Source organism: Rhinatrema bivittatum, chromosome 9 (assembly GCF_901001135.1).
Source record: "Rhinatrema bivittatum chromosome 9, aRhiBiv1.1, whole genome shotgun sequence".
NCBI classification, from domain to species: domain Eukaryota; kingdom Metazoa; phylum Chordata; class Amphibia; order Gymnophiona; family Rhinatrematidae; genus Rhinatrema; species Rhinatrema bivittatum.
Genome location: NC_042623.1, coordinates 25473048 through 25696022, shown reverse-complemented (window position 1 = coordinate 25696022; position 222975 = coordinate 25473048). Strand labels below are relative to the sequence as shown.

The window sequence follows — 222975 nt, the reverse complement described above, 5'->3', positions numbered from 1 at the left end:
AAATGGAATTTAATCCATCACCTCTCGCCACGCAATGGGCCCCAGGCAAATTCAGCATTTATTCAAGCACTTGGTATATAATCATTTGGTATTGTTCCTTTATTTATTCCAAAACAATTTCTTGATTCTTATCCACTAAAATTTTTTTTATATTTTATTTTCAAAAATCATTTTATCCCAAAAACCCAAAAACTCATTTATTTATATGTTTCTAAAATCTTATATACTATCCTTGCTATGAGGGAATACTATCCTTGTTATGAGGGAATTTGCAAAAAATCTCTTTGGGAAGGTTGAATAAACATGCATCTGTGATGAGATTTATTTTAAAATATTTTTTTAACAATATGTTTTTGTATGTCCTAGGTCAAATTAACTGACTAGCGCTGGAAAGGCAGAAAAACAAAAATTGTTTTGAAACCGTGATTAAAACATACTAAGTATCCCCTGAGGAAGACTGGAAACAGTCGAAACATGGCCCATGTCGGGACAATTTGAGAAACAATACTTAGCCCCACTGTAGATGTATTGTTTCTCAAATTGTCCCGACATGGGCCATGTTTCGACTGTTTCCAGTCTTCCTCAGGGGATACTTAGTATGTTTTAATCACGGTTTCAAAACAATTTTTGTTTTTCTGCCTTTCCAGCGCTAGTCAGTTAATTTGACCTAGGACATACAAAAACATATTGTTAAAAAAATATTTTAAAATAAATCTCATCACAGATGCATGTTTATTCAACCTTCCCAAAGAGATTTTTTGCAAATTCCCTCATAACAATTTTTTGTAACACTTTCCTTCCAACTCAACAAAGTTCTTTACTCACAGTGTTATTAATGCCCATTCCTTTTCATGCATTAATGGCGCCTCGGCGTTTCTTGTCGCCTCCACTTCCTGTCCACTTCTTTATACCTATCATACCCGGAACTTGATGCTGTCAATCATTTTCAAAACAGCTTTATTCAATGCAATGTTCCTTCTTAGTGTTTGTCTCCTCCACTTCCTGCCCACTTGTTTTTACCATTCCTCCCCGGAACTTGATGTTGTCAATCATTTTCAACAGTCACTTTGATCAATCATTTTTTGGGATAAATCATTTTTGGGATAAAATGATTTTTGAAAATAAAATATAAAACATTTTTTAGTGGATAAGAATCAAGAAATTGTTTTGGAATAAATAAAGGAACAATACCAAATGATTATATACCAAGTGCTTGAATAAATGCTGAATTTGCCTGGGGCCCATTGCGTGGCGAGAGGCGATGGATTAAATTCCATTTGCACTAATACTGATGGTATTTGTTCCTATGTGAAGAGTTGATAAGGTTAATTTATTTAACACTTTAAAATTCATAAAAGAGAACATTCATTAGGAGTTGTCCATTATTAGAATCTTGAGCTCCACTACTGTGTGTGGCTAAATAGCCTGTGCAGTTTACCCCATCTAGTAAATTCCCCAACCCCCTTCCCCCAAACCCCTCCCCTGATCTGCCGTAACCTCCGTGCAGATCCATATCTCCCCTTCTCATGGAAGAAGTAAACATCATGGGCTAAACGGCTCCAGCTATTACTCAAACATTTTAACTGAACAGGAGATTATAATATAAAACTTGCTGCCGAAAACACCTCTTATATGTTGCAGCATACTAAAAGCATTAACTGATCAATGTTACACAAACCATACCCAGTCCTTAGGTCTCGTCGGCATCAAACTAGGTTCTTGCTCTGAAGGTATTTCCCAACTGGAGTGTATACATAACCTAGGTCAAGTCTCATGTCTTGTCCACCTGGTGCTTGTTTGGGATGGAACTTCTCTTAAGCCGGCTGTTCCTAGTGCCTGCCCGTTGCCATCGTGGATGCTGATCCTTGGTCGTAAATTTCTTTGTCCCCACATCTGGTGCTGAGGTCGTTATGAAACCTCGATCCTTCAAAACTCTTATAACATCAGTTATGTTGAAAATATGAGCTGTCTCGCCATCCCATGTATAAATAAGGCCAATAGGATGCAGCCACCTATACTTTGTTTTCTTTTCTCAAAAAAGCTGTTACCTCCTTCAAATCTTACCTGTTTTGAAGAGTGACTTCGGATAGGTCTGCATAGATTGATATCTCCTGGTTTTCCCATGACCATCTCATTTGTTTTCTTGTGGCTTTCACTACTTGCTCTTTTGTGTTATATTCATGGAAGCAGACTAATGTCCCTTGGTTGCCATTACCTGGCATTTGCATGGCCCTTAGGGCTCTATCCAATTTTATCGCTATCTGTGGGGCTGCTCCATGTTCTGTGACTGAATCAAGCAGGAAAGCACAGAATCTACAGATTGTGTCCATGTAGTCAGTATTTTCTTTGGATTCAAGAAATCCTCTAAAGCACAGGTTTCCTCTCCTGGCCCTATTTTTCAAATCCACCAGTTTGGCATGTATGGTCATATTTTCTTCTTGCAAATCTGAACATAACTCAGACAGTTGCTTGCTGGCCTCTGCTTGTGTATCCACACGGGTGTCAATTTTGTCCACCCTGTGTTCTAGTGTGACTAATTCTTCATGGAATTCACCCATCATTTCCTGCAGTTCCATTTTGTAGTTTTTTAAATCCTGTTGCAGGCTGCAGAACCAGGACCAAAATTCCGAGCATGTGGGAGCATCCTCAGAGTTGACATTAAAGATGTCCGTCATTTCGGCACCATCCTCTGGGGGATCTCCACTTGCGGCCTGGACGTCAGCGTCTGCCCCATGCTCTCCCGTCTTCCGATACGAAAAACAGTTAAAGTCCACTGTTTTTCGCTTGACCGCCATTTGCTCGATCAGCCTGGGTACGTTCCTACACTTGTTTATGTGTTTTCGGCGAAGTTTTGGCTTCATTCTGGCTCCTGTTTCTGCTTTCTGAAAAAATTAGCGACTGAGCTCGCGGCTCAGGCAGCCATCAAGCCCAATGACGTCACTTCCTCCTCCTTAGTAGATTTAAGGTGGACCAGGCATCTAGCCTGGTCCTGCACAAGTAAACAGGGGAACACTAGGGGGCACTGCCTTACATACTCTTCCCCTCAGCTTGGGCAGTCGTGCCAAGCGTCCCTACTCCCTCCTGGATCCCATCCAGGAGAGTCCAAGACCTTCTAGTACCCTTCTCTTAGGGTTATCCTTGATCACATCACGACCACCACCAGTGTGCTGTTCATGCAGTGCACATCCCCAGTCCCTTAATTAAGTCCTTTGCTGGCTCTGGGTTTGAATTCCACTCAGATGGAGCATCATGGACTGACCGGGGAACTACCAGTGCTGAATCCTCTGTATTCTCAGTTGCTGGAGTTTCCACAGTGCCTCCCTCTGGACTCTTCATGGTTTCCTCCTCTGTATACTCTGGCCAGCCACCCATGCTGGTCACTGACTCCTCCACAGCTTCACTCACTGGGGTCTCCATGGCATCACCCTCTGAGCTCTCCTTGGCATCTCTTGCTTGCCTTTCCATGCTTTCTCTCTCTGGGTTTCTCATGGGAGGTGTTTTGGGGCTTCTGGTAATCTTTGGACACTCTACAGGGTTTTCATCCGGACTGCCTGTAGCACCAACTTCCAACTTCTCGCTACTGCTTCCTCCTGAGCAGTCTGTATTGCTCTCCTTGGGGCTCCTGTGACCCCTCTCTCAGGGTTCTTCATAGCCTCCTCCTTTGGGCTTCTCACATGAGCTGTTTATGGACTCATGGTAGTGTTTGGGAACCCTTAGGGGCTTCATCCTGCCCCCCCTGTATTGCCACTCAGCTGCTGGTTCTCCACTGAGTTCTCTGTGGTAGCTCCCCGGCCACATAAGCTCTTCTCTAAAGAGGAATCAACAAGAGACTGGTTTGCTTCCAGGTTCTTTTTCCCTTGAACTAAGGCAAGCTGGTGTGTCTCCTGTAGCGTCCTCTGCTGTTCCAGGACTCTCTGCAACAATGCTTGCCAACATTTTTCAGTCATGCTCTCAGAATGCTGCATTCTGGTGTTGCAGTAGCTTGGCTGCTCCACTCCAGGTTTTCTCATGGCTGCACACCTCTCTTGCAGAGTGACTTGCTTGCTGGAAGAGGACCGTAAACTTACTGGTCCTGAGTCCATTTGTCTACACACTAGGAAATTATGCATTTAGCATTTGTTTTTTTTCATCATCTTCCACACATTTCTTCTTTTCTTCCTCCTGTCATGGACATATCTGAAAAACCTTTTGTTTTTGTCACCTCACTTACCATGTTAGTTATCTTTAGCTTGTACTTTTGGAATCCTAATTCCTTTCCTAACTTTTTGTGACATATTTATAGTCACTGTATATTTATTTAAAAGTTCTTATATTTTGCATACATCCTTCGTCTGCAGATTACAATAAAATACACATTTAAAAAAATAGAAAATGAACAAACCTAATAGAATTAAACTTTTTTTTTTTAAGAATTCTTAAAGGTTTTGCCACATGTGATCATACAAAATTGTTCAGGCAAAGAATTCCATGGAACTGGGGCAGCCATCGCAAAGGCTCTTTCTCGGATTATTCCCAACCTTGCCACCTTAATCGCTGGTAGCTCAAGGAGGTTCTTGTTCTCTGATTTAGGGAATGAGTAGGGTGGCTGGTGCCTACAAATCTAATTCATGCATATTTGTTATGGATATCCTGAAAACGCGATTGTTTAGGTGTGCGTCCAGGAGAGGGTTAGGAAACAGTGCTACAACATGATGCTGTTTTATGTGAAATTTCATTATGATCAGATCATTCACGATGATCCTTTGCGCCAGATTTATTAAGCTTTTTACACTCTAGTTTAGAGCGCTACAAAATTCCATTGCTTCATTATGTCTAAAATCTCATTGTCTGGTATGTGTTAAAAAGTGGGCGACTTTTATAACTTCTGCATCGCTCACGTGAAACTGATGGCTTAACGTTGCACCCTATATAGATCATTTCCACAGCCTCAGCATTTAGGCAGGTTGGCTTCGTAAATCCATCCCCCACAACACTCTGCGTAAGAAATCACGGTTAACAAACCCGGCAGCTAAATGCACAGAAACGTTTTTCCCATTTCATCTCAGAGGGAAAATATTTTAGTCCATAAAGATGCCGTATTAGTGTCACTTTTCAAACCAGAGAGTAAGGGGGGGGGGGGGTGGAGAATGGAACCTGTTCAGTATGAGCAGCAAACGTAAATTAATGTTCTTTTAGCGTTATTTCCTTTCTAACTTTTCGCTTCTTAATAAAACAAACAAACGTTTTCCTCACACCCCACGGTCTCTTCCGCCTCTGCTACTAACAGTCGCGGCTGCTGGAACCTCTCTCTACCTCCCGCCTTTTTCCTCGCAGCTCCAACAGCCAATCCGCAGCCGGCAGCAGCCGTCTCGCGGCTGAGTGACAGGCGCCCCGACCAGTAGCAGTGCTGGGGTAGGGTGGGGGGGATGGCGGTGTTTTTGGGCGTACAGTCTGCGCGGTGATGGGAGCCAGGTGACCGGGACTGAAGTACTCGACAGATCGGCGACGAGTGGAAGGGACATTTTCTCAGGGTCCGAGAGCCAGGGAAGGTAATCCCAGGTGAGCTTTATTTTTGGAACTTTATTCTCAATGAACTTTAAATTCTTTCCCCTGCCCTGTATGACCGTTACACACTCCTCAAACGGCCGCAACCATCTGTCCCACTCATCTCTGTCACCTTATTTCTGTTATTCCCGCTCAGGGTCAGATAATCCCATAATATATTTTGTATTTACTATTTATATTTATTATTTAGCCATTAACATTGTTCTGTTACCACTTGGTACTATTTCTCTCCTTTACCTCAAACTCTAAGATCCTACTAAGTTAGCCATGTTATTTATACCCAATTGTTGGATGTAATTGTATATTTGTTTAATTGTTCAATCTGTTTGATGTAATTTTCTGTTCCTTGTTCCGTGTAAACCGAAGTGGTATGCACAAGTGCATGAACTCCGGTATATAAAAGCCTTTAAATAAATAAATAAATAAATATCAATCAATTATGGTGATACGTGTACGCTATTTACTGTGTCAAACTGGTGCCGATACTGTCATTTCCCCCCCGCTAATCAGTGTCAGAAACGTGAGAAAACCATTCCAGGAGCCCCGGATGTGTCATTTGTACCTTTGTCATGGTGTAAGTGTGAATCCTTTTGTAATGTATATAAGACTGTGAAACAGAGGGAACAACTTAGACAAAGCGATGGGTTTATATTATAATAACGCTTGCCGTTGCAAAAGCACCGACAGGGGCCGTCTCTTATGTTTATCTGTACAGTGCTGCGTATGTTACGCTTTAGTTTCATTCACTTTATAAAGGGCCAGGTGACGTTCAGCCAATCAGATTCCTTGATTGGCCATCGTGATCTCCCGTCCACTGCAGGCTCTGGGGAACATCCCCATGAACCCCCTTTTAAAGTAGAATTTACTAGTATATGTACCTTTTACGTTCATTTTATTTATTTAGGACCAGGCTTCCTGTTATGGTTGAGATGGGAAACTTTTTATATTTGATATTTTTTAGTTAGTTTATTTAGAGATATTTATAGGCCATCTTCTGCAAGCAATTAAGGCAGTTTACGACATTACATAATAATGAGAAGACCGATCAGCACAATCAACATAGATCTCCATCCACCTGTCCCTGGATAGTTTGTTTTGGATTTGTTATATATTATGTCTTGCCTTTTTGTAAATTATGAATGCATTAGTAAGAGAAAAGTGGGTTTTATGTGTTTATTATCTCTTTAAAATTCTGAATGTTTCTTATGTTTTATTTGACATAGGTTTTAATATGGAATTTTTATATATTTTAATTGTAGTTTGTGTATTTTAAAATTTGAGTGCCTAGAGTAGTAAAGCATGAAATAAAATATATTTTTTATAAAACTCCTCCTCATATTAAATATGTAGCTGCTTTATGGTAAGGTCATATAGTTACAGCCCTATTGCTAGTGTTCCTTATTATATGTGTCCCCTTTCCCACATTTGGTTTTCTAGAAGTGCTCACATAATGTCCTTATGCCGTACATCTGGACAGTGATATTCTTACATTGTACCAGAACTTGCCAAAAACATGGATGAATTTTTATGTAGCAGGAGTTTTGGTCCACTAAAACACGTTAGATGGAAACACTTACTTAGTTTTCTCTGCCTTGAAATTTACTGGGACAAGTTCCACTGCATACCAAGCAAATCTTGTAAATTATAGATATATATTGCACTTCCTCAGCTATATTACAACAGCAAGCATTGCATTAAGAGGGGGGCATCAAGAAGTGCCTTAAATGTTGCCTTATATTAGAAAAAAAGTCTTTGCTGTGGTCCTGCAATTCTTGGCAGTCAGATTGATTACTACCTGTTGCTAAGAGTGTGCTGCACAGAGTAGGAGTGATTTTCTAACAAAAAAATAGGCATTTTAAGCACTGCTTGGGATTCTTTTACCCTTCTATTCCACGGGAATGTTAACCCCAGTGCAAGTGGTTCATCACCTGCACATAGCTTTGCAGAAAACTGTCAGTAAGCAGACAAGAGAACATAGAATAAGTTCTAGGAAGAAAAGGCAGAAGAACTACAGCTTGAGATAAAACATCAGAGCTAAAGTGAAGGGAGAAGGATGGACTGACTCTCTGAGATGTGTGCATCTCCATCAGCTCTCGCTTTCACTGTCAACAACAGGTTTTTCATTTCTGTATGAGCATAGCTTCAGTGTGAAGTAGCAATGGCTTTCCTGCTTGAGCTTTGGGGCTCAGTTCATCTGCCAAAAATAACTTCTTGCAGTAGGGTGGGGGGGAGAGCTGCTTCTTGTGCAGGCAGCAGGCACCACTCTGGACTTCCCTTCCCCCACCGGTCATATTTATTTTTAGTCTCTGCACTCTTCTGTGTGTCAGAAGCCATCAGCTCAGTGACTCTGGAAATTGACTTCCAGAGGGCTGCAGATAACATTAGCAATGTATTAGTTCCAAACTAAGAAGGAGAGGGAGTACAAAAAACAGCACACTGAAATAGTATTTGCTGTATACTAGAGAATTTCGCTAATTATAGTTAATAGTTTTGGGTTCTCTTTGAAAATGCAAAGGCAAAATGTTACACTTTTGATTAAAGTGACTGTGGCCCTTTAAAAGTGCTACATATTTTGCCCAAAAAACCTCAAAGGAGCAAGCAGACAGCCCATGTACTCTCTTCATTTTGGTCATGTCTGAGTGTGACACAGTGATCTTGTGTGTCTCTGATAAGTAATGTCAGTCTTTTTTTCACTCCCAACATTTCTCAAAGTTAATAGAAAAAATGAGGATCTGTGAAAAAATGGTAGCCAGTAGAGGCTACTATTGTAGCCAGTACAGTTTGTAACCATACCTTTCCTCCTGCATTGTGGAATGTGAATTCATATTTGCTGAATAGGATGATGAGAGAAATACAAGGATAGTGCAGATAAGTGGTAACTTAGAAAGAAGAATGACAGTCCTTAATGGGACTGTCCAGCAAAAGAAAATATCTAAATGAAAATATTTACGTCTCAACATTCCATGATGCCTAGTTTCCTTGTTTGTTCACATAGCTATCCTGCCATTGGTTAGTATATCAAAATGGTTGATATCATGTGCTTTGACCTCCCTGAAATTGCAATTAAACTGAAGTGGCCAGTTTCCCTATAGGAAACAAAAAGAAACAGGAATTCTAACAGGCTGATGCAATATCAGTGCATAAAAAATGTGCACACATCCACCTGTTCTGGGTGCTTGATGGAATAAGCAAATGAGCTGACGTGCAATGGGTAATTTGTGCGTCCCTGGTGCGCTGCATCAAGCGCCCAGGAGAAGTGGCTATGCATCTAGAACAGCCTGGCCAGAGCTCCCTCCCCACCACTGGCAGGTCTATTCCTGATTGGACCTTTTCACTGACACTTGTCAGTGAAAGGACCAATCCCCTTTCAGGACAGTCTTCTGAAAGGGGATTGGCCCTTTCACTGATGTGACAGTGAATGGACCAGTCGACAAGGAGTGAATAAATTAATATCAAGTGCCCGACACTCTCACTCACTGCTGGCAGGGGTTCCAATTGGGCCAGACCTTGGTGATGCTGCTTTATGTGATTTTCCCCCCATGAGGAACCTCAGAAAGCAGGATTTTTTTTTTAAGTCCTTGAGAGGGCATAATTCTGCTTTCTGTGATTCCTCCTATTTAATATCATTAGGATACTAATTGGAGGAATCACAGAAAGCAGGAGTTTTTTTGTCTTTTTCATCAGCCCTTGAGCGCCATATGCTTTAGCGCCTGCTCCCGGGCAGGTGTTAAATTTGCAGCGTTAAAATGGGTGCCATGACTGTGCAACAGTTTTTTGCATTGGGGGGTAATAGCTAATAGCCTCATCAACATGAATTTACATGTGATGCTATGCACTGGTTTGGACACGCTAATCCCCTTAATTACATGAGGGGTTTTGGACACACATCTTTGGACACACATCACACGAGTTCACTTATCTTTCTAGACGCTCCCTCTCTACTTCTCCACTCGTCTCTGCTCCTCTCTACTCCTCCACCCCTTTCCCCACCCCTAGCACACTCCAACCTCTCTATAATTGTCCAACCACCCCCTCACACTCAACACACCACCTGCCATGCACACCCACCCCATTACATCCATCAAACACTACCCCCCCCACCCCCACCGAGACCCCCTCACACCAAAACACAAGAAATACACCATAGAAACCTCATCCCTATCATGGCCACACCACTCACCCAAATACTAGGCCTCACCACATTCACCATACTCCTAATCAATGCGCAATCTATCATCAAAAAAACCCCCCTCATCAATGACATTCTCCTGGACGACAACCCCGACATCCTAGCCATCACAGAAACATGGCTAAAGGATACAGACACAACACTACTTAACCAACTCCCTCTCAAAAAATATGACATTTTCTCCATACCACGACTTAAGAAACGAGAAGGCGGCCTCCTCCTAGCAGCCAAAAAGAGTTTCAAACTAACCAGAAAACCTATATCCGCACCCCCTAGACTAGAAATCAGCTTTTTTCACTCTCACAACCTCCAAATCTGCCTAGTGTATGCCCCACCAGGTCTCCTCGAGACTAACCCCTCCCCCCTGATCGAATACATCTCCAAAAACATTAACATACAAGTTCCTGCTATCATCCTTGGAGACTTCAATCTCCACGTCGATAACATCCCCACATCACCCGCCTGTGACTCCCTACTAACTGCATTAGATGCACTTGGTTTCACACAAACCATCACCCATTCCACTCACAAAGCAGGCCACACCCTCGATCTCTTCTTCACCAACTCACAAATCCATACCAACACACCCTCATGCACACCCATCCCCTGGTCCGACCACTATCGCATCGACGTAACATGCTCTGTAATTAAAACACATCATCCCTCCCAAGGTAAAAAAGTCATACACTTTAGACGTAACTGCAAACAAGAAGAATTAATAGCAGCCATGTCTAACGATATCAATTCGCTTGACTTAACAGATGTTGACTCGGCACTCACTTCATGGAACCACATCACCAACACGATAGCCAACAAGATCTGCCCCATACAGGAACGCACAATTGACATGTCCCAAAGACACAAACAACCCTGGTATACGCCAGAACTAAAAAACATGAAATCAAATCTAAAAAAGCTCGAAAGAGCATGGCTCAAAGACCCCTCTACCACCCAACTAAATAAATTCAAATCCTACATGCACTCCTACCGAGTAGCTATTGATAAAACCAAAAGAGACTTCCACTCACAACGCATACACCACCTACAATTCAACCCTAGAGCCCTATTCCAACTAGTAAACAACTTAACTAAACCTTGCACACCATCCATACCAGACATAAACAACCAGACAAAATGTGAAGAACTTGCCTTATTCTTCCATAATAAAATCAGCAACATCATGTCACGTTTCCCCCTCAAGCAAACATACAACGATACAACACAACCCCAATCTACTTCTAATCTCTCATCATTTGACACCACCTCATCCCTAGAAATCGAATCCATCCTTAAAAAAATCAGACCCTCTACACACCCTACAGACACCATTCCTACAAAACATCTCCTCTCCATCCCCGGGATCATCGCCAAACCCATATCAAACATCATAAACAAGTCCATTGAACTTGGCAGTATCCCAAAAAACCTTAAGCATGCCATTGTTAAACCCATACTGAAAAAGCCCTCCCTCGACCCCTCTGATCTCACCAATTTCCGACCTATCTCCAACCTGCCTCTAATCACAAAAGTCCTTGAGAAAGCCATAAATAAACAGCTATCAGACTACTTAGATGAAAACAACATCCTTTCCCCCTCACAGTTTGGCTTTCGCAAACACCATAGCACAGAGACCTTACTCATTTCACTCTCTGACCAAATCTTGAAAGGGCTTGACAAAGGTCTCTCACACATCCTCATTCTCCTAGACATCTCCGCTGCATTCGACACCATTAAACATCAAATCCTTTTAAAACGTCTTAGCAGCATTGGCATCTCAGACCTGGCCCTACAATGGTTCCACTCATACCTAGCTGATAGGCAATTTAGCGTACAAATGGGAAACTCCACCTCCAAGCCACACAACCTCGCTCAAGGAGTACCGCAAGGCTCATCTCTATCCTCTACGCTTTTCAATATATATCTCCTCCCCCTCTGCTATCTCCTTGCTAAACTTGACCTTCCGCACTTCATATATGCCGATGATGTGCAGATACTTATTCCTATTAAAGACTCAATACACAAAGCTATGGAAATTTGGAAATCCGCCCTCTCTGAAATTAGCAGCCCCTTATCCAACAACTTTCTCGCCCTCAACGCTACTAAAACGGAACTTATCCACATATCACCCCCCAATATCACCCCCACCCTCTTTATGACCCCCACTGTCACACACAACAATGTTCCTACCACTAACCTCACCTTTCCCACCCATGTTCGGAGCCTCGGCGTATCCATTGACTGTCACCTCAACTGCAAGAAATTCATCAATAATACCCTCAAAGACTGCTTCTACAAACTGCACACCCTAAAAAGACTCAAACCTCTCCTACATCTCAATGACTTCCGTACCATATTACAAGCCCTCATATTAACGAAAATAGATTACTGCAACTCCTTGTTATTAGGCCTGCCTAAAAACACCATACAGCCTTTACAACTCCTCCAGAATGCAGCCGCCCGGATACTCACCAACACCCACAAAAATGATCACATAACTCCGGTTCTCAAACATCTACATTGGTTACCCGTAGCATCTAGAATTGCCTTCAAAGCCCTCACCCTAATACACAAATCTCTTCACAACCAGAACATGCACTGGTACAAAGAACACTTCTCATTTCACAACAGCAATAGACCTACTAGAAAACAATATCTAGCTACATTACACACCCCCTCACCTAAACTTACTAAACTCCGCACCACAAACGAAAGGGCCCTATCCCTAGCAGGCCCGCTTCTTTGGAATAAGCTACCCACCTCCCTCCGCCAAGAAACTTGCCCAAAAATATTCAGGCAAAACCTGAAGACCTGGTTCTTCAAACACTCCTACACATAATATTCACACATTTACTCTCACCCCCCCCCCGCAGACCTGGGTCACCTAACCTGGCTCTTCAATTACTCCTACCCCTAATACTCACACAACCACTCTCACCCCACCCCCACCCCCTCCAACTCCTAACCTCTCCCCCCTCCTATTTTCCTCTTCCTTCTTATCACCTCCCTCTACTTTAAACTTCCTCTTCCCCCATACCTCCCATAAAGTGAATTTTATCAGGACTACATATTGTATATAAAAAATTTGTATATAAATTTTTGTTCCCAATCACGTGTATATATACCTCCTTAAATGTGGATACCCTCCCATATATCAGAATCTCCCCACCCCCCCCCGTTTAGATAACCTCTTTCACGTATCCCACTTTGATAATTTTACTTATTTAATCTAATCTGTTGTTTGTATGTTCTGAATGTTCCTTATTTAATTATGCAATAATTGTAAAGCCTGTTGCTAAGTTCTGTTTTATGTAAACCGACGAGATGTTCCCAACGTTCGTCGGTATATAAAAGTTATTAAATAAAAATAAATAAATAAATAAATAAACATCTAAAACGTGAGTCCAAGCGCGTGTAAAGCCGTGCACTCGACTGAGCGCACTATATTGCATCTGTCTATAAGTGTCAGGGGCATGAAAGGCAAATGAAAAGTGTGAACTGGGGAGTCAGTGGGTACTCTGCTGTCAGACAGAAATTTGAATAAAATTGGATGAATGATTTAAAAGTTACTGGTGCGGGCAGACAGACAAACATACAGACATGATTTTATAAGGCCAACTTCTCTGTAGGAAAGCTAGGTTAAATATTCAGAGAAAAGAAATACAGACAGTCTTTAAGGGGCTGGGAAAGCAAGTTTAGCAAATTATGTGGCTGTATCACCAGAACATACTGCTGCTTGGAAGGTGAACATGAAAATAGGAAATATCTCAGATACCAAATTAAATATATTCTTTCATTTTTATTCTATTTTCATTTAAGTTTTATAGGCTATATTGTCATTACATTCATGCATTTAAGCCAGATGTGCTAACATGTTTCCCACATTTGTGTCTATGGGAACAATACTTTGTGTGGGTGGTGTCCCCTTAATAACTTTTATGTTTGGTGGCCTATTTGCTCTAAAATTTCATGTGTACCAGTGGACACACACATATATCCCAGAAAGTAGGCTTCATTAATTCTGCATGGAATTTCTTGTTTTATAGACATTGGGGAATTCTAAACTGACCTATCACAGGCTGATCATAGACTTTCATAGTAATTTCTGTTTAGGTTGTGGTGAGGTCAGCAGTCCCAAAGTGCAGTCTAGCATCATTATCTATAAATAGAACAAAAAACTGAAACTTAATAAACTAATATTTTCCACAGATAAGCAGGCTGAATTAGCCATGCTTTCTGGGAGATCCCCCCTGGTGGATCTTGGCAGGAACTTCTAGCAGCAAAGGCTGGAGAGCCCCCTTCCAAATGGCCTCATCAAGAGCCAACTTTGGGCTCAGCCTGGACCCCGGATGCCTTGTTGGCATTGAAGCGTCCACCATTGGTGCATGGAGACGTGCTGCATTGGGACAGAGACCCAATGCATTGGACATCGGCCGACGCAAGATCCCATCTGACACATTCGGCACAGGACTCCAATGTCCCGCCGATGCCATGTGCTGCATCAGGTAACCCACCGACACACATGATGCACCCCATTGAGAAGCATGGCAAAGCAAAATGGAAAACCCGCCATGTTAACACCGGTCCTCAGAGTCTAAACGATACCTGGCCCTACGGAGTCCTGAGCAAATGGACTTCCCGCCGCTACCAATCTTATCATCAGACCTGGAATATTCTGGCGAGTGAGAAAGGGACATCCATCATCTTTCACACCACTCCACTTCCAGAGATGGTGACTGGACACGACAATCAGAAAAAAGGACCTCTACCTCCAGGCAGTCATCTCACGGTCACCTCACAGGAGCCTCCCCACCTTCAAAAAAGAGAAGGACGACTAAGCCTTCTAACGAGCTCCAAGGAGTGACTTCACAAATGTTGACTCAGATCACTAGGCTTCTTCAAACCTTTTTCGACTTGGTCATCCTTGCACAACAACCAGGCTCACCTTCAAGCCTTTCTGCTGTTGGCTCGGATCATTCAACACCTCCCTTTCCTCCGCACTCGGATCTTGAACCCATATTTAGAGAACTGAATCCGCATGGAAGCCCGTGCACTAGGGAACCGCATGGCACCTCTCCACCATCACCCAGCTCATCCACGGGAATTCCTTCAGACCCTCAGGGTGACTCACTGGAGCCAACATCTCCACCTGAGGACCTATCTTACTCCAGATTTATAGAGAAGGTAGGCTCCATACTAAATCTGGAAACCAATAAAGTACCTGACCCACGAACCAAAGTGCATGACCTCCTTAAGATTTTTGACATCCTGGCAGAGCCTATGACTCTTCCATCTCATTTGGTATTGGACGCTGCCATGGACAAAGCCTGGGAGACTCCTTTCTCCACACCCACCATATCCAGGAAAACGGAACTAAAATTTCATATGCACAAGTCTCCCCACTTCGCCGCCGTGCAACTTCCGCATGTCTTGATTGTTGTGGAATCTGCTATGAAGAAGGCCAGGAAAACACGACTGTATTCCAATATCCATCAGGCAAGGACAATCAATACCTGTACGATTTTGGCAGGAAAGTATTCCAGGGTTCCATGTTGTGAACGCTAAGGTGTAACAGCACCTATTCTATATTACCCAGTATTTGTATGAGTGACTCCAATATCTGAAGTCTGAAGAAGATCAACCATGAGGGTCGGACCAGCACAAGCAGATGGTGGCCGATTATAGAAGAGGGCCTGCATCACCTCTTGCGCACCGTCTATGAAGGCTTCAATCTATCGGTCCGGACCTTAGCAGTCGCTATAGCAGCATGTCGCATTGCGTGGCTGAGGGCAAGTGTGATCCGCGAGGATGTTCATGACAAGTTTGCCAATATCCCCTGCAAAGGGGATAACTTGTTTGACAAACTTTGCGAGACGGTATTGCAACTTAAGTAACAGAGTGTGGCAGTATCCTCCCTTACCTCATTCCCAAGGTCAGCCTACCTCGAAGCGCTATTACTCCTCCTACAAGAGACCCTTCTATCACCAGTGCTCTTACAAACCATACCCACCATACCATCCTCCATCTTATGCCAACCAGAGGTCTCAACCACCCCAAACACAACCACAACGGGGTAGACTCTGGACACAGTGCACTCCCAAACCAGCCCCAAATGCTGTTCCTAAAAACCAACCATTGTTTTAATCCATCCGCAGCCACAGCTACCACAAGCAGTAGGCGGGTACCTTACTTCATTCGCATCAGTATGGGATCAGATCACGTCTGACCGTTGGGTCCTCAGCATCATCCAGAATGGCTATCATCTCAATTTCAGAACTCTTCCCATGTTACCACATTTGAATTCTCCTTTTCGGGAGACCGATACTCTCCTCCTTTTTTGGGAAGCCGAATTCCTCCTGAGCCAAAAAGCGATACGAGAAGTTGCCTGATCCCAGCGGTCCCTGAGATTTTAATACTTCCTCATACCCAAGAAGAGTGGGAGTGGGGGGCCGCACCCCATTCTGGATCTCAGAGCGCTGAATAGGTTCATCATCTGGGAAAAAGTCAAGGTGACTTCTCTCAAGAACATCTTGCCCTACCTGAAGCTCTTGGACTGGATGTGCTCACTGGATCTCAAAGATGCTTATGCTCACATTCCTATGCACCCCTCTTCCTAGCACCACCTGTGCTTCCAAGTTCAAAAGAAACACTATCAATATCAAGTGCTACATTTCAGCCTCTCATCAGCGCCCAGGGTTTTCACCAAATGTCTCGCAGTAGCTGTAGCCCACCTTCGAAAAGAGAAGATATTTATGCTCTCCTATCTCGACGATTGGCTCCTAGTAGCCCCGAGCCAGGATTTGATTCGCACCCATCAAATCTGGGTTCTATCTTGTTTGGAAGACCTAGGCTTCCTGATCAACTACGCACAATCTCACCTTGACCCTTCTCAAACACTAAGTTTATAGGGATGCTCATCAACATACCACTTTGCAAAGTCTTCCTCCTGGAAGACAGAATCAGCACATTTCAAACCCTGGCCAGATCATTCAGTGTTTTAAAGCAACCCACTGTGCACCATGTCCTAACACTCCTGGATCACATGGCGGCAGCCACATATGTGATACCTCATACCCGCCTCCACATGCGTCGTCTCCAATGGGGCTTGAAGTCCCAGTGGTCCCAACATTCTCAACTGATGTCACAAAGAAGAATGGTAATCCGCTCCATGACTAGAGATTTTGACTGGTGGTTAAGTCCGGAAATTCTACACTCAGGTGCCCCCTTTCGACTTCCGCCTCACTAGATCAAGCTGACTACAGATGCCTCCATGACAGGGTAGGGGGCCCATGTTCTGCATCTAAAGACTCAAGAGCTGTGGTCGCTGGCAGAGCAGAACTACCAAATCAATCTACTGGAACTCCGAGCCAGTCACTATGCCGTTTGCACCTTCTCACGGCTATAATATGTACTATATATGTAAACCGTTGTGATCTACCTCTGGAACAACGGTATATAAAAAGCATAAATAAATAAAAATAAAATGTCTGTCCATAAATCTGTCCTCATAGGAGCTGTCCAGAGCATGGTGCTGAACAGCAGTGAAATGCCCCTTTTGAGGTGTAGATAACATATACACCAGAAGATATATAACTAGTCATCATAAAGAAAATGTCAAAATCTTTTTCACGTTCCACTACATAAGCATGCTTTAATAAAATTCTTTGGTTTTGTTGGCCATTATTGTTCTAGTAGTAGCTAGGAAACTGTTATGGTAAATGAGGCTAAAAATACAAAAATGTTAACTTTTCCTAATCTTACTATATAGATATCTAATTAAATTTAAACTTTTGGACTGTTCAATTTTAAGTAAAAGTTCTTATGAGTATTTTACTATTGTTTTGGAGAGTTTTATTAACATCTCACTTCCACATTTTAAGGGTCAATGGACTGCTCCAGTCTGGAGTTTGAATATGGAGATATTGACAGCCTCCCTGCAGAGTTATCAGGTAACTAAAATCTTGCACTTTAGTGGAATTATACCTGATCCAAACTGACAACTATTTAAAGGGCCAGATGTACCAAAGGGTTTTTCCCATATTGTATCTGTGGGAAAACTGCTTAATATATATGGACCATTGGTAACAATTCTAGTGCCCCCAACAATTAAACTTCAGGGAGCGGGCGGAAAGCTGGGTGACAGCTGGTAGTGGTGGGGAGCTGGAAGAGAGGTCCAGAGTTTCAAGGGGCATGAAAGAGATAGTGGACTTAGCTTGGAGGGGGTGGAGGTCCAGATCCTCAAAAGAAATGGGGGAGGAAGGCTGGTCACGGGTACTGTGGCCGGCCGACGTAACGATTCTGAATTTTAGAAAAGCTGACCATAGCGCACATTAGTGTATTAATCACGTAACGTTACTGCTAGTCCTGATGGGGAGCATGTCTGGAGATCTCATGTTTTAGGGATTTTCAAGACTGCTGAACTAACACATATTCTCGGGGGGGGGGGGGGAGAGAGCACATTGTAGGAGAGACAATATGACACTATATATATCTACCACTATAAGAGGGGCACTTTCAGCTCAGAGAGGGTTTGAATCATAAGAACCTTATACAAACCTTTTTAAACCCAGTTATACTAACGGTCATAACTACATCCCCTGGCAATGAATTTCAGAGCTTAATTATGTGTTGAATGTGCAAGACTTTTCTCTGATTTGTTTTAAATGAGCCACTTACTAATTTCATGACATGCCCCCTAGTCCTTCTATTGTTTGAGAGAGTAAATAACCGATTTACATTTACCTGTTCAAGTCCTTCATTCCCTCCTCCATGGCTCCAGGGTTCAAGGGTCTGTAGTGCACCAATGTAACATCTCACCCCCCCCTCCCCAAACCCACCCTGAGTTGAAAGTGCTCCTCTTACAGTGGCAGATATATATAGTGTCGTATTGTCTCTCCTACAGTGCGCTCTCTCTCGGATGGACATTAAAAAACTGGTTTTCTCTTAAGATTACGCGTGGTGAGGTATTTTAAATGATATGTGTGCGCATGATTATAAAATTGCAGTGTACCTCTGCTCACGTGCCGATATATGTGTTTATGGGTACACACGTGTTCTTTTTAAAATTAGCCAGTTAGATTATAAGCCCTCTGGGGTTAGGGAAATAGCTACAGAACCTGAATGTAATCCACTTTTGAAGTGCTGCAAAGCGGAATATAAATATAAAATAAATTACAATCTGAAATAAGAAAATAAGTTCAGATGATGTGGGTAATACATTTTTTTTCTTTAAATAAATAATATTAGTATAGCACCATTAGTGAACACCATATTGTATCCAGAACAATGAATCTACCTTAGAACTTGCAATCTGATCTGAACAGGAAGATTAGGGGATTTGCTCCAGGTCACACAGTGGTGATTACTGAAAACTGAGTCAGGGTCCTCAGGTTCACAGCTTTGTGCTTCAAGTGACCTGCCAGGAGTAAATAAACTGAAAGCAGTGAGTGGGGTTGGTAAAATGACAAATTCTCTCACAAGTTGGATCTTCATGTCTAGTCAGAATGCAGGAATGTGTAGCTTTCCTGTTGTGAGGGTTACCATTGTATTCCATGTGTTAATCCTTGACTTCAGATTGGCTGCAGCTCCTAACCTCAGACTCTTCCGCCCAGGTCATAACTTGTTTCTGACTGGATTCTCTTCAGTTTCAATTGCTCTCTATTTAAATTCAAACTTGTTTTCCCTTTCTTACTTTGGTTTTAATAGTACTAGCCGCCTCCTGCTATGGAATAAAACCTCTCTGGCACAGCTTATTTATTCTGAAGACTTTTACTCTCTTATATGCCAGTGCTAGCTGGGGATATTCAGTTAACTAATTCTACACTATCAAGTAATTTGTGATAAGTTAACAGGACACTATTCATTTAAATTGCTTTTTGTTAATGATGGAGAATCCCTGTCTGGCACTCTAAGTGCTACGTTTCTACTCCCTCTGGTACCCTTGCCCACCTCAGGCAGAGAGCTCTGCCCTGAAAGTTGCACATTTCAGTGCAATACTGACTTCCTATCTGACAGGACACTGGCATGAAGAAAAAGGTTGCTTTGACAAGGAGGAAAGTCTTCCCTCATGGGTCCAGTGACTCCTGGAGCTAGAGAGGCTGCCCAGCACTTTAAAGAAGCTGCCACGTTTGGGAATCTTCTGCTTCAGTTCCCTGGAGAATGGACACCCGATCCTCAATCATGATAAATCTTTTTTTGCCCACAGAGGATCCCAGCACACTTTTAAAATTCTTCAGAGACATGCACGCAGCTGTCTGTTCTCTCTTATCTAGTATAGCCTATGATCTCGTTCTCTCTGGGGATCTGCAGGCTCTGGGCTCTGCAGACTTGCTAGAGAGAGGTGTGGGCAATACCGAGGAATGACTCATCTTGCAGCCTGAGTTCCCCTTCCCTTGTGTAACTTTGAGTAATGATATCTGACGTGGCTGGAGGATGGTGATGTGTCATTGTGACTACATGCAGGCTGAAATGAATTTGGTGTCTAGATGATTCCCATATCATCGGGGACAGGCTTAGCCAAGCCGAATGTTCCCTTTAGTATCAAAGGACTTGTAATCCTACTTTCATTATAAAAAAAAAAGAGAGAGAGATACTAGAACTACAAAACCATGGATGCACTGGGACAAAGTCAGGACTGGCTCAACCCATTCCTGCTGACTTCAAGCCACCTGGTAATCCTGAAGAGAGTGCAGTATACAAGGAGAGCCATGTGGAGACAGGGCCGATGGAAGCACTAGGTGGTGGCCTAGGGTGCCAGGGTCCCAGGGACAGCAGCCATGGCACACAGCAAGAGCCAGAACAGAAATACCCTTGCATTTCACAGAAAAACAGAGGTAAAGAGCACAAAATGAAACTCTGCCTGGGGAGGCATTCAACAAAGTCCTGCATGAGAAGCTTCTAAGAAAACTAAAAAGTCATGGGATAGGAGGTGATGTCCTTTTGTGGATTGCAAGCTGATTAAAAGACAGGAAACAGAGAGTAGGATTAAATGGTCAGTTATCACTGTGGAAAAAAGTAAAAAGTGGAGTGCCTCGGGGACCTGTACTTGGACTGGTGCTTTTCAATATATTTATAAATGATCTGAAAAGGGGTACGACTAGTGAGGTGATCAGATTTGTGGATGACACAAAATTATGTAGTGTACTAGAGTAGTTAAATCTCAAGCGGATTGAGATAAATTGCAGGAGGATTTTGCGAGACTGGAAGATTGGGCTTCCAAATTGCAGATGAAATTTAATGTGGACAAGTGCAAAGTGATTCATATAGGGAAAAGTAACCCTTGCTGTAGTTACACGATGTTAGGTTGCATATTAGGAGCTACCACCCAGGAAAGAGATCTAGTCGTCATAGTGGATAATACATTGAAATTGTCAGCTCAGTGTATTGTGGTGATCAAAAAAGCAAACAGAATGTTAGGAATTATTAGGAAGGGAATGGCAAATAAAACGGAGGATGTCATAATGCCTCTGAATCACTCCATGGTGAGACCGCATCTTGAATACTGTGTGCAATTCTGGTCACCGCATCTTAAAAAGGATATAGCTGCACTGGTGAATGTGCAGAGAAGGGCGACCAAAATATGAGGCATGGAATGGCTGCCCTATGAGGAAAGGCTAAAGAGATTGGAGCTGTTCAGTTTGGATAAGAGACGACTGAAGGGGCAATATGATAGAAGTCTATAAAATAATGAAAGGATATGAACAGGTTAATGTAAATCTGTTATTTACTCTCTCAGATAATAGAAGGACCAGGAGGCACTCAATGAAGTTAGCAAGTAGCTGATTTAAAACAAATCTAAGAAAATTCTTTATCACTCAGCACATAGTTAAGCTCTGGAATTCATTGCCAGAGGATGTGGTTACAGTAGTTAGTGTAACTGGGCTTAAAAAAGGTTTGGATAAGTTCCTAGAGGAAAAATCCATAAACTGCTATTACGGTAATTAATAAGCAATAGTAGCTTGAGATCTATCTGATGTTTGGATACTTGTAACTTGGGATTGGCCACTTTTGAAAAAAGGATACTGGGCTTGATGGCCTCTTGATCTGACCCAGTATGGCTTATCTTAGGCTCTTAAGGTAGAAACACAAGCCCACACTGAGGTGAGCCGGGGCAAGCGGTGTCTCAGCTGAGTGCATTAGCACGAAACGATGTGGGCCACGTATCTGGAAATCAGAGTAAGAGATCCGACCCAAGGGAAGAATAGGGCAGGGCTGGCAGAGACACTGCTTGAGCTGCACCACTCCTTCGAAGTGACCGGGACAAACAGTGAAGTCGCTCGGCATTATCTGCGTTTTATAATAGAATGCCTCTGGACAAACGCTTTCTGCGTTCTCTCCCCCCCCCCCCCAACCAAGTGCTGACACGCTGCATAGTGTCAAAGGTTAGAATGTTTGAATCTCCACGCCAGTGCAATGCTTCCCCTCCCCACACCCCCTTCTGACAGCAGCACCAGGAGCCAGAGGGAGCCCAGAATCTGTCCCTGGCTGCAGCCACAAGCTGCCCAAGAAGCTGGGCGTGGGATGCCACAGAAATGCCTCTGAAAGTGGTGGTGGATGTCACCATCCACACATTAAGAACATTTCTCCCTCCACTCTCTCCTTCAAATTGAGATACCCGGGATGGACTGCCTGCGTGACGGGAGTGGCACAAGGCAGAAGGTTTACCTAGGATGCCTAATCCCCCTTGCACCAGCCCTGTGTGGAGAAATGTTTGTAACAAAAAGTGAAGGAAACTTCAGCTGCCTCACTCAAATTCTGAAGGGAGATTTTTGGCTATTCCTGATTTTTGAACTTACATTCCAGTGCATTGTGATATTCAAAAAAGCCAGAAATGTAAAGTTTCCATATGAAAACAGGATGACATGGCAGCTGTGTTGAGGCAGTACTCCAATTAGAAATGACACTGGGAAGCAGTCTCACAAGGAGATCACCACAGCTTGAGTTAGCCTAGTTGGTCTGCAATTCTATATATTCCGATAAAATCCAGGATCACCTTCAAGACACTAATGATGATCCACAAGGACATCATGGGCATCGCCCACCTTCATCTAAACACGCAACTCCGCCCCCACACATCACAAAGACCCATCAGATACAATTACAAAGGATCTCTATATGCCCCCCCAATCAAATCCCTATTAAGAAAACGAGCACTCTCCTCAGCAGGGCCCACCCTCTGGAACTCACTACCTCCAGAACTCCGACTAGAAACATGCCATCAAACCTTTAAGAAAAACTTAAAAACATGGCTCTTCCGGCAAGCCTTCCCGGAACTGAAGCAACACTCAGACACTGGTCAACAGTCAATTTAGAACATCACATACCTTGTGAACTAATCACTCCTCATACGGACTGTCACCAAAGGCACCACTGTTGATGCTCTAGTACGTCAACTAGTGTCATGCTCTGATCATTTCACCCAACTTTGTACTATTAACTGATACACTCAATTAGTGCATTATCTTGTAGACAATTATTTTTGCGACATTTATAATCTGTTTCGTCATATTATTAATATCTACCTAATAGTCACGTTCTTATGTTCTTATGTTCAGAAACTTTGTTTGACATGCTCAGAAACTTGTTTGAGTTGCTTTAACTTGTTATTTATTTTATTTATTTATAATTTTTCTATACTGACATTCTTACATTAAAATGCAAATCATACCGGTTTACATAAAACAGAAAAAGCAGGAAAAAATATTTCCATAGTCAAATACAGAGAACATTTATAATAAAATTGTTAACAAAGGCATAAGGTAGGAACTTGAAAAAAAAGTTACTTAACAGAAAACGTAAAAGAAAAAATATTAAATGAAGCACAAAGAGTTGCACGAAGGGGTGCACAAAGGGGAGAGCCCCTTTGTCGTGCCCCTTTGGCGCGTGACGCACGTCGCGTGGCGCCTGATGGTGAGGCGCTTTTCAACCGCTGCTGGAGCTCACAGTGATGTCGGGGGAGGGGCGTGGTCACACATCGCAGTCACCGATTTCCCCTCACCTCCTGATGATAGTTCCGTTTCTTTTTTATTATTTAAGATGGTGTTCACTTTTTGCGGGGGCCCAGGATGGAGGGTGGCCTCCCCGCTCGCTGGCGACTGATGGTGAGGATATTGATATCTATCTAATAGCCACGTTCTTATGTTCAGAAACTGTATTTTTATATTTACATTCTCATGTTCTATGTAACGCCTTATCAGCGACTGTTTTGTTTTATGGAAACCGACCTGATTCGATATGTCTATCGAGAATGTCGGTATATAAAAATTCTAAATAAATAAATAAATAAATTCTAACATGAGGCTTTTAATTCTTTCTTGAAATTCTAGATTGTCTGCTTCATTGCCTCATTAAAGAATAGCAGTTCAGACACAGCTCTCCTGATCAGATGGGCTTCTCACAATTCTTGCATCATTCAATCATGTACTTTGATTTACTGTTTCTTATAATAATTCCCAAGCCTGATCCTCCTGTGCATAGCCTACCCTTTTGATTTCTGTGCCCAGTGACATTAATACAGAAGGGAAACGGCCGTCTCCTTTTTCTAAAGTGGCAGGTGGCCTGAGCACCTACATGTGCTGCTGATGGTGAGATTTATGCTGCCTCAATAAATCAGAATTTAGATTCTGTGCCCAAGTTTGGGAGGTGTTGAAATGCCTATCTGAGCTCTGTGTGCAAATGATCAGTTTATACTATTGGTTTAAAGTGGTCCTCTGGTTTCAAAAATTGTGTATAATTGAGTTTGCATGGCAACTTTCAGTTCAGCCTTGTTTAGATTTCTTTTTGTACAGTATTTATTACTTGGAGAATTTGGAATGTGAAACACTGGATATATGTTTGTGTGTGTTTTTTTTAAATGAAGTTGCTATTTGATAAGGTAGGTGAAAATATTAGACAATGGCTAATTGTCCAGTGTCTTCAGCTACAGAGAGAACACCTTCTGAGCTTTGTATTCTCTTTTCACTGTACAGTAACTGAGTGTGTGAAAAAGGAACATGAAGTGAGCAGATTTGATTAGTAGTCACACAGGTAACCCAAAGTGACTATTATCACCAGAGAGCAAGTTCATCTGACTATGAAATCCTCAGTAATGGGATGTACCAAAGGCGACGTAATTGAGAAGCCAATGTAATAGAAACATAGAAATGACGGCAGAAGAAGACCAAACGGCCCATCCAGTCTGCCCAGCAAGCTTTGCACTTTTTTGTTTTTCTCATACTTCTGTTAGTCTTGGCTCTTAGTAACCTTTTGGTTCTATTTCCCTTCCACCCCCACCATTAACGCAGAGAGCAGTGTTGGAACTGCATCTAAGTGAATATCTACCGTATTTTCCGGCGTATAAGACGAATGGGCGTATAAGACGACCCCCCCCCTTTTTATACACATTTTTAAGAAAAAAAATAATTTTACACTCAAACAGGAGCAACCCTATCTATGAAAGGGCAACACTACAAATACCGTATATCAGGCCCTAAAAACCAATACACCTCTTATTAGGAAAACAGAACTAGCAAGCAGCTAGATATCCCCACACAGAAATAATTGTAAAACTATACTAATAAGCAGAATAAATGTTTCAAAACAGCTATGAACAGAATAACATCCAACAATTAAAAACTCATAAAAACTATTAAACATTCTCCAAACACCAATAAAATATTTCAAAAAAGCAGACACATCACATAATATTAAATAATTAAAAAGGCAGTCAATCAAGAAAAATAAACTTAAAAAGCCACCTTTACTTACCCCCTCCAGCAGCTCTCCTATTCCTCTTCCTCTTCCTTAGGGCCCATGTCTCTCACACACACACCATACCAGTCATGTCCCCATGACCAGTTTCTGTCTCTCACACACCAATCATTTCTCAGTCTTTGACGCACACACACCAGACACCTTCCTGAACAGTTTCTCTCATGCCATACACACACACAGACTTCCCACTCCCGTGTTCTGCTTACCGTACATATACGGGCTTCTCACTCTCATAATCACTTTCTCTGCCACACACACACACACACACACACACACACACACACACACCAGTCTCTCTCTCATTTCCATGCTCGCTCTCCACGTGCACAGGCTTCTCATTCCCTGAATCACATTCACACACACCAGTCTCTTTCTCTCATACACACAGTCACCTTATCAACCAGTCTCTCTCTCTCATGCATGCACACACACACAGGCTTCCCACTCCCATACTCTCTCTCACATAATCAGGCTTCTTACTCCCATGCTTTTTCTCTCTCTCTCTCTCTCACACTCACATACACATCAGTCATCTCTCTGAACAGTCACTTTCATTGTCTCTCACATATACACACACATGAGCTCTCTGACCAGTTTCTCTCAATCACACACATGCTCTCAATCAAATGCATTCTCTCACTTACACACAGGCTGGCTGGTTGCTTCTCTCTCTCTCTCTTCCTCTCCCCTCCTCCGCCCCCGAGCACAAATGGTAGCTGCTGCAGCCTACTCCTCCAGCCCCCGCAGGCCAAGAAAGAAGAATCCCATTGGCCGCGGGAGGCTCACGCTGCTGTCTCCTTTCCCTATTATCAGCTGCTTCGATTGCTCGGGGGCCGATGCTGCTGTCGCTGCTGCTATTTTTTCATGCGGCACGGCTCTTTCTCCTTCCCGCGCACCGCGTATCACTTCCTGTTCCGGGTCAGAGGGAAGGGGGGGGGGGGGGCGGGAAGAAGAAAAAGCTAGCCGCGGATGCCACAGCTTTTTTTTTGCACCGCTGCTGTTCCCGCTGGGCTTCAACGTGCTGATAGCCCAGCGGCAACGGCAGCAGGGAAGGAAGAGCAGCGGGAGAGACCGAGAGCACGCGACACACCTGCCGGTGCTTGGCGACACACCGGTGAGAAGCGCTGCCCTAAAAGACGATACCCGGCGTATAAGACGACCCCCTGACTTCTGAGAAGATTTTCAGGGGTTAAAAAGTCGTCTTATGCGCCGGAAAATTCGGTAGCTTAGTCAGGGGTAGTAACCGCTGCAATAAGCAAGCTACACCCATGCCTATCCGCCTACCCAGACTATGTAATTCAGTCCTTGTTGGTTGTTGTCTGTATATAAATCCACTTTTCTTCATTTCCCCTGCCGTTGAAGCAGAGAGTTATGCTGGATATGCATTGAAAGTGAAGAATCAGGCTTATTTGGTTTGGCATAGTAACCGCCGTAACAAGCAAGCTACTCCCTGCTTTTTTGTGAATGCAAATTCTTTATTCCACATTTCCTCTTGCCGTTGAAGCTTAGAGCAATGTTGGAGTCGCATTAACCGTGTGTATGTTTATTGAATAAGGGTATTATCTCCAGGCAGTAGCCGTCATTCCCGCGAGCCACCCACTCTTCATTCACGTCCTCTAGACTTTATGGATCCACAGTGTTTATTCCACGCCCCTTTGAAGTCCTTCACAGTCCCACCTGGGACATCAAGAGCTCGTTTTTTTTCACAGAATTTGTCCTCCTCCTGCATAAATCCTATTAGCTAGCCTGCAGGAGGAGGAAAAATGTTCCCCCCTTGACCCCCCCCCCCCGGCGAAAATTCCCCGCTCTGCGCCGTTGACGGTTGGAGCGGCTGCGAAGCCTCCAGGGTCCCTTCGGGCACGGGTGGTCCCGGGGGTGTCCCCCCACCCCCCCGGTGGATCCGGTATCCCCGGATCCTGCCGCCAATCTGGTTGCGGAAGATTCCTTTCCACTCCTGGAGGGGAACGATCCCAGGGTCTTACGGACACCCTTACGGCCTCTTTGCCTAAAGATATGGACCCGTTCCTGGTGGGAATCAGGGATCTGGCAAGCGCCTTCCCCTTTCATCCCAAGTACAAGTTGTTACGCCTGCGGGAATGGGAGGCTCCCAAGGCGGGACTCCGGGCGGGCTGTGCCATGGACAAGCTTACCCCCTCCTGGAGGTATGCTTAGATTTAAAAAAAAAAAACCCCCAAAACCAATGTTTCCTCCGTGGACTACTTCTGTGGTGTTTTTTTTTTTTTTTTTTAATTATATGTTTATTCAACTTTTCATTTTTCATAAAGGATATTACACAGTTTGTAAACATAATATATCTTCTCTAGAATAGTCCTAACAAGATTAGCATTAATACATTCTGTGAAAAACCTAAAAAACACACATCATTATTAGTAATTACAAAACCTGAATTAATAATATAGAGCAGTTATTTTCAAGAAATATTAACCTTATAGTAATATGAGCCAAAATTATCCTTAATTCCCCTATTATACAATAGTGGTCTACATGGTCTACGGGGTCAAGTATCAAGGAACGCACGCAATTGTTCAGGTTGATTAAAAACATATCGCGTGTCTTGATGTGTTATAATACATTGGCAAGGAAAACGTAAAATGAATTTGTCACCACGCACTACGACTTTCTCCCTTAAAGTTAGAAATTCTTTTCTCCTTAACTGTGTATTATAAGCTACGTCAGGGAACACTCTAATTGGTTGACCATGAAAATTGGAGTTTTGATGCCTAAAATACAATCTAAGAATAGAGTCCCTCTGAGAAATGTCTGCAAAAGAGACAATTAAAGTAGCTCGAGTATTTATCTGCATATCAGAAGATTTTTCCAACAATTCTGATAAATTTATATCTTCACTCTGTTCTGGCAGATCTTTCATTTGTTTTTCTTTTTGAGTTATATAATATATCCTAGATATTATTGGGATTGTTAAATCTGTAAATTTTAGGATATTTTTTAAATAACTTTTAAACAATTCTTTAGGTGATAGTAAGTGAGTTTTTGGAAAATTCAAGATTCTCAAATTTACTCTCCGAATCTGATTTTCAAGTTGTTCTAATTTGTCAGAATGGATTTTCTCAGATTTGATTAAATTCAATTGTACTTTTCCTAATTCAGTAGTTTTAGTTCCCAAATTTTCTACTGCTCCATCCAATTTTTCAATTTTTGTTTGTAGCACTTTATTATTACTCAAAGTTTCTTGTACTAGGGAGGTCAGATCATTAATAGATTTTTGCATGGTGAATATCATATTACCTATACCCTCCAATGTAAATTTAGTAGATGCAATTACAGGTTCATTAAACATCATTACTTCCTTATTCCCTCCTACCCCCTTCTCCTTAGCAAACATTTCCGTATTAAGTTCCCTCTCTTGGTTTTTTACGACCAAAAAATCAGATTTCAACTGGGGGGAGTATGTATTTCCTTCCCCCTTCTGAGTGGCCAGGGAAGAGACCAAGTTCAAATTTGATTCTTCAAAAACAAATTCTCCACCAACCTTTCTGGTTGGTGGTTCTGGTGTTGTTGGGGCACCAGGGCTCAAGGATGTCTCATATGCCAGGGAATTCAGTCCCTGCTCCTGGGCTAATATTCCAGCGGCATCATCACCTGGTGTTAATTCAAGGGCTCGCACAAAAAGATCTGAGATACGTGGCTGATTTTCATTAATAACTGGAGTAGAAGTCACTATTTTCCCCTTCCTCTTGGTGTGTGGCATTACCAAGATAGGTTAGGGCCAATATTTAAAACATAAACCAGGTACCTTTAGTTGTTATGATCTTTTTGAAACATCATCACTTTAATCCAGGTTCCGTTGATTGCTGAACTAAATAAAGTCCTCATCGAACCCTGGTCGAATCCCGGCGAAGCCCGGCAAAGCCGCGCGCCTCTTAGGCACGCGTCTTGGCAGCACGCCAACGGCAAGTGCGCCGTAAAGACGCTGTTGTTGTAGGCGTCTGGCAGGCTCCGCCCTCCGACGTCAGAGCCCGGAAGGAGAGCAGGAATTAGGCTGGGCAGCTGGGCAGCGTCCCCTCCGCTCAGGAAATAATGACAAGAGATAATTTCAGCAGATAAAGTACCTCCAAGCAGGGGGCTGCTGCTACCCACAACAAAGCAAGTTCAGCAATAGATTTCTCCCCTTAGGACGCCGCTGTTGTAGGCGTCTGGCAGGCTCCGCCCTCCAAAGTCAGAGCCCGGAAGGAGAGCAGGAATTAGGCTGGGCAGCTGGGCAGCGTCCCCTCCGCTCAGGAAATAATGACAAGAGATAATTTCAGCAGATAAAGTACCTCCAAGCAGGGGGCTGCTGCTACCCACAACAAAGCAAGTTCAGCAATCTACTTCTGTGGTTTTTAAAGATGCCCAAGACCGCATGCTCGAGGCTCATGTGAAGCGCATTTTGATGTCCTGGCGCTGGGGGTGCATGCAACTATTTGCAGCAGTCTTATGCTGCAGGCAGGTCTCAGGTGGGTTTAACAGTTGGTCTGCACCTGGGTCCTCCCTTAGGCAGAGGCTGAGCATATGACCTTTTCCTCGTCCAGGCAAAGGCGATGGCCTCGACGGTGTCCGCCAGACGGCTCCTCTGGCTGCGCCATTGGTTGGCCGATCCGTCCTCCAAAGCCCAGCTGGGCACGTTGCCGTTCAAGGTAAGTTGCTCTTTGGAGAGGACCTTGAGAAACTTATGGATTCCTTAGGGGGTAAGTAAGGTCCATAAGCTTCCGGAGGACCGTCCGAAACCATCCCGTTCCTTTATTACCCTCTCGTCCATGTTTCGGGGCCAGAGACTGCATACCCCACGCGGGCTGGGTGGCTCCTCAGGGGGGTTTTTCTTCTCGATCGCAGTCTTGGTCGCAGCCTTCTCGTGGGCGCCGTCCCTTTCACGAGGGCCAGCCCACGTGCTCCACCCTTAAGCCTGCCATACCATGAAGTTCACTTGACTCCTTCCTCTGTTCCCTTCCTAGGTGGTCGCCTCTCCCTGTTTTTCGTGGAATGGGTTAAAATCATGTCAGACCAGTGGGTCCTCGACATTCTCAGAGACTGGTATGCCTTCGACTTTGTTCGAGATCTTCCGGATCTTTTTCTATTTTCCCTGTGTGGGCGGTCCAAGCGGGAAGCGGTGGAGCAAAATCTCGCCAGGCTCCTGTGTCTGGGCACGGTGGTTCCGGTTCCAGAGAGCGATCTTGCCGCAGGCCAGTATTCTATTTACTTCGTCGTTCCCAAGAAAGACGGGTCTTTCGTCCAATCTTAGACCTCAAGGGAATCAACCGAGCTCTCAAGATCCCGCATTCCGAATGGAAACCCTGCGAGCGGTCCTCATGGCGGTTCTCCCCAGAGAGTTCCTCACCTCGCTCGTTCTGTCAGAGGCGTATTTCCATATTCCGATTCATCGCGACTACCGAAGTTTCTTCGCTTTCACATCCTCAACCGGGACTTCCAATTCCGGGCGCTTCCCTCCGTCTCATGACGGCATCTCGCACCTTCACCAAGGTCATGGTGGTGGTAGCAGCAGCTCTCCGCCAGGAAGGAATCCTTGTTTACCCCTACCTGGACGTCTGGCTCGTCAGGGCTAAGGCGGAGGCTCTTTGCCGGCAGGTGGTGGATCGCGTGTTCGCTCTCCTCGCATCTCTCGGGTGCATAGTGAATTTCTCCAAGAGCAACCTTCAGCCCTCCCGGGAGTTAGATTTCCTGGCAGCCCACTTTGACACCCGGGTGGGCAAGGTCTTCTTGCTTCGCACGGGCTCTCAAGTTGATCGACCAGATTCAGAATCTCATCTCGCTGCCTTCTCCGACGGCTTGGGGCTACCTGCACGTCTGGGCTCCATGGCATCCACCATTGATCTAGTCCCATGGGCTTTTACTCATATGCGACCGTTACAGAAAGCTTTGCTGTCCCGTTGGCAGCCAGTGGCGGAACAGTTTCACATAGTTCTCCCGTTTTTGGGCTATACCGTTGCCGACTTGCAGTAGTGGCTTTCCTTTCCTCAACTGCTTCAGGGAATGCCTCTCCAAGTCCCACAGTGGACGATAGTAACCACGGAAGCCAGTCTCTCGGGCTGGGGTGCGGTCTGCCTCTCCCAGTCCACCCAGGGGATCAGGCCAGCTGCTCAGTCTCACTGGCACATCATTCAGTTGGAGACTCGGGCGGTGTTCCTAGCTCTTCTGGAGTTTCTCCCCCTCATCCGTGGCAAGGCGGTGCGGGTCTTGTCCGACATCTCCACCACCATGGCTTACATCAATCGCCAAGGAGGCGCCCACAGTCCGCTGGTGGCGTCACGTCTTGAGTGGCCCAATTGCACGCACAGGGGCCGCTTTCACCCGTGCAGGAATCCATCTTCACCGGCAGCTGCCTCCGTGAGGCAGGGGAGCCGCGGTCCGTGTCTGCCGATGTCCGTCTCCAGAGGGGGGCTGCAAGAAGAGTAAGTCGCTTCGTTGCTTTACACTGCCAGTCCTCTCTCCCCTCCTCCCGAAGCAAGGCTGCTTTGCTTCGGGAGGAGGGGAGAGAGGACTGGCAATCCCGAGCGTAGGAGAACCGTCCACTTCGTTCCTACTTTTTTTTTTTTGCTTTTTCGCTTTTTTCCGCTTTCGTTGCTTCGGGAGGAGGGGAAAGGACTGGGGCTGCCCCGGAGACCAGCACCCATGGACGCGGCCCAGGCAGGTGAGCGGGGGCTGGGGGAAAGTTTGCTGTCTACCCTTACCCCTGCCTCTAACGCAGGGGTAAGGGTAGGCGGTAAGTTAGCAGGTTAAACGCGCGGCAAAACGGCAGGTTAAAAAAGCGATAGTCGGGGCATGCGTTACTGTATGGGAAGGAATAGCTAATTCGATCGTTTACATCTAATATACATGCCGTGGGCGGAAGGGGTTACCCGATGATTTAAAGAGGCGGTAAGAATGGATTAAAGGGGATAGTGTATCGCGGGTTGGACTAACGAGGCCGAAAAGTGAGTAGAAAGCGGGTTAGAAGCAGGGTAACCGCGGCCGCACTTTACTGTATTAACCTGTTATTTAAGGTTAGGATGAGAGAGAGCTTTTTTAACAAGTTTCTGGGGTTAAAGTTAACAGGGACAAATCGGAGGTTTTGCACATTTGTTTAATAGTTTTGCAGGCTCAAGTGAGGAAAGGGAAGTTCCTCTTTAAGTGGACAAGAAGATATGTGAGATATTTGTGAGTGAGTGTGTGGTCCGCATATGGAGAACTATATAAGTTGAATTTATACTCTGTTGATCAAATCTTTAATGTAGGGTTTGGAAAAATGGAAAAGATTTATATTATCTTGGTTGGGAAGAGTAGTGGCAGTAAAGATGACTTTACTACCAAGAATAAACTATTTTTTTTCAGACTTTACCATGTATTATTCCTGATGGAATTTTGAGGAGGTTACAGAAACTGATCTTTGTTTTCATTTGGAAGAGGAGACCCTCGGGGGCAGTAGAAAGTATTTTATATTTATCTAAGATGGACAGGGGCTTGGGAGAGCAGAACATCATTAAATATTACATTGCCTCACAAATAAAGGCAGTGGTGGATTGCACTATAGGGTTCATATAGGGTCATTCTTTATTGTGCGGTATGCCGGTATTGTGGCAGTATTATTAAAATTAGGGGAAGGGGAGGAGTATGGGCGGGGTTTGGGTGGAGTTATCTCCTGGCAGTGCTATGGGCGATAATATTTTTCACATTATCGCTGGCAGTACCGCGGGAAATAACTATACCTTTTTTCCCTTGGCGCTATGGGGGCGATAGTGTGCGATGTGCATTGCTGCCCACTATCGTCCCCTGCCCCCTTTTTATTCATGACACATTATTCTGCTAAAAAATGATGACTCTAGGGATAGTAAGCAATGGGTGGGAATCGAACAGAATATGGTGGGGATAAAGTTACAAGTGCAAGGATGAAGTAAGGTCCTGGGAAGGTTTTCAAATTAATTATTTATTTAATGTTTCATTGCGGCGACTCCTTGTTTAAGATACAATCCTTAGATAGAATCCCCCAACACGGTCCTGTGTTTCGCCACCCGGCTGCCTTGGGGGGGGGGGGGGAATACATTCAACAATTATCTGAAAGCGCAAACATATAAAAAGTCCAGGAACTAAAATTAGTACCTTGCAGACTATTGACGTCAAAGTGCATAATTATACAGACTCTCAAAACACTTCAAGAAACATACCTGTATCAGACTGTCATGGTTTCTAATGGGAGTGCACCTACAGCTCCTTACCACTAAGTTTAAAAGCGCTTCGTTTGAGCACGAAAATCACCTCGATTGTTTGCCGGCTTTGTTATCCAATGAACGTCGGCCTGGCTTGCCGACGTCATTATCCTTATATGGTGACTGCAACTAGGTATACCCCGCTAACGTAATGATGCATAAACGAGAACGTGATGACATAAGCTAATGGGAATAAACTATACTGTGCAGGACAATCCGTTCAGCAAAGAACTAAAGAAAATGATTCCACTCGATCTCGCTATTGAGACCGTGTGGTGTGATTGTGTTGAGTCGAAATATCCATCTTTGTTCTTGCCGTAGAAGAATGAGGGGAAAATCCCCTCCTCTAACTGGGGGTAAAACGACCTTGAGTACAAAAAATTGTAAATGCTCTATTGTGTGCGATTTCTCTATCCAATGAGAAACTAATGGAGCATTCTCCTTGCTGATGTTAATACTTGATCTGAGTTCGATTATGCGGGTTTTTATGCTGCGTTGTGTCTTACCTACATACATTAGTTGACAAGGGCAAGTGATGACGTATACCACCCCCTTCGTGTCACAGTCCGAGGTGCCACTTAACTTATATGGACGACCAGTGTGTGGGTGTATAAATTGTGTGAGTGTGTATGTGTGTTGGCAAACTGTTTCTCCCACAAACACACTCACAAGATTCTACAGTAAACTGTATATTACCCTTTTCCACATCTAGTAAAACCATCTCTGCACTCATACGTAAACATTGGACAGCGCTCGCTTTAGATAAATTTTTCAACTCCGCATTAAGATTCACGTACCGCAGAGGTAGAAATTTGAAAGATATACTAGTACACATAGCAGGACATCCAGTCAACCCAATATATGAGGGAGGGCATAGACCGTGTGGCCATTGGAAACGTCCTGAAATTCCTTCCCTGCATGCAGTACTACAAAGGTTATGGTTCAATAATTGCATGGCCTACATCACTGCTTCCCGTCATGATCAAAAACCATCATTTAAGAAGATCTGGAAGCCATTTGTGAAATGGGGGGAATCCAATTCTTCTGTGACTTAGGATTTTTAAAGTCACTATCCTTAAACATTTTTGGTATGCTCCTTTGACAGCGGAAGATTTCTGCTTTGGTATTTCAATTTTTTTCCTTCATGTGGACTTTACAGAGGACAGAAGGTGATTCGCCACTTGTTTGTGTCCTTACTTTTGGTTCCACGTGAGGCTCTATTTAATCCTAGTGCTGTCAGAGTATCCCATAATCATGAAGTGTACCATATGTATATATGATTGTTGGTTATTATTATTATTCTTTGATGTCTATTGTGGGAGGGGGGTTAGGAAGGGATTATACTGGGAAGAGAAAACCGAATGTCAGTTGATGTGATCTATATTTAGAATTCCTACCTGTGTTATGTATTTTCTGAACTTCAATAAAAAAAACTAGTAATTGAAAAAAATAAAAAGGAACATAGCTGGATAAGTACTGCTACTTATCTGTCTAAGTTCAAATTTGTCTGTCTAAATAGCGGTAAAGGCACTACTTAGCCAGATAAGTCAAAATTTAGCTGGATAAGTGTGTGCAAATAATAATATACCCACGTATTTGTATTTCAAATTTTAAAGGGATATGCGAGGAGATTTTACTTGCATTATTTAGATGTGTTTAGTTCCCATAAGTCGGCTTTTACACGCCTAAGTCAGGGGATTTTCTAACATGCACGTAGCAATGAAATAACCAGTTTTACCAATAAGTCTACCAGTTCGCCCAGTCCATCTGCAGCTCATGAAGATCCACTTGGCTTTTCAGCTTGAAGTCCTCCCATTTCATCCAGACCCCTATCTAATCATTTTTTCATTTTTAAGATGTTTATAATCACTTGCGCCTAATATTGAGCAAGAATAAACATAGAAACATAGAAACATAGAAATGACGGCAGAAGAAGACCAACCGGTCCATCCAGTCTGCCCAGCAAGCTTCACACATTTGTTCTCATACTTAACTGTTTCTCTTGGCTCTTAGTAACCTTATGTTCTAATTCCCTTTTCACCCCCACCATTAATGTAGAGAGCAGTGCTGGAGCTGCTTCCAAGTGAAATATTAAGTTTGATTAGTTGGGTAAGCGGCAGCATAGCTCTCTGCCATGAAGCAGAGGGCAATGCTGGAAATGTGTGAAGTATCAGTTTTTCTTTTCCCCTGTCATTGAAGCAAGGAGTCATGCCGGACATGCACCGAAAGTGAAGAATGCCTTGAAAGTCACATTAACTATCATCAAATATTGAAAAGCCTAATAATTGGTAATACCTATAAGCCCATGAACCCATCCCTGTTTTTTTTTCTTTTTTTCTTTTCTTTTTTTAATTGGGAGATGGATGCCCTTCATCCTTCTACTCTGTGAAGGTGGACACCTACCACCGGCCACTGGCATCCCGCTCCGTTAATGCCTCTGTGGCTACTGCCGCTCCATGCAGTGTTTTACTACCTGCTCTTTATATGCGTCCTCTAGAACTGATGGATCCCATCCCTGGGTTTTTTTATTATTTATTTAATTGGGAGATGACAGCCCTCCATCCTTCCGCTCCGTGAAGGTGGACACCTACCACTGGCCACTGGCATCCCGCTCCGTGAATGCCTCTGTGGCTACTGCCGCTCTGTGCAGTATTTTACTACCTGCTCTTTATATGGACACCTACCACTGGCCACTGGCATCCCGCTCCGTGAATGCCTCTGTGGCTACTGCCGCTCCGTGCAGTATTTTACTACCTGCTCTTTATATGTGTCCTCTAGACCTGATGGATCCCATCCCTGTTTTGTTTTTTGTTTTTGTTTTTTATTTAATTGGGAGATGACAGCCCTACATCCTTCCGCTCCATGAAGGTGGACACCTACCCACTGGCCACTGGCATCCCGCTCCGTGAATGCCTCTGTGGCTACTGCCGCTCCGTGCAGTATTTTACTACCTGCTCTTTATATGCGTCCTCTGGACCTGATGGATCCACAATATTTATCCCATGCCCCTTTGAAGTGCTTCACAGTTTTGGACTTCACCACTTCCTCCGGAAGGGCATTCCAGGCATCCACCACTCTCTCCGTGAAGAAATTCTTCCTGACATTGGTTCTTAGTCTTCCTCCTTGGAGCCTCAGCTCATGACCTCTGGTTCTGCTGATTTTTTTCTGTTGGAAAAGGTTTGTCATTGTCTTTGGATCGTTAAAGTTTTTCAAGTATCTGAAAGTTTGAATCATATCACCCCTGCTCCTCCTTTCCTCCAGGGTGTACATATTTAGATTCTTCAATCTCTCCTCGTATGTCAACCGATGAAGACCCTCCACCTTCCTGGTCGCCCTTCTCTGTACCGCCTCCAACTTGTCCTTGTCTCTTTGTAGATACGGTCTCCAGAACTGAACACAGTACTCCAGGTGAGGCCTCACCAAGGACCTGTACAAGGGGATTATCACTTCCCTTTTCTTACTCGATATTCCTCTCTCTATGCATCCCAGCATTCTTCTGGCTTTTGCAATCGCCTTGTCGCATTGTTTCGCCGACTTCATATCATTAGACACTATCACCCCAAGGTCTCTCTCCTGCTCCGTGCACATCAGCCTTTCCCCCCCCATCGAATACAGTTCATTCGGATTTCCACTCCCCAAATGCATGACTTTGCACTTCTTGGCATTGAATTTCAGCTGCCATATCTTCGACCACTCTTCCAGCTTCCTTAAATCCCGTCTCATTCTCTCCACTCCTTCCGGCGTGTCCACTCTGTTGCAGATCTTAGTGTCGTCCGCAAAAAGACAAACCTTACCTTCTATCCCGTCCGCAATGTCGCTCACAAAGATATTGAACAGGACCGGTCCCAACACCGATCCTTGCGGTACACCACTTAAAACCGCTCTCTCTTCAGAGAAAGTTCCATTTACCATCACGCATTGTCTTCTGTCCGTCAACCAGTTTGCAATCCAGGTCACCACTTCGGCACTCACTCCCAAGCTTTTTGTTTTATTCACCAGTCTCCTGTGCGGAACCGTATCAAAAGCTTTGCTGAAATCCAAGTAGATGACATCTAGCGCTCTTCCTTGATCCAATTCCTTGGTTACCCAGTCGAAAAAGTCAATCAGATTTGTCTGACAGGATCTTCCCCTGGTGAATCCATGCTGCCTCTGGTCCATCAATTCTCCGGACTGTAGATATTTCACTATTCTCTCTTTCAACAGTGACTCCATTACTTTTCCCACCACCGAAGTGAGGCTAACCGGTCTGTAGTTACCAGCCTCTTCTCTGTTCCCACTCTTGTGAAGCGGGACCACCACCGCTCTTCTCCAATCACTCGGCACCACTCCCGTTTCTAGGGATCTATTGAACAGGTCACACAGCGGACCCGCCAGCACATCTCTGAGCTCCCTCAGAATCCTTGGATGAATCCCATCAGGCCCCATGGCTTTGTCCACTTTCAGATTCTTTAGCTCTTCCCATACATTTTCTACTGTAAAATGATTTTCATCTATTCCACTACCCTCCAGCTTCTTGTGTAATTTGCATATTGCGTATGTTTACGCAAGCACCCTGCTTGCGTAAACATACGCAAGCAGGGTGCCACATTTACATGTGTAAATTGATTATAAAATAGCAACTTATTCTCGTAAATGCTGCCCCTTCTTGGAATGTCCCTGGCCTTTTTTTTTTTTTTTTTTTTTTTTACATGTGTAAATTTATTCGCAGACCTTCATTTACATGTGTATGTTAAGGTTTGTAAGATAGCATGTAAAATAGCATATATACAAGTATATGCTAAGTACTCTTTTTTTTTTTATGTGTGAAACTTTTGAAAATTCACTTTTAAGTGTTTGTTGCTGTTACTAAGCTGACATGAGAATTTTAATTTTGGTTGATATGGTGAGTTGTATTAGGAAACGTTCTAGGTCTTTGTTGGGGAAATTACTGGGGATGTGAAGGAGCAGGATCTTTATTAAGATTCTGCTCTTTCCTATATAGACTACAGGCTTTATTCTCATATCCATATACAAAATTGGTTGAATGATGCTATCAAATAATTTAAATGGTAGTTTTGACTGTGTGGTTGATAACTGGTTAGAGTCTGTTTTTTTTTTTTAATTGCACTAATGCTTCTTGGGGCTGTCTTTTTATAGCCAGTTTAAAAGCAGGAACCATGTTGTGGGGTGGGCATGATGTAAAGAAATGTCATTTTGGTTTGCCCCCACCCCCCAATATTTCTATCTAGAGATGCCACTGGTGCACTGGCTGGAATTTATTTGCAGTCTTTGTATTAGTGGAGCTGAGCAGGCTCAGTCAATCCCATTGCTTCAATTTGCGTATTTTTGCTGCTATACCATGGGGTAAGTTGGAAATGAGAACTTGCTAAAGTGATTTAATTGTTTATACAAATTTGGAACTGTAAATGAAATTTAAAATTCAACAAACCAGTTCTAGGGGCCCTTCCTTAGGCAAAGTAAGCCAAATAGTTATGTATCAGTATAAATTAGATAATTTTTGTGCATATTGTGCTTCTTCTTAAACGACCTGTTTTTCTTTCATTTTCCTCTGCAGTACAGCAATAAATATATGCAAATTGAAGCAATGGACTCGGCCTGTGCAATGTCCTTGTGTTCCAAAAAATATCAGGCCATTCGTTTCAGACACTGCCTACATGTGTGTTTCTAAAATAATATGTAAAGCATATAGAGTTGCTGTTTGGGCAAGAGGAATTATAGAAATCTAGACATTTTATTATCAATTTTATCCTTCTACCAGTGCTGCAGGAGGAGACTCATAGCTAAAGCGAATATATTTTCTCTTTTTCTATGCTTTCATGACTCTTGTTCTTTTTGTCTCATGTCAGAACTCTTCAGTTACACCGAAGAGCCAGAATTCAACCTCAATAGAACATGTTTTGAAGAGGATTTCAGAATTCAAGGTATGTTGACTTTGACCATCCATGCCTTTTGCTTCAGTGGGACTCAGATTTAGATAAAAGAAATTTAGAAGCAAGATCTTGTTACTAAACTATAATTGCCTTGGCATATTTCTACTTCATGGAAGTCTCATTCATGGGGCTTTCAAGCCTGAGTCAGGAGAACTCCAGAAACAAAAGTCCTCATTTTCTTTACCACTGACTCTTTGTGATTGACCTTGAGCAAGTCCCTTCATCTCCTTATTTTGACTCAGGTGAAAGTTTTCCAGGCAGCTGCCATTCACTAGGAATTACAAACAAATAAGCCCAATATGTGTAGCAAAATGAAAATATCTGTGCATAGGCAAACACATATTGCAAAAACTGATTTATCAAATAATAAATCAACAATTGTCTTATCACTGGGACCATCATATCGCCCTTTAGGTTTAGAACATAGTGATGTTCAAAAGAGACCAGTAGTTGGTTTTTTTTTTTTTGCAGTGTCTTTTATAGCCAGTTTAAAGGTGGGGACCATGCTATGGTGGGAGGCACAATGTGTGGAAATATCACATTGGCGTGCTTCCCTCCACAATTAAATTAGTTTGATCCTCAAAATATATCTAATGTATTTTTCATATTAATTGTTTACGTGTATCCAGTAGCCTCTGGTACCCATCCCTTTCACTCCGGTCTCTTCTTCCAAGTTCAACCTTTATGTGCAACTATCTTACCTGGAAGTTGCACATAAAGGTTGAACTTGGAAGAAGAAACCGGAGTGAAACTTGGAAGAAGAGACACTATTAAAAAAAAAACAAACTACTGGTCTCTTTTGAATATCACTATGTTCTAAACCTAAAGCGTGGTATGATGGTCCCAGTGATAAGTCAATTGTTGTTGATTTATTATTTGATAAATCAGTTTTTGCATTCACTAGGAATTGGCATAATTGCAGATAGAGGCAAAGGTGCTTCAGCACCTGGTGGGATCTGGTACCATGACTGACAGTTTCAGAAGTGCCCAGGGGCTGGTAAGAAGTGACACCATGACCGGCAGAATGACAGAGGATCAAGTTCCAGTGAATCGCTGACTCCATGGCTAGTCCAATTGGCCCATTATAAACTAAGTAGATATGAGTTGAAAGTGAGCTACAGCCAGTGACCTGCAGGTCTCAGTTTTGCACAGTGGCAGAGACACACTTTGAAGTAGGATTTCAGTTGCTACAAATTAAAAAAACAGAAGTAACCCAAAATCTGTAGGTTAAGCAAGAATCATGAACTAACTTTCCTTGTTTTATTCTCTCCATTCTAGTGAGGGATGCAAAATGGGTGGAACTAGACATGACTCAGCAGAAGGCCTATATTATGCGACTATTGGATGGCCTGGAGATGGTCAACAGGGACAAAAGACTGAATGTGGCCCGAGCTATTCTCTATTTGGCACAAGGTAACTGCAGAAAGACGAAGAGCACACCATAATGCCATCTAGGGTTTTCAGATTGCAGCTGTTAGTGAGCACTGGCAGTTGATCTCTTCAAGATGCACTAATAGTGTTCCCTTCTGTAAAGGACTTTGACTAGCCTTACTAGAAAACTCATCCATTCTACAAAGGATATGTTTCTTGTGACATGGCAATTATTTTTCAAACAATTCAGATCCAAAAAAAGAAAGCTGTCAAATCCATTAAACAACATATAACATAAAGGGTGACAAAATGTTTCACACACAACCCAAAAACCACTTCAAGATGAAAACATACTTTCTTTTTTTGGGTATCTGAGTGCTCAAATGTTAATGAACAAACACTGAAACTAAAGCTTGATGCCAGTAGCTAACAACATATGTGCTATTATAGTCCTTTACTTTATTAGTGTTTCTTTTACAAAAAAAACCCATTCAAAACCAAATTGTAATTGCATTAAAATCATTCTACATCTAAAAAACTGTTGAAAAAGTCACACATTATCCAAATCACCGATAACTAGTTATCTGTAAAGAAAAAACATTATATGCTATGTTAAGAATGCTAACACCACTGGTGTTTCTGCATATCATGTGCCTACTTTGTGGGTCAAATGCAGCTTATCCACATGGCTTATCTATTCCTTGCAGTATGAAACATATAACAAATTAGTGTCCTTATAATAATAATGTTGCAAACAGTGGGATGCAGAACACACTTTTGTTATCTTCAGTCTGATTTCTGACTCGCATAAACTCCATTCAAAAGGTAACAATGACACACCATCAGCCCAATGCAAACATGCATTAGTAAGCCAATAAGTTGACTCCTTATGCTAGTCAATAAGAAGAAAAAAAACATGGGCATAGACATCAGGTTCCGCATTTTAAAACTAAGTTAAAACATGGTTATGTTATAATAAAAACTCAGACCTATCAACTTCCTTGTTCATGCCTACCAGCACTACCTTAAAGGTGAATTTTAAAAGCTACCCAGATGTACCTATATCTCCCACAGCATGCACATTTATTTTATTTATTTATTTTATTTATTTATTTTTAATTTTTATATACCAAGGTTCTTATAGAGACTACAAATCACTCCGGTTTACATATAACGATAAACTGCCCAACAGAGATAAGGGGCTTTACATAGAACAGTGGCACATATGGAACAATATAACTGGATGACATCTCACTCAGTTTCAAAAAGAGACATGGTCTGGGTGAGACATGAGCCTTTCGTGCATGCAAGTTATAAAATGGGGCATATCTGGGCACATGCCGATGCATACACATCAGTATCCACCCATGTGCTGCTTTGAAAGTTACCGTCCCTTTGAGTGTAAAAGACACTAATCATAATCACTGCCGAATGCACTGAATCAAGGAATTTCAAGTACTGAAAACATTAAATCCTCAAAAGCATGTTGAAATTATATACAATGTTTGACCAGCAGTGCTTACAATTTGTTGCTCCAAATACAGCTTCTGTGTTCAATATGTTTGAGCAACACACATTTAGTCTTAACATGTACAACTTTAAACATAGAAGCTATATTACATACACTGCTTTCACAGTTTCACATAAGAACATAAGAAATTGCCATGCTGGGTCAGACCAAGGGTCCATCAAGCCCAGCATCCTGTTTCCAACAGAGGCCAAAAGCAGGCTGCAAGAACCTGGCAATTACCCAAAAACTAAGAAGATCCCATGCTACTGATGCAATTAATAGCAGTGGCTATTCCCTAAGTAAAATTGATTAATAGCCATTAATGGACTTCTCCTCCAAGAACTTATCCAAACCTTTTTTGAACCCAGCTACACTAACTGCACTAACCACATCCTCTGGCAACAAATTCCAGAGCTTTATTGTGCGTTGAGTGAAAAAGAATTTTCTCCGATTAGTCTTAAATGTGCTACTTGCTAACCTCATGGAATGCCCCCTAGTCCTTCTATTATTCGAAAGTGAAAATAACCGAGTCACATCTACTCGTTCAAGACCTCTCATGATCTTAAACACCTCTATCATATCCCCCCTCAGCCGTCTCTTCTCCAAGCTGAACAGCCCTAACCTCTTCAGCCTTTCCTCATAGGGGAGCTGTTCATCCCCTTTATCATTTTGGTTGCCCTTCTCTGTACCTTCCCCATCGCAACTATATCTTTTTTGAGATGCGGCGACCAGAATTGTACACAGTATTCAAGGTGTGGTCTCACCATGGAGCGATATAGAGGTATTATGACATTTTCCGTTCTATTAACCATTCCCTTCCTAATAATTCCTAACATTCTATTAGCTTTTTTGACTGCTGCAGCACACTGAGCCGACGATTTCAATGTGTTATCCACTATGACGCCTAGATCAGCAGCAAGTAGTTGGGGGTTGATCATGGTGGTGTGCTTGCCGAGAGGAGGAGAAGAACATGGAGCAGATTCTATAAGATGCTCTAGCAGGGGGGAAGGAGGTGTCATAAGGGTAGCCGGTTTATCCTGTACCCACAGGTGTACTTGCTGCCACAACAGGAATGGCAGTCATTTTAGCAGTGTGGCCAGTAGAGTGCGATTGGGTTTGCCTTGCTTACTTCCTGTGACAGAGGACCAGTTATTAAACTGGTGTAAATGTTTCCCTGTTCCTCTTGTACTTCACTCTCAGCAGAATGTTTAAAATGCCGCCTTCGGATCCAAGATGGCCGCTGACGAATGAACAGCTGACGCCAAGCTCCGGAGCTATTTCTATTTTTTGCTTATATTTCCTGAATATACATATTTACCTGAAAGCTTCGTCGGCAATATGCCTCACACGAAGCAGAAAGCAAAAATAAGAGAGATAACTTCGACTCTGATTCCAACTACGAGGCAGCCCCGGATTGAGGAAGTCTTTGCCGGGCTGGTGCAAACGCTGCCTGAGGGAGGGGCCACTGGCGATTTCAGTGGTGAGCAGATGCTGAGCCCCTTGGCCGTTGAGACATCTCTGAGCCCAGGCGTGCCTTCCACACCGGATCCCCCGCTTGGGAAATTGGGTCCTGAGCAGATTTCAGCTGCTCTGCTAGAGGAAAGAACAGCTACGGAGGAAGACACCCAGAGAAGGAGTGACGGAGGTACATACCTTCGGAGAGTCCGAAGTCAACGGGCTCCAGGGGTCGACCAGACGAAGCACAGCATCGAGCCGAGGAAAAAGGTAAGCAGAAAATAACAAAACCAGAATAGGATCAAACAAGTAACCATAAAGCTCAAGGGAGCAACTGTAGAAAATGGAAGAAATATGGTATGACTAATCGCTCTTGCATATACTTGGTGCTTGAGCAACCAAGGCTTCCAGTGTATTTGCTCAATATTCTTGCACAAAAATGATGTATGGAAATCTATGAATCTGCAAGAGAAACAAGCTTCGAGAGGACAGAAGAAAGACAAACAGGGAAGGGCATCTGGACTGATCCGTGGTACTACAGGAATGAAAATTAACAGATAAGAACTAATTTTCCTTTCCCTGTACGTTCCCGGATCAGTCCAGACTGTGGGATGTACCAAAGCTTCCCTAAACCGGGTGGGACCGAGACAGTCCCACTCGAAGCACTTGTAGCCCAAAAGCATCAAGAACCAGAGCTTGTACATCCAGGCGGTAGTGTCGAGCAAAAGTATGCAAGGACATCCAAGTGGCGGCCCTGCAAATCTCCTGCGGAGAGACCAATTAACTCTCTGCCCAGGAAGTAGCTTGAGAACACAGTGAATGAGCCTTTAGGCTCTCGGGAACCATCCGACCTTGACAAAGATAGGCTGAGGGGATTGCTTCCTTCAACCACTGTGCAATAGTGGTCATAGAAGCCGGCTTACCCCGATTGGGCCCACTCCAGAGGACAAAAGATGGTCTGAGGTGTTTGGTGGAATCTTTAGGGGCAACAGTGATAGTGACTCCCATGGGGAGGAGCCCCATAGGGAACTGAAGCACCAGGCTAGACTCAGATGCACAAACACAGAGAATATATCTTTATTATGTAGCTTGTATGGTTCATCAGAGATGGCAGTAGAGAGTGGATTAGATAGCAACAGTCTGTGATCCTTGGCGGAGGAGACCCATCCCACAATGGTGGTATAAGGCCCCGATGCAGATATCCAGAGAGGCACTGTAGGACAAACAGACTGGCAGATGCTATTACACACGCCCGTGTAGCTGAGTAGATAGAGTTCCCAATAAGCAGTAGAGAGAGGATAGGTAGCAACAGTCTGTGATTCTTGGCAGAGGAGTCCCATTCCACAATGGTGGTGTAGGGCCCGATGCAGATAGACAACGAGGAGCTGTAGATGAACAGACTGGGAGAAGTAGTACTCACTATCTGTAGCTGATAGGTAGTGTACCAGCAGGTAGAAGAATTGGTAGCAGGCACCAGGATAGACACACAGGCCCTCGAGGAGCGAGTACCTGGATTCAGGATAGGCACCTAGAAATAAGCAAAGGGCCCCCAAGGAGCGGGTACCCAAGTTAGTAGAATCCCGGAGGGGAGCAGCTTCAGATCGGAACGAATCCAATCCGTGCTAACTCGGCGAGAGTCAGCAAACGGGCAACCTTTTGTAGTTGGAAGCAGTGACGTCACTCGAGGGGAAAGCCCCCGAGGTTTGCGTTAACACTGCTATAAGATGTGAGGTGTGCGCGCGCGCCCTTGGAGGCCTCAGGTCAACATGGCGGGACGCCGTGCCAAAGCCACTCCGGGGATGCCGGAGGGTGCGGCAAGGAGATGCTATGGATACCATTCTCCCGAGGCTGGTGGAGAAGGCTGAAATAGAGGTGGGGCATGTCGGGTGAAGTCATCTGAGACCGACAGACGCAACAGTGCTAGAGAGGTAACGTTCCTAGATGGAATAAGTGACTGCTTCATGAAGAAATTGGTTCAGGAACAGATGAGAGAAGGGGAGCCATTTTGGATTTAATTCTTAGTGGAATGCAGGATTTGATGAGAGAGGTAATGGTGGTGGGGACACTTTGCAATACTGATCATAACATCAAATTTGACTTAATAAATGAAAGAGGGACAATAAGTAAATCTTCAGCTGTAGCACTAAACTTTCAAAACGGAGAGTTTGATAAAATGAGGAAAATAGAAAAAAACTGAAAGGTGCAGCTACAAAGATAGAGAATACAAAAGGCTTGGACATTGTTTAAAAATACCATCTTAGAAGTGTAGTCCACATATATTCCATGTATTAAGAAAGGTGGAAGGAAGGCCTAACGACCGCCAGTATGGTTAAAAGGCGAGGTGAGAGGGCTATTTTAGCCAAAAGAACTTCCTTCAAAAATTGGAAAAAAGATGCATCTGAAGAAAATAGGGAAAAGCATAAGAATTGTCAAGTTAAATGTAAAACATTGATAAGACAGGCTAAGGGAGAATTTGAAAAGAAGCTGGCTGTAGAGGGAAAAATTCTTAATAAAAACCTTTCTAAAATATATCCAAAGCAGGAAGTCTGTGAGGGAGTCTGTGGAACTGTTAGATGATCAAGGGGTTAAAGGGGCACCTAGGGGAAGGTAAGGCCATCATGGAAAGACTAAATTAATTCTTTGCTTTGGTGTTTACTAATGAGGATGTTGAAGATACCTATTCTGGTAATGTTTTTCAAGGGTGATTCAGATGAAATGAACCAAATCACAGTGAACCTGGGAGATGTATTAGGTCATATTAACAAACTGAAGTGAAGCAAGTCATCTGGACCAGATGATATACACCCCAGGATTCTGAAAGAACTAAAAAATTAAACTTCAGATTGATTACTAGTAATTTGTTTCCTATCATTAAAATTATCGTTTGTTTCTGAAAATTGGAGGGTGGCGAACGTAACCCCAATATTTAAGAAAGGTTCCAGGGGTGGTCCAGGAAACTATAGACTGGTGAGCTTGCCTTCAGTGCTGGGAAAATTCATGGAAATTATTCTAAAGAACATTGTTTAATGGGACACAACCAGGATGGATTTACCCAAGGGAAGTCTTGCCTCTCAAATAGACTGCATTTTTTTGAAGGGGTTAATAAACATGGGGATAAAGGTGAGCTGGTAAATGGATTTGGATTTTCAGAAGGTGTTTGACAAAGTCCTCCATGAGAGACTCCTAAGAAAAGTAAAAAGTCATGGGTTAGGAGATGATGTCCTTTTGTGGATTGCAAATTGATTAAAAGATAGGAAACAGAATAGGATTAAATGGTCAGTTTGTGGAGAAAGTTAAATAGTGGAGTGCCTCAGGAATCTGTACTTGGACCAGTGCTTTTTAATATTGTAACAAGCTACTATAAACTAGGTTCCTTCTCCCGTGAGCTTGTGTTGAAGCCTTACAGTGTGGACCGAGCTGCATCTGGATCTGAGTGATATGTGTTGGACCTATCAAAAGGTGTTTTCAACTCTATAGAGACTACAAGCCGCCGCAGCCAAGGTGAAGGAATATAAAAATATGTCAAAAACTTCTGTGTGCTCTTTTGTGAATGCCAAATGTTCTTCAAGAAGCATCCAGTATTCAGTGTTAACAAGTTGGGAAAAGGGCTGTACTGTTTAGCTTGCCCAGAGAACAGCACTACATAGCCAGTAGAGGAGGAAGCCAAAGGAATGTTGGGAGACCATTTAAAGAAGAAAAGGCACAAATTGGCTGGCTCTGTCTGTGTTTGAGGGGTGGGGATGGCGAGGAGTTGGAGCCAGTAGCCAGGAAGAGAGGGGTGCATCCGGCAACCCTGCCATCAGTTCTTCTCCTGAAGATCTAATCATCGAGAAGGAGAGACACAAGTCTGTGCTCTGAGTCTAGCCTCACAAATCTGCTACATTTTTTTTGAAGGCATAAATAAGCATGTGGATAAAGGTGAGCCAGTTGATATAGTGTATCTGGATTTCCAGAAAGCTTTTGACAAAGTCCCTCATGAGAGACTTCTTAGGAAATTAGAAAGTCATGGGATAGGTGGCAGTGTCCTATTGTGGGTTGCCAAGTGGTTAAAAGATAGAAAACAGATAGTAGGGCTCAATGGTAAACTTTCCCAATGGAAAAAGGTGAATAGTGGAGTGCCCCGGGGATCTGTTCTGGGGCCAATGCTTTTTAATATATTTATAAATGACCTGGAAATGGGAACAACAAGTAAAGGTAATCAAATTTGCCAATGACACAAAATTATTCAAATTTGTCAAATCAGAAAAGGATTGTGAGAAATTGCAAAACTGGGAGGCTGCACATGAAAATGGAAAATGAACTTTAATGTAGACAAGTGCAAAGTGTTGTACTTAGGGAAGAGTAACCCAAATTATAGCTACAAAATGCAAGGTTCCACATTAGGAGTCATCACTTAGGAAAAGGATCTAGGTGTCATCGTTGAAAATACATTGAAATCTTCTGCTCAGTGTGCAGCAGCAGCCAAGAAAGTAAATAGAATGCCAGGGATTATTAGTAAGGGAATGGAGAATAAAACAGGTGCGACTTAATCTTGAGTATTATGTTCAGTTCTGGTAACCACATCTCAAGAAAGATATAGCAGAATTAAAATAGGTACAGAGAAGGGCAATCAAGATGATAAAGAGGATGGAACAATTCTCCTATGAAGAAAGGCTAAAGAGGTTAGGACTTTTCAGCTTGGAAAAGAGACGGCTGAGGGGAGATATGATACAGGTCTATAAAATAATGAGTGGAATGGAATGAGTAAACGTTAAATCAGTTGTTTACTCTTTCAAAAAGTAATTAAGCTGGAATTTGTTGCAGAGGATGTGGTGAAAACTATTAGTTTAGCTGCATTTAAAAAAGGTTTGGACAAGTTTCTGGAGGAAAAGTCCATCAACAATTATAAGGGAGAGTTGCAGAAATCCATAGCTTATTCTTGGGATAAGCAGCTTGGAATGTATCTATCCCTTGGGATCCTGCCAGGTCCTTGGAAGCAGGATACTGGGCTTGATGGACCCTTGGTCTGATCCAGTATGGCATGTTCTTATGTTCTTATGTAGAAACATACAGCTGTTCTTGCTTCATAGCCGAGCTAAATGTAAAATCCCAACAAGGGACAGAGGAGCCAGGAGCTGATAGACTGAGAGACTTCCTTTCCAGAGATATCCGGCCCAGGAGCATATGGCTGGATCACCCTCCTAAGAGACTGAGTTAAGTAATTTAAACTTTGCACAGAGAGTATCTTAGCCATGCAAGGAGAAGGTTTATTTCTTTGCCTTTTGTCACAAATTCAGTATCTCTTCTTAACTGCTTCAGCCTTTCAGCCGAAGTTCAGCATAAACCCTTGCTGGCAGGAACAGACACACAAGATAGGAAAGAGATGGACTACGGTCTTTCTGTAAGAGATTGAAACTAGGCCAGCTTTATGTTTAATACCAAGTAAACCATTTGGGGAATCTCATCTATTTGTTTTGTCATCTAACCATATAACTAGGAACTTTTAGGGCTATGCCTAAAAGTTCCTAGTTATATGTAAACCGATACGATGTGCAAACGGCTATCGGTATAGAAGAAATTCTAAATAAATAAATAACCAACTCCACCATCAAGAGGGACAACTTCATTTTCTTGCTTGTTTTTTTTCCCACACAATTTTGTGTTTGTGACAGGGTGCACCCTTTACCACATTGGGACCACCTCTCCTTTATGAATAGAGTAACATGGGGAAACCATGAAAGCATCTGCTAAGGGGAGGGGATAATTCCAAGTAAAGCCATCCTGAATGATTTCTATGGCCCATTAATCTGTTATCTTGACCTATCTCTGGAAGAAGCCCAATAAATGTCTGCCTATTCTCACCTCTGGAGGCTGGGCCCCACAACTTTCATTGGGAGCCCCAAGCAGGCATCAGCTACTCCCAAACCTTCCTCTTTTCCTCCTCTCTTGGAGAATTAAAAGGAGTGGAACCTGCTATAAGGCCTGGCTCTTTGGCTCCCAGTATAGCGACTCTGCTTGTTCCTTCTCAAATCACAAAATTGATTTCTGGTCTGAGACTGCTGCAAGGGCTCCCTTGGCTTACCCTCTGAGAGCCTGGGCACTTTAGAATTGCCCAAAGCCTTAGCCAGCTTCTCAAGATCTTTACCAAATAATAGTTTTCCCATAAAGGTAGCTTAATCAGATTAGGCTTAGAGATCAAGTCCACAGACCAATTTCGAAGCCACAACAGATGTCTTGCTGCAAGAATAGAAGCCACACTCCTAGCCATCGTACTCACTAATAAAAGGAGGCATCCGTCAAAAAGGCCACCTCCAGCTCCAGCCGAGTTATTTCCTTAAGGACCGATCCAATGGCCTCCATTGAACTTTCCTGAATACTCTGTGACAAATGCAAACCAGCCCTTGCTAAAATACAACATTGAAGTGATATGCTGGAAGCCTCAAAAGGTTTGCTTAAGCATTGATTCTATCTTCCTGCCTGGGCAACCTCCCTTCCACTAAGATAGTAGTCCTTTTAGTAACTACACATATCAGTGCATCCACTTTGGGAAGCAGTCTCTCTTTTTCTTGGACAGTCAGAGGATATAACTTTGCTAATGCCCATCAGCCTTTAAAATTAGCTTTAGGTGACTCCTACTGCCATTTAATCAGATCCTTTACTAATTTGTTCAAAGGAAAAAGCTTTTAGGGCTCTCTCAAGCTAGTCATAATAGGTTCTCTGAAGCCTCCGGTACTTCCTGCCCCTTATAAGAACTTAAGAAGTTGCCATACTGATTCAGACTGAGGGTCCATCAAGCCCAGCATCCTGGTTCCAACAATGGCCAATCCTGGATAAAAGTACCTGGCAAGTACCCAAATATTAAATAAATCCCATGCAACTAATGCTGGTAATAAGCAGTAGCTATTCCTTAAGTCAACTTGATTAATAGCGTTTATGGACATCTCCTCCAGGAAGGGCAACAAAAATGATAAAGGGGATGGGACGGCTCCTCGATAAGGAATGGCTAAAGAGGTTAGGGCTGTTCAGCTTGGAGAAGAGATAGCTAAGAGGTGATATGATGGAGGTTTATAAAATCATGAGGACTAGAACAGGTTAATGTAAATCAGTTGTTTACTCTTTCAGATAATACAAGGTTTAGGCTTCAAGCCATGAAGTTAGCAAGCAGCACATTTAAAACAAATCAAAGAACATTCTTTTTCATTCAACGCATAATTAAGAACTGGAATTCATTGCCAGAGGATGTGGTTAAAGAGGTTAGCTTATTGTGGTTTAAAAAACGTTTAGGGGGGAAGTGACGTCAGCCCTGCAGCATGGTCGCTTGAAGCGATAGCTCCTCTCCTACCCCGTTGTTTTTTAGCTTTTTCGAGCACTACAGGCTAATTTTTTTACTTCTGGGATATGCCAGAGGATTACAGTTCACTTTGTGATGACACAGCGGAAGAAATCAATAGATTTTAAAACTTTTGCGTACGACCCAAGTGGATCCAGATTTGCGGCCTTGAGCGCGATACCAGACGCCGGAGATCAGGTAATGGCGGACTGGGAGGCACGAGCTGACTCCGAGCTATCTGACACGGTTGCTGCCGCTAAGGATCTGGGCTCGTCGGGAACGTTTTCGGAACCCACGAAAGCAGACTTTAAACAATGGTTCTTCGAAATACAAAAAGATTTGAAATCTATCAAGACGGATATGCACGACGCTTTAAATGAGTTTCGCTCTGAACTTGGTGAATTTGGCCGAAGGGTCGAAGATGTAGAAAATATAGTGCAGGCAATTGAAGTATCGCGTCTTAAAACTGACGTTACCGATATGCAAACGACCAGTGAAGAAATAATATTGAAACTCGAGGACCTAGAGAACCGCTCAAGACGTTCTAATATCAGAATAAGGGGGATCCCTGAAACTGATAAATATAAAGTGGTTAGTCGAGCAGTGCAGGACTTATGCAGGCAAATTCTGGACAGCCACACGGAGCCTCAAGAGATGTTTGAGGGGGAAATCGTCATTGAGCGAGCACACCGAGTGTTGCGGGCCCCGAATCCCAACGTTCCCCGATATATTATCGCCTGCCTGCATAGTTTTCGCCTCAAAGATGCGGTGATGCAACAAGCGCGCAAACTCGGGGATATCAGCTGGGATGGCCAGACGGTGGCGATTTATAACGATCTAGCGGCGATCACACTTCAAAAGCGCCGGGACTTACAACCAGTGACTTCTCTGCTTCGGAAGGAAAATTTGAAATATCGCTGGCAATATCCTGTGGGCCTAGCATTTACCAAAGATGGCGTCACTCATCATATAAAGAATGCAGCGGCAGCGGCCTCGATTTTAGTGGCGGCGGGATTACCTGTCCCCGCTGATGAGATTCCTCTTCGGAAGGTGGCCGGGTCGGGAAGACCTAGATGGCAAAGAGTGGGGAAATCAGGTTCCAGGTTACAGCGGAAGTCTCTGGATCGTGGCGAAACAACTGACAGTGTGGATTGAACTACAGCGGCCATTTTCTTCACCGTTTTCCTCGTGCAGTCTCTGGCTGACGGCAGTGGACTAACATACTTATTTTGGGGTTCCAATTTAAGATGGACAACTTTGGTTGATCACTATTTGGAGTTAACCTGTTTCACTAAGTTTGATGTTATACTTTTGTTTATGCTGGTTTAAATGGAAGTTACGGGGGGAGGAGGGGGGGGACTTCACTTACTTCTCCAGCTTATCCTGTCGATGTTTACTCGGCAGGGGTCTAGTATGGGGGGATGGGGGGAGGGCCTGGGAGGGAGGGGAAGGGAGGGGGGTGGGGGGTTGGGGGGAGGGGACAGGGAGGCCTCTGGTATGTGTGGGCTGTGGAGAAAAGGGAAACCATGGGTTATGGACAGGGATTTGTTGCAGTTTGTGGCTAGGGGGATTACATGCTGGAAGAACCTTCATTGTGAGGACTATGTGCCTGAGGGAGATCGGGCGGTTATTCCACAATGATGACTATTAAGATATTGACTCTGAATGTCAAGGGTCTCAACCACCCATCTAAACGTAAGAGATTGTTTAAGGAGGCTCTCTCTTTTAAAGCTAGTGTTCTGCTTATTCAGGAGACACATCTTCGTAAGAAGCATGAGCATTTATTACAATCAGTACATTTTCCTCACATTTTTTTGGCAGCTAGTACACCGCAGCTGAAATATACGGGGGTTGGTATTCTGATCTCTAGGGATCTTCCCGCTCAAATAGATAAGGTATACCGAGACCCTGATGGCAGATTTATCATAGTCTCATTGACTATTGGTCAGACTATATACACTCTAGTGTCTCTATACAATGCCAATGTCCATCAGAGGGAAGTCTTTGAAAGACTGGATGAACAGCTGCTACGGTTCCCTAGTGGGAGCTTGATTATCGGTGGTGATTTTAATCTAGCTCCCAACCCTGCGCACGATTGCTCCAAGGGGGACGACGACACTACTCCCTGGTGGATCAGAAAGCTTTGCACTCATTTATGGGAAAATGGAAGGTTGTTGATGTTTGGCGGGACCGTAATCCTAGTGGAAAGGATTATTCCTTTTATTCAAAGGCTCATGACTCTTATACCTGGATTGACTACTTCCTCATAGATAACACTCTATTAGGGGCCACTACTGATGTGGGGATAGGTAGTATTGTTTGGTCTGACCATGCTCCGGTATGGTGGTCCTTCAATATGGCTGGTTTAAAGAGGGGCCGCAGATTTTGGCGAATGAATGACTCTCTGCTCAAAAATAATGACGTGGTACAGGAAATCAGATTGGCCATTCAGGATTATTTGTTTCACAATTCTCCTGAGGATGTAACGCCAGTAGTGCTGTGGGATTGCCTTAAGGCAGTGCTTAGGGGAAAATTCATAGCGCTTGCGTCCTTTCACAAGAAAGAGAAAGCTAAACAACGCTCTGAACTACAGGGAAGGCTAGAGTCGGCTGAACGAGCCCATAAGCAAACTCCGAGTAAGCGTTTATTGGAAACATTAGGAGACCTTAGGCAACAACTCCAACAGCTGGATGCAGATGAAATTACATATCATATGGATCTCACTAAAAGAACCTATTATGAGCATGGTGATAAAGCGGGGAAACTCTTGGCGCATGCTTTAAAGGCCCGAGTCGCCCAATCCCAAATCACTAAAATTAAAGCAGCTGATGGGACCATAGTGCTGGATGGCGAGGGCATAGGACTTCAGTTTAATCAGTTCTTTTCTACTTTATATAAACGGGAGGATATTGCTACCGAGGGTGATATAGTGGATTATTTGGAAGGGATTCAGCTGCCTTGTCTAGATGTTTCAATGCTGGACAGTGTTAATCGTCCTATCTCCATGCTGGAAGTTACTAGTGCTATTTCAGACCTAAAATCAGGAAAGGCCCCAGGTATTGATGGATATACCCCCTTTTTCTATAAGAAATTTAAGGAAGAATTGGCCGGTCCTTTAGTAAATATGTTCAATAGTCTTCGACAGGGCGGCCAGCTGGCGACAGCGGCAAATGTGGCAGGCATTACTATTTTACCAAAACCTGGCAAGGATCCCATGCTCTGTAGTTCATATCGGCCGATCTCCCTGATACGATGTGCAAACGGTTATCTGTATATAAAAAACGTTAAAGAAATAAATTAAATAAATAAATAAATAATATTGACTTGAAGTTGCTGGCGAAAATATTAGCTAATCGCCTAAAGATAGTTCTCCCAACTCTGGTTCACGACATTTTTTGTCTGTTAAGGAGGTCAGGAGGGATATGCTAAAAGGCAAGACACTCATTGAAGGGTACTGTAAAAAGGCATATGTGATGCGGGGGGGGGGGGTGATATCAAAAATTTATACCCTCTTCAATGGGGCGGTGTCTCACTCGGTCCGGCATATCACTGCTTGGGAAACGGATCTGGGGGCCCCTTTTACTGAAGGGGAGTGGGAAGCTTGTTTCAAAGCTATCAGTCGAAGCTCCATAGCAGCTCAATTGTTAGAGAACAGTTATAAAATGTTATTTCGTTGGTATTTATATCCTTCTAAATTGAAGCTTATGGGGTTGCATCCAGATTCTGTATGTTGGAGACAATGTGGGCTGGAGGGTGATTTTTACCATATGTGGTGGACTTGTCCGGTTATTATTCCTCTTTGGTCCCAAACAGAAACCTGGCTGAAACAGGTTTTGCAGTTGGACATACAACTCAGCCCGAAGGAAATGTTGCTGAATATACCAGATGAGCAACGATCTCCGATGGCCAGTGCCTTTATCAGGGCTATGGCTTTTGCGGTGAGAGGAGAGATTGCAATGCACTGGAAACTGCACAAAGCTCCCGAATTCTCGGCGGTACTACAGAGGCTGAAATGGATTTATCACATGGAACATTTGACGGCTTTAAGCAAAGATGCGTTGGCGAAATTTCATAAAATTTGGCAACCCTATCAACAATGGTCTACATCTCTACGCAGCTGAATACTACAGCTTTGAGGACTGGGGTGAGGGTGGGAGGGGAAGGGGGGGGGGAGTGGGGAATATAGAATCAAATGGATGATTTGCAGTTTCTGCTTTGTCAGGAGTCGAGTTGTTTGTGTATCTCTGTTCGATCCTGTACGGTGCAGACTTGATGTATGCTATTATGATGTTAATGTGTGATGTTGACTGTATTATGCTGTTTACACATGGTTGATTTAATAAACAGAAAGTTACAAAAAAAAACAAAAAAAAAACGTTTGGACATGTTTCTGGAAGTAGCATGGGATCTATTTAATGTTTGGGTACTTGCCAGTTAATTGCATGGGTTATTTTCCCTATGTGCATCACTTTGCACTTGTCCACATTAAATTTCATCTGCCATTTGGATGCCCAATCTTCCAGTCTTGAAAGGTCCTCCTGTAATTTATCACAATCCGCTTGTGATATAACAACTCTGAATAATTTTGTGGTGTTTGCGACTCTGATTACCTCACTTATCATTCCCCTTTCCAAATCATTTATAAAAAAAAATAGTCCCCTTGGTCCGGACTATGAATTATCCCTATGCTTGGAGTGGGGACACCACATGAGAAATTATATATGCTAATATGATTTATCTTTGTGTTCATAGCCTGAGTGGGGGATGAGACAGAATCCCAGTCACCCCAATACCACTTCTCTCTCGTGGCACCACAGACCAGATAAAATCATCACACCAGAATAAAATAGTAATTAACCTTTTTACAATTATTATCAGGCCGATACAGTACAGTGCACTCCGGTGGAGCGCACTGTTAGCCTGCTGTTGGACGCGTGTTTTCCCTTACCCCTTATTCAGTAAGGGGAGGAAAACGCGCATCCAACCCGCGGCACCTAATAGCGCCCTCAACATGCAAATGCATGTTGATGGCCCTATTAGGTATGCGCGCGGGATACAGAAAGTAAAATGTGCAGCCAAACCGCACATTTTACTTTCAGAAATTAGCGCCGACCCAAAGGTCGGCGCTAATTTCTTCCGGTGCCAGGAAAGTGCACAGAAAAGCAGTAAAAACTGCTTTTCTGTGCACCCTCCGACTTAATATCATAGCGATATTAAGTCGGAGGTCCCGAAAAGTAAAAAAAGTAAAAAACAAAATAAAAAAAATAAAAAATTTGAATTCGGCCCGCGGCTGTCGGGCAGAAAACCGGACGCTCAATTTTGCCGGCGTCCGGTTTCCGAGCCCGTGGCTGTCAGCGTGCTCGAGAACCGACGCCGGCAAAATTGAGCGTCGGCTGTCAAACCCGCTGACAGCCGCCACTCCTGTCAAAAAGGAGGCACTAGGGACGCGCTAGTGTCCCTAGCGCCTCCTCTTCCCCGTTTTTACCGCATCACCTAATTTAAATACAGAATCGCGCGCACCGGTGAAGGGCCGGTGCACGCGCCGGGAGAGCGGGCGTTCGTCTGCTCTCCCGCGGACTTTACTGTATCAGCCCATATGTAAGTAGACAGTAAATCCAAACAGAACATTAAATGGGAAAAGTACAGTAGTGAAATGGAATATAAACTTGCAGTTTTCTTATTTTAAATCAAAAAATGCAAAAATTACACTAGATATGACCTGTTAGCTAAGGCAACCAACACACTTATATGGATAGTTAAAAAAAAAAAAAAAAAAAAAAGGAACGCTAATAGAGAAAGGTTGGGGGGGAAAATAGTGAAATACACAACTTTCAGAAATTGTCTTTACCCTTGAGTACTTTAAAAGGGAAGGGGGGATAATAGATCCACCCCAATGTCCTTGCTTCCGTTTGAAGAATCCCGTTTAAAGGGATTCTTTAAACGGGATTCTTCAAACAGAAGCAAGGACGGACATTGGGACATTTCAAAGCTAAGTGAAATCCAGTTATTTGTCTGACGGTTTAACAAATAAGTAAGAAGTGTGGTATCACACGAAGATATAACATGGATATAAGTTAAAATAAAAGGCAAAATATAACAAAAAGAATATAGGTAATCTGTTGCCTACCTCTTGAAATTTTTAAATACACATTTTCAATAAAAGAAAGGGAGGACGGAGGGTGAGATAGTGATTAAAAAAAGGAAGGCACCGAGGGGGGGTTGAAGACTAGAACAGGGGGCAAAAAAGGAAGGCACCGAGGGGGGTTGAGGACTAGAACAGGGGGTAAATCAGACTCTGAGGTCCAAAAGTGGTCTCGTTACAACAGTTTCCTGCTGTATGAGATGGGAACATTCAATGCTTTCCTGGAGCTGCTGAACATGGAGATTGAGTAAGAATGGTTTTTTGGGAATTGTTTGGGAGTAGGTTGAGATGAAAATAAATAAATGTATAAATAAATTAAAAGTGAAGAGAAACATTATAATTATTGTTTATGAAAACATTGCTAGGGCTGGGAGCAAATTTACCTTAGTCCTAGTCAATCTGCTTGAATCCTTGCTTCTGAACAGTAACTGTCCACCAAACATATGAAACCATCCTCTTCCCCCTTAAAAAATTTTGGGTGTGCCAATTGCACATTAATTTTGAGTGAGGCAACAGAGTATACCTAAAAAAATTATACACACCAGGTGGGTTTTTGGGAGTGTTATTAGGCATACACTTGTGGGAGATCTCTTTTTGACTAGCAGTCATCTTAGTCAATGGCACCTTAGTTGTTGTGCCTGTTGCATGAGTTACATGCCATTGACTTGTTAAAGGATGAGTCAGCCTGTAGCTTGCTAATCACCCATATGTGAGGACTACCATCCTGCTTGTCCTGGGATAAAGCAGAGTTGCTTACCTGTAACAGGTATTATCCCAGGACAGCAGGATGTAGTTCTCACAAAACCCACCCTCCACCCTGCGGAGTTGGGTCCGAAACGTTTTTTTATTATTTTATTCTTTCGCTCGCGCTCATTGCTACAAACGAGACTGAAGGAGACCCCTGTGGCTGCAGGGATCATGGCATGCTGGGCATACTCAGTGGGCTCAGTGTGCCAGTCAAAGGTTTCTGGAAACTTTGACAGAAGTTTTCTGTGATAGGGCTCCATCGATGATGTCACCCATATGTGATGACTACATCCTGCTGTCCTGGGATAACACCTGTTACAGGTAAGCAACTCTGCTTTATCAAATGGATGTTTGGGCCACATAAGAGGCTTTTTTTTTGGCTCTGAAGTTTTTTGAGAGCGGGTTTGACAATATCCTGTCCATTACAGAAGTAGCTTGGGTACATCCCGTAGGTCTGGAATGGTCTGGCTGAATGAAGAGGAACGAGAAATTTACTCTTGCCTAATAATTTCCTTTTGAGTCCAGCCAGATCAGTCCAGAACCTGCCCTATACTGCCAAACTTGATTGTCCGCTATTGTATATTTCAGGAAAGTTTTTGGAGGGAGTCCAGCTTGTTCAGTGGTAAGTTCTGTTCTTGGTCTGTTGTTATGGAGTATCCGTATGCAGTTCTTGTTGTTATGGCTATACTCTCTTGGAAGTCCCTTGATGGGACAGTGGGAGATTTATTTTGGTTTGCTTGTTACAGGATACCGGCAGGGTGAAATCAGCATGGGAGCCTACAAAGCTGTTAGTCTGTCTCCATCTGCTGGTCAGTGAGCATAATCTGTACATCTGGACTAGTCTGATTGGGCTCAATGAAAGAAAATTATTAGGCAAGTGTAAATTTCTCCTTTAGGCATCAGTAAAGTTGTGTGTCTCTGGGGCAGATCAGTTATTAATTGAAATGAGTATCCATTATGAATGCTGCGTTCTATATTTTATTGGGCATGATGTAGTAAATTCTGTACATTTCACTTGTTCATTTTTTCAAAGTTGATTTTCATGTTTACTTTTGCAGTGTAACCAACTGTTACAACTGCAATCTGTACCAATATTACTGAAAAATATTTTACCCAGAATATGACAGTATTTTGGAGGATGTACCCTTGGCCTCTTTAGCCTTTCTTGCTATTTGTTCACACTGAACTGAAACTGTCATTACTTTAAATAGTAATCGGACACAAAAGACTCTATATTCCTTTGCCATTCCCCTGAGCCACTCAATCTACTAGTCATTAAGGTATTACAACTTTAGTTTACCATCTCATATTCAAAGCGTGACTTAAACTGTGTTTGACAAAGCATGACTCAAGTGTGATTCGAACATGAAGAGCTGAAGGTTGATTTTGAGAATGACACTGATATGTTGATGTTTTGAGGTCAATGGATTGTGCTGCTCTTGATAGCATTTCAGGAGTACTGCAAGATCCTATCAGTAATTGAAAGACCAAGCCTTGTTTGGAATACTCTCTACTTTGTTGCATATATCTCTTTATCATAGGGGTGTTTGGAGAGTGCAAATCAGACTCTGAGGTCCTAAAGTGGTCTCGTTACAACAGTTTCCTGCTGTATGAGATGGGAACATTCAATGCTTTCCTGGAGCTGCTGAACATGGAGATTGAGTAAGAATGGTTTTGTGGGAATTGTTGTTTGGGAGTAGGTTGAGATGAAAATAAATAAATGAATAAATAAATTAAAAGTGAAGAGAAACATTGTAATCATTGTTTATGAAAGCATTGCTAGGTCTGGGAACAATTTACCTTAGTCCTAGTCAATCTCCTTGAATCCTTGCTTCTGAACAGTAACTGTCCACCAAACTAACACATGCCTGTCTTCTTTCTTCCTGACTACAGCAATAACCAGGCCTGTAGCAGTGCCCTTAGGAAGCCGGCCATCTCTTTGGCAGACAGCACTGACCTCAGGTAACCTGCATTTTGTCTGACATGTTTTTCCTCTTTCACATCACCCAGAAAAGGTTTGAAATATTTCCTTGACACCATTAAGTCTCCTTTTTTGTAGAGGTTTACTTCATTCAGGAGGAGAAATAATTGAACTTTTCCTTAGCCAGTCCCATCATTATAGAGCTAATTAAACTAAGGTATTGATATGCTGACCATTATCAGAAACTTGTGCAAGCACTCTTCCTAATTTTGCAAGAGTCCCTTGTGCAGTCACTGTTTCATACTAGATATGTTTACAAGACCCTACAGTAGAGACCACTATAAAGTTGCAGATTTCTACAGATGTCCACAGTGAATGAAATTTACTTCATTTTCCCTTTTTGTACCTTGAAAGCCTGTCCTTTTGTCAGTGGCATAGCCAGAAATTATTTTTGGGGTGGGGGGGGGCCCAAGGTTTACATGGGTGGGCAGTCTAGGCCTTACTGTTTGTACTCTTATCAATAAATAATGGATTTCTAAGTAGTTTCATCATGAGTGATGTTTTAAAATATTTAATTCTATTGTTTCAAGTACTTACCAGCATTAAAAATACCTTATTAATGTATATTTTATATTTATTGCAGTTATACATGCACATCATGTAAAAAGTAACAAGTTTAACAAACATCAGATCCAATTATGTAATAAAACAAATATACATGTATTCTTTTATGAATTCTTTCAAAAAATGCAGAGAATATCATAACTACAATAAAACAGCAATAATCATAATAATCATCAAAAGAACTTAAGATTTGCAACAGGTGCAGAACAGAACTAGGACATGCAAAAAATATATATTCAAATGCTGGTCCCACCTCAGTGATAGCAAAACAAACACACTCCAATGCCAAACATTTGTGAAATAAGACAAATCTCTACATAAAAAGCAAACAAAAAAACCCAAAACCCACCAAGACCCTTCCCATGCTATACCATAATAGCAGTAACTCTCAGGACTCAAACAGCAGCAATCGTATCTAAAAAAAAAAAAAAAAGGCAGCAAAGACAAATATTACATCAAGCCCTAGAACACTAATACAGTATGTAGTAGGCATACAGAACAAGCCAAATTGCTACAAATCCCTACTGAGAAACCACACACTAGCCAAAATACTGCCCTTCTGTCACACATGTGCAGCACAGACAGAGCCTTTCCTAATACAGAAACGCGTCAATTGAGAACCTTTCTTCTGCAGAGGAGCCCAGACAGTCACAGACTGATGCCCCAGTGGTCAACGAGGATGACCCCAGGGTGGTACATTTGTTCCGATGAGAGGAGCTGGCCCCTTTGATTTCTGCAGTTCTGGAGGAACTGGGCATTGAGGCCCCCCAAGACAAAGAGGCCTTGGGTGCTTTGGATCTAGTGATGTTGGGCCTCAGGGGTCTGACTAAGGCTTTTCCTTTTCACATGTCAGTTAGCGCCCTGCTCTTCAGAGAGTGGGATACTCCAGATACCGGACTGAAGGTGAGCAGGGCCATCGACAAGTTTCCTGAGGATGCGCTTGACCTTCTCAGGATTCCGAAGGTAGATGCTGCCATGTCCACAATTACCAAGAAGACGACCATTCCTGTGATAGATGCTGCATCGCTTAAGGATCTTCAGGATAGAAAGCTGGAAGTTCACCTCAAGAAAATTTTTGAGGTCTCCACCCTTGGGGCTCAGGCCACTATGTGCAGCAGTTTTATGCTACGAGCAGGCCTTCACTGGGTTCAGCAACTCCAAATGGATAAGTCCATGTCTGATGCGGAGGCTCTCCAGGCGGAGCGGCTGGAGGCCATGGTCGCCTACAGTGCCAGTGCATTATATGACCTGTTAAGGACCTCGATGAGAACCGTGATTTCTGCTGTTTCCGCTTGCAGGCTCCTCTAGTTGAGGAATTGGGTGGCGGAATTTTCCTCCAAGGTGCAGCTGGGTTCTTTGCCCTTTAAGGGGAAATTGCTGTTTGGTAAGGAGTTGGAGGACATGATCAAATCCTTGGGGGAGAATAAAGTTCACAGATTGCCCGAGGACAAGCTGAAAGAGAGATCTGCTCTTCCCCTACAGTCGCGATTTCGGGAAAATCGTAGGTTTCGAGCATCCAGGTCTTCAGGTTCTTCTTCCAGACAACCGTCGAGCAGGCAGCAGTCATGGGGTCACCTTTTTTGAGGCCTCTGGCCAGGCAGGGACAGCTCCACCCAGGGCATGGGCGGAGCAAAGTCTTCCCAATGAGGCGAGGCCGGTCCATTCCTTGGTTCCGCTAATAGGGAGCCGGCTGGCTCTTTTTTACGAGGAGTGGGCCAAGATAACCTCCGACCAGTGGGTCTTGGATGTGATAAGTCAAGGCTATGCTTTAGAGTTTGCTCGTCCTCTCAGGGACCGTTTTCTCATCTCCCTATGCTCTTACCAGCGAAAGGAATTAGCTGTGTGAGCCACTGTCCGTCGCCTCAGAGAGTTGGGGGCCATTGTGCCGGTGCCTCCTGCAGAAGGAAGAACAGGCAGATATTCCATCTACTTCATAGTGCAGAAGAAGGAAGGCACCTTCCGGCCCATCCTCGATTTGAAGAAGGTGAACAGAGCGCTTCGGGTGCCTCGATTTCGCATGGAGACCTTGTGGTCAGTAATTGCAGCAGTCCACAAGGGGGAGTACCTAGCCTCCCTGGATTTGACAGAGGCTTATCTGCACATTGGAATCTTTGGTGGTTGGGCCAAATTCTTCCGGTTCTGGGAATATTTCCAGTTCTGCACCCTGCTTTCAGCCTTGTGATGGCACCCAGGACCTTTACCAAGGTGATGATAGTGGGTGGTGACTGCCCTTCGGAAGGAGGGGGTTCTGGTGCACCCTTACCTGGATGACTGGCTGATTCGGGTGCAGTTGGAGTCCCTCTGTCGGGAGGTGCTAGATTGGGTCCTTTGCCTCCTGCGCTCCCTGGGGTGGATAGTCGACTTGGCCAAGAGCCACCTGGTTCCTGCCCAGACCCTGGAGTTTTTGGGAGCCCTCTTCGACACAAGGTTGGGTAAAGCTTTCCTCACGAAGAGCGGATTCTCAAATTACAAGCTCAGATTCATTCCCTCTTATCCATGCACATTCCCAGGGTCTGGGATTACCTGCAAGTTTTTTGGTCGATGGCTTCCACCCTGGAGTTGGTCCCATGGGCCTTTGCTCATATGAGGCCTCTTCAATCAGCCTTACTTTCCCGCTGGGATCCGCTCTCCGAGCAGTTTCAGCTACTGCCTCCGCTTACGGAATTTGCGCATTCTGGCTTCTCCTGGTGGCTCAACCTGGACAAGCTTCACCGAGGAGTAGACCTGGAAGTAACCACAGATGCCAGCCTCTCCGGTTCGGGTGCAGTCTGTCAGAACAGATCAGTTCTGTGATGGAGTCTTTGTGGTCTGTCAACCGGTTAGAGACCAGAGCCGAGCGCCTGGCTCTACAGGCCCTCCTTCCCCTGGGAGGGGGAGGTCAGTAAGGACCCTGTTGGATATATGCAACAGTCGTGGCTTACATAAATCACCAGGGAGGCACCAAAAGACGAGCTGTAGCTCTGGAGGCCTGGGAATTGATCAGCTAGATGGAACTGCATCTGGAGAGGATAACGGCTTCTCATATTGCAGGCTCGGACAAAGTTCAAGTGGACTTTCTCGGCCAGCATCAGCTGGATCCTGGCAAGCGGGAGTTGTCGGAGGAAGCTTTTCACCTTGTATGCAGCAGGTGGAACCAGCCCTGCATGGACTTGATGGCGACTTTTTGCAATGCCAAGGCCCTGAGGTTCTTCAGTCATCGTTGGGAGATGGGGGCAGAAGGGGTGGATGCTCTGGTCCTCCCATGGCTATCTGACGTCCTTTTGTGTGTGTTTCCACCATGGCCCATAATTGGCAAAGTGTTGCGATGGGTAGAGGCCCCCCTAGGGGACATAATCCTCGTGGCACCGGAATGGCCAAGGCGGCCATGGTTCACGGACCTGGTCAACCTAGCGGTGGAAGGCCCCTTATGGTTTCTGCTCCTGCCAAATCTCCTCCATCAAGGTCCTGTTTGTTTGGAAAGGGCAGATTGCTTTTGTCTAGCAGCCTGGCTTTTGAGAGAGGGCACCTAAGGAATAAGGGTTATTCGGATGCGGTATTCGCTACTCTCTTGCAGTCCAAAAAAACCTCTACGTCTCTGGCATATGTAAGGGTATGGGGTGTTTTTGGGTCTTGATGTGTGGACCATGAAATAGACCCCCATCTGTGCCTGATGTCTTAGCCTATTTGCAAGATGGTCTGGTTAAAGGTTTATCCTTTAATTCCTTGAGGGTTTAGGTAGCAGCTCTGGGTTGTCTTAGGGGTAGAGTGCGCGGAGTTCACTTGTCGGGACATCCAGACGTTGTGCATTTCCTTCAGGGGGGGGCGAAGCATTTACGTCCTCCCGTCCGGAATCTGTGTACTTATTGGAGTCTCAATCTGGTTTTGAGGGCCATGTGTACATCACCGTTTGAGTCTTTATGCATCTTCATCAGCTGGGAAAGTGGTTTTTCTGGTCACTATTTCCTCAGCTTGGAGGGTGTCGGAGCTTCAGGCCTTATCCTGTAAGGAGCCCTTCTTGAGGATCACTGTTTCTGGAGTATCCTTGAGAACGGTTCCCTCCTTTCTGCCTAAGGTGGTATCCTCTTTTCATTTGAATCAGTCCATGGAGCTCCCTTCCTTTCCGACTTCAGATTCTTCCACTCCTCAGTCTAGAGATTTGCGGCGCTTGTACGTGAAGCAGGCTCTTTTGCGCTACTTGGAGGTTACCAACAGTTTCCGCCTGTCAGATCGTCTTTTTGTGCTGTGGAGTGGCCTCAGGAGAGGGCATAAAGCTTCTAGGGGGCAACAAAACAGGATTAGCAGCCAAATGTCCAAAATTGGATTTCTTTATTGCAAGGTAACACGAGTGTGTGAAAAGTGCCCAACTCTGGCCGAGTTTCGCCCTCTTACAGTGGGGCTACGTCAGGGGCTCAACGCAAATCGTGTATTGATCAAAGAATCCAAGTCTTAAAAAAGACTGTACATTTTGTAGTTATTGGATTGGCTTGAAAAAACTTATGGCAGCGATATCTCTGTTTTTTTCATATACTCATCAACACAAGGGTAATGGATGTACCGGTATGCTTTAAATTTATGGCGGCAGACATAAACGGCATAGCTTTCCCTTGTTCACTCGAAACAAGGCAAACAGACATGTTTTTCAAACTACAAAAAAAGAAATTTAATTTGATTTTAAGAGAATTATTTTACTGTTAATGTAACTAAATTATATATTCTAATATTTCTCTTTAATTTTTAAGAGAAAATGGAATCATTTCATGAGCTTGAGAGGTATTAAGCGACATGGGTATATAGGGAAATATCTCATGTTTTACCACTAATCTGAGTCATAAAAGCCAAAGAAACTTAGAGGCCAGTGTTGTGACAGGCCCCAGACACTCTTACAGCAAGCAAGAGAGACTTTTATCTAGGTGAGCTTTAAAACTGCACTGTCTCAGTGGAAAATGAAGAACTTTTGTCCTGTTACACTGAAGGACCCCTTATCAGATCTGCCTGTCTGCATGTTCCTGTGACAATAGGAGCAAAGCAGTCAGAGAGGGAACGGCTTAAAAAGTATCGGGGATGAGCCAAGGCAAGCAAAGGTAAGAAAAACCTTCAGCCTAATAGGGGGAGCAGTCAGAGACAGAGAAAAACACTGACACTGGCAGACAGCTTGACAAACAGACGTGCAGTTCCCCCCCCCCCCAAAGAAATGGTGAGGGGGAAGAAGGAAGAAGACCTGCAATATGGCAGGACCCCCCTGAAGTAATGAGGGGGGGAAAGACCTGCAATGTGGCAAAAGACCCACCACACACCACGAGGTTATGCATCTTCATCAGCTGGGAAGTATAAGATGGGCAGGCGGGGGGGGGGGGGGCGCAAAGAAGGGAGAGGGAGCAAAGGACCCCCTGGAGAAAAGAGAGAGGATGAAGTGAAGGACCCCCCCCCCGAAGGAGGAAAAAGGAAGGCACAAAGGGGCAGATGCAATACAGTGCGCTCAGCCGAGCGCACTGTTTAACCCGCTGTCGGACACTGGTTAAATAGGCGCTAATCCACCCCCTAATGCAATAGGGGGATTAGCGCCTATTTAACGCATGTCAGACACGGAGTGAATGAGTTAGCGCTCATCACATGCAAATGTATGTGAATGAGGCTATTACTCATTCATTCCAAAGCAAAAAAATAAATGTGTGTCTCAGACGTACAGTTATCGCTCAGCTATTAACGCCTGCCTGGAGCAGACGTTAATAGCTGAGTGCACTGAAAAAAAGTACAGAAAAGCAGAAAAAACTGCTTTTCTGTACTTTTTTAAAAGTGAAAAAAAAAACCTCTGCCAGCTGCTATGAAGACCGACGCCGATGTGCTTGGCATTGGTTTTCATAACTAGCCATCTGCAGTAATGAAAACTGATGCCAATAAACTCGGCATCAGTTTTCATAACTGGCAGACCGCCGGTAACTACGGGGTCGCTTTAGCAAGGAGGCGCTAAAGTCGCGCTAGCAACCTAGCACCTCCTTGCTAGTGCGACCCCCTAATTTGCATATTGCATGGCGCCTCCCTTGTGGGCGCCATGCGTGCATTAAGAAAGTGGGCACTGAAAAGTTGGCGCCCGCTTTCTACGAATAATATTGCATTGGCCCCAAACCCTGGGAGAAAACCTGGAGAGCAGATCCTGAGAGCGACACTGTAAAAGGTACTGAAACATCCATGAATGCAAAAGGGGAGCCAGAAACTATCGAGAAGGGAGAAGGCTAAGAGTGGCCCAGAGATTGGAGAGATAAGGTGCCTGCTCTGGTGCGGAGAGTGAAACAGAGTTCTGAGACGGTGGGGGACAAGAGCAAGCCCAGACAGCCAGCAAGACCCAGAGCCAGAAGCCTGTCTCCTTCCAGGATCGCCTGCCTGCTCTGCCAGCACCAAGCCCAGGAAGCAAGTCTCTCCTCTGCCTACATTCTCCAGCTCTCCAGCCAGAGCCTGCTTCAGAAGTGAACAGAGGTATTGCCTGAAGTCTGACCAGGGGGTAAATAAGTTAGCCATAAGCATGAATATAATAAGCAGGCTAAGATTTAATCCATGTGTGAAATTGCCTATGATACATAACTTTCTTTGGGGAAAACTGGTGCTTAGTGGCCAGGATGTTAGAGACAGGAATTATTGTTGTTATATCCTGCCAAATCTGATAAATAAAAGTCTATTTCTGAGGAGAATACATGTTGTCCTTTCCTGACTTAGGATCACAAGGGCAGCTGGCAGTGTCTTGTAGCAGGAAGATCCCTGCACCCCTAAACCTGCTTACAGGTAATGTATCGCACCCATCACTGAACACAATCAGAAGGTTGGACTCTGTAGGCTCATACCTGTTGTCAGCCTGAAAAGTATGTGATTATAGGAAAGGGTATTATGATAGACCCTTGAAGACCTTGCTGCAGGGCCATGGTCCTGTGTTTCATGCCTTCTTTGTATTGTCTTTTCCAGGGTTCTGCTAAGTGTCATGTACTTAATGGTTGAAAACATTCGACTTGAGTGGGAGAATGATCAGCCTGCAAGGAGAAGCAACCGAGAGACTTTCAGAACAGAACTGAGTGAGTATCCAAAAAGCAAGGAGAACAGAGTCTAAAGGGCAGCTCATTGGGTGACTATATCTGTAAATTTATTTATTTATTTAACACTTTTTCTATACCGACCTTCATGGTAGAGACCATATCAGGTCGGTTCACATCGAATAGGGGAACTGAACCAAGAACAGTAACCAAAACAAAAGGTTGAACATGAAAAAGCAAAGTTACATTTAACAGGGAAATTAAACTTGGAGGCATAGACTGCTGGAAGGAAGGAAAGGCTAGAGATAGTGGAGAAATTATTAGTATAAACAGAGCAGTCAGGAGGCTCTTATTCTGGGCTTAGGGGTAAAATGGAAATCCATTGCTCCTAAAGGAAGTTCTGTCGACTATTGTGTGTCATGGGTATCTGAGAAGGCTTGGCGGAAAAGCCAGGTCTTAAGTTTTTTCTTGAATGTTGGTAGGCAGGGCTCCATTCTGAGGTCAGCTGGGATGTTGTTCCAGATAGTTGGGCCTGCTGTTGAAAAGGATCGGTCTTTAGTTGAGATGAGGCGTGTGGCTTTTGTAGGTGGGGTCTGTAGGGTTCCTTTATATATTTCTCTAGTCGGTCTGTTGGTGAGGTGGAGATTGAGGGGGAATTCGAGGTCCAGATGCAAGTGATTGTAGATGACTTTGTGGATTAAAGTGAGAGATTTGTGGAGGATTCTGTACTTCACTGGGAGCTATGTAAACTATGTAAACTAACATATGGAGCACAGAGCCTTAGGTGCATGAGAATGTCGATAAAGTAACATGTGCCACACACAGTTTAGCTACAACCCATATCTGTAAAGTAACATGAGGAGCAAAGAGTCTCTGACACCATGCACCATTTTTGGTGACTATAGGCTAGAGATGCTAAGCATTTTTCCCATAGACACAAAATGACCCTCATGGGGAAATATAGGTACAGCTCTGGATAGAATGCTGAGAATGGGTGGACTAGGAGTGAGATTTCTCTTTATTTTCTGGTTTCTTGTGCCCTCCTCACAGGTTTTCTTGTGCACTGTGAAGAACCCTTTGCTCTTTTGCTCTTTTCCATGGTGACAAAGTTCTGCAGTGGGCATGCTCCCCATTTCCCTATGAAGAAGGTCTTGCTTTTGCTCTGGAAGGTGATTATGGTGAGTGAACATTTTCTTTCTCTTTCTTTCCCCATATAAAGTCAAATTAACTCTTGTTTCTTGGAGTTTGTCAATATGAAAACTTGACAAAAGGAAATGAAAAACCCCAGAACTGACTCATCTATTCCTTATGGCCTCGTGAGGGGAGGTCATAGCCTTCCCACCTGAGAACAGGTGGGAAGGCTATGACCAAAGCTCTATCATAGAACTGTCCATAGCCATTTTGGAAAGTCAGGTGCATGATAGGAAAAAAATCCCTTTTTTCCAATTGTTATTGGAAAATATTAATAGGGACTGTGTAAATTTTTACCAGATTCTTCGAGCCATGCCCTTTTAACTTAATTTTCTATGTACAGTAGATATACCATTGCAATAACTTTTAACCATCATATCTATGTAATGTACAACTCACCTAGAGTGAACTTCAGTGTACATTCAACTCTTTCTTTTTTTTAGAACCAGAAACAAAGAAAATGTTGATAGGTAATGACCACGCAATCCATCCAGTTGGGCCAATTGTGCCTGCTTACTGTTTCCTTCTCTTTTCACTGATGTCCCTTTTGTCTGTCCCATGCATGCTGGAACTCTGTCGCTGTTTTAGCTCCTCTGACCTCTGCTGGGAGTTTAGTCTGGGTATCTATGACCCTCTCGGTGAAAAAGCTTTTTCTCACATTTCTTTTGAGTCTCTATCCTTTCACTTTCATATGATGACCCCTTGTCCTTGAGGTTTACCTTCTATGGAAATTCCCTGTACGTGCCTGGATCAGTCCAGACTCCTGGGTTTATTCCTTTGGGAACCATTCTCTGTTCGGTTGAGATGGACCAGCTGAGGTCCAAATTGTTCCGTAGGGTGTAAATCTGGTGGTCCAGATCCCTCCCCTCACGAGGCCGGTCTTGCGGCTTTCAGCCCTTTTTTCTTCTTCAGGGGTTTCTCTCCTTATTGCTTAGTGGCTGAGTCCAGCTCCTTTCAGCCCTAGGAGAGGAACTTGCCTGCTATTTTTTGTTAAAGTTTGGAAAAAACAAAACAAAAACATGATTTTCATGCCGGTTCGTTTGATTTTTCTTTTTTGTTGTTTTCTGTTTTCATCGGCAAGGTTGGCGGTTCGGCTTGCCGCACGTGTAGGGCAGTTCCGGCGCATCTTGGTTGGGCCGGCCTCTGTTCTGGCTGCATTTCAGGAGGGAAGGGCCCTCCCTCCTCCCGGGAGTCTCTAAACGGCGGCACTTTAATAAGCGCGCAGCTGCTGCGGTCGGGCCGATTTTAAATGCCCGTGTTGACTCCAGGTCTACTAGCTCCCTCGTGGCGGGAAGGGTGGCCATTTTGGCGCCGGATTCACGCGCGCCACCATTTTTGGAGGGAGAGGGGGATCTCCCTCCGAGGCTCCCCCCGGTTCATCCAGGCCCCCTTGAGGGGCAGGGGCTCTCCGGAGGTGCTGGTCAGCCAGCCCTTTGCCTCAGGGCCTGGGGGAGACCAGGTCCCGATTTTACCTCCAGGTTTGCGCCCCCTTCTTTCCTGACTTTATTCTCCTGCTCCAACAGGCCTATCTGGTGCAGCAGGAAGGTTTAGGGTGCCCACAGTTGCCCCTGGCACCTCTGGGTCTGTGCCTGCAGCCTCCAGGGGCTGTCAGGGTCCGCGTGGTCACATGACTCAGGGGGTCCTGCTTTTGCCCAGTCCTGGGGGGAGGCGGCGGGGGGCTTAGAGGTCCCGGTCCCTCTGGCAGGGGCAGCGACAGTGTCGACAGCACAGGATATGGGATCCCCGGACTTGGATCAGGGAGATGACACGGGGACACCTTTGGTGGCAGAGGGTGATGACCCCAAGATTCTCCGTTTGTTCCAGAGGGAGGAGTTGGACCCCCTGCTTCCTCAAGTTCTTGAGGAGCTTGGTTTGAAAGCTCCTCAGGAGGTTCCGGAGATGGATGGGGCAGACCCTGTCCTAGATAGCCTTAGGGCTCCTCCTTCTGCCTTTCCTTATCATAGGTCAGTGCAGCAGTTGGTAGAACGTGAGTGGGATTCCCAGACTCAGGCTTTAGGGTGGGTAGAGCGATGTCGAAATTCTTCCCCTTGCTGGAACAAACCTTGGAGCTTTTTGCACTTCCGCAAGTGGATGCGGCAGTTTCTGCGGTCACTAAGAAAACTACTATTCTGGTGGCGGGGGCCACGGCACTTAAGGATGTTCAGGATTGAAAATTGGAGCTTCATCTCAAGAGTATATTTGAGGAGGCGGCCTTGGGGCTGCGGGCCGCCATTTGCTCCAGCTTTATGCGAAGAGCATGTTTGCACTGGGTTCAGAGTTTTCAGGATGGGCAAATGCTACCTGGATCCAACACGTCTAATGCAGATCGCGTGGAGGCATCGGTCGCATATGTGACTGATGCCCTTTTTGGTTTGGTGCGTTTGCTGTCTCGAGTTATGAGTTCTGCGATGGCAGCCCGACGTTTGCTGTGGCTCAGTCACTGGTCTGCGGATGTGTCTTCTAAGTCCCAGTTAGGTTCCTTGCCCTTCAAGGGTCGTCTGTTGTTTGGGGAGCAGCTGATAAAGCGGTTGAGTGAAATGAAAGTACACAAGTCGCTGGAGGACAAGCCTAGGAATTGTCAGGCTTTTCGCATTTTAGGGACGGCAGACGATCTCATCCTTCTAGAGGTCCCGTGGGGTCACAGTCACAGAAACACTTTCAACCTCGGGGTTCAAATTGGGGTCAGTCCTTTCGTGGTCGCCGAAGACCTTTCAGGGCCCCCATGGCTTGGGGAACCACTGGGGTCAAGTCCTCCCAATGAAGTGAGGCCGGTTCACTCTGCCGTTCTCTATATAGTGGGCTGTCTGGCAGAGTTTTATGGGGAGTGGACCAAGGTTACGCAGGACCAGTGGGTCCTCTCGGTGATAAGAGATGGTTACGCGTTAGAGTTTGCACATTCTTAGTCTTAGTTTGCACATTCTTAGTCTTAGTTTGCACATTCTTAGTCTTAGTTTGCATGTTCTTAGTCTCCCCTTGCAGGTACTCGGCGAAGTGTCGTGCGGTTCGGGAGACTTTGCGCAGGTTGCGCGATATAGGGGCGGTGATCCCAGTGTCTCCGCACGAGCGGGGCAGGGGTTGTTACTCCATCTACTTCGTGGTGCCGAAAAAGGAGGGTATGTTTCGACCCATCCTGGACCTCAAGTCGGTCAATGCGTCCTTAAAGATACCGTGCTTCCGCATGGAGACTTTAAGTTCAGTGATTGCGGCGGTGCGCTCTCGGCTTCCCTGGATCTGACAGAAGCGTATCTACATATTCCCATTCGTCCAGATCATCAGCGCTTTTTGAGGTTCGCAGTGCTGGGTCATTTATTTTTTTTTATAGGTCCCTGTCCTGGTAAGGGCTCTCCCCTTCAGACTGGCCACGGCTCCTCACACTTTCACCAAGGTAATGCTGGTGGTGGCAGCAGCGCTTCGGTACGAGGGGGTGCTGCTGTACCCTTATCTCGACGATTGGTTAATTTGGGAGAAATCGTTGGACGGATGCCGTTCTTCGGTTCAGAAAGTTATTCATCTGCTAGAGTCTCTCGGTTGGGTGGTCAAACGGGCAAAGAGTCATTTGGAGCCGTCCCAGACACTAGACTATCTCGGGGCTTGTTTCGACACAAGGCAAGGCAAAGTGTTTCTCACAGAGGAGGGAATGATCAAGCTACAGTCACAAGTTCGCCATTTATTGGCGTTGAGGGTGCCCCGAGCCTGGGATTTTTTGCAGGTTCTGGGATCGATGGCCTCAACGCTGGAATTGGTGCAGTGGGCCTTTGCGCATATGCGCCCACTTCAGAGGGCCCTGTTGGAGAGGTGGAATCCTCTGTCGCAGGCTTTTCATTTACCGGTCTTGCTGGATGCGTCGGCACGGAGCAGCCTCTTGTAGTGGCTACAATCGTCCAATCTGCAGCGTGGTGTCAGTCTCAAGGTTCCGGATTGGGTGGTTCTCACTACCGATGCCAGTCTCTCTGGTTGGGGGGCGGTCTGCGAGCGGCGGTCGGCGGTAGAAGCCTCGTGGCCTATCAATTGGTTGGAGACCAGGGCGATGCGGCTGGCACTTTGAGCCTTCCTCCCCCTCGTTCAGGGTCGTTCGGTCTGGGTTCTGTTGGACAATGCCACGATGGTAGCTTACATCAATTCTCAGGGCGGCACCAAGAACCAGGGGGTGACTCTGGAAGCTCAGGAGCTGTTTCTCTGGGCGGAACTGTACTTGGTTCAGTTAGCTCCGTCTCATATCGCGGGCGTCGATAACGTCCAGGCTGATTTTCTCTGTTGTCAGAGCTTAGATCCAGGTGAGTGGGAATTGGCGGATTCCGCAAAGCGGCTCATCCGGAACAGGTGGGGTTGTCCTCGCGTCGATTTGATGGCGACTCGGCTCAATGCGAAATCTCCTCTGTTTTTCAGCCACAGGAGGGAATACGGGGCCGAGGGGGTTGACGCTTTGGTAGTGCCTTGGCCTTGAGGGATCTTGCTTTGTTTTCCCTCCGTGGCCGCTAGTGGGCAAGGTGTTGCGCTGCATAGAGAAACACCCTGGGAAGGTGATCCTAGTAGCTCCGGAGTGGCCGTGTCGACCGTGGTTCACAGATCTCATCAATCTAGCGGTGGACGGTCCGCTGCGCCTTAGCCATCTTCCGGATCTTCTCTGTCGGGTCCCATATTTTCCGACCAGGCAGATCACTTTTGTCTAGCGGCTTGGCTTTTGAGAGGCGTCGCTTGAGGCGGAGAGGATATCCAGAACCGGTGATCACTACGCTTTTGCAGGCTAGGCGGCAGTCTACTTCCCTCTCTTATGTTCGGGTTTGGTATACCGACCTAGGGATACAGGCTGTTCGTGCCTCGGTTTCTCACGTCTTGACTTTCCTACAAGAGGGTTTGGCTAAAGGCCTTGCTTTTAATTCTCTTTGGGTACAGGTAGCAGCTCTTGCCTGCTTGCAAGGGAAGATTGAAGGGTACTCTTTATTTTCTCCTCTGGATGTACAGAGGTTTCTGTGGGGAGTTAAGAATTTGCGTCCTCCGGTGCGGAAGGTATGTCCCCCCTGGAACCTTAATCTAGTTCTGTGAGTATTGTGTGACGCTCCATTTGAGCCAATTCGGACAGCGACCCTTAAGGACTAACTCTCAAAGTGGTGTTGGTGGCCATCTGTTCTGCAGGAGGATTTCTGAATTGCAGGCATAGTCATGCAGGGACCCGTTTCTTCAAATATCTGATTCTGGAGTCTCCTTGTGTACAGTTGCCTCCTTCCTTTGTCCCGAAAGTGGTCTCTGCCTTTCATGTTAATCAGACTATCAAGCTCCCAGCATTTACAGAGTTGGATGATTCTGTGCAGCATGGGAGCTTAAACTGTTGGATGTCCGCAGGGCCTTGCTTCGCTATCTCAAGGTTACTAATGATTTCAAGAGGTCTGATCATCTTTTTGTTTTATGGAGCGGATCAAAGAAGGGTACCCATGCCTCCAAAGCTATGATTGCCAGGTGACTTAAGGAGGCTATTTTTTTGGCGCATATTCTCAAGGGCCGTCAAGTCCCTGAGGGTTTGAGGGCCCACTCGACTCGGGCTCAAGCGGCTTCATGGGCGGAGGCTCAGTTGGTGTCTCCGCAGGAGATTTGCAGGGCGGCGACTTGGAAATTGCTGCATACTTTTGCAAGGCATTACTGTTTGGAGTTGCGGTGGGCAAGCAAACTATCTCCAACTGGTTGGCAGACTGCATTGAATTCTGCTACCAACAAGCTGACCTTCCACTGCAGGGACAAGTGAAGGCACACTCAGTCAGGGCCATGGCAATATCAGTAGCACACTACCGTTCAGTACTGATTGCCGACATCTGCAGGGCTGTGACATGGAGCTCTCTCCACACCTTCACAGCCCACTACTGTCTTGACAAGGCTGGGCAACAAGACTCCGTCTTTGGCCAGTTTGTCCTAGGGAATTTATTCCCAGTGTAAAAACCCAAAAATTTCAGGCTGCCTCATCATTGCCAACAGCACCCCAGTTGTTGTGCCTGTTGCACATGTGTGCTGGTTGGCCTGCTTCGTGTGAGTCAACCTGTAGCTTGCTAGTCACCCATATGTGAGGACTACCATCCTTCTTGTCCTGGGAGAAAGCAGAGTTGCTTACCTGTAACAGGTGTTCTCCCAGGACAGCAGGATGTTAGTCCTCCCGAAACCCACTCACCACCCCGCGGAGTTGGGTTCGATAGTGTTTTCTTATTTTATTTTTCGCTCGTACTTTTTGCTACAAACTAGACTGAAGGGGGACCCCGTGTGGCCACAGGGTTAGTGGCATATTGGGCATGCTCAGTGTGCCAGCCAAAGTTCTAGAAACTTTGACAAAAGTATTCTGTGACAGGGCTCCATCTGATGATGACACCTATATGTGAGGACTAACATCCTGCTGTCCTGAGAGAACACCTGTTACAGGTAAGCAACTCTGCTTTTCACATTCCTTTTCTATCCTTTCCCCATTCTCTCTCTTCCTCTTTTGCTGTTGGCCCTCAAAATTTTTCTTGTTTGTCTCCCTCACAGTTCACCCTTGGTGGGTTTGAAGATCTCCAGGCCATGAAGGTGAAGAAACGGAAAAAGCTGGGACTGCCTCCTCTCCCAGAGGATAGTATCCAAGTGGTCCGCAGCATGAGAGCAGCAACCCCACCTGCCTATGGTGTTGATCTGATGGAGCAGAAGCGTGGCCGCCGTCGTAGGAGGGTGCGAACAGCCTGTATTACTGTGCAGTCTCACATATTGAAATGGAGTCTCACCAGCAGGGCATGCACACGACAAGCACCATGAAGCTTACTGTTTGATTGTTTGCTTATGTAATTATTTGAAAAAGCTTATATTCCACCTATAGTGAAATATTCGTGCTAGGCAGATTACATCATATAAAACAGCCATCAGGAAAACAAACATAAAAACAAATCAAAGTCAACTCAGATTTTATCATTTAAAAACAAACAAACATAATACATACAAGCATTAAAACACATATCAAGGTAAAAAAAAAAAAAATAGAATACTTCACACCATCAATTATCTATAAATTTAAAGCTTGCTTAAACAAGTGGGCCTATAGATGCTAATATCATCAATAACCCATAAATTCTCTGATAAAACATTCTAAAGCTTTGGCTCCATCACAAAAAAAGTTTGTGATCGCATTTCCTTCAATCTAGTTGCCTTTACTGTGGGAATTGACAGTAAATTCTTTTCACTTGAGCGCAAGGTGCAGGTAGGAACATATTACTTTAACAAATTTGAGAGAGAACCTGGACCATTTAATTTCAAAACCTTAAACATCATAACCGAAATTTTGAAGCCCATACTGTAATTTACTGGGAGCCAATTCACATAAACAAGAGGATGTGTGCTCCTATTGCTGCCTAGCTAAAACCAGGTGAGCTGCTGAATTCTGCAAAACTTGCAATGCTTTGAGAGCAACTACTGTCAGTCCAACAAATAATTAATTGCATTTATTAATAATAGATAATACAAATGCTTGGACCACCATTCAAAAATCATTTCTATGTAAAACATATTTCAGATGTTGCAGTAATCTAAGCTTATAATAACCAGACTTTAAGACCTATTGTATATGATACTTAAATGAGTCTTGAGTCAAATATATAACCAAATTACAAACTGTCTCTTTAAAAGGAACAATAGTTCTAAAATGACGATATTATTCATATTGGCCCGGATTTTAAAAGGCCTATGCGCGCTGGGCCTATTTTAGAAAGGCCCGGCCACGTGCATAAAGCCCCGGGACGCGCATATGTCCTGGGGCTTCGAAAAAGGGGAGGGGGGAGGAGTCAGAGGCTCCCAGCACAACAGCCATTTGCTGCTGTGCTGGGGGATTGTGTGCCGGCAGGCGCAAAAGGTAAAACAAAGGTTGGCGGGGGTTTAAGATAGGGCTAGGGGTGGATAAGTTAGGGGAAGGGGTAGGAAGGTTAGATTAGGGGGTTGGGAAATTCCCTCCCAGGCTGCTCTGAAATCGGAGCGGTCTGGGAGGGAACGGGGGAAGGCCGCGGGCGTCGGCACACACAGTTGGACGCGTGCTCGTAGGTATTAAAATCTACCCATTTATGTTCACCTAAGTAATTAAAATCACGTGAAAAGCATACTGCTTCAGTCTTATTTAAATTCAGCAATAAATGGGTTTTCTTTCTCCATTCATTAATCATCTGAACATTTACAGAAAACTGATTAAGGGCAGCATTTAGATCTCCCTTTAGGGTAAAGAACCAACTGCAGATCATCTGCAAACGATCTAAATTTGACAGCACACCTATCCAATTAAGAGCAAAGAGGCCTTCCTCTGCACTCAGGCAGGCCAATCCACACCAATGGGTTATGCACTCCTACAGCAAATGGAGATGGAGTAAAGCTGACTTGCTACGTCCTCACATATAGCCCTGCCCCAACATCAGCCTGCCAGTATTCTCCATCTCCAGCAGATGGTAGATGTTCATCTCCCTAGTGGGAATTGCTTATGGTAAAAAAGAAAAGAAAACAGAAAAGATTAGAAGATTCAGATGCACTGCTTGAGCTCCTGAAGTGATACCTGCTTGGTCCTTCCCTCAATTGAGCACTTTAAGTCTGGAAGCCTGGCCAGGCGTAGACTTAAAAAAAAAAAAAAAAAAAAGATGATAAGGGAGTGCTTGGTAATAAAGGCTTGTGCTCTCCATCCCCGAAACTGATGACCCTATCGTGCTCTCAGCCAGGAGGCTGAGCTCAGGTAAAAAAAAGAGTTAGAGGAAAGTTTTAGGCATCCTTATTTTTTTTTTCCCTTACCAGGTCCTCCTCTCCCTCTGCGTTTCCCTCTGTGTCTCTTATCCCCTTTTCCCTCTCATTTCTCTGGGGAGTTAATAGAGTAGAGGCAACTTGGACTAGGCAGATTGAGCAGCTTTTGGCTATGGCTCTGCTTCTCAGACTCTATTCAGTCAACCGCATAGTAGGTCATGGCGGCGATTTTTTTTCCCTGCACGCTTAGGTGTGTGCGCTCATTCTCACCATGTGGTGGGGTCCTGACGGGTACTAGTGCACATAAGACCTCTGTCTAGATTTGACCATATATTTGCATGGGTGCGCCGTTGGTGCACACAGGAGGCCACCTGGAGCCCAGTCCAGGAAAACTGTGGCACCAAGAACAAAACAAAAAATTCTAAGCACCTTGCTATCTGTGAGACTTGCCATATAAGGGCAATTCAGCCAACACCCTCTTTATGCCGGTGTCATTGCTGTTTAGTTGTTCAAGGTGATTTGGCTACTATGGATTTTGCCGATATTGGAACATTCCCTTGGCCTATGGCGGCTCTGTAGGGGAGTGGGGCGGGAGGTGACATAGTGGACAGTTTTCCTCTTCCTTGTTCCTGATGGCAGAGGTCCTATGGCCACACCACCCTGAGTGTGCCCAATCTTGTCTGATCTCAGAAGCTAAACAGGATTGGGCCTGGTCAAGTATTTGGATGAGCATCCCCAGGAGATGGTCAGAATGCCAGATATGGGCTTATGAGCTCTGGTATGGATCCATTCTCCTTTTCCTGGGTGGAATTTTTCCAGGGCCTGCAGACTTTTCTGCAGGTGTGCCCAGTGGAGGTGAAGCACTTTACAAAGAAGGGATTGCGTTCTTGGGCCTCCCACTTGTCATTCACTGTGGGAAAATGCCACAGCGAGGCTATCCCTGGAGATTTTCAGGGGGATGCGGATCATGACACGGATAATTCTGATGAGGACTTGGATTTCTCACCTCTGGAAGATGGAGAAATTCCACCTGATTTGGAGCCACATTGGACTCTACTCCATGTTTTTTTTCACAAAGATGAGTTTTCAAGACTGTTGACTCAGATCCTGAAGATGCAAAGCGTCCTGTTTCTTTCCCCTCCTGGATCCAATTCAAGAGTTAATTGGCCTGCAGGAGGCAAGATTTAAATGAGGGCGCACTTTGGTGGGTTTGTATCCTTTGGAACCGAAGGCAAGGGAACAAGTGTGATTCCCAAAGGTAGATGCCTTGGTATGTGCTGTTACCTAGTGATCCACCATCCCGGTTGAAGGAGGGGCAGCTCTAAAGGATGCTCAGGATAGAAGGATTGAGGCCAACAGGCCTTTGAGACCATGGCAGCAATGAATTTGCAAATTGCTTCTTCTTACTGCTTAGTGGCTTGGGCTGATTTGCATCGGGGTTCGATAGTGGATCGGTGATGGAACCGGGAGCCGCATTCTTATCTGATGCGGGCTGTGACTTGGTGCGGACGGCCACTAGAAGGGGGGCTTCCATGATAGCAGTTAGGCGCCAGTTGTGACTGTGAAATTGGTTGGCAGACACTTTCCAAGTCCAGTCTAACAAGGTAATTTGATTGCTGGAGGACAAGAAAGTGGTGGTGTCATGACCTTTTGGGTCCAGGGGCAGCTCCAGGGATTCATCCTTACAGAGAAGCAACTACCCAAAGTCTCGTCCCTTTGGAAGATCTCAGTCCTTTCGGTCTAAGAAGCCTCATAAGGATGCAGGCTCCGGGTCCAGAGGACCTCAGTATTTGCAATGAAGATGTGGTGGTTCACCTACTGAATCAGGAGAGAGGCAGGCATCTATCTCTTTCTTATCAAAGATGGGCCCAGATTACGATGGACCATTGGGTCCTGGAGGTGGTAAGGGAAGACTATGCTCTAGAATTTTTCCGAATTCCTCCATATGTATTTATGGTCTGTCCATGCAACTCTCTACAGAAGAGATTGGCAGTGAAGACTACATTAAGGAGGCTGTTGGATTTGAAGGCTGTAATTCCTCGTTCCAGTTCACAAGAAAATATGGGGCACTATTCCATTTATTTTGTCATTCCCAAGAAGGAAAAGGGTCCTTTAGGCCCATCGTGGCTTTGAAAGGAGTCAATTGACAATTGTGTGTGACTTACTTCAGGAAGGAAACTCTACATTCCCTAATTATGGCAGTACAAAAAAAGGAATTTCTCACGTCTCTTGATCTGACAGAGGCCTATTTACATATTTGCATTCGCCAGGAACATTGTTTCCTATGCTTTGCTGTTCTGGGACATCATTATCAATTTCAGGCCCTGTTCTTTGTGCTGGCTACTGAGCCCAGGACCTTTTTCAGTGGTCATGATGGTGGTGGTGGTGGCGGCGGCATCTCTGCACAAGGAGAGCATTCTGGGCCATCTGTATGTGGATGACTAGTTGATTTGGTTCAAAAGTGCAGAAGAGAGTCACTTGGCATCTCACAAGGTGATCTCCTTGCTTCCAGAGCTAGGCTGGGTGGTGAACTTGGTCAAGAGCAGTTTAGAGCTGTCTCAGACACTAGATTATCTTGGCGTGCAATTCGATACAGAGCAGGGTGGAGTGTTTATGATGGAGAGTTGCATTCAGAAGTTACTCAAGTTCAGACCTGAGAGTGATTATTCACCTGACAGTGTGGTTTTACCTGCAGCTTCTGAGATCAATGGCAGCCACATTGGATATAGTTCCCTGGGTGAGGCGCACATGCACGAATTGCTCTCCTGGTGCAATCCGCAGTCGCAGGAGTACACATTGAGACTGCACTTGCCATTGGAAGCGCGTGCAATTTCGCTGGCATGCTTGCGGTTCGCTGAGTAACTGGAAGCGTGAGTGGTTATGATAATGTTGGACAATGCCAGGACAGTGACCTACATTGGTCATCAAGGCAGAACCAGAAGCCAACAGACGTCAGTGGAGGTAGATCCACTCAGGGTGTGGCAGAACAACATCTTGAGGACCTATCTGTCTCTCACATTGCCAGGAAGGAAAATGTACGAGGCAACTTCCTCAGCAGAGAGGTCTTGGACCCAGGAGAGTGGGAGCGTGCAAGAGGCATAGACATTGTTTAAAAAAAAAAAAACAAAAAACAATCCTGGAAGCACAGTCTAGATGTATTCCACCATTAAGAAAGGTGGAAGGAAGGCAAAACGATTACCGGCATGGTTAAAAGGTGAGATGAAAGAAGCTTTTTTAGCCAAAAAATCTTCATTCAAAAATTGGAAGAAGGATCCAACAGAAGAAAATAGGATTACGCATAAGTGTTGGCAAGTTAAATGTAAGACATTGATAAGACACACTAAGAGAGAATTTGAAAAGAAGTTGGCCATAGAAACAAAAACTCATAGTAAAAACTTTTTAAAATATATCCGAAGCAGGAAAGCCTGCAAGGGAGTCAGTTGGACCGTTAGATGATCAAAGGGTTAAAGGGGCACTTAGAGAAGATAAGGCCATCGTGGAACATTTAAACGATTTCTTTGCTTCAGAGTTTACTGAAGAGGATTTTGGGGAGATACCCGTTTCAGAGAAGGTTTTCATGGGTAATGATTCAGATGGTCTGAATCAAATCACGGTAAACCTAGAAGATGTGGTGGGCCTGATTGACTAACAAACTGAAGAGTAGTAAATCACCTGGACCAGATGGTATATACCCCAGGGTTCTGCTTTTTACCCCTGCTGCCAACCTAGGTTGACAGGATTAATCATCAATTAACCAACCTCCTTCCACCCTAATTTTTTATTTTTTATTTAAATCATATGATTATTTTTTTCTTAGATTTTAAAAATGTTTTCTAAAATCTAAATATTTTTTCTAAATATTGTTCAAAATTAATGTTAATATCCTGAAGGGCCATACAATAATTTATAATTGGGACTGTCTTTACACATCTCATTCCCCTTTCCTGAGACCCCAAGGTGTGAATCCTTTCCATGGGGATGAAGGCTAACCTTCTTGGTCCAGGCAGTAGTGTTCTCCCTTGTGGTTGTGTAAACATAGCTCTTTGGAAAAGGTATACTGGGTGTTCAAATGAAAATTTACTGTAATTCCTCTTAAAAAAAAAAAATCAATGGATGCAAAATATAATCAGCCAATGCAATATTGGCTCTCGTAAAATGGGCACTCATGATTGAGTGCCGCTCTCCTAACACAGGTTGATCCACCTTTCCCGGGCCCTAGGTTTAATATTTAAATTAGCTGCTGTGGTAAAAAGGAGGTACTATTTATTTATTTATTTATTTATTTAAGGTTTTTCTATACCGGCATTCATGAAAGCGTTCACATCATGCCGGTTTACATGAAACAGGGGTGTGAAGAACAAACCAAGAACATAACTAAACGTGATGAAGAGATGCAGTTACAATTAACAGGGGCTGTAAACTGGGAGGAGGAAAAATAGAGAGAGAGAGAGGAGGTTAATTATATACAATAGTACAGTATATATACAGGTACTAGGTACAGGTACTAGGGGAAATTGTGCGTCCCTAGTGTCTCCTCAGCATTGGGTGCCCAGGAAAGGTGGTTGTTAGTGCGGGTTAGGAAACAGATGCTCAGTAGGAGCATTCGTTTTCTCCTGCTACTGGCACAATATATACCCACAATATACATGGCCTGGATGTCCAGAAAATTTTTTTTTGGTGAATATTTTTTTTTTTTATAACTGATTCCACTTTGTACCATGACGATACTAGTAAGAGGGATCACAGAAAGCAGGAATTTTGGGTTTTTACAATGAGCCCTTGAGCCTGGGTTGGCATAAAATTTGCTGCATTGCAAGGGTGCATTGGCTGCGCTGTAATTTTTTTGTATTATGGGTAAATTATTGTTTCATGGTCGGTTGTAAGTCCCCTCACAATCCTGACACTTATTTTATTTTCCATGTTACAGCTTTTGTGTGAATTCCTGAGTTGGCGATCCCCCCCGATGCAGCCCGCGGCGAAACACGGGACCGTGTCGGGGGACGCCATTAAGCTGATTGTGGAGTTGCCATATTGAAAGAATAAAACACTTTTTGCTTTATATGACTTTTGGAATATTTTGTCAGGATTGAACATTCACCTGCACTATCTGTACTCTGTGATATCGCTTAAGGTGCAGTACTTGCTCATTGTGGTTTCTTGGTCTTGGATTACCTTTGGTTTTTGGGCTTTAAATGGCAGCTGACGACCAGACTTTCAGTTACTCAGAAGCAGACCTTAATGCAGTACTTTCCGACCAGCTTTTCTTTGATGATCCTCCTCCTGCATCCTCACCCCAAGTGTCCTGGGCCGATGTTATAGATATCCAAAAACGCCTCACTCGGGCAGAACTCCATGCTGCAACCCTTATAGAGTACTGCCGGGTTCGTCGGATTCCGCGGGGACTTCGGGTCCAAAAGGAGCCGCGTTTACATACGGACAACAGCACTTTTATCACTCGCTGGAATCAGATATTGAATAAGTGCTCTTTAGACTTGATGGTATTGATTATTGAAACCACTAAAACCCTTCAAGCTTCTCTTCAGGAGGATTTAAATAAAAATCTGGACATTATTAAACACTCTGTATCTATTGAATCCTTCGATCAGGAGCATTCTGAATTTCAGACACAACTCACCAAATTTCGGACGGAACTTAAAACTGTGAAATACCAGAAATTTATTCGTGACGAGACCGATTATAAATCCGGGTTTGTCTATAAATGGATGGCCAAGCCCCGCCTTCAATCCGGACCGAAAGTCACGTTTGCACACGATTCGTCCGGCGACTCATCCGGCGAAGATGTTCAGTCCATTCGTCCAAGGAAGGAGCCTGTCCCTGCAGTACCTTCATCCTCTTCTGTTGCCTCATCACGTTATGCTTCGATTGCGGCATCTTTTTTAGACTCCGGCCAACGTCCTCCAGATCCCGGTCCATCATCCAAGACTCAGCGCTCCACTCGATCACGAGGTCGGCCTCAACAGCAGCAGCAACAGCAACATTTTCCCCCACGGACTACCAGAGCGACCCACGCGGTCTCAGACCCATGGATTTAGATACATCCGCAGTATTTAATCTGTCTTCACGTTTGCTCTCTCCCACTGAATTAGTATTGTTAAGCAAAGGTTTATCTTTTGTACCTACGGTTAAATGTAATTTGTTTGACCTGAAAGTACATCTTCACAGATTTATCCGTTTGCTGAAGATCAAATCATTTTTTTCAGATACCGCGCCTGGCACTGATTTCTCTTTAGTTCGTCCGAAATCCCGGTGGGTTCCACCAGGTCCAGTTGATCCCCTCATTCTGGCTTTTGAACGCTTAGTGGACCAAGACTTAACAAAGCTGGCAGCAAGTCAACAATATACTAAGTTTAATCTTTCTAAACCTGAATTCCAGGCGGTGTTATCCCTTCAGAATGACCCCACTATAGTCATTAAACCAGCTGATAAGGGCGGCGGTATCGTAGTGCAGGATAAATCACGATATTCATCTGAAGTCCTGAGGCAATTGAGTGACACTTCTTTCTACCTTCCCTTATCAGCCGACCCATCTCCGCAGTTATATCAGCAGATAAAACATGTGGTGGAAGAGGCAGTAGATCGCCACATCTTAACATCTCGGGAGGCCAAATTCCTTTTACCATCATGTTGTATCACTCCGGTTTTCTATACTCTCCCGAAAGTGCATAAAAGTCTCCAGGACCCCCCAGGTCGTCCCATTGTGGCAGGGATTGGTTCTATTTTAGAACCCCTGTCCCAATTCGTAGACCTGTTCCTAAAACCTTTTATACCAAACATTAGGTCATATGTGAGGGATTCGTCACACTTCATTACTTTGTTAGATCAAACACCGGTTCCCCAAGAACCATTTCTTTTTGTTACACTTGACATAGCTTCCCTCTATACCAGCATTCCCCAATCCGATGCCTTACGGGTTATTGAAAAAGTTTTGGACTCTCGGACTGGCCCTCAACGTATTCCTACCTCCTTTCTAACCGCTTTAGCCACATTGGCACTCACAAAATTTTTTTTTCGCTTTAATGATTCATTCTATCTCCAAATTAAAGGGACAGCTATGGGCGCCACCATGGCGCCGAGCCTTGCCTGCCTTTATGTGGCAGAATTTGAAAATTCATTCGTGTACTCTGCTGAGGGTTTCCAAAATGTCACATTATGGCTTCGCTACATTGATGACATATTTTTATTATGGGCAGGCACAGAGGTTCAATTGTTTATGTTTATTGACTATCTCAATGCAAGTAACCCTAATCTTCAGTTTAACTATTGTACACATCGCTCTCAGATTGCTTTCTTAGATGTGCTGGTATCGGTTGAGGACGATCGTTTTTTCACTACCATTTTTCGGAAAGAGACAGACCGGAATACTTTGTTATCTTTTCAGAGTTGTCACCCCAGTGCACTTCGTAGGAATATTCCCACGGGCCAATTTTTTAGGCTTCGTAGATTATGCACTACTCATAGGGAATTTTTAGCTAAAGCCCATGAGATGTCATCTCGTTTCATGTCAAGAGGGTACCCTAAAGCTGTAGTCAAAAAAGCAATGAAACGAGCTTTATATACCAACAGGGACTTGCTATTTACCCCATCGCGGCATTCTGACTCGTCAGTTACAAACTTCATCCTACCTTTTTCCACTCTGAGCCGGCCGATCTCCCATATGATCCGGAGACACTGGGAGGCTTTATCTTTAAATACGCTGTTTACTGATCCCCTCAGGTTCACTTTCCATCGGGGAAAAAATTTACGTGATAAACTGATTCATGCGGACCTCCCAGTACCACAGGATCCTATTAATAACCCCGGCCACTATCCATGCGGCCATTGCACAGTATGTACTTATACGAGGGTTACCACCTGTGTGAGTCATCCGTCTACTGGCAGAAGGTTCCAACTGCGTTTTCACTCGGATTGTACCACATCAGGAGTAGTGTATATGATCAGTTGCCCTTGCTCTTTAGTGTACGTTGGGAAAACTGCCCGTATGGTAAAGACTCGGATCATAGAGCATTGCTCTAACATCCGTTTGCAGCGGGAAAAAGAACCCATAGTTGACCATTGGATTAACAAATCACATTCGCTTTCAGACCTTTCATTCTGTGTTATTGAGGTTGTTCGACGGCCTGCACGGGGGGGGTAATTATGCTGAGATACTAGGCAGGATTGAACAACGTTGGATCTTTACTCTGGATACAGTGTCCCCAAAAGGTTTAAATCGTGAAATCGAATGGTTTCTGTTTACTTAAAACAACACCCACTAGCAGGGTAGGCTGTTTCAGGTACTGCTTCGGTGCACTACAGGAACGGCAGCCAATGAATGGAGTCCTTTTGACTCACGTGGTTGTCTCTCCCGTAGTTTTGGCGCCAGCTGTCATCTTTAAATACCTGTCATTTTAGAAGGGCATTGCGCTCCCGTTACTTTCTGAATGCTTTGATCAGGTATGTGTAAATTATTGTTTCATGGTCGGTTGTAAGTCCCCTCACAATCCTGACACTTATTTTATTTTCCATGTTACAGCTTTTGTGTGAATTCCTGAGTTGGCGATCCCCCCCGATGCAGCCCGCGGCGAAACACGGGACCGTGTCGGGGGACGCCATTAAGCTGATTGTGGAGTTGCCATATTGAAAGAATAAAACACTTTTTGCTTTATATGACTTTTGGAATATTTTGTCAGGATTGAACATTCACCTGCACTATCTGTACTCTGTGATATCGCTTAAGGTGCAGTACTTGCTCATTGTGGTTTCTTGATTAGCTAATAGCCCCATCTACACGTACTTTACATGTGATGAGCGCTATTAGCTAAGCGCTCGATTGGACTCGTGTTTTGGACGCACTAATCCCTGTTTTGCATTGGGGGTTATGGATGAACGTCCAATCGTGTGTTGAGCCGGGTGTTGGCCGCAGCGCACGGTATTTCATCAGCCTGAAAGTGTCCAGATACTTCCAGTGTTCCCAGATTTACATGAGACAGGATTTGAATGCACTCTAATTCTGTGGAAATATCCCTCCAGGCTGGAGCTTGGAACATGGGTATCCTCCATGGTAAGGAAATATGATTATCATAAGGTGATCGGATTCCCCCAAAGAGTGACTGGATTCCTTCTCACAGTACTAGTCCTGGGGGAATTCTGTGCTACTGAGAAGCGCAGAATTTGCGTAGAATTCCCCCCCTCCTACACAGAATTGCCATTTTCTTCGAAGAATTTGGCAATTTTACACAGAAAATGGCAGAGGAGACCCTAGCATGCCACGAACGGAGCATGTGAAGATAAAGGCCCCGGCGCACTGCGGGACGTGCTCTGCTCGTGGCGAAGATGAAGGCTTCAGTGCCGCGGGATGCGTGCCGTTTGTGGCAAAAATGAAGGCCCCCCCCAGTGCTGCAGGATGTGCACAGTTTGCGGCAAAAATGAAGGCCCCTGGTACCGCGGGACATGTGCCATTCGCTGCGAAAATGAAGGCCCCTGTGTGCCGTGAACGGAGTGTGCTCCGCTCGCGGCGAAGATGAAGGTCCCGGTGAGAGTGAACGTGTGTGTGTGTGAGAGGGAGAGGGGGTGAGAGAGAGCATGGGAGGTGAGGAGGGTATGTTTGAGTGTGGGTGCCAGAAAGAGGGAGCCTATATGAGGAGACAGTGAAGGAGTGTGTATGTGTGTGAGAGATTGGGAGCTGGTGTGTATGAAAAAGGGATCCATGTGTATGTGAGGGTGCTAATCCATGTGAAGGGATTGTGTATGTATGAAACAGAGCCTGTGTGAAGGGGTGCATGAGAGAGAGAGACATAGCCTGAGTGAGGATGTATGTGTGAGAGAAAGGGAGCTTGTGTGTGTGTATATGCAAGAGAGAGGGACCCTGCATGAGGGGATGTGTGTGTGCAAGAGAGTGAGGGAGCCTATATGAGGGTGTGTGTATGTGTACTAGAGAGAAGGGAGCATGTGTGTGAGAGAGGGAGGGACAGAGGGAGCCTGTGTTGAGGGGCAGTACGGAGAATGAGGTCAAACTCTGGGACTGGCGATAGAGTGGAAGGAGTTGAGCCTAGAGGTGGAGGGGAGAGGTACTGGTAGGTGGAAGAGTTGGGGCCTGAGAGAGCAAAGTGGCCAGGGGAGTAGTGAGAGTGAGTGGTGGAAGGGACACTCTTACAGTGAATTTCTGGGGAAATTCTGCTCAAAATATTTAAAATTCTGCATCTTTAAGTAATAACTTTTTCCCCTGTACGTACCTGGATCAGTCCAGACAGTAGGTTGAGCCTCCTTTCCAGCAGATGGAGACAGAGAAAAACTCAAAGGGTATCCTGTATCAGGACAGTGCTCACCCTGTGTCCCTTCAGTATTTCTCTGTCTCCAGCAGATGAAGGTGGCAGAACCTGCGTTTCCCATTTTTTCATATATTCCTGTCTTTGAGGAAGTTTTTTTCCCGGATCAAGCAAGTACTACATTTATTGAAACTTCTTTCAAAATTTTCAAAAAATTCTACCCCATATGGGTCCCCCTATCAATATCCGTAATCCGCGGTCGAAAGGTAAGGCTTTACCCTCGTTTGCGGTCAATTCCCGTCGAGTTTTCCCTTCGGGGCCTACCGGCCATCGACCGCACCACAGCTAAATTTTTTTCGAAGCCATGGCATCTGGTTTTCGTCAATGCCTCGATCGTCCTCAGACAATGTCCATCACAGACCCGCATAGAGTTTGTGTATTGTGCTTGGGGTTTGACAATGATAACCTAAATTGCACCAAATGTGCCCAAATGACGCTGAAGGCCCGTAAAGCCCAATTAGAGAAGATGGAGTTTCTTTTTCATTCAAAACTCCCAACTCCATCGACTGCTTCGATGGAGTTGGGAGTTTTGAATGAGCCGGTGCCATTGACCTCTTGCCAGCAGCAGGATGCCGGTGCTGCCCAACCGGCATCGACTACTCCAAAGCTGTCAACTTCTTCCTCATCGCCTCAGGAGAAGGACTGAGGAGAACATCGTGAGAAGCATCGACACCGGCATCGGAAGGCTCAGTCTGCCGAATCAGGCAAGCCCTTGGCATCGGCGGCGACAGAGCCACCAACAAAGAAATCCCGTCCACAGAAGGCCCCATCCTCCTCTGTGACCAGGTCACCGAGGCATTCCTCACCTTCATCAGTGCAGGGAGCCATAACTCCACTTTCACCGGTGGACCTTCTGGCTATGCCAGTGCTGCCTCCTACTCCAGTGCCGGGGTTCAATGCCCCAGGCTTCTGTGAGGAATTGGATCAGATGATCCAAGAGGCCATCGGTAAAGCACTGCAAGGCTTCCAGCTTCCTTTGACGCCGATACTGGTGCCCGCGCCAGTCACCGATCCAATTCCCATGGCGCTCGTACCGCTACTGGGTAGACTGGATTCGTTGCTCGGTGCCCTTCCACCGCTGGAACAGAGGACACTGGTATGTCCTCTTCCTTCGATGCCGATTCCTGTGTCATCAGAAGACGAAGAAACACAGATACCCATACCGCCGTCTGGAATTCTGCCACCGACTCATCCATCGATGTCGCCAGTTCCATCTGTGCCTCCATTGATGCCTTCGGTGCCTCCATCAATGCTGTCAGTGCCACCTTCGATGCCATCGATGCCTAGGCCTGGCCCTTCGGGATTAACGCCATTTCTCCCCTCTGAAGATCCTCAGGGAGCTGGTGATCAACCTTATGATCCTTGGACTGATGATTCTTCCCAAGATACAGATGATCTGCCTTCAGAGCCCTCTCCTCCTGAAGAGAGAAGGCGTTCTCCTCCAGAGGATCTGACCTTTATTAACTTCATTAAAGAAATGTCTGAGACAATTCCATTTCAACGTCAGACAGAAGAAGATTCAAGGCACAAGATGCTGGAAGAACTCCTGTTTCTTGATGCTCCTAAGGAAATCATGTCAATTCCTATTCATGAAATTCTAATAGATCTGCTAAAGAGAAATTGGGAGCACCCAGGTTCAGTACCACCTGTCGGCCGTAAGACAGATGCAACCTATCTTGTGCAGTCAGCTCCTGGGTTTCAAATATCACAACTGGATCATCACTCTGTGGTTGTGGAATCAGCTCAGAAAAAGGCACGACGTTCCAAACCTCATTCCTTCATATTTCCAGGAAAGGAACAGAAATCCCTAGATGCTTTTGGCAGACAGGTCTTTCATGGCTTAATGCTTATAATCTTGCATTACGTCCTACCAGTTATACATGACCCAGTATAACAGAAACCTTTTTAAGAAGATACAGGATTTGCCTGAATCTTTACCTGACCAATTCCAGGATGAGCTTAATCTCTAGCTCAGAAAGGCCTGGCTGCGGGCAAGCATGAGGTCTGCGCTGCGTATGACATTTGACACTGCCTCTAGGGTGTCCGCAGTGGAGATTAGTGCAAGAAGGTGGGCCTGGTTGAAATCCTCCGACCTCAGACCAGAGGTACAGGACAGGTTGGCTGAGCTGCCCTGTTCTGGGGATAATCTCTTCGGAGACAAAATCCAGGAGACTGTGGCTCAGCTAAAGGACCACCATGAAACGCTGCGTCAACTTTCTTCAGTGCCTGCTGATTTCTCATCCACCTCCAAGAGGACAATCAGGCGAGACTCTAAGCGACCAGCCTACAAACCAAGAAGGTATTATCCTCCGGCTTCCCGAAGTCGCCCTTCCAAGCCTTATCAAAAAGGTCAGTCCAGGCAGTCCTGACCTCAGAAGACCCAACCTGCTCCTCAGCCAGGACCAGCGTCAGGGTTTTGAGTCCTCCCTAGAGAGCATATGCCAACCTCCTCTTTTATCTGTACCGGTTGGCGGTCGATTGTGCCACTTCACCAACCTTTGGCACACAATCACCACCAATCAGTGGATACTTGCGATAGTCACTCACGATTACCACCTCAACTTCCTGACTGTACCGGCAGACTCCCCACCTCGGCCGACATGGGGATCGTCCGACCACTCTCTCCTTCTGGAATAGGAAGTTTCAACCCTCCTCCAGTCCTAACAGGGGCAGGGGTTCTATTCCCGGTATTTCCTCCTCCCAAAAAAGTCAGGAGGCATTCGTCCAATCCTGGACCGTTGCGCCCTAAACAAGTATCTATAAAGAGAAAAGTTCAAGATGGAAACCTTGGGTTCTCTGCTTCCTCTTCTACAAAGAGGAGATTGGCTGTGCTCTCTAGATCTCCAGGACGCATGCACACACAACTCAATAATTCCATCTCATCGCAAATTCCTGCGATTCCTGGTCGGCCCTCGTCACTTCCAGTACCATGTACTACCATTCGGCCTAGCGTCTGCTCCACGAGTATTCACCAAGTGCCTTGTGGTAGTCGCAGCCTTCCTCAGGAGTCAGGGTGTTCATGTCTACCCTTATCTCGACAATTGGTTAAAAAGGGCTCCGACTCAGCAAGCCGCATTGGCATCTTTGCATCTCACTCTTCATACCTTGGTCTCCCTAGGGTCTCTAGTCAACTATCCCAAATCCAAGATAGTTCCATCTCAAACCCTATCCTTTATTGGAGCTGACCTGAACACTGTACAGGCGAAAGCCTTCCTCCCTCAGGATCGGGCTTTCACCCTGGCCTCTCTGTCGCATCATTTACAGACTCGAGTATCCTCAACTGGTCACTTCCTCATACTGCTGGGTCACATGGCGTCCACATTGCATGTCACTCCGATGGCCCGCCTAGCCATGAAAGTCATGCAGTGGACCCTAAAATCCCAGTGGATTCAGGCTTGTCATCCAATGTCCAGCATTGTTCACGTTACCACACAGCTCTGACTATCGCTGGCCTGGTGGATGCAACACTCCAATCTACTTCAGGGCCTTCCATTTCAGGCTATAGAACCTCAAATTACCTTGACAACAGACGCCTCCAACCTAGGGTGGGGTGCTCATGTAGGTGACCTGCAGACTCAGGGAACCTGGTCTCCAGAGGAAGCCAAACATCAGATAAATTTCCTAGAGCTTCGGGCGATCAGATATGCCCTCATGGTATTTCAGGATTGCCTTTCAAACAAGGCCATCCTGATTCAAATCGACAATCAGGTAGTGATGTGGTACATCAACCAGCAAGGAGGAACGGGCTCCTACCTCCTGTGTCAGGAAGCTGCACAGATATGGGCGTGGGCCCTTTCCCACTCGATGTACCTCACAGCCACCTACTTGCCGGGCGTGGACAATGTGTTGGCGGACAAGTTGAGTCGCACGTTTCATCCTCACGAGTGGTCTCTCAACCCCACGGTAGCGGACACAATATTCTAACGTTGAGGTTACCCTCACATAGACCTATTTGCGTCAGTCCACAATCACAAAGTAGAAAACTTCTGTTCTCTCACAGCCACCACTCGCAACCGAGGGATGCTTTCGCCGTCTCGTGGGCCAGCGGTCTCCTCTATGCATACCCTCCACTTCCACCAATATCGAAGACTCTCGTGAAGTTACGGAGGGACAAGGGCGTAATGATTCTGATAGCCCCTCTCTGGCCACACCAGGTGTGGTTTCCAATCTTCCAGGACTTATCAGTACGCCGCCACATTCCTCTGGGGAAGGATCTGCTTCTGATAACTCAGAACAACGGATACCTGCGCCACCCCAACCTCCAGGCCCTATCTCTGACTGCCTGGATGTTGAAAGGTTAATACTCCAATCTCTTAACCTTTCAGAGTCAGTGTCCAAAGACCTGGTAGCTTCACGAAACCCTTTCATGAGAAGGTCTTATCGTTCTAAATGAAAGAGGTTTACAGTCTGGTGCACTTCCATGTTCTTAGACTCCTTCACTTGTTCCACGGCGAGGTTTCTGGACTATCTCTGGCACCTGTCTGAGTCAGGCCTGAAAACTTCCTCTATCAGGGTGCATGTCAGCGTGCTAGCCGCGTTTCATAAGGGCAAGGGGAATGTTCCTATTTCAACACAACCCTTTATGAGCGGTTTGCTCCACTTAAAACCTCCACTGCACCCTCTGGCCCCTGCTTGGGACCTTAACGTGGTTTTGGGGCGGCTCATGAAACCTCCGTTTGAGCCTCTCCGCTCCTGTGATCTCTGTTATCTCACATGGAATGTAGTATTCCTTCTTGCTATCATGTCCGCTCGCAGAGTTAGTGAATTGCAGGCATTAGTTACCTACCCGCCTTACACTAAAATTCTGCATGATAGGGTAGTGTTCCGCACTCACCCTAAATTTTTACCAAAGGTAGCATCGGAATTTCATATTAATCAATCCATTATCCTACCTACCTTTTTTCCCAGGCCCCATTCAAACCCAGGAGAACAGGCTCTGCATTCCTTGGACTGCAAACGTGCCCTAGCCTTTTATTTAGACCGCACGTTGGCCCACAGGAAATCCACTTAATTGTGTTTCTTTCGACACCATCAAATTGGGAAATCCTGTGGGAAAGCAGACCCTCTCCTCCTGGTTGGTGGACTGCATTTCTTTTTGCTACCAGCAAGCAAGCATTCCACTGCAAGACCGTGTACAAGCACACTCTATCAGGGCCATGGCGACATCAGTAGCGCATCTCCATTCAGTGCTGCTTGCTGATATTTGTAAGGCTGCTACCTGGAGTTCTCCCCATATCTTCGCAGCCCATTATTGTTTAGATAAGGCTGGCAGACAAGATTCCATCTTTGGCCAGTCTATTCTACGCAACTTGTTTTCAGTTTAACTTCCCAACATCCTTCCACCGACCCATTCAGGATGCCCTCCTAACCAAATTTCCACCCCTGTTGTTGTGCCTGTTGCACGTCCTTGGGTGCATTTGGTGCATTGCTCGGGCATCCTCAGCTCGGTACTCACCCATATGTGAAGACTACCATCCTGCTTGTCCTGTGAGAAAGCAGAGTTGCTTACCTGTAACAGGTGTTCTCACAGGACAGCAGGATGTTAGTCCTCACAAAACCCGCCCGCCACCCTGCTGAGTTGGGTTCGCTTACGTTTTCTTGTTTTATTTTTCGCATGTACTTTTTACTATAAGACGAGACTGAAGGGGGACCCCTGCTGGATGCAGGGTTAGTGCATTGCTGGGCATGCCCAGTAGATGCCAGTCAAAGTTGACAAAAGTGTTCCGTGATTGGGCTCCATCCTGTGATGTCACCCATATGTGAGGACTAACATCCTGCTGTCCTGTGAGAATACCTGTTACAGGTAAGCAACTCTGCTTTCTCCCGCTCTCAGCCAGGCACAGGAGGTTTGTTCTGTCTCCGCCGACAGTTCCCTCCCACCCCTCTGCTCACTCCAATGCCTCGTTCTCCGTTTTTGCATTGCCTGCAGAGAGCCTGCTTCCCGACTCTCCCGCGATGGGCTATGTTTGGTGTGCTTACCTGGCGGGGAGGGTTCCTCTTTGGCATCAGGGTGGCAGGCGTCCCGATCGCATTATAGCAGTCGCTGATTCACCTTGTATGGTGATTGCAAATTGTTAAGCATTTCATCTTCTTATTAACCTAGTTAAGTGGCATACCTAATTGTTTCCTTGCTTCCACAACAAAAGTGATTATACTTTTGTCTTTGTCTTTCTATAAAACACTTTTAGGATTTAGTTTGTATGACAGGCTTACTAAAAATTCTAAATTCCTTCTCTTTCCTCTGCTTACACAGCGCCTCACTATAGAGGCCTGGCTTCACTTCAGTTAACTTTACCAAGACATTATTTATTTATTTATTTAACAGCTTTTTTTTTTTTTTATATACCGACATTAGAGGGCACATCATATCAGTTTACATCTGTGACTATTTATCTGTGTTGATGGTAATAAAAGAAAAGACTTCGTAAAAATGTGTTTAGCTCTCAGGCAGGTGTCATTTAGAAAGTGCTGAACATACTGGGGTAGATAACCTAGAAAATACAATGAAAAAACTCTGTCCCAGGAGAGAAAGCAATATTGTTACCAGTGCTCAATAATTCTGTGTAAAATGAGACAGGCAGAAAGTGCCCTTCCTGAAGAGTTTCACACACAGAGTAAGTGGCAGAGCTGAGATTAGAACTTAAGCACAGTGAGATAAAATGACTTATCCAAAATCACACAGATAATTTAACCCATACCTTTGCCTTCTAGCCACTGGTGAAGCAGGACAGCTTGGACTTGTATAATGAGAGGGACCCATTTAAGAATGAAGAGGTTGGAGTGGATGAGGAAGACAGTGACGACAATGATAATGGGATCGAGGGTGAAGTGGATCCCCTAGAGCGGGATACTATCCTCCAGACCCTGCACACTAATACTGAACGAGTGTCCTTCCCCAAGGGGCTTCCTTGGGCACCTAAAGTCAGGTACATCACATGCTATTGTTATCAGCTCTTTAACCTTGTAACTGGGTAGTGGGAATCAGATGTCTTAGAGAAGCCAGCTTAATATTCCAGTGGCTATTTATCTGTGTTAATGAGCAGGAAATCTGGATTGTATTCCTAGCTCAAGATAATTTTCAAGCTATCTGGGGCTGAGCGTAACATCCAGAGCTCTTAGGGCAAGAGAGGTTCTTAGAATGAAACATGATGGCCAACCAGAGAATAGCAACACAAGCACTATTTTAAGAACTGCATTCTGCACCTTGCCACAGAAGAGCACTGCAGTGCCTGTGCAATAAATGGAGAATGGGGGAAAAAAAACATGCCAGTGAGCACACATAATGATTGTCAACAGTGCAGAGCTCCATCTCACAACCGGTAGTGATGAGGTATCTCTGCATGCAGGACTGTATGAAGCTTAGTTTTGTCTTGATTCTTCAATTTTGATGCCTTATATTCTCTATTTCTCTCCTATTGGTCAAACAGAGAGAAAGATATTGAACATTTCTTGGAAGCAAGCAGGAGCAAGTTCATCGGATTCACTCTTGGGCAGTGAGTATTGCTATATTTTGGAACTTTAAGGCTGTATTTATTTTTTTGCTCAATTTCATACCCTTCTTTCCAGGTTAAGCACAAAATGGGTTCCTTATCATCCTTCAGACCAGTCCAGATGATTGGGTTTTCCTCCCCTACTAGCAGATGGAGTCAGAAAAGCTTTACTATACTGCTGGCACATAAGATACTGTGCCACCTGCAGTCCCTTAGTATACTCTGTCTCCAGCAGATGGGAGAGGAGCAAAATCTCCAGTCAAACTTGAATACAAATTGCTCCTAGGGGTGTTAGGTCTAAGATTGGGACCATTGTCCTGGTAGAATAGAGCCGAGCAAGGAGTTGGAGGCCCTTGTTTAACTGGTGCCCTGTCCTGGAGAGAAAATTGATAGCCAGTGGTCTGGCTCCCTCATTCTATACCCTCATCTCATTCTAGCTCATAAGAACATGCCATACTGGGTCAGACCAAGGGTCCATCAAGCCCAGCATCCTGTTTCCAACAGTGGCCAATCCAGGCCATAAGAACCTGGCAAGTACCCAAAAACTAAGCTCCCTATCTCTGGTTTCTTCAGGCAAGATTTTTTACAGAAATGCATTTGCTTTTTTGTGTTTTCTTTTGGGGGGCACAGCTCCTTTAAATAAAAGTTTGGAAAAAAAAAGTCAGTGTTCTGTTCATACCCCAGATCAATACAGACTTCTGGGTTTTGGCTCCCTGCCAGCAGATGGAGACAGAAAAGTTTCACTGACACTACCATATAATCTAGTGTGCCACCTGCAGTCCCTCAGTATTTTTCTGTCTCCAGTAGTTGATAGTGGTGTAAAACCTGCAGTCTAGAGTATTAAAAGAAAAAGATAGATCTCCAGTTCCTGTTCAAACCCCAGGTCAGACCAGACAAGTGGGTTTTGTCTGGTGGAGGCAGACTTGGAATTGTTGCTGTTATGGAGACATGGTTCACGGATTCTCATCTTAGGGTTACGGCCATACCGGGCTATAACTTGTTAAGGAAGGACAGAGAGGGCAGAAAAGGGGGAGGCGTAGCTCTTTATGTCAAAAACAATATCCACTAAAAAAGAAAACCAAGTTAAAATAATATTAATACACTGGCATATGGGAAATTAGTATCAGAAAAATTGTGCTCTATATCAAATAATCCACAAGTTCTTGCCCTTAATGGGCTTCAACCAGCATCATATACTAGAGCAGTCCGTTCACGTCATATACTTTTCCCATATTTACAAAACCTAACCAGAAAAACTTACATTTTATTAACCTCTCTTGACTTTTAGATCCTAAAACAATTTCCTAAAACTTTCTTCTAATACTTATCTTTTATCTTTCAACAAGACAATTTCCCTTTCCCAATTTCCAATTTCTCAAACGAATGCTTAAAACTTAATCCCACAGATCTCCCAACATTGACAATGTTTCGGCAATAGGCCTTTTTCAGGGGAACCAAATTTCTCTACAAAAAAGGCACAAAACATCATTTATTAAAACACTTTCTATACCTATTCCATTCCCAGCAACTCATAAAAGCTACCCAAATGAAACATACCCTCTATATTGACCATCCAGGCTCAAATTTAACCTAAAAAACAATGGCGGAAAACGCTCACCTAACAGTCCCAACCACCCATATTTAAACTCACATCACAGACTAAAAATAAACCAATTACAGCTCTTTTAGTCTCTTTCACAAATAGATGGACCAATCCACGTCTTTATTCAAACCCTCCGAAATACTGTCCTTAAAGTAAAAATTTATTTATTTTATTTATTTAAAAACTTTTCTATACCGTTGCTAAGTTAAATACCATCGCAATGGTTTACATGTAGGCACATATTTAATGTAGGTAAAAGTGTACAATAGTACACTTTGTAACAACCGGCAATTGCAATTGTCATCTCTACCATCAACCCTCAACACTTCAAGCACATAAAAAAACAAATCTTCAAATCTATGATCTAAATCGAGACAGTGTTGCACTAGAGGAACCTCTACCTTTTTACACTTTATTGCACACCGGGTTTTAAGCTGACGCATTGTCTTCCCTACATAGATTAATTGGCAGGGACACCAAATTGCATATATAAGCATACAATATCCAAGCAACTGAACTGCAAGGAATGTGTGGTAGAGAAGAAGCATTATGGGCCGTCCTAAAAAAAAAATTATATGATGGTGCATCCATTTTTACTGGAGTGGTTTACAGGCCTCAGACTCAAACAGAAGAACTAGACAGAGATCTGGTCGAAAACATCCAAAAGATGGGAGAGAAGGGAGAAGTATTGATTGTTGGAGACTTTAATCTGCCGGACATAGACTGGAGAATCCCTGCTGCGGAATCTACCAGAAGTAGAGATAGAGTGCAAGGGGCCCTATTCAAACAAATGGTAATATAACCCACGAGGGTGGGAGTTATACTTGACATAGTGCTCACTAATAGGAATGATATCTCTAATGACCAGGTGGGTGCCCACCTCAACACCAATGATCATCAAACAGTATGGTTTGACATCACAAATAGATACAGAGAAGTCACACGAAGACCCGAGTTTTGAATTTCAAAAAATATGGAGTTTGTCGAAATGGGGACATACCTGGAGGTAGAACTAGAAGACTGGGAGAAAATGGGAGAGGTGGAACAATAGTGGGCCAAACTAAAAGGAGCAATTACAAAGGCCACCAATCTATATGTTAGAAAAGTAAACAAAGTAAGAGAAATAAGAAACCAATCTGGTTCTCAAAGGAGGTGTCTGAAAAAATAAAAGCAAAAAGAACAGTGTTCAAGAAAAATAAAGGATCCCTAAAAGAGGAACACAGAGAAGAATATCTGGTGAAACTCAGGGAGACAAAGAACTCAAGAAAGCAAACAGGCAGAAGAAAGGACTGCCAAAAAGAGATAAAGCAAGATGACAAAACTTTTTCAGATACATCGGAGAAAGGAGAAAGGTCCGAAGTAGTATAATGAAATTGAAAGATGACAAGGATCAATGTGTGGAGAGTGACGTAGAAATGGAAGAAATATTAAACAACACTTCAGTTCGGTGTTCAATAAAGAAGACTCTGGAGAAGGACTGTTGCTAGTTAACAAGACTGTGGATGGGGGTGGAGTAGACAAAACTCCATTTACAGAAGAGAATGTATGGGAAGAGCTAGGAAAACTGAAAGTGGACAAAGCCATGGGGCCTGATGAGGTTCATTCCAGGATATTGAGGGAGCTCAGAGATGTGCTGGTGAGTCCACTGCATGACCTGTTCAATAGATCCCTGGAATCGGGAGTGGTGTCGAGTGATTGGGGAAGAGTGGTGGTGGTCCCGCTTCACAAGAGTGGGAGCAGAGAGGAGGCTGGATACTACAGGCCATTTAGCCTCACCTCTGCGGTGGGAAAATTAATGGAGACTCTGCTGAAGGAAAGGATAGTGAACTATCTACAGTCAGGACCTTCACCTGGTGAATCCATACTGAGGCAGCATGGATTCACCAGGTGAAGGTCCTGTCAGACAAATCTGATTTTTTTTTGATTGTGTGACTGAAGAATTGGAAGAGTGCTCGATGTGATCTACTTGGATTTTAGCAAAGCTTTTGATATGGTCCCACATAGGAGGCTTGTGAATAAAATAAGAAGCTTGGGAATGAATGCCAATGTGGTGGCGTGGATTACAAATTGGTCGACAGTTAGAAGGCAGTGTTTAATGGTAAATGAAGCCTACTCTGAAGAAAGAACAGTGTTAAACAAGGATTGGTGTTGGGGACCGGTCCTGTTAAATATCTTTATGAGTGACATTACAGAAGGGATAGAAGGTAAAGTTTGTCAATTTGCAGATGATACTAAGATCTGTAACAGAGTGGACATGCCAGAAGGAATAGAGAGAATGAGACGTGACTTAAGGAAGCTTGAACAATGATTGAAGATATGGCAGCTGGGATTCAATGCCAAGAAGTGCAGAATCATGTATCTGGGGTGTGGTAATTCAAAAGAATTAGCATTCTTACATGCTTGTTTTTTCAGTTACAATGTAAACCGAGACGATATGCTAATTCGCATGAATCCCGGTATATAAAAATGTTAAATAAATAAATAAATAAAAGAGCTGTATGTGATGAGGGCGAAGGGCTGACATGCACGGAGCAAGAGAGGGACCTTGGTGTGATAGTGTCTAGTGATCTGAAGACGGTGAAGCAATGTGACAAAGCAATAGCTAAAGCCAGAAGAATGCTGGACTGTATGGAGAGAGGAATAATCAGTAAGAAGGTCCTTGGTGAGGCCTCATCTGGAGTATTGGTTCAGTTCTGGAGACCGTATCTCAAAATAGACAGAGACAGGATTGAGGCGGTCAACAGAAGGGTGGCAAAAATGGTGGGGGGTCCTCCATCAAATGACTTATGAGGAGAGGTTGAAGGACCTAAATATGTATACTCTGAGGTGAGGAGGTGCAGGGGAGATTTAATACAGACCTTCAGATATCTGAAAGGTTTCAATGATGCACAATCGACAAACCTTTTCCATTGGAAAGAAATAAGTAGAACTAGGAGTCACATAATGAAACTCCAGGGAGGACAACTCAGAACCAACGTCAGAAAATATTTCTTCATGGAGAGGGTGGTGGATGCCTGGAATGCCCTTCAGGAGGAGGGGAGAAGACAAAAACAGTGAAAGATTTCAAAGAGGCATGGGATAAACACTATGGATCCCTAAAAGCTAGAGGATGGAAATGAAGAAAAGAATGAAGGGGGGAAACTTGCTGGTATGGTGGTTACTACCCTTAACCAATAAGCCTTCATACTTTTGATGCAACTCCAACATTGCTCTCTGTTTCAACCGCAAGCGGTAATGGGGAGTTGGACTCAGCAACCAACAAGGGTCCTGACCTTGATGGTTTGGGAAACTAAGTATGGGGGTGACATGTAAGGCGCAGCAAATGCTACCATAAGCTTGTTGGGCAGACTGGATGGACCATTTGGTCCTTTTCTGCCATCCTTTTCTGTTTCTTTGCATCCATATCAGGAGTTGGAGGCAGAGAATAAAAACTTTTCAGGCATTGCTACATAATCGAGAGTGCTACCTGCAGTCCCTCAGTATTTCTCTGTCTCTAACAGGTGGTAGACGTGTAATCCTGCAGTCTGGAGTTTTGAACTTAAAAAAAAAAAAAAGGAGACTTACTAAGAGTGTGGCTCGTCAAGGTGTTAGGGTCCTTCATGGGCCATTCCTCGGATAGAGCAAGGCAAGCAGGGGTTTGGATATTCCTGATCTGGCTTGGCCCTCATTTTCCAGAGGGAGGGAAATCCAGGGGTCCTGGTTCCCTCGCTCCCTCTGTCCTCTGTCCTCGCTCCCTCTGTCCTCGTCCTCACCCTCAAACATCAGCATCCAGAAGCAGGGAAGTATTCATTTTCTTTTTTGGCTTACTTTGTTTTTTGGTCACTGTTGCTTTAAAAAATAAGAATAAAAGGAGAGGAGCTTGGCGGCAGGGCACCAGGAGGCCAGAGGCGCGGGTGAGTGGGGACGCAGTCAACTCAGCCACTGTGCCGGGTGCTGGGGCAGTGCTGGAGGTGTTTAGTGTGCTGGCTGAGGATTCCTTTAGCAGTAGGATCCTAAATTTACTGCTGACTGTAGCATCATGGTGCCACCCACTGAGCACGAGAAACTGTTGGAGCTGCAGCCTGAGACAATCGCACCTCAATGCAGCTTTGTTTTGCCCCAATTGTGCCTCTGGAGCGGTAGGGCCCTCCGTGGAGGTCACTGGTGGCGGTCGCTCTACCCAGTCATCCTGTCCCGTGCAGGAGACTCCGGGGGAGGGGGGGGGGGGAGCGGTCAGATGAGACAGTGGCCATGTTGCCTCCATGTGGTAGAAGGCAGTTTTCTACAAGGGAGCCATAGGACTCTCTCCCTCCGCTTTCTTTGGTGGATCAGTGCCCTGTGGAGGACAGGGAAGGGGGAGAAAATGATGGAGGTGCTGGATCAATAGTCCAGTGATACTGAGGACTTCTCTGCAAATTTTGTCCTGCTACTCCATAAAGCCTATTTAGCTAAAAGGGAAGCAGGATCCAAGTGCTCTGCCCCTCAGAAGTCCCAGCGCTTGGCTAAGAGGCCTAAGGTGGCTAGACCCTGGGGGTTGGGGGGTAATTCTTCGTCTTCTGGAACTGGGTCATCCCTCAGGTGATGAGGATGACACCTCTGATGAAGAAGAAAGTGCAGAATGTCTACAGGAGGGTCTGGGGGTTGATCTGGACAAGGATCCTGTGGACACAATAGCGGATACTATGCATGATGCTGAGGAGGTCCCAGTCATGGAGGGCGACTATTCTAGGGTGGTGAGATTGTTCTGTAAAGAGGAACTGCGGCCACTAATCCCCCAGGTGTTTGAAGAGCTGGGGATCCAGGTCACGCAAGATGATTCAGACAATGAGGGAGTGAACCCTGTTCTGGATGGACTATGTGGGCCGCCTAAGGCCTTTCCTTTTCCAAAGAAAATGAAGAAGTTAGTTGACCAGGAGTGGGAATCTCCTGAGGTGGACCTTAAGGTAGCCAGGGGTATGACTAAGTTATATCCCTTGCCAGAACAGACCTTGGAGCTTTGGAGGGCTTCCTAAGGTAGATGCAGCAGTGACCAAGAAGATGACCATTCCAATTAGCATCAGTAGCATGGGTTAGACTTAGTTTTTGGGTACTTGCCAGGTTCTTATGGCCTAGATTGGCCACTGTTGGGAACAGGATTCTGGCCTTGATGGACCCTTGGTCTGACCCAGCATGGCATGTTCTTATGGAGGGATTAGAAGTTGGAGATTCTATTGAAGAGGCTGTTTAAGGTCTCAGCTTTAAGCCTTCATGTGGCGGTCAGTGGGAGCCTGATTCAGGGAGCCTGCTTGTGCTAGTTGCAGAAAGCACAGGAGAAGGAGTCGGGGGCTGTGAACAATTCCAGACAGGCCACCCGGTAGAAAGCAAGAGTGGCCTATGTGGCCAATGCCCTCTGCGACATGGTTTGGACTTCTGCTAGGAATATGGTTTCCGCAGTGGCAGGGTGGAGACTTCTGTGGTTGCAGAATTGGTCAGGTGGATGTGTGGTCTAAAAGAGCAGCTGTGTAACCTCCCTTTTAAAGGAAAACTGTTGTTCAGAGAGGATCTGGAATAGATGAAGAAGCAGTTGGGGAAGTTGAAAGAGAATAAGTTGCCCGAAGATAAGACTGGCAAGAAAAATTTTCTGCCACGTGATCATTTTCGAGACGCAGGGAGGTTTCGCTCCAACAGGAGTTCTATGCAAAGTTATATGGAAGCTGTCGGAGGGAAACTATCCCTATTTTATGAAGCATGGATCAGGATCACATCAGACTAATGGGTTCTGGAATTTTCACGCCTGCTTAGAGAAGCCTATGTGGTCTCCTGTTGCATTTCCCGTGCTAAATGAGAGGCAGTGTAGGACACATTACAGCAGCTACAACGCCTGAACGAGATTGTTCCGGTTCCCACTCAGGAGCAGGGACTAGGGAGGTACTCAGTGTATTTCGTTATTACCAAGAAAGAGGGGGTTTTTCGGCCCATCCTTGATCTACAGAAATTCAATGTGGTGCTGCGTATGCTGCGCTTTCGTATGGAAACTCTGCGGACAGTGATAGCAGCAGTTTGCAAGGGAGAGTTTCTGGTGTTGTTGGATTTGACAGAGGCCTATCTACATATTTTAATAAGATATGACCATTGGAGGTTCCTATGGTTCATGGTGCTAGGAGAGCATTTTCAGTTTCGGGCTCTTCCCTTCAGGTTAGCAACAGCGCCATGGACTTTCACAAAAGTGATGGTTGTAGTGGTGGTGGCACTCAGGAGTGAAGGAATCCTGGTGCACCATACCTGGATGATTGGCTTATCAGAGTGAAGTAGGAATTGCAGTATCATCACTCAATTTGATGTGTCATAGAGTGGCTGTGCTCATTGGGCTGGGTGGTGAACCTGGTGAAAAGTCACCTGGAACTTTCCAGTCGTTGGAGTATCTGGAGGCTTGATTCAATACCAGCATATAAAAAGTGTTTCTTACCGTGGAGAAGGTGCTTAAGTTGCAGGCTCAGGTGCTTTGACTTCTGTGGCTTTTGGTTCCCAGAGGCTGGGATTATTTGCAGGTCCTGGGTTCTATGATGTCTACACTGGAGTTGGTTCCATGGGTGTTCACTCACACGCGATCTCTCCAGAGGGCACTTTTATCCCATTGGAGTCTGCTCTCGGAGGAATTTCAGCTTTCTTTGCCACTTCAGGGGGATTCCAGGTCCAGTCTCTCGTGGTGGCTGTCTCGTCCCAATTTGGAGAAAGGGTTGGACCTGGAGGTTCCGGACTGGGTGGTGATGACCATGGATGCCAACCTCAGAGATTGGGGGGGCAATATGTCAAGGACAGCTAGACCAAAGTTAGTGGTCACCAGTGGAAGTGTCCTGGTCAATCAAACTGTTAGAAACAAGGATGATTTGCAAGGGGTTTATCGCCTTTCTTCCGCATATTCAGGGACGGACAGAGCGAGTGTTCTCAGACAACCCAACGATGGTGGCATACTTCAATCACCTGATGGCTCAGGAATTTTTATCTGGGCAGAGAAACATCTAGCGAGAGTAGCGGCATCTCACATGACCAGAGTGAACGATGGGCAGGAGGACTATCTCAGCTGACAGCCGCTGGATCCGGGAGAGCGAGAGTTGTCGACGGAGACCTTTGCCCTTATCCAGATCAGGTGGGGCAAGCCGTAGCTAGACCTTATGATGGTTTGAGGGAATTAATTTTTTATTTATTAAGCTCTTATATACCGTCGTTCAGACTGGCCATCACAACAGTTTCCATATATAAAAACATAAATAACAATAATAATAAAAAGAGCAATTATTCATAAAATATCACAAAATAACTCAAAAATACACTAGATAAGAAAGATAAAAAAATAAATACATATTTAAAATAATTCATAAATGTGTTTAAAAAAAAAAAAGTTTTCTCTCTCTCAGATGTTAAAAGGTTAAAATTAAGCGCCTCATGTTCGTACCATCCCATTAATTAAAAATGGAATGCCAAGGTGAAGCAGTTTTCAGCCACCAGAGGGAATTCTGCTCCGAGGGAATAGATAGTCTAATTCATCCGTGGCCGACGAAGCTTCTGCTGTACATGTTTCCCCTGTGGCCTTTCATAGGCCGGGTATTGCATCACATCGAATCTCATCCAGGCAGGGTGGTCCTATTAGCACCAGAGTGGCTGCGCCTGTTGTGGTTTGCATATCCTGTTCATCTCGCTATAGACAATCTTATTCGCTTAGCCCATCTGCATGGGCTGTTACGACAGGGGCCCATCTTTTCAGAATGGGTGGATCACTTGTCTTGTGGCTTTGCTTTTGAAAGGTGACTGTTTTGCTTGAAAGGGTATGCAGAGCCTGTGATTGTGACTGTTTCAGTCTAGGAGGCCTTCCACTTTTGCCTTGTATCCGGGTTTGGAGAGTGTTTGAGTCGTGGTGTTTGGAGAATGGGCTGGAACTGTTACAGGTAGACATTCTCAGTCTTAGCCTTTTTGCAAAGCAGCTTAGCGGAGGGACTGGCCTATAATTTGCTCCGAGTACAGGTGGCAGCCTGTCTTTGAGGAAAGCTGTATCTCATCCTGATGTCGTGCGTTTTCTGAAGGGGTGAAGCATTTGTGCCCACCAATCTGGAGGATGTATTCAGAGTGGAACCTTAATCTGTTTCTTCGAGTTCTTTGTGGATCTCCCTTTGAATTGATGAGAAGGGCCTGTTTAAAAGATCTCACCCTGAAGACTGTTTTCTTGGTAGCCATTTGTTCAGCTAGGTGAATTTCAGAGCTTCAAGCGTTATATTTGTATTTTATTAAAATTAATCGCTCATGCATAGACCTTGAGCGATTTACAAAATAAACATATATAATAATTGCAATTGCATAAAGTACAACATGTCCCGACAGGCAAAATACAAAAAAAGAAAAAAAAACAACCCAATAACCAGAATCGATCTTGGAAGCTGAATCTTAAAATTCAAAGCATGACTTTTCGCAAATGCTAGACTCATCAGAAATGATTTTAGTGCTGTTTTAAATGTTTTAGTACACTCCGTTAGTCTCAACGCTGCAGGCATAATGTTCCATGTAGCAAGCACAGCCACTGTAAAAGCACAGTCTCTTGTTGCTGATAGTTTGGCTACTCGTACTGTAGGCACCTCAAGGATTCCCCTTTCTTGAGATCTTAAGTTCCTAGTAGATTGGTATCTCTGTAAAAGGAAGTTTATCTAGGGCAGAGAGGAAATGCTGAGAAGTTTGTGAGTAAAGAATAGAATCTTAAACTGTATTCTAAAGTGGACAGATAACCATTGAATATGACAAAGAGTTGATATAATGTGGTATTTAACACAAACCTATAATAATAATATATATTTTATGGCGAGAACAAGAAGCCACCATACAGTAGAAAAGGATCAGTTCTCTGAGATAAATTACTGATATCAGGCATTAAAAATTTCTAAACCAATGACTGTTTATTTTCATAATAATATCCCTTTGATAGGATAGCATTATTATTTCTACCTCATGTATATTTTAATGAAGTTAGGGTACTTGTAAATCATGTGATTTCTTGTAAATTGAGCCCAGAGTGAGAAATACAACTTAAGTTAAACTTAAAACTAAGCTCATATCTTTTTGACCTTTGACCTACATGTTAGTATTTCAGCATATTTTGTCATGTAGTCTATATTCTCAGTACAGTAATAATACTGTAATACAATAGCTTCATAGGGACAAACCTTTTCAAAGTTACCCAACAAGGGGAGGAGTTTCAATTTCAGGTGCTTCCATTTGGGCTGGCAATATTCCCTCACACTTTTCTAAGGTGATGATGGTTGTGGCTGTGGCTTTGCACAAGAAAGGTAATCTGGTACACCCTTATTTGGATGACTAACTTATTTGAACAAAGACAAGGGACATTGCAGAAGTTAGGATGGGTCATAAATTTTGCCAAGAGCAAACTGCTTCCATCACGGAGTTTGGAATACCTGAGGGCATGTTTTGAGACTAGAGTAGGCAAGGTGTTCCCATACTTTGACAAGATGTTAAAGCTGTAGGGGCAGATTCTCCACTTGTTGGACTTGAGGATACCCAGGACTTGGGCTTATCTTCAAGTCCTGGGTTCCAAGGTGTCTATGCTAGATCTGGTTCCTTGGGCATTTATTCACATGAGACCATTACAGAGAGCTCTTCTGTTACTGTGTAATCCTCAGTCTGAGGTATTCAAGGTCAGGTTGCTTCTGTCTGGGGAAACCAGATCAAGTTTTTCCTGGTGGCTCTCACAGGACAATTTGTCTAAAGGAGTGGAGTTAGAAATTCAGGATTGTATCCTGTTCACAGATGCCAGTCTGAAAGGCTGGAGGGGCATAGGGCACAGGGCCTGTGGTTAGTGTCGTAAGCCTTGTGGTCCATCAATCGTTTGGCAACAAGAGCGATCAAGAAAGCCTTAGAGCTCTTTCCTCTGGTAGGCTGAAACAGGGCAGTGAAGATATTGTCAGACAATGTGACAACAGTGGCATACATCAACAGACAGGGGGGCATGAAGAGCCTAGTGACCTCCTTAGAGGTCAGGATGTTGTTGAACCACCCAACGGAACATCTGATGGTCTTGTCAGCATCTCATGTGGTTGGGGTGGAGAATGTGCAAGTGAATTTTCTGAATAGGCACTCTCTAGACCCCGGAGAGTGGGAACTGGCACATGAAGAGTTGTTGCCAATCAGATTTGATGGTGACAAGAATGAATGCCAAGGCTCTGTGGATCTTCAGTTAATGACGGGAGACAGGTTTGGAAAGTCTCCATGCATCTTCCCAATCGTCCCTTGGCCTCTGATAGGCAGGGTAGTCAGGTGCATAGAAAGAATCAAGGCAAGGTAATCCTGGTGGCTCTGAAGTGGCCCTAGCAGCTGTGGTTTGCGAATCTGGTGAATCTCAAGTTAGAGAGTCTTTTAGGACACTGTCATATTCTCAGTTTGCTGTATCAGGGTCGATTTTCTTGGAGCAGGTGGATTGCTTTTATCTCATGGTCTAGCGTTTGAAAGAAGAAGGTTGAGAATAAAGAGATATTTAGAAGATGTCATGACCTTGCTTCAAGCTAAGAAGCCCTCGACCTCTCTAGCAAATGTGTGAGGTTGGAAGGTGTTCAAGTCCTGCTGTCAAGAGGCAGGGAATGTCCTGATTCATGCCTCAGTTCCATGAATACTTTTCTTTCTGCAGAAAGATCTAGTCCTGTGCTTTCTTAAAGTACAAGTTGTGGCATTGGCCATTTATAGAGAGAAAGTTCATAAGACTTTATTGGCCTTGCATCGGGATGTTTTGAGATATCTCAAGGGAGTACAGCATTTCTGTTCTCCAGTTTGGTGGGTAGTGCCGCTGTGGAATCGTAATTTGGTGTTGATGGCCTTGTGTAAACCACCTGTCATGTGGGCTGGGGTCGGGAAACACTTCACAGGCAGGACAGGCTGGAACTTGAGGTCAAACACAAGCTGAAAATTGTGGACAGACAGACTGAGAGCAAAGGTCTGGGTACAGGAACATGCTCAAGACTGGATACTAGAACAGGCAAGGAGCTGAGGACTAGATACTGAAACAGGCAATGAGCTGAGGATGGATACTGGAACAGGAGGGTGGCAGGATGCTGAACAAGGCTGGAATTAGATACCGACACAGGCTTGGATACTGAGCAGGAAGTGGGCTGGATATGGACACAGGCTTGGGCAAGGCAGAGCAGGGAATGGATGCTGGGGACTGGACTAGGCAGGATATGACGAGACCAGACCAAACATTTTGGCCCAGATTTCTCTCCCCCATATCTTTGGTCACATGCAGAGAAGAAGCCCAGCAGAACCTGCCTAAGGTTGACCACGTAGAACTTGCAGCTCAATCAGAACTTGCCTCTACTTTGCTGTCTGCCATTTATTATGAAGGGCAGGGATCGGAAGCTCTGGTGTCATAGGCCTTCAGTCATAGTGGTTGGGTTTATTGCCCTAAAGACCATCTTCTTCATCTTAGCTTAGCAGCAAAAAGATAATTTGGGGCCAGAGTTCCCTTGGAGTCTGGTCCAAGTTTGTCCTTGAGCCAACTGATAGTTGTGCAATAATGACACTTAAAACACCTTCCTTCTCTGGACTGTGACTGCTGCTTCCATGACATGGAGCAGCTTGTATAAGAACTAACAAGAAGGGAAACTATTTTAGACCTAGTTCTTAGTAGAATACAAGATTTGGAGTGAGATGTAATAGTGTTAAGGCCACTTTGCAATAGTAATCGCAAAATGATCAAATTGAATTAATAACTGAAAGGAGAACACTAAAGAAATCTACTACAACAGCATTTAACTTTCAAAAAGGTAACTATGATAAAATGAGGAAAATGGCTAGGAAAAAACTGAAAGGAGCAGCTGCAAAGGTTAAGAATTACATCAGGCATAGAGGTTGTTTAAAAATACCATCTTAAAAGCCCAGACCAGATGTATTCCACACATTAGAAAAGATGGAAGGAAGGCTAAACGACTGCCAGCATGGTTAAAAGGTGAGATGAGAGAGGCTATAATAGCTAAACAGACATCTTTCAAGATATGATAAGGGATCTGAATGAAGACAGAAACAGCATCAGCACTGGCAAGTTAGAATCAAAGCTTTGATAAAGAAGGCAAAGAGAGAATTTTAAACTAAGCTTGCTGTAAAAGCAAAAACTCATAGTAAAACCTTTTTTTTAAGGTACATTTATTTTATTTATTTTTTTATTTAAAAGAATGTATATATCGCAAATTGAACAGGATCTGTCTGGCTAAGCGGTTTACAAAAAAATAAACATATATAATAAAATACACAAATTAAAACAGGTATAATATATCAAATAAAACAATATATCCAAAACATTAAAACTAATAAAAACTGCGAGGGAGTCAGTTGGACCATTAGATGATCAAGTAGTAAAAGTGGCACTTGGGAATGTCAGAGCCATAGCAGAGAGACTAAATGCTTCAGTCTTCACTGAGGAAGCTATAAGAGATACCCATGCCAGAATTGATATTCAAAGAAGATGATTCAGCAGAACTGAATCAAATTTCAGTGTACCCGGAGGATGTAATAGAGCAAATTGACAAACTAAAGAGTAGCAAGTCACCTGGACTAGATGGTATACATCCCAAAATACTGAAAAATGAAATTTCAGACCTGCTATTAGTAATTTGTAAACTATGATTAAAATCATCTATAGTACCTGAAGACTGGAGGATTGCCAACATAATGCCAATTTTTGAAAAGGGAATGAGGTGTGATCCTGGAAACTATAATAAGTCTGAAGTCTGTCCCAGGCAAAATGATAGAAACTATAATAAAGAACAAAATTTCTGAACATATAGATAGGCATAGTTTAATGGGACAAAGCCAACATGGATTTAGCCAAGGGAAGTCTTGCTTCACCAATCTGTTACATTTTATTAAAGATGTAAATAAACATGTGGATAAAGGTAAGTCAGTTGATATAGTGTATCTGGATTTCCAGAAAACATTTGACAAAGTCCTTCATGAAGGAGGAAATTATGACAGTTATAATTGTGTTTAATTGCAATAAAACTTAATTAAAAAAAAAAGGTCATGGGATAGGTGATAGAGTCCTATTGTAGATTGAGAACTGGTTAAAAGACAGAAAACAGAGCATAGAGAACATAAGAACATGCCATACTGGGTCAGACCAAGGGTCCATCAAGCCCAGCATCCTGTTTCCAGGCCATAAGAACCTGGCAAGTACCCAAAAATGATAAATGTCCTGAATGGAGAAAGGTGAATAGTGGAGTGCCCCAGGGATCTGTTCTGGGACCACTGCTTTTCAATATATTTATAACTGGAAGTGGGAACAACGAGTGTGGTGATCAGATTTGCCGATGACATCAAATTATTCAAAGTTGTTAAATCACATGAGGATTATCAGAAATTGCAAGAAGACCTTGCAAAACTGGGAGACTGGGCATGCAAATGGCAAATGAAATTTAAGGTGGACAAGTGCAAAGTGACGCACTTAGGGAAGAGTTTCCCAAATTCAAGTTGATTTTTAAAAGGTCCACGCACGCAAATTTAGGGGGTTATGAGTGTGGCTGGGCCCTTTCTAACTCCCAATACGCCGAGAAGTGCCAGGCCTGAAGAAAGGGGCGGGCCGCGACAGCACCATTAAATGATGTTTTGGGGAAGTGTGTGCCGGCAGCTGGCCAGCACGCGGAGTTTACTTCTGCTCCAGAAGAGCAGTAAGTATAAAAACAAAAAAATTGGGGATAGCTAGGGTAGGTTTAGGGGCCGGGGAGGAGAGGGGAAGAGGGAAGAAGGATAGGGTTAGGGAAGTTCCCTCCCAGTCCGCTCCCTTATTGGAATCCGAAAGGATCATTGCCGTACTACAACTCCAGGAGGCGTAAAGATGTCATGCTGCACCGGATGGGTACAACCGGTCAGATTCAAGAAAATCTCTTTGTTTTGCTCTACAAGCTGCTTTAAGTCAGCTGCCTGTGCAGTGGACAGCTACTCTCTAAAACAGGGGTCGGGAACCCATGGCTCGCGAGCCAGATATGGCTCTTTTGAGGGCTGCATCTGGCTCGCAGACACACTGCGAGCCAGATGCAGCCGCGAGTTCCCGGGGTGCGGGAGAGAGAGAGTGAATGAGCGAGCAAACACACAGGCTTGCTCGCTCATTCACTCTCTCTCTCCCCCATCCCGGGAACTCGCGGCGGCAGCAGCCTCCTCCCAACGCTAACCTCTTCATTTTCAGCCCTCGCGGAGGCGGAGTCCCATCGGCCGCGGTTGAAGCTCTTCATTTTCCTCCGAGCCGCGCTGCAGTCTTCTTTTCTTCGGGCCGATGCCGAGCGCACTAGCGTGGCCTCTTCTTGCCGCGCACGCACCCGATACTCTCCACTTCCTCTTCCGGGCCGCGGGGGCCTGTGTGTGTGTGTGTGTGTGTGTGTGTGTGTGAGATTGCATGTATGTGAATGATTGAGAGCCTGTACATGTGAAAGAGAGTATGTCTGTGATTGAGAGCCTGCCTGTGAGAGAGAGAGCATGAATGTAAGTTTACCATTGGGAACCTGTATGTGTAAGTTTGTGATTGAAAACCTGTTTGTGTGAAAGAGTATGTGTGTATGATTGAGATCCTTTGTGTGTGAGAGAAATCATGTGTATGTATGATTAAGAGCCTGTGTGTATAAGTAAGAGTGATCATGTGTGTCTGTGTGTGATTGAGAGCTGGTTTAGGTGATGGAGCATGTGAGTATGTGATTGAGAGCCTGTGTAAGTGAGAGAAAGAGAGGACATGTTTGTAAGCATGTGAATGAGAGTCTGTGTGTGAGAGAAAAAGACAGCATGTATTTATGTGATTGAAAGCCTGTGTGTGTGTGTAAGCGTGAAAAGATAGACAGCATGTGTGTAAATGTGTAATTAAGAGCCTATATAAGTGAGAGGGAAAAAGCATGTGTATATGTGAGTGACTGAGAGCATGTGTGTATAGGTGTGTAATTGAGAGCCAGTGTGAGAGAGAGCGCTGGTGTGTGACTGAGAGAGGAGAAAGTTCCAAGCAAACCACCCCGCCTCCTGCTAATTCAGAACAATCTCAGGACACCTGGATATCAAACGTTCCCAGGTATGCAGAGCAAAAAAACTTTTGTATCCTTATTATTTTTCATTACTGGGTCTTTGTGTCTGCTATTTTGAAATATTTTGTTGGTATCTGGAAATGTTTTATATGAGTTTTTAATTATTGGATATTCCACTCATCAGCTGTTTCGAAATATGTTCTTTTTGTTAGTACAGTTTTACTGCTGATGATTTTATATTTCTTGATTTGTTTTATAAGGATGGGTGATGTTTCTTTTTTCCTTTGTAACACTGCATACAGAGACTCTGGCTTGTTGCAGTTTCCAATTCAGTTTTTTTCTGCATGCTTCTTGTTATGCGTTTTGGTCTCTTTATTCTATGTTAGGTGAGGGACAGCACGTGATTCAGGTGAGGTTTTCTGCTGGCGTGTAGTTTCTGTGTAGGACTCTATAGCAGCCTGGCTTGGTCCGTTTTCCTAATAGGAGATGTATTGGTGTCTTAAGGCCTGGTGTAATATTTTCAGAGACTTATTGTACTTTAAAAGTGTGATCTTACATAAAATGCACACATTTACTTGTATTTAGTTTTAAACATATTGTATGGCTCTCATGGAATTACATTTTAAAATATGTGGCGTTTATGGCTCTCTCAGCCAAAAAGGTTCCTGACCCCTGCTCTAAAAGGAACTTGGGCTCCGTCCATTTCAGGTCTGACCTCTGGGCACGCTCTCCTTCTTGTACCCCTCCACACTCCTGTACAACCCACTTATTCAGGAGGTTAACGTGGTAGATTTGAGTTTTCTTTCATTTATTTGGCTGGGCTATTTTGTAATCCACATGCCCTATTTTCTCCAGAACGTCATAAGGCCCTTGCCAATAGGCTAACAACTTGCTTTCCCAAGACGGGAGGATGACAAGGATATGGTCTCCTGACTAGAATAATCTTTGGATATGGGGCAATTGTAACCCCTGGCTTGGGTAGCCTGGCCTTCTCTAGACATAGGCAGGCCACCTCCCCAGCCTTTTGCAAAGACCCATGCCCCTGTGCCCAGGGCACAACAAAATAACATGGCACTGGAAGTACTCAAAAAGGGAAACCACACAACCACCTGAGTGCCAAAAAATTAAAAACAAATTTAAGTGTAACCCTCATAGATGAGCAGGGCATAAAGCTAGAAGAGCTTTTTATAAACTGTTCACTTATAGAGATGCAACTTTTTAGTTGTTGCCAAGTGTAGCTGTGACCCCATAGTATATATTAAAGCGACACTTATCCTTTGAAGACACAGCACCGTGTTTCGAGGACTTCGTCAGGGGCTGTTCTTTTAAGTGTCTGTATGAGAGAGTTTTTTTTCCCGCTATTGCAATGTGGCTATGGCGCTGAGACGCCGTAGCCACATTTCTAAACCCCATTCTAAAACCAATTCACCTAGGATTCCTTTTGGGTTTGTATATTAAGGAGGATCGGGTGAGATAGCTGTTCCCAGTGCTTTAAGGTAGTCAGAGTTTTTTTACATCCTTCCTCACTGTAAGCTTTTTTGTCAGAGAATCAGAGCCACTGTAATACTGCTCACTCGCATCAGTAGTATACAGCTTCTAGCTTTTGTCAGCTGGAGAAACTCTTCTAACAAGGTGCCTGCATTTTAGCTACATCCCTCATAAACACTTCTCCAGCCCAGTGTATTTCAGTGAAAGATTTTGGTGTATCCCATATCTTCTCCTAAAATATTCCTCAGGGCTTTACATATGGGCCGATATAGTACAGTGCGCTCTGGTGGAGCGCACTGTTAGCCCAGGTTTGGACGTGCGTTTTCGACGCGCAAGCTTTAACCCTTATACAGTAAGGGGTAATAGCGCGTCGAAAATGCGCGTCCAACCCCCCCGAAACTAACAGCGCCTGAACATGCAAATGCATGTTGATGGCCCTATTAGTTATTCCCGCGCGATACAGAAAGTAAAATGTGCAGCCAAGCCGCACATTTTACTTTCAGAAATTAACGCCTGCCCAAAGGCTGGCGTTAATTTCTGCCAGCACTGGGAAAGTGTACAGAAAAGCAGAAAAAACTGCTTTTCTGTACACCCTACAACTTAATATCATAGCGATATTAAGTCGGATGCCCCAAAATTTAAAAAAAAAAAATTTAAATCAGCCGGTGGCTCGCGGGTCGGAAGACAGACGCTCAATTTAGCCGGCATCCGTTTTCCGAACCCGTGGCTGTCAGCGGGCTCAAGAACCGACTCCGGAAAAATTGAGCATCGGCTGTCAAACCCGCTGACAGCCGCCGCTCCTGTCAAAAAGGAGGCACTAGGGACACGCTAGTGTCCCTAGCACCTCTTTTTACCTCGAGCCCTAATTTGCATCTTCTTCCCCCCTGAATTGCGTGCCCAGGAGAGCGGGCGCTTGCCTGCTCTCCCGCGACTTTTACTGAATCGGCCTGATAGTGATATTTGGGTAGGCAACAGTGAGGGGTGCTGCTGAGCAGGAGACTGCAGGTTTGTCTATCAGATCTGACTCTATCTCCTTGGGCTGGCAGGGATGGGGATGTCATAAGAATATAAGACTTGCCTTGCTGGGTCAAACCAAAGGTCCATCAAGCCCAGTATCCTGTTTCCAACAATGGCCAATCCAGGTCACAAGTACCTGGCAGGATTCCCAAGGGGTAGACAGATTCTATGCTGCTTATCCCAGGAATAAGAAGTGGATTTCTGCAACTTCCACCTTAATAATAGTTTACGGATATTTCCTCCAGGAACTTGTCCAAACTTTTTTAAAATGCAGCTAAACTAATAGCTTTCACCACAGACCGCAGCAACAAATTTAGAGCTTAATTATGCATTGAATAAAAAAATATTTTCTCTTATTACTTTTAAGTGTATCATCTAGTAACTTCATTGAGTGTCTTCTGTGTCATTGAGACTGAAGAAAAGGAAAGGCTCCAGCTTGGGGTTATTGAGGATTCTAATAGTGATTTGTCCTCTCCCATCGTGTTAGTGCCGAAGCCAGATGGGAGTATAAGATTCTGCATTGACTTTAAAAAAGGTTAATGAGGTCTCAAAACTTGATGCTTACCCATTGCCATGAGCAGATGAACTGATTGAGCATCTGGGATCAGCCCAGTTCATATCTACCCTGGACCTTACAAAAGAGTATTGGCAGGTGCGTCTAATGCCAACGGTGAAGAAGAAGACTGCATTGTTGATGCCAGGTGGACTTTTCCAGATCACTGTCATTCTTTTGGACTCCACAGTGCCCCTGCAATGTTTCAACGCATGATCGAATGCCTGCTCCTTCCACATCATGGGTACGCAGCTGCCTACTTGGATGACATCATGGTGTACAGCCCAGATTTGAAGACACATCTAAGCCAGCTCCAGGCCATGCTAGCCAGTCTGAGGAAAGCAGGACTAACAGCTGATTCCCAAGAAGTGCTTGCTGGCAGGGCAAGAAGTCCAGTATCTTGGCTATACCCTGGGGAAGGGCAAGGCCCATCCACAGATCAGGAAGATCAAGGCAATCACCTAGGTGCCAGTCCCACAAAGAAAAGCGAAAGTGAGAGCATTCCTAGACCTTACAGGATACTACAGAAGGTTTATCCTCATTTATTCTAAGAAGGATAGAGCCTTTCACAAGGATGTTGTTGAAAGCACCAGAGAAGGTCCACTGGTCAGCTGAAGTAGAAAAAGCTTTCAGGGCTCTGAAAGAAGCAATATGCTCTGAACTGGTTCTGATAAGCACAAACTTCTCTGAACTCTGGTGCAGACCAATCCCTCAGAAGTAGACTTGGGAGCCATGTTAGTCCAAAAGAAGGATGGTCAAGAACATCCAGTGGCACTCATTAGCCAGAAGTTGATGCCATGGAAAAAGCGTTACTCAACAGTTGAGAAAGAGACCTTGGCAGTCAAGTGGGTCTTAGAGGCCTTGTGCTATTACCTGCTGGGATGGCAGTTGATGCTCATAACTGATCACCAGTGCTCCTATGGATGAATACAAACAAAGAGTCCAATGTGAGGGTGATGAGATGATTCCTGGCCCTACAGCCCTTCAACTATAAAATATGACATAGGGCAGCTAGGGAAAACACCAATGCAGATTTCCTGTCTAGTGAGGTGTCCCTAGTATGGGCAGGCGCTCATCCCGACAAGACTGAGCTGAGGGAGAGATTATGTGAGGAAGTATACAGAAAACTTCCTCAGATTACCTTAAATGACCTGGTATAGCTGTCCCACCCAATCATTCTTAAAATACAAACCCACAAGGAATCCTGGGTGAAGGGAGAAGGCCCTTACCAGAATTTAAGAATGTAGGGCCTGGAAGGTTTAGAGAGGCTCCGGGGAGCAGGCAGACACCCACCCTTTGTTAGAGCCTACTACGTTTAAGGATTGTGAGTGACGAAGTTAAGACCTGCACGTTCAAAGATTGTGAGTTAACCCAAGTTAAGGTGAGCTGCACTATTTGTTTTTGGTTTGTTCACTGTAAATAAGTTGCACAAAAGGGAAACAGCCAGAGCTGCCTTCTTATTCTTTCTGGCTGCTTCCAAGCGGCTATCGCCCAGGTTACCACACTCACTTATATAATAACAAGCCGTAAAGCCCGTTAAAACGGGCTACATCCCTCTGTCTCTCACCTCCCCCTCATTCTCTCTCCCCTCACTCTTCACCACCCCCCTCCCCCACCCACTCCTCTCCACCCTCCCTCTCCTCTCACTCAGTCCCCCCTCTCCCTCACTCCCTCCTCTCCCTCACTCCCTCCCACTCAGTCCCCCCTCTCCCTCCCTCCCACTCAGTCCCTCCCTTCACCCACCTCCATTTCCTCCCAGCGCCGTAAGCGCGACTTCCCGCAACCCTCACCCGGCTCCATTGACTCCTCCCGCTCCTGCCGGCAGATCTCAGGGGGGGGTGTCACTCCCGCGCGCGCGGCAGTGACCCCCGCGAGATCTGCCGGCAGATCTGGGGAGGAGAAGTAGCGGCACCGCGCGCGCGCGGCGCCGCTGCTTCTCCTCCCGCTCCTGCCGGCAGATCTCGGGGGGCGCGGGAGTGACACCCTCCCCCCCCCCCCCCCCCCCGAGATCTGCCGGCAGATCTGGGGAGGAGAAGCAGCGGCACCGCGCACGCGCGGCGCCGCTGCTTCTCCTCCCGCTCCTGCGGCCCCACCGCCATTTTTTTTTTCTGATCGACGTCCTTGCCCGCACATGCGCAGTAGAGCTGCGCTCTACTGCGCATTTGCGGGCCGTCGGTCACAGGCCATTTATTTATATATAATAATTATCTCTGTGCACATGGTACTATACAAGATAAAAAGCTCTATGCTCCAAAATGTTTACATTCCATGTTGAAGCAGATGAAATTTAAAGCGACTTGCTTAATATCACAGTGAATGGTGAATAATGATTCTAGGTTTGCTGTGCTGTGGTGCAATCACTGTGCTATGTGTGTAAGAACATAAGAAAGTTTTGCTGACCTTCCTATCTTTTACTCCTCAGTGACACAGACACTTTAGTAGGACTACCCCGGCCTATCCATGAAAGTGTGAAAACCCTGAAACAGGTAAAACACAGGCTAAAAGAACATATGGATCTGCAAGTAACTTCCCAACCCTTGATCATCATCTCTGAATCTTGCTTTTTATGAAGGGGGTTTCCTTTTTCTTCATATTGTTTACCTTGTCTTTTTCAATGTAGCTAGATATGTGATTTAATTAATTTATTTATTTAAAGCATTTTTCCATTGCCTAACAGATAAAATCTTCCTAAGCAATGTACAACATAATTGAAGCATTATTTAGATACATCTCAGCAATAATCAGAATTTAAAGTGCATATCAATTTAACCTTACTCAATAATCTCCATCATGAGGCAAGTTTTTAAAGCCTTCCAGAATTTTAACAAATCCGTCTCCTCTCTTAAACTCAATGGAAGACTATTTCACAACTGTGGAACCATCCCTGAAAAAGATCTAGCTTTCAGGTGAAAATGATGAAGCGCTTTCACCACTTGGCCCTTTAATAGTTGTCCCTTCATTGATCTCAAATTTCTGTTAGGTCTATACCAACTCAGATGATTCTCCAACTGCTTTGAGCCTATTCTTCTTAATGATTTGAATGCCAGAGAAAGATTTTTAAATTTACATCTGGCATTCACTGGAAGCCAGTAAAGACTTAGTAACAATGGGCTAGCTGGAGTTCTCCTAGTTCTACCTAGTACTTCTTCCTTCTGCCATTAAGCATCTATACACACCTAGAGTTTGCAGGTTGAAATCCTGCCATATTTGACTCAACCTTCCATCTTCTCAAAATGGTCTCAATCATAGGTGGGAGGATGAAGAAGACTAGGAGTTCTTCAATTTTCTTCTAGCTGTTCAACAGCTGTCTCTATGGTAATCCAGAGGAAGGCCAGACAATTCTGCAACAATGAAAATAAATTCCTGCCATATCCCCAAACTTGTCAATCAATTTAAATCTGTGAATCTAACTACTGTATTTCATCACACAATCAATATCTTTGGTTCAGTTTTGTTTTGAAGTTTAGTGCTGTTGTCAGCTATAATTAGATGATAATAATTGTTCCCTGTGCGTACCCGAATCAGTCCAGATTCCTGGGTTCTGTCCACTCACCAGCAGATGGAGGCAGAAAAAGTTCCAACTGACTCCGCCCCTTCCATGAGGTGCACCTACAGTACGTCAGTATTTTTCTGCCTCCAGCAGATGGTGGAGGTGCAAAACCTACAGTCAGGATTTTAGTCAGTTTTGAAAAATACAGACAAAATAGATATGTTTGTTCATAAAATTTTTTTCTGGAAGCAGGGCAAGCGGAGACTAGCCTCCCAGGGAGTTGGCAGGTCCTGAGGGGACCATCCTCCCTGGTATTTGAGGCTTTTGGCTTTAGGGAGTGAGAACCCTTGGCTTCAGTTTGCTGCAGCTTTTGGGGTGATACCGGAGAGCCCGGTTCACTCACCTCGCGGAGCAGAGGACCCAGCTTCTTTCAGGTCGTATTTGGGCAGTCGGCAGACTTTTTCTTTCGCTTTCATTTTCTCCTCAGCCGGCTCATTTTTTTTCACAAATGCCGTGTGGTCCGGTCTGCCGTGCATGTGGAGACGCACGGGCTAGATTCTCTCGAGACGGCCTATGCTCCTCCTGCCTTCCCGGGGGGGAGGGATCTTCAGGGGCAGCTGGGGGTGTTATTTCTTCCTCGCTCTGTCGCTTTCTCCACAGCAATTAGCCTCCGAGGGAGGTGATTGTTTTGCTAATTCAGCTGCTGAGGAGAGTCCTGAGGGGACTTCAGACTCCTCTTCTTCCTTTTCTTCTGATTTTATTATCTTTTTACATAAAGCTTTTAAGGCCAGAAAGTCCTCAAAAAAGAATTCTGAGGGGATTTCTTTTTCAATACCAGTGTCTTAAAAGGCAGCTTCTAAATGGAACAAATCCTCACGGGGGATGGATGTTCCCAAGCTTAAACGCTCTCTTAGGACTCCAGTGTCTCAGCACATACCTGACACTTCTTCTGATACCTCAGAGTCAGACCCAGGGGGACCCAAGCGACATTCCTCCTCAGGACCCTGATTCTGCTGCTGGTCAAGATCCCTTACCCTCTCAGGGTCCTCATGTGGTTGAAGGCGATGATCCTAAGGTGGTCTGCCTCTTTAGGAAGGATGAGCTTCTTCCTCTCATTCCTGCGATTCTTGAGGTGGGAATTGATTCCCTGCCAGAGGATTCTCGTATGGGTTCAATTGACCCTGTCATGGTTGGTCTTTGTGGTACCACTCGGTCTTTTCCTTTTCATCTTTCAGTCACAGACTACTTATTTCGCGAATGGGACACGCCTGACTTGGGATTAAAGGTCAGCAAGGCCATGGATAAGCTATATCCTCTGCCTGAGGATGCTTTGGACCTTTCCCAAGGTTGATGCAGCGGTCTCTGCTGTTACCAAAAAGACTACAATTCTGGTTACCGGTACTACAGCTCCCAAAGATCTTCAGGATCAAAAGTTAGAGGTACAACCTAAAAAGATTTTTGAAGTTTCGGCTCTTGGAGTCTGAGCTGCTATGTGCAGTAGTTTTTCTTTAAGAACAGGACTCCGCTGGGTTCAGCTCCTGCAGAATAATTCTTCTCTTTCTGAGTCCAAGGCTATTCAAGCTGGGCGTTTGGAAGCCACTGTTGCTTACAGTGCTGAAGCTCTTTATGATTTGTTACATACCTCAGCCAGATCAATGGTTTTGGCTATCTCTACCCGCAGACTTCTCTGGTTAAGACACTGGTCTGTGTGAAGGAGCGCAATTTAATGGACCTTCGTTGAATGAGAAAAACTGAAACCTTCTAATTAACACTGCCAGCAGTGAATCGCATTGAAACGCACAGCCATCTTGAATGTACTAACATTTGAACCGCAATGGCATGCACTACGCAATTACGTGCTTATGTACTGACATTCAGTGGAACGCACCACCATTTTGTAATTCTAATAGTTTGTATTGTATTAATACGATCATCGCTATAAAATGTCTAACCTGTCAATTAAATGACGAAACAATAGTCTGATTATAAGCTACACCTACTTGAAAACCACGCTAGAAAATGCTGGTTCAGCGATTTGTAGAACGCATGTGTAAAAGATAAGAGATGTAGAATGTATAAGAGCCATCTCCTGAAGGGGCGTGGCATGCAGTTGTACTAAGCCTTTGTCTTAGCTGCATCTTGCTGGCAATAAAAGTCTATCTTTACGGATCAGTTCTCTGGGCCTTCTTTCTGACTTTTAGAGACGGTTACATGTGGATGTCTCTTCAAAAGCTCAATTGGGATCTTTACCCTTCAGGTAAACTTCTCTTTGGGAAGGATCTTGAGGACTTGATTCATTCCTTAGGAGAAAATAAGGTACATCGTCTGCCTGAGGATAGGCCCAAGACAAGGGGATCGTTATCTTCCAGATCCTTTTACGAGGAAACCGTAGGTTTTGCTCCTCCCGCTCTTCAGGTTCTTCTTTTCGCCAACAGCCTGCAAGACAGCAATCTTGGCCTCAGTCCTTTCGAGGACGTCGTTATGGGAGACCTGGTCCCTCCCAGTCCTCTGGTGGAGCGAAATCTTCTCATTGAGATGAGGCTGGTCCGTTCCTTGGTTCTGGTAGTAGGAAACAGATTGTTGTCTCTCTATTTCGAGGAGTGGGCCAAAATAACATCAGATCAGTATGTCCTTACTGTGATAAAACAAGGCTATGCCTTAGATTTTTTACGGCGCCCTCGCAACCGTTTTCTCGTCTCTCCATGTTCTTACACTCAAAAGTGTCAGGCGGTGCGGGACACCTTACATTGTCTAAGAGAGCTCGGGGCCATTGTACCAGTACCTCCATTGGAGCGACAAAAGGGTCGTTATTCCATCTACTTCATCGTACCCAAAAAAGAGAAGGCACATTTCGTCCCATTCTAGACCTAAAAAGATTCAGTCGATGTCTGAGAATCCCAAGGTTTCGCATGGAAACCTTAAGACCGGTCCTGGCATCCATTCACAAAGGCGAGTTCCTAGCTTCTTTGGACCTGACCGAAGCATATCTTCACATAGGAATTTGGTCCGACCATCAGAAGTTCCTGCGGTTCTTGATTCTGGGGGACCACTTTCAATTTTGCACTCTTCCTTTCGGTCTCGCCATGGCACCCAGGACCTATACCAAAATAATGATTATAGTAGCCGCACAGCTCCAAAAAGAGGGATTCTTTGTTCATCCCTACCTAGACGATTGGCTCATTCAAGCGAAGTTGGAACATCTCTGTCGCTTGACTGTGTCTCAAGTTCTTCAGCTTTTGCAGTCATTGGGTAGGGTTATCAACCCAGCAAAGAGCCACTTAGTACCATCCCAGTCCTTGGAGTTTCTGGGAGCCCTGTTCGACACCCGGCGGGGGAAAGTTTTTCTCACGGAACAATGGATCATCAAACTACAGTGTCAAATTCAGATCTTGTTGCCCAAGTCTCCTCCCAAAGTCTGGCATTATCTACAGGTTCTAGGCTCCATGGCCTCCACTTTGGACTTAGTTCCATGGGCATTTGCTCATTTGAGACCACTTCAGTCAGCATTACTCTCCTGCTGGAATCCGGTGTCGGAACAATTTCATCTTCCCCTTCCTCTTACAGACTCTGCTCATTCCAGTCTCGATTGGTGGCTCCTATCGCAGAATTTGCGCCGTGGAGTGGACCTAGAGGCTCCAGTTTAGACAGTAGTCATGACGGATGCCAGTCTGTCCAGCTGGGGGGAAGTTTGTCTCAACAGGTCTGTTCAGGGGCAATGTTCGCCGGAGGAATCTCGTTGGTCGATCAGTCGTTTGGAGACCAGAGCGGTGAGACTAGCCTTACAGGCCTTTCTACCGCTTCTTCAGGGGAAGTCAGTCGGAATCCTTTCCGACAATGCGACGACAGTGGCTTATATCAACCGCCAAGGGGGAACCAAGACCCAATCGGACGTGTTTGAGGCTCAGCTATTGATAGCATGGGCGGAACAACATCTCCTTCACATTGCAGCTTCTCATATTGCCGGGCTCAACAATATTCAAGCAGACTTTCTCAGTCGCCATTGTCTAGATCCCGGGGAGTGGGAACTTTCCGAGCAGGCGTTTCATCTCATAAGCGAAAAGTGGTCCACGCCAAGCATGGACCTGATGGCAACGTTCCGGAACTCCAAGGCTCCACACTTCTTCCTTCAACGTTGAGAGCCAGGTGCAGAAGGAGTCGATTCCTTGGTTCTTCCCTGGCCAATAAGCATTTTGCTTTGTGTTTCCTCCTTGGCCTCTCATCGGCAAAATTCTCTGGTGCATAGAATCTCATCCCTCGGAGGTGATTCTGGTAGCTCCGGAACGGCCGAGACGTCCTTGGTTTGCAGTCCTTGTCAACCTCATAGTGGACAGTCTGCTTCACTTTCAGAACCTTCCGAATCTTCTTTGCCAAGGTCCTGTTTGTTTGGAAGAGGTAGATCGCTTCTCTCTAGCGGCATGGCTTTTGAAAGGCGGTGCTTGAAAGATAAGGGTTATTCTGATGCGGTGGTCGCTACTCTTCTCAGGACAAGAAAAACCTCTACTTCCCTGGCTTATGTCAAGGTTTGGGGAGTTTTCGAATCCTGGTATGAGGAGAATCAGGTGGTTCCTACTCGGGCTTTGATTCCTGACATTTTGTCTTTTTTGCAGGCTGCTCTGGCTAAGGGCTTATCTTGCAGCACTCTCAGGGTACAGGTGGCAGCTCTAGGTTGCTTCCATGGGAAGATAAAAGGAGTTACCCTGGCATCCCATCCTGATGTGGCTCGTTTTCTTCGGGGGGCAAAACACTTGCTTCCTCCTTTCAAAAATCCTTGCCCTTCATAGAGTTTAAATTTGATTCTTAAAGCTCTTTGTGCTGCGCCCTTTGAGCCTCTAAAGAGGGCTACTCTTAAAGACCTTATCTTAAAGGTGATTTTTCTGGTGGCTATTTCTTCGGCCTGTAGGATTTCTGAGCTTCAGGCTTTATCTTGTAGAGAACCATTTTTAAGAATTATAGATTCTGGAGTTTCTTTGAGGATTGTTCCGTCCTTTCTTCCAAAGGTGGTTTCTTCTTTTCACTTGAATCAGTCGATTGATCTGCCATCTTTTCCTGATTCACAGCCTTCGGATCCTCAGTCTAGAGATTTGAAAAGCTAGATGTGCGGCGCTCTCTATTGCGTTATCTTGAGGTCACTAATAGTTTCCGTATGTCGGACCATCTTTTTGTGTTCTGGAGCGATCCCAAGAGAGGGCACAAAGCATCTAGGGCTACTGTAGCCCGATGGCTAAAAGAAGCTATTGGTTTGGCATACTTACTTCATGGTCGGTCGCTTCCATCTGGTCTTCATGCTCACTCTACTCGGTCTCAAGCAACTTCCTGGGCAGAGTGTCAGCAAGTATCTCCGCATGAGATTTGTAGGGCGGCGACTTGGAAGTCTTTACATACTTTTGCTAGACATTATCGCCTGGATGTTCAGCCTCCAGGATCTGGTGGTTTCGGTGATGCGGTGATCCGAGCGGGACTCTCAGGGTCCCACCCTAGGTAAAGGAGCTCTGGTACATCCCAGGAGTCTGGATTGATCCGGGTACGTACAGGGAAAGGAAAATTGGTTCTTACCTGCTAATTTTCATTCCTGTAGTACCACGGATCAGTCCAGAGTCCCGCCCTTTTCAGTTTGGAGATAAAGGAGAGTACGCTCGTTCTTGTTTACTTTGCAGATAAGTATTTTCACATATGTTGTTAGGTGCTCTGCTGCCGTTTGGTTCTTATGGAATGTTCTCCCAGTTTATAGCAGATAGCTACTTAGTTGGGTTTTTTAGTTCTTCTGCTTTTACATTTAAATACTGATGTACTGTAGGTGCACCTCATGGAAGGGGCAGTCTGTTGGAACTTTTTCTGCCTCCATCTGCTGGTGAGTGGACAGAACCCAGGAGTCTGGACTGATCCGTGGTACTACAGGAATGAAAATTAGCAGGTAAGAACCAATTTTCCTTTCAGTCTGTCAAGTGCTACAATGGAGCACAAATATTTTTGTCATTGGGTCATCGAAGGATTGAATTCATATTAGTTTATTATGATTTATAAAAATAATCTAAGCTTTCACCTATTTTGTTAGCTGCATCCTAGCAACTTTCAAGTTTTCTGGAGATGAGTCATGACCTTTTGTTAGGAATAGGTATGGGATGAGGATCTCTTTCCATGAGTCCAAACATAGTTCCAAAAAGTTTAGTCAAAGCCAGGGTCAGTACTTGAAGAGAAGTTAGTTGGTCCAACCAAGCAAGGGCCAGGCTAAGATAAACCAAGAAGTTATGCCAAACAAATTTGACTGAAGGCTGGGGAGTAGAATTCAGAGATGGGCAAGAACAGCAGCAGCAGGAAACCAGTGCTGATTTGGAAATTATGTAGTCCATGGAGAGGAACGTTTTTTCAAAGACTGTAAATGTGATTTACATGCTCAATTGACCTCCATCGATATGACATTTTTCCACAACATGCATACTTTTAGCCAGAGTTGTGGAAAGCAATCTTGGGGACAAATTTTGAACAGGAATAGAAGATAATGTGCATAGATGTCTTTTCAAGGTTACACAGGTGCAAATACTTTGTACTCGCAGTAACATCCACAGTGTACACGTGGACTTTCTCTTTGAAAATTGGTGTAGAGTCTGCAGGTAAAATGTGCCTGCAGACTTTGTCCCAAAGTGGAGAGTCTGAAAATTGCACCTTTAAATTTCTGGCGATCCAGTCAGATAGCCAGGTATATTCAAATGAGATTGTTTCCAGCATATTCACTATCTACCTACTTGTTCTGGAAACTCACTGGGGAAGCCACTGAGCTGAGAGGCTTCAGATCAAGAGCTGTGACCTTATGAGGTGAAATGAGTTCTCCAGAGATGTTTCATAACCATTTACAATTTCAGGCCTCTGGCATTGACAAAGCAGCAATTCCTACCCATTAGCTGCTCTTTATTATGAGGAATATCCATCAATTTTGCTTCAAAAGTATTTTTATTCCTGACAGGCCTGCTTTTTCCACTAATGCCAAAGAACTTATGGAAAACTTTTATGTTTGCTCTAATTATTGTGCTAACTTCAGTAGAGATGCAGTGGGTTTCCATGGGAACCAGCAGCATTACCTGTTGCCTCTAATAAGGTGTCCATTTTAATCTGTGCCTCTCATTAACTGGAGCTCATCTTCTTGTGAATTTCTCCCCAGCACAAATACATCTCAATTGCTGATATACAGATCAAGAATGAGGAGGAGTTAGAGAAATGCCCTGTGTCTCTGGTAAGATCAAGAGAATTAAATCAGAGAAAACTGTATGTCTTAATAGGTAAATAAAAACTGTTCTCACAGGACAAGCAGGATGGTAGTCCTCACATATGGGTGACGTCAGTGGACGGAGCCCTGTTACAGAAAACTTTTCTGTCAAAGTTTCTATAAAGCTTTGACTGACACTGGCACACTGAGCATGCAGCATGCTCAGCCTGCAATTATCCCTGTGAGCACAGGTGTCTCCCCTCAGTCTTCTTTTTTCCGCTCTGCAGTAAGTATATCCGTTAGGAGCTCTGTGAGAAATTCTCACAATTTTTCCTCATAGAAACACTTAAACTTTTACTTTACAAATGCTTTTTCCCTGCATGGGTCTCCCTTCGCGTACATTTAATTGACGCTCGGTGAGTACTATGCCCTGTTTTTCGATCGGTTCTTGTCACCTCACTACGGTTCCCTGTTCTACCAACCGAATTGTGGACTTCCCTCTCCCTATGTTTTCACAGTTCCACATAGCCTGTGAGTGTCCTCCTGTGACACTCTGCCTGGTTATTAGCGCTAGTGGGATAGGGACTTCCACGGTTACCGTTGCCACCAGGGCCTCTGTCGAATTTATACCTCAGTACCTTCGTGCAGTCGATGCCCCCATCGCTACCGTCGGTATCCCCATCCAGGTTGTCCTGCCTTTTTCGATGCCATCAACACCCCCTCCCCCCACGGTCCGTCGATGCCATCGATCCCCGCATCGATTCTTTCAGTGCCATCAATGTTTTCATCCATGGCACTGATTTTTCCATGAATGTCATCGATGCACGGGTGGATGCCATTGATGTACACCTTGGTGTCGTCAGTGCCATCGATGCCTGAGTCAATGCCATTGATGCCCAGGTCAGTTCCATTGATGTCATCGTTGATTCCATCAATGCCATCAATGCCCAGGTCAGTTTCATCGATGCCATCGTCGGTTCCATCGAAGCCCGGGTCGGTTCCATCGACGCCCGGGTCGGTGCCGTCGATGCCCGCGTTGGTGTCCTCGTCATTCCTATCGATGCGGCCATCAATTCAGTCGATGCCAGTATCAATTTCCCGATGCCATCAATGTCTATTCAATTTTTCAATGCCACATCGTTTCCATCGATACCTATGCCGATACCGTCGGTGCCTCCATCACTGTTATCGTTGCTCTGCCCGGGCCATCTGCGTTTTTTCATCTATATTTTTGACTATTCCCTCGAGGCCACTTCTATGCCACCATCGATACCGTCAATACTGACATAGCATCTACACGCAATGCCCTCGCCTAAACACAGTGCGTCATGCTTTGTGTTCTTAACTAAAGCCCCATATCAGCCTATGACACTACATAGTGCCAGGAGCAGTGCAGGCATGCTGACAGACCGTCATCATTCGCATCCAAGACAGCGAGAGCATCCACCTCGGCACTGTAGAAAGACTGGGCCAAGCACCGTGGCACTCAGTCATTGGCACGGTGACCGTCCGCCACCGACGCCATCCAAGACATCGGTGCTATCCTACTCTGTGCTGGAGAATGCCCGGGCTGAGCAACATCGCTACTGCCACCGCCACTGTTCTACACAGTGCTGGCAGTCCTCGGTGCTCCAGAATGACCGGACCGAGTTCAGAGGAATTCTGCACTGGCGTCATGATACATCGAGCCGTTGCAAAGAGGGCCGGGTTCATGAGTCATAATGGCTCTCCTGTACCCGAGGTGTTCCCCACCGACACTGGCGTGGGGTTCTGACCCTCCACAAATTACTATGGTAGCGCCAGACACGCTCAGCCTGTGTCTCCTCTGTACCTGCGCTACCATACCGTTAAATGTAACTTTTGTTTTGTTTCTTGATTATAAAAAAGTTGTTCCTTCTGTTATCTACCCTTGTTCGATGTAAACCGATCTGATATGGTATTTAACCATGAAGGTCGGTATAGAAAAATGCTAAATAAATAAAATAAATACCAGGTTACAGAGTTGAGTCAGACGTTTACGTCCTTCAGGCTATCCCTCGATGCCTCCTGAAATCCACGGAGCCATCGATCTTCACCGGCTCGTCCTTCTGCGATCCATGATGGATGGTAAGTATTCTAATCCCGCTTCAGCGACAATCCCATTGAGACCTGTTCTCTAAACGGGCCATATGATTCGAAAGGTTCTAAGAACTGTATTAGTGTCACACATTGCTATTGCCAGCTATGTCGGACACAATACCAAGAGAACCTCTCTACCAATCATTTGGGATTGCATCAGGACATCCTCCCGTTGTCAGTAACGGGACTCTGTACTGATTAATACTCTGGCTTCTGGTTCCTAATTAAGGACCGAAATCCCAGATGCATTCGCTGATCTGCTAAATACAAGATCCAGCAAACACTGCCTCAATTGCAAATCCACCTCGAGGCCTGGTGATAGGTCTCGACGTTTTCTTGTACAGCACACAGAAATGCGGGTAAAACGTTTACCGCTCATGCTCCCGTGGGAGATTACATGATATCCAGATTACATCAGCCCCGCCAGTTGGACACCTCCTGGTCTCTCAACTTGCCGGATATTAGAGCGGCCACCCCACTTGCTACCAAGGTTCAGGGTACAGTCCCCCGGATGCTACAAAGCACAGGGGGGAGGGGTGGGAGAGTTTTAATCTCACTATTCTTTCTTTCAACAGAAAGTAGTTACTCTCCGCCCATCCTGGACCTCAGAAATATCAACTTTCTTCAGAAGGGACAGGTAAAATGGTGTCTCTCGTCACCATACTTCCATACCGCAGTAAGTAGGTTGCCTCACTCCTCTAATCTTTCTATGTGCTTCATTGTGAGTCAACAATATTACAATCCCAAGCTCTGCTGGTTGCACCAGCTTCGGCAACTTGGGTATTTCATTAAATCACTAGCCGTGACTGCTGTTTTTCTACAGAGTAAAACCTCATTCACGCTTTTCCTTGCATGGACAGCTGCTTAACTACAGTCAATCCAAGCAAGGAACTCTATCTTCTTCACGACTCACTATAAATCTACTACCTGGGATTGCTGTTAACTATCATAAATCCCATTTCCCTGTACGTACCAGGATCAGTCCAGGACACCTGGGTTGTGACTCCGCACCAGTAGATGGAGACAGACTAAAACTTGTGGGCGGAGCCATATATAAGCCTCTGTGCCAGTCACAGCCCCTCAGTCTTACTCTGTCTCCAGTAGATGGTGCAGGTCCAGTCACAGCCCTTCCTGACCTGATTCTGGTGTTTGTCAGGTTTGGTTTTTTGAGTTAGTTTTTTGTTAGGTCTGATTGTTCTGGGCTAAATTGGGTTTCTTTTTAATTCTTTCCCGGTTGCCCTACCTCCCAGGGGAGTTGAGAGGTCCTGAGGGGACTACCCTCCCCCGGTTGAGGCCGCTGCCAGGGTTGAGGACCCGGCTGAGCTAGTGGCAGCGTCAGGGGTGACACCAGGGAGCCTGGTTCACTCACCCCTGCAGGAAATAGGGCTTTTCAGAACCAGGGACAGCACGTTTTTTTTTCTGTAAAAAAAAAAAAAAAGTTTTACTTTTATTTCTCGCGGCTCTCCGTTGCCTGGCGTTGCCGCTCCGTTTTGGTCGGTGGGGGGGCGTCGCCAGCAGGGGGGAGGTCGCCGAATTGCGCCGTTTTTAATTGTTTTTCTTTTCTGACTTTTTTCTCTGAGGTAATTTTTTTCTTCAGCGCGCCTCGTTTTCCCGCGGTCGCCGGCATGCCTCGGGGTTCACAGTGCAGGGCCTGCGGCTCGGCACGCGCGCGTTTGTCCCGGGACAGCCTTTGTTCGGCTTGTGTCCTGGGTGATGAGGGTCCCTCGGCAGCTCCTCGGGGGGCTAGGTCCCGGGTCGCGCGTTCGCCGCCGCGAGCTGGAGGCGCCTCTGTTTCTCCTCAGGAGCTATTCCCGCTTAGCGCGGGAGTGGCAGCCATTTTGGCCACAGGCCGGGAAATCTCGAGGGAAACAGTGGGGGCTTCGTCTTTGCCCCCAGCGCTTTCCCCGCAGCGTGACAAGGCGGGGGAAGTCCCCTCGGAAGGGATTCGTTCCCGGGGGGATACCGGTTCTGATTCAGAAAATTCTGGAGAATTTTCTGAGGATTTTGCACTATTGCTGCGCAAAGTTCTCAGGTATAAGCGCAGCAAGCGCGTACGGGGGGTTGTCTCGCGTACGGCTGTCCGCAAACCCCCACCACGAAAAGGGAAGGCCAGGAAGGGTGCGGAGATTGCCCAGGGCTCTTCCCGGGGGAAGCGGCTTCCCCGGGGGCTGCCGCAGGAATCCGATTCCGAAGTTTCTCTCGGAACGGATACTGAGGACTCTGAAGAGCCCCTGATGGGGGCCGGGACGGCAGCACCGGATGAAACGGCACAGCCCAGTGCAGGGAAAGGTGCACAGGCCTTAGACGGGGATGACCCCAAGGTGGTGCGGCTATTCCGCAGGGAGGAACTGTCACCTCTCATCCCAGCCATTCTTCAGGAGCTGGGGATTGAGGCTCCCCCGGTGGTTGTCCACCAGGAGGCAAATATGGATCCCGTTCTGCTCGGCCTCACAGGGCCTGCGGTCGCTTTTCCTTTTCATTTCTCATCCACTGATATTCTCTTCAAAGTTTTTTTTGGGATACTCCAGAGCTGGGTTTGAAAGTCAGTAAGGCCATGGATAAGCTCTACCCTTTACCGGAAGAGGCGCTGGAGCTCCTCAGACTCCCGAAGGTGGATTCGGCGGTGTCCGCCGTCACGAAGAGGTCTACCATCCCGGTCACGGGAGCAACAGCCCTCCGGGATATTCAAGACCGAAAGTTGGAGGTTCAACTCAAAAAGATTTTTGAGGTTTTGCCCTAGGAGTGCGAGCCGCCATTTGCACGAACTTTGCTATGCGTGCTAGTCTGCGCTGGGCCCAGGTACTACAGGCTAATGCGGGTCTCTCTTCGGAAGAGGCTTCCCAAGCAGACAGATTGGAAACGGCTATCGCATATGGGGCTGATGCGCTCCATGATCTTTTACGCACTTCGGCTAGGTCCATGGTAGCAGCGGTGTCGGCACGCCGTCTCCTTTGGCTACGCAACTGGGCAGCGGATGGTTCGTCCAAGGCTCACCTCGGGGCATTACCCTTCAAAGGGAAATTGCTGTTCGGAAAGGAGTTAGATGACTTGATGATTTCACTAGGTGAGAACAGAGCGTTTAAGCTGCCAGAAGATAGGGCCCGGGCGCGCTCTTCGTTTTCCAGCAGAGCTCGTTTCCGGGGACCCCGAAAGTCCAGGCCGCAAAGATCCACCGGGCCCTCTTATAGACCGTCCTCTTCTCGAAACACTCACTGGCAGCAGTCCTTTCGAGGCAAACGTTTTGGCAGGCAAGGAGGGGCCCCGTCGGGTACGGGGTCCAAGCCTTCGCAATGAAGTTCGACCGGCCCATCCCTCGTTGCGTCCTCAGCACGTTGTCCCAAACGTGGGGGCGTGTCTATCCTTGTTTTTCGAGGAATGGGCCAGCATTACGTCGGATCAGTGGGTCCTCAACGTGATAAGACACGGCTACGAGTTAGATTTTGCTCGCATCCCAGCGGACAAGTTCCTGGTCTCCCCCTGCAAAGATCCCAAGAAGAAGGCAGCGGTGCTAGACACCATTCCAAGACTAGAAAGCTTGGGGGCCATCTCTCCGGTTCCGACCGATCAGCACGGCAAGGGCCGTTATTCCATTTACTTCATAGTCCCCAAGAAAGACGGCACTTTCCGACCCATACTGGATCTGAAAGGAGTCAACAGATGCCTTCGGGTTCCTCACTTCAAGATGGAGACCATTCGTTCGGTGATCGCGTCAGTGAGGCCAGGCGAATTCCTGGCGTCACTAGATCTCACGGAAGCATACCTTCATGTGGGCATCCAACCAGCGTTCCAGCGGTTCCTGCGTTTTTGCATTCTGGGAAGACACTTCCAGTTCCGGGCTCTGCCGTTCGGCCTGGCGACAGCTCCTCGGACATTCACGAAAGTGATGGTGGTGGTGGCAGCGCAGTTGCGTCGCGAAGGCCTCCTGGTTCATCCTTACCTCGACGATTGGCTGATTCGGGCGAAGTCAGAGAAGTTGTGTCGGCAGGCGGTAGCCAGGGTGCTACAATTCTTGCAGTCCCTGGGCTGGGTGGTCAACTACAACAAGAGTCATCTGGAGCCCACTCAGTCCTTGGAGTATCTTGGAGCCGTTTTCAATACGAAACGGGGCAGAGTGATTCTCTCTCAGCAACGGATATGCAAACTGCAATCTCAAGTACGACGTCTTTTGTCTCAGCACCGTCCACGAGTCTGCGATTACCTGACGGTTCTCGGATCCATGGCTTCCACGCTGGCGTTAGTCCCTTGGGCGTTTGCTCACCTGCGACCGCTGCAGTATTCATTGCTTTCCCGCTGGAAACCGGTTTCAGAGGAATTTTACCTTCCTCTGCTTCTAGAGAGTCAGGCACGCTCCAGCCTGAGCTGGTGGCTGGATTCCAAACATCTCTCATGTGGAGTATCTCTTCTTCTACCTAACTGGACGGTGGTGACCACGGATGCCAGTCTTTCCGGTTGGGGTGCAGTTTGCCAAGGGAAATCGGTTCAGGGTCTGTGGTCAGAAGATCAGACCGGTGGTCCATCAACCGCCTGGAGTCCAGGGCGGTCCGTCTGGCCTTGCAAGCTTTTCTACCCCTCGTAAGAGGAAGGGCGATCCAGGTATTGTCGGACAATGCTACCACCGTGGCTTACATCAATCGCCAGGGCGGGACGAAAAGCCCTCAAGTAGCGGAGGAAGCGCGTTCCTTGATGGCCTGGGCAGAGCGTCATCTCAGCGATCTCGCTGCGTCTCACATAGCAGGAGTCGACAATGTCCAGGCGGACTTCCTCAGCCGACACCACCTGGATCCCGGAGAGTGGGAACTGGCGGACGAAGCGTTTCTTCTCATTTGCAGGACTTGGGGAATGCCCCACATGGACCTCATGGCCACGTGGAACAACTCAAAGGCTCCGAGATTTTACAGTCGATGCCGAGAAAGGGGAGCAGAAGGGGTCGACGTGTTGGCTCTTCCCTGGCCAGCGGAGGTGCTACTGTATGTGTTCCCACCGTGGCCCATGATCGGCAAAATCCTACGGCGCATAGAGTTGCATCCGTTCAACGTGATCCTCGTGGCGCCAGAGTGGCCGCGCCGTCCGTGGTTTGCGGACCTGATCCAGTTGTCAGTGACGGCGCCCCTTCGTCTACAGGGGTTTCCGGGGCTCCTTCGACAGGGCCCCGTCTGTTTAGAGGATGCGGATCACTTCTGTCTCGCGGCATGGCTTTTGAGAGGAATCGATTAAAGCGCAAGGGTTACTCTGATGCGGTAGTTGCCACGTTGCTGAGATCCAGGAAGCAGTCTACGTCTCTGGCTTATGTTAGAGTCTGGGTAGTTTTTGAAGATTGGTGCGTAGAGCGGGGTCTGGATCCCACTTCCGCTACTATTCCTGATATTTTGGCTTTTCTCCAGGCTGGGCTGGCCAAAGGTTTAGCGTGCAGTTCCCTTCGGGTCCAAGTCGCGGCGCTTGGTTGTTTGCGTGGTAAAATCCGGGGAGTCTCCCTGGCTCTCCACCCGGATATCTCACGTTTTCTTAGGGGAGCGAAGCACCTCTGTCCTCCTTTACGGCTTCCTTGTCCATCTTGGAACCTCAACTGGGTGCTCTCGGCCTTATGCTCAGCTCCTTTTGAGCCTCTGAAGTGTTCTACGATCAAAGATCTCACGTTGAAGACTGTATTCCTGGTAGCCATTGCGTCGGCTCGTCGGGTTTCCGAGTTGCAGGCTCTGTCCTGCAGAGAGCCCTTCTTGCGCATTTCCGATTCAGGGGTTTCCTTGCGGACTGTTCCCTCTTTCTTGCCTAAGGTCGTATCGCCTTTTCATTTGAATCAATCGGTTGAACTTCCCGCTTTCGCGGTTGGGGAATCTTCTGACCCGAGGTTGAGGGATTTGAGAAAACTAGATGTGCGGAGGTCTCTTCTTCGCTATCTAGAGGTCACAAATTCTTTTCGATTGACGGATCATCTGTTTGTGTTGACGTCAGGTCCGAAGAAAGGTTCTGCGGCGTCCCGCACGACGATCGCCCGTTGGCTCAAGGAGGCCATTGGTTCCGCGTAGATTCTGCGCGGTAAATCACCGCCGGTGGGTCTTCGAGCTCATTCGACGAGATCTCATGCTGCGTCTTGGGCGGAATCTTCTCAGGTGTCGCCTCAAGAGATTTGCAGGGCGGCTACCTGGAAATCGTTGCATACCTTCATTAAACATTACCGACTGGATGTTCAGGCTACTGATGCTGGGGGATTTGGAGAGAGGGTACTCCGAGCGGGACTCTCTGCTTCCCACCCTCGGTAACTTAGCTCTGGTACATCCCAGGTGTCCTGGACTGATCCTGGTACGTACAGGGAAAGGAAAATTAGTTTCTTACCTGATAATTTTCGTTCCTGTAGTACCAAGGATCAGTCCAGGATCCCGCCCGCAGTGTTACGCTATAGTAACGGAGAGTCCGCTCATTGTTGTTTTTTTAATACGCTGACCCCTTGTTTTGTTCGCTCTCCCGGTTGGGGAGTCTGTTTTCCTGTAGGGAGGTTGGAGTTATATTGTAAGTTTCTATGGTTAGCTATGTTGGCTTTTGGATTTTTTTCTACTTTGACATTACGTATGACTGAGGGGCTGTGACTGGCACAGGGGCTTATATATGGCTCCGCCCACAAGTTTTAGTCTGTCTCCATCTACTGGTGCGGAGTCACAACCCAGGTGTCCTGGACTGATCCTTGGTACTACAGGAAAGAAAATTATCAGGTAAGAAACTAATTTTCCTATAGAATACTTCTGGATACCACAGTCACAACGAACCTCCTGTCCAACAACTGCGCAGACATTCTGACAAATTCCTATATGTCTCTGCACGCATACAACATAACCTCAGCCCCTCAATTCTTTCATTGCTGGGCCACGTGATTTTTTCACCATGCACTTTACTCATATATTTGCTATGAGTAAGATTCAGTGAAATTTCAATTATCAGTGGATCTAAGCTGTTCAACCGTTTTCGTCCCTGATCCATATTGCAGATCTAGAACCAAAACCTAGTCTGGTCCTGCTCATACTCGCATTTACTCAGGGTTGCAGAGTTCGAATTAACATCTTCTCAACCCAATATGCATCTATTCCACTCCATGCAGAGTTTCACATCAACTTCCTGGAGCTTCGAGCCATGAGTTATGCCTTTATGCCTTACAATATTGCCTCTGCAACAAACCTTTGTGCATACAGACAGACAGCATAATGACAATGTGGTATTTCCAACACACAAGCACACACAATCTCTTAGCTGCTCTGCTAGGAAGCTGCGCAGCTCTACCCTTGGCCCTTGCTCACTCCATACATCCCCGGGCCACTTATCTAACAGACTTACTGAATGCACTAGCAGACCTTCTCCATATAGGTTTCCATCCTCTCGGATGGTCTCGGACTACATGTATAGCGAGAAAAATCTTCTAGCGCTGAGGTCAACCAACCTTGCCCTCTGCATCTGAATCGAACCAAACGGTGGACAGATTCTACTCCCTACACATGTCTTTAATGCATTCCCATGGACGCCTTTACTGCAACAAAGGCCTCTTGTATGTGTCTCTTTCGATGCCTCTCATAGCCAGCACTCTTATTATGCTGCACCGGGACGGGGTTCACTATTTCTCAGACCCATGTCCTGGCCGAGACCAGTATGCTTTCCCATACTTCTCAATCTATCACCCCAGTAACCAATTCGCCTTCTCACAAGTCAGTCTCATATCATGGACTCACTGATGTTCTCAGGTACTGGTAGCGTCACAAAAACCTTCCATGCATAAATCTTACCATTCAAAATGGCATGATTTACCACATGGCGCATACAAAAGGGTATTACCCCCCCTTTTTTTTTTCTACACCACTCTTTTCTCTTACTCCCTCGGATTCTGCTCCCCAGACATCCTCCACCTGGGTACACCTCGGTTCCAATTGGCGTACCACTTGGGAGTGGAGATACTCGATTAACGATTCAACCCCTTCTGAGTCAGCTTACCATGGGTTATCCACTGATTAAGCCACCTCTATTTTTACTGGTTACGGAATGGGGCCTATATTTAGTACTTACAAGACTCATACATTCCCCGTTCGAGCATTTCCATTCCTCTCACTTAACAGTCTGGCATGGGAAATTCTTTCCCTCGTTGTCATCACTTCTTCCAACAGGGTCAGTGAGTTCCACACCTTCTTACATACCCACCCAACCCTGCGTTCCTCCGTGACCGAGTGGTCAGAATATACTCTGCCCACTTTTCCCCAACACCTCTCTCTCACCAGGGCGAGAGGGTTTTCCACTCCTTGGACTGTAAAAGTGCACTTGCATTCTATCTAGACCGCACTACACTCCATAGGAATTACACCTAACTCTTTCCTTCTGTGGCAAAAGCCAAGCTGCGAGTTCCAGTGGGCAAACAGACGTTTTCCTCCTAATTGAAGGTCTGTATCTCTTTTTCCTACCAACAAGCAGGCATTTCACTACAATACTGTGTGTAACCACACTCTGTTAGGGCCATACCAGCCTCAATAGCTCACCTTCGGCCGGTGCCGCTTGTACATATTTGTAAGGCTGCGACCTGGAGCTCTCTCCATACCTTTGCACCCCATTATTGCTTAGGTAAGACTGACCGGCATGCTTCCATGTTTGGCCAGTCCATCTACTCATCTTCTTTTCGGTTTAACTACCCAACATCCTTCCACCAACCCGTTAAGGGTTTCAGGATGCCCTCCTTACCAAATTCCACCCCCTTCGTTGCGCCTTTTGCACGTCTTTGGGTGCATTTGGTGCACTCTCGGGCATCTTAAGCTCGGTACTCACCCATATGTGAGGACTACCATCCTGCTTGTCCTGTTAGAAAGCAAATGTTGCTTACTTGAAACGGGTGTTCTCACAGGACAGCAGGGTGTTAGTCCTCACTAAACCCACCCGCCACCCCCTGGAGTTGGGTCTACATACATTTTATTATTTTAGTTTCGCTTGCGCTTTTTGCTATAAGACGAGACTGAGGGGAGACACCTGTGGTCACAGGGATAATTGCAGGCTGAGCATGCTCAGTGCACTCAGTGTGCCAGTGTCAGTCAAAGCTTTATAGAAACTTTAACAGAAAAGTTTTCCGTAACAGGGCTCCGTCCACTGCCGTCACCCATATGTGAGGACTAACATCCTGCTGTCTTGTGAGAACACCTGTTACAGGTAAGCAACATTTGCTTTCCTACCTTGCACTGTGTAATATTTAAAAAATGCACATGGCAAATAGTACTACTTGATTATTTCATCAAGTCAGACCAGTCCAGATGATTAGATTATGTTCACCGACAGCAAATAGAGACCAAGATTTATAGGTTTATTTTATTTTATTTGATTTATATTCCAACTTTCTGTGACTTCCAAGCAGATTACATTCAGGTATCCCAGAGTGCTCACAATCTTAAGTTCCCTGAACGTACCCGGACCAGTCCAGACACTTGGGTTCATCTCCCCCTATCAGCAGATGGAGACAGAGAAAAATACCTCGCTGACACCGTATCTAAGCAACCTTGCCACCTGCAATTCTTCAGTATTTCTCTGTCTCCAGCAGATGGCAGAGGCTGTTAATCCTGCAGTTGACTAATTTTTTTTAGCTAATTTTTTCTTTTGCGCTTTCCTCATGGGAGTTTCTTTTATTATTTTTAGAATTTTTAGGGTTATTCCCTGTCCGGTTGAGGCAGCCGAGCCGGGGGTTGGCGCCCGTGAGGTGTAAATCTGGTTGTCCAGATCTCTCCCTTAATGAGGCTGCTGAGGCGGCTGCAGGCTCTTTACAATACTTTTTTTACATGAAAGTTTTGGCTATTTTTGCCTATTTTTCAGGGCAGGTTGTTCATTTTTAACTAAAGCTAATTTTAAAAAACCCCAAAAAACTGTGTTTGCACCGGAGCACTGCTCTACAGGTGAGCGACGTCCTCCCCTTAGATAGGAGCTTTTTCGGGTGCTCTGGCTGTTTGGGGGACATTTTCTTCTGTTATGGTGAGTACCTTCAGAGAAAGGATTTTCATTTTATCTCTATCTTATGCCTCGCGGCAGGGCATGCCGTTCATGGGTGCTGATTCTTCCCGGCTTAATAGGTCGGGGTTATGTGCTAACTGTGCTGACGGTGGGGAGGGTTCGTTGTTGGCTCCTTCTCCCGCTAAACAGAGTCGAGTATTGTTGTTTTTTGGACCGGCTGCAATTTCTTTTTTATCTCACCCGGCCGGCGCGGGAACGGCAGCCATTTTTTATTTTGCCATGGCAGTTCTGCGTCGCTGGGGGAGGGGGGGGAGGGTCCTCCATCTCTGTCTCTGGCCCGTTCCGGATTGGGGAATGGGCAGGGAGGGCTGGAAGGGGAGGAAAGCTCTGGTTTGCCTGTTTTCCATGCAAAAAAAAGGAAATCTTAAAAAGGAATATTGTTATTCAATTGCCAGTCCACAATAGAAAATGACTAGCGTCTTTTTCACTTGATTTTTTTAGTGTATTCATTTTTTATTATTTTTTAAGAGTTTTTAATGTTATTTTTTACTGCATCAGCAAGCCTGACAACATTCCTCAATGCCTTTAAGAGGCCGTCCAGACTACTCAATCTGAGGGAGTTTTCTATACACTCCCTCACATCTGCTTTAAGAGCCTATCCATTTGGTGGACCTGATGTGAAAGAATGGCTGCCTCCCAGTGCCATGCATGACAAGCCCGCAGGTTGAGTGACCTGCCTGAGGAAGAGTGCTTCCTCCTTCAGTTGTCATCGCACCCACACTTGGCTGGTAGGGAGGGGCTGCTATCTGGGAGCCATCCTGGAGGAGAGGAAAATGGAAATTCTCATGTTGCTAAACAGAGAGATGTGGAGAGATTGAATGCTAGGAAAATGGTCAGGGGGATGATGGATAGAGACCACGGTTAGAAGCCTAGGAGAGGAGAACTAATGGGTGGGTGGTGGGAGCAGAGTAGAGGAGAGCAGGGGAATGGTGGGAAGATGGTGGAGAGGATAGGGGGCTCATGCATTGTGGGAAAAGGTAGGGGAGAGTGGTTGGTAGAAGGTGGGGGGGCAGAGGTAGGGGATTAGGGGAATGCATGGCAGGAGATGTGGGAGGCATTGAGGGAAGTGCTGGGAAGAGGGTGGGGGATTTTCTGGAGTGAGAGGAGGAGGCAGCTTTGGCCTTAGTCCAGGCCTAGAATCAGCAGCATCTGGAGGAGATAGGGATAGGGGCAGGGGCAGCAGTGTAGGTGGTGTTTTTATTTTTCCAGTTTTGCACTAGATTCTGATTTCTTGGGGTTTTCAGTTCAGTTTTTGTTTTGTACATTATCCCAGGACAAGCAGGATGATAATCCTCGCATATGGGTGACATCATCAGATGGCGCCCTGGTACAGAAAACTTCTGTCAAGAGTTTCTAGAAACTTTTGGCTGGCACTGTGGGCCTACTGAGCATGCCCAGCATGCCATGATATTCTCAGCCACAGGGGTCTCTCTTCAGTCTCTTTTTTTCTGCCTTGCTGTAGCAAAGCAGTTAGGAGCTCTGGAAAGAGATTTTCTCACATCTTCTCATTGAAGAAAACTTTTTTCACATTCTCAGTCACAATTTTCTCATAATTAGGTCTCCCTTCGACATAGTCTCGTGAGTACATTTTCAGATAGTTTTCTGATCGATTCCGATCACTTTACTATCGATTCCCGCCGGTCATCGACTGTTATTAGGCCATAACTTTATCATGGCATCAGGTTTTAAAAAATGTCTGGATTGCAACCAGACTATTTCCATAACAGACCCACATTATGCATGTGTTCTCTGCCTGGGATCAGGCCACGACGTCCGGGCTTGCTCAACTTGTGCCCAGATGACACCGAAGGGCAGGCGTGCCTGTTTGGATAAGATGGAAGAATTATTTTTAAAGATTCCATCGTCATCATCGACATCGTCCCCAAGAGTAACACCTCGATGTTTGGTAACCAAACATCGAAGTGAAACATGGGTCGTTGACCGTCCGTCTCCGGCACCGTCGATATCATCCATAGCATCATCTTCAACATTGAAAAGTCATTGGGAGAAAAAGAGGCATCGCCATCGATCCATCGACCCAGCGGATGGTAAACCATCGACATCAGGATCGAAATCCATCGAGCCGATGCCCAAGAAAGTCCGTGTAATAGAGCCAACTCCACCGACCGTACATGAAGAACCGCGGCACTCTCCACCGGGCTCGGTGTCAGAGGAAGTGCCACCACGAATAATCGTGAAAGTGCCAATAGCGCCAGCGATGCCTTCCCCAGTGGCAGTGGATACTGCCCCGATTTCAAGGGAAGAAGTGACTACTTTAGTCCAATAGGCCATCGTTGAGGCTCTGAAGAACCTACAGCCTCCGGCAATGCCATCGGTGCCGACACCGACATCCGCAATGGAGCAGTCAATTTTTCAGCCTTTGCTGAATAGACTCGATGCCTTGATAGACGCCTTTCCTCCGACACCGACGGCACTGACTCCATCGACACAGCCATCGATGCCATCGAGGCCGATACCTCCACCGATGACTCCAGCCATTCCGGCTCCCAAATCATTGGAGGATGATGGCGAAGACTCCGATTCTGCCCCAGGACCATAGGGGCTCCATCGACATCGAGTCCCAAAGACACCTTCGATGCCTTTCAAGGACACATCGATGCCAATCCATCCAGGTCCATCGAGGGATAAAAGGCATTGATTGCCATCGAGGCCCATCGATTCCCCATCGATGCCCTCACTTCCAACGATGCCACAGCACATCCCAACAAATGCTGTGTTTAAATCGAAGCATCATGTCCAGCCAGAAGACATTGACTCCCCTTATCATCCTCAGTATACACCTTGGAAGGATGTTGACATGGTCACTGAGTCAGAGGAACTGTAATCAGAGCCCTCTCCACCAGAGGAGAGAAAGAAATCCCCTCCAGAAGATTTACAAATGTTATCAAAGGAAATGGCAGATACAATTCCATTTGAATTAATCACAGAGGAGGATACTAGACATAAGGCTCTAGAAGTACTGCAGTTTGTGGATGCGCCGAAGGAAATCATGGCAATCCCAATCCATCAAGTTCTCTTGGAATTGCAGCAATGAATGTGGGAACATCCCTGCTCAGTCCCTGCAGTGAATCAAAGAACAGATGCCACTTATCTAGTGCAACATGCTCCAGGATACCAAAAGCCCCAACTATCTCACCCTTCAGTAGTGGTAGAATATGCTCAGAAGAAGGCTCGGAAACAAAAACCTCATTCCTCTGTCCCACCAGGAAAGGAGCAACGATTCTTGGACACATTAGGGAAGAAAGTATATCAAGGGTCCATGCTGGTATCACGCATTGCAGCATACCAGCTGTACATGACACAATACCAACGGAACTTATGGAAACAAGTGCAAGGTATTGTGGACAACCTCCCACAACAGCATCAACTATCTTTAGCTACATTGGTTGACAAGGGATTAGAATCTGGCAAACATGAGGTGAGAGCAACCTATGATGTCTTCGAAACATCAACTCGTCTGTCTGCCCCCGCAATAAATGCGAGAAGATGAGCCTGGCTTAAGGCTTCTGATCTTAGGCAGGACGTGCAAGAATGGCTTGCAGACCTCCCTTGTGTTGGAGACAATCTTTTCGGAGAAAAGATCCAAGCTACGGTATCTCAGCTGAAAGACCATCATGAGACTCTCTGTTAGCTATCAAAATTGCCAACAGATCAAACATCTTCCATAAGACGTCCACCACGCAGAGATTCCAGGCGACCCTTCTACAGACCTAGAAGGTATTACCCTCCTGCCTCTTCCGCATGTCAATACTGTCCCTCACAGAGAGGACGCCCACGTCAACCAAAGCAGCAAAAGACCCAGCCACCACCCCAAACTGGACCAGCGGCGGGTTTTTGAACCATGCCAAGAGAACAGCAGCCTCTTTCTCAACCCTATACCCTCCCTACCAGTAGGAGGTCGACTTCATTACTTCCAACACCAATGGAGTCTCATCACAAAAGATCAATGGGTATTAGCCATACTACACCGGGGATATTGCCTAAAATTCAATACGATACCCCCGCATTCTCCTCCCATACCAATTTGGTCAAGCATTCTCATCACATCTCAACTTCAAATAGAACTCTCTACTTTGCTGACTGCCAGGGCCATCGAACCAGTTCCCCGGTCTCAACAAGGAAAGGGGTTCTACTCCCGCTATTTTCTCATTCCAAAGAAAACAGGCGGCTCGCCCTATCTTAGACCTCCGAAATCTCAACAAATTTCTACACAAAGAAAAATTTCGGATGGTGTCTCTGGGAACCATCCTTCCATTACTTCAAAAGGGAGATTGGCTCTGTTCTCTGGACCTTTTAAGACGCTTATGCACACATTCCAATTTCCACACAACATCGCAAATATCTACGATTCGTAGTGGGAAACAATCATTACCAGTTCCGAGTCCTGCCATTTGGACTGGCCTCTGCTCCTCGAGTATTTATGAAATGCCTAGCAGTAGTAGCTGCCCATTTAAGAAAAAACAGCATTCATATTTTTCCATACCTAGACGATTGGCTAATCAAAAGCACATCCAGGCAGGGAAGATCTGTCTGCCCTGAAAACCACAATAACACTATTGCACCTTCTGGGTTTTCTCATCAATTATCCAAAATTCCACGTCGAGCCGTCTCAACTCCTCACATTCATCGGAGCAGACCTCGACACCACAGTGGTGAAACCTTCTCTTCCAAGCGACCGTGCAGACAATTTGGCACGACTGGCAAACATTGTCATTCATCAACAGTTCGCATCTGCCCATCAAATTCTAGTACTACTAGGACACATGGCCTCGATGGTACATGTCACTCCTATGTCGAAGTTAGCCATGAGAAAAACTCAATGGACTTTGAAATCTCAATGCTACAAGCTTTTCAACCACTGTCGTACAAAATTCAAATCACCGACCAGTTACGTCTATCACTCCACTGGTGGACAAATCAAACAGCGTTGAAAGCTGGTCTCTCATTCCAACAGGCAAATCCGCAAGTCATCCTGACTACAGATGCCTCCAACCTAGGATGGGGAGCTCACATCAACAACCTTCAAAGACAAGGGATGTGGACTACACTCGAAAAACAGTATCAGATAAATTTCTTGGAACTTCGAGCGATGAGATATGCCCTTTATGCCTTCAAAGACTGCCTCTCAAACAAGACTGTGCTGATACAAACGGACAACACAGTAGCAATGTGGTACATAAACAAACAAGGAGGTATGGGCTCTTATCTGCTATGCCAGGAAGCAGTACAGATTTGGGATTGGGCTCTAGAGCATTCCATACATCTATGAGCCACTTATCTGGCGGACATCAAAAACATCCTAGCGGATGATCTCAGTCGACATTTCAATCCCCACGAATGGTCGTTGGACCCACGTATAGCGAGCAAAATCTTTCAACGCTGGGGTCGCCCAACCATAGACCTCTTTCCGTCCAACCTGAACCATAAAGTGGAAAGGTTCTGCTCCCTCCACGGACGTCGGCAAACAGTCCCCAGGGATGCATTTGCTTGCCCCTGGAACACAGGTCTTCTATATGCGTATCCTCCAATTCCGCTCATAGCGAAAACTCTCATGAAGCTACAACAGGACAGAGGGACAATGATCCTCATAGCCCCGTACTGGCCTCGACAAGTATGGTTTCCCATACTCCTCAACCTCTCAATCTCACAACCAATCCGCCTGGGCACAGAGCCCACTCTCATCACTCAGAATCAGGGCAAGTTGCGTCATCCCAACCTGACAACTCTTGCCCTAACAGCTTGGATGTTGAAAGCTTAATCTTTCGGCACAAGTCTCTCAAGTTCTAGTAGCTTCACGAAAGCCTTCCACACGTAAAGCCTACCACTTTAAGTGGATTAGATTTACAAAATGGTGCACACAAAAGGGTACAGACCCTTTCTCCTGCCCCACTTTTTCTTTACTAGATTACCTATACCACCTATCGGATTCTGGTCTCCAGACATTCTCTGTAAGAGTTCACCTAAGCGCCATAGCGGCATACCACAAGGGAATAGGGAATGTACCAATAACAGCACAACACCTAGTGAGTAGGTTCATGAGGGACTTACTCCACCTTAAGCCTCCCATTCGACCACCGGTCACTGAATGGGACCTTAATTTAGTGCTAACAAGGCTCATGCGCTCACCATCTGAGCCTCTACACTCTTATGAAGAAAAATTCCTTACATGGAAGGTACTTTTCTTAGTAGCCATTACATCGGCTAGAAGGGTCAGTGAGTTGCAAGCCCTCATTACATACTCACCCTACACAAGTTTCCTCCATGACAGAGTAGTCCTTCGCACTCACCCAAAATTTTTACCAAAAGTGGTAACAGATTTTCATATCAATCAGTCAATTGTTCTGCCTACTTTCTTTCCAAGACCCCACTCTCACCAGGGAGAGAGAGTCTTACACACCTTGGACTGTTAAGGTGCACTAGCTTTTTACCTAAACCGCATGGCGGTCCATAGGAAATCCACCCAACTCTTTGTTTCTTTTAACAAAAATAAACCAGGAGTTGCGGTAGGAAAACAGACTCTCTCCAACTGGCTAGTAGACTGTATTGAATTCTGTTATGAAAAAGCAAACATTTCTCTCCAGGGGCGAGTGTAAGCACATTCAGTAAGGGCTATGTTCATATCAGTAGCACACTATTGTTCAGTGCCCATTCTTGACATATGTAAAGCAGCAACATGGAGTTCTCTTCACACCTTTGCAGCTCATTATTGTTTGGACAAAGAAGGATGACAAGATTCAGCCTTTGGACAATCTGTCTTAAAGAACTTATTTCCAATATAACTCCAACTCCTTATACATCCATCCTGCTGTGATTTCAGGCTGCCTCATTCTTTCCAGCAGTACACCAGTTGTTGTGCTTGTTGCACAAGTTGTATGCTGTTGTTATAATATAAGAATGACTCAGCCTGTAGCTTGCTTATCACCCATATGTGAGGACTATCATCCTGCTTGTCCTGGGATAAAGCAAAATTGCTTACCTTGTAATAGGTTTTATCCCAGGACAGCAGGATGTAGTCCTCACAGAACCCACCCACCTCCCCGCGGAATTGAGTCCGATACGTTTTATTATTTTATTTTTTTAGCTCACTCATATTGCTACAAAGAGACTGAAGAGAGACCCCTGTGGCTGAGAATATCATGGCATGCTGGGCATGCTCAGTAGGCCCACAGTGCCAGCCAAAGGTTTCTAGAAACTCTTGGAGGATGAGGGATTTGGACCACCAGATGTCCACCCCACAGACCTCCGGACTGAGCTATCAGAAGAGTCATCAACCCCCTGCTCGTCCACCTCCAACCAAGGGGGATGGCCCCACCAGGATCGCACAACCCCCTGGGAGGATCCATAAATTTTGTCTTTTAAACTTTTTTTTTTCTCTCTCTCCAGACTGCAGGTTTTACACCATCTACCATCTGCTGGAGACAGAGAAATACTGAGGGACTGCAGGTGGCACACTGGGTTATGTACAATGTCAATGAAACTTTCTCTGTCTCCATCTGCTGGCAGGGAGGCAAAACCCAGGAGTCTGGACTGATCTATGGTACTACAGGAACAAAAATTAGCAGGTAAGAACCAATTTTCCTATTGTTCAGAGATTGGATCTGGGATTTATGCTAATTTATACAAATAAGCCCCCCCCCCCCCCCCCCCCCCCATTCTCAAGTGTCCAGTACTGGTCTGTGGAAATTTTGCAACCCTAACCTGCAGAGAGCAGTGCTACCCTCTCCTCCTCTTAATAAATCCTAACACCAGCCCTCTCAGCCTCTTCTTTTTTAACTTTATAAATAAAAAAAGGAAATACTTTCCTGAAATTTGATACATAGCACACTGCTCGAGAGGAGGAGCTGTTCAGGGCACTTAGGGAACTGGACCACCAGCTGTCTAAGCCCCTTCACGAATGTAGATGCAAGCTCCAGAAAAGGGTCACCAACCCCTCTGCTTGCCTTCCTTTACCAGGAATTATGGTCCTGCCAGGCATCTAATGACCCCCCCTGGGAAGACTTCTCCTAACTCTATTTATTTATTTATTTATTTATTTATTTATTTATTTACTTTCTAGCTCTAGACTGCAGGTTTTACGCCTCTGCCATCTGCTGCAGACCGAGATATACCGAGGGACTGCAATTGGCCCATCATATTAAGTAGCAGTGTCAGTCAAGTTTATCTTTTCTTCTCTGTCTCCATCTGCTGGTAGGGAGGCAAAACCCAGGTGTCTGCAGTAATCTGGAGTATGAACAGAAAATACATTTATTAAATAAATACATGTAAAATAGCTTTTGCCCTCATATTGTAGGGGGAAGAAGAGGTGGAGGAGACCCCATGTGAGATGCTGTACTGTGCGATGTTCTACAATCTTCCTCAGTACATGGTAAATAAACATGCTACACTCTGCTTTAACCTTCCTCATATGAGTCACAGAGCATCCTTGGAATATCTCCAAGGCTATGAACATAAGCACTCCAAAGCACCTAAGGGAGGAAAAGGAAAAGTTAAGCAGGCAGTGGCATATTGTATTAACTTTCTTTTTCTGCCAACGGGATTAAACCTGCTTCAGAGAGTTAGCACTGATTAGGAGAGGATTACATTGGGTGCTGCAGATCAGATGTGAGGTGCATTGGCAGAGCAATTTGTGGGCAAGCCTGGGCAATAGCAGAAACACTACAGGGCAAGATTAAGGTATACTGGGAAACCTGTGTATGGGTATCAGAATAGCAGGGCTATTGCAATCCAGAACTGGTCATGCTATATCCTTTTTGTATAGGGTTTCCAATTTAAATATTCCATACTGGGAGACTTGCTTTATGCCACCTTGAGTGAATTGCTTCAAATAGGTGGTTGATAATTCATAATAATCATATTAATAATAATAAATTGCCAAACTGAGCAGTTATAGCAACTCCAATAGCTAAGTGCCGCCTGCTGCTTAACCATTGAGAATTATCATCGGAGAATCCCCATTTACTTTACACTTAATGGATATGATTGATCTGTGGCACTATTCCAAGCATGGGTGCTTCTAGGCAATCAGGGGAATTAGAGGGGAGCTGGGTAAAAGAATGATAAGTTAGTTAGTTGCTAAAGAGAGGGTATTTATTTTTTAGATTTAGCTCATGACTTTTTGATTGGTAGCTCAAGGTGAGTTACATTCACGTACAATAAGTATTTCTTTGTTCCCAACGGGTTTATAGTCAGTTTATACCTGAGACAATGGTGGATGAAGTAACTTGCCCAAGGTCACAAGAAGCATCAGTGGTATGCTTCCCTGGTTCTTAGCCTGTTGCTGTAACCACTAAGCTACATGTACTTCCAAAATGATGACCATCACACAGCTTTTTTGTAATAACACTTTTTCTATACCGACCTTCATGGTAGAGACCATAATATAAACAAAATAAAAAAAAATCCAAAACATTTACAGACTACAACCTGTTACGGCTGGGCTCCGGTCAGGAGTCGTGAACACCACCCAGAAGGGTGGCTCCAGGTTGAGAGAGACAAGAATGGCTAGTACAGGGTCTGGGTCCAGGCTGGGTCAGGGCAGGCGGCAGATAGCAGTGTCTAGGTCCAGGCTGGGTCAGGGCACAGTAAGCAGGATAAGGCAGGTCAGAAGGCCCGTAGGCCACACACACACAGAAGGCCCGTAGGCCACACACCGTAAGCCGAGCAAGGCAGGTCAGAAGGCCCGTAGGCCACACATACACAGAAGGCCCGTAGGCCACACACCGTAAGCGGGGCAAGGCAGGTCAGAAGGCCCGTAGGCCACACACACACAGAAGGCCCTTAGGCCACACACCGTAAGCAGAGCAAGGCAGGTCAGAAGGCCCGTAGGCCACACATACACAGAAGGCCCGTAGGCCACACACCGTAAGCGGGGCAAGGCAGGTCAGAAGGACCCGTAGGCCACACACACACACAAGGCCCGTAGGCCACACACCGTAAGCAGAGCAAGGCAGGTCAGAAGGCCCGTAGGCCACACATACACAGAAGGCCCGTAGGCCAGGTAAGAAAAGCAAGTAAGAAGGCCCGAAGGCCGCGCAAGGAAAGGAAAGGCCCGAAGGCCGCGCAAGGCTAGAGCAGGGAGCCCAGGAGAGCTCGATGCCGAAGCACTGAGGCAACTGCCAGGCAAGGTTATAAGGGCACACCCAGAACATAGAGTGGACAGAGGAGATGGACTGGGCCTGTCAGGAAAGCCAGCACTAGAGGGACCCCTGGTGGTCAGGCGGTTGCACTGCAGCCAAAACTGTAACACAACCCACCCATTAAAAAGTCAAATCAACCCAACAACCTTTAATAAGTGGGTTGTGGTCTGTAAATGTTTGGGGTTTTGTGTTTTGTTTTTTTTATGTGATACAATATTGTATATTTTAATGGTGATTGTGTTTGTTTTGTCTTTTAGTTTTTGTGTTAAGCAGCGGTGTACCTAAAGTATTTGACATCCGGGGCGGATACTTCCTTTGGCACCACCTTCCCCTCAGTATATAATTTTAAAATTTCCTAAACATCGATAAACTATTTTAAAACAGCACACACATCAAATAACACCCAATAATTAAAACTAATAAGGATTTTAAAAAACTCCCACTCTCTATATCTGTCATCCTAAGATTGTCATACACAGTATTCTTCTTCTCTTTCACACACACATACATGCTTGGTGAGAGACAGAGAGGAAGTGTGTGTATGTGAGAGATAGAAGGAGCATATTGTGTGTGTGTATGTGTGCCCCCGGTATGCACTTCCTTTGTCTCTCTCACACACACACTTCCTCATTCTCTCACATGCTAACACACACATGCTTCCCCTGTCTTTCTCTCTCTCACAAACATATGCAGACAAAAACTGAACTGGAAACTAGAAGATTCCAGTATGCCAGATTCTATATGCAGTGCAACAATGGAAAAGCAGAAAGTCACTATTCTTCAAAACAATATAATCAACAAATATAAATCAGTCAGAATAATAAAACCATGCTAAAAAAAATATAAATTTCAAAACAGCTGATAAATAGAATAATATTCAAAATTAGAAGCTCCTATACAAATTTTTAAAAATTTCCTAAACAAAATATTTCAAAAACAGCAGGCATCAAATAACACCTAGTAATTAAAACTAATAAAGACTTTAAAAATCCTCTGCACTTCATGCCTATAGTCCTGAGATTGTCGCGGACTGGGGGTACACACACACAAAATATGTTCCCTCTGTCTCATACACACACACAAGTTTGGTGAGAGACAGAGGGAGCTTGAGCGTGTGTGTGTGAGAGACAGAAATACGTCTCCTCCATCTCTCTCTCTCTTACACACACACACACTTCCTCTGTCTCAAACACACGGACACACAAAAACATGCTTCCTGTCTCTCACCCCCAACCTCACCCCCCCCCCCCCCCAGGCACACAGCCATCCTCATATAATATACACAGGTACACATACACTCACTCTTATATATATATACTCAATCTGTTATCAAACAAAGGAATAACTTGAAACAGAAGAAGCCCTGGTACAATGATGAATTAAAAAGCACTAAACAGAAACTTTGGAAATTAAAGAAACAATGGAGGAAATGCCCATCTGTGGAATCCCTAGAAAAATATAAATCCTTCCTTACAAAATACCGTACACTAACCAATAAAGCAAAAAAAAAAAAAGGATTACTATGCCAAACAAATTCACTGAATCATATTTAATTCCAAACAGTTAAACATTTAATTAAAGACCCAACATCATCCATCTCAATAAATGACAACTTCACAAAGGACCCTTGCAATGAATATGCCACTGCATTCATTGATAAAATCAATAAGTTGAAAAAATTCATGATCTGTTCTCCAAGAAAAACACCTGAAGACTCAAATGACATAGTTAAGTGGACCACATTTGACAGAGCATCGAAATTGGAAATCAGTCAAATCATCACTAAAATTAAACCTGCTACTCACCCACATGACCTTATACCAGCCAGTTCCTTGAAACAAATATAATTAATGTTATAACTCTGACAATCACAACCTTAACTAATCATTCACTATCAGAAGGACCTATACCATATGAATTAAAACAAGAAGGGCTACCAAAATGATAAGGGGAATGCGTGCGCCGACCCCGGATTTTATAAGATACGCACGTAACCGCACGTATCTTATAAAATCCAGGGTCGGTGCGCACAAGGGGGTGTACATTTGTGCAACCTGCGCACGCTGAGCCCAGCGCGGCCTGCCTGTTCCCTCCGAGGCCGCTCCAATTTCGGAGCGTAACTTTGCGCGCATCGGCCGGCAGCCCCGCTCCGTCCTCCGGTCCCGGGGGCTGGTCCGGAGGCCTCGACCACGCCCCCGGACACGCCCCCTCCCTCCCCTTTTCGAAAGCCCCGGGACTTACGCGTGTCCCGGGGCTTTACGCGTGCCGGCGGCCTATGCAAAATAGGCGCACCGGCGCGCGAGGGCCCTATGCTCGTAAATCCAGAAGGATTTATGCGCGCGAGCCTTTTAAAATCCGCCCCTTAGAGAATAGCCACTGCCATTAGCAACGGTAACATGGAATAGACTTAGTTTTTGGGCACTTGCCAGGTTCTTATGGCCTGGATTGGCCACTGTTGGAAACAGGATGCTGGGCTTGATGGACCCTTGGTCTGACCCAGTATGGCATGTTCTTATGTTCTTAAGCAGTGATAAAGCCGATCCTAAAAAATAAGACTGGTAGAACTGACAATTGAGACAAACTTGCCGTTTCTATCAAAAGTTCTTAAGAAAGCAGTGTTATCCCATCTTGTAAATCACCTGGAAGATCAAAATATTCTCTACCCAAACCAATATGGATTTAGGAAACATCACTCAACTGAGACAATACGCCTCTCATTAACGGACATGGTTTTACGAGGGATTGACGCAGATGAATCGTATTGCCTTCTGCTAATTGACCTAACAGTTGCCTTTGACCCTGTGGACCATAACATATTATGCCATCAGATGAGAAACATAGGGATCTATGCACAGTTATCAGATGGTTCACCTCATTTCTATCTAACAGAACATTCCAAATCAAACTGGGCAACCAAATATCTGACACATTCCATTGGGATACAGAGGTCCCCCAAGGCTCAGCCTCTCAGCAACACTATTCAATATTTATATGCTTCCACTCTGTAAATTACTGACAAATCTAGGAATTACTTTCTTCTTGTATGCTGATGACTTGTAGTTTTACATCCCACTCTCCAGATCATTTGAAAACACAACCTCTATACTCATAAATTATATGAAAGCAATACAACACGAACTATCACAACTTAAACTGACACTAAACCCTAAAAAGACTGAAATCATTTGGCTAAGTAGAAACTCATCAACAGTTAAACCACCTGCCTTTGACCTGGGTAATTTTCAAATTATTCCCTCAAATCAAGTAGGAGATCTAGGAGTACAGATAGATGAGAACCTCACAATGAAAATGCACATAGTAAATTAATTAATACAAATTACCCCAAGTTATGTATACCACAGTGACTAAAATAGTTATTAACTTTTGCTGACTTCTGTACTGTATTGCAGACTCTAATCTTCTCAAACCTTGGCTACTGTAACTCTTTACTGCTAGGTCTTCCAGCAAGTCACTTAAAACCACTACAACTACTACAAAATGCTGCAGCAAGACTATTAGGAACTAGGAAATATGATCATGTTACACCCTCGTTGATAACACTACAATGGTTACCAGTACAATCCAGAATCTACTACAAAGTATTAACGATAATATTAAACATCATTCACCTCAAAAACACGAGCTTATTAGGAGTGACACTACAACCTTACAACCCTCAACGATCACTAAGATCTCAAAATAAAGGACTATTGTCTATTCCCACAATACGATGTACAAATCTGACGCAAATAAGAGATCGAATGTTTTCAATAGCAGGTCCAAAGCTCTGGAATTCCCTGCCCAAGGCATTACGCATTCTAACAGAAAGAAAAATATTTAAATGTGAACTAAAAAATGGCTATTCAGAAACGCATATAATTTAACTTAAAAATATCAGAATATAAAGAATCACAAAAATAAGAAGGACAAAATAATAAAAGAATCACGAATAAATCAATCAAATTTCAGAATGGAAGATTCTGAAAACAACACATTGACAAAGGCATGAAAACTACCATTTTGTTTGTAATTATCCTTACTCTTTGCCTCATCTACTAGATCAATTTTAATATGTACTAGTAAATTTCTATTGATAGATATCAATGCCGGACTTTGAATACCTCCTCTGTAACTAATCTATGTTTGTTTGTTGTTTGAGTTATAATTATGAATGTCTCCTTGTAAACCGTTGTGATCTACATATGGAACAGTATATAAAGGGGTAGATTTTAAGATGTGCGTGTGGGCGTACATGTATGCGTGCTACCCAGCGCGCACACATGTACGCCCAATTTTATAACATGCGCAGGTGCGCGCATGTTATAAAATCAGGGGTTGGTGCGCACAAGGGGGTGCACAGTTGTGCACCTTCCATGTGCTGCCTTCCCCCATTCCCTCCCAGGCTGCTCTGAAATTAGAGCGGCCTCGGAGGGAATTTCCGTACCCCCGCCCTTTCCCCCTTACCTTTTTCTTGTTTTCTTTTGTGTTTTAAAACTTACTTCAGCCCTGGGGTGAAGTACGTAACCTTTTGAAAATCCGGCCCAAAATTTCTAAATAAATAAGTATATATATTATATAATATAGTCACTCTTTTATACACCTCCAGTCTCATACGCACACACACCCCCCTTCTCACATACACACACATGCTCTCATACACTGGCACTCGCACAGGGCCAGTCTCTTGCTCTCTTATGCACATTTTAGACCTCTTCTCTGGCTGCTTGCTGCACAGCAGGACCTCTTTTTCTGCCCCAGCTCCGAGGAAATATCAGCGGCATCGCAAGGCCTCTTCTTCCGCAGGACCTCACTTTTGCTGGCGGGAAGTGAGAACTCGCCAGCACATTGCCTCTTCATGCTGCTGCCGAACCTTTTATATATTGATGGCAATGGCATCCCTCCCCCTGTTGTCAGCGGGGGCAGACCGCCCCTCCCCCCACCTTAGTACGCCACTATGGGGAAGGATTGTTTTTTGTAAAAAAAAAAAATAATTTTGTTCATTTTTTTTATTATTGTATAAAATATTGTTTAATATTGAATTTTGTTATGAATAAAAAATGTGTTTATGACTTAAATTCTTTGTGAAAATTTTTAAATGTTTTGTGATTTTCAGCTGTTTGATTTTTGATATACCCATGTTTTATGGGTATTTTCCCTGATATTAGCTATATTTTAGTACCTGTATGACAGTGTCAAAGGGGAGAGGGAGCAGGGTTAATAGTTTTATCATCTAATTATAGCTGGGTAAACCTAGGCTCAGTAAAATAAAATGACATCACTTTATCTCCCTGTGTTCCAGTTATAATCCCAATTTGTGGCAGAGCCAGGATTAGAACTGAGGTAATGTTATGATTTGAACTCAGGAGTCTTGGAGTTGTCTTAATTCATTGGCCTCAGCAGTAGTTTAATAAACCACCTCTTCCCCTATGGTAATACAAAAGGCATTGGTAGGCTGGAGCTTTAGGAATTAGCAAGCACAGTGAGTGGTAGCAGTGAGTTTTACATAAGTCTTCAGTTTTCACATCTCTGGGCTCTTGTCTTCCCTGCTCCAGGTAGGAAAGGCTGCAGTGAGGTTTTACCTGGAACGTTATAAAAGAGAGTTGTTAAACTGAGTTACTCTGATGCACTTTCCTTGTCTGTCTACAGATTGCCCTACTAAAGATTCTCTTAGCTGCAGCCCCTACCTCCAAAGCAAAGACAGACTCCATCAATATCCTGGCAGATGTGTTACCTGAAGAGATGCCGTAAGTATTCTTGACAAAGTTGCCAACTGTCAGCAAATTTACCAAACGTGAAAAACCAAAAACACAGAACAACAAATGACATATGCTTACCTTTTCCAGGTAAACAACTTTGCTTTCTCCATGGACAAGCAGAGCTATATGAGCCACACATGTGGTGACTCCCATACTATGGGTTGCAAAGATAGCAACATTTTATTGTTTCAACCCATGATTCCAAGAGATTGGTGGGAAAATTGAAGTAAGCTTTTCAGTACTGCTTGGCCAATATTGGTATCTTGTCACGTAGTCTCATCAAGACAGTATTGCTTAGTGAAGGTAAAAATAGAAGACCAAGTTGCTCCTTTTCAAATTTCATCTATGGACATAGTTCAGAGATGTGCTTAACATAGTGCAGTAGCTGTAACTTGATATCCCTTCACTTTGCTTCCCACTGATTGGCCTGATTTAGTATAGCAGTAGTCAACATAGTCCAACATCCAAGTGGAGAGAATTTACTTTGTCTGAGAAAAGCTGCTTGAAAGAGTTAAAGGAAACAAATTGCTGGGAAGATTTCCTGTAACATTTAGATCTTTCCAAACAGAATAATAAAGCTCTTTTCAGTTCAGAGTGTGAAGAGTTTGTTTGCCCTTATTGGATTGTGGTTTTGGGAAGAAAGTCTGGAAGAAAGACTGCTTGATTTAAGTGAAATTGAGAAACAATCTTAGATAAGAATTTTGGATGAGTTCTCAAAATTACTTGTTTTTGAAAATGTGCATATAAGGAGAGTGTGTTATCAAGGCTTGCAGCTCACTCATTCTACGTGCAGAGGTTACTGCTATCAAGAATAGCACCTTCTGAGAAAGAAACTTGAGGTCCGTAGTTGTGAAGAGCTCAAACATTTGTTTCATTAGTTGAGTAAGAACTGTTTAAATCCCACAGTGTAGATGGATCCTTGACTGGAGACGAAGCTTAAGAAGACCTTTCATAAATCTGGTTATGATGGGATGCTGAGATATAGGAAAGCTATTGGAATGCAGTCATAAGCAGCTGTTACACTTAAATTGACTCTGACAGAGTTGGATTTTAAATCAGAGCTAGATAGATTTAAGAGGTATTAAAGTAAAAGTTGAAGTTGAGCAGAGAATGGATCTTCTTTCCTTTCTTCACACCAAACATTAAATCTCTTCCATTTGAAACTATAGGATTTTCTCGTGGAAGGCCTTCATGCTGCAAGAATAACTTTGGAGGTGGCTGTAGGCAAATGCAAAGCCTGATTTATCTGGCTTTCAATATCCAAGCGGTAAGAGCCAGAGACAGAAGGTTGGGATCAAGAAGCGTCCTATTGAATTGTGTGATGAGAATAAGTGACACACCTAGCTGGCTGGGTTGATGAATAGAGAAGCATTTGAAGCCAGGGAAACCATATTTGATGGTGCCAATAAGGCACTATGAAGATCATTAGGATTTGCTCTCTCCTGACTTTGAGAAACATCTTTGCTATGAGAGATATTGGAGGAAATACATAAAGGAGACCCAGAGTCCATGGAATGGAGAACACATCCATTGCTAGACAATTGTTTGTTGATCTTTTTGAATAATGTCTTGTGATTGAACAGTGCTATGACTAGATTTATTTGCAGGGTTCCCCAGAGATGAAAAGGGTTTTGTGCTATGTGGTTGAAGATGACTGAGTGAGTTCCCTATCGGATTATGTTTGCTTGGTAAATGAATAGCAAAGATGAATATATTCTATGCAATTGTCTACTGCCAAAGATTGCATGGTTCTCTGAAAATCTTGGAAGATCCTGTTCCTCCTTGTTTGTTGAAATAATACATTGCAACCTGGTTGTCAGTTTAAATCTTCACTACTTTCCCTGTGAGCCACAGTTTGAAACCTTTCAAAGCATTGAAGACTGATTTGAGTTCCAGTAGGTTTATAAGGAAGCATTGCTCCTGAATGCTCCAAGTTCTTTGAATGCAAAGGTTATTGAAATATATGCTCCATCCCTGAATGGAGGCATCTGTTACTATTTGTTGTGTCTGAGGGGATGAAAAGTTTGAACATGAAGGTGTGAAGATTAGTTCCACCATCTCAGAGAAAGAATGAATGTGTAGATTACTGCAAAGTGTTATAGTAACATAGTAATGACGGCAGAAAAAGACCAAAATGGTTCAGCAAGCTTCCCAAGGTATTAACTGTCGCTCCTTGCAGGTTACCCCCACGTTTCTGTTAAGAGTAGTAACTGCCACTCCATGAAGGTTACCCCCAAGCTTTTGTATTTATTCCCATTCCTCTAGCCTTTAGGGATCCACAGTGCCCCTTTTATATTTGGGTTTGCCTAGAAAAACAATTTGAAAACTAGAGTTAATTCAGAACACTGGTTCATGCATTATAACAGCAATTCAGTCTGATTCCAGCTAGTCCACTTTTATTGCAACTTCAATGGCTAATTCCCTGTACGTACCCGGATCAGTCCAGACCGTGGGTTGAGCCTCCTGTCAAGCAGATGGAGACAGACCAAAACTGAAAGGGTATCCTATATCAGGAAAGAGCCTACCCTGCAGCCCTTCAGTATTTGTCTGTCTCCAGCAGATGGATCAGCTCACCCTGCGGTCTCCTGATTTGGGCTAGTCAGCCTTTCGTTTTCTTCCTTAGGGAAGTAGTAATTTCCTTAGGGATTGTCTTAGGATTTTTCCAATTAAAAAAAAAAAATTAAGATTAATTGATTTTATTCCCTCTCTTTTTTGCAGGAGATGGTTCCATCTCCTGGCTCTTGCCGGACTTAGGGGGGCTTCGCCCCTTGTGCAAGGCATAGCCTAGGTCCGTGACTGCTTTCCTGGTGTGGGGACTGAGGCTGGTGGTCCAGTCACTCGTCTCCCTCCTCTGGCTGCCTAGAGAGCTCAGTGCTCCTTTGCTTTTTTCCCCTCAGTTTTACTTCAGTCTTGTAAAAAAAAAAAAAAATACAGATCACTTTCTAATAAGACCTAGCCGGCAGCCAGACACAGAGGAGCGTGCAGGGTTCACTCCTCTGCCTCCGCTACTGCCGGCAGAGCATTCAGTAAGTTATTTTTACTTGTCAGCTGTTTTTTCTTCTTCAGCTCGTGGCTCCTCTGGTGGGGATGCCGCGGCCAAGCGCCTGCCTCACTTGTGGGGAGCCCTCGTCACACCTATCGTGCGAGGAGCTCTGCTGTGCCTGCCTGCCAGGTGAGGAAGGCCCCTCCTCAGCTGGACAAGCAAATTTACCCCGGGGACGTAATCTCCCCGCATGGCTAGGCTGTTCCCGGGTCAGCAAACCGCGGGAACGGCGGACATCTTGGGGATTTCAGCAGCTCCCAATTCGGAGCTGCCAGGGGCTGGGGAGCAGAATTTTCAGGAGTTTCCCCCCGATTTAAGCCCCGAGCTGCCCTAGGATGAGGTCCCTGATCCTCCCTCCCAGCAAATCCAGGACCCGATTTTCCTCTGAATTTGTTCTCCTCCTGCATAAATCTTATTTGGCTAGCTTGCAGGAGGAGGAGGAGGACCCTTCCCCAGGTCCCTTCCCACAGAAAATTCCGCTGCCCATTCTCCCTGTCTCGGAGCCCCAGGGGTCTGTTAGGGTGCGGGTGGTCCCGGGGGTGGCCCCTATTCCTGATTCCCCGGCGCCCCTAGTTCCTCCGGATCCAGATCCCACTACAGATTTGGCGAGCGCCCTCCCACCCCTGGAGGAGGATGATCCCAGGGTCCTCCACATGATTCAAAGGGAGGAGTTGGAGCCCCTCAACCCCTTTGTCCTTCAGGAGCTGGGGCTGGAGGGGCCCCTTGCGGGCATGCTTACGGCCTCTTTACCCAAGGATATGGACCCAGTCCTGGCGGGAGTCAGGACTCCGGCAAGCGCTTTCCCCTTTCACCCCATGCATAAGTTGCTGCTCCTACGGGAATGGGAGGCTCCCGAAGCAGGGCTCCGGGTGGGACAGGCTATGGACAAGCTCTATCCCCTCCCGGAGGAATGCTTGGACATGCTGAAGATTCCCACCTTTGATTCTTCCATTTCGGCGGTCACCAAGCACACCACTATCCCCATGGTGGGAGCGACGGCTCTGAAGGACGGACAGGATCGTAAGCTCGAAGCCCATCTGAAGCGTATCTTTGAGGTCCTGGCCCTGGGAGTCAAGGCGACTATCTGCAGCAATCTCATGCAGCAGGCAGGTCTCAGGTGGGTTCAACAATTACTCGGCACCCAGGACCTCCCATCTGCAGTGGTGGAGCAGGCTGAATGTTTGGAATGCGTCATAGCTTATGGGGCTGATGCGCTCTACGACCTCCTCTGCGTCCAGGCGAAGGCGATGGTCTCGGCGGTCTCCGCTAGAAGGCTCCTCTAGCTGCGCAATTGGTCCGCCGACCCGTCCTCCAAGGCAAGGCTGGGCATGTTGCCCTTCAAAGGTAAGTTGCTTTTTGGAGAGGACCTTGAGCAGCTTATTAATTCCTTAGGGGAAAACAAGGTTCATAAGCTACCGGAGGACCGTCCGAAACAATCTCGATCCTTTGCGCCCTCCTGTCCTCGCTTCCGGGGTCAGCGGAGATATGCATCCCGCGGATGAGGTGGCGCCTCCAGAGGTTATTCTTCCCGGTCTCAATCTTGGTCTCAGCCCTTTCGTGGGCGTCGGTCCTTCCGTGAGGGACCGTCTCAGCGCGTCACCCCAAAACCCACCTCACAATGAAGTTCGGTTGACCCATTCCTCAGTCCCACTTCTGGGAGGTCGTCACTCCCAGTTCTTCGAGGAGTGGGTCAAGATCACGTCGGACCAGTGGGTCCTCGACATTGTCCGAGACTGTTACGCTTTAGACTTTGTTTGAGACCTTCCGGACCTCTTCGTATTCTCTCCAATCGGCCGTCTCAAGCGGGAGGAGGTGGACCAAACCCTCACCAGGCTTTTGAGTCTGAGCGCTATTGTTCCGGTTCCGAAGGAGGAGCTCGGCGCCGGCCAGTATTCTATTTATTTCATGGTACCCAAGAAGGATGGGGCCTTTCGGCCGATCTTAGACCTAAAGAAGGTCAACAGGGCCCTCAAGATCCCACATTTTTGCATGGAAACCTTGAGAGCGGTTCATCCTGGAGAGATCCTCGCCTCTCTCGACCTGACAGAGGCCTATCTCCACATTCCAATTCACCACGATTACCAGAAGTATCTTCGCTTTCTCATCCTCACCTGGGATTTTCAGTTTCGGGCACTACCCTTTGGTCTCACTACCGAGCTGCATACCTTCACCAAGGTCATGGTGGTGGTGGCGGCTGCCCTCCGCCGCGAAGGAGTCCTAGTCCATCCCTATCTGGTCGATTGTCTTGTGAGGGCCAAGTCGCATCTCTCGGATGGATAGTGAATTTTCCCAAAAGCAATCTTCGAGCTTCACAGGTATTAGAGTTCCTGGGGGCCCACTTCGATACTCGGATCGGCAAGGTGTTCCTACCTCATGCAAGGGCTCTCAAGGTGATTGATCAGGTACGGAATCTGCTCTCGCTGCCTCTCCCGATGGCCTGGGACTACCTACAGGTCTTGGGCTCGATGGCCTCCACCATCAATCTAGTCCCCTGGGCTTTTGCTCATAATCGACCATTAAAGAGAGCTTTGCTATCCCGTTGGCAGCTGGTGTCGGAACAGTTTCACTCATTTCTTCCGCTTTTGGCCTCTACCGTCGCTGCCTTGCAGTGGTGGCTTTCACTTCCTCATCTTCTCCAGGGAATGCCGCTTCAGACTCCTCAGTGGACGATAGTAACCATGGTTGCCAGTCTCTCGGGCTGGGGCGCAGTCTGCCAGTCCCAGTCCACGCAAGGGATCTGGTCTCCGGTCCAGTCTCGTTGGCACATCCATTGGTTGGAGACCCGGCCGCTGCGTCTGGCCCTACAGAATGTTCTGCCCCTGATCTGCGGCAAAGCGGTGAGGGTTCTGTCCGACAATTCCACCACCGTGGCTTATATCAACAGGCAGGGAGGCACTCGAAGTCGCCTGGTGGCTCTGGAAGCCAGCCGTCTCTTCGACTGGGTGGAATGCCATCTGGATTGCCTGGTGGCCTCCCACATAGCTGGCAAGGAGAATGTACAGGCCGATTTCCTCAGTCGCCAGTCTCTTGATCCAGGAGAGTGGGAACTCTCCGAAGAAGCCATGGACCTGATCATCGACAGGTGGGGCCCCCCTCACTTGGACCTCATGGCGACCTTGCGCAATGCCAAGGCCAACAGGTTCTTCAACCATTGGAGAGAGCATGGCTCGGAGGGAGTGGATGCTCTGGCTCTCCCCTGGCCTGCGGAAGTTCTTTACGTGTTCCCTCCCTGGCCTCTGGTGGGAAAAGTTCTCCGAAGAATAGAACTCCACCGAGGGCCAGTTGTTCTGGTAGCACACGAATGGCCTCGCAGACCGTGGCTCGCGGATCTCATCAATCTGGCGACAGACAGACCTCTCCAGCTCAGCCATCTTCCTCGTCTGCTTCGACAGGAGCCCGTATTTTTCGACCAGGCCGATCGCTTTTGTCTAGCGGCCTGGCTTTTGAACGGAGACGCTTAAGGCGCAAAGGTTATAAGGAGGAGGTTATCTCCACTTTGCTACGAGCTCGGAAGCAATCGACTTCTCTTGCTTATGTACGCGTCTGGAAAGTCTTTGAGACTGTTTGTGCGGAGTCGGGGGTCTCGGTGCGCTCTGCTCCGGTTTCGTTGGTTCTTTCGTTTCTACAGAAGGGCCTCTCCAAGGGTCTCTCTTTCAGTTCCCTATGAGTGCAAGTTTCTGCTCTCAGCTCTCTCCTCGGACGAGTTGAAGGTCATTCCTTAGCGGGCCACCCGGACATGGTTCGGTTCTTGAAGGGAGCCAAACACCTGTGACCACCGACTCGCTCAGCTTGTCCATCGTGGAGCCTTAATCTCGTCCTTCGGGCTCTCTGTGTGGCTCCGTTCGAACCTCTCCGTCGGGCTACGATAAAGGACCTCACGCTCAAGACTGTCTTTCTCGTCTCTCTTCTGCTCGGCGGGTTTCAGAGATCCAAGCTTTGTCTGTCGGGAACCTTTTTTACGTTTTTCCGATTCAGGAGTCTCACTCAAGACAGTACCTTCATTTTTGCCTAAGGTTATTTCCGCCTTTCATGTCAATCAGTCGGTGGAGCTTCCAGCTTTTTCCCCAGAGGAGATTGCGGGAACAGCTGGGGTTGATCTTCGCAGACTCGATGTCAAACGAGTTCTCCGCTATCTGCAGGTTACCAATGATTTTCGGGTCTCGGATCATCTTTTTGTCCTCTGGAGTGGTCTCAATCGGGGCAAACAGGCTTCTAAGACTACTGTCGCTCGGTGGTTGAAGGAGGTGATTTCTTCGGCCTATCTTTGCCAAGGTAGGGCAGTTCCTGAGGGCCTAAAGGCTCATTCGTTGCATTCTCAGGCTACTTCCTGGGTGGAGAGCCAATCGGTTTCTCCTCAAGAAATTTGCAGGGCCGCCACATGGACGTCCCTGCATACTTTTGCTCGTCACTACCGACTGGATGTGCAAGCACTGGTTCTTGGTTCCTTTGGTTGGCAAATGCTTTGAGCGGGACTGACTCGGTCCCACCCGGTTTAGGGAAGCTTTGGTACATCCTACGGTCTGGACTGATCCGGGTACATACAGGGAAAGGAAAATTAGTCCTTACCTGTTAATTTTCGTTCCTGTAGTACCACGGATCAGTCCAGACGCCCTTCCCTGTTTTCTCTTTTCATACTGTCCACTCGAAGCTTGTTCTTTGCAGATTCTCAGAAGTCGGTACTTTTTTCCTTTTGCACACCGGATGAATACACCAGAAGCATTGGTTGTTAAGAACCAAGTATATGCAAGAGCACTTATTTTCTACAAAGTTCCTTACAATGTTATTGAGTTGCTCAATTGAGCTTTTTGGTTACTTGCTTGATCCTATTCACGTTTGTTGTTTTCTGCTTTGACAATGGTTATACTGAAGGGCTGCAGGGTAGGCTCTGTCCTACCCTGCAGTCCTTTCGGTTTTGGTCTGTCTCCATCTGCTGGACAGGAGGCTCAATCCACGGTCTGGACTGATCTGTGGTACTACAGGAACGAAAATTAACAGGTAAGGACTAATTTTCCTATCTTGCTGCAGATTTAAATGTATGATCTTGGTTTTTAGGGCACAATGAGGAATGGATTCCTTAACGTTGAAGAAAAGACTTAAATGCTACGAAGCAAGTAGGAGCTTTAGGTCTAGAGGAAAATCTTTATTACAAACCATCAGCAAAATGTTTTCATCAAGTAAAATTGCTGAAAAGATCATTTGGTGGTAGTGCTCCAGGTTTGTGGAATGAACTTCCTTTTGAATTGAGAGAGGAAATTGATTTGAAAATGTTTAGGAGAAGGCTTAAAACTTGGCTTATGACGCAATCTCTTAACACCTGATATATTGCAGTAATGGTTGTCATTGAGTATTATGAATTGTAGGTTGTGGATCCTGCATTAATGTATTTTATTTTATTGGAATTTTATTTTGTTTTATTTTATATGTATTGTTGATTGAATTGTATTGCATTGTTTTATGTCCTCATTTTTGTACATCGTTTTGGGTGATTTTTAATCAGTAAAGTGACTTACAATTATTGATGTCCATATTGAAAAGCACTTATCCTGCTAAATTCTAGCCAGCTAATAAATAACCGGCTAGAATTTAACTGGCTAAGTTAGGGGCTTTGCAGGGGCGTAACTGGGAGTAGTTGAATTAGCCGGTTAAGTTAGCTGGCTAACTCCAATATTCAGAGTTAGTCAATGTTGGTTATAGTTTTGGTTATTGATGCTTTGATCGTTGGTATAGGTATGCTGTCGATGGGGTGATTTGCTGGGTTCATTTTTTTGATGATTGATTGTATTTCCAGTGAGGAGGCTTCGTGAAAGTTGGACCAGCTTGGGGTTTGTTTTGTATGCATTTTAATGTTTTGGTTGTTGCTGATTAGGTTGTTGATTTTCTTGTCAAAGAATTCAGCGAATTCATTGCTTTTGTTCTTGTGGAGTTGTGTTTTCTGATCATTTGGGGGTTTGATGAGATTTTGGACAATGGCGAAGAGCATTTAAGGGTTATGTTGGAATTTATTAATTTTTTGTGAGTAGAGGTCTTTTTTTTGCCTTGTGTATAAGTTTTTGTAGTAGGCTAGGTGTGTTCGATAGGCATTAAGTAGTGGGGCTGTTTTGATCTTACGCCAGGCTTTCTCTTTTCTTCTGAGTTCATGTTTGGCAGATCTGATAGTGTCGTCGTACCATTGATTCTTGTGTTTTGGGTTTTTTATGGCCTTTATAATAGTGGGGTTTATCTTGTCTGAGATTGCTTTGATAATGTTGAGCCAGGAGGTTGTGGCGTTTACAGCGTTGGATAGGTCTATGTTTGTTAGTTCAGGTTGTAGTTTTTCTAGCAGCACTTCAATATTAAAAGGTGGACGGTATGTGATCGATATTGGTGAGTTTTTCTCGGATGGTAAGTTTTACATTGTGAGTCAGGTATGATTGGATTAATGAGTGATCTGACCAGGGTATTTTTGTTATGTTTGTGTGGTATGTGGGCCAGAAGTCAGTGTTAATAAAGACAAGGTCTAAGGTGTGACCTGCTTTTTGAGTTAGGCCATTGATAATTTGTTTTGATCCTAGAGTTGATAGAGCGTCTGTTACTGTTGCGCATGCGGGAGAGTGTGGGACGGTGTCCATGTGGATGTTGAAGTCTCCTAAAATGATAATTATACGTTAAATATACCACCCCGTAGGGTGAAAGTAAAGCTATTACCCCATGTCCTATGAGAAAAGAATGCAAAGGAGAACAGCAATAAAAACATCAGTAATTGTCCCTCCTCTCCCCAACCCCCTCTCCCCGGAACATGGTTTAAAAGTTACAGTATAGTAGAAACATGGATAGGCAAGCAAAACTCAAGAGCCCACCCTCTAAATGCTCGATACAAGTTCAGGACACCGGGTTAGCTCTGTTAAGTTCTGGGAATCTGGCTTGCACCGCACATTACGTGGTAGGTCACTGTGGCGTTTTTCACGCACTTTTGTGCATGCTCTACTGCCCTCTGTAGGCCATTGGTGTGCACAGTGCATCAGCTCTGCACATGCATTTTGCGCTCATTTTTGGGTGCACCTTTTACGCAAACAATGGCTATACTTCCATTTGGGTTATGGTGGATCAGTTCTCCAAGACAGCACACTTTACACCACTCCCTGGACTTCTATCCACACCAGAATTGGCCCACCTCTTTTTTTTTTTTTTTTCCACATATCTTCCTACTTCACGGATTACTGGTACATATTCTCTCTGATCAGGTAGTTCAATTCATAAGAACATAAGAAGAACATAAGAACATGCTATACTGGGTCAGACCAAGGGTCCATCAAGTCCAGCATCCTGTCTCCAACAGTGGCCAATCCAGGCCATAAGAACCTGGCAAGCACCCAAAAAGTTGATTCCATGTTACGATTGCTAGTAATAGCAGTGGCTAATTTCTAAGTCAACTTAATTAATAGCAGGTAATGGACTTCTCCAAGAACTTATCCAATCCTTTTTTAAACACAGCTATACTAACTGCACTAACCACATCCTCTGGCAACAAATTCCAGAGTTTAATTGTGTGTCGAGTAAAAAAGAACTTTCTCCGATTAGTGCTAAATGTGCCACATAGTTATCCACTATGATGCCTAGATCTCTTTCTCTAATATGAAACCTAACATTGTGTAACTATAGCATGGGTTATTTTTCCCTATATGCATCATCTTGCACTTATCCACATTATTTTATTTATTTTTATATACCAACATTCGATCTCAGTCGAGATATCACACTGGTTTACATTCAGGTACTGTAGGTATTTCTCTATCCCCAGAGGGCTTACAATCTAAGTTTTTTGTACCTGAGGCAATGGAGGGTAAAGTGACTTGCCCAAGGTCACAAGGAGTGACAGCAGGACTCAAACCCTGGTCTCCTGGTTCATTGTCCACTTCTCTAACCACTAGGCTATTCCTCTTCCCCCTAAATTTCACCTGCCATTTTGATGCCCAGTTTTCCAGTCTCACAAGGTCTTCCTGCAATTTATCACAATCTGCTTGTGATTTAACTACTCTGAACAATTTTGTGTCATCTGCAAATTTGATTATCTCACTCGTATTTCTTTCCAGATCATTTATAAATATATTGAACAGTAAGATCCCTGAGGCACTCCACTGCCCACTCCCTTCCACTGAGAAAATTGTCCATTTAATCCTACTCTCTGTTTCCTGTCTTTTAGCCAGTTTGGAATCCATGAAACGACATTGCCACCTATCCCTTGACTTTTTAGTATAAACAGTTTTTATTGAATGAAACAGATAACAGTACATAGGGAATTAGAGACATATGGTTTCTTCTATATCCCCAATTCCATGATCAAGCCATCATAACAACAATATCATTATCTTCATGTACCACCCCAACCTCCTTCCCCCAAGATCCCCATCAGAAATCCTAGCTCTGTATAGTCCATGTCTGGTTTAGTCCACAAGTGGATGGTTGTGCAAGTTCAAGGTCCATGTCAGCAATTGAGAATCAGGCCACGTGCCCGATGTGGTAAAGCTTGTAAGCATCCATTCCAAATCTGAAGGAACCGTTGACGCTGTTGAGGGCACATCTTGGAGGCCACATTGTCCATTTGCATCATGCGGTGTAAGTGAATCCGCCACAACCAAAAGGAAGGATTGTCAACCTCCTTCCAGGTGAGTAAAATAACCTTTTTCCCCCACTGCAAAGGCCTTTCGCAAAAACCAGCGGGGCCCCATTCCTCTAACAAGCGGACTAGGGATGCAATCAAATAAAATCATATATGGAGAAAGAGGAAGATCAACCCCCAACAAATTCCGCAGATAACCCACAATCTTCCCCCAAAATTGTTGAATCCCCGGACAACCCCAAAAAACATGGGAGAGATTCCCAAGGGAGCAATGGCACCTGGGACAGGACGCAGTGGGCGTCATCCTAGCATGAAAGGCAATTTGCAGAGTTATATATGCCCGGTAGAGCAACTTAAGTTGCATCTCTCTATAGTACATATTACTCGTAATATGAGTCAGAGTTTTCATACAAGCCTTAAAAACCCCGATGAGTACCTGGAACACCCCATCCCGATTCCATCTCTCCACCACACATTTAAAGGCATCACTAGGTAAACCTTGGAGGAGTCCCTGGTAGTAACGAGTCAGGGAAGGCCCATGATCTCCTCCTAAACCAATTGAGGTAACCTCAGAAAGGGGACACCAAGTTTGAAGTCCAGGAGATTCTTAACTCCAAGCGGATTTGGAATAAACTCCACTATCTTATCTCATGGAAGGGGTTTGGCCCTGAAGAAAACACATGGGAGCCTGCGGCCAATATCCAAGCCTCCCCCCCCCCCCAACTTGCCAAAGGAATTCCATCAATGCTTTCCTCAGAAGCCTAAGCCCAGAGGCCTGGGGGAGGGGGCTTTGAAGGGGGCGGGTACTGTAATATTTGGCTAACCACAGGATGATCCTGCAACTGGCCACACTTACCCCAAAAACGAAGCAGGCAGGACGCTACCATTCCACTCCTACAGGCTCCCCAGGTGTGTGTGTCCTGCCACTTCTTAAAGGCTTCGCGCGCGTGTATATTTTAAAAAAATCTACCTCAACATTAGATGAAAGAAGGAATTTACAGAAAGTAGAAATGCAAATAAAATAACCCAAATATAAACAATCAAATATCAGTTTCCATGCCAGAAACCCCAATAATAAGCCACTGCACTAAATAACCTAACTCAAAGCTAGATCAAGTTTTGTAGAGAAATTGTCCACTGTACCCCATATCTTTTCAAATCTATTTATCGTATTCCTTTTATAAGCAGAACATTTTCCCAAGCTGTATATTCGATCCAATAATTTGGAAACAGCTGTTATTGGAGGGCAAAACACAGATTTCAAGTGGTATGCTATCTCATATCGAGCTGCCAATATTAACTGTTGTATGAAAAACTGAGCATATTGATCACAATGTGAGATTGGAATGTTTAACAAAGCATGTTTATTGTGTGGAATAAATTTTCAGCCTAAGATATCCTGAATGATTTTATATATTCTGATCCAAAATTCCACCATCAGTGATAAAATGATCCCACCATACCACAAACCCTCCTGCACTGGTCCCCAAAATTTGGAAAAGCCTTGTGTAGTTTTGTTGGTGTCATATACCATTGTAGCAAGACTTTATATCCATTTTATATCCATATACCATTGTAGCAAGACTTTATATCCATTGTAGCAAGACTTTATATCCATTATATCCAGTTCTGCTACCCTTGTTATTTGTAACTGCTCCTTCGATCACCACAGTTCTAGTTGATGTATTTAATGCACTCCCGTTTCATGTAAACCAGCAAGATATGTGCTCATGATTGCCGGTATATAAAAACCTTAAATAAAAAAAAAAATAAATAAATTTTCAAGCAACGCTGCTGAAATGGAGCTCTTACTAGTTTGAGAGAAAGCAATATCACCAGTATCTCTTTCCCTGGCCTTAATATGCGCGGGGGTGATGTTAGATCTTTATTTAGTAAGCTATAAACTTTGGAGATTGCCCCTTTTTTTTAATGTCTGCAGATGAGCATAAGTGTTCAAAGATTTGCCTTTGCACAAATCCTACCAGCTGGTTCTGACCTCTGCTATGAACACCAAATTACTTCTTTGGACTTCTTCCTGCCTGGACCCAGACCCTGCCTACTTGCTGCCAGCCTTGTCTTCTGGCCATATTCTGACTTTGCCCATCCACTCCTTTTGGCATACTCACCTATGCCCTGCTAGCCCCTGGAACTCAAGGGCTCAATCTGCAGGGAATGGGACTGGTATAGGTGAAGTCTCAGCTCCTGTCCCTGTAAGGTTGTGTCCGCCAGCTGTTGGCATGGGCCTAGTAGGTTTGCCTACTAGACTGCTTCAACCATGCTACAGCCCAAGAGCTCTCATCCGTGACAGTTTAATTAGAGAGATGGTGAATTATATGTATTAAGACTTCCATTCTTTGAGATAGGAAAGCCTTTCCTGCTATAATATTCAAGGATGTACTTATAAACTCCAACTGCTGCATCAGGATTAAGTTGGGCTTTGGAAATTTGATAATGAATCCTACCGATTGTAGAGTTTGCGTTGTAAAGTATGTGGAAGTCTCAGCCTCATCAAAGGTATTGTTCAATATGAGCTAAGGATCTAAATAAGGAAAAATCAATATCTTGCTCTTTCTTACCTGGGTTGCTACATCCGCAAGACATTTTGTGAATACCTTCAGAACTACTGTCAGACCAAATGGGAGGACACAGTATTGATAGTGGTCATCTGCTACCATGTAGTGTAGAAACTTCCTGTGGTCCTCATGAATAGAAAGGACACAAGGAGCAAACTATGGAGAAAGATGAGAAAATAGCAGAAATATTAAACACATACTTCAGTTCCTTCTTCACTATAGAAGACCATGGAGAAGGACCTTTGCTGGTTGACAAGAGTATGGATTTACAGAAGAGTGTTTGAGTGGAACTAGCAAAACTGAAAATGGACAAAGCCATGGGACCAGATGAGATATCCCAGGATACTTAGGGAGCTCAGAAAAGTGCTAGTGGGTCCAATGAAGAACCTATTCACTAGATTCTAGGAGACTGGAGTTGTGCCTCTAGATTGGAGCAGGGCAGTTATGGTCCTGTTTCACAAAAGTGGTAGCAGGTAGGTGAATGAAAATTACAGACCAGTTAGCCTAACCTTGGTAATGGGAAAATTTAATGGAGACTTTGCTTAAGGAATGGATAGCGAACTATTTACAATCCAATGGGTTACAGGGTCTGAGGCAACATGGTTTTTACCAGAGGAAGATCTTGTTAAATTAATCTATTTTTTGGTTGGGCGAGTAGAAAATTAGATCAAGGAAGAACACTTGATGTAGTTTGTTTGAATTTCAGTAAGGTTTTTGATATGGTACTGCACAGGAAGCTCATGAATAAAATGAGAAACCTGGGAGTTGCAACCATGTGGTGGAATGAATGCCAATGAGTAGTGGTAAATAGAACCTACTTTGAAAAGAGAACTGTGATAAGTGGAGTGCCTCAAGGCTGGTTCTATTCAGTAATTTTTGTGAGTGATATTGCAGAGGGATTGGAGGGTAAATTTTGTCTTTTTGTGGATGACACCAAGATCTGCAACACAAGGAACACCCTTTCTCTGTATAAATATTTGCTGGCATTGTTCCTGAGTCTTCTCTCTTGAATTTCATATCATAATCCCAATTATGGTCCCCCTGCTTGAATCTGATGTTATTCTCATTGAAATAGTGGAGTTGCCATACCAAAAGTAAATTTTGCTGATAATAATTTAAAAATTTGTTTTTCTGCCCTATTCTTTATAATACAGTAGGGACATGCCGTGCAAGTTAAGAAAACTGCATTTTATATAGAACTAGACAACATGATCATTAAAAATGACAGGCAGCATTTCATTGTTTAAACACTTCCGGGTATACTACATGGATGGATTAAGAGGGATATACTGTAGGAGCGTGTATTTGTGTGAGTGTTTGTGTGGTTGTATATGTGTGTGAGAGACCTTTTTATTGGGATAGTTCCCCTGTAAATAACTGGCACTGTTTGACTAATGGCACTGTCAAACACCCATTTTATGGGAAGAAGCATGACATACAGAAACTGCCTTTCCGTACATAGGGTAGGTTAAATCTAATCTGTCAGTACTGAAGGGTACAGATGCTCCAGGACATTGCTTCGTAGTACATCCCAAGGTCCATTAAAGTATAGATAAGCTCACACATCAAGTTTCAAAAAAGTGAAAAATAAATTTAATTCCTATGTCATTTTGGTTCAGCAATGGATCTTGAAGAGAATTTGATCAGCATTGGTTGTGAATGCCAAGCAAATTGCTATTTCTTTTGTGGTCTTGGAAATTTCTAAAAAAAAAAAAAAAAAGGTTTCATTATCTAGAGTTAAGATTTGGAGTTTAGAGTTTGAAGGTAGGGGGAGGTTTGTATTGCTCCAAAATATTGTTTTTTCATATGTAGGAATAAAAATAATTTTCTCTTCTTTTGAAAGTATACAATGTGTAAACTCATTTTGATTGTACATTAGGAAAATGCCATAAGTACCCCAGGAGAAGAGATTGTGTCACTAGCATGGGTACAGAAGGGAAAGTTCAGAAGTCATGTAGCTAGGGTGGGAACAGCAGGATTTCTGATGGTTAGGAGGTGATGGATCCTGCCTCAGGTGCCATGTGCAATATAAGACAGATATAAGGAGATATATAAGGAGAAATATAAGGAGAGAACATATTACTCCCATCCTCTGAAACCTACACTGGTTACCAGTCAACCACAGAGTCCTACACAAATCACTCACCTTGATACACAAGTCCATCCATAACCACCTTCATCTCGACCTTGAAATCCCTTTCAAACTTCATACCTCCAACAGACCGATTAGAGAAATCTACAAAGGAGCGCTACAAGCCCCTCCAACCAAAGCCACGCGCCTCTTCTCGACCAGGGACCGAGCTTTCTCGATAGCAGGCCCAGCCATCTGGAACAATCTCCCCGCAGATCTCAGGCTGGAACCTAGCCTCCTAACATTTAAGAAAAAACTTAAGACTTGGCTGTTCCGCCAAGCCTTCCCGGATCCTTCGGATACACATTAGATGATTAACCTGTTCACGAGCTATGGAACCTCGCTCCTCCTCTAAGTATTTCATATACATTAGTACCTCCTCTAATAATCTAACTAGCACTAGCCCGGATTCCATTATGACTCTCTTGTTCTTAAGTTATTGCCCTCCTCGGGCCTTTTCTTCCAGCTGTCCAAGCTTCCAAGTTTACAGTCCTTGTTAAATGTAACTTTTGTTTCCTTCTGATTATAAAAAAAAAGTTGTTCCGTCTGTTACAGTTCTTTATCCCTGTTCGATGTAAACCGATCTGATATGGTATTTAACCATGAAGGTCGGTATAGAAAAATACTAAATAAATAAATAAAAATAAATAAGAATTGTTCATGTTGCTATGCTATGCTATGCTAACAAATGGGGAAAAAAAACATACTGATAGCCTGTCCCTGTGTCGTCATGGAGGCAATTTCAAAGTATCCGAATTGGGACAAAGTCATGGGACAGAACCATTTAAACATTTTCTGAAAATGGAGTGCTAGCTATCCCTCTAACATGTGTACTCTTGCCTTTTCCGTGGTGTCCTTCTCCAACCCCTTAAATCTTTAGTGTTTGTGCGTTTTCCTTTGAAGTGCATGGGCATATATTGGACACACGGTAACTGACATAAAAGGGGTTGAATCAGCACAAGTTTGAAACTTGTAAGCAGTAGCGCCAATCGTTAAGACTTCAGCCTTGGTGCTACAGCTGACATGTTTCAAATGTGGTAATTTAACTCCTTTTAGTGCATTTTCCTTGTCACTTCCACACATTCTTCCTTTTTTCACCTGTTTTACAATCCCACTTCTGACTTTGAACAAGTCCTTTTTAACCCATGAACTTTGCACCAATTTTCAAAGCAAAAATAAATGCAAGCTTTTTTTTTCTTTGAAATTTGCTGCGAGCACTTTACATCTGTACCTGCCTTTTTTTTTTTTTTTGCGGTAATTTTTTTATGCAAAATAATGTGCATACAGTTGAAAATGCAATCCACACATGCTGTTTCTCTCCCTGACCAAAATGCCCCCTCTCAATACAGCTCAATGTAAACATGCATTGAGAAACAATATGCATATTGTAGCCACTTTGAAGGAGAGCATTTTTCAGACAGCTAATTAACTTGGATAAAATGTATTGAAAATTCTCCTCCATGAGACTTTAGTTTAATCCTGATTTTCTTGAAAACTAATATTTTCATTTGAAAAGGTCAATATAATCCATCGGCATTGTCAAATATTTACAAACCAATCCTGGTTTTCTAGCTCCCACCCCAACATATTCTTGGATGCTCTGCTGTAACTGATAATACATTTTCTGTGTATCTGAACCTGTAATAATTGGTTTATTTTGTATAATGCTGATGTGTTTTAAATACCTCTAGTATGCAACTTTCAGATACACATCCCAAGAGTTATCCTAACTCATAGCCACTATAGCATACCTCTTTCTATAATATGATTAGAAAGTACTTGCTCCAGAAGGCTTAGGGCCTGATTTACTAAGCACTTTTCCCATAGGCACAAAATGGAAGAATCCTTTAGTAAATAGGCCACTAAATTTGAGTTCACAGAAGATGAAAGACTTGTTCCAAATCTAAAAACAAATGGTGGAAATGGAGCATAAATTTTTAGAACAAGATATGTAGAAAATAAAGGGCAATAAAACGAGGACAGAACAAAAATAAAATGCAAGTACATTAAGTAAATGATGTTATCCCTTCCTGATTTGAAGGGTTGTAGTTGCCCATAATGTTGGAAGCTTTACATGGGCCTCTCCTCTCCTACTACCCACAGAAGAAAGACAGCACGGGGCAAATTTCCAACAATCACTGGTTGGGGGGTCACTAGGATCCATTGCTTTTGAGTGCAGCAGGGTGGGGCTCCTTGTGCACAGGAACTACTTTATGAGTATCATTTGTCTGCCTCTCTCTGGAAAGCAGCATCACCGTCCTACAGAGCATGAAACTGGGCATTGATGTTAACAGACACAAGGAAATCATAGTGAAGAGCATTTCAGCTCTGCTGCTCCTGTTGCTCAAGCATTTCAAGCTCAACCACATATACCAGGTGAGGGGCGCTTGTGTTCATTTTCACACTGCTCTTCTTCATTTGTTATCATCAATCTTGACAGTGTCATCATGTACATACATGAGGCAGGAGACAGAAATAAATTACACAATGCGCAAAATTATAGTATTATTTATAACGTTTGATATTCCACCTTTCCCAAAGTTTGTGTCGAGGCAAATTACAATAAATTTAAATGAACAACTTACAATTGAGCACATGCAAACAGAGAGCCTTGCCATTTTCTACCCTAACAGGTAGCTTGTACCTGTTATCATCATCAGGAATATCTGTGGGAACAGTATATCCTGATTCAAACCATTTGTAAAAGTTAATTACTGGACATGTAGCATCTAGACCTCTTGTCCAAAGTCTACCAGTCCTTCACTTGGAAATTTGTCTTATTTTGTTTTCTCTTCTAGTTTGAATATGTCTCTCAGCATTTGGTGTTTGCAAACTGCATACCCTTGATCTTGAAATTCTTCAACCAGAATATCATGTCCTACATCTGTGCAAGGAACAGGTATTGTGTCAAACCTGATGTTCAGTATGGAACTTAATAATGAGTGTAGAGCCTAATGCTATTTTGTATAAAACCTGATATTGAAAGAAGAGACCGAGGTGCCTAGAGCCTGTTGTTGTGTATTAGTTTGTTGTTGAGTGTTCAGCCTGACAAATGTAGTACCTGATAATGTGTGTAGATCCTGATACTGAGTGTAACATAGAATATGACCTTTTCTACTGAAACATGCTTCTTGGTGCTTTATATATAACTTTGAAGTATTTGAACCTCTCCATCATATTCCTTCTTTCTCTCTTCTGGTCTAGGGCATATGTATTTAGGTCCTCGAGTTTATTTCATAAGGCTCATAGGGCAGATTGAACTATTTTGACACCCTCTCTCTCAACTGCCTTTATCTATATACTTTTGGAGATATGTCCTCTACAGTTGGATATAATACTCTAGATGAGGTTTCACCAATGACTTGTACAGAGGTGACAGAACAAGCCAGACTGTTACAAATTCCTAAAGAGAAACTACACACTAGCCAAATACTGTACCTCTATCACATTTGCGCAACACAGAGACCTTACCTAATATAGAATAAGGGACTACAAATTAGAAACAAACACGCAGACAAAACTGAAATGGAAAGCCTGAGAAAGCAGGCTCTGTGAACACTGGAATACCGAAGAAAAAGCAAAATACAAATGTATAAGAAATGCACATTCCCAAAGATGGCATATTCCAAGCACTGAATGTCAAAATAATTTTTTTTTGTTTTTACCTTTATTGTTTAATCTTTTTTTTTTTTTTTTTTTAGTCGGTTGGTCCCAGTCTCTTTGTTACCCTTGCCTGATTTTTCCTCATTCTTTTTTCAGGGTCACTTTTATTCTTTGTTTCTTCTCTCTCCACTTGTCTTATTTCCTTCCTCCTTCATATACAGATATTTTCTCACATGTGCTCTGTCACACAGGCTCCCACTCTTGCATGTTCTCTCTGACATACACACAGGCTCCAATTCCCATACACTTTCTCTCACTCAGGCTCCCACTCTCATATGTCCTCTCTCACGTGCATGTTCCTACTTCTACACACACATGCCCACGCGCACAAACACAGCCTCCTGGGCCTCCTCCTCTTCCACACCTGGCAGCACCAGGCCGACCCATGGCTACACCACTGCTTCTGTTTCCTCCCCCACCTGGCATCACCCCTTCCCTTCCCAGGCCCCTGCATCAGCATCATTTTCACTTCTCTCAAATCCCCATGGCTTCAGCACCTTTCCCTCCCCCCCCCCTTTGCTTCCTGGCATTACTTCCTCCCCCCCCCCCCCATTACCCCATGAATGGCCTCCAGCTGGTAAGAGGAATTCAGCAAGCAGAGCTTTTTAACACCTGCTGCCACTGCCTCGGCCAACTTCCCTCTGAAGTTGGAATTGTGCTGGGCCAACAAGCCTCATAAGATTACAGGATATTGCGTGTTTCCAAGTTCAGAAGGAATTCAGCAGAGGTGGCGGCACAGCAGCAGGTAAAGAGAACTGCTTGTTGACTCCTTCCAGAGAAGGCACATGGGATGAAGGTAGAAGAAAGAGCAAGACTTTGCAGCTGGTAATGGTAGCTGTGACCTGACCCATCTGCTAGTGGCCAAACTTTTGCTATATACCTGAGATTTCCCCCGGCACACTAGTTGGGAAACTGTCCTAGGATGTAGTCATCCAGCCTCATTTTCTTTCCACTTTCAATTAGCTAATTCATTTAAACCTTTTCTCTAAATGAAGTGATATCTACCCATCTATCATACATGCTTTTACCTTCTACATGTTGTCCTTCTCTAGCACCTTCTTTGGCAGGCATCAAACAAAATTATTTAGAATTTGTGCTTTTTTCTTTTGAAGTGCATGCACATGTTTCTGTAGATAAGCAGGCTAAATCAGCCATGACGTGGGTGATGTCATCTGGTGGTACCAAATGGAGTTGTCTCTCCTAGCTAGTAGAGCTTTTGGCTGTACTGAGCATGTGCGGAAGTACCCATGCAGCCATTGCCTCGTGAGCCTTCTCAGTCGTTTTTTTGCCCAAATACAGCACAAATGTGTATTCAGTCTCTCCAAATAATTTTGTCCACATCTTTATTTTTCATTATTTTCTACATTTATTTACTATTTAGTTGCCTCACTGCTCCTGGAGCACCCAAAACAGCATTTTTCAGCTCTAAAACAAAAAAGGTATAGGAATGAGTGAAGACTTCCTCATTTTTCTGTCTCTTCAAAATGTCCAGCAAAAAACACCAAACCCTCCGTGACTGGATTTAAGAGCTGTCTCTGTAGTAAGATAATGTCCCTCATGAACTATATTACCATTTCTTCAGTCTATCACGACCAGGCAAACTGTTATACCTATGAACAGATGACCCTGCACACAGGGTGCGCAGAATGGAGAAATTGCATAAGTCTATCAGAAGCCACAGTTAGTCCTCCTCCCCCAGTGCAGCTTCATTGGGACATGAATTGAGCAGGAACTTCTCAAAAACTCCCTTGCTGGCACACCACTCCGAAGTCCTGGAGTTGAGTATTGCTAACTGTACTGCATAGAAGAAGAAGCAGCAACATCACTTGATGGACCCACTGGATCTATCAGTGGTGAAGAAACACAAATCCAAGTATAGTGTATCAGCAAACTAGTACATGAAGTTCAATCCTTGATACACACTACATCAGTACCACTCAATGCATCAATGTCTCTACTGCACTGTGCAATGCTTTCCACAGTGCAAGGTGCATTAAAATAGCTGATGCACTGTCGCATGGTGTCAGAGTTCTGTTGATTCAAGCAACACTGATGCAGTTAATACATTCAGCACCAACATGCTACCATTTAGCACTGGCTTCAATGACCAAACCAAATGGCTCAGCACAATCAAAACATACCTCCTCTAAAATTTCAAAACAACCAGTCTCATCAATGCATAAGCCTAAACCACCATTTCAATCATCAATTCGAGCCTCAGATCATGATTAGCAGTGGAACTGTAAACACAGTTTTATGCTGATGTGTCACCAACAGGGTCAAAGGGGATATGTTAGTTATGCCCCTTCCCTATTATGAGAAGATTTTCTCCCTCCAGATTTATGGCACGGGGCTACCACTTAGAAATGCCAGACTCCATATGTTCTCTAGTACCACTCATCTCCAATAAACTTCCTGTTCAGGAACAGAAACCCATTCTTGTTTCAGAAGATGTGCCACTACCCACACCAGGTCAAAGGGCATGACCTTCACTTGACTAGATAAGAGTCAATGAACAATTTCTTGACCTCTGACTAAGGAAACAGAAGGAACCTTCCATCCTCTCCTTTCTAATATCGCTACAGCAATACCTTAGCACTGAGTCTCAGTTTCTCCAGTCAAAATAAGAACATCATCAGAACCCTGCAGACCAGGAATTATCCCCTTGGAGACAATCAAGGAACCCCCCGCTTCGCTGTCTTCATTATTGAGGTCCTGGTTCAGTATCCCTACTCCATTGGCTTCCAAGGACAGTTCAACAGAAATCCCTTCTGACTGGCTTCCAGAATTTCCAGAACATACCTCTTCTCTGAAGACCTAGCTTATTCAAAGTTTGTTGAAAAAATGGAAAAAGCACTCAGAGTGAGTGTTTCCAAGGATAAAGACCCCTAGATGGGAAGTCTTTGGCCTTCTTCAGAATCTGGAGAGACCATCAGAACCAGCGACTTTACTAGTTCATGACATTCTGAATCAGTTGCAGATGAGAATGTAGACAAACCCTATATCCTGCATACCTACAGCAAGAAAGTTAGACCTTAAATTTAGAGTTCAGAAGTCTCCCAGGTTTGGAATAGTTCAATTACCTCATCAATTTCTGGTTGTAGAATTGGCCCTGAAGAAGGCAAAGAAAACAAGAATTTATTCAAATTCACCCTCAGGAAAAGATCGCATACTACTGGATAATTTTGGGAAGAAAATCTTTCAGAGTGCAATGCCAACAGCTCACATCTCTGTTCACCAATTTTAAGTGGTGCAGTATTTGCATGACTGTATACAGAAACTAAAGCCTTCCCTACCATAGGCTGTCAAAGGAAATTACTACCCTCAGTTACTTTTAGATGCGGAAGAGTGCTTACAACACAGTCCTTCAAAACTGTACTACATCATTACTATGTTACTATGTGCCTCACCTCAAATGGAGCTCAATGAATCGCCTGGTTCAGAGTTGGTAGTATATGCAACAATATATATGAGAAATTAGCAGATATGCTGTGCCTTAGGGAAACCTCAGAGAAACAGTAGCCCAAAAAAAAGAACAAACTGTGGTGGTCCAATCTCTCTCAATGGGATCTGAGCAGCCATCTTCTTCGAGATGCTCCTTCTATTCATATAAGAGACCATACTTTCAAGAGCGTCCTATCTGACCTTTTCAAAGGTAACAGCTCCCACTCCTTCCAGCCCAGCAACAACGCTTCCAACAATATGAGTGCCATTGACCTAAGATTACACAATAGGCTCAGCCAAAGCCTGGGCCAAGTTTTTGATCCTCGAAGATTCAACATCCACTCATCTAGTGGGACCAGAATCCAGTCCTTCTATGGGAGAGATGCCAGATAACAGAGGACATCTGGGTCCTCAAAATCATGGAGTTTGGGTGCCATTTGCATTTCTTCCAGCATCTCTTCCCCGTTGTTCGATCTCCAAGCCAGATTAGGCTCACTTGATGTTACTCTGATTGAAAGTGGACTCATTTCTTCAGCAGAGAGCAATAGAAAATATGAACATAACATAAGATTGCCATACTGGGTCAGACCAAAGGTCCATCAAGCCCAGTATCCCGTTTCCATCAGTGGCCAATCCAGGTCACAAGTACCTAGCAAGATCCCAAAGGGTAGATAGATTCCATGTTGCTTATCCCAGGGATAAACAGTGGATTTCTGCAACTCCACCTTAAATAATGGTTTATGGACTTTTCCTCCCAGGAACTTGTCTAAACACTAATAACTTTTACCACATCCTCTGGCAATGAATTCCAGAGCTTAATTATGCATTGAGTAAAAAATATTTTCTCTTATTAGTTTTAAATGTATAGAAACTTCATTGTGTATCTCCTGATCTTTGTACTTTTCAAAAGAGTAAACAATTGATTAATGTTTACTAGTTCCATTCCACTCTTTTTTTTTTTTTTTATAGATCTCTGTCATATCTCCCCTCAGCCATCTCTTCTCCAAGCTGAAGAGTTCTAACCTCTTTAGCTTTTCCTCATAGAGGAATCATTCCATCCCCTTTATCATTTTAGTCCCCCTTCTCTGTCCCTATACTCCAGTGTGGACAGAGTTTTTACTCCCGGTACTTTCTCAATCCCAAAATCTGGGGGAATTGAAACACATTATAGATCTGAGAAACTTAAAAAAAATCTTCTCTGAGAGAAATTCAAAATGAATTTCTTCAACACCATGCTTCTTTACATTCAGGAAGAGGAATGGTTATGCGCCCTTGACCTGAAGGAAGTGTATGCTCATATACCCATACATCCATCCCATTTGCATCACCTTTGCCTCCAGGAGGATTCCTGCCATTACCAATACAAGGTATTTCATTATGGCCTGTTAGCAGCTCTGAGAGTCTTCACCAAATGCCTCACAGTGGTAGCAGCACACCTGTGACATCATGGAATCCAAGTGATCCCCTGCCTGGATGACTGGCTCATCACGGCCCGCTAAAAGAGACTATACTAATCTCACTACAAAAGACAGTTCAACTTCTTTAGATATTAGGTTTCCTGGTAAATTTCAAGAAGTCAAACCTAGTACCGACCCAACGAATAAAATTCATTTGAACATGAATAGATTAACTACAAGAGAGAGCCTTTCTACCATCAGAATAAGCGAGCACTATGAGATTGCTCATTCACAAACTACTATCCTCATGAAACTTGATGGCTAGAGCACTTCTTGTTGTTGTAGGTCATATGGTGGCAGGCATTTATGTAGTTTCACTAACCTACTTCCACATCTGCCACTTACAGTGGGGTCTGCACTCTCAAAGGGACCAACTGATTCAACCTTTGTCAATAATAGTAAGGTTGTCCAAAGATATGGGACAAAAATTATGCTAGTGGTTGATACCTGGCATACTTCAACAGGGAGCTCCATTACTCTCCCACATCAAATAACCTTGGCAATTGAGGCGGTGCGCATACAGGATCCTTTCGAACCTAAGACATTTGGACTCTCACAAAGTTTCTTTCAAATACCTTCTGGAACTGAGAGCAACCAGATACGATCTAGTAACTTTTGTGCATATTTTTTGAGAGAGAAGCATTCTTATCCAGACCAACAACTAGACCGCCATATTCTTAGTCAACAAACAGGGCAGCACAGGGTCATGGCCTCTCTGCCAGGAGATGTTGAATGGCAGTGGGCTTGTAAGAATTACTCTTACAAGCCACTTATCTTCCAGGAATCTCCAATATAACTGATCACCTCAGCAAAGTTTTCAGTCCACATGAGAGGTGTCTACAATAATTGACAGTCTCTATAACAATCAATTTATGGAACAAAACAGAAACTTGAAAGCTTTTGCTCAATTCTACCCAACCCCATGAGACTAACCCAGGATGCTTTCCTGCTCAACTGGAACACCGATCTCATGTAAACTTTTCCACTGATACCGTTGATTTCCAGAACAGTGCAGAAAGTTTTACAAGATCAGGTTTGGCTGATCCTCAAAACGCCAGCATATCCCAAACAGATTTAGCACACACATCTTGTGCGGCTTTCCAGCAATCCATCTGAGGATAGACCCTGCCTTGTTAACTCAGCCTCTTTATTCCAAACCTTCCAGCTCTCAACCTGACAACTTGGATGTTTATTCAGTGATCCGAAATCTCTCTCTTCCCAGAGACATAGAAGACATATTAGTGTCAACCAGCAAGCCATCAAAAAGAAGAGCTTATTGCCATAAATAGAAGAGATATTCCACATGGTATCAACATGCCTGGGACCTATTTTCTTGTGAACCCAAACATTTACTAAAGCATTTGCTCTTCCTTTCCGAATCAGGCTTCACTACATCTTCTGTAAGAGTACATTTCAGCGCCATAGCAGCGTATCATGTACTTCTTAATGATCAACCTGTTGGTATTGAGATTCATGAAAGGATTGTAGCATGTCAAACCGCTGTTACAGAAGCCTCCAGTGCTATGGGACCTGAATGATGTCCTCTTTCAGCTGATAAAGACACCTTTTGAACCATTAGAGTTGGCTTCTCTCAAAGGTTTGACATGGATAGTGGTGTTCCTTGTGGCAGTGACATTGTCCAGAAGAGTCAGCAACTCCAAGCTTTCATTTAATATCCATCATATATGAAATTCTATCACAATAGGGTGGTCCTCTACATATACCTAAAGTTTCTTCTAAAGGTTGGCTTGGCTTTCTGCATCAATCAGTTCATCATATTATCTACCTTCTTTCTGAGACCATATGCACATGAAAGAGAAAAAGCCTTCATATCTTAGATTGCAAGAAAAACTTGGCTTACTATAAAAAGAGAACTTGGCTGCCTCGCCAAGCTTCACAGCTCTGTGTGTCTTACAACCCGAACAAACTTGATGTACCAATTGCCAAACATACAGGGGTAGATATTCAAAAGCCATTTAGACGGATAACTGAAAAGTTACCCATCTAAATGACTTAGCCACAATATTTGGCGACTTATCCGGCTATATTCTAGCTTGATAACTCTTTATCCAGCTAGAATTTAGCCGGATATGTTGGGGATGTTCCTGGGCTGGGCGTTAGGCATTCCAGGGTAGAGTAGAGTTAGCAGATAACTCTGGCCACGCTGCAGGCAGGTCTAAAGTTAGCTGGATGTACCTACCTGGCTAACGTTTAAGGTAGCTAGGTAAATTCAGCAGTGCAACATGGCCACATCGCTGAATATCCAGGTTAAGTTAGCCAGATAGGTCTATCCGGCTAACTGATCTAGTTGCTCAGCGACTGAATAATATGTACCCCACATTGTCTAACTGGATAGCAAATCGCATTCAACACTGCTACATGTTAGCAAGCTTACAAATCAGACTCTGTCAAAGCTCAAATTAGAGTTATGGTCTCTTCTGCTGCTCATCTACAAGACGTGCCTTTCAAAGACATCTGTAAAACTGCAATCTGGTCATCAGTTCACAGCTTTACATCCCATTACTGTCTGAACAATCTCTCAAGGATTGATAGGACATTTGGACTGGCAGTTTTGCGTAACCTGTTCTCTCGGTAGTCTGTTCTCCACAGTGGAGTCTGGGTTGCTTATACAGTAAATGCTCCACTGAAGCCCTCAGCTTGGGACTGTCATAGCTAATTCAGCCTGCTTATTGACAGAAAAAGCAAGTTTGCTTACCGTAAATGATTTCCGTAGCAGAATTAATTAACCATGCTAAATACCTGCCTCCTCTCTAGAGTCTGCTACCTAGCTAGATTTAGCTCTGATATTGACTGAGGAGGCTCAAGAGGCAACATCCACCTGGGAACTCCCACATATGCTCAGTAGAGCCAAAAGCTCTACTAGCTAGGAGAAATGTTTATTCGGTGCTGCTGGATAACATTACCCACACCATGGCTAATTTATCCTGCTATCTACAGAAAACACAGTTTATGGTAAGCACACTTGCTATATTGGACACATGGTAATAGAGACAAAAGGGGGTTGAATTAGCACAAGTTTGAAACAACCCTGTTGAAGTCTTGATGACTGGCACTACTACTCACAGATTTCAAACTTGTGCTAATTCAACTTCTTTTAGTGCTTTTTCCTTGTCACCCTCCACACATTTTTCCTTTTTTCACCTCTGTTTTACAATTCTATGTCTACAATTCTAGACTGACAATGAGTGTAGTAGCTGAAACTTTGTATTGAGCCTGATGTCTGTAGAGTAGAGTCTGACATTGTGTGTGCCTAATGCATGTGGACTGGGATATTTTGATGGCCTGCTTATGTTAAATTTACACTTAAAATCAGATGAACTATTGGAAGGTATCTTTGTTTTAATTTTTTCCCTTTGCTCATCCCTTGTTGGGAATATGGTTATGTCTGAAACTGATTCTGGTTCATTGAATCACTGTACAGCCTCTCTCTAGGATATGAACCAGTCACTTAATTGTAATTAATATTGCCTGTCTCCATGTCTTCTGTAGTATCTCTATTCTGGATTATCCATACTGCTCAGTCCATGAGTTGCTAGAGCTCACTGCCGAAACCCTGGTAAGGAAAAGGAAACTAAACATATGCTGTAGTGCCTGATTTAGTTTTGTTCTTTCATTAACAGTTCCTAGTGATGACAAGTATGGCAGCTAAACAGGATTAGATTTTTAAGAGCTACTGAGCAGTGAAGTTAGCCAGTTAATTTTAACCTGTTAACTTTTTTCTGGATAGTCAGCTGTCTTCTATTCTGCTAAAGTTGCAGCTGAATACAAAACTTGTGCAGTTAGATTTAGGGCAATTATTTGTGCAGCCATATTTAAAAAGACAAATGTAGTTGGTGTGTCAAATATCGTGCTAATTGACTAAATTTGAAAACCATACCCCTGAAACTCCCTGACCTGACCCCTTTTTTTTGTCTGTCTAAATCTGTGCACACAGTGATTTTCTGTGGACAAATTTTAGCCAGATGAAGTTGGGGGGGGGGGGGGGAAGGATTTTTAACATCTTAGGTTTAGGAAGTTAAAAGCTGACCAGGTTCCATTAAATTGAGCACCCTGTATCCAACAGTGTCCAATCCAGATCACAAGTACTCAGCAGAAGTTAGAAAGTAGATCCATTCCTTGTTCTTCACTCCCAGGGATAAACAATAGCTGAAAATAATGGTTCTGGTTTAAGTATGTTCCTAATATCCTGCACAGTAAAGACTGGAGAAAAGAATTCATTTAAGGCCCGATTTTAAAAGGGCTGCTTGCATAAGATTGGGGGTTATGCATGTGGCCGGGGTTTGCAAACACTGCGTGCATTTTACAAAGAGCAGTCCCACCCTGGTTAGGGAAGCTTTGGTATATCCCAGGAGTCTGGACTGATCTGAGTACATACAGGGAAAGGAAAATTGGTTCTTACCTGCTAATTTTCGTTCCTATAGTATCACAGATTAGTGAGAGTCCTGCCCATTGGGGTAGGGTGAATAGGAGAGTCTGCTCAATCTGTCCTTGTTGTCTTCTTTGAGTGATCAGAAACCTGCAGACAAAGTTTTTATTACTGTCTACAGGCGGTAAGTTGTTTTCTATTCCCCCTTCTCATTTAGGGGATATTGTTTGCTTAAATTTATTGATGGTACTGCTGTCTTAGCTTGGGTACATAGTATTCTCACAGGACAAGCAGGATGGCTGTCCTCACAAATGGGTGACATCGAGGATGGAGCCCACCACGGAAAAACTTCTGTCAAAGTTTAACAGAACTTTGACTGGCCCCTACTGGGCATGCCCAGCACGGCACTGACCCTGCAGCCAGCAGGGGTCTCCCTTCAGTCTTCTTTTTTCCGCGCAGCAGTTGCCACGCGGTGAAAGGAGCTCCTATCCACGTTCCTGACAGGAATTCGGAAATTCTTATTCTGAAGAAAAATTTGCCCCTCAGGGGTCTCCCTTCGACTAATTTTTCATCTCGCGGAACTCCGGTAAGTTTTTTGCCGTTTTTGGCTGACTTACGTCGAGTTTGGCCCTTGAGGTCTTTCGACAGTCACCAATCCCGCGACTAAATATTTGGCCTAAGGCCATGGCGACGGGGTTTCGTCGATGTCCGGATTGCACCCGGACTATGTCCATCACAGACCCCCATAGGGTCTGTGTTTTGTGTTTAGGCAGCGAGCATGATGTCCTGACTTGCACCAAATGTGCCTTAATGACACCCAAAGGTCGCAAAGCCAGGATGGAGAAGATGGGGCTCCTCTTCCATGCTCGCACCCCAACGCCATCGATAGCATCGACGTCATCGGAACCGGCACCGTCGAAGTTGCACCATCATCGTCAACCCTCCGGTGACCGTCCACCATCGATGACTTCCCGGCCGTCAACTCCAGTCCCTTCCCCGGATGGACGAGGTGATCGACCAGAGAAACATCGCCATCGACGGCACAAGTCTCGGCCCGTCGAGGATCCAGGAACATCGACCTCTGTTCGGACCGAGCCACCGACTAAAAAGCCTCGATCAGACCTGGCACCGTCCACGTTTCATTCGCAGGCACCGAGGAAACCCTCACCCCCTCGGGGTGTGGGAGCCATGATCCCACCGGTTACGGTGGTCCCTCCGGCTCAGCCTCAGCCTCCCTCTCCCGTCGAGCCGGGTCTTGTTACCCCTGGTCTCCGGGCAGAACTGGACCGGCTGGTCCAGGAGGCCATCGAAAAGGCGATGCTGAAGTTCCAACATCCTCCGGCACCGGCTCCGGCACCGACTCCGGCACCGACTCCGGCACTGACTTCGCCACCGAGTGCGGAACAGACCATCGAGCCACTAGTGGGAACACTGGCACCTCTACTACACCGCATGGAAGCGCTTCTAACGGCCCTTCCATCGGTGATTCCAGTGGCACCGACAACATCACCGTCTCCGACTGGATTATCATCGGGAGGGGAAGCACCGTTCTTAATTCCCCCTTCAGGGGTGGTCTTATCCGGTGCCTTCTCATTCCTCGCCACCGATATATCCTTCGGCTCCACCGCGTCCAAGACCGGCACCGATTCCATCGACAGCACCGATGCCCTCGATGCCATTTACAGTTCCACCTTCTGCACCGGTGCCATCGAGATTATACTCGATACCCTCGGTGGTTCCTCTTACTATCCAGGACCCTCAACCAGGACCTTCAGGGCTTCAAGCCCCGCATGATCCCTATGATACCTGGGGTGATGATACCTCTTCTGACACGGATTTACCTTCACCACCATCCCCTACAGAGAGTAGAAAGCGTTCTCCTCCTGAGGATCTCTCGTTCATTAATTTTGTGAAGGAGATGTCAGAGATAGTCCCCTTTCAGCTACAATCAGAAACAGATGACCGGCACCAGATGATGGAACTACTCCAATTTCTGGATGCTCCCAAAATCATCGCTTCCATCCCTATTCACCAGGTGTTTCTGGATCTTCTAAAGAAAAACTGGGAGTCTCCTTCATCAGTTTCCCCAGTTAATAAGAAAGCTGACTCCACATATCTTGTCCAGTCAGCACCGGGTTTTCAGAAGCCTCAACTGGATCATCGCTCTGTTGTAGTTGAGTCAGCTCAAAAGAAAGCCAAGCGCCTAAAGCCGCACTCTTCAACTCCGCCTACCAAGGATAACAAATTCCTGGATAGTGTAGGAAGGAAAGTGTATCACGGAGCTATGTTAATTTCACGCATAGCTTCGTATCAGCTATATATGACTCAATATAACAGAGCCATCCTAAAACAAATGCAGGAATATGCAGACACCTTGCCTGACCAATATCAACCACAGCTTCAAGCCCTCCTCAACAAAGGGTTTGAGGCTGGGAAGCATGAAATTAGGACTGCGTATGACATCTTCGATGCTTCCACAAAAGTTTCAGCCACAGCCATCTCAGCCAGACGTTGGGCTTGGCTAAAATCATCAGACCTTCGCCCAGAGGTCCAGGACCGGCTATCTGATTTGCCCTGCCTAGGGGACAACTTGTTTGGTGACCAAATTCAACAAATAGTAGCCGAGTTAAAAGATCACCATGAGACGTTGAAACAACTCTCATCCACTCCTTCTGAGATGACCTCCAAACAACCCTCCAAGAAAGACTCTAAAAAGTCGTTCTTTAGGCCACGTCGGTATTACCCTCCATCGGCTAAGCCTCGACCTGCACGGTCTTCCAACAGAGCTCAGCCACGTCAACCTCGGAAGCAAAGACCTACAGTAGCCCCACCCCCTGGGCCTGCGGCGGGCCTTTGACTTCCCTGTAGAGAGCACGTGCCAAACCCCTCTTCCAGCCATCCCTGTGGGAGGTCGACTGTGCCACTTTTTAGACCACTGGCTACAGATCACCTCAGACCAGTGGGTACTAGCAATTATAGCACAGGGTTACCACCTCAACTTCACTACTCTTCCTCCAGACTCCCCGCCTCTACAGGCATGGAGCCTGAACAGCCACTTGGATCACTTACAACAAGAAGTATTACTTCTTCTGCAATCAAACGCTATAGAACCCGTCCCTCCCTCTCAGCAAGGAAGGGGATTCTACTCCAGGTACTTCCTCATACCAAAGAAATCAGGGGGGCTTCGTCCCATCTTAGACCTCCGAGCCCTCAACAAGTACCTTCAAAAAGAAAAGTTCAAGATGGTAACCCTGGGCTCGCTTCTCCCTCTGCTGCAAAGAGGGGATTGGCTATGCTCTCTAGACCTCAAGGACGCTTATACCCACATTGCGATTGCACAATCACATCGCAAGTACCTGCGTTTTCTAGTAGGCCGAAACCATTACCAATATCGAGTACTACCTTTCGGCCTGGCATCTGCACCACGGGTCTTTACCAAATGCCTCGTCGTGGTAGCAGCATTCCTCAGGAAGGAAGGTGTCCACGTCTACCCCTACCTGGACGATTGGCTAATCAGGGCCTCCACCCAACAGATTGCTCAATCTTCCCTAAAATTGACAATTCAAGCACTCCTTTCCTTAGGGTTTCTTGTCAATTACGAGAAATCTTGCTTAGTCCCATCTCAAACCTTATCTTTCATTGGGGCAGACTTGGACACCTTACAAGCAAAGGCTTACCTTCCTTATCAAAGGGTTCAAACCCTGATATCCCTAGCTCGCCAGCTTCAGTCTCAAAACACTGCCACGGCTCGCCAATTCCTCGTTCTCCTAGGTCACATGGCATCCTCGGTTCAAGTCACTCCCATGACCCGACTAGCCATGAGAGTAACACAATGGACTCTGCGACACCAATGGATTCAAGCTTTTCAGCCTCTGTCCTCCATAGTCACAGTTACACAAGCGCTACGCCTGTCTTTAGCCTGGTGGACAAATCAAGTCAACCTCCTTCAGGGCTTACCTTTTCTCCTACCAGATCCACAAGTAATCCTAACCACCGACGCTTCCCACATCGGTTGGGGGGCCCATGTGGACGATTTCCAAACTCAAGGGTTCTGGTCACCAGAGGAAGCCGAACACCAGATAAATTTCTTGGAACTACGAGCAATCCGCTACGCGCTCAGAACTTTCCAAGATCATCTATCGAATCAGATAATCTTAATCCAGACAGACAACCAGGTGGCCATGTGGTACATAAACAAGCAGGGAGGCACAGGCTCCTTCCTTCTGTGTCAGGAAGCTGCGCAGATTTGGGCAGAAGTCCTCTCCCACTCCATGTACCTCAGGGCCACCTACCTGCCGGGAGTAGACAATGTATTGGCAGACCAGCTAAGCCGTGTCTTCCAACCACACGAGTGGTCACTCAATCCTCTGGTAGCGACCTCTCTGTTTCACAAGTGGGGTTCTCCCCGCATAGACCTCTTTGCGTCCCCTCAGAACCACAAAGTGGACGATTACTGCTCTCTCATTCGGAGCCAGCACTCTCGGCCGAGGGATGCCTTCTCCCTCAAGTGGACGACAGGTCTGCTCTATGCATTCCCTCCACTTCCTCTTCTGTCAAGGACTCTCGTGAAGCTTCGCCAGGACGGAGGAACCATGATCCTGATAGCACCCCACTGGCCACGCCAAGTGTGGTTTCCCATACTCCAGGATCTCTCCATCCGCACGCACATCCCTCTGGGAACGGATCCGCATCTGCTCACTCAAAACGACGGATGCCTCCTCCATCCCAACCTCCAAGCCTTGTCCCTGACGGCATGGATGTTGAAAGGTTAGTCCTTCAGCCTTTTCACCTTTCGGATTCGGTTTCTCGTGTCCTGATAGCTTCACGAAAGCCCTCCACCAGAAGATCCTATTCATATAAATGGAAAAGGTACACATCATGGTGCACTTCTCAGTCCCTTGATCCCCTTTCCTGTCCAATCTCTAAGTTCTTGGACTATTTATGGCATCTATCAGAATCAGGTCTTAAAACCTCTTCCATCAGAATGCATGTCAGTGCAGTAGCCGCCTTCCATAAAGGTATTGAGGGTCGTCCTATCTCAGTACAACCCCTGGTAACACGCTTCCTCAAAGGCTTGCTCCATTTAAAGCCACCCTTACGTCCGCCGGCCCCATCTTGGGACCTTAATCTGGTTCTGGGTCGCCTTATCAAGCCACCTTTTGAACCTCTTCACTCCTGTGACCTAAAATATCTCACATGGAAAGTGTTATTCCTTTTGGCTATCACTTCAGCTCGCAGGGTTAGTGAATTACAGGCCTTAGTCACCTATCCGCCTTACACTAAACTCCTGCAAGACAGGGCGGTACTCCGCACTCACCCTAAATTTTTACCTAAGGTAGTTTCGGAGTTTCATATCAATCAATCCATCATACTACCTATCTTTTTTCCCAGGCCCCACTCCAACTCCGGAGAACAGACTCTGCATACCCTAGACTGTAAACGGGCTCTAGCATTCTATCTAGACCGTACAGTTTCTCACAGAAAGAGTGTTACGCTTAGGCTGTGTTCAGGGGTAGTGAACACCACCCAGAAGGGTGGCTCCAGGTGGAGAGAGACAGGAATGGCTAGAAACGGTGTCTGGGTCCAGGCTGGGTCAAGGCAGGCGGCAAGTAGCAGTGTCTGGGTCCAGGCTGGGTCAGGGCAGGCGGCAAGTAGCAGTGTCGGGGTCCAGGCTGGGTCAGGGCAGGCAGCAAATAGCAGTGTCTGGGTTCAGGCTGGGTCAGGGCAGGCGGCAGAGCAAGGCAGGTCAGAAGGCCCGTAGGCCACACACACACAGAAGGCCCGTAGGCCACACACACACAGAAGACCCGTAGGCCACACACACACAGAAGGCCCGTAGGCCACACACAGTAAGCGGCCACACACACACAGAAGGCCCGTAGGCCACACACAGTAAGCGGCCACACACACACAGAAGGCCCGTAGGCCACACACGCACAGAAGGCCCGTAGGCCACACACACACAGAAGGCCCGTAGGCCACACACAGTAAGCAGGGCAAGGCAGGTCAGAAGGCCCGTAGGCCACACACACACAGAAGGCCCGTAGGCCACACACAGTAAGCAGGGCAAGGCAGGTCAGAAGGCCCGTAGGCCACACACACACAGAAGGCCCGTAGGCCACACACAGTAAGCAGGGCAAGGCAGGTCAGAAGGCCCGTAGGCCACACACAGTAAGCAGGGCAAGGCAGGTCAGAAGGCCCGTAGGCCACACACAGTAAGCAGGGCAAGGCAGAAGGCCCGAAGGCCGCCCAAGGCAAGGCAAGGAATGAGGCCCGAAGGCCGCGCAAGGCAAGGCAAGGAATGAGGCCCGAAGGCCGCGCAAGGCAAGGCAAGGGATAAGGCCCGAAGGCCGCGCAAGGCAAGGCAAGGTCCAGGGATCAAACGCACAGCAAGCAAGGAAGGAAGGCTAGAGCAGGGAGCCCAGGCGAGCTCGATGCCGAAGCACAGAGGCAACTGTCAGGCAGGGTTATAAGGGCACACCCAGAACATAGAGTGGACAGGGGAGATGGACTGGGCCTGCCAGGAGAGCCAGCACTAGAGGGACCCCTGGTGGTGAGGCGGTTGCACAGCAGCCATAGCCGTAACAAAGAGCACTCAATTATTCGTCTCTTTCCATCCTAACAAGTTAGGACAACCTGTGGGTAAGCAGGCTCTTTCCTCCTGGTTGGCGGACTGCATTTCCTTTTGCTATCAGCAAGCTGGCATTCCTTTCCAAGACCGAGTTAAAGCACACTCTGTGAGGGCCATGGCGACTTCAGTAGCACACCTTCGATCAGTGCCGCTTCCTGACATCTGTAAAGCTGCAACCTGGAGTTCTCTCCATACCTTTGCAGCCCACTATTGTTTGGACAAAGCTGGAAGACAGGACTCCATCTTCGGCCAATCTGTCTTGCGTAACCTTTTTCCAACATGATGTACCAACACCCTTCCACCTTCCCAGTAGGGTGCGGATGCCCTTTCCCAAATTCCACCCCAGTTGTTGTGCCTGTTGCACGCCGTTGGGTGCATTTGGTGCAAGTCAGGACATCCTCAGCTCGGTACTCACCCATTTGTGAGGACAACCATCCTGCTTGTCCTGTGAGAAAGCAAATGTTGCTTACCTGATGTAACAGGTGTTCTCACAGGACAGCAGGATGTTAGTCCTCACGAAACCCGCCCGCCACCCTGCGGTGTTGGGTTCGTTTTATTTTTACTTTTTCGGCACTGCCTGTAGCTTTGAAAATCAGACTGAAGGGAGACCCCTGCTGGCTGCAGGGTCAGTGCCGTGCTGGGCATGCCCAGTAGGGGCCAGTCAAAGTTCTGTTAAACTTTGACAGAAGTTTTTCCATGGTGGGCTCCATCCTCGATGTCACCCATTTGTGAGGACTAACATCCTGCTGTCCTGTGAGAACACCTGTTACATCAGGTAAGCAACATTTGCTATACTGAAGGACTGCAGGTGCAGCTCTACCACAATTACCCTTACACCAAATCATGCACACCAAATCATGCACACCACTGAGAACCAGATCCAAAGTCGCACCCATTCTCTTTGGTTCTAGGACCAACTACTCCATGATATACAGTCATTTATGGCATCTAGGAACTTAACTTCCATGAATACCCTGATGAGACATTCGTTCAATCAATGGGATAATTAAAAATCTCCCATTAATATTGTGTTTCCATATTTGTAAGCCTGTCTAATTTCTGTTGGCACTTGTCTGTTCCTGCATCCTCATCCTTATGACACACAGAAATTTTATTCATAGAGATTCCAGAGAGCAATTTGTGTCCTTACAGTTGAGCTCTTCGGCTTCCTTGTTTGTTCATATTTAGTATGACAGAAGACCTGGAGCCTGATCCTGTACCCATAGTATAGCACCTTTTCAAAGCAAGGAAAACTGCAATAAAATGTGAACAAATTCAAGGAGATCATTTAAGAAAATGTTGGAATGTTAGAGACTTAAGGAATTTGCAACTTCACCATATGCACACTTTGTCATTGACTTTTGGTGCCATTTTCTCTTTCACCTCTTTATGCAAGTCATTGAAAACAGAGTACTGTAACACTTCACTTCCAACCCAATCCCTCTGAACCTGTGCATTTCTCACTACTCTTTGTATCCTACCTAGCAAACAACCCTTCTAATGGTTTAGTAAACACTATTCCGTTCCCTATAGAATTTCTTTCAAAGTTTGTATGATTCTAAAACACCAGCTTTTGACCTGTATTTTTATCCATCTCTGTGGTTTCATTTTTTTATTCCATTTGTTTCTGGAAATTGAAGAGAATTTCTAATTTAAAATATCATTTATTTTAATGCCTTTTGCCCAACAAATGTTTGTTGCTGTGTCATACCTCTTCCGAAATTGTTTATTAAAAATTGCGCATTTACCTCTTCCTTGTTCATAAGTTACATGAAAATTAACAATGTTGCATTGGCTGTATTTGTGTTCTTAGTTTCCATCCATGATTCATTAGTTCTTATCTAATCCAAAGTGACATTGCTTCTCATGAATTCCCTGATTTATTCGAGCAAAGTATTTTGATTGCCATGATAGTTTGCTTGAATATATAGAAATTAAAGGTCAACCAAAAAAAAAATCTTTAATGACCCGATGAAGGAGGCATAGCAATCAAAAAAGTTACAGATGTATTGTTAGGCCAATAAAAATGTACCTTCTACAGCTTGTTTTTTGACCCTTGATTCTGATTATTCTCCGAGAACAAGCAGGATGGCTCTCCTCACACATGGGTGACATCATCAAATGGAGTCTGGCACAGAAAACTTCTTGCAAAGTTTCTAGAGCTTTGACTTGGCCTCATTGAGCATGCTCAGCATGCATTATAGCACACGTCCATGCAGGGTCCCCTTCTGTTTCTTTTCCGTAGAGCCTGCAGTTTCGCGGTTGAGTGAGTCTCACTTTTTTGAGCCTTCATGGCTTGTGCTGGAAAGCTTCACGCAGTTTTTTTTCTTTGCATATTTCTTTGCGTAGTTAGCGTGTATTTCTTCTCTGCCTCTTGTGGTCAGTGCCGGGTCCCCCTCAGTTCCGCCCTCTAGTTCTCTAGATAGGGTTTTCGTCTATTCTGGTAAGTTTTCTTTTATCTTAAATCATCTCCCCCCCCTCCCCGGAGCAGTGGTGCAGTCTGTGCTTGCTGGCCATCAATGCCCATTACCATCGATTTTGACCTAGTGTCCATTTTATTTCATAAGAACATGCCATACTGGCTCAGACCACGGGTCCATCAAGCCCAGCATCCTGTTTCCAACAGTAGCCAATCCAGGCCATAAGAACCTGGAAAGTACCCCAAAACTAAGTCTATTCCATGTTACCGTTGCTAGTAATAGCAGTGGCTATTTTCTAAGTCAACTTAATTAATGGCAAGTAATGGACTTCTCCTCCAAGAACTTATCCAATCCTTTTTTAAACACAGCTATACTAACTGCACTAACCACATCGTCTGGCAACAAATTCCAAAGTTTAATTTTTCGTTGAGTGAAAAAGAACTTTCTCCGATTAGTTTTAAATGTGCCACATGCTAACTTCATGGAGTGCCCCCTAGTCTTTCTATTATCCGAAAGAGTAAATAACCGATTCATATCTACCCATTCTAGACCTCTCATGATTTTAAATACCTCTATCATATCCCCCCTCAGCCATCTCTTCTCCAAGCTGATAGTAAGGCAGCTAGTAAGCAGTAGTTAGTGTGTTTATTTTTAAAAGTCTGTAAGGTTGCTAGTAAGCAGAACTGAGTGTTTGTATTAAAAAAAAAAACCCCAAAAAAAGTAGCCAGAAGCTACAAATAAGCTAGCAGCAGTGTATACCTAAGTAAAAAGGTTGAAAAATTCAGTTCAGTTACTCATCTTGGAAAGGTGTTGAGGTAGTGTGATTTGGTTTGATTAGGTACCAACATTTGTTAATCAAGAGAGCAGTGAATCACTCTGGCTAACTGAAGTGTTAAGGTTGTGTGTTTGATTTGATTAGGTACCATTATTTGTTAATCAGAACAGCAGTGAGTCACTCAGGACTACTAACTGTAGTGTAAATCTGCAAAGAGATTGTTTTGCACTAATTTACCTTAGAAGCATATTATATATTGTAAGGGAAGAGCTCAGTAACCCACATTCCAGTGGGAGCACTGAGAGGATCACCTTGCTGGTGGCTGAAAGGAATCACTAAGTTTTTGCTTGGGACATTGTCTTTTTTAAAAGTATTGGGGCAAAGTTAACTGTTTGGGAATATTATTTAGTGTGTTGTGTGTTTGTGCTTTTAATAGTCAGAAAGGCAGCGAATAAACAGAAGTTAGATTGTTTGTATTTTTAAATAGTCAGTTAGTAAGGCAGCTAGTAAGCAGTAGTTAGTGTGTTTATTTTTAAGTCTGTAAGGCAGCTAGTAAGCAAAACTGAGTGTATTAAAAAAAAAACCAAAAAAAAAAAAACCCAAAAAAGTAGCCAGAAGCTAGAAATAAGCTAGGAGCAGTGAATACCTAAGTAAAAAGTTTGAAAAGTTCAGTTCAGTTACTCACCTTGGAAAGGTGTTGAGGTAGTGTGATTTGGTTTGATTAGGTACCAACATTTGTTAATCAACAGAGCAGTGAGTCACTCTGACTGACTAACTGAAGTTAGACTGTTTGTATTTCCCAACCCTTCCACCTCTCACCCACCCACCCCTAGCTCATCCTTTAATTTATAGGTAGGTGCCACTTTCACAAAAAAAAACCCCAAAAAACCACCAACAACAAAAACTTAAATGAGAGTTTGATCATTCTCCTGTAGGCCACTACCAGACATATAGTGAATTCACTAATACATTTAAAGGACTTTAATTAGACACATTCCTACTCCCATAGCTACCTAAAACTTAACTAGGAACTGAACAAAATTGAGATGAAGGCAGCAGTCCAGCAGCAAGAGGGGGGCTTCCCAGTTACTAGAAAGCAGAGTTGCTTACCTGTAACAGGTGTTCTCCAAGGACAGTAGGATGTTAACCTTTCAGATTCGGTTTCTCGTGTCCTGATTGCTTCACAGAAGCCTTCCACAAGAAAATCTTATTCCTATAAATGGAAAAGGTACACATCATGGTGCACTTCGCAGTCCCTTGATCCCTTTTCCTGTCCAATCCCAAGGTTTTTGGACTAGCTCTGGCATTTGTCAGAGTCAGGTCTAAAAGCCTTTTCCATCAGAATGCATGTCAGTGCGGTAGCCGCCTTCCATAAAGGTGTCGGGGATGTCCCTATATCAGTACAACCCCTCGTAACATGATTTCTAAAGGGCTTGCTCCATATCAAGCCACCTTTACGTCCTCCTGCCCCTTCTTGGGACCTTAATCTTGTTCTCGGTTGGCTCATGAAAACTCCATTCGAGCCTCTTCACTCCTGTGACCTAAAATATCTCACATGGAAAGTGATTTTCCTCTTAGCTATCACTTCAGCTCGCAGGGTTAGTGAGTTACAGGCCCTAGTTACCTATCCGCCTTACACTAAACTCCTGCAGGACCAGGCAGTACTCCGCACTCACCCTAAATTTTTACCTAAGGTAGTTTCGGAGTTTCACATTAATCAATCCATCATTCTACCTACCTTCTTTCCCAGGCCCCATTCCAATCCAGGGGAACAGGCTCTGCATACCCTTGACTGTAAACGGGCTCTAGCGTTCTACCTAGACCGTACACTTGCCCACAGGAAGAGCACTCAGTTATTCGTCTCTTTCCATCCCAACAAATTAGGGCAACCTGTAGGTAAGCAGACTCTCTCCTCCTGGTTGGCGGACTGCATATCTTTTTGCTATCAGCAAGCAGGCATTCCTTTTCAAGCCTGTGTTAAAGCACATTCGGTGAGGGCCATGGCGACTTCAGTAGCACACCTACAATCGGTGCCGCTTCCTGACATTTGCAGGGCTGCCACCTGGAGTTCTCTCCACACTTTCGCAGCCCACTATTGCTTGGACAAAGCCGGAAGACAAGATTCCATCTTCGGCCAGTCTGTCCTGCGTAACTTATTTCCAACGTGACGTACCTACACCCTTCAGCCTGCCCGGTGGGGTTCAGGATGCCCTCTACCAAATTCCATCCCAGTTGTTGTGCCTGTTGCACGTCATTGGGTACATGTGGTGCATGTTCAGACATCCTCAGCTCGGTACTCACCCATATATGAGGACTACCAACCTGCTTGTCCTGTGAGAAAGCAAATGTTGCTTACCTGTAACAGGTGTTCTCACAGGACAGCAGGATGTTAGTCCTCATGAAACCCACCCGCCACCCCGCGGTGTTGGGTTCGTAATGTTTTATTTTATTTTTCAGCACTGCCTGGAGCTTTCAAATAAGACTGAAGGGGTACCCCTGCTGGCTGCAGGGTTAGTGCCATGCTGGGCATACCCTGTAGGGGCCAGTCAAAGTTCTGGAAACTTTGACAGAAGTTTTCCGTGATTGGGCTCCATCCTGATGATGTCACCCATATGTGAGGACTGACATCCTGCTGTCCTGTGAGAACACCTGTTACAGGTAAGCAACATTTGCTATCGGTTTACATGGAACATATCAGATTACATGGAACATGAATAAAATAACGTTAAAAGGTAATGCAGTAAATCTCTCAGAAATTGCTCACTGCTACAGCCCACCTACCACTATCAGTTGCCAAACATTAACAGTCATTCTGTGTGACTCACTGCAAGCATCTAATTTTCTTGTGCCCCCAAACACTAGTGGCCATAAGCACTGCTACCTGTAAAGCATTTGCTGTGACGTCCAGCATGAAAGCCTTGTTAATGACCCTGAGATGTAGAAAAGATAGGATGCACTTTTGCTTTATTTTTAAACTGTGGTCCATTCTATTAAAACTTCAGTGCTAAGATTGAGATGGCCCTTGGACATAAAGTTAGAATTATAGAGATGTGAATTTTAAAGACAAATTAGAAATCATTGAAAATTTATATCTCCGCAGTTGGTTTTTCTGCTAAATAAATCCCTACTTTCTGCTTTATGCTCTGTGGTGCAACAGGGCCATCTAATGGCGTCTTTTATAATTACAGGCATTTGTTTCCATTCGCCTTAGCGGTATTGTTTAATCTAGACCACTGTCTTGGAGTGGTAGTCTGAGATATAAATGGAGATAATTGAAACCAACAGGCAGGTCCTAATTTATTAGGACTGGAACATTTTAGTCCAGCAATTTTGTTGTTAACCTGAATTAACACATGCAGGAGATAAGAGACTTAGGGCATGATGTGTCAGATCCAAGCTTTCCACTACATGGCATATGGCAATCACTTCTAAATAAAGACTGCATACTGAAGTATGCTAAATGACCTAAGGCATTGAAGAGAGGAGCATAGTGACCACCTCTAGAAATTCTGGGTTCCAATAACATTGTTCAGCCTAGGCATGGCACCAAATGGATGCTCTCAGTCACCTGAAACTATATAACATTGTATATCTTCTTCCTCTGCTGTTTACATTAAATGTAAGGACTATGTATCCTTGTAGTTCTTTTCTAGGTCTGTTCCACAGACTTGCCACTCTCTGAAAACCATGATTTCCTTCAGTCTGGCCATCCCACATTCACTCTTCCCTCAGCTTCAGTTTAATACTGGACCTCATCAAAAGGGCCCAGCCACATGCGTAAGTGCCGATGCACAAACAATTGCTGGGCCCTGGAAAAGGGGCGTAGTCTGGGCAGGGTGGGGCAGGACGGAGGCAGTCTAGGACAGCAGCCATTAGCCACTGTCCCGGGGTAGTATGCCGGCAGTCAGACAGCGTGCGCAAACTACTTCTGCTCCAGGGGAGCAGTAAGTAGTAAAACAAAGAAACTATACATTTCTGGGACAGGTTTAGGGTGTGAGGAAGAGAAGGGAAGAGGGAGGGAGTTTAGGTAGGGTGGGAGGGAAAGGGGAAGACCCAATTTTGTTGCAGCGCATAATTTATTAAAATCCCTCTCCCCCACGTGCACCGGCACACACATGTTATAAAATCTGTGTACATGTGCTCACGCCGGGAACTGTGTGCACATAGACGCGTGGGCACATCTTTTAAATCTACCCCATAATGCTTGAGAGAACCCTCAGTCAGTCAGTTGGCCTGGAATCCAAGGCCTGATTTATACATTATGTAAAGGAATTTCTTGCAGCCACCATAATATGGACTAAATGCTTCTGTCCCTTAGGCAAAGATTGCAGTACTTTGTGATGATGCTGTGTGCCATAGTCTCTGCATCACCTACCCCTTTCCTTCAACACATACACACACCTCCTTTGCCCTTGCTAGGAGTATAGAAGATAGGATGGTGTACAGGGACTTCTTACCAGGTTCCTCTGATGTCAGGAAGGAACATGGGGATTCGAGGTTATGAAAAAAAACAGGAAGTGTCCACTGACTCCTCGTGATCTCTTCATTATTAAAAGAGCTAGAGAACTTCATGACAAGGCACTTCTTGGGAACTAGAATTGTTTCTTAATTACTTTTTGTTGAGTAATTATTCCCTCGACAAAAGGTGTGCGAGGATATGTGAGAAAACCTCTTTAATAGTCTTAGAATTTTATATCGAGCACAAATTTTATAGTAAAACTACACCCTCATTACCAGCCATTTAAATGTTATTGTAATCCAAGCTCTCTTAATTCTTTTATATGTGGCTTGCATCAGTGAATGCCCATATTTTACTTACAATAATCACATTGTAAGTATTGGATGGTAGGGATGTGAATCGTTTTTGAATGCTATCTTTGCCCTCACTATGTCATATGGGCGACCGTCGCCCGTATGACATAGTGAGGGCAAAGGTAGCGCCGGCGCCATTTTGAAGATTTGGCAATACGGCCCGCGTGCAGGAGGTCGCTCCCGGACCCCCGCTGGACTTTTGGCAAGTCTTGTGGGGGTCAGGAGGTCCCCCCCAAGCTGGCCAAAAGTCCCTGGGGGTCCAGCGGGGGTCCGGGGGCGATCTCCTGCACGCGTGACGTCGGGAGCCAGGAACCAAAATGGCGCTGGCGCTACCTTTGCCCTGTCACATGATAAGGGCAAAGGGCCACCGGCGCCATTTCTCTTAACGCAGTCGTGGCCAGAGAGAGGGAGATCGCGCCGGGACCACCCCACTGGACCCCAGGTAATTTAAAACATTTTGGGGGGGTTCGGGAGGGTGGGGGATTTGTTTTAAAGGTTCGGGGTGGGTTTTAGGGTTTTTTTGGTGTGCCGGTTTTCCCACCCTCCCCCGATTTACGATTTTTAACGATTTTTAAAAAAATAAAAACACGACGATCAGATTTCCCTCCCCACCCCAGCCAAAATCGATCGTTAAGACGATCGATCACACGATTCACACCCCTATTGGATGGTCTCTAACATAACTGTTACTGATGAATGATCAAGTTGATGAAAGTTCTTTACGATTTTCATTATCCACAAGTTATACGCATAATCTGCTGTTACATTCCCAGTTCTTAATACATTTGTGAGTTTAGCTTTGATTAAATTATTTTAGGTGATAAAGCCAACTCCAATTGTATTTTGTCAGTTCTTCTCTTCCTTATGGTTTAGAGCAATTCTTCTCTTCCTTATGGTTTAGGGCAAGTGAAAACTTCTCTCCCTTATGGCTGGTAAGCATGGTCTCTTTCTCTAATTAGAAGTTCTCATATCTCTCTTGTAGTTTTTCTTCCTTCTCCTTAATCCTCACATATTACCTAATGGGTACCTGGTTTACTCCTCTTCTCACCTTGAAATGATAGTGAACCTAAAGATGGATCCATACAGTCTCCTTCTCCTTCTTCATTCCTTTCTCCAGAAATGGATGAAAACCCATTTCTTCTTCAGAATGAAGTAAAGTCCTTCCATGCCTTCTGACTGAGAGATACCACTCCTTTAGTTAGCATACACTGTGCCCCTGAGTGAGTACTCAAGCATCTTAGAAAAATAAATGTTTCAAAAAGGGAAATCAAAAATACGAGATGAGGAGGATGGGAAAAAACTCTGCTCTCAAAAGAAAAGAAAGGTATACAAAACATAGGTTTTTAAATGAGTAAAGGTGCTCTGTCTCCTTTCTGAATCCAAGTCTGTCTCACCCCTAGAGACCCCCAGAGGCCTTCCTCCTTAAAAATAACAAAAAAAAAAAAAGAGGGAACAGCCATGGTATGATTATTGTTTTTCATTATGTTATTCATTTGTACACTGAGATATGTAAGTTTTATTGTAAACTGCTATGATCGGTGGAGACTATAAATACATTTAAATAAATAAATATGCTGTCCCTGGAAGGGTCAACTAAACATTCCACACAGGAAAATTGTGGTCTGGGTTTATATAATATAGGAGCATACCACTTTCCATCTCCCCCATGGGGGAGCTACAGACCCACACTAACTACTTTTCTATTTCCCCATGCCAATGGTATAATCCTTTTGGTTTCTGGTAGAGATCTAGTAGAATCTCCGACTATGGGTTTTTGACTGGCGGTGAGGGAACATGAGTCAGACGAGCATACCCCTGACACCGGATCCCCCAATAGAAGGCAGACTCATCGGCTTCGCCTGTCACTGGAAGGATATCACTTCGGACCAATGGGTCCTTACCATAGTCCGTCAGGGGTACGACTAAACTTCAGAAGGCTCCCAGAGACCTCTCCCTCTATGTCCAACATGGGGTTTGTCCGCCAGCAGGTCATACTTTGGACAGAACTCTCCGCCCTTCTCTCAGCAGGTGCGGTAGAGCCCGTTCTTCTCCCTCAGCAGGGCCGAGGGTTCTGTTTGACGTATTTCCTCATTCGGGAGAGAAACGGTGGCTTACGCCCCATTCTCGACCTCAAGGCATTGAACAAGTTTCTAGTAAGAGAAAAGTTCAAGATGGTCTCTCTCGGCATGCTGATAACCCTCCTCAAAAGAGGAGACTGGCTCTGCTCCCTCGATCTCAAAGAGGCTTTCACTCACATAGCCATCTTCCCCAGCCACAGAAAATACCTCCGCTTTGTGGTGGGGAGACTCATTACCAGTACAAGGTACTGCCTTTTGGGTTGGCCTCAGCCCCTTGCGTCTTCACCAAATGTCTAGCGGTTGTGGCTGCACACCACAGGCGTCGTGCGGTGCATGTCTTCCTGTACCTAGACGACTGGTTGATCAAGAGCAACTCCCGCACAAGTGTGATGAGCGCTTTAGTCCTGACAGTGTAGATTCTACACTCTTTGGGGTTTGTAATCAACTACCCGAATTCTCACCTCTGCCCATCTTCGCAGCTGGACTTTATAGGAGCTAGGCTGGACACGGTGCAGGCAAAAGCGTTTCTGCCCCGCGATCGTGCTCTTGCCCTTGCCTCGTTGGCAACCTTCATGGGCAGCAGCCGGCGGGTGACTTGCCCGTGTTCTGTTCCATTTGTTGGGCCACATGGCGGCTTCTGTTCATGTTACCCCTCTTGTCCGCTTGTGCATGTGAAGGGCACAATGGACCTTGTGATCACAGTGGCAACAGGCCTCCCAGGACCTCGAGATCTGTCTCTCAGTCACAAAACCTCTGAGGGCTTCTCTGTCCTGGAGGGAAAATCTTTCCAGTTTGGAGCAGGGAATTCCCGTCCAGGCTGCTCAGCCTCAAGTGATCTTTACCACCGACGCCTCTCCTCAAGGCTGGGGAGCCCATGTGGGTGGCCTCCACAAGCAGGGTCTCTGGATTACTCATGAAGCCCGCTTTCAAATAAACGTTTTGGAGCTTCCAGCGATCCGTTATGCCCTCTAGGCATTCAGGGACCAGTTGTCACTCAAGGAAGTCCTGATCCGGACAACCAGGTTGCAATGTATATCAACAAATGGAGGCACGGGGGTCGATCCTCCTCTATCACAAGGCAGTGCAGGTGTGATTCTGGGCTCTGTCACAGGGGATGTCACTGTGAGAAATGTACCTGCCTGGGACTCTGAATGCACTGGCAGACCGGCTGAGCTGCTCCTTTCAGCCACCTGAGTGGTCCCTAAATCCGGAGGTGGCAGCCAGAATTTTTCATCAGTGGGGAACCCCAGATGTGGACCGCTTTGACTCCCCTTACAACTACAAGTCAGAAGCTTCTGCTCCCTCTCACCGGGGAACGGACATCTGGCCTGCAACGCCTTCTCCCTTCACTGGGGGGAAGGGTCTGCTGTATGCATACACTCCTCTCCCGCTCCTCTTGAAGACCCTGCTGAAGCTTCAATAGGACGGAGGGACCATGATCCTCGTGGCACTTTATTGGCCCCAACAGATCTGGTTCCCTCTCCTTCGGGATCTATCTTTCTCACAGGACAAGCAGGATGGTAGTCCTCACAAATGGGTGACATCGAGGATGGAGCCCTGTACGGAAAACTTTTCTGTCAAAGTTTCAACAAGCTTTGACTGACACTAGCACACTGGGTGCACTGAGCATGCCCAGCCTGCAATTATCCCTGTGAGCCACAGGTGTCTCCCTCAGTCTTCTTTTTTCCGCTCTGCAGTCAGCATAGCGGTTGGAGCTCTGTGAGGATTTTTTAACTAATTACCTCATGGAAACACTTAACTTTTCACTTCAAAAAACACTTTTCCCTGCACAGGTCTCCCTCCGCGTACGTTTTTACGACGCTCGGTGAGTACTAATTCTTATTTTTCGGTCGGTTTCTGTCACTATCTTAAGGCTGTTAACTGACTGAAGCCTTCCCTTCCCCCATTTTTTCAGTTAGCTTTAAACAGCTTGCGAGTATCTCTGTGACACTCTGCTTGCTTATGCTAGTGGGGTAGGGATTTTTTCCTTAACTTTAGGACCTCTGTAGCTTCAAGTCCTTCGTTCCCTGGTACCCTCACGCAGTCGATACCCTATCGCTACACCGGGACCCTCCTAAACCGCCCTGGGCTTTTATATGTCATCAGCGCCCCTCCCCCCACGGTGCCCTGATGCCTTTATCCATGTTTTTTGCTTTTCAGTGCTACCAGGCTTTTTCCTCCTACGCACTGTTTTTTTCCTTGGGCTTCCTCGGTGCCGTCCCTACCCGGATGCATGCCATTGACGCACACGCTGTTAGTCACTGCCATGCATACTCGGGTCGCCGCCACCGCTGCCCGAGACACTTTTTAACGATCCCAGGGTCACTTCATCGATGCCACCCCCCCTTTTGGGGATGCCATCGATACCCCATCCTCCCCACCGATGTCCAGCCCTTTTCCATCGGTGGGCATCGGTGCCACATCGATTCGTCGGTGGGCATCGATGCCGGATGGTCCCCATCGGTGGGCATCGATGCCGGATGGTCCCCATCGGTGGGCATCGATGCCGGATGGTCCCCATCGGTGGACATCGGTGCCGGATGGTCCCCATCGATGGACATCGGTGCCGGATGGCTTGTCCGTCGATGGCATTGGTGCCGGATGGCCGTCCGTCGATGGCATCGGTGCCAGGTCCTTTTGCATCGATGGACACCGATGCCCAGGTGTTTCATCCATGGGCATCTATGTTAGAATGCATCCATCGAGGGCAGTCGATGCCAGGCTGCTCCCATCTGTGAAATTCGATGCCCAGGTGGGTCCCATCGGTGGGTATCCATGCCGGCTCGATTCCGTGGATGGGCGTTGATGCCAATGCCAGCCTTATGGCTGGCATCGATGCCCATGCCGATTCCAGGACTGGCGTTGATGCCGGGATGGAATTCATCGACTGGGAGATCCATGCCATCGATTCCATACGTGTCCATATCGATGCCACCGACACACGTGTCTGGGGCACCGATGCCATGTACACTTGGAAATCTGAGTCTGTCCAAATCGATACCGTCAACGTCTGTGGCCCTATAGTTGATGCCCGTGGCCATGCCACAAACGGCATAAATGCCCGCCTCCATGCATCGATGCCCTCGACACCTCCGTTTTCCTTCGGTGTCCTTGACGCCCTATTGATTCGACTTCGACTCAGTCGATGCCGGTATCTTTTTCAATAACGGCAATGTTTTTCGATTATTCGATTCCACATCGTTTCAAAGATACCTATGCCACTGCTGTCAGTGCCCGTCACTGTCATCATTCTCCTGGCCAGTCATCGACGATTTTTCATACCCATTTTGATGATATCCTCGAAGCCCCTTAGGTTGCCTTCAATATCGTCAATACCGACATAGCACCGCCACATAATACCCTCGCCTCCTCACATTGCTCCACGCTTTGGGTTCTTTTTTAAGCCCCGTATTAGCTTAAGACACTCCATTGTGTCAGGAGCAGAGCAGGCGTGCTGACAGTTCGTCATCGATCGCCTTCCAGGACGACGAGGGCTTCCATCTCGGCGCTGGGGAAAGACCGGGCCGAGCACCATGGCACCCATCATCGCCGACATCGTGATCGTCCGCCGCTGACGCCATCCAGCACATCGGTGCCATCCTTCTCCAGGCTGGACAACGCTCGGGCAGAGCGACATCACCACTGCCATCAGCACTGTTCCTACAGTTTTGGCAGTCCTTGGTGATCCAGAACTTCCGGATCCAGGTCCGACAGCTTCTGCATTGGCGTCACGACACATCGAGCCGCTGTGACGAGGGAAGGGAACATGAGTTCCGTTAGGGCTCCTCTGTTCCTGGCGTGCCCCACCGTCAAGTGGTGTGGGACTATGGCCATCTGTTACACTTAGCAGTCTAAACGCCACTCACGCCTGGCCTGTCTCCTCTGTACCTGTGCCACCATACCGGGTTTCAGAGCGAGATGGACGTTTACGTCCCCGGCCTTACCCTCGAGGACTCCGGAGACCGTCGGAGTCAACAATCTTCACCGGCTCGTCTTGCGGCGATCCACGTCGGATGGTAAGTACCCGCTTCGGCGGCATTCCCATAGAGTTGTGTTCTCCCATTCGGACCGTGGTTCGAAAAGTTCTGGGTCATGTGTCTTTTAGAACTGTATTAGTGTCACATATCGCTATGTTAGCTATGTTAGCCACAATACCAGGAGAACCCCTCTATCTTCTTGGGATTGCAGCAGGGCTTCTTCTCTTGTCAGTAACAAGTCCCTGTGCCGACCAATGCTCTGACTCTTGGTTCCCTCCCAACCAAGGTCCAGCTGCATTGGCTGATCTGCTAAACATGAGATTCAGCAACCATTGCCCCATGTACAAGTCCACCTTGAGGCCTGGCCACAGGTCTCAGTGTCTCCTTGTACAGCATACAGAAATGCGGGTACCACTTACCGCTCACACACCTGCAGGAGCCTACATGATATCCTCCATTGGGACACCTCCTGGTCTCCCATCTGGTCAGATATCAGAGCGGCCACCCCACCTTGTACCAAAGTCCCGGTACACTCCCCCAGGCGCTACGAAGTGCAGAGGGGAGAAGGGAGGGGGGTTGGGGAGTTTTAATTGCACTATTCTTTCTTTTAACAGAAAATAGTTACTCTCCGCACATCCTGGACCTAAGAAAATCCAACTTTCTTTAGACGTCACAGGTACAATGGTATCTTTGGTTACCATCACTCCATACTGCAGTAAGTACATTATTTTAATGTTTCTATGTGCTTTATGGTGAGTCAACATTACAACCCCAAGCTCTGCCGCTGGCACCAGCTTCGGTAAGTGAACTGTCTCTTGCATCACTGTTGGTGAATGCTGTTTTCTCTGCGGAGTGTAACATCATTCACTTTCCTTGCATAGACTACGGCTAACCACTTTCAGTACATGCAAGGAGCTCTCACTTTTTTCAGGACTCACTATACATTTACTAACTGGGATTACTGTCACTGCCATAAATCCCTTCTGTAACACTTCTGGACACCACAGTCTTAAGACCCTCTTGTCCAGCATGCGCACAGACATTCTGATACATTGTTATATGTCCCTGCGCATATTTTCCATAACCTCAGCCTTTCAACTTTTCATGGTTGGGCTATGGGGTTTCTTCCCACTATGCATTTTTCTCATAATTCAAAACTGCTATGGGTTATATTCAGTGACATTCTATACTCAATGGACCTAAGTGGTTTCATTGCTTTCGTCCCTGATTCTTATCCCAGTTCGAACTAGGACCTAGTCTCCTTCGACTCATGCTCGCAATTCCTTAGGGTTATAAAGTTTCTCCTGAAAGCTGTCAACCCATTATGCATCTATTGCACTCCAGCATAGTTTCTCATAAACTTCCTGGACGTTGCACCCATGAGTTATGCCCTTATGCCTTCCAATACTGCTTTTGCAACAATTCTTTGTGCATACAGACAGACAGCATAGGGACAATGTGCTTTCCAACTCATAAGCACGCATTACCTCTTAGCTGCTCTGCTAGACAGCTGCGCAGCTCTACCCTTGGCCCTTGTTCACTTCATGCGTCCTTGGGCCACATATCTAAGAGATTTAATGAACGCTCTATCAGACCTTCTCCACGTAGGTTCTATCCTCTCGAATGGTCTCAATTACATGTGTACAGGGCAAATCTTTTAACGCTGAGTTTAACTAAACTTTCCTCGGCGTCTGATCATTCCATACGATGCACAGGTTCTGCTCCCTGCACATGTTTCCTATGCGTTCCCTTAGATGCCTTTTCTTCCATCAAAGGCCTCTTCAATATATCTCTTCTGCTGCCTCTCGTAGCCAGCATTCTTCTAATGTTGAACTGGGATGGGGTTCAGTATTCTTTTCCCCACTCCCTGACTGAGATCAGTATGCTTTCCCATACTTCTCAATCCATCATATCAGTAACCTTTTATTCTCTCACCAGTCAGTCCCAAATCATAGACTTACTGATGTTCTTAGGTTCTGGTAGCGTCACAAAACCTTCTAAACATAAATCTTGCCGTTTAATATGGCAGGCTTTACCTCCTGACGCTAAAAAAAAAAAAAAAAAAAAGAGGTATTACCCCTTTTACTTTTCCACCATTTTTTCTTACTCCCTCGGATTCTGTTCTCCAGACATCCTCCACATAGATACACCTTTCTCTTAGGAGGTGTATCGTTTTGGGAGTTGGGTTCCCGTTTTCGGTAATCCTCTCTGAGTCGGCTTACCATGGATTATCCACTGATCAAGCCGCCTCTATTTCTCTAATCACGGAATGAACATATATATTCTCCTTATAAGTCTCATACATTCTACGTTTGAGCCTTTCCATTCCTCTCTTCCACAGTTTGGCAAGGGAACTTCTTTCCCTCTTAATGTCATTCCTGCCAGCAGGGTCCGTGAGTTATGCACTCTTTCCATACTCACCTGACTCCGTTCCTCTGCCACTGAGTAGTTCTACGCATTCAACTTTCTATCCTTTTCAGGTAGATGTTGTATCTCCTTTCCTCAGGAAATACTCTATTAATTTTTCCTAACCTCTCTCTCTCGCCCTAGGGAGAGACTGGGTTTTCCACATTCCTGGACAGTAATGCTGCGCTTACATTCTATCTACATTGCACTGCATTCCATGTGAATTCCACTTGACTCTTTCCTTCATGCAAGGGTCAAGCTGCTACTTCCAGTGGCCACACAGACCTAATCCTTCTGATTAAGTGGTCTATATTTCCTTTCCTACCAACAAGCAGACATTTCACTACAACACTGTGGGTATCCACATACTGTTGTGTCCGTCTTAGCCTTAACAGCTTCCCTTTGGTTACTGCTGCTTGTACTTTTTTATCAGGTTGCAGCCTGGAGTCCTCTCCATACCTTCGCAGCCTATTATTGCTTACATTTGACTAGCCGGCATGCTCCATGTTTGGCCAGTCCGCCTACTCTTACTTTTTTCAATTCACTACCCAACATCCTTCCACGAACCCATTATGGTGTTGCGGATGCCCTCCGTTCCCATTTCCACCTTAGTCGTTACGCCTTTGCGCATCTGCGGTGTATCTGGTGCATTCCCGGGCATCCTCAGCTCGGTACTCACCCATTTGTGAGGACTACCATCCTGCTTGTCCTGTGAGAAAGCAAATGTTGCTTACCTGATGTAACAGGTGTTCTCACAGGACAGCAGGATGTTAGTCCTCACGAAACCCGCCCGCCACCCCGCGGAGTTGGGTCTGTATACTTTTATTTTAGTTTCGCTTGCGCTTTTTAGCTATAAGACGAGACTGAGGGAGACACCTGTGGCTCACAGGGATAATTGCAGGCTGGGCATGCTCAGTGCACCCAGTGTGCTAGTGTCAGTCAAAGCTTGTTGAAACTTTGACAGAAAAGTTTTCCGTACAGGGCTCCATCCTCGATGTCACCCTTTCGTGAGGACTAACATCCTGCTGTCCTGTGAGAACACCTGTTACATCAGGTAAGCAACATTTGCTATCAGGGACCCCATTCGGCTGGGGACCGCGCCCAATCTGATAACTCAGAACCAGGGTACCCTGCACCATCCGAACCTTTGGGCATTAGCCCTAACAGTGTGGATGTTGAGTGCCTAGTTCTTCAGCCCCTGGACCTCTCGGACAGTGTCACCTGGGAGCTGGTGGCTTCTGGAAATCCTTCCACCAGGACGTCTTTTAGTTTGAATTGGAAAAGATTCTCCACCTGGTGTGCAGGGCATGACTTGGATCCATTCACATGCCCCCTTCCCAAACTGTTGGACTACTTGTTGCACCTTTCCAAGTCTGGGCTTCAAACTAGCTCAGTCAGGGTCCATCTTAGTGCGTACCATCGGGGTGTCACTGACATACCCATATCTGTGCAGCCTTTAGTGGGTCGCTTTATGAGGGGTCTGCTCAAGGTGAAGCCCCCCTCTTTCGCCTCCTGTTATGTCCTGGGACCTCAACATTGTCCTGGAGTGGCTTATACATCCTTCCTTCGAACTGTTGCACTACTGCGACCTGAAATTCCTCACCTGGAAAGTTATATTCCTAGTGGTGATTACTTTGGCTCATAGAGTCAGTGAGCTTCAGGCCTTGGTTACATACCCACCACACACAAGGTTTTATCTTGATCGTGTGGTCTTGCGTATGCACCCTAACCTCCGACCTAAAGTAGTGACTGATTTCCATATCAGTCAGTCCATTGTTTTACCCAACTTCTTTCCCAGACCTCATTCCCACCCAGGGGAACAGGCTCTTCACACTTTGGACTGCAAGAGGCAGTCTACTCAGCTCTTTGTGTCCTTTGATACCAATCGGCTGGGAGTGGCGGTGGGTAAACAGACTCTGTCCAACTGACTGGCAGATTGCATCACTTTCTGCTATGCGCAAGTGGGCCTTCAGCTGACAGGCCGAATCAAAGCTCATTCTGTGCAGGCCATGGCGACGTCGGTGGCTCATCTGTGAGCAGTCCCCATCATCGAAATTTGCCGCACAGCAACATGGAGTTCCCCTCACATGTTTGTGGCTCACTACTGCTTAGACAAAGCTGGTTGACAGGACAGTGCCTTCGGTCAGTCCATACTACGCAATCTCTTCCAGATCTGAACCCTGCCTAGAAACCCCTGCTTGGAGCTAGACAGTCCCCTGCCTACCAACAGCACCGCAATTGTTGTGCCCGTTGGCACTTTGTTCGGTAACTTATTCTCACCTGCTGCCAGGGACAGCCTGGAGCTTGGTATTCACCCTCATGTGAGGACTACCATTCTTCTTGTCCAAGGAGAAAGCACAGTTGCTTACCTGTAACAGGTGTTCTCCCAGGACAGCAGGAGGTTAGTCCTCACGAAATCTGCCCACCACCCCCTGGAGTTGGGTAGTCCTTCTGGTTTGTTGTATGTTTTTCGCTCGTATTTTTTTTATCTATGTTACTAGACTAAAGGGGGACCTTGCTGGATGCACGGATAGTGGCATGCTGGGCATGCAATTGGACGTTACACACAGTGCTAAATTGTGTACTGTTCAGCTGTTGGTGTTCACCCAGACAGGCTATGCTTTGTTCATCTACCTAGAGAGTTTATTCTTTTAGTTTACTTGCCATTCCTTGTCAAAATGGTCTTGAATGAAAGAATGTATCCACAAGTTGGAATGCACAACACCAATCTCACATGCAATGCCATCTTGGCAAGGCATGGCAAGAAAAATTGAAGTATAAGTTCTCTGGAGTGGGCACCTTCAGCTGAACAGTATACACCGTGGCGTGGTGCATCTGACTTTGGTGTCCTGTTCATCTGCAGCTTCCTCCCCCCCGCAAACCCCCAGAAGAGTCTACGCTTTGTTAAGGTAGCTGTAAGGGCCTGCCTCAGAGAGCTTTTGCTTTGATTTTACTTGCTATTCCTTGCTAAAATGGATTTGGATGCAAGAATTTGCTGCTTGGAGTGAGTACTGACAGCTGGCTGAACAAAGTAAAAGCTCCCTGGGATGGGCATCTACAGTTAAAACGATATGCCAAAGTTGGGATACACAGTGCTAGTGTACGTTCAGCTGAAGGTGCCCATCTCAAGAGCTTAGGAAACTAAACTCATGAATCTGAGGTGAAGTAAACTCACATTTCTTGTGGCCAAAATAATTCTGTTGTTGTATCCAGGCTGATAGAAGCAGCAAGATACCACCACACTGGAAACATCAATAGTATAACATAGCCACAAGTTAATGTGGTTAAGTTTTATTCCTGCTCTGACCCAGGAGTTAATTTCCCAACTTTAAGAAAATGTGCTTTAAGCGGTCTACCCTTTAACGCACTTCTCTGCATTGCTGGGGATTAGCTAATGTCTTCTTTTACATGGAATTTGCACGAACTGATTAAATTGCGGTCTACCCTTTAACGCACTTCTCTGCATTGCTGGGGATTAGCTAATGTCTTCTTTTACATGGAATTTGCACGAACTGATTAAATTGCATTTTTTAGGGATTAAAATCCCTGTTAAATACCAGAGTTTAATTTACCACAGAAAAATGCAAGCTAAAACAGGAGTAAAAACCTACACTAACATTATTTATTTATTTATTTATTTATTTAAAATCTTTTCTATACCGTCGCTAAGTTATCTACCATCGCAACGGTTTACATGTAGGCACATAAGTTAATGTGTGAAAACGTGTACTATAGTACATTCTAACAGGTGCCGTTAAAGTTTCGGTTACAATAAATCATTAACTACAAACAAATGTTTAGTGAAGTAGGTCATGACTGAATGTACCAGGAAGGTACTGTTTGCTGGAAAAATTCACTCTTATGGTTTTACAATTAAGTTTATAGTGATGTAGAGTTCCTAGACCCCTCTACTGTATGTTTCTAAGTGCTGTGCATCGGTGCTCTTCTGCCTGTTCCTTAATGTTTTCTATTTTCCTGTCTCTTTATAAAATGCTTGCTTAAAAAGCCATGTTTTCAAGCTTTATTGCACCGGCCCCATTGAGATTAAGTGACTTGCCAAGGCTCTTATACCAGAAGTGGAAGAGGAGAGGTGAATTTGCCTCCCACGGGTCCTTTTGGCTCACAGTTCAAAGCTTGTACCTCAGCTCTGTTGAAAATGGTTATCTCCATCTAGGGAGAAAGATAACTGGGTGCTTTCTCTGCTTACCGCCGTGAACATGTATTTATTTATTTAGCATTTTTTATATACCGAGGTATAGCAGAGTTGCCTTCACTCCGGTTTACATACAGAAACAACATGTTACATAGAACGATGTATGAAGATTACAATTTAAAATTAACGATAGTAAATACAACAGGAGAATGTATAACAAGATAACACAGGATAGAACCCTGAATAGATGTACATATATCTCATGAAGCATTGAAGGGCATCTGTATCATTGTAACAGGGAGATTGAAAAATGGCAGAATATATAAAAGAATTTTAGAGTCATTGAGTGCTATCTTTAAAAGATTGGCTGAGAAGCCAGGGTTTTAAGTCTTTTTTGAAGGATTTTAAGTTATCTTGATTGGTGAGGCAATGAGGAAGCGAGTTCCAGAGCTTAGGGCCGATGATGGAAAAGGCTCTGTTTCTGGTGGAGGATAATTTAGCCTGTGGAAGAGAGGGAATCACTAGATTAATTTTGCTGGCGGTTCGTGTAGTACGTTGGGAGCAATGGATGTGAATGATGTCATCAAAGGCGGAATAGTCGGCATTGTATATTGCTTTGTGGAGTATGGTGAGGACTTTGAATTCTGCTCTTTTTTCAATAGGGAGCCACTGTAATTGGTTGAGAACAGGTGTAATGTGATCAGCTTTTCTTGTACCTGTTAGAACTCTGGCTGCAGCATTCTGAAGGAGCTGCAAGGGTCTCAAGGAAGATTTTGGAAGGCCGATCAATAGGGAGTTGCAGTAATCCAAACCTGAAAAAATGAGGGCTTGAAGGACAGTTTTGAAATCATGGGGGTGGAGTAGGGGTTTTAGATGTTTTATTATTTGAAGTTTGTGAAAGCCTTCCTTTATTTTTGTGGAGATGTGTTTTTTGTAGATTAGGTCAGTGTCTAACCAGACACCCAGGTCTTTAACGCTCTCTTTGAGAAGGACGAGGGTCTTGTCAAAGTAGAAGGGTGGAATTTTTAAATGTCCAGGATATTTTTTGGCAATTAGGATACATTCGGTTTTGCTTGTATTTAGACATAATTTAAGATGAATTAGCAAGTTTCTGATAGTATCCAAGTGTGAGGCTGCTTTAGACATAGCATCTTCTATCGAGGAAGAAATAGGAATGAGTAATTGAATATCGTCTGCATACATGTAATACGTTATGTCAAGACTAGATAAGAGATGGCAAAGAGGGGTCAGGTAGATGTTGAATAGAATTGGTGAAAGTGCTGATCCTTGAGGCACACCTGTAACGAGGGGGACAGGAGAAGAAGAGCTATTGTTGTGAAAAACTTTGAAGTGTCTGTTACTGAGGAAGGATGAGAACCAACTGAGAGTTTTGCCAGCCAGCCCAATGGATTCTAGACATGAGATGAGAATTTTATGATCCACTGTATCGAAGGCAGCAGAGAGGTCTAAGAGAATCAGAAGGTATCCTTTTTTGTTGTCAAAACCTCTTAGGATGGTATTGGAGAGTTTAAGGAGGAGGGTTTCAGTGCTGTGGTTTTTTCTGAAGCCGAATTGGGAAGGAGAAAGAATTTTATTATCGTCTAGATGGTCGCTGAGTTGTTTCAATGCCGCCTTCTCAATCATTTTTGCAAAGAAGGGTAAGTTGGAGATTGGGCGGTAGTTGTTTAGGTCATCTGGATTGAGGTTTTTTTTCTTTAATAAAGGAGTGACGGTGGCAATTTTTAACTTGGGAGGCAGCTCGCCTTCCTCGAGCGATTTGTTGATGATTGCTGAAATTGTTGGGGCTAAAGGATAGGCAATTTCTTTAAGAACTCGGGTGGGAATGGTGTCGAGTTCATGATGAGCAGGGTTGATTTTCTTCATCATTTTTTCTGTTTCAGTAATGGAAATAGGTCTGAAGTCGAGCCAAGGAGGGATGTTAATTGAAGAAGTTTGTAAATTGAAGAAAGAAGAGGTGATGAAGGTGTTTGTTATTTTGGAGATTTTATCCTTAAAATAGATGGCTAAATCTTGGCTTAGGTTTTTTTTGGTAATAGTAGTGTTGGAGATGTGGATATCAGAGATGAGGTTGTTTACAAGGTTGAATAAGGATTTGGGTTTGTTGGAGGAATTTATAATTTTATTGCCGAAGTAGTTCCGTTTTGTGTTTTGGATTGATTTCTTGTAGGCTGCTAATTGTGAACGGTATTTTTGTAGTGTAGCAGGCAGCTTATTTTTTTGCCATTCTTTCTCTGTTTTCCCGAGAGCTGATTTCATGTTTTTTAGGGTGGTGTTAAACCATGGGTTTTGTATTTCTTTTCTGTTCTTTAGGTGTTTGATCTTCTCCGGGTTAATGATGTTAGCGGTTGTTTCAGTGATTGAGGACCATGATTGGATAGCGTTATTTATGTTTGATAAGTCAAGATTCGCTAGTTGTAGACCCAGCTCTTGAAGGAGAAGATTAATTTGATAGGGTGGACGGAATTTGAAGGATTTTTTTGTAGAGTTATTATTTGTTGGGTTGTTGAAGTTCGTTTGGGATTTGCAGAGTAAGAGATGGTGATCAGACCATGGGACTGGGTTGTGAGAAATAGAAGAGTTCATGAAGAAGTTGTTGGTGAAAATCAGGTCGAGAGTGTGACCTGCTTTATGTGTAGGGTTGTTCACTTGAAGGATGAAATTTAAATCTCTGTATGTACATTTAAAATTTAAATGTACTGTATGTTCTCAGAATCTGGCATGCACATAGATGACATTTTAATCCCTACATAGCAGAAAAAGACCCAAGTGGTCCATTGTCTGCCCAGGAAGTTTTGTTTTTTCTGTGGCTAGTAACTCTTTCTCTGTGCAGGTTACCTCCATGTTAAGGGTAGTAGTAACTTTGCTCCATCCAGGTTACCCCTTATCTTCATTTCCATCCTTTTGCTACTAGGGATCCTCTGTATTTATCTCATGCCCTTTTGACTTCCATTACTATTCTTGTCTTCACTATCTCTTCAGGGAGGGCATGCCATGCATCCACCACTCTTTCTGTTCCTGAGTCTACCCCCTTAAGAGTTTCATATTATAACCCCTAGTTCTGCAGCTTACTTTCTATCAGAAAAGATGTGATTCTTCTGCATCAGTTTGTCTCATATTTCCCTTGTCCCTTCTCTCCTCCAGCGTATACATATTTAGGCCCTTCAGTCCCATATTCTTCCAGTACAGACCCTACAGGTGCCTTTCTTTGGACCGATTTGATCTTGTCTTTATCCCTTTTGAGATACGGTCTCCAGAACTGAACACAGTACTCCAGGTGAGGCCTCACCAATGACCTGTACAGGGGGCATTATCACCTCCTTTTTTCCTGCTAGTTATGCAGTTATGCCTCTCTTAATGCAGCCCAGCATCTTTCTGGTCTTAGCCACCACCTTGACACATAGCTTAGCTGCTTTCAGATCATCAGACATTATCATCCCAAGGTCTCTTTCCCAGTCCATGCACATCAGTCTCTCACTCCTCTCACATAAAGCTTCTTTGGATTTCTGCACTTCTTGGCATTGAATCCCAGCTGCAAAACCTTTGACCATGCCTCAAGCTTTCTTAGACCACTTTTTATTTTCTCTTCTCCTTCAAACGTGTCCGAGCTATTGCAGATCTTAGTGTCACCCACAAAAACACAAATTTTACCTTTTAATCAATGTTTTCTCAAATTTTTGAAAGTCTGTGCAAACATTTTCTTTGTGTGCAACTTTTTATAAGCAAAGTTCAAATTTTTGCACTATGAGCCAATGCAATGGAAAGAATATTAGGATTTCTTGTGCATGCTATGTTTGTCTAATTCCACTGGGTTTACAGCCTATGTGAGCGTGCAGAGCTTAAAGGGAATAGTGCTTCTAATCCCTCTGCGGTATTGCTCACAAAGATATTGAACAAAACTGGTCCCAAAACAGATCTTTGAAGTGCTCCACTTATTGTGCTTCTTTCTTCAGTATAGGTTCCATTTACTACTGCTCGCTGATGTCTGTCAATCAGCCAGTTTATAATTCATTCCACCACCTTGGGACCCACTCCCAGGCTTCTTATTTTATTCATGAGTCTCCTGTGCAGGACCATATCAATTCTAATATTGCAATATTAGCCAAGTTTGAGGGCGGCTGGAAGAGCAAGGAGGGATGGGAGAGATAAGGGGGGGGGGGGGGGAGGGGGGTGAAGGGATAATAAAGGGGGATGTATATGAGCCAGGAGAAGAAACAAGAATGACTGTAAAGAATCTACATGGAACAAATACAAATACCAAATACATGGTTATGATGTTTGAGAATTTGTATGTTTAACACCTTTATATAGCATGTACAATGATAGTTAACCAGAGGAATGAACATGAATCGGCAGATGAACATGCGGGCTAAGCATGATATCAAAAGACAGTTATAATGATCTTCATGATTTTTATGTACCATGATTGCCAAGTTATCTGTTTTCAAGTATTGCTATAAAATGTATTTCTTGCACATAACCTAATAAAAAAAAAAAAAGTCTTGCTGAAATCCAAGCAAGCCACATCAGAGTGCTTTTCTTTGTTCCAGTTCTCTAGTCACCCAAGCAAAAAAATCAGTCTGTCAAAATTTGTTTAATAGGACCTTCTTCTGGTAAAAACATGTTGTCTCGGATCATGTAACCCATTGGTTTGTAGACAGTTCATTATTCTTTCCTTTAGCCATTTCTCCATTAACTTTCTCACCACTGAGGGTAAGACTAATGGACATGTAGTTAACAGCCTCCTCCCAACTACCACTTTTGTGAAGAGGATCACCACTGCCCTCCAGTCCTACAGCACCATATACACCTGCTTTATTCTTCCCAGTCATGCTGTTGCTGCTCTAACTCAAACCCCCTATTTGTTTTCTTGTCTGTTAGCCTTGACTAGATTGTAAGTTCCAAGGTCTAGATATTGCCCATTATGTGTCTCAGTACAGTGCTGTGTACATCTGATATGTGCTATACATATGATTAATAATAATGATACCTGGTCACTGTGAAGGAATGTGTACTTACAGAAAAGTGCGAGGAGGAAAGGCTGCACTGCATCTAGGCAGCTGAAATATCCCATCCTTTTTTATTGTAGGAAGCTGGAGACAACACTCAGTTCTGCTGGCGAAACCTTTACTCCTGTATCAACCTGCTGAGAATCCTCAACAAGCTGACCAAGTGGAAGCATTCACGCACCATGGTAAGCCAGGGGTGTGGGTCAGCATTTGGAAGAAAAGCATCATGATGAACCAGCAGTGAGCATCATCATTGAAAGGAGGGTACCTCATGTTGAATAAAACAAGAAGGAACATTACATTCCTAGCTTAAAAATATCATGTCAGCCTAGCTAGGACCCTGATGATAGTTCCCTGTACGTACCTGGATCAGGCCAGACTCCTGGGTTTATGCATCCCTGCCAGCAGATGGAGACAGAGAAAGCTTTATTGACACTGCTACATAATCTCTGGTGCCACCTGCAGTTCCTCTGTATTTCTCTGTCTCCAGCAGCTAGTGGATGGTGCAAAACCTGCAGTTTTGCAGTCTGGAGAGTACTTTATTTTTGTGAACCTTCCTCCCAGGGGGTTTTTGGGTCCTGGTGGATCCTTCCCTGTCTGGTTGAGGTGGACGAGCTGGGGGTTGGTGAACTTTTTGTACATTCGCTCCATTGTCCTGTAGAGTGTAAATCTGGTGCTCCAGATCCCTCCCATTCACTGCCTCTTCTTTCTTGAATCAGACTGATCCTCCTGTAGTGTTGGACAGCTCTGTGTTCCATGCTGAGAGAGGTTTTGTTTAAGGTATTAAAGTTTAAAAAAAAAAAAAAAGAGGTCAAGTCAGGAGCCAGAGGAGCTGAGGTAAGGCACGGGAGGCCTAGAAGATTTGAGGGATAACTCTCTTCCCTGGTGAAGTTGGCAGTAAGGGGAGAGAGGCTATTTTTTTACTCTCCCGAGTTTTATTGTGTCCTGGGCTCGGCACGGGGGTTTTTCTCCCCAAGAGCTTTATGGTTCACAGCTCAGGGTGCTACGCTTGGGCTGCCTTGGGCTCTGTGCCACTTGTGTTTCAGGGGGAGAAGGACCTTCTGAGGACCCGGTGACAGCTAAAAGAGGTAAGCGGAGTACAGGCTCTCCCGTGGCAGCGGTCCCTGCTGGAGATCGGAGTGGGTTGGGGCCTCTTTCTCCGACGGCACAGGAACTGAGACCATTTTGGATTATCATGTGGCCTAAGAAAACAAAGAGGTAGGCGATCTATGATAGCCGTCAGGTAAACACAAAAGAATAGATGCCTGGATCTTTTCCAATACTTTATTGATGCAGAGACGTATTCATAAAAATGCCCGACTCAGGCCGAGTTTCGCAGCTCTACAGCCGCTGCCTCAGGGGCTCAATCACTCCAGTCATGAGTGAAACCTCTTAAGAGCAGAGACTGCGGTTTGAACGCTGATTCACCTTCTAAGTTCATGTTGTTCTTGTGTTGCTGATATATAACCATTGTTCACTGGAAGAAACAACATCACTGGTTTCACTCATGACTGGAGTGATTGAGCCCCTGAGGCAGCGGCTGTAGAGCTGCGAAACTCGGCCTGAGTCGGGCATTTTTATGAATACGTCTCTGCATCAATAAAGTATTGGAAAAGATCCAGGCATCTATTCTTTTATCATGTGGCCTGGCCATGCCAACAGGAAGGGGGGGGGCCTGTGCCTTTCCTCTTCTTTCTAGGGCCCCACCCACCACACTTTCTTTTCTGGCAGGGTCACACTGTTCCTTTTCGTGCTACGGCCCCACTGGCAGGACCACATTGCTCTTGATGGCACTGGTGGCACTATAGCACCCTTCAGTAGCGGCGCTTATTGCAGTGGCCCTATTGGCCATGGCATGCTACAGCTTTGCCTCTCAGACCTCCTCACTCCCCCACAGTCTTGCTTCCCAGCACTCACTCCCCAGCACTTTTGCTCCCAAGCCCCTTCTCCCATCTTAGATCCCACTCTCCAGCAGTCTTGCGCCTCCCCGAATCCCCACTTCCCAAATATTTTGTCCCTCAGTCCCCAGAAGTCTTGTTTCTCCCTCCCATACCTCCTCACTAAGTCACTATTCATGCTTCTCCACAATCCCCTCACTCACCACAGGTGGCCATCGCATCTCAGTGCTGCTGCAACACCCCCACCCCCGATCCTAAGAATCGAAGGATTGTGGCCTTGCAGCGCAGGCTGCTTCTTCCTCGGCTGTCGGCACCTAACGTCATTCATGAAGGGTGAGAGAGGGTCACTGCAGCACCAGGATGTGATGGCCACCTGCTGCTGCGCCCCCTTTAAGCCTGGTACCCAGGGACATTGGCCCCCTGCTCCCCCCCCCCTTCTGTGCCACTGGTTAGCATTTATCAGTGGTGCCCCATGGTGAGTCAGTCAGCATTTAGACAGGCTGCACCATACTAAACCAGCAGTGTTTTGTCCGTATTTGGAGGAGGTGTCCATGGTGAATCAGCTGTCTTGTCAGCTTTAGGAGGAGGGGCACCACCATCATGAGCCAACAGTTCATGTCGGCGTTCCGAGCGGTGCACCCTTGTCCCATCAGAGAGAGATTTATTTATGCTAGATTCTCTGTCTAGTACTTATTTAATTGATGGTACTGGGACTGCTCCTTCTGACACCTGCTTTTCACTGGTAGATGCTGGTGGTGTTTAAGTCAGCCCCTATCTTGAAAAGGGCCCTGAAGGTGAAGCAAGCCATGATGCAGCTCTATGTTCTGAAGCTGCTGAAGCTGCAGACAAAGTACCTGGGCCGCCAGTGGAGAAAGAGCAACATGAAGACCATGTCCGCCATCTATCAGAAAGTGCGCCACCGCATGAATGACGACTGGGCATATGGCAATGGTGAGAAATGTCTTCAGTCCATCCCACTAGTTTCTTCCTTCTCCTTTGGGCTTCCAACTCAATTCAGATTTGCCTCTACTGGGCTACAGCACCATTTGATTCTTCATTTGCAATTCTCTTGGATTCAAAGCCCCCACTTTTGTGAGCAAAGTGTGATTTTACCTGTGGAAAAGGCTTTGAATGTTGCCCAGCATCTCTGTGGATAAAAATATGTGCATCATTTAACAATGCACATGCCTTTACCCACAGATGCTGGAGGCATACCTAGGACTAGAGAAAGGAACTAGTACATAAGTTTGATTACTCAAATCTACTCGCATAGTTTCAAACAGAACATTTAACTGTAGAGAAAGCAGGTACAATTTCTGCCACTAATTTTTCAAGGGCTATAATCAAAGCACATGCTTACGCAGACTTTTGCTTTGATTATTGGTGCAAACTCCATGGATAAAGCTGCCTCTATGCGGCAATATAGCCAAATATGTTGTCTTAGGCTAATTTTCAGCCACAACCTAGCTGGCTTGATTGTGGCTGAAAATTACCATAAAAGCCAGCTAAATATAGGTGACTATCTTGCTCAGCAGCTCTTTGACAATTTATTCCTTTGTATTCTGGAGGCATCTTGCTAATCCAATGTTGAGTGACTAGAGTGGGTTCCATTCCTGGTTGAGGCTGGGGCTCACTCCTTGGGGCAAGATGGAGCCGAATATGGCTCTTATAGTGATAGCTAGTGGCTAACCAGAGAACATACTAAGAAGAAGCTGCGAAGGGGTTCCTGTACAAAGGGCTAAAAGAATGGCAATGACTGTGTGGTAGTGTTTGTTTTGGGGAGGAGGGGCATGGAGTTTTATTCCCCTGTGATCAATTACTTACTGACAATGTAGAAAGTGATCTCTACTTGGTTTATGTTAAAATGTTCCTCCCGCAAATGTACTTTTTAAATTACACTTTTTAAAAAGTCAAGAATACAGTGATAATATATGATGAACATGAACCATGTCACGGTGTTTTTCTTCTCTCACACACACACACACACACACACACACACAATTCCGCCAAGCTAATCGCCCCACGAGAAACTCCCTTGCTGGCACTCTCCAAATCCCCTCACTTAAAATTGGGCACCTTACCACTACCAGAGATAGAGCCTTCTCTATTGCGGGCCCCACACTTTGGAATTCCCTCCCCGTCCACCTCCGCCTAGAACCATCCCTGAGCCACTTCAAAAAAGGAATCAAAACATGGCTCTTTAGACAGGCATACCCCAACTCCTCTCAATCCTAATTTTGTCCTACGAACCACCTCAGCTCACACTCAGCCTTTATACCACCCCTTCCTGTTTCCTTCCCTTGCACTCCTAGCCCCCCTTTACCCCTCCCTCTCACCCCCTAGCAACCCCTCCCTCAAAGTACCCGTGCCTTACTGTACCCCTCTTCACTCTACCCCACCCGCCCCTCTCCCCCTGCTCCCTCCTTCCTTTCTCCCCCCCCACTAGCTTTTAACTATACATATGTGCACTTGCCTCCTCTTACTGTAAATAAGCCCTCATATGCTAATTTCTCAAGTGTACATGCCTCGCTTAATTTGTTTATAAGTTCTTTTGCATATTTAACCCTAACTTGAATGCAAAAAGTTGTAATTCTGCTGTTGACTCTCTTCCTTTGTATTTTGCATATTACCCAGTTAGCCCCTCCCTTGTTCATTGTAATTTCCCTTCTCAGTTACTTGTAAACCTACATGATGTGTCCTACGAATGCCGGTATAAAAAAAGTGTTAAATAAATAAATAAATAAATAAACACACGTATGCTTGATTTTTTTTTTCTTTTTTAATCCTGTAAAGATATTGATGCCAGACCGTGGGACTTCCAAGCTGAGGAGTGCATACTGAGAGCCAACATTGAAAGCTTTAATAGCCGGAGATATGACCAGAACCCAGGCTGGGAGTTTGCACCAGTGGATAATTGTTTACAGAGTGTGCTGGGTCAGACACTAGAACTCCCAGAGGACTTCCACTACACGTACGAGCTGTGGCTAGAAAGAGAAGTGTTTTCCCAGCCCATCCATTGGGAAGACCTATTGCACCATCACTAACAGCTATATGGCTTAGGTTCTAAATTTGAATTTTGCCAGTTTTTATGAATATTTCCTGGCTATTGGTATATTGCATCATAAAATGTAGAAGTATCTCACACCGTTCCAGCTGGAGCGAGGTATTTAAACTACAATTGGGAGAACTTGTTTTGCCAAATTTAGAGGCTACTAAAACTTCAGTGTTTCCATTTTTGCAAAACAAACATGTTTTGAAGTCTGATATCATAAAAACTGAGAAAATGCTGACAAATAAGGATCCTCAGGCCTGATGCAATACCACAAAGCCTACCCAGTCTCAGGCCTCATGCTCACAAATTGATATTAAATGTAATTTTTACTGCAGCTAATGGCAAAAACAGACATATGCTCACTCAGCTAATGGAAAAATGACCTTCCATTGCATCCAACATCAGCTTCAAACATTCAAAGAGCAGATAAGGTACATTGGGCATGGAAGACTTGGGTAAGATTGATAGTAAGGAGCAGTTGACAGTTATTACATTAGGTGTAGAAAGTCATGAGGAGATGATTGCTGGAGCAGGTGGATGGTTATTACTGTGTTTGTAGAGGACATGAAGAGAAGAAGTTTTAGAGGTTTCACAAAATCCCTAAAACATTTCTAAGTTCTTCAAATACAAATTAAGGCTAATTTCCAACTAGTGTGATAAGCAGTAAGTCTGTGGAGTTCTACTAGCCATATTGGCCATGGAGAAAAGTAGATCTGTGAGGTATGAAAGCTTGTGTACCACATCATCTTTTTTGTTGGCCATTTCAAAGACTCCAGTCATCAGCATAAAACAAGGTAAAAACTAAAATATAGGATGAGTTGGTTAAAGTGATGCTATTATAAGGCAAAAAGAATGTTTAAAGAGGCAGTCTTTTGGGACTATTAAGGATTCTTCTCCGAGGACAAGCAGGATGGTAGTCCTCGCACATGGGTGACATCATGGATGGAGCCTCGATCCGGAACTTTGATCTCAAAGATTCTAGAACTTTCAAACATACCCTACTGAGCATGTGCAGCTGTAGTTATCACCCCACCCCCTAGGTAGAGTCCCTCAGTCTCTTTTTTTCCTCAGAGCCGTGTGGTTGCGTGACCCATGTATGATAACGTATTCAGCTTTGCTTTTTCCTCACAGTTTTTGTAAGTGCTTTTTTCTAGAGCTGGAGCTGTTTTTCTTTCCTTTATCTTACAGTAATAGTATTTTCTGTTTCTTTCCACTGTCTGCCAGGAGCATGCAGCCTTAGTTGCTGTTCAGCCTGACAGAGTCTAATACAATCCCTTATTAAATAAGTACTGCACCTGCAATTTGATATCTGTGTCCTCTCCTTGCTCTGTCTGAATTTTGTACCTTTGTAAGGTGTTGGCAGGACTGACAGAATGCAGTCTGTGGGTGATCTGTGTAGGCCGCTGAGCCTGGGGACTCACCTGAGTTTTGCCCAGGCAGGAGTTCCATGTCATTTTACCGATCAATCGGCATCGATGGCGATTCAGATATGGAAGAGATTGAGGACCACACCATTCCTGTGGGGGGAGAGAGCTCATCCTCATCACATTCAAAGGAACTAGTCTCCACGGACAGGAGCCCTGGATGTCTAAGCCTCCCCTCCTGCTTGACTGTGATGGCAGTGTAGTCTCCTTGTGAGAGAGGGTGAGCAGGAGCCTGGGCAAGCTGCTTGCCACTGCACCTTTGGTGCCATGTCCAGTAACTGTTGCATGCGCTCATCTGTAACCAGTGCACCGATGATCTGACACATCGATGTCAGGACCGCATCAGGGACCAGGACTGCCATTGAGCACCATGGTCGCCCTTGACGTTATCGAGGTGTGTGACCACCCTCTATGCTGTAAGGGCCTTCTGTGCTGTAGGCATATGTGGACTCAATACACTGGAGTCATCGAGCACCTTAGGACTTGATGTGGCAGAGCACAGCAACGACCTATAGTATCGGGGACTAGGACTGCCATCGAGCACCTTGGGTCCCCCTCGATGCCATCGGAGCCACCATCAAGGCCATCGACGCCCTCGATCCCATTGAGATGTGTGCTTAGCTTCAAAAATGGTCTAATGACCACCGCTGCTGTCCCCCGGTCCTGGCTTACAAAGCCGTGGTGGCCTAAGCCATCTGAGGGTGGCTGCAAGTGTTGGTCACTTCTGAACCTCAGCGATCAGTGACTGTAACTCAACTCTCACCTGGAGAGTAGAAAGGTTTTTCATGATCATGAGGCCCCGATTCCCATTGCATTCCTGTCCCTTCCAGAAGGGGAGATAAGACTGGGTTTCCAGGGTGACTTTATGGCTCCCCCCCTGGACACATACAAGGGGTGTCCCTCGTTCTCCATCTCACGGAGAAGGGATGTCACTGCTCCTGATTGGCAGTCGCTTTCAATTCCTCGTGGGATCCAAGAGCCGGTCAGGCGGTAGTGCTCTCCTTAGGATGTCCTAAAGCACAGCAAGTCTTGTTCGTGAGATTCCAGATTTGGTCTCTCCATCGTACTTTGAGTCTCCTCTTTGGGGTAGCTCCCCGGTGAAGATTAGGGGTTCCCCCTGTCCAGGAGGTACCTTTGATACCTGCTGAGCTCAATGGGTGTTTTTCATGGAGGACCACTATTGCCAGTCATTCTCGCCTGCGGGGACCCTACCTCAG

At 45.1% G+C, this 222975-nt stretch overlaps 1 protein-coding gene across 6 annotated transcripts; it reads left to right on the top strand.

Annotated features, from left to right (window-relative positions):
• Positions 1 to 5406: 5406 nt before the first annotated feature.
• Positions 5407 to 221635, top strand: STRIP2 (striatin interacting protein 2). 6 transcript variants are annotated; one of them, XM_029615801.1, is made up of 22 exons: positions 5432 to 5538; positions 17611 to 17679; positions 23765 to 23829; positions 39543 to 39617; positions 40905 to 41039; positions 59702 to 59822; positions 60054 to 60122; positions 67636 to 67742; positions 68751 to 68878; positions 75396 to 75572; positions 94643 to 94857; positions 95359 to 95424; positions 117504 to 117567; positions 125725 to 125796; positions 146210 to 146284; positions 153702 to 153799; positions 172401 to 172530; positions 172953 to 173053; positions 182229 to 182295; positions 215465 to 215569; positions 218029 to 218233; positions 220076 to 221635. In XM_029615801.1, the coding sequence occupies exons 5-22, from the start codon at positions 40934 to 40936 to the stop codon at positions 220324 to 220326; spliced, it is 2157 nt and encodes a 718-aa protein (XP_029471661.1). In that variant the 5' UTR covers positions 5432 to 5538; positions 17611 to 17679; positions 23765 to 23829; positions 39543 to 39617; positions 40905 to 40933; the 3' UTR covers positions 220327 to 221635. The 6 variants fall into 6 exon arrangements, with proteins under 6 accessions (XP_029471660.1, XP_029471657.1, XP_029471659.1 ...); XM_029615800.1 differs by lacking the exon at positions 23765 to 23829 and having other exon boundaries at positions 5407 to 5538; positions 172404 to 172530; XM_029615797.1 differs by lacking the exon at positions 23765 to 23829 and having other exon boundaries at positions 5407 to 5538.
• The last annotated feature ends 1340 nt before the right edge of the window (positions 221636 to 222975 follow it).

Bases quoted from the DNA above. Each gene is read 5' to 3' on its own strand.
- STRIP2 (XM_029615797.1), top strand. From the start codon at position 17,616: ATGGACTGCTCCAGTCTGGAGTTTGAATATGGAGATATTGACAGCCTC. The intron at 39,618-40,904 runs GTATGTTGACTT...TCTCCATTCTAG, and splicing joins AGAGGATTTCAGAATTCAAG to TGAGGGATGCAAAATGGGTG. The intron at 68,879-75,395 runs GTGAGTGAACAT...TCTCCCTCACAG, and splicing joins TGCTCTGGAAGGTGATTATG to TTCACCCTTGGTGGGTTTGA.